We start from the raw sequence: 288,358 nt of genomic DNA on the forward strand, positions 1-288,358 counted from the left end.
CCTATCTTTGGGCGTTCCCTCGGAACTTATTGCATTGCTCATTGTTTTCACGATGTGCACACAAGTGCGATGCAAGGGTTCCCCATTGAAAACAATGGGAAACACTAAGCGATCCTGATTACATATTGCTACTTCCTTGAAGTGATGTGGGGTGGTTTTACAACCAAAAGGCCAAGCATTGCACATTGGCGAGATATCAGGCCATGTTTCACTGCCCAATATCGTGTGAAATTAACCTAAGAGAAACAGAAGGGCAAGACTCCAGCAGGCAAAAGAGCACAAAAATTTGTATCACTGAGCAGCGGAAAAACATCTCCTGGTCAGATGGATCCAGATTTCTGTTGCACCGTGCTGATGGAAGGTCAGAATTTGGCACAAGCAGCATGAATCGCTGGCCCCTTCCTATCAGATGATCATAAAATGTTAAGACTGTCATGTAATTTGCTGCAACTTCAAGAAGCTTCGTGTCCACAGGGGCCGATATTCCTGCAGAATGATTTAATCACCTAGTAGGATCTACACCACAACAAATTCCTGCAGTTCTGCAGGCAGAGGAGGTCCAACGGGATACTAGATGGGGGTCTCTAATAAAGTGATTATTCATTGTATGGATTTAAAACCTGGGCGGAAATGGGACTATGCTTTTATGAGATTAAGAAGGAATTTTTTACCCCATTTGTTAAAATTGGAACAACCACCCAGGAAACTTCCTTTTATTGCTTTATGGACCAAATATTTTCAGAAGCTTAATCCTAATGAGAATTTGTACCATTTTGCAAACTCTGACAAAGCATTTTCAAAGAAATGTTTAAGTATGCCTGATACATATTTGGACCACTGCACCAGATCTCAATTATCAATCTCAATTGGAGCACCTGGGACATATGGGTGAGCGGAATGCATGAGAAAAGTGAAGGCAGCAACTCCTACACAAATGCGGCTGCAACAAAAAACAGACAGCAATTTCTACAAATTAAATTTGAAGGTGCGCATAAGACACGGCTGCAACAAATACAGTAACAGAAACACCTGAGCATTCAGATGCATGTCATATCTGAACAAAATTGCACAACCTTTGTTTATACTAACCGCAAAAAATGCAGGGTTTGTAGTGCACATTTTGATCAAAACACGTGGGCCCATCCGCCGTGTCCAGGCAAAACTTATTAGATGGGTGTCTAGCTCTAAAGACATCTCTTTCTGGGCAAAAAGCATTCAAATGAATGGGATACTTGGCTATATACTCTCACTGAACCACCTGGGACAGATGGGTCTTATGTCAATCATGAAATATGGCTTCATTCCCATACTGAATGCATGAATGAACATGAATGAATAACTTTTATTGTTTTATTTTCTTAGTCCAGACAGCCTGTATTGTACTTTCTTGTTAAGTCGGATTCACACGGACAAACGCAAATCCCACCTGATATTCTTGGGTGTGACTCGCCATCCGTGCCATGTGCGATGTACGGCAGACCACACATCTGTATGTTTTATTTTCACTGCAAGAGAAAAATCGCCCATGGAAATAAACCCATTGAAAAGAATGTTTTTTTTGTGGAAGTTTTGTGCGTCTCGCAGCGCACAAAACTGGCGTGATTATATCGCCCATATGAATGACCCCTTAAGATGCCAAATACTCTCAGTATTTCAAGAAATCAGCTTATTCAGACTTCTGTTCATTTGATTGCCCATAAATCATCTGAAACTAGAAATTAGGAAATGACTTCCAAGAAACCACACGATGAGCCTCGTAGGTGAAGCCGTGGTCAATGGTAATTTAGCTTATGAAAGCAAAGTTAGGACGGGGAGTTCCTGTTTGCCTTAAAGTTCCATGTGACAGGATATTTCTTTATCATTTAGAGGCCACAACTTTCCCTGGACGTCGCAGTCCTCTTCCAAAAGTGAAGGTTTGCTGCACCAGCAGGTTTAGCTCGGACTTCTATAACTCGGAGAAATTCCTTCCAAACCGAGTGCTGGAAAGAGTAATGAGATATCTACAATGACCGCCTCCATATTACTGATACTGTTATACCTAGTCTCTCCGTCTCTTCAGCTGGGTGAGTACATTTCCTGCTGTGTTATAGTTGTGCACCATCCTAGCTGCAGGATCCTATAACATAACTGCTCTGGATCATCATATGATGCAATGCCAATGGAGAACAATGTATATTATGTAATCCGCTTTTTGCAGACTGATGAATTGCACGATAGATACAGTAGAGCCCATGCAGGGTATATGTGTACAGACGTAGCAAACATTACCGTGATATTGAATGTATTCGGGCTCCCACACACTTGCTTTTTTTAACACAGCGATATTGCAGTGGGTAGGAGCCCTTATACTGCGTGTAACTCAACTACAATGTAATACAAGGCTGTACATCGAGTTATCATGATGCGCCAGCCATGTTAACGATTGTCACATCTGTACGTGTATATAACAGTTGTATACTCGATTGCAATACTCTATTCCTCATCCGATGGCTGCCGGCTCGCTCCATATGGCTCCCCAACTTCTGTCAGCTACAATTATGCACTAAGGATGGCAAAACAATGGTAGAATGTGCAGAGGCACAACCACAGGAGGCGCAGAGATGCCTAAGGGACTCAAAAGGTCCCTCTGCTCTATATAATGACAGCCAGGGCTGGGACAAGGGGTAGGCGAAGATAGGCAATCGCTTAGGGTGCCACCTTGTCACAGCAGACGAGGGAGTCCAAATTTGCTGAAAAAGGAAAAACTTTGCGCCATTTATTTTTATCAACAATAAGCACTTCCATCAAGGTCTGTATTAACTATGGAGGCTGATCCAGGGGTCTGTATTAATCATGGGATGATGGAGAGGGGTCTGTATTAACTATGGAGGCTGATCCAGGGGTCTGTATTAATCATGGGATGTTGGAGGGGGTCTGTATTAACTAGGGAGGCTGATCCAGGGGTCTGTATTAATTTTAGGCTGATGGAGAGGGGTTGATCCAGGGGGTTGGTATTAATCATGGGCTGATGGAGGGGGTCTGTATTAATTGTAAGATGTGTGAATGAACTGCATGCATAGACTTCCACAGTAATGTGCAGACGCTTTAGGCAGGTGGGGTATAAATACTACAAAGTAAGAATGCTTTTAAAATACAAGTGTCAGGCTTCTTTCATATCTGCGTTGGGGTTCTGTGTTCCTGCTCCTGGCCAAACAGATCCATCTTATGATGGAACTGAACAGCCCCAAATGGACTCCATTGACCACAAGGGGTCCATTTGGTTAATGCCCAGCTGTCCGGCATTTTCCTGGATAAAAAGTCCTGCTTGCACATATTAGTGCAGCGGTTTATACGATGAAACACTTTTAGGCATTCTGAAAGAGTAACTGAGCTTTTAAGGAACTTTTGACATGTCAGAGCGACAGTAGGGATCTGATCACTGAAATTAAAGGGGTTTTCTGCCCTATCTTCAACTGATGACCTTTTCTCAGAAGTTGATGGATTGGCGTCCACCACTTGGGATCCCCGTCCATCAGCTGATCATCCGGCGCACTGTCCAGTGCAGCAAGCTGCATATCATCATCTGTGGATAAGGTAGCAAGTGATAGTGCCATCTTCACTCCAATTGAAATCAATGGGAACACCACCTATCCTTCCACTTCCTGCTTTCATGGTCAGGACTGGATGTGGAATAGTGGACCGGCACTCCTATTGAGCAAGCATTCCCACTAATGTAGCAGCCTGGATGCTCAGCTGATTAATGGGGATCCCAAGTGGCAGAGCCACATCCATCAACTACTGACGATGTATCCAGAAGATAGGTCAACAGTTGAAAGGGCAGAAAACCCTTTTTGAGGGGTAGAAGTGCTCACCCAAGCACTGTACCCTTTCCGCTGTCATCTTTCCTAGTCAGCACCTCTCACCAGCTGAAGACAGATGAATAGACTTCAACTGCTGTGGAGAGTAGACAAGGCCTGAAGAGAGCCAAAGGGGTACAACACTTGGCTGAGCACTTCTGCGCTTTCATTTCAGTGATCAGTAGGTTCTCAGCACCCAAAACTCATTGACAAAACTTTTGACATTTCATTACGACATTCCAAAAGTTTTAGTTACCCTTTGTAGTTACCCTTTCATTCTCAGAGAATTACGTGAAGGAGGCTCGTATACATAGCACCTCACTCCATTAACCTATAGCAATATTTATGGAAAAACTGGCCATTTACTGGTGTAAAAGGAATTGATGAAAGGATTTGAGCTGTGAATCTTAAATTAGTCATCACCCCCCAGTAGTTCAGCTGTGAATCATGAAAGGATGAAGGGCATGGCTTGGGAGCTTTAGTTGAGGCTAGAGATCATAGGGATGTTGGGGAGTCACTTGTATGGCCTCAGCAAACTGTAGTCACTAATTAAGTTACGTTGCTGACAGGCTGAGGTCTAAAGATTTGGACCGCTGGCCAATTTCCCAAGTTGTATGTAAATGATGAGCCTCTTGGTAATCCTGGTACATTTCCAGGCGAGAGATCAGGAACAATTATAGAAGTAGTTTTACTCAAAAGGCATTCTATAGACTTTAGTAAATAATGTAAGTTGCGAATATCTTATGTTGTTACTTACTATTATATATAATCCCATATGCTTTATATCATGGGATTATATTATCCATATTTATGAGGTACATCCAATCAGCTGATTGAAGGAGTAAGCGCTATGGCCTTTACATGGTATATCAGAAACAGCCCCATACATTGTATAGTGGAGATGCCTGGTATTGAGCTCATTTCCATTCACTTGAATGCAACTGAATTGCAGAAAGTCCATTTGACTGAAGAATGTGATGTCACAGGCCAAAGAAAAGGTCACAGCAAGCATCAATGCACAGAGGCCCCTTCAAGCAACTGATCAGTGGGGATGCCAGGAGCCAGACCTTTACCAGATACTGATCACCTACCCTAAGCATAGATTATCAATATTTAAGCCATGAATAACCTATTTAAAGGGGTTTTCTAGGGAATTTACTATTGATGACGTATCCTCAGGATAGATCACCAATAGTTGATTGGCAGTAGAGATGAGCGAGCATACTCGCTAAGGCACTTTACTCGAGCGAGTAGTGCCTTAGCCGAGTGTCTCCCCGCTCGCCTCTAAAGATTCGGGGGGCGCCGCAGGTGACAGGTGAGTTGCGGTGGGGAGCAGGGGGGAGCGGGGGGGGGGGGAGAGGGAGAGAGAGATCTCCCCTCCGTTCCTCCCTGCTCTCCCCCGCCTCTCCCTGCCCCCACGGCCCCCGAATCTTTGGAGGCGAGCGGGAAGATACTCAGCTAAGGCACTACTCGCTTGAGTAATGTGCTTTAGCAAGTATACTCGCTCAGCTCTAATCGGCAGGGATCGGCTGCTATGGATCCCTGCTGATCAGCTGAACCTTGGGCCTGCTGTCACTGCAGCTGGGATGGACATATTGGGGTCAGAACAGGAACTGTAATAGAAGCCATCGCTCCCATTGATTCAGTAGAAGTGTTGCCTTCCACCATACTTCTGGCTCTGCCGACAATACTCAGCTGCTTTGACAGTGGATCATTGGTGAACAATGGGGATCCCATGCAGCAAACCTCTGCTGATCAACTTTTGATGACCTACGCTCAGGATAGGTCATCAATAGTAAATTCCCAGAAAACACATACAGCAGAAAACGGTGCTGGTCGTCCACAGCCGACCAAATTCTGTGTCAATTCCACATTAAAAGCTTTATCAAAGTCCGCACCATTGGCACTGCTATTGAGCCAACTGCTGCTGAGCGCCACCGCCAGTCAGGTGATGTGAAAGTGGGCTGCCTGTCACAAATTATGACAGATAGTCTACTGTCATCATTTATACAAATTATGCTAATTCTGTTCTTTTTCTCCATATATCAAAATAAAATCATGAAAAAAATCTTATTTTTCAGACTCGGACACATTTTTAATTTTCAATGAAAACCACAAGAAATGTCTAGAAGCTAAGAATTCCGCTATTGTGGCTGCTCAATGTAATGAAAAATTGGAAACACAGAAGTTTCGGTGGATTTCTAAAAACCAGCTCATCAATGTAGGGAAATCCCAGTGCTTAGCTGTATCTTCTATAGCGGAATGGTCACCGGTAACGCTATACACGTGTGATGGCAGCAGTGACCTCCAGAAATGGGAATGCAAAAATGAGACTTTGTTTGGAATTATGGGATCAAATCTTCACTTGAACTATGGAAACCGGAAAGAAGACATCTTACTCTATAAAGGCGTAGGATTTTGGAGCAGGTGGAAAATCTACTCAACTCCAGATGACTTATGTGCTAAGGCATATGAAGGTAAGGAGAACACCTCTCTGATCTGAAGGCGTACTGCAATTTGTTGCCCTGTCTCTGCATGCTGGGTGTTGTACAGTAGTTTTGGCACCAATTGAAGAACAGTGTCCTAGTGCAAGCTTCTGACTTGTGGATTTCACTGGCCACACATTATCATGACTTAGGGAGGTCATCATAAATGTTTAAATATTTAGTAGAGTTAAGTGAACCGAACCAGCAAACTCTGTTACTGGTAGAACTTTGCACAAACCCGAATAGAGCTTTTAGCTAAGTTCTACTAGAAACAGGGTTCTACTGGTTCAGTTTGCTCAACAGCAGTCATGAACACTGGTGTATAACACTGTCAAAGAGCTTTAAAAGACCAGAGAGTTATACAGGGCCTTTATGATCTCAGAAAGCGCTATACACCACTTTTAGGGGGTTTTGTGAACTTACGGTTCAGGTTCAAACTAATTCAGACCAAACTAAAGTTTTAGCAAAAGTTCGGTGAGCCAGCCTTTTCAAAAGTTCACTTATCACTACTTTTCTTACAATTCCAAGTCTTTTCAGCTGACATTTATGGGCTGTAGACGTACTTGATCCTCCTTCTCTTCCATGATTAAAAAAAATAAAGGTAGTTCATTCCAGTAGACTCATTACCTAGAATCAATGTTTGGTAACTCAGCTTGGCTCAAGTCAAGCCTTGATAGCTTGACTTGAACCATAGTTAGGTTGGGAATGGAGGAGAGACGTATTCAATGTGGCAAAAGTAATTGTGAAATGACAAACCTTTGCAGTTATATATTTGGCACTCAGGACATCTGCAAGCACATGGTGATCCAGATGTTAAGTAGATGTAGCTCTTCGGACACAGATTTACGGAAGTGGAGACATAGGTAATGCATGACTTTGAGCAGTATGTTCCAAAGCAAATAGCCAATGCACCATTTAAATTGGCTTGGTTCAGGGGTCCGGATATGTCTGCGATATTGTCTCAATGGGTTACAGCCAGTGCATATGGTCATGACTCAGCTTTACAGGGCTTAGTCTGGGAAGTCCTTCTACATATGGCTTCCCAGAGGACCATTTTCCAGACGGTAATATGAAAGCTGTGCAATTTTTTGGGGAAGTGTTGGATTTAAGTGGGAAGTACTAATCTAACAGCTATGAAAACAAGTAGATGTACCATATACTGTAAAACATCAGTGAATGACTACCCCTGTAGCAGAACACTTTTCTTCTTAGTTTGACTAACAGTTGGGTTGCCTTCACACGAGCACTAAAATCACACACATTTTTGTGCATTTTGAGATGCACAAATGTGAACCCCATTCATTTGAATGGGTTCATATACATGAGCAATGTTTTCCCGGATGGCACCGCGATGCTATGCGGGAAACATATTGTAGCATGTTCTATCTAGCTGTAAGATCTCGCATCGCAGCCTCATTGAAACTCTTCAATCCTCCGCGCGGCTGTGACAGAGGACCCCTCTGCCCTGAAGTGATGCAAGGCTGTTTTCATCCACGGGGCTTTCACATGGGCGAGCCCGGCCCATTTCGCACTCAGCTGTGTGAAGTTAGCCTAATGCTTGGAGAGCTTGTGGGGCACCATTGAGCAGGTCCAATAGTATCCAATAATCTATTTCTTCTAGAGTATCTAATACATGTTTTAACTTTGAGGAGTTTCTCCTACTGAAAAATTTCCTCAAATAATGTGACTCCAGATTAAAAAAGACCTTTGACCAAATTTATAGGGTTCTAGTAAATCTTATAGTTACTATTTCCTGAACTGGGTTATTTCAAAGTCCTCAATGTATTCTGCTGGTTCCCAGCTGAAGCTTTTGCTGGTCATGCAACAAAGCACAGAAGCAGCCGTGCACCAGCTAGTACAAGAGCAGTGTCATCTGCATTTTAGCTTTAATTTTGGTCATAAGATCTGTGTCCCCACAGTCTGAACTCACATCACATTAGAACTCTACGATTATCTATGTTCAGTTCAGTAGACTAGTAGGAAGTCCTGGTGTTACGTCCATAGCATGGACTCTAAAGTTTATGGCAACAAACAATTGTTATTAAAATCGACATACTATCTATTACCCAAATTTGCTCTTGCTCTGGATCCAGCATATTTAGGACCTTTGATTTTATGCTTTCCATGAAGAATCACAGGGTCATCGGGTCCAACCCCCTGCTCAATAGAGGATTCACTAAATCATCCCAGACAGATATTTGTCCAGACTTTGTTTGAACACTTCCATTGAAGGAGAACTCCCCACCTCCTGTGGCAACCTGTTCCACTCATTGATCCCCCTCACTGTCTAATATTCAATCTGTGTCACCTCCCTTCCAGTTTCATCCCATTGCTTCTAGTCTTTCCTCGTGCAGATGAGAAAAGGTCTGATCACAGTGCAGAGGGATCAGCCCTATTCTCATTTGCACAAGAGAACAAACTGATGCCGTAGATGAGTAAGATTTCCATTAGATAAATTATTTTAACACAATTTAATACAATTAAAACCAGCCTTAGGCCTCTTTCACATGGCCTGTAGGTGTTTTCCATATGCCAACCAGCGCCGTAAAAGTTGCCTCCCCTTCCCTCCGCCTCGCCGGTCACCTCCTCTCTCCTTCCCTCTGGCTGTTTGCAATGTAACTGGGAGGGGTGTGGGTGGGGCTAAGCACCTGCCCCTGCCCCTTATCCGCAGCCAGCAATGGGAGGGGGTGGAGAGGGCGGAGCTAAGCACTGTCCCCACTCTGCCCCCTCTCATTGCAAACAGCCGGAGGGGAGGAGAGAGGAGGAGAGAAGAGTTAGTCTAGCAGTCATTGGAGCCATGCAGCGGCCGATGTATCTTGGCCAGAAAGATAGTTCCAGGACTATCTTTTCGTCCTGGCAAGAAAGCGCTCGGCGCTACATTGGCCCTGCCAGGCGCTTTTATGCCGCAGGAATATGGCCATATAATCTAATGCATTGGAATCCAATGGATCAGATCGTAGCGTATATAAGCCGGCTGTGAAAGAGCCCTAAGGTTCCAATAGTTGCCCCAGTGATATTTGCTCAGTATATGGAGGGGTCTGAAGGCCTCCATTCACAGTAAACAGACCATTGTTCATAGATAGGCTGCTCATTGTTTGATCTTTATGCTCACAGAAACTGAATGATTATCGCTCAGATCCCCTCCATTCAGGCAGACTCTGAACTATGATCGTGCCATGTAAAAGGGTCTAAATGCCTAAAAGACAATTACTGAGTAGTGATATTGTTCTAGTTCTTTAACGGCTTATTCCCACTGTCATAGGTGCAACTATGCTTGGTGGTATGGAGAATAGTTGCAGTTTAAAAAGAGGAATTCCTTCCCCGGCTTTGCAAACTCTGTGCCAGAGCGCAGGAGTTTGAAAAAAGAGTTGAGCAGATAGGTGCCATCTAATCTTTTCATGGCCACTTAAGGGGACTAAAACATGCCCATGTGTTTAAGCCCAAAGAGTTGGTTTTTTCCCGTGCCGGATGATTGTTCATTGCCTGGTATGAGACCTAATTTCCCAGAATGCAAATCACTGGAGCAATCTCTGTGTAGACATTCAACAAAAATGAAACCCTGGTAGATCTGTTACCACTAAAGACATTTATCCAGTATCCACAGGATAGAGGATTAATATCTAATCGCTGGCAGTGACTAATGAACACCCCAGGAATCCTGAGAATGGCACCCCACAAAAACCCCATGTGACCGATGAGCATACTTGAATACCTCTCTATTGACTTCTATGAGATAAAGACGATAGCCAAAGTAAATCAATCTTTTGCCAGCAGTGATAACAATGTACACCATTGCACACATAGGGCTTTTGGGGTGCACCATTTTGTAATTGCTGGGTGCCTCAGCAGTGACACATTTCAAGCAATTGTCAGGTTGTGCTGCTGGGATCTGTAGTACTAAGGTACCTAGTAGCACAGCTCTACAGGTGAGGGATAATTGAGCTGCTGGGTGTGGTGTTCTCCAGCAGCCAATCCCCTTTAGTCTGCAGCACATATAAACCCAGCTCCTGTCAGTAGTTGAGGCTGGTCTTGTACTGTTTGGATGTATCTGTTTGTTCCCACTCAGATCTGTGTTTGCATGTAGGTCTGTTGTGTTTCTCTGCTTCCCTAAAGACGGTGTGGACACCTGTAGTCCTTGTCTGTAGCACATACAGCACCCCTCTTCCCTTCCCCTAGCAGGTGCGGCCTCCAAACGTCTTATATATCTTCTGTGTGTCAGTTGGTGGATCCCTGACACAGTTCCCTATGTCAGCACGGTGGCTGTCTGTCTTTTCCCCCTGTATGAGGATACTTAGACTTGCTGTAGTGTTTTATTTGTGTGCATGTGATCTCTGGGTGGAGTCTGTGTGGTTTGCACTATATGTTGCCTATAGAGTCAGTGCCTGGTTGTCTGTCCTGTACAGCTTGTGGTATGATCTGTGTTCTGTCCTGTTGCAGCTTGTGGTTTGAACTGTGCCGCTGGACTCCTTGTTAGTGTAGGGACTAGCAGTATAGCCAGGAGCCTTGAAGTGGCCCGCTAGCTTCCATGTTTTGATGAAAATGTCAACTAATACCTGGCATTTATATTCAGCTTACTACCTGCTATTAGTGGTTGCATTTTGGCTGCTGTATGCTGTGTTTTCTGGCTCTGTTTATCCTGTTGTTCTATCCCTGTCATGTGGCATGTGTATGTGTCCTGATCTGGTGGCATGGTTCCTAAATGCAGCTAGGGCCCAGTTCCCAAGACTGCTGGGCTGCCCTTTATCAGGGCGATGTCCCGCTCAGGTAGGGCCTCGTCATACTCCCTGTATCACAGGGTCAGTTGTCTGAAACCTGTGTGTATCTACCTTGGTCACAATTATGTGGGCCTCATATTTAGTTTGCCCACAGGATTGTAACAGCAATCATACATTTATCCCTATCATGATATTTATCCCCTTGCAAAAATTCATTTTCAAATGGTACAATTCCCTAAAACTTTTTGGAGAAGCTTTAATGCCATGCAATGGCAGAAGTAATGATGCTGTGGGTAGGATGATGCATCTTTTGGGGAATGAATGGATGGGGTTAGCTGTGAATTGTCTGTTCTTGCTTTACCTCGTGTGCCATATATCCTTCTACAGATATTTCTACCTTCTTAAAAAAAATCCCTAATCCACCATTTCATTACATCAGCTTCTCATTTCCAACAAAAATGATTTGTGGATTGGATATACAAAGCAGTAATGCGTGTGTTATGTCGGACCGTCTATGTCTCCTATGTGGGTGCAGACGGTTTGACATACAGATTGTCCTTGCTTACCTTTCTTTGTGGCTGGATATGTTCAGATATGTGTGCCACGAGATAACCAGCTTCTCACAACAATATGATTTTGGGATACTCTGTCATGAGATGTCTATCCTGTATGTGTCTATTGTGATGTGGACTGCAGAATGGAAGGGCTCAGCTAGGCTGTCAGGATATTGTGTTGAATTGGTTTAATGAGAAATTGCAGTCCTTAACTAAATTAGGAATAAGGTAAGAATGGACACATCGGTACTTGTAGGCATTTTGCGTTCCTCATTCCATTGAATGGTACCGACCTGTTGTTTTGCATTGTCAAGTAGTACATACCTGGCTAACATGTACGGTAGCAGAAAAAAATCTGCACAGGCATCAGGACGTGCTGCGGATTTTCAAACCCCAGCAGCATGCTTACACTGTTGCGGCAACTTCACCGATTTTTGCCGTGGATTTTACCCTTCGGAATCCACTGCAAAGTCTACAACAAAATCTGCATGTTAGGAAAATCTTTGCTGAGTCTGTACATGCCATGAGGATTCCAACATGAACGCCATCGATATATAGAAACCCCCTTCATCATTAAAGGGGTATTCGCATCTCAGACATTAAAGGACTCATGCTCGGAAATACTGTTTTTCCTAAACTAGCTCAGCCTACCCTAGAAACATATACTCACCTCCCCCGCAGCTTTATTTCTGCCACAGATTGGTCCCTACAGCCGATGAATAGCTGCAGCGGTCACATAACCTGGTGTCATGTCATCATCACTTTCCCCCTGGAAGTGAAGATTTGCAGGGACCGAGCAGCGGTGGATTAAAAGTTGGAGGAGAGCAGTGAAAGTGAGTACATGGCTCTTGTAACTACAACCAACGGACCGAGACTATGCCACGTAAAAGATCCCTAGGTCATAACGGAACCTCAGCTGTACGTAACTGTTGGCACAACACACTCAGATAGGTGTCATTCCCCAGGCGTCCTCCAAACTCAGGAGCATCCATCTGAATTGAAGGAGGAAAGCATGATTTATCACTCCATAGAATGTTCTTCAATTGCTTAACTGTCCAATGATGATGCTCCTTGAACTATTGTAAATGGGCTGATGCACCTTGTTTGAAAGAGCTTGTCAGATGTTTTCAGGATGAATGGAGGGAAATACCAGATGAAGTGTAACAGATGTTAGTAGAATACAGTAAGTATTAACATATGGTGTGATGACCAAGCACAGGCCTTTGTAGGGAGACGGTGAGGAAATAAGATGGTTGTCAATGGTGGCTCTACTGTTTTTTTTATTATTCTTCCATTATATAAGGCACTTGTCAGGCCTCACATGAAATACTGTGTACAGTTCTGGACACCGGTGCTCAGGAAAGATGTTGCAGTGCTTGAGGAAGTTCAAAGAAGGGCAAATAAATTAATAAATGGACTAGGAGGACTGGAATACCCAGAGAGGCTATCAAAATTGGGATTATTCACCCTGGAAAAAGACTGTTAAGGGCTGACCAAATAACCATGTATAAGTACATGAGGGGACAATACAAGGATCTCTCCCATGATCCGTTCATACCCAGGACTGTGACAGTAACAAGAGGGCATCCTCTACGTCTAGAGGAAAGCAGGTTCCATCACCAAATAGAAGGGGGTTCTTTACTGTAAAAGCAGTGAGACTGGGGAATTCTCTGCCTGAGATCATGTTGATGGCAGAATTGATAGAAAAGTTTAAGAGGGGACTAGATGTCTTTCTTGAGCGCTACGATATTACAGGATATAGGCATTAAATAACCAACGGGGTTGTTAATCCGGGTCTTGGAGTCAGGTAGGAACTTTTAAAACGTTGATCCAGAGATTATTCTGACTACCATTATGTCGGGAAGGAATTTTTTCCCCTAATGGGCTAATTGGCTTCTGCCCCACAGTTTTTTTTTTGCGTTCCTCTGGATAAACAAGGGGGGGGGGGGGAGAAAAAAGGCTGAACTAGATAGGCATTGTCTCCCTTCAGCCTAACAAACTGTTCTACTATGTTACCAAGCCAATCCTAGGCCTGCTTAGGGTGACTGACAAGACACACCAGTTTAGGATGACACAGACACCAGACAATGACCTAACATTGATCCAGACACAGCCAATACACATAACAACACACAGTCTATCACATTTAACAGTACAAACACATAAACACACTACAGGAGACAGATATTAAGGTGCTGGAGGGTCCCTACTATGGGACACTACAGTTTTTCCCTACTTAAAGGAAGCAGACCCCAGCGCTCTCCATAAATCAGAGATTATAGCTGAGATGAAAATCCCTCAGTGTACTAACCCATAAAAACGTCCTCCAACAATTCCAGTAAAGAGCATATTTTTTCCAGATTTAATAAGAGTGTTGAGGGAAAATAGAAATCGCTAGACAAGACTGGCAAGGGCATGGCTTAACCATATCTCTCTTTCCCCTCTGGTTACCTTTGACATTTAGCTTTTGACAGAATTCAACTTACGACAGCATGCTAAATTTCTCGGACTGGCCAGTACCTTTTTGAAATCACTGCTGAGCCGGGTGGAACCCAGGATGCATAAACATATGCGATGTGGCCCTTACATAATTCTTCTCCCTAAAGCCTGAAATAAAGAGGCACACTGATACTGAAGCATAGAAAGAACTGGTGTCTTGCTAGGGTATTGGGTAGAAGTGGAATGACCCTTACTTTCCCCGCTTCGACTTGGAAGACGGCACATATCATCTATGAACTTCTAGACGAGACTAAATAAATAAAAACAAAAATGGAGATGTGCACGAAGAAGATATAAGCAAAGGCACACGCAGACAGTGGAATAAAAATTGTAGGAGCTGTTTCCCAAGTTTCTGACACACCTCCTGTACGCTCTCTCCAACTCTATACCTCCTGTACGGACTCTTGCAGTTAGTTGAAGACATTTCACACATAAGGGTATCATTATACTTCACCTCCTGAACAGTTTCTTTAAGTCAGTTTCAAACAACTTTATAAACTTAAACAGCTCAGGACATTTGTAATATACCGTTATCTATGCAGGAAACATTACTTTTAATGTATAAGCACAAACACTTTTACTCAAAATGATTATCCTGAAAAAACAATTTTCTGATTACTGTTCAGAACAAAATAGCACCAATGTCTCTGCACCGGCGGACAGTAATGTTTGCTGTTGAAAGGAATCACCTTGGCAAACCAACAAAAAAAAAGTAGTCTCTTCCCAGGCAAACAAATGAAAGGATGGCTCACATAACACAGGAGACCATAAAAGTCTCTTTTTTTTTTTTAATAACAACACTCAACCTGAACGGGAGTCTATGAGTGAAACACACAAACAAAAAATGTAAATTGCAATCAAAAGTCACAATGCTGTAAAGAGTCTTTATAGTCATTTGCAAGAGGGAAAGAAAATTTTAATAAGCCCATCTACTGGAATGAGTCCAGGGTACTTCAGAGAAATTATAGTCAGGATACCCAAACACATAGGGCCACAAACATTCAGGAATATATCGAAGGGGCTCTGTGTTATTATGGTGGTTAAGGATCCACATGGGATATTGTGAGCAGACAGGACTGGTGGGACCCAAGGACCCATTGGCAGACTCTGCATATGAGGGCTTTTCAACGACAGGGGCAACTGCCTCGACTGGGACCTGTAATAGTGCTGCAGAAAGCGGAGGACAGGGCTTGGCCCGCTTACCCCTGCGCACTGATGGCTGATCCTCAGCGGGTTCTTCTGGAACTAGAGCCAAGACTGTAACCTCTTCCCGGCGGGGGTTGCTTGCAGCAACAGCCATAGTCAGGTTACCAGCTGGCCGTAGAGGACTCAGAAGAGGCTTATGCCCATGCAGGAGCTCCCTTGTACCCTTCATCGGTAGATGGGTCACCACTGGTTTCTTTCTCTAGAGTCAAGGGATAATTGCAACCGCAGAGGCCACAGCACACACTTCCTCCTCGGCAGGGACCTTCACAACCGGATGGGTATACACTGGCATCACCATAGACATCTGCTCTACCACCTCTCTTTCATCCCCAAAAAGCTAGCAGGGGGACATCTTGTAGTCATCACGCAGCTTGGTGTTGTCCCACAGCCTTTCTCAGTCTTTCTGTCTTGCTCCGCATTCTCCACCTCTTTCTCTCTTTCTCCTGCTCCTGTAGCACTCTGGGTAGACTCTGCCCAGGGGACAGTCTCGATGAAACTCTCACCATCCACTTCAAAGGGGAAATCACGCCCCCCCCCCCCCCTACTTTTTTGACGGGCTATTTACTAGTGCCAAAGTTTTGCGGGTCTTTTTTAGGTGCCAAAAAAGACGAGCTGGCACTATCTTGTGACACTATGGCACTGCACAAATTTTGCTACAATTCCCGGCCATCTTGTTCAGCCAAATCATCCAGTAGCACTACAGAGTCGCTTTGTAACACATAGAGCATTTTAGCAGCCATTGACCCAATAAAAGCTCCATTTGTAATCCACAACTTGTAATCCGCAGTTTAGGGCATTGAAAGTCCATTTCTGCATACCTTGACATGGAAGACATAGAGGTATCATCCTGTTCGTTACGTCAAGACTTTAGCCGAGTGCAGACCTTTGCGAGACGACGGGGAAATAAGATGGTTGTCTATGGTGGCTCTACCGTCCCTCTCCGTAATGTCTAGATGTGGTCTGGCCCAGCTGCGCACAGCGGCGATAAAGCTAACAGCAATAATGATGGGTGAAATTGTAAAGTTCTCGTGACACCAGTACCTTTGAGTAAGTGATCTGGTCTGGTTGAAAAAAAGAGTGCACTCCAGCTTTGATAACGTAAATTGAAGGTACACAGTTTACTCCACACTTGAAAAAAGATTTCAACAAACAGTTCCAATTTTGCAGTTTTCCAATTAATAGTAACTTCAACAGTTTAGCAGTTATCAGCAAACTGATACCAATTTCTTAATTCAGAAAGATGCGCCCATCAGTCTAAGTTATCTGAGGGTTATTTTGTGCAGATAGAATTTAAAAAGACTTCTTTCCTCTGAGCTCCAGGGACTCTGCCCTGTTTGGGATTCCTCTTTCAGCGGAGATGAAAAAGACTCCTCTCTGGCCTACAGAGCTTGATATGAGCCTGGGTTGCTTAGGCTGCACATAAATTCTCATTGTCTTTTTTCCAATCCTAGGCCTGCTTAGGGTGACTGACAAGACACACCAGGTTAGGATGACACAGACACCAGACAATGACCTAACATTGATCCAGACACAGCCAATACACATAACAACACACAGTCTATCACATTTAACAGTACAAACACTACAGGATACAGATATTAGGGTGCTGGAGGGTCCCTACTCTGGGAAACTACAAATGTAAATAAATACTGCTTGTAATTCTTGCTCAGGTGTCCAATTATGTTTAGTTAGATAGGATGGATAGATAGATAGATAGATAGATAGATAGATAGATAGATAGATAGATAGATATGAGAGAGATAGGAGACAGATAGATAGATAGATAGATAGATAGATAGATAGATAGATAGGAGATAGATAGATATGAGATAGATAGGAGATAGATAGATAGGAGATAGGAGATAGATAGATAGGAGATAGATAGTAGAGATGAGCGAGCACCAAAATGCTCGGGTGCTCGTTACTCGGAACGAAATTCCCATGATGCTCGAGGGTTCGTTTCGAACAACGAACCCCATTGAAGTCAATGGGCGACCCGAGCATTTTTGTATTTCGCCGATGCTCGCTAAGGTTTTCATGTGTGAAAATCTGGGCAATTCTACAAAGTGATGGGAACGACACAGTGACGGATAGGGCAGGCGAGGGGCTACATGGTGGGCTGCATCTCAAGTTCCCAGGTCCCACTATTAAGCCACAATAGCGGCAAGAGTGCCCCCCCCCCCCGCACTGTCAGCATAAAGATCGTTCTCCTCTGCCATAGCTGTAACAGCTGTAGCAGAGAAGAACGATGTTTGCCCATTGAATTCAATGGAGCAGCAATACAGCCGCTCCATTGAAAGCAATGGGCTGCCGGCGTGCGCCAGAAACACACGTGCCTTCAGCCAATCACAGCCAATGACAATTAAGTCATTGAATGGCTGTGATTGGCTGTGGTTCTGGAGGCAGGGATTTAAAGCCTTTCGTAGAGAAAGCAATAGTCTGCCGGGAACCAGGAGGGAGCGAGAGCCTGCAAACACCAGGAGGGAGTGACAGCCTGCAGGAGCGCCGCAGATCGTCTGAAGAAGTAAGTAATGCTTTTTATTCTTTGCTCCACTGTATTGCCGGCGTATAAGGTGACAGTTGGGGGGTCGTCTTATACGCCCCGTCGCCTTATACGCCGGTATATATTTTTATTTTTACACATTTCTGGATGAATTGCAGGGAAGGGGTTATATATTTAACCCCTTCCCGACAATTCATCCCGCACACGCCGGCAGCCCATTGCTTTCAGTGGAACCTGCTGTATTGCCGCTCCATTGAATTCAATGGGCAAACATCGTTCTTCTCTGCCACAGCTGTTACAGCTGTGGCAGAGAAGAATGATTTGTCTTCTATATGTTCTCAATGGGGTCGGCGCTGCTGCCGCCGGCCGCATTGAGCGCATATAGAGAAGATTTATGGCCTTTAGAAGGACCGTTGGGGTTCTTGAAGCCTATCATAACTCCTAACGCTCTCCCTATAGCAGCTCCAACACGATAGCACTGTCCCTGAACTAATGTCAGAATGCATCCGTAGCGAGCCGCGGGAGGGGCAGATTTCAATACTCGGGTGACACCTTATCTCCCCAGCCACTCACAGCAGGGGGGTGATATAGGGCTTGAACGTTGCAGGGGGAAGTTGTAATGCCTTCCCTGTCTTTCTATTGGCCAGAAAAGCGCGCTAACGTCTCAGAGATGAAAGTGAAACTAACCCGAACATCGCGTGGTACTCATTAAGAGTAACGAGCATCCCGAACACCCTAATATTCGCTCGAGCATCAAGCTCGGACGAGTACGTTCGCTCATCTCTAATAGATAGATATGAGATAGATATGAGATAGATAGATAGTTAGATAGATATGAGATAGATAGATAGATATGAGATAGATAGATAGATAGATAGATAGATATGAGATAGATAGAGAGAGAGATAGATAGGAGATAGATAGATAGATCTGAGATAGATAGATAGATAGATAGATATGAGATAGATAGGTAGATAGATATTAGATAGATAGATATGAGATAGATAGATAGATAGATAGATAGATAGATAGATAGGAGATAGATAGATAGATCTGAGATAGATAGATAGATATGAGATAGATAGATATGAGATAGATAGAGAGATAGATAGATAGATAGATAGATAGATAGATAGATAGGAGATAGATAGATAGATCTGAGATAGATAGATAGATAGATATGAGATAGATAGAGAGATATGAGATAGATAGAGGGATATGAGATAGATAGATAGATCTCAGACAGATAGATAGATAGATAGATAGATAGATAGATAGATAGATAGATAGATAGGAGATAGATATGAGATAGATAGATATGAGATAGATAGATAGATAGATATGAGATAGATAGATAGATAGATAGATAGATAGATAGACAGATAGATATGAGATAGATGGATATGAGATAGATAGATAGATAGATAGATAGATAGATAGATAGATAGATAGATAGATATGAGATAGATAGATATTAGAGATGAGCGAGTATACTCGCTAAAGGCAATTGCTCGAGCGAGCACAGCCTTTAGCGAGTACCTGCCCGCTCGAGATGAAAGGTTCGAGTGCCGGCGGCGGGCAGGGAGCTGCGGGGGAGAGCGCAACGGAACAGAGGAGAGATATCTCTCTCCCTCTCTCCCCCCTGCTCCCTCCTGCTGACAGCCGCTACTCACCGCTCCCCCGCGCCGGCACCCGGACCTTTCATCTCGAGAGGGCAGGTACTCACTAAGGGCAATGCTCGCTCGAACAATTGCCTTTACCGAGTATACTCGCTCATCTCTAATAGATATGAGATAGATAGATAGATAGATAGATAGATAAATAGATATGAGATAGATAGATAAATAGATATGAGATAGATAGATATGAGATAGATAGATAGATATGAGATAGAGAGATAGATATGAGATAGATAGATAGATAGATAGATAGATAGATAGATAAATAGATATGAGATATAGAGATAGATATGAGATAGATAGATAGAAGAGAGATAGATAGATAGATAGATAGATAGATAGATAGGAGATAGATAGATGGATAGATAGAAGATAGATATGAGATAGATAGAAGATAGATAGATATGAGATAGATAGATAGATAGATAGATAGATAGATAGATAGATAGATAGATAGATATGAGATGGATAGATAGATAGATAGATAGATAGATAGATATGAGATAGATAGATAGATAGATAGATAGATATGAGATAGATAGGTAGATAGATATTAGATAGATAGATAGATAGATAGATAGATAGATAGATAGATATGAGATAGATAGATAGATAGATATGAGATAGATAGATAAATAGATAGATAGATAGATAGATAGATATGAGATAGATAGGTAGATAGATATTAGATAGATAGATAGATAGATATGAGATAGATAGAGAGATAGATAGGATATTGATAGATAGGAGATTGATAGATAGATAGATAGATAGATAGATAGATGATAGATATGAGATATATGGATAGATAAGATAGATAGATAGATAGAAGATAGATATGAGATAGATAGATAGATAGATATGAGATAGATAGATAGAAAGAAGATAGATAGGAGACAGATAGATAGGAGATAGATAGATATGAGATAGATAGGAGATAGATAGATGGATAGATAGAAGATAGATAGATAGATAGATATGAGATAGATAGATAGATATGAGATAGATGGATAGATAGATATGAGATAGATAGATATATAGATAGATAGATAGATAGATAGATATGAGATAGATAGATAGTTAGATAGATATGAGATAGATAGATAGATATGAGATAGATAGATAGATAGATAGATATGAGATAGATAGAGAGAGAGATAGATAGGAGATAGATAGATAGATAGATCTGAGATAGATAGATATGAGATAGATAGATATGAGATAGATAGATAGATAGATAGATAGATAGATAGATAGATAGATAGATAGATAGATAGATAGATAGGAGATAGATAGATAGATCTGAGATAGATAGATAGATATGAGATAGATAGATATGAGATAGATAGAGAGATAGATAGATAGATAGATAGATAGGAGATAGATAGATAGATCTGAGATAGATAGATAGATAGATAGATAGATAGATAGATAGATAGATAGATATGAGATAGATAGAGAGATATGAGATAGATAGAGGGATATGAGATAGATAGATAGATCTCAGACAGATAGATAGATAGATAGATAGATAGATAGATAGATAGGAGATAGATATGAGATAGATAGATATGAGATAGATAGATAGATAGATAGATATGAGATAGATAGTAAGATAGATAGATATGAGATAGATAGATAGATAGACAGATAGATATGAGATAGATGGATATGAGATAGATAGATAGATAGATAGATAGATAGATAGATAGATAGATATGAGATAGATAGATAGATAGATAGATATTAGAGATGAGCGAGTATACTCGCTAAAGGCAATTGCTCGAGCGAGCACAGCCTTTAGCGAGTACCTGCCCGCTCGAGATGAAAGGTTCGAGTGCCGGCGGCGGGCAGGGAGCTGCGGGGGAGAGCGCAGTGGAACAGAGGAGAGATATCTCTCTCCCTCTCTCCCCCCTGCTCCCTCCTGCTGACAGCCGCTACTCACCGCTCCCCCGCCGGCACCCGGACCTTTCATCTCGAGAGGGCAGGTACTCACTAAGGGCAATGCTCGCTCGAACAATTGCCTTTACCGAGTATACTCGCTCATCTCTAATAGATATGAGATAGATAGATAGATAGATAGATAGATAGATAGATAGATAGATAGATAGATAAATAGATATGAGATAAATAGATATGAGATAGATAGATATGAGATAGATAGATAGATATGAGATAGAGAGATAGATATGAGATAGATAGATAGATAGATAGATAGATAGATAGATAGATAGATAGATAGATAGATATGAGATATAGAGATAGATATGAGATAGATAGATAGAAGAGAGATAGATAGATAGATAGATAGATAGATAGATAGATAGATAGATAGATAGATAGATAGATAGATAGGAGATAGATAGATGGATAGATAGAAGATAGATATGAGATAGATAGAAGATAGATAGATATGAGATAGATAGATAGATAGATAGATATGAGATGGATAGATAGATAGATAGATAGATAGATAGATAGATAGATATGAGATAGATAGATAGATAGATATGAGATAGATAGGTAGATAGATATTAGATAGATAGATAGATAGATAGATAGATAGATAGATAGATAGATAGATAGATAGATATGAGATAGATAGATAGATAGATAGATAGATAGATAGATAGATAGATAGATATGAGATAGATAGATAGATATGAGATAGATAGGTAGATAGATATTAGATAGATAGATAGATAGATAGATAGATAGATATGAGATAGATAGAGAGATAGATAGGATATTGATAGATAGGAGATTGATAGATAGATAGATAGATAGATAGATAGATAGATAGATAGATAGATAGATAGATAGATAGATAGATGATAGATATGAGATATATGGATAGATAAGATAGATAGATAGAAGATAGATATGAGATAGATAGATAGATATGAGATAGATAGATAGAAAGAAGATAGATAGGAGACAGATAGATAGGAGATAGATAGATATGAGATAGATAGGAGATAGATAGATGGATAGATAGAAGATAGATAGATAGATAGATAGATAGATAGATAGATAGATATGAGATAGATAGATAGATATGAGATAGATGGATAGATAGATATGAGATAGATAGATAGATAGATAGATAGATAGATAGATAGATATGAGATAGATAGATATGAGATAGATAGATAGATAGATAGATAGATAGATAGATAGATAGATAGATATGAGATAGATAGATATGAGATAGATAGATAGATATGAGATAGATAGATAGGAGATAGATAGATATGAGATAGATAGATATGAGATAGATAGATAGATATGAGATAGATAGATATGAGATAGATAGATATGAGATAGATAGATATGAGATAGATAGATAGATAGATAGATAGATAGATAGATAGATAGATAGATAGATAGATAGATAGATAGATAGATATGAGATGGATGGATAGATATGGGATGGATGGATAGATTCTTATCTCTATATATATATATATATATGGATATACACCTGTACATTCTTCTATAGCATTCTATATCTATTACTATATATACATTACATAACTTTTATTTTAATGATGTGATTTGTTCTCCACAGAAATATACACTTTAAAGGGAAATGCTAATGGTCAGCCCTGCGTGTTCCCCTTCAAGTATGATAACAAATGGTATCCGGACTGTACAACAGCAGGACGATCCGATGGACGACTCTGGTGCTCTACAGCTTTGGAATATGAGAAGGAGAGACTGTATGGGTTTTGTCCATATAAATGTAAGTAAGGACTGAAGTGACATGACTAGACAGCTATTTCTCGCTCGTTGTAAATAGACATTAGCTCATCCTTGAGTGACCACCTGTTCACAATGAATGGTGGCGGGCGGCCAGAAGAGATCTTCGTCACGATGCACCTCCATTCACCGAATGAGTGATAGTCTTGGGGCAACTGTGGGGCACTTATGAAGGTGAGTGAGGAGACTTACAAGGTCATTAATGCTCCTCTGGGAAATATATGTAAATAAGGATTTGCTTGGATTAAAAAGCAGCCCAGTCACACAAGCCCACCCGGCCTACTTACAGCACCGCCCATCCATATTGTAGAATAATAGCGGCACGTAATGCACGCCCCAACAAATTGTGCTCAAGGCCAGTGTAAGGTGAGCATATCCCAGCTTGACCAAATGACCAAAAATCATAGTGTCATGGGGATCAGTAAACTTGCAGTTATTCGTATAATTACAGGAACATAAATGCGCCCGTAACATGATCGTCTGAAACAAGTTTATTGTCAGAGCCGAATAGGAGCCCAGGAACGAGAACGGCATTATCTGTTGTTACTAGAGATGAGCGAGCACCCAAATGCTCGGGTCCGCGTTATTCGAGTTGAGATTTTCGTAAAATGCGAGAGGCCTACTCAAGTAACGAACCCCATTGACTACAATGAGAGACTCGAGCATTTTTGTACGTGGGACGCCGGGAGCCGAGCTTTTTTTTTTTTCTTATTCAATAAATTGTGGCCTCTCAAATGTTTTCTACGCGGGTCCTACCAGCCAATCCCTAGTGACGACTGGACCTCACTGGTAATCAAATACTACCCCGTAGTGCCTAAAACCACCATACAGCACTCATATTACCCCCAGCACAGCCAAACACATGTCACCATGCATCACAAACTATACTTCCAGCTGCACCAAACACCAACGTGTAGCACAAATAGCGGTAGCTCTTTACACAACCCGTTCCCCATTGCCATTGGCACTGTCCCCTTATCTCTCTCCTCAAACTTGCATGTGAAGTAGGAGGTGAAGGGAGAGCTTTATAGGCTCTTACCTCTGCAGGCTACCATTCAACGACATGGTGAAGGACCAGTCGTTGAATCATGGTCCTTCACCATGTCGTTGAATGGTAGCCTGCAGAGGTAAGAGCCTATAAAGCTCTCCCTTCACCTCCTACTTCACATGCAAGTTTGAGGAGAGAGATAAGGGGACAGTGCCAATGGCAATGGGGAACGGGTTGTGTAAAGAGCTACCGCTATTTGTAATGTCATCGTAGGTCCTTCATTCATTCTAGGGTCGGAGACTGCACTCAGGACACAGGGCCGGTATTATCAGTGTAGTTTGATCTTTGGCAGTGACGGCCGTCCCATTGACTGACTGGCCTGCCCTAAAACTGCCTAGCCAGGCAGATTACCAGACTGGACCTGAGCATTATCTATATACGGTGTAGTACATGGGATCATCCAATCTAAAGCTGACGCTGGTACTTGGTACGTCATTTAAAACAAGGGGTGTAACTACAGTGGGTGCAGAGGGTGTGGTCACACCCGGGCCCTGGAACATTAAAAAGGTTTTTTAGGGAGAATACTATTGATGACCATCCTCAGAATAGGTCATCGATAGTTGATCAGCTGGAGTCCATCGCTCGGGACCCTGAATAATCAGCTGTTTGTGTGCCCGTTGACAGCGCAAAAAATACACAGGGGTCGGAGCAGAAGCAGCAAAAGTCTGTTCTCCGACCTCCATGAAGTAGCCGTCGATTGTAAGTGCAGACACGGCTCTCATTAATTTCAATGCACTTACAAACGCCGGCCACTTTACGAAGGTCGACACCTGTGTATTGGGAGCTCTGTCAGCTGATCGGTCGCATCCCAGCCAATCAACTATTGATGACCTATCTTGAGGATAGATCATCAATAGTAGTTTACTGGAAAACCCCTTCAAGGGGTCCATGAGGTGTTGTCTTCCACATATGAGGAGACCAGTACTATACATGAAGCAGTATAGTTGGGGGGTCCTATTATAGATTTTGCATTGGGGTCTGGCAGCTACACCACTATTTAATAAAACATATACATTTATCATCTGGTAATTGATATATGCCATTTTGGTAAATTTGGCTAAATTTTTGCATATTTTTAGTTGACTCTAGAATGACTGTATCCTCTGATACAGCTGATTAATCCGTCGCGCTGTATTCAAGTCAGTTTCACACAATCCTATTGATATATATATATATCTGTTATACGGATCGCGCTACAAACAAAATTACATCCATATTTTGTCTGTATTTACAATATATTCTATATTATCATACTTCATGATATAGTATAAGAGATCAAACGATTACTTGCTCCAGCCCGCTCCGGGGAATGGGAGAAGAAAAAGTAAGTAAAATAAAGATTATAAAAATTAGTAACAGTTAAAAAGTCATTGCATAAAAAATAAAAATAAAATATAAAAAAATGAAAATAAATTGTTATCACTGCATCCATTAGGGACCAATTTATTATATCACCTTATTAATCCTGCATGGTGGATGCTGTGCTAGAACTGACTTTTTTTGGTCATCCTGTCATCAAAAGAAAATTTAATAAAAAGGTTTTAAAAAGATGTATGAACTCAAAAATGCCACCAATAGAAAGTACAGGTCGGCCAAAAAAACCCACACGGTTACATCGACGATAAGATAAAAAAGAATGTTTTGCACGCGCATAATGCAAGCTTCTAGCCGCCTGCACACGGGTGGAAATCCCGCGCCGGTATTTCCCGCGGGATTTCCGCCACTGAAAGTTTGCATAGGAGTGCATTACAATACGCACTCCTATGCAGATGGCCGCGCGAAATCTCGCACAGCAAACAAACCGCGGTATGTCCTATTTTTGTGCGGGGCACGCACTCACCCGGCCGCCGGCTCAGCCGGCACATGAAAGAGCACTCACCCGGCCGCAGCCGGCACATGAAAGAGCCGGGGCCGCCAGGCGCGGGTGAGTACGCGCTCGTCCCTGCAGGCTCTCGGGTCGGGTCCCGCGGCGAGAATTCTCGCTGCCGGATCCGACCCGCTCGTCTGTAGGCGGCCTAAAAGAACCAATAGGTTCCTTTAGAAGCGTTTATATGTGCAGAATTTGAAGTGCACAACAGTGCGCACCTAAAAAAGATGGTTAATGGAAACTCCTGCGCATGGAGCAGATTCCCGCTGCTTACAGCAGAACATATAAAAAGTGCTTCTGGCCTGAAGCACCTTTTAAAGGTCCCACTTTTAACTCCTTAGTCCCCGCAGGGATGAGGGGACTCCCCGAGGGCTCCATTAATCCCCGCGGGGAGTCCTCTCATCACTGAACACGGTGACAGCTAGCTGAAGAAAAGAAAAAGTTAGCTCACTTAGAAGCGCTGCAACCGATTAGAGGGAGAGCTCAGCCATTCATTGAATGACAGCTGAGTGCTGCCTCTGATTGCTCTCAACACTCAGCCAATCAGAGGCAGTACTATAAGGAGGCAGGGATTTTTCAATCCCCGGCCACCTGAAAAACAGAGGAAGTTTTTCAATAGCTAGTTATGATTTTCGGGATAGGGATTATATTTCAAGCCTTCCCTCCTGAAAATCACTGCTGCAGGGATTGCCTTTATACCATTGCTATCAATGGGGCGGCAGCAGCTGTGACACCTGTGGCACGGGATTCTTTCATCCCCGTGGGGAGTCCCATCAATGCTGTCACAGTGTTCAGCGATGAGGGGACCTTCGTGGAGCAGTGATGCTGCTCCAGTGAACGGGCAAAGTTTCATGCACTGCGCATATGAAAGTTTGCCAGTTCATGCGTTTTCCACTTATGCGAGGAGCATTTTTTCACGCACATAGGTGTGCAAAAAAACACGCTCGTCTGACCGAGGCCTAAGGGTGCATTTACATGAGCGATGCAATTTGGGGCAGTGAAAATTGCATTGTTATCACTGCGTGCGCATGTCTGTGTTGCGGGTGTTTTTGAAGCGTGTGCATGACTTTTGCATCCACATTGCATCCATATTCACTGCATATATCACATGCACAAAAACCTACCAGACGGCCGGCTGATGCCACTTTTTCCCCACTGGCTCCGAGTTTTTATAAATGCAGTGAATTACGTGTGCAGCTATGTATTTGCTGTGTGTTTCTGCGATCCCATATCGAGTGATTACGGACACAAACTGGACACGCTAACAGTGTAGGAGGCTTTTAGCATTACGTCCATAAAAAACACGGATGTACTACGAGCATAAAATACGCCGTGTGAATGGGCCCTAAGGGCGCACGCAGTATGAGCAACAGTTCTACGGCATCACACGCCAGCGGTATGTTACGCACAGTCTGTAACAATCTACATGTTTTCCTTTGTTCTTGGTCAGAGGAGCGGTGAGCGCTCGCCCCGGGATACATTTGTTATTTTAGGCTCCGACTATGCTCATTACCAGCAGAACACCAAACATCTGCCCCGGTCAGTCACCTCTGCTAATATCTCTGTCAGCAAGAGATCAGGATCGCCGTGTTTCCGTGTTTCCTACATGTCAGCAAGTTCTCCGCCTATAATTGTATTTATCCTCAATTAGGCTGGAATCACACACAAGTTTTTCATGCAGTTTTTTTTTTTTTTAGCCAAAGTGAGAAATGGATTCAAAAGGACTATAAAGGAAGGACGTCTACGTCTCCTTCTTAGTGGATCCTCTTGGCTCATGAAAACTGCATCAAAAACCACATCTCAAACTGTCTGCGGGCTTCCAGCCTTAGGCAATTGTAGACAAGTGTATTACAGGTGACCACCAGCAGGACCTCCGACCGCAGCCATGATCAGAGATGACTCTGATTGTGCCTCTGATCGTGACCCTCTCTGACAGCAGCATTTAAATGTCCCAAATGGTATTTAAATGTCACTGCAATGAGATCATGAGATGCTGTTCAAGTGTCATGGTAGCCTGTGGCCTTATGAAGACTCCTAGAGCAGCTATGAATATTTGCCTATTAAGCCCTACCCGTGGCCTGTGTCAGGGCTTAAAGGGCTTGTACCAGAATCACAAGTTATCCCCTATCCACAGGAGAGGGGATAACTTGCTGATCAGGGGGTTCTCGCCCCATCTGAGATCCCCATCAATCCCGAGAACAGGGGTCCCATCTCCCCCTCTGCCAGTCAGCATAGGGTCGCTTCACTCACAAGAGGGGTTTCAGAATGAATGGAGTACAGGCCAAGCATGCGCAACCGCCACTCCATTCATTTTGATGGGACTGACATAAATACCTGAGCGCTTGCTCCATTCAGGCACCTCTTCATTGTGGAAGGGGGGTGTTGGTTGAGTGAGCCCATAATGAGGACACCGGAGGCCCCCATTCTCAGGATCAATAGGGGTCTTAGTGGTAAGGCCTCCACAAATCAGAAAATCAAATTTATTAAAATATCACATTCTTAATCCTGTATAGTAAATAGAGATGAGCGAGCACCAAAATGCTCGGGTCCTCGTTATTCGAGTCAAGTTTTTCATAAAATTCGAGAGCTCTATTCGAGTAACGAACCCCATTGACTTTAATGGGAGCCTCGAGCATTTTTGTATGGGACCCGAGCTTGTTTTTTTTTTCTCTCTCTCTCGGGCGGGGTCAAACACGGCTTGATACTCGTTCGAGTAGCGAGCACCATCCAGTATTCTAATACTCGAACGAGCAGCAAGCTCGGCAGAGTACGTTCGCTCAACTCTAATAGTAAACACTGTCAGAAAAAAGTACAATGCCAGGATTGCTTTTTTTTTTGGTCACCTTCAACTCCAAGAAAATATTGACTAAAAAGTGATCAAAAAATTGTTTCTAGCCCAAAATAGTTCCAATAAATACTACCGGTTGCTCCACAAAAAATAAGCCCTCATACAGCTGCACTAATGGAAGAATAAAGAAGTGATGGGAGGAAACATTGGTGACAAAAAACAATTAAAAAACTAATATATTTTATACTTTATTTAAGTAGTACTAAAACTATATATATTTGGTATCACCATAATCATACTGTCACACAGAATAAAGAGAACATCTCATGTTTCCCCCCAAAAACTGCGGGTATAACTTCACTTCTCACTTAGAAATCTCTCCGTTTTCCGATATGTTATAGAGTACGTTACATGGTATCATTCAAAAATACGACTTGTCCTGCAGAAAACAAGCCCTCCTGGGGCTACAGTGCTGGAAAAATCAAAAAGTTCAGATATTTTGAAAGTAAGGAGGCAAAAATGAAAAAACAAAAAAGGGCTGCAGCAGGAGGGGTTAAAGCGGGATTTCTCAATGACTTATGTTTTCCCATTTGTTATATCATTATAATTGTTCCTTCCATACAAATACACTCATTGTAAAAAGAAAAAATCCCCCCCTAGAAGAAGTTGGTGGAATCTAATTAAACTTTCTCTGTGATTGTAACATTGATATAAGTGGTTACAATATCAGAGCAAAAGGACCATTTATTGTGGAGAACCGATCCCTTCTATTGGCAATAAATCTGGTGACAGGGCATGTAGATGTGACAATGTTGTGGAGACATTCCTGCGACCCCTTGTGTGTGCGGCCGAGCATTATCCTGCTGAAAAATACGTCTTGAAAGCCAACATGAGAGGAACACATGTGGCTGCAGGAGGTGCTGAACACATCGCTGAGCTGTCATTGTCCCTCATACCATTACAAAGGGTTAACGACTGTCATATGTGATAGCCCCCCAACAACCACAAAGCAAAGGCAGGATTGAGGGGCAAACCCCTAGGTCTCCAGACATGAACATTACTGTAGTAAGCGCCCAAACTAAACCTGGATTCATCGCTGAAGACAACCTGCTTCCACTCAGTAGCGTCCAGTTTTGTCGCTCACTCACGGCATCGCTGCAAACAGAGAAGACAGTGGGTGTAAAAGGCCGTACATGTGAGACCAAAAGTCCTTCAGCCAAGCGCCTGGAAATGATTCAGACATACAGAGGGACCCGTAAAGATGGTGCCGCCTGTCTCTGGGTCACAGACAACGAAACAGTTGAAACTCCTTGTGCTTGTTGAACAATTAGACAATCACCTCCCTAACAGTCTGGTCAGAACGGCCCGGTGGGGCAATTCATCAATACAACCATCCAGCTTCTCACATCCCAATAATGCGCCCCTCTCAGACTCTGGTAACGGGGCGAAATCTCTTTGATTGTATCAGAGAGGCATCTAGCGGTCAACAAGCTCTACAAGTGGAAGAAGAGGTCACTACACGCAAGGAGCCTCCGAGAGCCTCTTATAGGCCAAGGGGGGAACCACTTTTAGGGCCTCCGCTGACAAGACCATCCATCTAATCACTACAACTCTCATCATTTACAGATCTGCCTGAGATTGAATTGCAGGACGAGATCTGCAGCAAAATGACAACTCGTTTTAGGTGCTGGATTTTTTTGACAAAGAGCGTAAAAGTAAAAATTAGCAGTGACTTTTTTCTAGCCTGGCATTCTGCTGAACCTTCCGGTTCAGTTAGAAAGTGAGTGGCTTCCTTTTTCCTGTTCTGCCTGTTTAGCGGACCAGATTGCAGCTGAGGAAAAGGCTCAGAGTAAACAATAGTCGACAAAACGAAATCCTTTCACGTGTCACAATGTCATTGTGGTTTCCTCCTCTTCCACAGGGAACCAGCAGATGATTGGTTTCTGCTCGGCTCTCTAGGGCTTCATTTTCTAAAATAATCTTTGGCCACAATATGACAAGTTTTTCCAAGCAGAATAACTTCACTTTTGCTAGTGGCTTCATTTGGCCGTAGTAAGAACAGTAACTCACTCAATGGCTGTTTTCATTCATCATGTTTATTTACCAGCTAATTGGTATCAATGCTTCTGCAAACATCATTTAGGTCGCTTTTGCACGGGCAACAAAATCGCATGATTTGTTTTGCGATGCGGCAGTGCTACAAATCACATGTATGAAGCCCATGCTTTCCAATGGGTTCTCTCACAGGAGCGATGCTTTGTAGTCTGCTACATTTGTGAAAATACAAAATCGCGGAATGCTCTACACAGCTGCGATTTGCTGTTTTATAGCCCATGTTTTCCTATGGACCCTTCCTTTGTCTTGCATCACATCGCACAAAAACGTGGAATTCATGCGCTGTGATGCAACTTTTACAGTAGGAAATCCTACTGTAAAAGCCCTAAAATAAGCCCTATCTGCATTAAAAAGAAAGAATACATCAATTAAGAGGTGCTGTCAGCTCCACCTCATGTCTCCTCTGGCAGACTTGCTTGTACTTTTCAACAAGCGCTTCCTGGTTTGGAGGTTCAAAATCCCCACCTTCCGGAACCTCTGGCTGTGATTGGTTCTTGAGCATCATGGCTCAGCCAATCAGAGCCAGTGCTCGATGAACCAATCACAGCCATTCAATGCACTCTGAGTGAATTTTGTGCTCTTATCAGTAGTGAGGCGGAATGGACTGACAGCTACTTAGAGAGAGCATGAGATAGCTGTGTAGTATTGAGTGGGCATGGTTATGCTACACAACCTCTGAAACAGGAGAGGGTAGGGGGAGCTGAGCTTGTACATGTTTATGAAAGAGACCAGCTGATCAGTGCTGCGAATGCCCCCAAGCTAGAAACCTGAATGAATAAGAGCCTGCGAACCAAGTATGACACTTTCTATATGCATGAGAAGAAGTACTAACTGCAAAAAAACAGGTAGGTGCATAATTTTTTCCTGCAGAGACTTAGTAAGATATGTGTTTATTAATTTTACATGCGCAAAGTTTTCCATAACTCTTAATGCCAAAATTAGGTTCTTTTTTAAAAGGGTCATCTTACAAAGACAGCCATTTTTTTAGTAAAATTAAGCCTGAGTAGCAATCTGCTGGTCATCATGCTTGCCACCTCTGGCTATTAGCCATTACATTTGTGGACGCTTCTACCCACACATTTGTCCTTTGTAGATGGCATATTGCTTTTGCCATCAAATCTTTCTCCCAATGGATGAACTCTTCTCTCTTAATTGGGTTTTCCAGGACCTAAAAAATAGTTACAGGCTAAAATGGTGTACAATAAAGATCAAAAATGTATACTCACTTATTCCAGCAGTTTCCTCTCTAGCACTGAAGCTCTAGTCCCTGCCACTCAAAGTCTGGAAGAAGCTGGCAGGTGGGCCCATACCATATATTGTGTATGTAACCTTTGGCTAATCATAAGTTTCATTGTTGAGTCATCCATGGCTATTAAATCCTATGATTGGCTGAGAAATCACATGCACAATATAATAATGGGCTTAAGCAGCCATGGAAGATTCACAATTAACCCCTTAAGGACCAGGTTGTTTTGTACCTTAAGGACCAGACACTTTTTAGGGATTTTACCCATGTGGCGGTTTTACTGCTCTATTTTTTTTCCTTTAGCTACCAAAATTATTTTTGCTGCGTTTTTTTTTCCGTGACATATAGGACTATTTTTTTAATATCTTTTTCACTGACTTTTTTTTTCCGTTTTTTAGTTTTATTGGGGGTAAAATGCTAAAAAAAATGATTTTTTTAACATTTATAGTTTTTAAAAAAATTATTTTTATATTTACACTAAAATAAAATATGGAAATGGGTTCCTCTATTTATTTCGGAGGTTTTGATATATAGTATGTATGGTTTTGGTTTATAGGGCGCATACGGTGACGGTTTTTGTTGGCGTCTGCTTTGTGTTATTCCCTTTTTTATGTATGTTTTGTTGCTTTATTCTGTTATTTTGTTTTACTTATGTATGTAATTGTGTTTTTTACTATCTGTGTCCCCCATGACGTCATATAAGACCTCTGGGGGACACTCACTTTTTTTTTTTTTAACTTTATTTGACATTTTCCCACTGTAGCTGGGCAGTCCATAGGATCCCCAGTTGCAGGGGATAGCAACCCCTGTGGTGACATTAGTCACCTGCAGAGCTGCCAGGGTCTAGTCTGACCCTCCAGCTCTGCAGTAGCAGGGAATCCCGGGAGGTCACATGACCCCCCGAGGCTCCCGTAGTGAAAGAACTTCTTACTTTCACTTTGCCCCGACAGTGTTCATTGAGTACTGTATATCGGGGAATCAGAAGGCAGGAAGGGTTAAAAACCCCTCCTGCCTTCTGCTCCAGGTTATCAGCTGTCACTAACAGCTGATAACCGGTACCTTCCTCTGACTGATTGCAGAGGCAGGAGGCTTAGAGCACCGCCGTATTTTTACGATCGGTGGTCCTTTAAGCCCAGCACCAGCCGCCGTATATATACAGTGGTTGGTCCTAAATGGGTTAAAGCTTATGATTGGCAAAATGAACGGCATGTGACCACTCGCCGGTTTCGTCTGTGGTCTGAGTGGTAGTAACTAGGGCTCCACTACTGGACAGGAAGCTTCTGAACTACGTGAGAAAAGATTTTTTTAAAATTAATTTTACATCATTTTAAAACTGTAAACAAATGCATAGGTGTAAATTGGGAGAATCTGACAATTTTGTTGTTACTGTCCAACTATCTAATATGCATGGGGGGTTTCCCAAATCTTCCACAAAAAGTTTGCAAGAAAAGGGAAGGAATAGCTATCCTCCAAACAAGTGTTTGTTCAAAAGATACATAAGATGTATGGCCACCTTTAGAAGTTCAATGAGGCACCAAGTAGGGACAATACCTCTCTGCATCTTACTGTAGGAGATCAGTGTGACTTCAAGAAGCTATATGGCAGTTGGAAACTGGTTAGAGATAAAGGGGATAGGTGTGCAGGAAAAAAGAATGGCTTCTCAGTCTCTCTCCATTTTTTTCCCTCCTCCGCAAGGAATTCCCTGGGGGACCAAAATAAATATCAATTGGACAACTACTTAATGTAGATGGAACAAATTGAGTGAAAGAAGAGCCAATGAAAATGGAGGGACTTACCTGGTGTAATCGGGGGAGGGGGTGCCTAAAGATGACCGACCTGCTGGCACCCGAAGTCCTGGTGTGTTCTGTAGAGGTACCCTTATGTCCCGGAGGGAATCCGTGGTTCGGAGAGCAGCAGCCGGCAAACCCACAACCAGATTGCAAAATGGGTAAAAAGCACTGCGGAGTGCGGACAACTTTTTTATTTTCTTTTGATACATTGGGGGCCATAACGTCCTAATTAAAGATGAGCGAACGTACTCGTCCGAGCTTGATACTCGTTCGAGTATTAGCGTGTTCGGTATGCTCGTTACTCGTAACGAGTACCACGCGATGTTCGGGTTACTTTCACTTTCATCTCTGAGACGTTAGCGCGCTTTTCTGGCCAATTGAAAGACAGGGAAGGCATTACAACTTCCTCCTGCGACGTTCAAGCCCTATACCACCCCCTGCAGTGAGTGGCTGGGGCGATCAGATGTCACCCGAGTATATAAATCGGCCCCTCCCGCGGCTCGCCACAGATGCATTGTGAAATAGCTGAAGAACAGTGCTATAGTGTTGGAGCTGCTGTAGGGAGAGTGTTAGGAGTTAGTGTAGGCTTCAAGAACCCCAACGGTCCTTCTGAGGGCCACATCTAATAGTGTGCAGTAGTGTGGAGGCTGCTTTTAGCAGTGTTGCACTTTTTTTTTTTTTTGGTATATCGGCCGTGCAGAGCATTGCGCCCTGCAGTAATACTACAGGGACAGAAGTGTGGAGGCAGGGAGAGCGTTAGGAGTTATTGTAGGCTTCAAGAACCCCAACGGTCCTTCTTAGGGCCACATCTAACCGTGTGCAGTAGTGTGGAGGCTGCTTTTAGCAGTGTTACACATTTTTTTTTTTTTGTATATCGGCCGTGCAGAGCATTGCGCCCTGCAGTAATACTCCAGGGACAGAATTGTGTAGGCAGGGCCAGAATACATATATTATAGATTGAATATAGGCAGTGGGCCTTTTCAAAAAAATATTGGAAAAAAATCTATTTGGCCTGCCTGTCACTGTGCTCAGTGTTCTGGGTCCGTGTCTGCTGGGGGTAGTAGTTCTCCAAATAAATACGCAGCCAGCTAAGTGTTACAGAAGGCGTGCGCCAAATTATTTCCTGGGGTTCCGTAAACGAAGTCAGCCTCCAACCACAGGCCAATAAGCGGCACATTTAATTACAGCGTTCTGTTTCTGCACTACTGCTAATACACCATGCTGAGGGGTAGGGGTAGGCCTAGAGGACGTGGACGCGGGCGAGGACGCGGAGGCCCAAGTCAGGGTGCGGGCACAGGCCGAGCCAGTGCGGTGGCCAGGGGTAGAGGCAGGGCCAGACCGAATAATCCACCAACTGGTTCTCAAAGCGCCCCCTCGCGCCATGCCTCCCTGCAGAGGTCAAGGTGCTCTACGGTGTGGCAGTTTTTCACAAAGACGCCTGACGACCGACGAACAGTGGTGTACAACCTTTGTCGCGCCAAGATCAGCTGGCGAGGCACCACCAGCAGCATGCGCAGGCATATGATGGCCAAGCACCCCACAAGGTGAGATGATGCCCGTTCACCGCCACCGGTTTGCACCACTGCCTCTCCCCCTGTGCCCCAACCTGCCACTGAGATCCAACCCCCCTCTGAGGACACAGGCAGTACCGTCTCCCGGCCTGCACCCACACCCTCACCTCCGCTGTCCTCGGCCCCATCCAGCAATGTCTCTCAGCATAGCGTCCAGACGTCGCTAGCGCCACAGTTTGAGCACAAGCGCAAGTACGCCGCCACGCACCCGCACGCTCAAGCGTTAAACGTGCACATTGCAAAATTGATCAGCCTAGAGATGCTGCCGTATAGGCTTGTGGAAACGGAGGCTTTCAAAAGCATGATGGCGGCGGCGGCCCCGCGCTACTCGGTTACCAGTCGCCACTACTTTTCCCGATGTGCCGTCCCAGGCCTGCACGACCACGTCTCCCGCAACATTGTACGCGCCCTCACCAACGCGGTTACTGCCAAGGTCCACTTAACAACAGACACGTGGACAAGCACAGGCGGGCAGGGCCACTATATCTCCCTGACGGCACATTGGGTGAATTTAGTGGAGGCTGGGACAGAGTCAGAGCCTGGGACCGCTCACGTCCTACCCACCCTCAGAATTGCGGGCCACAGCTCGGTGGTGGTATCTGCGGGGGTGTATGCTTCCTCCACTAAACCACCCTCCTCCTCCTCCTCCTACGTAACCTCTGTCTCGCAATCAAGATGTGTCAGCAGCAGCACGTCGCCAGCAGTCGGTGTCGCGCAGCGTGGCAGCACAGCGGTGGGCAAGCGTCAGCAGGCCGTGCTGAAACTACTCAGCTTGGGAGATAAGAGGCACACGGCCCACGAACTGCTGCAGGGTCTGACAGAGCAGACCGACCGCTGGCTTGCGCCGCTGAGCCTCCAACCGGGCATGGTCGTGTGTGACAACGGCCGTAACCTGGTGGCGGCTCTGCAGCTCGGCAGCCTCACGCACGTGCCATGCCTGGCCCATGTCTTTAATTTGGTGGTTCAGCGCTTTCTGAAAAGCTACCCCCACTTGTCATACCTGCTCGGAAAGGTGCGCCAGCTCTGCGCACATTTTCGCAAATCCCACACGGACGCTGCCACCCTGCGGATACTGCAACATCGGTTTAATCTGCTGTGCGACGTGCCCACACAGTGCAACTCTACGCTCCACATGTTGGCCAGACTCTATGAGCAGCGTAGAGCTGTAGTGGAATACCAACTCCAACTTGCGTGGCGCAGTGGGAGTCAGCCTCCTCAATTATTTACAGAAGAGTGGGCCTGCTGGGAAGCCATCTGCCAGGTCCTTGGAAAATTTGAGGAGTCTACCCAGGTGGTGAGCGGCGATGCTGCAATCATTAGCGTCACCATTCCTCTGCTATGCCTCTTGAGAAGTTCCCTGCAAAGCATAAAGGCAGACGCTTTGGAATCAGAAACGGAGGCGGGGGAAGACAGTATGTCGCTGGATAGTCAGAGCAACCTCATGTCTATATCTCAGCGCGCTGAGGAGGAGGGGGAGGGGCATGAGGAGGAGGGGGAAGAGACAGCTTGGCCCACTGCTGAGGGGACAGATGCTGCTTGCCTGTCATCCTTTCAGCGTGTATGGCCAGAGGAGGAGGAGGATGAGGAGGGGGAGGAGCATGAGGAGGAGGGGGAAGAGACAGCTTGGCCCACTGCTGAGGGTACAGATGCAGCTTGACTGTCATCCTTTCAGCGTGTATGGCCAGAGGAGGAGGAGGAGGATCCTGAAAGTGATCTTCCTAGTGAAGACAGCCATGTGTTGCGTACAGGTACCCTGGCACACATGGCTGACTTCATGTTAGGATGCCTTTCTCGTGACCCTCGCGTTACACGCATTCTGGCCACTACGGATTACTGGATGTACACACTGCTCGATCCACGGTATAAGGAAAGCCTTTGCACTCTCATTCCCGAAGAGGAAAGGGATTCGAGAATGATGCTATACCACAGGGCGCTGGTGGACAAACTGATGGTAAACTTCCCATCCGACAGCGCTAGTGGCCGAAGGCGCATTTCCGCGGCCCAGGTAGCAGGGGAGGCGCAGAGATCAGGCAGCATGTACAGCGCAGGCAGGGGAACACTTTCTAAGGTCTTTGACAGCTTTATGGCTCCCCAGCAAGACTGTGTCACCGGTCCCCAGTCAAGGCTGAGTCGGCGGGAGCACTGTAAAAGGATGGTTGGTGAGGGAGTACGTAGCCGATTGCACGACCATCCTCCGTGACGCCTCTGCCACCTACAACTACTGGGTGTCGAAGCTGGACACGTGGCCTGAACTCGCGCTGTATGCCCTGGAGGTGCTTGCTTGTCCTGCGGCTAGCGTCTTGTCGGAGAGGGTGTTTAGTGTGGCTGGTGGAATCATCACGGATAAGCGTACCCGCCTGTCAACCGACAGTGCCGACAGGCTTACACTCATCAAGATGAACAAAGCCTGGATTTCCCCAGACTTTTCTTCTCCACCAGCGGACAGCAGCGATACCTAAGCAATACGTAGGCTGCACCCGCGGATGGAAGCATCGTTCTCTATCACCATCCAAAACGGGGACCTTTTTGCTTCATCAATCTGTGTATAATATTCCTCCTCCTCCTCCTCCTGCTACTCCTCCTGAAACCTAACATAATCACGCCGAACGGGCAATTTTTCTTAGGCCCACAAGGCTCAGTCGTATAATTTTTCTAAACAATTTTTATACGTTTCAATGCTCATTAAAGCGTTGAAACTTTCACCTCAACCAATTTTTATTTTAACTGGGCTGCCTCCAGGCCTAGTTACCAATTAAGCCACATTAACCAAAGCGATTAATGGGTTTCACCTGCCCTTTTGGTTGGGCATGGGCAATTTTTCAGAGGTACATTAGTACTGTTGATACACCAATTTTTGTGGGCCCTCGCCTACAGTGTCATCAAATTAATTTTTAGCCCACCTGCATTACAGCTGACGTTACATCCGCTGTGATGGGCAATGCAATGGGATATATTTATGTACCGCCGGTGGGTTCCAGGGAGCCACCCATGCTGTGGGTCCACAGGGAGTTGTAAATGCATCTGTTTCCACTTGTAAAGAACCCCAGTCTGACTGGGGCATGCAGTGTGGGCCGAAGCCCACCTGCATTAAACATGACATTACTACCTCAGCTGTGTTGGGCAATGCAATGGGATATTTTTATGTACCGCCGGTGGCTTCCTGGCACCCACCCATGCTGTGGGTCCACAGGGAGTTGTAAATGCATCTGTTTCCACTTCTAAAGAACCCCAGTCTGACTGGGGCATGCAGTGTGGGCCGAAGCCCACCTGCATTAAGCACGACATTACATCAGCTGTGATGGGCACTGCAATGGGATATATTTATGTACCGCCGGTGGGTTCCAGGGAGCCACCCATGCTGTGGGTGCACACGGAATTCCCATTGCGGAGTTGTACCTGCCTGTGACTAAAATTAAAAAAGCGCGGTCTGACTGGGGCATGCAGACACCTTGACAGAATGAATAGTGTGTGGCACATAGGTTCCCCATTGCTATGCCCACGTGTGCAGCTCCAGATGGAGGTGGCACAGGATTGGATTTCTCATTGCTTCTGTACAGCATTGTGGGCTATCGCCCCGCCCCTTTTAAAGAGGGTCGCTGCCTAGCCATGCCAACCCTCTGCAGTGTGTGCCTGCTTTTCCTGTGGCAGACGCACTTATAAATAGACATGAGGGTGGCGTGGCATGAGGGCAGCTGAAGGCTGGGCAGGGACAGTTTGGTGTGCGCTGTGGACACTGGGTCGTGGGGGGGAGGGGGGGCGGTTGGGCAGCATGTAACCCAGGTGAAGTGGCAGCGGAGTGTCATGCAGGCAGTGATTGTGCTTTGTTGGAGGTAGTGTGGTGTTTAGCTAAGGTATGCATTGCTAATGAGGGCTTTTCAGATGTAAAAGTTGTTGGGGGGGGGCACTCTTGCTGCTATTGTGGCTTAATAGTGGGACCTGGGAACTTGGGATGCAGCCCAACATGTAGCCCCTTGCCTTCCCTATCCGTTTCTGTGTCGTTCCCATCACTTTCTTGAATTGCCCCGATTTTCACAAATGAAAACCTTAGCGAGCATCGGCGATATACAAAAATGCTGGGGTTGCCCATTGACTTCAATGGGGTTCGTTACTCGAAACGAACCCTCGAGCATCGCAAAAAATTTGTCTCGAGTAACGAGCACCCGAGCATTTTGGTGCTCGCTCATCTCTAGTCCTAATAGCAGCACCAATGATAGTGTTAGTCACAGTATCCCGAGTCAGCATGGTACTTAGTAGTATCCAGTTAAGACTGTTTGTCCAATCTTTAACCAGAGAAAGGCAAAATAAACCCCATGAGTTGGAAGCCAATTTTCCTCATTTTAGGGATAAAATTATTTCCTGACTCCAATCCGGCAGACAGAATAAATCCCTGGATCACCTACGCTTCTGAAGTAATGTTCTGTGATCCTGCCTCTTCTGCAGCAATAAAGAAATTACAAGAGCAATCTCACGCTGGAGAATATCCTACCAGACTGACCCATCTCTGATATAGCACCTCTGCCAAGGTAGAAGTACCATATCCTATAACAGCAGGTCTGTCCTACTGAACCTAAGGTGCTTAGGTGGCTTGCAATGCCTCATCAAGAATTGTACTTCGCCTCACTGTTGGGGACAGACTCAAAGTTTAGAACTGGTTTAGAGCTTGAAGGTAAAGTGTAATCATGCTGTATGCTACATTCATTGTAAAAAAAAAATCAAGCACCTAGAAGTAGTTGTCATTTTGCTGTAAACCTCGGCTTGTATCTCAGGTAGATGTACAAATCATTAGAGCTGTGGGTGATTAGATGAACAGTCTTGCCACAAGAGGCCTAAAAGTGGTTTCACACTTGGCCTATATAAAGGCTCTGAGAGACTCCTGTAAATGAGAGACTGTAAATGACCTCTTTTTCTGCTTCTGTAGAGCTTGTTGACCACTAGACGCCTCTATGAAACACTTGAAAAGATTTCACCCAGTTAACAGAGTTTGAGAGGGAGCGAATTATTAGGATGTGAGAAGCTGGATGGTTGTATCGATGAATTGCCCACCCCCCAGATTACTTTAAAGATATGTAATAGACTTGACATGCAGAGTGGAGAAGACCCAACCGGTGTGATGCATTAGAGGTTGTCATTATTATTCCAGAACGTTGTAATAACGCTAGACATATACTTATAATATTATACAGATAAAAACTGTTAGATCTGATTTACCATAGTGTGAAATCAGTGGCCAGAATTTGCACTGGAACCCAGGGGATGCCATAAAGTTAAGGGGACCCCGTAACAAAATAGGACCTCTATAGTGTGGATTAACAACACTAACTACCTGAGGACCTGAGATTTTTGTGCTTGTTGATCCTCATCTTCTTTTCATAGTTTTTGAGTTAATTCTTCATACCTTAGTTTGCTTACGGTGCAAGACGTATGCACTCGATCTGATCGCTTATTAAAACAGTCAACCTCAGCTTGGCCCCTCTCTCCAACGGACCCATGGCACTTGCATGGTCTGCTTTCATGGTCTGTAAATCCATTTATGACACCTATCAGTACAGGCTTGTTATGCCTAAAGACAAATCTAGAGCTCATCTGATCTTCTAGAGTCCTCCAGTCATAGAATGTAGCAGCAGGTAGAGTATATCCGAGTATATCAGACTGTCAAGAAAGAGATCAATAAAACACTCAATGTTTTCTCCCCAGCTTCGTCTGACGGCTTTTGGACAACGGATTCCGTTATTGGTGTCGACTATCAGATTAATGCTGATTCGGCCCTCACGTGGTACCAAGCCAGAAGAAGCTGCCAGCAACAAGATGCAGAACTGCTGAGTATAACCGAGCTACACGAACAGTCATTCATCTCAGGTAAGAACCAAGATACAGTGGAATCGGAAGGGATACATTCAAGATCTACACAAATATAATGTGTGTGATGAATGGAGATGGACATCTGTCAAAAATATTTTCCAACTATTAGGATCCAATAGTGTCGTCCACTATGTGTAGAGTAGGTGATACCTACATGTCTAATTGATATGCTATCCCTATGCTATCTTCTAGAGCTACACTGTATATTATTGATTACGTTAATTACTTTTATTTTATAGGGTTGACAAATACCCTTACCACAGGCCTATGGATAGGACTCAATAGTCTGGATTTTAATGCTGGCTGGCGATGGGACAGTGGAGGTCCTTTTCGGTATCTGAACTGGGTTCCAGGTGAATATTGAGGTTGATTTTGGTTGTACTTTATAAAGATCTACTTATCAAGTCCACATTTAATAAATAGGTCAATTTAATTGCTTACAATATATGTTGTGAGTGGCAGATGTGTGAGGAACCACAGGTAACGGGTTTGGGGCTTTCCCAGTTTTCGGGGTCAATGTCAGCCTAACGGAATCAGAGCACAGGAGTCACCATTGCTGAACAAATAACGCTTTATTAACTATTAAACAGGAAAACAGTAACTTGTGGCCTGGTGTATCTCGGTCTGTCAATGATGTCCAAGTGTCCATATGAACAGTTGTTACTCAGAGTCCAAGACTGGTTGACCAGTATCAGCAATAAATGATAATTGTCTCACTAAACAGTCTTTTGGTCCATTAGCATGGGACACCTGTAACAATTCTACACCTGGATGACCAGGAATGACTCTCTTCAGGCCTGCTGTCACAAGTTCACTGTCGTTAGAGTGGAGGGAACAGAGGAATAACTTGGCATGACTTCAGTACTCCTTTCCCTGTTCACCAGAGGAAAACTGCCCGTAGAACAATTGCTACAACCTTGTAGCACAAATTTGGAGAGACTCCTTTTTCCTCTGTCCATAACTTAGCTTCTCTCTGAATACTCTGCAAGTTTTTAATGGTTGTATCTCTTTCTCCTAGAGGGACCCATCCTTAGGACTGTATCTGCAACTTCAATACACCAGGGGAGACTCCTGCTTCAACCTCCATCCTGCACCAAGCCCCTCATTTAACTGCTTCCTGTCTCTTCTTCCTCCTCAGCTCTGTTCCTCCATTCCCGCCCCCTCTTACAGAGATAGTACCATTTACCAAACAAAAATGACATCATACTACTATGTTTCCTGAAAATAAAACACTGCCTTATATTAATTTTTTATTCAAAAGAGGCACAGTGTCTTATTTTCGAGGGAGTCTTATAATACTTACCTAGCAGCCAGCGTTCAGGTCCATCATGCTTGTCTCCATCGATGCTACAGGCTTCTGTGTCTTCCTGCATGCCCACAGAACAGTTCTCCCTAGTAGCAGGGCTTGAATACCCCACCCCCAGCAAGTTAATGCTCTGATCAAGTGCCACGTCAGCCAAAAAGAGCCGGAGCTCATTTAACCAATCACAGCCATTCATTGAATTACATAATTGAATGGCTGTGATTGGTTAATCAAGCGCCGGTTTTCATTGGCTGGCACAGTGCTCGATTACCCAATCAGAGCATTAGCTTGCTGAAAGCGGGGTATTCAAGCCCTGCTACCAGGAAGAACTGATCTGTTGGCGTGCCAGAAAACATGGAAGCCTGCAGCAGCGAGAGAGACCAGCGCGAGGGACCCGAATGGCGGCTGCTAGGTGAGTATTGTTTTGGTGTTTTTTTTACATGTAGTGTAGCTAGGGCTTATTTTTGGGGAAGGCTTATTATTGGGAAAATACAGTATCATTAAACAATTATAAACCCTACCCCTCTTACAGATTCATGGAGATGAACATTCTCGAAAACTCAAGTGAAGTTATTGTGCTGTAAATATTTTGTCATTTGTCATAGGAAATCCATCGACAGAACCGGGAATAAACTGTGTGACACTAAATCCTGGAAAAAGTGGCAAATGGGAAAGCAAAGAGTGTGCCCAAAAACTGGGGTATATCTGCAAAAAAGGCAACAGCTCTGCATCTTATGTTCCCCCTTCAGGTAGGAAAAAGACTTTACAAACAAATGCCTCTGGTGAGTTTAAGAATGAGGGATTGTCTGAAATTAGAAAAGCATTGTCTATGGATAAAGTTGTCCATCATCTTCAACAACTGTCAGACAAATGACCCTTCATTGGACAACAGTTCTCTCTGGCTCCATCATACACATGAACGTTCTGCTTGGCTGAGTGGTCCTGTGTTAAGGAGTTAAATTAAAGGGGTTGTCCCACGCCAAAAGCTTAAAAATGTTTTTTGCCCAGTCCCCCAGTTCCTCAAAGGGAATACCGCAGCCATGTGTTACATTTAAAAAAAAAATTCTCTTACCTGGATCCCCTTTCAGCAACTTAAAAATCTTCTGTCCAAGATGGCGCCGCTGGACTTCTCCCACAGTGCACCGCGGGTCTTCTCCCATGGTGCACCGTGGGTGTTCTTCTGCCGTGTGCGCTCCACTGCTGATTCCAGCCACCTCATTGGCTGATTGGCACCACGTGGCGGAGGCGGAGCAACGCGATGACGCGGAGAAGAGGACGGCCGAGGGAGGAGTCAGGACGCAGCTCGTGCGCACGGACCATCCTGAAGAGGATTCGTCTCTGCGCAAGCGCGACTGTTCCAGCAACCAGAGGAGTACTTTGGTCTGCGCCATGGCATCGGGGACGCCAACACAGGAGGGGGGGGGACCCCCTGTAGGTAAGTATATAACTTCTGTATGGCACATATTTCATGTACGATGTATATTACCAAGTGCATGTATATGGCCATACAGAAGTGTTTAACTTTACTTTATTTTGCGGGACAACCCCTTTAAGGAGTTAAATTAAGGAGTTAAATTATCTCTCAACTTTGCAGCAATGAAAAGAGGAACAACTTGTGTCTAAGAGCTTGTGTGCTGTAGCAAATTTCTTAGGTCACATCCCATGTACCCCAAGCCATGTCCTGTGTATCCCCTCACTGTAATAGTGCCTCTTAAAGACTGCCTCACAGTAATAGAATACTTCTACATAATAGTAGATCCCACCTCCACACAGTGATAATGATTAGAGTGCCGTTACCTCCAGTGATCACAGGTGACATCTCCTCTGATTACTGCCATCTACTTTTTCTTTTTTATTCAGCCCAGATCATCATGACCAGCCCCAACTTGTAAGGGGAAAGTTGAGTGGCTCCCATATACATGGGAGAGTTGTCTGGCCCCACTGTTATTGGCAGGTTTGGGTGACTAACCTCTAATGTGTATGGAAGCATCAGGTCTGGAATAGCTGCTTAGCTGCATTGATTTGAAAGGGGCTATGTTGCAATGCCAACCATAGCCTATTGGCAAGTGAGGCGCTGTTTTTAAGAAATATATTAAAAGAACACATTTTGTACATCAGATCTTTAGCGGTTTGCTAATAAAGGAATTAAATACACGAGAAGAGGTAAGGCAAACTTACGGTATGTAACCAGATTCTCCAAAGATTTTTGGGAAAGTTACAGGACAGAAGTTCCACTTAATTGGTTTAGGAGTTATGGTTTAGTAATGAAGGACCACCAGGGGATTGAAAGATGGTTCGGTGACCCAAGCTCTGACATGATAATGCCATTTTGCTATGACAAGTCAGTTCAGCATACAGCTATCTCACATCTCTTACAGTTATTGTATTCATTTGCAGCACAGAAAATTGTTGGGTTTTTTTTGCAAAAAAAGCAAAAACATTAATGGACAAGTCTAATTGTGAGTCTTCCCACCACTTTATCATGAGGCAAGAGTGTACGTACCATAGAACATGTGCTGTTCTTTGGCAATCTCGTCCATTATTTTCTATGAGACCACAAAAAGAATATCCCATCTCACTCGCATGCAGATGCGTTTTTCATGCAAGTGCGATGTGATTTTTTTATTTTTCCTATTGAAATAATGTGATTTTGAAATTTGCATGTACGGCGATGTGGTGCAATGTGTTTTTCTCACATAGCAAATAGGATGTTCACCGATGTGATATCAGTCCAAGTTTCTGTAATCAGTATTGTACTTGTCCATGTAAATACAGACTTAGTTTTATAGAGAACTTAATGAGAATGTGCTCGCTACAAACGTATCTAGTTATACATGCTCTTCTATCTTGGTACAGGGATTAATGACCCCATCTCTTGCCCGGCCTCCTGGATACCCTATAACGGATTCTGTTATACTCTGCTTAAAGAAAATAAGATTTGGAAGGACGCAGTGTTATCTTGCAGAAAAGAAGAAGGGGATCTTGCAAGTTTGCACAACATTGAAGAATCGAGCTTTATTACCTCACAGTTTGGGTTTGGTAAGTAGTAATACATACTAGTAATTATTAGGAAATTATAGTACCAGTGTTTCTGGTGGTGCAATGCGCCACGCAGCTCTGCTACATGCACGTCACATAAACAGCTCTGCTACATGCACGTCACATAAACAGCTCTGCTACATGCACCTCACACACACAGCTCTGCTACATGAATGTCACACACACACACAGGTCTGCTGTGTTGCTTTCGTATATTAGCTGCATGTGATTACAAATTTCAGCAACTCGCTGAGGAGATTTGTTTGCTTGTAGCTTTCGCATATCTGCTGCACGAGATTCACAAACTTCAGCTGGCTTGTCACTGTGTCATGTAAGCTGCATCAGCTTCACGGTGGCATTGAACCCTCTGTGGTGACATGTTTGAGCGACAGTGACAGTTTGTTTCAATACTAAACAACTGTTGACAGTTAGATGACGGCTGGACTGGTGTTGGCAGCGTTAGCACTTGAGATGACATGATGTCATGTTCAGAAGTGAAGATAGTGGTGGAGGACTGTGCTTCAATGATGTTGGTCAGTAAGCACCACCAGCTATGTTTGTAGATATTTGTGAGGTGTGATTGTGGTTTATTGGAATCTCCACACAGGTGTCCAGTTGTCTCACAACAAACTACAAACTGTCAGACTGAGTACTGCTGTATCCATAGCAACTGAGGCCACAGGGGTTTGTGGGGAATGTAGTTCCCCCATAATCCCTCATTCGGCTCAGAGACCATGTGACTGATCAAATGACGGTGACATCATCACAGGTCCTGTCAGCATACGAGCTATGTATGTGTAAATTTGTGAGGTACCATTTATTTAAGTCTCCACACAGGTGTGCAACAACCAGGTACAAACTTTCAGAATAAATACTGCTGTATCCATAGCAACTGAGGCTACAGAGGTTTGTCGGGGATGTAGTCCACCCATAATCCCTCATTCAGTGCACAAGGAGAATAAAGGACCTGTGATGATGTCACCAACATGTCATCAGGGGGCAGAGCTAAGATCCGGTAACTGACATCACAGGTGCTCCCTTTGCACTTCACACAGTCTAGAAATAACTTTGCAAAACAGAAGATAATATATATATATATATATATATATATATATATATATATATATATATATATATATATATATATATATATATATATATATATATATATTAATAGTCTTTAAGATTGCCTTATTGTGGAAAGTTCTTGTAACATCACAGTTCAATATATAATGAAAACAAAGATCTGGTACCGTGTTAGCCAGTAGAGCAAAATGTGATTGTTCCCAGCAAGAGAAACCACGTAATCTTGTAGATGTGATACCTTTTAATGGCTAACAAAAATACATGATGTAATAGCGAGCTTGCGAATCAACGCAGGGTTCTTCTTCTAAAAATGGACTTTGTTACGGCACTCTGCCCCCCGAGCACCAGGTGGGGTGCCCTGAACTTCCCGCACCCCACTGTCCCTGCCTACTTGCCTCGGCCCTGGCTAACCCCAGGCGGACAACTGGGCGGCGGTCCCTGCTCTGGCTAGGGACCTGGCGACTACCTAGACGGAACTACTACCGGGGGACAGAGTGCCGACAGAAGAGGCAGGTGGAACAAACCAACAGAACTTACAAGTACAAGCAGGGCTGGAGGTGTAGCTCACCGGCAAACTGACAGGACACTGACTAGCAACTAGTGCAGACTGAGACAGACCTGACTAGAGGCTAACAGAACCAACAGGAACAAGACTGAGCAATAGGCAACTAGAAGGAGCTGACAGACAACTAGGGACTGGCTGAGGGTAACTGCAGACAGCCTGACTAGATGCAAGCAGAACCAAAAACTGGCAGTGAGCTCAAATCACTGCCAGTCTTTTAACCACAAGGCTCCGCCCAGGGGCGGAGAGTGGGAGGAGGCAACTCCACCCACTGCTGTATAAGAAGGACGGAGGAGTGCGGGTGGCACCCTACGGGCGGACACGCCCACGCCGCCGCCCACCGGCCACCCCAAGCCGCTGGGAGAGCCCCGACACAGAGCTCCAGGCTGCCAGAGCCGACGCCAAAGCGACGCGCGCCGACCGCGGGACCCCGTGCCGCCCTGCATGATAACAGACTAGATCTGAAGAGGCATGAATAGTTATAAACACTCATAACATACATACTTATGACACTATGGATGTGGAATCCTTGTATTCCAACATCCCACACGAAGATGGACTGACCGCCTGCCAGGCATACCTTGAGGCCAATGGGGTCGCCTCTGATGCAGTGCTACAATTCACAAGATTCTTCCTCCCACACAATTATTTCTCCTTTGGCAAAGAGATATTCCTGCAACTCACCGGGACTGCTATGGGCAGTAAAATGGCGCCGCAATATGCCAACCTTTTTATGACAAAACTGGAGAGTGACTTTCTGTCCTCCTGCCCCAGCAAACCATTGACCTACTTCCGCCATATTGATGACTTCATGATCATCTGGACCCACACCAAACAAGAATTAATAACATTCCATGAGAGATTCAATGCATTCCACCCACCATAAACCTGACATTAAGCTACTCGTATACCGAAATCAACTTTTTGGACACCACCATATAGATTTCAAACAACCCAATACAGACATCCCTGTACCGAAAACCAATTGATTGGCCTACATACCTCAGATGGGACAGTTTCCATCCTAAACACATCGAAAAGTCCTTCGTCTACAGCCAGGCCATCAGATACAACCAGATCTACTCCAACCCAACAGAGAGGAACATTTGTACCATCTTAAAAGGACATTTTTAAATCAGGGCTACCATCCCACCTCAACTGATGACCAAATCACCAGAGCCACCAGTATACCCAGAAATCACCAGAGCCACCAGGATCCCCAGGAATCAACTACTCCAATATGAGGAGAAGGAAAGAAACAATCGTGTGCCTCTAGTAGTGACCTACAATCTGCAACTAGAGATACTAAGGAAAACCGTGAAGAAACTCCATCATACCTATACAAGGATGACCGCCTGAAAACCAAAAAAGGAACTTATCCCTGTAATATAAGGAGCTGCAAGACCTGCTCACATATACTGACTGCGGACAGGATACGGATGCCAACACACAGCGGGACTATAAGATCCCGGGACATTCACATGTTTCATGTCTGATGTTGTGTACCTGATCATGTGCAGTGAATGTCCTGTTGGGGGGCTTTATATCGGGGAAACAGGACAAAAACTGAGAGCGAGGATGAGATCTCATCGCCACACAATTAAACACAGAAAGAGAGAATTACCTGTGGTGGAGCACTTTTCTAACCATGGACATGACATAGGGGATATGAGAGTTTTGATATTGAAGGGTGGTTTCAAGTCACAAAACCACAGAAGAATTTGGGAATATAAATTGATAACAACCTTTGACACGCTGAATACGGGGTTAAATGGTTCCCCAGGATTTATGCGTGAATGGGAAGTGTGAGACATTTATTGCACAGATAAGACTGCTGGCCTGGTGACCCCCCAACAACAGTAATTCAGGGACCATAAACGTATAATCCCTTATTAGTGTCTAGTTAAAAATGTCTGTGTACCTATTGCAGCATTCCTGGCCTGACAACTCCCCCCCCCCCCTCCCCCAACAGTAATTCAGGGACCATAAAACTTTCACTTCGCTATCAGTGCCTGGACAAAAAAAGTTTGCTTTCCGTTGCAGAATTCCTTTTAAGTGCAAACCAATCACATCTATGCCTGTGCCTTGTCATAAGTATGTATGTTATAAGTGTGTATAACTATCCAGGCCTCTTCAGATCTATTCCATTTCTAGCCTGAAGAAGAACCCGAGAGGATCACAAGCTCGCTGTAACATCATGTATTTTTGTTAGCCATTCAAAGGTATCATATCTACAAGATCACGTGGTTTCTCTTGCTGGGAACAATCCCATTTAGTTCAATATATAACAGAATTTCTATAGCATTTCTTTCACCTGTGATCCAGAAGCTCTTGTATATCGTGGTCCCATGTCAGTGGTACCAGCATGATGCTGAACCACTGCTTTACTGGGACAAAACTTCAACATTTTTTGTTTTTCCTCTAGGAGATGCAGAGTATGTCTGGATAGGACTGAATGACTTGAAGACTCAGCTATTTTTTGAATGGAGTGACGGATCCCCAGTGACATATACAACATGGCAGAGAGGAGAGCCATCTCATCTGACAAACAAACAAGAGGACTGTGTGGCGTTATCTGCTAAGGTAGGACATTGTGACCCCGGCCGAGATGCAGAACCTCTCCTAGACTGTGTGGCCACGGGCGAGCAGCTGATCACACTGGGTCAAACTCTCTGCAACCCCGGCAATCAGATGATTTTGTTGGGGGAGGTCACGGTCAGATACATATTTCCCCTGTAGTGGTAATGTAGTATTATAGGGTGGTCTTTCACAAGAATGCCCGTCCTGTAATGCTAGGTTGGCAGAAGTTCCACAAGACCGGGGCATAAAGGGGAGTCCTATGTAGGGGAACCTGCATTACTTAGCATATAAGCAGGAGTTGTGCTCTTCATACAACCCCTTTAACTAAATGTTCTCTCTTCAATTGCTAAGTTTGTATTGGAGTTGGGTATTTCAGGTTTTAGGAAACCCTCCCCTCAGGGTGCCCCAAGTCCTGGAAAGTATTGTTAATCATGTGTGAATTCTGAATCATGATTGCCTACTGGAAAATATCACCCCGGAATACATATTATAAACAGAAGTCTGCATCTGCATCTACCCTACAGTGAAGATAAAGTGCCACCTTCTGCGCCAAAGACTCCGCCTGATAGATGGTGCAGTACTAGACATTACATAGGGAGATGGCAACAAGTCGTCAATCAATTCAAATCTGGTGTTTTTATAAAAAAATTGTCATTTTTATACAGGACGGACAATGGGCAGACAAGATGTGTGAGAGGACGCTTCCATATCTTTGCAAGAGGAAACCGCTGCCTACGGATCATGAACAAGCTGCAAGTGTGGAGCAGGGATGTGATAAGGTGCGGGATGGAAGAGGGGGGAGAAAGCCTCCGAATATCCAGTTCTGTGAAGTCATTCATTGTCTTTCATAGAACTTTATAATGAGGCCTAAACAGATGGGCGCATGCGCCAATACACTCGCCACTACAGAGCATACTAGCGCATACCTCGGGGGAGGGGGGTTGCCTATTCAAAAAGCAGGAAGATAAGTCCTGTCATAGCGCTTGCATGTAGAAAAACATATGCCTTATCCTAGGGTTACATAATGGCTTTAGCATACATCACTGGACGAAGATCACACAATAAAAGGAAATGCACATGGGTGTAAGCGCAACAACACTCACCGCTACAGAGCGTAGTTGCGCATGATCCGTGCTTTTTTTCCGGGCAATGCAAGCTCCCTGCCATAGCGCGTCCTATCCTTATTAACGGACAAGAATACTGCTAATGAAATCAATGGTTTCGTTTCATCCCATTATGTGTCTGTGATAATCACGGCCTAAATCATGCCCATGTGAAGAAGCCTACATGCTACATTGCATCTTAGGATAAGTGAATGTGGTCACATTGTAACTGGCTAGTTAACACAACCCCGCAATTGTAAGAAATCCATCAAATTTGGTTTTCTTGCAATTTTCAGGTCACAGTCACAGCAACCTTTGAGTTGCAACATGACCCAATTCTTCTACTTTAGGATGCGATATAGTAGGACCATAGTGTGATGTTTGGCTGCGTGGCATGTACCATGGGCAAAGTCATTGTGTAGCCTAAAAAGTTCTTGCTTGAGTTTAGCACTACCCCCGACCATCACTCATAGTTTGGGTACTTCTGCTGTAAGGACCTGTGCACACAGCCGAGCCCTGTAGCTTCCCAATATGGAGCTAGAGCCTAGGATTCCGTCTTGTAGGTTCTTGTGTGTGGAGGTACCCAATGGACTTCTATTCATTGCAGTGTGTTCCCTGCAATACGCTTTGTCTTTTGCCTGCAGGTACATAAGGCATGTAATCACACGTTGTGGTAATGTTTGCTGAGAAATTTGCAAAACTGCGGCAAAAGCTCAGGGCTTTGTCTCAAGTTTTCAAAAGCCAAGTTCTGAAAGCAATGTGCAAGCAGAGTCTAATGCAGCTGCTCCTCCAATATCCCCTTGTGACACTATATATTGCTTAGTATATGCGAGTCTTTAGCAATGTTCTTGTAGCCTTTTTAAACTTCATACATCTTTAAAGTTGGTTGCATCAAGAGGCAGATCACAATAATCAATCTTTCTAATTTTTGTCAATAACCAGCCTTTTGTGCCTTTATTTAATGAGCAAGGCGACTGTAAGGGCACTCTCACATGGGATGGAATATTCCGCAGGACGCAGCAGAATATTCAGCTCTGCAGAAAAGTGTGCATATCTAGAGTGGATTTTGATATGGAATCTAAAATGGCAGAATTCTAATGGCAATTTCATGTGAAAATCTGTGGATTTTGTTCCGTATATTCCGCAGCATCCTGTAGAATATTCCGCCCCATGTGAAGGCACCCTAAAACTCACACATACAATTGCATCTGCTTAACAGAAACACCTTTTGCCATTGAACTCTTGAAGATGTAATTGAGAGCAAAAACACATGGGCACATGTGCTAATATGCTCGCTGCTACAGAGCATGGCTTCTTTCAGACTACTCAAATTCCGCGCTTGTGCGGGCGAGTTTGGAAAAAAGCGACATTACATGCGAGACAGGGCAAGTCCCATCTTTTCTTGCCTGTACTAATAACGCACAAGAATCCCGATAGTGGAAATGAATTGACTGAAATCAATGGCTTCGCTCTGTCCCGTTATTCGGACGTTATTGGGACTGAAGCACACGTGTTTAAGCCCTGACACAGAGGTTCATTTACTTTTTCTCCATACACTGTGGATGTTTACTCAATGTGCTTAATAAGGGTACAACTGTCTGTGCATTATTAGTTTCGTTATTAGGCGCTTTCACAAAACAGTTTTCTGTTCAGTTTCTTGTGAGACAAAACCAGGAGTGCAGAGAAAGTATAAATGGAAAGGTTTGCAGTTCTTCCAGATTTTGGACCCCCTGCTGGTTTGGGCTGACAAAAAACTGAGCATAAAAACTGTCATGTGACCGCGCCCTAAGGGCTTCTTCAAACAACCGTGTTTGTGGGGGTATTTGTGGATGCAGGATCTGTGCTTGCGAAACTGAATAGATCCCATTGATTTCAATGGCGTTCATTCCCATGAGCATGTTTTGTGCACGCATTTCATGCGCGAGGAAAAATGTAGGACTTGCTCTGTTTTCCTGCATTTTGCGCAGCAAAGCCCCCATAGAAATCTATGGGAGGCGCACAAATACACAAACACTGTGCAAAACGTGGGGAAAAGACCACATCTGAACCTCATTAGGCTAATTAGGTTTTTAATGCTTGGAAAGGATGTTTCGCACAAATGTGAACCAATCAACCTCTTCCACCTCGTTCATGTACTAATGTATTGCACTGCAGCGAGTGTTTTTGCGCATACGGTTGTCTAAATAAGCCCTAAGATTATAATTGTAACTTAGAGAACAATCAGACCACATTTTATTACTAATCAATGCAGAAATTCAAGGCATTCCAAAGGGCTCATTTACTGTTCCTTGCAGATATGCTAGAAGGTCACATTGGTGGGATCTGTCAGTCTAAATCCTCACTGATTCCCCAAACTAGTCAGATCTATATGAGGGACAACACCGGAGGGGAGTGGCTATTATAATCAATGGTCCTCTTGCTTGCAGTATGGGAAACCCCAGCATGGTGGTGACAGGGAACACGTACTCTACAGAGAGCTGTGCTTTTCCTTCTGGAAACTACTGGTGGTCCAGGTTCATGGAGTTTACCCATGGGACTTTATGACTAGGGGTACCTAGAAGAAACACGAATCTTCCTCTGGTGGCTGGGGTGTTACTAGTACAGGCTTCTTGCTAATTGTGCTGAACACTTCTGAGGCAGTGTCCCCGCTGACGTTATTAAGGAAGGTTGTGTTCGACTCCAACTATTTTTTTTTCAACAAGTTTTTCATTTTTTTGCCTATTTTTGTCAAAATTTGCTCAACACTTAATGCTGTGTGGGCAGAACCAGTCACCTGTTTGCCCACACAGTGTTGAGTGTTAATTCTTGATGAAAAACAGCATGGCATCCTGCCTCGCCCTCCATATTCACCCGATCCCGCTCCATGTAACCTTTTTTTTATGAGTGCTTTGAGCAGTGGAATCAGCCATCACAAACCTGGATATCACAACTTGTTGAAGAAAGAAATCACTGGAGCCTAAAGCAACCTTCCCCAACAACATCGGCTGGCGTACCCCGTCTGAAGGGTTCCTCAGACATTGGCTTCCTACAGAAGCCGGTACTAGTAATGCCACTAGAAGAAGATTTCTGTTTGTTTTGGGTACCTTTTCGTATGTCAAACAATTCTTTGTGGCTGGATTTCCCCTTTAACCCCTTAAGGACGACAGATTTTCATTTCCATTTTTCAAAAGCCATAACTTTTTTACTTTTCCGTCGACGCGGCCGTATAAGAGCTTGTTTTTTGCGTGGCGAACTGTAGTTTTTGATGGTGCCATGTTTGGGTACATAGACTATATCGTAAAACTTTTATTATTTTTTTTATGATAACGGAGAGAAAACGCATCAATTCTGCAATAGATTTTTTTTTTTTTTTTACAGCGTTAATCATGCAGCATAAATGATACAACACATTTTTTCTACGGACCGGTACGGTTACAAAGATACCAAAATTCTTATATTTTTTCTAGGTTTATCAACTTTTTTGCAATAAAACCCCTTTTTTTGGAATTTTTTTTTCTATATTCCTGCATTCAAAGTCCTGTAACTTTTTTATTTGTCTATGTACAGAGCTCAATGAAGGCTTATTTTTTGCGAGACGAGGTGTAGTTTTTATTGATACCATTTTGGGGAATATACAGCTTTTTTGATCACTTTTATTGCATTTTTTGGGAAGCATTTCCAAAGCACCCCCGCTGCTGCAGCGGGAGGCCGGCTATCACTGATAGCCGACTCCTGCTGTGGGATAGTGTGAGATCTGCTATGATCTTGCGCTACCCTATGACGTAAGGGTACGTCATTTTGCGGGAAGTACCACCCTGCCATGACGTACCCTTACGTCATGGGGTGGGAAGGGGTTAAAGTGATCCTCTGGTTTTTCGATAAAAGTCTGTCCTGGAACTGGAGGGGGAGGGGTGTATATACCTGCAGATCATCTTTGTAATCCCTCTGATCCTCCGGTACCAAGTCTCGTTTTCGGCTGTCCAAGGTAACCGGCAATCTTCAGACTAGCAAATCCCCAGAGTGCATTGCTAGTATTATTATTGGCTGAAGCACTTCTCTCTCCCCTGTCCCCCTGCACATACAGGACCTCTGGCACACCCAAAACAATTTTGGAATTGTGTCACCCCCAGGCATCCTGTTGTCCTATCCAGCTGAACTGATGAAGGGTCTCGTCCCCGAAACGCGTTTTCAATTGCTGGTTTTTATTTTGTGAAATTATAAAAAGGAAGTGCCTTCACCATCACATATTGGACCTTTATCTTCATCTTCTAGTAGCTTAGAGGGTTGCGCCTCCATACCAGTATTTTTCCACATTCTTTTTGCTACACTCACGCCCACCCTGGTGGAGCGTCATCTGGTTGGCAGCACCTCCACCATTTGAAACACTTTGTACTCCAGGAATATTCCACCCCCTCGCTGGGTCTGGCTCCACCCTCCTTTTTCATCTCTTTTACTCACATTGCTAGTATTAGACTACCAGTGCACTATACCTGCTCTCTGTTTGGCCTCATCTAATCATCATAATCAGCAATGGCCAATCAGAGAGTAGTGCACAGTGTTCTTTAGGTAGTTAAGAAATTGCTGCTGTCATCTTGGAAGGATGAAAATGGGACCCGGAACCAGTGGATTAAAGAAACGGCAGGTAATACACACCCGCGTCTCTACGGGTCCAGGACAGCATTTTGCCCCAGAACTGCAAGGTCACTTTAATTTGTCTCGTTAGCATCGGAGCTCTTCACACTTGTATGTCCCAACATATAGAACTGAACCATTGTCCTAATTTCTATTTGTTGACAGGGTTGGAAAAGACACGGATTCTACTGCTATTTCATCAGCACGTCAGCTACATCATTTTCCGAAGCAAACAATACTTGTAATGGTCAAGGGGCGTACATGATGACCGTGGAGGACAGGTAGGGGTGCTGCTGTTATTGGTCTTTGCAAACAACGTTCATTCATTGTGTAATAAAAAGTTCTATAGTTTTCGGATATATTTTGCTGTCATTAAAGGGTTTTTCTGGGCATTAGGAAAAGTCTATTTTTTGTGGCTTAGAAATAGCGCCACTCCTGTTTTAAGGCCGTTTCTGGTGTTGCAGCTCAGCAGTTCAAATGAACGGGGCTGAGCTCCCACACCAGACACTGCTTATCGATACGTGCGGCATTGTTTCTGGACCTTTTTTAACAGTCCTGGACAATCTGTTTAATTGGGAAATGTACTTATTGAGGCCGCTTTCCCATGGCTGAGAAACTGAGGCAAGATTTGTGCGTTGCGAGAATATGAACCCCAGTCCGGTATTCTGGCGTTTCCCATCGCAACTCTCCAATAACAATAATAATAATCTTTATTTATATAGCGCCAAGATATACCGCAGCAACAAGATTACTTACAGGATCTTCTGTCACCATTCATACTCTGCAGTAGCAGCGTCTCCGCAATCACTTACTTGTAGCTTACGCTGCTCGCAGGATTCACTTTTAAGTCACTTTTAAGAGATTTGTAGTCCCCTTCCGGGTCGCCACACATTTAGATTTTGACTCTGATTTGTCAGCAGATTTTTCAGCAATTTAAATGTATTTTAATCAGCGCGCACTGCGGATTTATAATCCGTACGGTATTTCAATTGCACGCTGATTTATTCCATACCCTGTGAATGAAGTTTGTTAAAAGCTCATCCACACGGCTCGTACTGTAAGTGCCGTGGAGTTACTTTGTAGTAATACCACATGGAAAATCTGCTACTTTTGCGCTAGGTGTGAACATAGCCTTAGGGCATGTCCGCATGGTATTTACTCTAACGTGTCAGATCTGCATTTTCCAATGTGGATCTGCTACATAATCCACAGAGAAACCATGGAGTCTAAGCCTCAGGATTCGGTCGCAGATTGGCATATGGATCTGCACATGGATTTAGCCCCATTTGATGGTGCAGCGTCCCATAGGGAGACCCCGGACACCTGACATTCGTGGGGAGCTGGCAGAGTAAAGTGATGGCTTGTCACGGTGACACCTACCAAACTCCTTTCCTGGAGGGACACACACAGCCAAGGCCAGAGTATCACTGCAGGCCACAGGAGCACCCCTAGGATAGGGAGTGTCCTCTAAGAGGATGACAGGGGTTGTAATTGTCACGGGTGACACCACACCCGAATAAACGTTGGTGGAGAATAATTAATGACAGAGACAGTCTTTGAGTACCACGGGTCCCTGGGAACGGTTAGGGCCCGGCGTAAACCTTTACTTGTGAACTTGAACAGATTATACAAGGCATTTCAATCAGAGATTTTGCAGTGCAGGCAAATGACTTTCAAACGTAATAAAGATTATTTTTTTGCAGTACCTCCACCCCGACTTGGAGATGTGTGGGTGTGACAGTAAAGGGTGACCTCTACGCTGTGATCCTGGCTTGGGATGACCGTGTACGAAAATTAGACAGAGAAGTAGTACTTCTGCACTGGCCTTGTAAGAAGAAGCAGTTACTTACAATTGCTCTCTCACTATTGGGGCTCACTCCACTCACATCCAGAATTCAGACATCACAGGACATCTCTCCTCTGCTTCCATCTTCACCACAAGGAGGCTGAAGGTGCCTTCATGTAGCTCTGTGTTTTAGATTCTCTCAACGCCGGAAGATGGACTCCTTTCCCGCTCTCAAGCACTCCTATTTATACCTTCACACATACCACATGGCATGGCAGACTGATACATTTACATGCAGGCAATGATTTTATTAGAGTTAACCTTTCAAGCACCGCAGCTGTGCAACACACACTGGAAATGACAAGAGAGGTGTGCAGAGTGCATCTACGTAAGACAAACATGTATGACATTTATGGAGGGGAGCAGGATGATGTACTGGCCACTACAGATGGGATAAATCTGTGAATGGTCACCCAACACATTTTTAACACAGAAATCACATAAAAAACGAACACGCCAATATTGTTTTTCCGCAGCGTGGATTTCAAATTTTCACCATAGTTGCGTCCGTGGGATGATAATGGATTCCAATAAGGATTTAGCACAAACAATTCGTCCTGTAAATGGGTCTTATAGGTCCCTATACCTGTGAAGGGCGCAGAATAAGACCTATAGGGAGATGGAATACCTGACCTTGCATCCTCTGTCGTATTCCGCTGTCGTCAGCGGATTGTTATAACAATCGGTTATCGCTCATTTCTCTACTGCTGATGCAGCATCCGTGTTGTCTAAACTTCCTGAAGACAGTTATCCTCAAGAAAGACAGTCTGATAAGGACGGAAAAGGAGGTTATCAGGTCTAAAGGAAACGCTGAGGCATAAAAACTGAATGGGGACTTAACAGAAGAGAGCTGCGGAGATAAGAATGTCTAGAATGCCGGGGTTTGGGGAATGCTATCCTGTATTGTGGAGCGCGGAATAATATGTATTACGTTTGTCTGTTTTTTACGTCAATGTGTCATCACTTTTTTGTCTCACGTGCAAAAAAACGTAAGGCGGACTCATTTTCTTTCTACCATTGCTTAGCAATGATCACTGAAAAACGGAATGTACATGGATGTCCATTGTGTGCGCTCCGTATTTTTTCTTCATGCACCCACTGACCTGAGTGGGTGACTGTGGTCGGAGATGTTGGCCAAGAATAGGACATGCTGTGTTTATTTTTACATTCCGTGTAATAAACATGTGTATATCTCCATTGACTATAATGTGTCAGTATTATGTGTGCAGTCCATTGCACATACATACAGCACACAGACAGAGAAATAACTTGTGTGAATAAGACTATACTCTTTAATTGCAGGTTTGAACAGGCCTACTTAACCAGCCTGATTGGGTTTAGACCAGAGAAATATTTCTGGACGGGGCTCTCAGATACAGAGGAGAGGAACACTTTTAAATGGACAAACAAGGAAAGAGTATTGTACACACATTGGAACACGGGCATGCCAGGTAAGTCACTAAATCATCTATGAATTCTAATGAGTACTGTAGGCTCTGAGCAATCCGAGGTCTTCCACTGCTGCTCCTCCTCCTCCCCTCTCACAGCAGATAGAGGAATTTGCATCTGCATCTCCTCCTTCTCCCCTCTCTGGTACCAGGGACAGAGATGGCCGGGCCTGGGAATATCTGGAGAAGTTGGAGGAGACTGCAACATTAGTTAACCAGTACTTTTGGGTCTATACCCCCAGCCCCAGAAGTTATGTTTCACCCAGCTTGACTGATGAAGGAGTTTATCCTGAAGCATGTATCTGCTGGTTTTTAACCCTTTCCCGCCACGTACAGTTAGGGCCAGAAATATTTGGACAGTAACACAATTTTCGCGAGTTGGGCTCTGCATGCCACCGTATTGGATTTGAAATGAAGCCTCTACAACAGAATTCAAGTGCAGATTGTAACGTTTAATTTAAAGGGTTGAACAAAAATATCTGATAGAAAATGTAGGAATTGTACACATTTCTTTACAAACACTCCACATTTTAGGAGCTCAAAAGTAATTGGACAAATAAACATAACCCAAACAAAATATATATTTTTTCAATATTTTGTTGCGAATCCTTTGGAGGCAATCACTGCCTTAAGTCTGGAACCCATGGACATCACCAAACGTTGGGTTTCCTCCTTCTTAATGCTTTGCCAGGCCTTTACAGCCGCAGCCTTCAGGTCTTGCTGGTTTGTGGGTCTTTCTGTCTGAAGTCTGGATTTGAGCAAGTGAAATGCATGCTCAATTGGGTTAAGATCTGGTGATTGACTTGGCCATTGCAGAATGTTCCACTTTTTTGCACTCATGAACTCCTGGGTAGCTTTGGCTGTATGCTTGGGGTCATTGTCCATCTGTACTGTGAAGCGCCGTCCGATCAACTTTGCAGCATTTGGCTGAATCTGGGCTGAAAGTATATCCCGGTACACTTCAGAATTCATCCGGCTACTCTTGTCTGCTGTTATGTCATCAATAAACACAAGTGACCCAGTGCCATTGAAAGCCATGCATGCCCATGCCATCACGTTGCCTCCACCATGTTTTACAGAGGATGTGGTGTGCCTTGGATCATGTGCCGTTCCCTTTCTTCTCCAAACTTTTTTCTTCCCATCATTCTGGTACAGGTTGATCTTTGTCTCATCTGTCCATAGAATACTTTTCCAGAACTGGGCTGGCTTCTTGAGGTGTTTTTCGGCAAATTTAACTCTGGCCTGTCTATTTTTGGAATTGATGAATGGTTTGCATCTAGATGTGAACCCTTTGTATTTACTTTCATGGAGTCTTCTCTTTACTGTTGACTTAGAGACAGATACACCTACTTCCCTGAGAGTGTTCTGGACTTCAGTTGATGTTGTGAACGGGTTCTTCTTCACCAAAGAAAGTATGCGGCGATCATCCACAACCGTTGTCTTCCGTGGACGCCCAGGCCTTTTTGAGTTCCCAAGCTCACCAGTGAATTCCTTTTTTCTCAGAATGTACCCGACTGTTGATTTTGCTACTCCAAGCATGTCTGCTATCTCTCTGATGGATTTTTTCTTTTTTTTCAGCCTCAGGATGTTCTGCTTCACCTCAATTGAGAGTTCCTTTGACCGCATGTTGTCTGGTCACAGCAACAGCTTCCAAATCCAAAACCACACACCTGGAATCAACCCCAGACCTTTTAACTACTTAATTGATTACACGTTAACGAGGGAGATGCCTTCTGAGTTAATTGCAGCCCTAAGAGTCCATTGTCCAATTACTTTGGGTCCCTTGAAAAAGAGGAGGCTATGCATTACAGAGCTATGATTCCTAAACCCTTTCTCCGATTTGGATGTGGAAACTCTCATATTGCAGCTGGGAGTGTGCACTTTCAGCCCATATTATATATATAATTGTATTTCTGAACATGTTTTTGTAAACAGCTAAAATAACAAAACTTGTGTCACTGTCCAAATATTTCTGGCCCTAACTGTAAATGTACATCCTGGCAGAGGGGTACCTAATGCAACAGAATGTACATTTATGTCCTGGGGATAGCGTGAGATCAGAAGAGAAGTCACCAATAGCAGCCTCCGGCTGCAACAGAAGGAGTACTTCAGAGCACCGCCCTCCCCCCCACCCGCTGTTAACCCCTTCCCTGCCGCGATCTATTTGGATCGTGGCATGTAAAGGGTTCACACAGAGAGTGCGCTCCCTCTGTGACGTCATCAGACTCTTGCGATGAAATCACAGAGAGCCCGACGCATTGCCGTGGCAACAGGACGCCAGCTACAGGTCTCCTGCATAGTCTATGATCGCAAATACAATGCTTTATCATAGCGATCATAGGTGCTATGGTGCAAGTCCCCCACAGGGACACAAATTGTGTAAAAAATAAATAAATAAAAAAGATAATGTAAGAAAAATCCTTTTTTGTGCTTTTTCCCATATTAGCATTTTTTTTAAATTAAAATCTCTAGTTGCTTTAGCTGAAGGGATGAGTGTAATTAACAAAGTGTAGATGAAGCAGAGTGTCGGTGGGTCACTAGGCTAGTCTTGGCTTTGATTTCACCGGGTAAACGTTAGACTTACTGCTTTGTAGAAGACCAAACTCGGAAAGGTTCTCCTCCTCTCTGCTGTGGATCACCAAGGGAGCGGGATGAAACCTTGCTCGACCTTGGGAAGAAACGTGCTGATAAGTGCTTTGCCTCTTGTGCAAGTACCTCCTCCGGCACAACCTGACTACAACCTCTCCTCTCTCCCTCCTGGCTGCAACTCCACTAACTGCTCAGTGTCTCCTCCTTTTATCACCTCTTCTATTTCCTGCACTTTCTCAACTCCTCCCACTCTGCATATGGACTAGTATTGTTGTTTTCCCACCCTTGGACTCTGCACCAGTGAGTTTGAAGCGGACTATCAGTCAATAGGACACCAACTGACATCAGGGCTAAGCTCTAGGCTTAGTAGAGAGAAAGGGGGGAAACAGGTTCTCTCCTGCAGACGGCACATTCTATGTCCAAGGACGGCACGTAGACAGGTGTGACAGGACAGGTGTTGCTGTGAATGTTTTGTAGGACCTGCTGGGCCACTACATTAGTGGTGAGAGGAGCTTTGGGCCCACCTAGCTTAGGAGCTGTGTCACAGTTGTGACCCTGCGACCCCTATATCTACACCACTGTACCGATCCTATTTGCCCACTACAAAATAATACCAATGAAAGCAAATACAGAAGCAAAAATGGACAAAAGTGGCAAATTATGTGTTTTTAAAATACAGCCATGAAAAATATGCACAAGTAAAAAAAAACATAGACCATAAAACATGGAACAAATATGGAGTAAAAATACATTTGTCTCAAAGCTGCCTAGAAGCCATGGACAAAGGTTGTTCAATGAATAAGCCCCTGTTTATACAATCGTACATATTAACGACAAGACTTCCATGAAATAAAACATCTCCAACCTTTTCAAAACTTTCTTATTGACTTTTAAAGACAGGAAACAAGGCTGTGTTGCTATGAGAACTGGGAAGAAAGCTGGATTATGGGATGTAATAAACTGTGACGAAAGTGCTAAATATGTGTGCAAGAAGTGGGCACAAGGAGTGACGCCACCACCGATCCCAACAACAACAGCAGAACCAACGTGTCCACCCAACTGGACTACAGCTGGCAATGCATGCTATAAAGTAAGAATCATATATCTCTCCTCCCTTGGCCTCCAAACGTGCTTTAAAGGTAGATTGCTCTTAAAGGGCTCAGTCAGACGGGTGTTTTAACATGCGAATTTCTTGTGCGCAGAACGCAAACGCGCAAAAATTCGCATGACCAAAGCGGGCGGCATGCAGAAAAAAAAAACGCACTTGGCCGCGCTGCCCTGCTGTGGCTGTGACAGCTGCAGCAGGGGATTCCTTGGATGTGAGCCCCCTGGATGCTGTCACATTCAGGGGTTTCACCTTTGGTCAATGGGGCCGGAAGCAGCAGCGGCTGCCCAATTGACACACAGAGAAGATCGCAATCCTCTGCTACAGCTGTGACAGAGGATTTCTTCCTCTCCGCGGGGAGTCCCCTCATCACTGAACACTGACAGCATTGTCACAGTCACACTGAATCACAGCATTGTCACATTGTCCAGTGACAATGGGACTCCCCGTGGAGTTGAAGAAATCCTCTGCCATAGCTGTGATTTTAGGGGAAGGGCTTTAAATATAAGCCTTTCCCTGAAATGTGTAAAAAAAATATATATATATACTCACCTCTCTGCAGCTGCCAAGGTTTAGGCTAAACCAGCCGGGTCTTCTCCTGTATTGCTCTGAAGTGCTTTCAGCAGGCAGGGCTTTAAAATCCCCGTCTGCTGAAAGGGCTGCCTTTGATTGGCTGAGCACTGTGACCAATCAGAGGCAGCTCTCAGCTATTGAATGACAGCTGCCTGTGATTGGTCCCTGTGCTCAGCCAATCAGAGGCAGCACTCACCCATTTATTGAATTCAATCAATGGCTGAATTTAATGAACGGGTTAATAGGCTCCATTGAATTCAATGGGAGAACATTGCGCTGTGTGCCACAGCTGTCACAGCTGTGCCAGAGGATGGCGATCTTTACTATATGTTCTCAATGGGGTCGGCGCTGCTGCCACCCGGCCCCATGAAGCATGAGGTGAAACCGCTGGATGCCATCACATCCAGGGGTTTCACATCCAAAAAAGCCGGATGCCACTGTTACCTGCATTTTAAAATCCGCCGCCCTATATTTACCTGCGCACAAAAATGCGGAGCAGTAAATATACAGCATCAGAATGCTGCTATTGAAAAGCATTGGTTCTATATGGATGTGGATCACGAACACAGGTAACATACGCACATAAAAACACCCGTCTGACTGAGCCCTAAATAGGAACATAATACACTCTAGTGATGCCATCAGTCCATCATACCTAGCATTGGTGTATTAGCATGGTGGGTGACATCAATATTTGGTCACTGTAAGCCAAAGCTAGGCAATGTGTAAATTCTGTATATTTGGAGGACATTGCATTTATACCCTACTATGTTAATGACAAATTTGACAAAATATCACTTTTACATTTTGTTTTACAGCATTATATGGAAGAAAGTAGCGAAAAATTGTCTTGGTTTGATGCCAAGAATTTTTGCAAAACAATAGGAGGCGACTTGGCCAGTATCAGCGACAGAGATGAACACCAAGCATTATGGACAATGCTGCTGTAAGTAGTACTGCATTCATGGTTAATATACAGTGTACTATATATGCTACATACATATCTACTGTGCTGTGGAAAACTATTTGCCCCTTTAAGAAAACCTCTTTTATTGCATTTTAGTTAAATCTGTTGTATATTAGAGCCCCCTCTTTTAGAACGCGGCACCTAATTCTCGTTCCTCTGGCAAACCTCTGATTTTTCTGTTGGGAGCCTTATCTGTCGAAATGTGGTATTATGTGGCAGTTTTTCAGGTTAATAGGCATCCATGTATTAGGTGGATTGGTTAAATCTCCCAGATATGGAGCCATTCATGTTTAACATTCTTCTTCTCCCCTTTAGTTACTCTTCTTCAATCTGTTCCCTTCTTCTTCTGTATTTACTTAAACTAATTCTTTTCTATTACAACAATACTCCTTTTGTACTCACACTTTCTCCTTCTCACCGCACTGTCTCCCACATCTTGCTTCCTCTTTTCTTTTCTTAGTTTTCCATTTCTCTAGACTCCTTTCTGCCACACCCCTCCTTCCATTTTATCTGATCCTTCTTAGCCAACCCATGCGTGAGTCTTATCACCCAATCCTAGAGCAGCTATCTTCCAACACGCTAACTGAGCAGTAGGGACAAGTTAGGGTTTTCAAACATAGTTAGTGACAAAACAACCAAACTTCCGTCTCTTAAAGCTACACACATTCTTTTAGGAAGTAACCACATTATGGAGTGTACAACTCCTGTACACTACACAGATATAATAGAGAAGATCACAGCTCATCCTCCTGACTTTGTACTTATGGACTGTAGCTTATTCAGGTGACTATAGAAGATAATGATATTTAAACTGCCCTCTAGCAGGCAAAATGGTATAGCCTCTAGATAAGGCTGTGAGGCTGCATCATGGGATAGACATGAAAGATTAAAAAATCTCACTCTCAAGATGGTGCCTGATGAGCATCAGACAGGGGATGCATTATAGGGAACTGAATAGAATACACAGAGGAGACCTCCAGAGTGTCACGGATAATCAGGTGAGGGGGCATAGATGGAAAAATGTGTTTTTGCTGGAGTGGCTCTTTAATATCCTAAATTCTGATGAAATATACTTAAAAGAAAGAATAAATTCTCTTTAAGGCCACGTTTACATAGGGGGGGGGGGGCAGGGGGGGGGGTTCTGTCCAGACTCTCCACATTGAAAATCTGCATCAATTACAGAAGCAGCAATCAGATTCTCAAAATCTGGACCACACACTCCTTAGAAAAACAGCCGCTGTGGAAATGGACCCGCAGTGTGGAAGTCAAATCCGAAGTATATGAATTTCCGAATTTGTGGTGCGAATCCCGCCTCTTCATATGAGGGGGTCAATTCCGCACCAAATTCGACATTAAAATGATGCAGATTTTGCGCTGCGGACACTGTGTTGTGAATTCCACCCTGTGTGAACATAGCCTAAGGGTTAATGTCCTGTGCTGTACATGGAGTAAGTAGGATATGGCACAGAGGCCATGCTGCTCCCTACTATGTTGCTGCACAACCTCTGGATGCTGCTGTACAAGCCTCAGCGGGTGCCGTCTGTACGAAAATACTCTTCTCTGAAAGCAATTCAAAGTTAGAACAAACTCTATTTACCTCCGTATAATACTGGAAGCCCATATTATAGGCTACAGAGAGGCACCTCATAGGGGTCATGCACATCTATGGGAGCCCATGTTATAGCTCTGCTCGAAACGCAGCCATACGGTAAGAGGGGCTATAGACAAAGCGTATCACCGTGCGTCCTATTCATATAGCTGCGTTCATATTGGATAGAAGCCGTCGCCTCACAGTAAGCGCTCCTTTCCACTGGCGAGGTAATCGCACGTGTTCAGTGCGATGCTCAGTGCGATCTCTCGCAGGGAAGTCCCCCCATGTTGTTCTATGACAGCCTTTCCACTATCGATGTTTAAGGGCGAGCTGCGATGCGAGGATTAACAATCGCAGCAGGAGGATTGGTTCAGCGTTTTGGATTTTTCTGTCGCCCATACAGTGCAGTGGCAAAACAGATTCTCACATTGCAACGCAAAAGGTTGTGATTTTGCAGCGTTGCGATGCGATTTTAACAATGCGATTTTCTCGCAGTGATATCGCTATCGCCAGTGGAAAGGAGTCCTAAGGGCTCCTGCACACTTGCGTTTTTTTTCACGAAATATCGCTGCATTTTTTTCACGCGATTGTCAATGGGACTTTCTAATGTTAAAAAAAAGCATTGCAAAAAAAAATCCAAAGCACGAACTTGCGATGCGTTTTTAACATTAGAAAGTCCCATTGACAATCGCGCTAAAAGAACGCACCGAAATTGCGTGAAAAAAACATGCAAGAAAAGCGCGAGTGTGCAGGAGCCCTAAGATGGTTGTTGTTGCCCATAGCAACCAATCACAACGCAGCTCTCGTTTTACCTCTGCAGTATAAGGGCCCAGTCACACGGGCGCATCGGTGCCTGTGTTACTGCAGGAGGAAGACGGCCGTACCTTAAGACGGACGTCTCTCTGCAGCGCCGGGAGAAAGAACATGTGACCGGCTTCATTACCGGTCATGTGTTCTTTCTTCAGCGCTGCGGGGAGTCGTCCGTCTTGAAGGACGGCCGTCTTCTTCCTGCAGGAAGGGCTCAGTCACACGGGTACACGCCGGTGTACAGGTCCCGAAGCACCCGTGTGACTGAGCCTTAAGTAATGAAAGCTGCGCTGTGATTGGTTGGACAGTCTTACTGTCAGTGACGCCCAGTGAGGCCTACTGCTGTCAGTGACGCCTGTTACCGCTACATTATATACATCCACAGTCTTAAGAATACGTTCTGCTTTTTTTCTCCACACAAGACATGCGGGCGTCTACCGTACCGCCTTCTGGGTGGGTCTGCTGAAGAGTAATGTGGATGAAGGCTTCGAATGGTCGGACGGCTCACCGGTAAGTACAGCCATTCCTCTCCTGTTTATATATTGTAGTGTGTTCGAACATGGCTTGTAGACTCTGCCAGAGAAATGCGCTATTGTTTACGGTACGAGGCGGTTTCTGTCCGCATGTCGTCACTACAGAAGCTCTAATATAATTTAGGGCTCCCCCACACAGCCGTGTGGTTAAAGTGTATTACACATGCGGCTTTTGGACGCGTAACACGCTGTACCAATCTGCCATAGGCTCCCATATTGCCGCTCACACAAATTGTGCAAAATACACTCACAAAAAAGACCGCAGCATATTCCGTTTTGGCGCACAAAGATATGAAGATGGTGGCTGGCGGCACGCAGTAATTAGCCAACGTCATTGTGTACTTGTTGCGTGCCGCCTCGCACGCGCTGGGCCCGGCCGTAGCGGGTAATTGTTGTTTTGTAATAGAATTCTATTCAATTTATTAAAACTGTTAATATGGAGGTGGTAACCGGAGAACCACAGCAGAGAAGCGGAACGTGTACAGCGCCCCTCGTGCACCTGAGTAGTCGCGGAGCTCTATGCTCATGGGAGGACCTCAGGTCTATAAGTACATCCGCTTACTTCCAAAAAGTTCAGTTAGGCCGCCTGCACACGAGCGCGTTTGGATTGTGGAATCTGCGATCATCTCTTACACGGACGATCCGCGGCGCTCCGCCACAAGTCAAACCCATAGAGCATCCGCATGTCCGCTCATACGAGCAGACGGTGACTGCGATTTTCCACTCGCGAAAAAAAAATCGCAGCATGCTTTATTTTTTTCGCGGACGGCTTCCATTGAAGTCGATGAAAGACGTCCGACCCACGGCCCTTCCACAATTGACATTGCGGACGTTCGCGGGTACCTAGGGTACCGTGGATACAACTCGGGTCATGCGATGACTACATAGATGTGGATGACTGACTGCGCTGCAGTTATCAGCGTTCTGTCATGTCATGAGCCGAGTGTGATGATCACATGACCAGACATTCGTAGCGGTCAGATGACTTCTGCGTAATTTACGGATAGAAATAATAAGCGGTTTATATTATTTCTTTACTTTCTGTAGATGAATTATGAAAACTGGGCGTACGGAGAACCCAACAACTACCAGGAGCTGGAGCACTGCGGGGAGGTGAATACGGACCATCGCCTGTCCTGGAATGATAGACATTGTGATTCTCCACAGGACTGGATCTGCGAAATCAGAAAAGGTACAAAACTGGAAGAATCGGTGTTGAACGAGTCCAGGCACCCAAACCCCCAAATCTAAACTTTTATTGTGCAGTAGAGTGGCTTCCCCTGCCCTGAGTATGAGAGGGTAGGGCTCTGAGTGTGGCACCCTGCGAGTACCCAGCCTGCTCAGGGGAATGTTGACTGTGGAAGGCAACGGCAAACCACCCTGCAAAAACAGCCTGACAAGAAAAGGTCACCCAAGGAGTCGGTCATGACTCAGTGTTCGCACCAGTGGACTTACCTTTACCTATCAAGTCCTCTGATCAGTGGGGCTCTCTGCACTGTGCAGCTGCGGCACCTCTTCTTTTCTTTGTACACCACAGCGGATCATCTTCACCGACCCCCATTATATATGGCTCCCGGTGCTCACAATCAGTCTAGTGGGCAGTCTCTTCCGCTCACAGTCATGATGACATCAGTGGCTGGAGGAAACCTGACATCATCTTTTGACAGTGAACATAAGAGACCGCCCACTTGACAGAATAAGATTGCCGGGAGTCGTATCTTAAAGAGGTCAGTACAGGGCAACGGGGGTAGGTGTTACAATACTGTCAGCTATGACTGCAAGGCTATACATCCAGGACCGCTAATCAGAGGGCATGACTTGTTCTCTTTAACCCCTTTTGTGAAATGACCAATTTTGGCCCTAAGGAAGGGATGATTTCAGGGGGATTTTCAGGTCCACATTTTAAAAAATTATAACTTGTTTCCTGCTCCACAAAGGTTCCCTCATGACTAAACACTGTGACAGCACCATCACAGTGTTCAGTGATAGTGGGCACGAACGAATCCCCTGCCACAGCTGTGGCGGAGAACCACAATGCTATCCCATTACTTTCAATAGGGCAGGCGATGCTGCCACCCTATTGAAAGCAATGGGAAACCCTGCAGCGATGATTTTCGGGGGGAGGGGCTTGAAATACAAGCCCTACCCCGAAAATCATCCTTACATATACGGGGGTTGAGTGCCTCGGATTGGCTGAGTGCTGTGGCCAATCAGAAACAGCGCTCAGCTATTGAATGACACCCGAGTGCTGCCTCTGATTGGTTACAGTGTTCAGCCAATCAGAGGCAGCACTTTCTAGAGGCGGGGATTTTTCAATCCCTGGCCATCAGAATACAGAAAAAGACTGCCAAGGACGGGAAGAAGAGCTAGACAGCGTTTCTAGGTGAGTTAACTTTTATTTTTTTCTACAGCTAGGGATGATTTTTGGGGTAGGGCTTATATTTCAAGCCACCCCCCACTCATCCCCTGTCATCTCTGTAACAGCACATGAGGTCTTCATGCACAGCACGGACCTTACCGGCGCACATTATAGGCCTATCTTTTGCGGGTGCGAGTATTTTGTGCCACTAAAAAACGCACATGTGGATACTTCATAGGAAACCAATGGTTCTAATAGACGCAATTTTTTTAAGCACATAGGCGCGCAAAAAACATGCTTGTCTGACCGAGGCCTAAGGGTGCATTCACGCAGTTGTATTTTTCGTTTTAGTCGTGTAAATACACTAAGCAAAAATGCAGCGTATATACACAAGTGCGTGCGTTTTTGCGCAGCATATTTATGTACAATATATTGTGTAGTATACTGTCACGTAAATACACACAAACATAGGAAATACCACGTTTGTTTGTGTGACCGAAATACGCAATGGAAATACACAAACGTGAATGAACCCACTGAAATCAATGGGCTCTGTTCATGGGAATTACGTGCACAAAAAAAACGTGAATAAATACATGGCGATTGTGCCCTCGTGTGAATGCTCCCACTCATTACAGCAGAAGGCATATGATCATTTTTTTCCGCATGTTGGTACAATCGCAACAATATGAAATTTCTACACTTACGTTTTTCGACTTTTGCACAACAAAAACTCTTTTTTGGAACATGTACATTTTTTGCTGCATTCAAAGTCCCATATTTTATTTTTTTTTCATTGATGGAGCTCTGTGAGGGGTTGTTTTTTATGTGGCAAGCTGCAGTTTTATTGGTACCATTTTGGGGGTGCTTATGGTTTTATGATCACTTTTATTTTATTTATGATTTTATATTTTTTTGGGAAGGGAAAGAGCAAAACAGGCATTTTGGCTTCTTTTTTTTTAAAAATAGCATTTGTCGTGCGGACAATATAGTGTGCTGAATTTATTGTTCTGGTCGTTACGGCTGCGACGATACCAAATGTGAGTTTTTTTATTTTCTGAAAAAAGTAAGGGGGAAAGTGTGCAAAAAGGTTTTAAAATAAAGACATAATTTTAAAAATTGCATGCCATTTTTCAGACTATTTTTTGTACCAAAATAATGCCAGAAAAATAACCGCATACAGAGTTATCCTAAGATCTGCCCAAGTAGTCGAACATCTTTGAAGTACCACTGACATCTAGTGGTCAGAAGGGGAATAGCGCTTAGAAAATACTCCAGTAATATATTGTATTCTTGCAGAGTTCAGTGCAGAACATTGCATTATAGAAAAAGCTTTTAAAATCCTATTAGGAGGAGATTCACATTAGAAGTTGTGCAGATTCTGGCACATTTTATGTTGCACTATTAGAATAAGACTTCTGCTTGGAACAACCAAAAGCAACAATTATACTGTCTGGCCCCATGCAGAAATACTGGTAACAGCACCCCCCAACCTGCCATGTGTCATTTACCATACATCATTTAATGTGGCAGGGAGGCCTTTGGGTCCCCCTAGGCTCCAGGACTCAGAAGCAGCTGCGCTAGCCTAATGCATATGGCAAAGTCCCTCTTCTGCTCACTTCGGGGTAGCACAATGATAATCCGTCTAAAATGTGATTGCTGCAGCCAATCAATGGCCTGAGCTGTACCAATGCTGAGGCCATGGATTAGCCACAGTGATCACATGACTGGGCTACCTGGAAGTGAGTGGAGACTAGAGTTGAACGGGAAATGAATAAAAGGAGTTTGGGCTGTTCTTTTCTTCAATACATAAAAGGGGTCATTATTACTGAGAGGGGCATGTAACAACATTATTACTGAGAGGGGGATGTAATAGCATTATTACTGAGAGGGGGATGTAATAACATTATTACTGTGAGGGGCATGTAATAACATTATTACTGTGAGGGGCATGTAATAACATTATTACTGTGAGGGGCATGTAATAACATTATTACTGAGAGGGGGATGTAATAACATTATTACTGAGAGGGGGATGTAATAACATTATTACTGTGAGGGGCATGTAATAACATTATTACTGAGAGGGGGATGTAATAACATTATTACTGAGAGGGGGATGTAATAACATTATTACTGAGAGGGGCATGTAATAACATTATTACTGTGAGGGGCATGTAATAACATTATTACTGAGAGGGGGATGTAATAACATTATTACTGAGAGGGGCATGTAATAACATTATTACTGAGAGGGGTATGTGATAACATTATTACTGAAAGGGGTATGTAATAACATTATTACTGAGAGGGGCATGTAATAACATTATTACTGAGAGGGGCATGTAATAACATTATTACTGAGAGGGGCATGTAATAACATTATTACTGAGAGGGGGATGTAATAACATTATTACTGAGAGGGGGATGTAAGAACATTATTACTGAGAGGGGGATGTAAGAACATTATTACTGAGAGGGGGATGTAAGAACATTATTACTGAGAGGGGGATGTAAGAACATTATTACTGAGAGGGGGATGTAATAACATTATTACCGAGAGGGGGATGTAATAACATTATTACCGAGAGGGGGATGTAATAACATTATTACTGAGAGGGGGATGTAAGAACATTATTACTGAGAGGGGGATGTAAGAACATTATTACTGAGAGGGGGATGTAAGAACATTATTACTCAGGAGGTATGTGGAGTATAACAACTGAGAGGGGGCGTGCAGGGTAAATACTACTGGGAGTGGGCATGCAATGACTTTATTACTGAGAAGGGGAAGCCAGGGGCATTATTACTGAAAGGGAACATATCGTGAAAGGGACGCTATTGCTGTGGGGGGATCACTTAAGGCACTAATACGTTGACAGTGTTACTAAGGGACACTAATACTGTGAAGGGGTCACTGAGGGGCATTATTGCAGTAAAGAGCGTCACTGAGGGGTACAATTACTGTAAGCGGGTCAATGAGGGGCATTTTACGGTGAATGATTCACTGAGGAGCACTATTACTGTGTGGGGTCACTGAGTGGCATATTTCCGTGAGCGGGTCACTGAGGAGCAATATTACTGTGTGGGGTCACTGAGGAGCACTATTACTGTGTGGGGTCACTGAGGAGCACTATTACTGTGAGGGGGTCACTGAGTGGCATGTTACTGCGTGGGGTCACTGAGTGGCATATTATTGTGTGGGGTCACTGAGTGGCATATTACTGTGAGGGGGTCACTGAGTGGCATATTACTGTGGGGGGGTCACTGAGTGGCATATTTCCGTGAGGGGCTTCCTGAGGAGCACTATTACTGTAAAGTGGGTCACTGAGGAGCACTATTATTGTGTGGGGTCACTGAGGGGCACTATTACTGAGTAGGGGACACTGAGTGGCATACTACTGTGAGGGGGTCACTGAGGAGCAGTATTAATGTGAGGGGGTCACTGAGGAGCACTATTATTGTGTGGGGTCACTGAGGGGCACTATTACTGAGTATGGGTCACTGAGTGGCATAATACTGTGAGGGGGTCACTGAGGAGCAGTATTAATGTGAGGGGGTTACTGAGGAGCACTATTACTGTGAGGGGGTCACTGAGGAGCACTATTACTATTTGGGGTCACTGAGGAGCACTATTACTGTGAGGGGATCACTGAGTGGCATATTACTGTGAGGGGGTCACTAAAGAGCACTATTACTGTGTGGGGTCACTGAGTGGCATATTACTGTGAGGGGTCACTGAGTGGCATATTACTGTGAGGGGATCACTGAGTGGCATATTACTGTGAGGGGGTCACTGAGGAGCACTATTACTGCACAGGGGTCACTGAGGAGCACTATTACTGCACAGGGGTCACTGAGCATTTGTGGAGGGGTTCCAACATCTTGTCATAACAATTGTGGAGGACATCCATCCCTAGAATCACAGAAGGGGCATCTCTGTCTTGGACATCTATGACAAATACTTTTTGTTAGGGCAGCTTGGTTCCAGCTGAATGAAGAGTAGGCTTATAGTACCCTACCAGGAGTACGAACTGTCCATTGGTGAGTATTACATCCAGCTAGTGATCTGGAAGCTGTACTAGAAGACTGAGGTTCCAATATATCTCAAAGGCAGCCTTCTTTTGGTGGTTACTTGTGACTATGTGTCCACTAAGGCAGTGAAGGGGACTCCATTCACAGAAATAGTCACTTTTGGACAAATTCAAACATATTTGGATAGCCACTTGGGATTTTCAGGACCAACAATTCTTCCACCCAAGAGGCGTTCCTCTGCCTCAGGGAATGCTCTTTTAGTTGCCAACATTGGTTTTCAACATGTCCATTTCGATGGCAGTATCTGCAGATAGGCTTCCTTTGTCTGTCAAACCAGTCTGTGGATCTTTTCTCTAGTGGAGGCTGATACTCCTAGCTGGGGCCACTAGTGGGTTGGCTTCCTGCCTAGGGTGCAGCTGTCGGCTCTTGTGGATGGGTTTCCAGGCATTCTATCTTCTGGCAAACTTTGGCTACTCCGCAAACTAATTCAGCATCTGCTTCTGCAGTTCAGTGACCGTGTCTGAAGGCAAAGGCTGTGTCTAGGCAGCTTCAACAGCTGAAATGTAAATTGCGGGGACAGGAGTTGAACATCCCTGATGCCATTAGGTGAGGATTCTTTAGACTACTGGCTAGAACTTTTTCCCAAGGATCTGGATAGCCAATTCTTTGAAATCCAGAAATGAGGCTCCAGAATGCTGGATGGATAACATTTTCAGCCGGCTGCGCAAGGTTTCTGTGGCAGCTATTTCAATAAATTGTTCTTGGAGGGCTTGATCTGCTCTTTCTGCTTCCCGGGGATCGACTTGAATGACTTCCCCTCAGAACCTCATTAACTCTCTTTTTCTTCCTAAAGAATGTCATCTTCAGCCAATGCAGGTCTCAAATATGTTCTTCAGACGCTCAAGGATCTATTCCACTGTTCATTTCTGGGCTTGGGGCCAGGAAGTAACTTCTCTTAGTCCGAATTCACCTGTCCTGGTTGGGTTCTGCATGCGGGATCCTGCAGCGGAATCTGACCCGGTGCCCCCTGCACTGGATGTGCCAGCCGGCGCATGTGCAGTACAGATGATGCCATGCCATTGCTATGCGACGAAGTGGATCCCACAGCCCGTCCACAGTGACAGCTGTGAATGGACCACAGATCGGATGGCTTCCATTGAATTCAATGGAATCCATCTACGTGGAATCCGCGCCGAAATAGAACATGCTGCGATTTTTCCCTCCATGAATTGATTTCCGCTCATGGACATGGAAAAGCGTTTTTACATAGCATGTCTATGGACAGTATTTCCTGCTGAATCCTGAGGCGGATGCCCGCTTTGGGTTCCGCAATGCAAATATGCCCGTGTTCACTGGGCCTTAAAGCTGCGCCCGCTAACTGGCCGATCAGGAACTCTAACTTCTGTTCAGTTGCTATGGGATAGAGGCAGAACATGGCCATCATTTTGTCCTACTGTATAGTGGCAACCATGGGGCCCCAGGTAATAGGGCATAGTGAGTGGCATGATTGAGGCAGTGGCAGTAACGGATTCCGCTATGGCAGGGCTGCTCAGTATCACTAGTATCAGACCAGTTTGGAGCCATTTCTCACTTTTCCGCATACACACACATATATAGAAAGGTCTCCACACTCACCAATATCCCAGATATTCCACATATGCTGTATAGTGCTGTGTTCTACAGTGATATTAACTGTAAGAGGCTGGGAAATGTCAGATTAGGCCTCCTACTCAGGGGTGTGAGCGCATTTCTGCCGCACAAATACACCCCATGTTCGCATGACAGAAATGCGCTTAAGCCGGCATATTTTTGTGTGTACAAATAAATATCCACAAAATCCCATTGATGTTGTGTGTATACGCACCACAAATACGCAGGTTTATGTGTGCCACAAAAGCCCACCATAGAATAATAATAAACTTAATAATAAACTTTATTTGTATAGCGCCAACATATTCCGCAGCGCTTACATAGATAGAGCGTGCTGTGTATTTTTTCACACAATTGTGCATCCTGTGAAGGAAAGCTCTCACATAAATGAGCCCATTAAAATCAGTGGGTTTGTTCCCTGCATATTAGGGCTCATATCCACGACCGTGTCTTCACTGTGTATCGGATGTGTGATACACAGTGAATGGAGTCAATGAAAGGCAACGGACTTTCATTGATCCATGCGCACCGGCGTGTGGACACTATGTATTGCTGTTAATGGCAGCGTGCCCTATTATGTGTGTATGTACCCAGCGGGAGCCGATCCCCTTGTATGGGCTGATATATTGTGCATGCGCCATACATTGTGTGAAGGCAGCATTTTCATTCGCATCCTCCCTCTGAAACAGAGAATTTAAGGAGAAAAATTATCATATTGCGCCTGTCCGTGTCCGTGTGATATGCAGGTATGTGCGGGGCCATACGCAGCCATAGCTGCTCTCTGCCGGCTCTTCGCTGGCAGAGCTTATGGCTGCAAAGTAGGTGAAACACTGCAGGGAGTCCCGCAGCCAGTGGCGTAACTATAAGGGATGCAGGGGATGCGGTTGCACCCGGGCCCAGGAGCCTTAGGGGGCCCAGAAGGCCTCTCTTATCCATGTAGGGGGTCCAGTACTATGGATAAAGCATTATAGTTGGGGGCCCTGTCACAGATGTTGTATCGGGCAGAGAAGCTTAAAGTTACGCCTCTGCCCGCAGCGTCCTATGCATGCGCTCGTGGGCATGAGCCATTATGTACGTCGGTGGGAACTCGGCCTTAGCCTCCACTCTGCAGGCTATGCTGGATTCTGTGTCTCCCAAGATGGCTGCTCTCAGGGGCTACTTCCTGTACTGCTGAAACCTTCCTCCTCTCAGAAACAAGCAGCGTAACATTTAGTTCCCCCCCGATGGGCACGTTGAGCGCGACTTGTGGTAAAGTCTCTGAGTGCCGACTCTCCAGAGCGGCACAATATCTCCTCACATTAATAAAGCCTGGAGACCGTCCCTCACAGCTCCACAAGCAGAACAGTCTCATCGGACAGCAGACTGAATCCTGTCAGACATCTCTCACAGCCCCTTCACAATGTCTCTTTCAGAGCTGAAGTGGCATTAACCCTTCACAGGCTGGGATAGTTCTCCATATCACAAAGTGTCTTAAAAAAAAGGCCGACTAACCCCTCCTGGGGTGTAACAAAAGCAAAGTCTGCAATTAAGGAACAGGACATTCGATTCCATTCGTGTCACAACATCCAGACATTCTGTCAAGTAGTGTGCTGTGGTAGCTGGGAATTGGATAGGAAAGTTAATGCAAGCAAGATGGTGGGTGTTGTATGCCTATTTTAGGCCACTTTCACATGGGCGAGAAAATCACGCATGAATATAAACCCCATATACATAGTAACATAGCATGCTAGGCTGAAAAAAGACAATGTCCATCCAGTGCAGCCTGTTCCTCACTCCCCTTGTTGATCCAGAGTAAGGCAACCCCCCTCTCCCAATGAGGCAGACGCTAAATTACCCATTTGGGTTAGTCAGAATAATACCTGAATCAACGTTTGGAAAATTTCTTATATGAGCGATTTTTTTCCCCTGCATCGCGGTGCGAGAACTAAATCACTGCATGTCCTATCTTTGGACGCTCCCCTGGAACACCTCGCCCATTGTTTTCAATGGAAGTAGGTGGAGAGAGAAGTGGAGCAAACCTACAATAAAGACTGAGACTAAAGGCCTGGGCAGATACCCTGGCCTTAAAGTGCTTGGATATGGTAGATAACAGGAGGTGCTGCCACCCAGATTAACCCACCAATAGTGGGAGGGTAGGATATGCTAAAAGAAAAATCTGTTGTGTAGGCGCAACTCTCCGGAGGTTTCAATAAAGGTACCAGAACAATTGGATGAATATCCCACTTATTGTTTTATTTGGAATATTAAAATCCAGCTAATAAACGCGTTTCGGGGTGAACCCCTTCATCAGTAGTGCTGGGATGACTAACAGAACATGGGCAAGGGCAAAACACGTCTGAATATAAAACAAGGGTGCAGTGAAGAAAAAATGTATAGAGAAGGGAAAAAATAAATACATTAAAATAATTCAAAATCAAAACAAAAAACATTAGGGCTCCTTCCCACGGACGGATTTCCGACGTGTAATAAGCGGCGGAAATCCGCTGCGTTGCCCGCAGCTATTAGGTTGTATTGAACCTAATAGCTCAATGCTCACGGTGCAGAATTCCACCGCGGAATTCCGCACTGTGAAATCACCCGACCTCACCCGCGGCATGCTCTATTTGCCGCGTGTGTATGTGCGGACGGCTTCCCTTGCAGTCAATGGAACCCGTCCATCACGCTCAGCGGAAGATAGCGTGAAACTGCTTCCCCGCCTACCGCCGCCGCGTCATGTGACACAGCCGGCCACGTCATGTGACACTGTGGGCGTGTCATGTGATGTGGCCGGCGTGTCACATGACGCTTCGGTGCGTCACGCCGAAGCGTCCTGCGGGACATAGGACGTCGGATCCGCAGGTAAATATTGGGGTCTCTGGGGGGCGCTGTGACGGGCCCCGCCGCGGAATTCCGCGGCAGAGCCCGTCACGGCCGTGTGCAGCCGGCCTAACATGGTGGATGAATGGATAAAATAACAGCAATATATACAGAGTAATACATGCATAATAATAAAAACAATTCTGATAACATAGCAAGGACTGCAGACTATGATAAAAGACATATAACAGATGAATTTAATGGATCTAATCTAAATCGATTGAAGTTATATGTATTTATTACAGTCTGCAGTCTTGGCTGTATCACTCAGATATTACTCAGCAGTGCCAGCACGGGGTCACTGCATGCCGTGTATGCAAGCCAAGACATACAGTCAGGGCCTATCAATGGGGTCAGGAATCTTTAGGGGTTCAAAGAATTGCAGAATTTCAGTCCCTATGAATTCTGGGCAAATACAACAACACAAAACAAAGATTACAATATTTCAGGAAAAAATCTACAAAATATTCAGCTTCTTGAAAAAAAAACCACAGTTGATGACAATTTTGGCTGCGCGATTTCTTTCTTCGGTGGCTGCCAAGTAAACACTTCTAAAAGCACAGGGCCTTTTCATTAAACAGAACTGATAGGTATCTCCAAAATTACCGCGCTTGTAACAAAAGTTGAAAAGGGCATCGAGCTAATAACAAGACGACTGAAAGATGGATTACAACGGCGTTATCCATTACTAACATGACTGCTAATGATATCCCACTATTGTAATAAGATCCCACTCTTAAAGCTGTATTCCAATGGTATAAAGTTATGGCTTATTGCTGGGATATGCTGTAGATCCAGATCAGTAGGTCTGATGGTTGAGACCCCCACTGATCTGCAGATCAAAAGGATCAAAGCCCCTTCCACACTTCCTGTGCACAGCAACTCTAGCAACCAGATCTTGCAGGAAGAACTGCCACGCAGCCCCATACAGGTAAACAGGACCAGAAATCATTTTGGCCCGCCCCCCTTTATTCACATTGAACAGGCAGTCATAAGTGAACGACTGCCTGTTTACATGATGTGATCTGTCATGTCTGCATACAGAAACTGTACGACAAACGAGAAGCAAACAAATTCTTCTAATCCTTCAGATTCCCGCAGGATTCTGAACAGTTTATTGGCCCGTGTGAAAGGGTCCTCATATGGAAGGTTCCACATAGGGAGCATGTGTCCAGTGTAGGATATAAATCCATTCCACTCAAACGCAAATAAAGACAAAGAGTTCACCACATTGTTGTGATAGTCTGCAACACTACAAGATAAAGGAAAAATTCACAGATCTTTCAAAGGGATCTCAAGAAAAGGATATAAAAGAATGTTATTGACATTTTAGAGATTATTACAACAATTATGGAGGAACCAAATGTATCTGGCTGTAGTTCTAGTTTACTGCTTTTAAAAAAAAATCAACAACTTTAAAGTTACTTTTAGACAAACATGTTTTTGCTTGATATTAGGTCCAGCCGAATCTTTACAGACGAGCGGGAGGATACTAGGCTCAGGCACTACTCGCTCGAGTAGTTAGCCATAGGGAGTATACTCGCTCATCTCTACTCCCTTCCCATTTAAAAAAAACCTGAGCTGAATTCAATATGGCAGAGTTTACAATGGCCACCGAAAACATTTCCTCCACCAAAAATGCAGCCCCCCCTCCCAATTAATACTTTCATATATTGGAAGTCAATTGTCTCATTATTACATCAGTTAAATGGATGTGTCCAGACTTTTGTCTCCCTCTGTAATGTATATGCAGTATCTATCTGTGGCACATGCACAGGTATGAGGTGAGTATGGTATTTTGCTATCATTTACCATAATAAGCCATTCTTGACCAGATATCCCAGGTTCCAGTGCAGCTATATTGACATTAGCATTTTATTCCTAGGTACAACATTAAAGCCAGAACCCACAAAACCAGCAATTCCACGTAAGTAGTATTAAATTATAAAATGCATGTGATCTGGTTCGATATTTTCAATTTTTAATTATATATAATCTCTTCAAAAAATCCAAAGAATTAAAAACCTATATGGGTATGGTGTGACTGTTAGCTGCAGGGGTGGAATGATCAATCAGGCACTGCCTAGGGGACCAAGACATTGCAGGTGCCCACAGCCCTGCACATAAAATGGTTGTCCCTCTTCTAACCGTTCTATGCTGAGTGAATTGGAGTCATCCTGCAGTACCAACCATGACCACTGAGCAATGTACAGAGCTGTCTGCTTCTTGCGGCAAAACAAGAAGTGGGATGAACCCTTTAAGAACTTCATTACATATCTTTATGGAGAGGGTCAAAGCTCCATATTTCTTACAACATAAAAAAGCTCTCAAATTCTTTACTTATCATTAAATGAAAAAATTCGGTCTGCCTACATAGAATACTGTGATCGCCTCTACCCAGATTATGCCTGATTATGAAAAATGTCTTAATGCTCGATTTTTACCTGCAACTTAGGCAGCTATTATTCCCAGCTACACATAAATTTTGTAGTGTGTGTGTAAATATAATATATAATGACTTCCCCTTTATTAGAGCCCCCGGCCGTTTCACGACTGGAGATTTTCCTGTATGGAAATTCTCCCCGTCACCCCGGAGTGCAGCATAAAATCACATGACAAGTTTTCTATGTATAAGTTTGGTGTAAATCCACATTAGATGGGAAAATCCAGTGATCTGAGCTACTTCCAACGAGGCCGGGTCATCGGTGCTGGACTAGCTGGGGCCGGGATTTCACTGTCATGTGATGGTATGTAGAGTAGACCGAGAATGGTGTGATTGAGGAAAAAAATCCAAGGTGAGGGCCACTGTGAACATGACAACTTGGTGCTCTGAATTCAGCACTTGCTGTTCCTTAGCACAGATGGGCTGTAACAGCCGATGAGCTGTTCCAGCGCCATTGTGTCTAAGAGAAACAGAAAGGGTAGACTCCAGCAGGCAAAAGAGTGCAAAAATGGTCAATCTATGATCTATTAGTATACTCAAGTCTTTTTCACATGTGCTGCTGCTTAGCCCAATTCCTCCCATTCTGTATGTGCTTTTTCATTTTTCTTCCCCAGATGTAGGACTCTTCCCTAGTGTTAGCTATCCCTCCTAGCTTTGTCTCGTTGGCAAATTTGATCAGTTTTCCCTCAATTCCCTCCTCCAGATCATTTATAACAATGTTGACCAACACTGGGCCTAGGACAGAGCCTTGTGGTACCCCACTTGATACATTCTTCCACTTGGATGTGCAGCCATTTATGACCACTCTTTGAGTACGATCAATCAGCCAGCTGTGAATCCACCCAACAGTTGTCTTGTCAATCCCAGATTTGCATGTTTGGTCATTTTTTTCAAATGCTTTCCTAAAGTCAAGATATACTATATCCAACGCATTTCCCTGATCAACCAAGTTGGTGATTCTGTCATAGAAGGAGATTAGATTCGTCTGGCATGACTTGTTTGTTACAAACCCATGCTGGCTCTGGTTAATTACTCCATTCTCATCCAAGTACTTGCTGTTTAATAATTTGTTCAAAGATCTTTCCCGGTATAGAAGTCAGGCTCACAGGCCTCTAGTTTCCTGAATCCACCTTCTTAGCTTTTTTGAAGATAGGGACAACATTTGCCCTTTTCCAATCTTCTGGGAATTTTCAAAGATTATGGCAAGTGGTTCAGCAATTGGTGAAGTAAATAGTTGGTGGCTACTGAGTGAGGGGTTAGGTTTTTGGCTTTGTAGTTTTGTACTTTTGTAGTTTTCAATTGATGATTTATCCTCTGGCCTACCTGAGCTCCCTTGATAAAGCCTGTGTGGCAAAACATGTTATTAATGCATAATCAGCATAGAAGTTCACTGGAACCTTATAATTTGGCAGCTTTTATAGCACCTCTATTAACTGAAACTCTGTGCATCCAATCATTGGCTGCCAACAGTCACATCATTTCCCCAAACACTGCATGTTGTGTGAATATAGTAGTGGCTAAAGACTACTGCCCTCACAGCCTGCCTAGTAATATATATCTAGTTCTTTAATGGACTCAGTAAGGATCTAGTTCAACCACCTATTCCTAAATTTTAAAGTGTCTTTGTCGGTTTTGAGAGACTATATGTCAATAAAGGATATAATTTTATATTGTTCTTTTTTGGGAGGATATAACCATTAGGCTATTTCTCTGCCTTTGGCAATTTTTAAAAATTGTTTATTTAGCCAGGGATACCCTAGGGCTGCTTCCTTTCTTTACAATTTGTTATCCTCTGGATAGGTCACAGGTAGTTTATCTGATGGGGGTCTACCACTCAGGATCTCTGTTCATCAGCTGACCATCTGGCACACTGTCAACACAGCGATTCGGACATTGTCATCAGTGGTCAGGGCAGGAAGTGGCAGCACCACTTTGAATTCAATGGGAGCGCTGCACTTCTATTACACTTCCTGCTCCTCTTAATGGTCAGAACAGGATGTCTGGTCCTGACCAAGAGAGGAGCAAGAAATGTTTTAGAAGTGGTGAATTCAGAGAATAGGTCATCAAGTGAAAAAGCCCGGAATACCCTTTTAACCCTTTTTATGTATTATGTGCTAATCTACTCTATTTTGGTCAGCTTTTGAATTTACAAGTGACGGCTGGCTAATTCAAGAGGACAGACAATACTATATCAGCAAGGATGAAGTGGCTATGGATAAAGCGCGGGAATTTTGCAAGCGTAATTTCGGTGATCTCGTCACCATTAACAGTGAATCTGAAAGGAGATTCCTCTGGAAATATGTAAGTAATATGGAATTATATAGTTTGGGTATTTCATTATTAGGGGCGTAGCTGAAAGGCTCATGGGCCTGGGTGCAAAAGTTTATCTTGGGGGCCCCCCAACGTCTCTTAACTGCGTAACGCAGAGGCATAATTTGAAGCTCCTGGGCCCCAATGCAAAACCTGTAACAGGGCCCCCAACTATAATGCTTTATTCATAGTACTGGGCTCCCTATATGGAGAAGGGAGGCCTTATGGGCCCCTTAAGGCTCCTGGGCCCGGGTGCAACCACATCCCCTGCATCCCCTATAGTTATGCCAGTGTTTGAAAAGAGAGATAGCTAGAAGGCTGAAATACATGGAAAAGAGATGTTAAAAAAAATTGTTATAAAAATAAGTTTAAAAAAAATGCAGAATAAAATAAAAATATATATATAAAAAAAAGAAAATGACCGACCCCCGAGGCCAAACAAAACCATCGCTGTATGTGCCCTGTAATCCGATACTATGTAAATTATATATCAAAATGTCCGAAACAAAATTAGGAACCTATCACCATACTCTATTTTAGCGTAAATTTACTCATTAAAAAAAAAAAACTATAAATGTAAAAATAATTATTTTTTTTAAAAAGTCAGTGAAAAAAGATATAAAAAAATAGCCCTTTATGTAACGGAGAAAAAAACGCAGCAAAACTAATTTTGGTAGCCGAAGGGGGAAAAAAGGGCAGTAAAACCACCACATGGGTAAAATTCCTAAAAAAGTGTCTCATCCTTAATGTACAAAACAGCCTGGTCGTTAAGGGGTTAATCACTGTCATGTAAATTCTGTATCCAGCTGATGAACTAATTCAGTGTCTAACCTCATATTCTCTTTCCTTCCTCTTTAGATTTTGAAGAATGGAAAGACCAACAGTTATTTTATTGGCTTACGTATTTCCGTGGATAAAGAGTTTAAGTAGGTGCTCCCCGTATACGGCTGTTGTACTGCGTATAGACAATGACTAGAGGAGCGCTGCAGTTGTATCATACAGACAGTGCAGATGTTGGACCCCTTTATTAGAGACCCCCACCTAGTAATGTTTGAATCATAGTGTGTTGTATGAATTATAGAATGGTAGAGTTGGAAGGGACCTCCAGGGTCATCGAGTCCTCCGGGGTCATCGGGACCTCCAGGGTCATCGGGACCTCCAGGGTCATCGGGTCCTCCTGGGTCATCAGGTCCGACCTCCTGCTTAGTGCAGGATTAACTGAGTCATCCCGGACAAGTTTGGACCTCCTTTGCTCTTCAAAATCTTTAGCAAATTATCGTGGCATAGATTCCACTAGCTGATTAAATGGTTCTGCAGGAATATCGGCCCCTGTGGACAGGAAGCTTCCTGTAGTTGCTGCAGGTTAGATGCAGGTGCTGACATGTTCTGACCAGCTGACAGGAAGGGGTCACCGATTCATGTTGCTTGTGCCAAATGCTGATCTTCCATCAGAACGGTGCAACTGAAATCTGGATCCATCTGCCCAGGAGATGTCTTTCCGCTGCTCAATGATACAAGTTTTGTGCTCTTTTGCCCGCTGGAGTTTTGCCTTTCTGTTTCTCTTAGACACAATGGCGCTGGACCTGGTCATCAGCTGTTATAGCCGATCTGTGCTAAGGAACAGCGAGCTGTGCATTCAGAGACGTTAGTTGGAGCTCCAGAGTTATATTCGGCTACAATTTGCTTTACAATGTGCAGCTCCTGTTCATCAGAACGATTCCTGACATCCTCCTCTGACTCCTTTTGTCAATGAGTTGTTTATGGCCACAGGATCCCTGTTACAGAAGAAAACCCCACATACTTGGCAGTGAAATTCTGGCCCCGGCTACTCTAGCACCAATAACCAGGCCTTATTTTTCCATTCTAATATGGACTCTAATTAATACTGCTAGCCAGGTGGGGTTTTCTCATGCAACAGTGTGGAGAGTAGAGCAAGAATGACCTGATCAAGGAAGAACATCCAACAAAAAGGAATCCTGTGGATGGAAACAACTTGTTAGGGGTCAAAGGAGGATGTCCGGAATAATCCAAACAAACAGGCAGCGCATGCCAAGCAAATTGCAGCCAAATACAACACTGGTTCTCCAACTAATGTACCCAAATGCACAACATGTCTTTCTTAGCACAGATGGGCTATAATAGTAGACAACCAACTCTGGAGCCATTGTATCCAAGGGATCAGAAAAGCAAGACTCCAGTGGGCAAAAGAGCGCAAAAATTGGATCACTGAGCACCAGACAAACATCACCTGGTCAGATGATCAGAATTTGGCGCAAGCAGAATGAATCGATGATCCCTTCCTGTCAGCTGCACAAAACATGTGAGTAGCTCCATCTACAGTAGTTTGCAGCAACTACAAAAAGCTTCCTGTCCACATGAATATTCCTGCAGAATGATTGCAGCATCAAGCAGAATCTACACCATATTGGAATTACTGTGGTTGTGAAGGCCAAAGAAGGGTCCAATGCACTACCAGATGGGGGTCTGTAGTAAAGCGGCCATGCAGTCTGCCATATACAGTATGATGCAGCAGGAATAATTAGTATGATAGCTTTAACATGTGTTTTTCATTAGGTGGATGGATGGTTCTCCCACAGACTTCGTTGCTTGGTCAGTTCATGAACCCAACTTTGCCAACAATGATGAGAACTGCGTTGCAATGTACAAAAACATAGGTAGGTCTTGTGTCCTGGACATCTCGTATGTAACATAATGTGGCAGATTAGAGGAAGTTATTGCAAGGTATAAAAGTAGTTGTAAATGGATTCCTGATATAAGTAGCCAGTTCTTGCTAATGTTCCCCCACAGATTACAGCTGATCACTGCAGCTCTTTTCACCATCTGTGGCCGGTCTCACACGACTGGATTTGAATTCTGGATTACGCAATTAACAACCGCGTAGACTTTCCGCAGTAAAACACGGGCATGGAAAGGCATGCATTTTCGAATTTTCCATCCCACTTATTGCATATTGCATATTCTGCGAGCAGAAGAAAAGTTGCAGAATCCACATGGATGGCCATCACTGATGTCAATGGAGGTGTCCAACCCACAGTCCATAAGCAATTAACATTGTGTATCGGCTACAGGTACCCATGTAATCGCTAAGCGATGGCGAGGGAAATGCAAAAAACAAAAAAAAACCTGTACTGCGTATGACCGCCTGCGAGCATCCGCGGTCATCCACAATATAGTTTAGCGAGGTACGCAGGGTCACCAGCGAGGCTCACAGCCGGAATCTGACCAGCTTGGTTTATAGTAGTTTGTTCAATTACTCTTACAATTCAAAATGGATCCTCTAACTCTGCAGTGCATTTATTTATTTCCTTCTCTCGCTGTTTTTTTTTTTCTTTCTTGCCTTCTGTCTTTCTTTCCTCCTGCGTTCCTCTATATTTTTCTTCTCTTTCTTTATCTTTCTTTCCTTCTTTCTTTCCCTCTTTCTCAGTCTTTCTTTGTTAATTTTTCTTTATCTTTCTTTTTTCTCTTTCTATTATCTTTTTCTCTCTCCCTTTCCTTTTCTTTCTATTTTTCAGTTTCTCTTTATGTTTTCCTTCTCCCATTCTTTTTTTTTTCTTTCACGCTCTCTCTTTCTTTTTTCTTCCTCTTTCCATTTTTCTCTGCCCTTCTTTGTTTATTTTTCTTTTTTCTCTCTCTTTTTCTGTCTTTCTCTATTTTTGTTTTTTTCTTTCTATTTTCTCTTTCTTTTTTTCTTTCTCTTCATTTTTATTTCTTTCTTAGTTTCTCTCTTCCTCTCTTTTCCTCTTGCTCAGTCTTTTTGTTTATTTTTCTTTAGCTTTCTTTTCTCTCTTTCTTTCCTTCTCTTTCTATTTTTCTTTGTTTCTCCTAATGTTTATTTCTTTCATTCTCTCTTTCTTTTTTCTTCCTATTTCCATTTTTCTCTGCACTTCTTTATTCATTTTTCTTTTTTCTCTCTCTTTTTCTGTCTTTCTCTGTTTTTTTCTCTTTCCTTCTTTCTTTCTCTGTCTTTATTTGTATTTCTTCCTTTGTTTCTCTTTATTTTTATTTCTTTCCTTTCTTTCCTTCTCTTTCTTTTATCCTTTCTCCTTTCGCTTCCTTTCTTTCCCTCTTTGTTTTCTTTATTTCCTTTCTTTTTCTCTCTATTTCTTCTTTCTTTCCCTCTTACTTTTTTCTTTCTTTCTCTCTTCCTCTCTTTCCCTCTTTCACTGTCCTTCTTTGTTTATTTTTCTTTTTTTCTTTCTCTCTTTCCCCATTTCTCTGTGTTTTCAGTTTATTTTTATTTTTTCTCTCTATTCTCTTTCTTTTTCTTTATTTATTTTGTTTATTTTTATTTATCTTTCTTTTTTCCTTCCTTATCTTTTTTTTCTTTCTTTATCTCTCTTCTCTCTCTTTTTTTCTTTGTTTTTATTTTTGCTTTCTTTGTTTCTCTTTATTTCTTTTTCTTTTTTTCCTTCTCTCTTTCTTTTTTCTTTCTCTCGTTCCCTCTTTCTCTTTTCTCTCTTTCCCTATATTTCTTTCTCACCTTATGTGGCTGAATAAAGAAGCAGCACTTCTAAGACCTTGTTCACAAAGGCAATAATCCACATTGGAAATTTCTATGAATATCTGTGTTTGAAATCTTCATGGGTACTGCAGATTTCTAATACAGATTTTCATTTGAAGATGCCATTGACCCACATGTGGATTTTCCATCGTCGATTCGGCGCCCAGAATGGACATGTCAATTGTTTATTCTCTGTGGCATGGATTTCAAAACTGTCTCCTGGAAAATCCATTCCATAGTTCACACTATCCCATTAAACTTCAATGGACACTACAGTATACTGATGCAGAGTGGGACACGAATTTTGACACGAAATCCACATAAAAAAAACCTCTATGTGAAGAGGCCCTAAATTCGGTAACACATCACTCAATATGTTGTGTTCAGGGCTTTTAGAGACAGGAAGTTAATTATTGCAGCTCCCTGGCACGGTACAGGATTGGGCTGTCAGTATAACAGCTCTATACCGCCGATTCTGAAGCGTGCCAAGCACTCAGTTCCAGCAAACACATGGCGTAATTTATGGACTTCTACTCTAGGGGCCTTGCCATTAGCCTGTTCATTTACATAGGGGAAGTAGGAAGGGGTTAAAAAACCTTTAAAAAAATCAGACAACCCCTTTAAGCACGGATACTATCTAATGTGTCATTTTGTTGTTATCACAGGATATTGGAATGACATAAATTGTGGTTATCCAAACTCGTATATCTGTGAAAGGAGAAACAGCTCCATTAATGTCACAGCTGCCCCCACTGCTCCGGTGCCAGAAGGCAGCTGCCCGCAAGACTGGCATTCATTTAGAAAACAGGTAGAAACACTTTTTACTAATTGATGTATTGTATAACTGATATGTCATATCAGAGATCGGTTTAAATACAAGAACGAATGTTTGTTCACCAGATCATTGCCCCATATTAAAGTGCCAGCGAACAGCGGACAAATGAACAAACACTGATTTGTCAGGTGATCACATCTGTTAGGTGGCACCAAAAATCATCTTTGTCAGCAACACATCTCTCCATTTCAGTAGGGAACATGCTGCCGACTGGGCTGAAAGTGCGTGGAGGATGAACAGTTGTATTAACGATTAACCATACAACCTGTGTGAAGGCTCTTTAACCCTTGTGCTGCAATGGTGGGGATGGAGAAATCACTGATCCTCACCATTAAACCCTTATATGCCGCGATGCTGATCGCAGCACATACGGAGTTAACAGAGGGAGGGAGCGCTCTGTGATATTATCGGCTCTGCACCATCCAATCCTGGAGGGACAATTTGTTTCCCTTGCAAATGGACAACAGTTAATGGCCTCCGGGTATGCCATGGCTTTCAATGTGAATGAATACAGTACACTGTACTGCGATGTATTATCCAAGTAATTGCAGGTTTAAGCCCCCTACAGAGACATAAAAAGGTAAGAACATAAAAAAAGCTATGGTCTTTAAATGCAGGGAGGGCAAAAGTACATTATTTTGTGGAAGAGCTTTTAATTGTGTAAAAGTAAAAAATCCTTAAGAAATCTATATAATTTTGGCATCATGTTAATTGTACCAAGCGGAAGAAAAAAAGTAATCATGTCATTTATATCACAAAGTGAACATTGTAAAATTGAGGCGTTTTTTCACCTTGGCCCCCCTAAATTAATAAAAGTCATACAATACATTATATGTACCCCACAATAGTACCAAGAAAAACTACAGCTCAGCACACAACAAACAAGCCTCATACGGCCAGGTCAACAGAAAAGAAAAAGTTATGGCTTTCGAAAAGTGGAGCTGAAAATCCCAAATAATTGTTGCACATTGGTGGCATTTAGAAGTAAATGTACATTAAAAAAAAACTAAAATACTCACCTGGCGCTACTTACCCGCCGCTGCTCTGGTCTCTGTTTTCTTTGTGTTGCAGCCATAACTTAAAAAAAAATAGTCAGCATAGCCATATGAGGGCTTGTTCGGTGCAGGGAGAGCTGTAGCTTTTATTGCTACTACTTGGGGGGACATATAATGTACATACAATGCGCCATTATTTTTTGCATCTTTTTTTTTATCACAGCATTTACAATAACTTCTTTCTGCGGGTCAGTATGTGACCGCTGCAGCCAATAGGAGGCGTCAGTGACATGGCAGATTTACAGGACGACACCAGGTGATGTCACCTGTCTGATACTGTAGCTATCCGATGGCAGGGTTATTATATTGCCTTTATATAGTTTTAGGTACGGGGGGCCCAAAGCTATATAAAATCAATAACTCAGAAAACCCCTTCTAGGGGTTAAATACTGAATTTATTTCATCTACTGCAGTGTTACAGGATATATGGCAATGAAGCCGATGAAGTGGTGGATTGGTATGTTGCCAGACAAGAGTGTCAGAAAGAAGGAGGAAATCTGGTCACCATAAATGATGACTTGACACAAGGTAAGTAGCATCAATCCCAGCAGTCTTTCCTTTTGCTTTGTTTGCAGGCGGCCACTTCTTGAGGTGCGTACGGTATATAACTGGTATGTTTAATTCCAGCTTTCATAACAACTAAATTAGTAGATATGGAAGTTGATGTGTGGATCGGGATGAACGACAAGAACTCGGAACATAAGTTTCTTTGGACAGATCAGAGCGGTGTCTATTTTACAAACTGGGCGAAAGGTCATCCATCAGGAAGTGAGGTCTATGCCTACAACGATGACGTAAGTTATATCATCTATTGCTGCATTTTTATAAGGGATCTCAGCAAGCAAGCAAACTGTATGACATTTACAAGAAGGGCTATCGGCAAATTTTTTCATGTGGCAGGAAACCACTTTAGTGGCCACATTGACAAAAGCATTGTATCATGACTTGTCCACTTTAATAAAAAAGCCACTTGGTATAAGGCAAGCACAAGGTGCCACACTCCTGGGACCACTATCAAAAGACTGCAATCTACAGAGCAACATAGTAATAAGTGTGCAATATCCCTACAGCTCCCCCAGAGGTGAAATGTAGTATGACATAATGCCAACAGAAATTGGTGGGTTGTCAGTCTAGGGTAGTAACAGCCTGGGTCCTACAGTGACAGTCACATTAGAAACCTGCTTACTTGTCATAAAGTCAAAAGACAGGAGGAAGACGATCAGAGGCATGCAGCTGCCATTTTTTCACTTAGGATTTCTCACGGTGCTTACATCACATCAGTAAAACACATTCAATCAGCAATTACAAGGAAAGAAAACTCACCTAAGGGCTCATTAAGACAGACGTACGTGAGTTGGACCCAAGATTCTCTGGCGCAACTCACATTGGACAGCACATGGACTCACAGCAGTGTGCTGTCTGAGTGGCAGTGGACATTGCATGTCCTACTCTTGTCCATGATATGGACCTGAGGGCAAAAACACATGGGCACATGCGCTAATACGCTCGGCACTATGGAGCGTATTAGTGCAAGAACCAGGCTTCTTCTTTTTTGGACTATTCAAACTCTGTGCTTCTGCCAGAGAATCTGAATAACAAAGCAGGAAGGTTGGTCCTGCCCACATAGTATTAATGCAAGAGAATTCTGATAGTGAAAACTAAACCATTAAAATTAATGGTTTTTTGTTTCGTCCCGTTATGCCGTGTGTTTAAGCCCTGAAAAGGACATGCAGCAATTTTCTTTTCACATGGACCATGTGGACCACCAGTGAATGTGAAAAAGCACTCATGTAAATAGGCTAATTGGCTAAAATAGGTCTGTGTGCAGTCTGTGAAATTCACCAACAGAATATACATCCATCTGAATGACTCCTTAGATGAAGGAAAAAGAACTAAGAGTTGCAGGTTAGGCCTTATTCATGCGGCAAAGTGTGATTTCGGTTAGTAAAAAACTGGCCAATTTCACTGTGAGTGTGTAAGTTTTACATCAGTTTTTGTCGTGCTTTTGCATTTTTAACGTGTATGTGTCATCTGAGTGTAATCCTTTTTTCACGTGTCAAAAGAAACAGAAGGTGGCCCAATTAATGTAATTTAATTTAAATCACAACCCACTGAAGTCAATGGATGCGTGAAAAAAGTGCACATTCATGCCATGTGAGTGTAGCGGACAGGGTCAGTTCTTTGGGTGGAGAAAGATGGCGGGGTAAACTCCTCCTTAGTCAAGGGTGGCTCTATCAACTTCTCCCTTACAGCCTCCAAAATCGACGACTGCCCAGTCGCATGCAGGACTTGGCATAATAACAATGCTGGACCAATTTATTACCTGTTTGTCTTCGTGACGCCAGTGCCCTTTTGTAGTGAGCAAAGTAAATAACAAAGTCCACAATCAGGGAAATAGTTTCAAACTGGAGGCACAGGGTTTTCTTTTACTTAAACAGTCAAATGCTCATTTATTTCATTACACAGCATTAATCAGTCTTAAGCATAACAACGCAAACACACCTTCTCCTTAATTCTTCCCTCAACAAGTTTGTATCCACAAGTCATTTTTTCCCTTTGAATATGCACAGTCTCAGTTATCTGTCAGAATGTTACCAGGGTGCTCCCATTACTTGTTTGACACGTATCACATACACTCCACTTTTCTCTGTTCAGTCACGCTCATAACTCTAATTACTCAGTCCCTTTTGGGGTGCTTACTGCGGTGGTAGATGAACAGGACAACCATGTGCTTACCACCATCGGCTCCAGCAGAACAAGATCTACTCCTCACACTCTCTGAAGGAAAAGCAGTAACCCGGGGACTCGGCCTGAATAAGCTTCAGCTCTCCCGTCTCCTACTCACACGGTCTCCTTTTCAGATCACATCTCCCCACATGGTCTTAAACAATCTTAACTGCTGCTCTCTCGCATTTCCCCCTTTCTCTCTCCCTCTCCGACTACCGCTCTACTCTGGCCCCTCCCCCAAGAGCTCATGACTTACTACTCACAGGTCACATGCTCAGCGGAGTGGGGAGACAGACCACACAATCAACATAGGTTGAATCCACACAACACACAGACGAACACAATACAATACACAAAAAAAGACAAAACATCCCAGAGAGATACTCTAACTCTGGGCCACTGCATGAGTATATTCAGTTTTTTCATGCACTCATTGACTTTAATGGGCATGCTGGATTTTTTGTAACACAGACCATCAGTCCGTGAAGCAAATGGCCCATGTGAATGACTGCATTCACTATAATGGATCTGAGTTCTGTCAGCTACAAATCAGACGGCACTCAGATGTTAAACTTGCCTGTGTGAATAGGACCTTAGATACAACTTTTCTGTCTCTGCTACAGCTACATCTACTGTACAGCTGCCTAAAGAGAGAAACCCATAATAGTTCAACGTAATAGATGTATATGAAAAGAGGCAGCTTTCCTTTCTGATTAATATTGAATGCCTATATTTTATGTTAGACTGACTGTGTAGCTATGAAACGCGGAGCTATTCTGGATGCCGGTACATGGACTGAGGAAGAATGTGACTTGAACAAAGGATTCATCTGCCAGAAATCGCAAGGTAAGCTGCAGCGGATGTACTGAATCCCTAGAATCCTAAAATGGTAGAGTTGGAAGGGACCTCCAGGGCCATCGAGTCCAACCCCCGGCTCAGTGCAGGAGTCACTAAATCATCCCAGACAGATACTTGTCCAGCCTTTGTTTGAACACTTACATTGAAGGAGAACTCACCACCCCCCGTGGAAACCTGTTCCACTCATTGATCCCCTCACTGTCTAATATCTAATTTGTGTCTCTTCCCTTTCAGTTTCATCCCATTGCTTCTAGTCTTTCCTTGTACAGATGAGAATAGGGCTGATCCCTCTGCACTGTGACAGCCCTTCAGATATTTGTAGACAGCTAATAAGTCTCCTCTCAGCCTTCTCTTCTGCAAGCTAAACATTTCCAGATCCTTTAACCGTTCCTCATAGGACATGGTTTGCAAGCCTTTTTCACATGTGCTGCTGCTTAGCCCAATTCCTCCCATTCTGTATGCGCTTTTTTAATTTTTCTTGCCCAGATGTAGGACTTTGCATTTCTCTTTGATGAATGCCTTGTTAGTTGCTGCCCACTGTTCACGCTTTTTCTAGATCTTTTTGAATACTCTCTCTCTCTCTCTCTCTCTCTCTCTCTTAGTGTTAGCTATCCCTCCTAGCTTTGTGTTGTTGGCAAATTTGATCAGTTTCCCATCAATTCCCTCCTCCAGATCATTTATAAAAACGTTGAACAACACTGCACCTAGTACAGAGCCTTGTAGTTCCCCACTTGATACATTCTTCCACTTGGATGTGCAGCCATTTATGACCACTCTTTGAGTACGATCACTCAGCCAGTTGTGAATCCACCTAAGAGTTTCCTTGTCAATCCCAAACTTGTACATTTTTTCAGTAAGTGTGGTATGAGATACTTTGTCAAATGATTTACTGAAGTCAAGATATACTATATCCACCGCGTTTCCCTGATCAACCCAGTCAGTGATTCTGTCATAGAAGGAAATTAGATTAGTCTGGCATGACTTGTTTATTACAAAGCCATGCTGGCTCTGGTTAATTACTCCCTTTTTATCCAAGTACTTGCATACATGCTGTTTAATAATCTGTTCAAAGATCTTTCCCGGTATAGAAGTCAGACTCACAGGCCTGTAGTTACCTGGATCCACCCTCTTAGCTTTTTTAAAGATAGGGACAACATTTGCCCTTTTCGAATCTTCTGGGACTTCTCCTGTTCTCCAGGAATTTTCAAAGATTATGGCGAGTGGTTCAGCAATTACCTCTGCTGCTTCCTTTAGCATCCTAGGATGTAATTTATCTGAACCTTGAGACTGGAATTCATGTAACTTAGCTAAGTATTACCTCACCATCTCTCTGCTTATAGATAGCCTGCATTCTTTTATTCCCCCAATAGCACAGGGAAGATCAGTTGATGTTCCATCTACTTTCTGAGAGAAAACAGATACAAAATAGGAATTTAAAAGTTCGACCTTCTCAACATCATTCTCAAACAATTCACCATTATCGGATTGTAAGCATCCAATAGCATCTTTGACTTTTTTCTTTTGCTTTTGACATACCCCCCAAATCCTTTTTTATTGCTTTTAGTCTCTGTTGCAAGCCTCAATTTATTATTAGCTTTAGCTTTTCTGACACTTGCGCTACAGTTTCTGCAGATCGCATTATATTCTTCTTTAGATACTCCCCCCCCCTTTTTTTCAACCCCCTTTAGCCTTCAGCACATATAAACCCAGCTCTTGTCAGTCTGAAGCTGGTCTTGTACTGTTTTGATATATCTGTTATGTTCCCACTCAGATCTGTGGTTGCAAGTAGGTCTGTTGTGTCTCTCTGCTTCCCCCAAGACGGTTTGGATACCTGTAGTCCTGGTCTGCAGCACATGCAGCTCCCCTTTCCATCCTCCCTTGTAGCACAGGGCCAGTTGCTTGAAAGCCATGTGTGTGCATCCATTCCTCTGATGAGATGGAGAAATACCTCTGCAGCGCCATTTATTGGATGACAGCATTCCTGCAAATCAATGTCAAGCTCCCTATACGAGTCTTTATAACAATGACTAGGACTTGAAAACCAAAAGCCAGAAAACTATTTTGGTTTTCAATTCCCAGTCATTGTTATAAAGACTCGTATAAACGGTCTGACATTGATTTTCAGCAATGCTGCCTTCCAATAGGTGGTGCTGAAGAGGTATTGTTCCATCTTCTGTATTTGCATATTTCCCAGAGGAGCATGCATGGCCTTATAAGTCTCATCACATACCCTCTAGGTACTCTTCTTCAGAAGAGATGATACCCTTCCCGAGAACGCTGTCTAACATGCTATGGGTGGGTTCACATGAGCGTGTTTTTGTGCGTACATACGCACGCACAAAAACACGCTTCTATTTGCAATAATGCATTCCCTATGGTGTGTGCACATGTCCGTGCTTTACAAGTGTGTGCCTGCAAAGATAGGACATGCGTGCACCATTGGGAATGCACGCATTGTTTTCAATGGAGCCGCCGGCAACAGCCGCAGCTCCATTGACAACAAGCTAGTAGCTGCATACACGTGTGTTTTTCCTCATACCTAGGTGCGCACGTATATACACACCTAAGTACGCACAAAAACACGCTCGTGTGAACCCACCCTTAGCATTACATTTGCTATGTGTTTTTAGACACACGTGAACAGTTTTTCCTTCTGGAAACGCGGCGTGGCATACATTGTGCCAAAAATTTAGCCAAATTGCTACAAATTGCTTCAAAATTTGGGCAGAAACTAAACCAACTGATTTGTGGTCTAGACTTTGAATAGACAATCTTAAACTTCAAGAGATTTATCCAACAGCAGAGCTAATGTGATAAAATTTGGCGCATTTCAAGACTGTTTAACGTTTAGAGAATATTAGTTAATAAGCTCCAATGTCTGCTTAGAATTTGTAGCTCTGGTAGTTTGCTAAGGAAGAACCTTTTTTTTCTATAACAAATGATATATAGTACCCCGACACAGGAAAACTTATAGCACACCTGCACCTTCAGGTGACTTGTCAGAGTCTGTACATGAAGTATAGATATGCCAGTGCTAATGCATCTCATGCTAGTGTGGCACCATGATGTGCTGGCGCAACTACAATTTGTATAGCATGACCACCATGCAAACTGACTCACAACGGCTTGCTATGCAAATACTCTAACAACATTGCCAGTGTATGCAGGAAACAGGGGCGTAACTATAGAGGGTGCAGGGGATGCGGTTGCACGAACGCCCAGGAGCTTCACGTTTTGCCTCTGTGCAGCATGGTTTAGGTATGGGTACGGGTACAGATACAGATAGAGGGGGGGCCTTAGCTCATGTTTTGCATCAGGGCCCCTGAGCCTTTAGTTACACCCCTGGCAGGAAACATACTGCACCATCCATCAAGGATGGAGCTGCTTCATCTGTATAACACTACTAGTACCAGTGTTTCTGGTGGCGCCACTTACTAATATACTATAGTGAAAGGGATTAGAGTTGGTCACATGTCCTAAACCACCAGAGCAGCCGGACAGCAGCCGTGTGATTACAGGACCTGTGATGATGTCACCATCATGTGATCAGTCACCAGGGCTCTGAGCTCCTCCCCTCATCATATGATGGTGACATCACAGATCCTGTAAGCACACGGCTACTATCAGGCTCTCCGTGTTTTAGGACCTGTGATTAAATCACCATCATGTGATCAGGGGTGGAGCTCAGAGTCCCGGTGACTGATCATATGATGGTGACATCACATGCATCTCACACAGTCACTCAGTCACTCACAGACAGGTGGTTGTTAGTATTTTGATATCTGGCCATTATATGATTTGAATCCTGCATTTATCACCTGTTTTTCCTCCTGCAAGCTGTATCTGTGATTTTCAGTTCTCTCTGAGCTGGTGGGTGGAGACTGCTGCTATGATGTCTTCTATAGACTGCACATGGAGAAAGCTGCAGATTCCACAATACTATAGCTATATGAATTCGGTATTAACACAGAACCCACAGGATAAAGATATAATGTAATTTTTAATGCACCATGAAAAACCCCTCCTTCTCCCCCAAAAAAGAACAAAACGCCACAGCAGTGATTTTCTTTTCTATTTTGTCCCAGTTGGAATTTTGTATAACGTTGTCCAATACATTATGTGGTACATTAAATGGTACCATTGACAAAAGACATTTGGTCCCGCAAAAATAATCCCTCATCTAGGTATGTCACCAGGAAAATAGTTATGAGTGCTTGAAAGTAAAGAGGAAAACTTGAAAATGAGAAAAACAAAAAGGACTGCAGCAGGAAGGGGTAAGCAAGTGAACGGCATAACTAATGCAATATGTGCATCAGTTCTGCCTCCTTTTATACATAGAAGAAAACAGTAACACAATTAACAGAGACAAAAATGCAGCTGGCATCCATAGAGGACAAAACTACAGAACTACAAACAATCAGCATACAGTAGACCCCAAGAGACTGTTATTCTGCGGGCCACCATTCAGCCATGCAAAAGAACCAATGTACTAGCCCCCCCGCAGCCATGGCGGAATTGACCCCCATTATTCTATTAGAAATTGGGCTCCCCAGGTGATTCTCTGGAGTAGTGGGTTAGTCCAACTGTAGAAACCAATAGGGATATTTACCATTGTTGTCTATGAAGCTATTACTGATACTATTGTATGTGAAGAATATCCTTGGTCTTGGTTCAAGCTTTCTTGATCTTTTCTTATTTAGACCCAAATAAACCAGCTGTTCCTACTACAGCCCCAGCCTCTAAGCAGTATAAATATGGAGATGCCAGCTACAAGTTTGTTGAAACCAAGATGAAGTGGGATGAAGCGCGTCGGAAGTGCAAGAGTTCAGACTCCGAACTTGCCAGCATCTTAAATGAATACACCACATCCTTTCTCAAACTCCACATAGCTAAACATAAGGAGCCTTTCTGGATCGGCTTGACCAGTAGCAACAAGGTGTGTATAAAAGTATACTGTGTATCACTAACGTATTCTGTAGCACTGTGCCTAAATTATCATTACTTAATATCAGCCCCTGTCCTCAACAGGGATTAGAATCTCAGATGCACATATATTGTTGAACGAAATGAGTCAGAAGGATCATAGTTTGAGTAGAACTTTGCTGAAAGTTCAGTTTGGTATGACTCCAAACTGAGTTTTTAGCAAGTTTTACCTGAAACAGTGTTCTACTGGTTCGGTTTGCTCAACACTAGTCCTGACCTCTGGTGTATAAGACTGCAGAAGAACCATAAAGCCATATATAATACTCTTAGAGTGTTATACAGGGCTTTTATAGCTCTTACACAGTGCTATACACCAGTTTTAGGGTTTCTGTTGAACTTCAGGCTCATAGCAAACTAATTTGTACCAAACCAAAGCCTTTTCAAAAATGTGCTCATCACTACACACATTGTCTCTATTGACAGTTTCATAACACAGGAATAAAATGTCCAACCGCTGGGACCCTTATAAATCACAAGAGCTGGGATCTTAACAGTCCCTGAATGAATGAGCAACATTCACTCATGTGCAGTGGTGTTCCATTTATTTAAATGGGACTACCAGAGATAGCAGGGCTGGATAACTCTAGACGTTCCACTGAAATAAAGGGCGGGGTAATGCGTCAGTGGTAACACTCCATTTGTTAAGCAAGAGATGGGACAAGTGTTGTGGTAACCCAAAACAGTTTACTCGACCCAGCGGGTACCAACTAAGAAACCAGTTAACACAGCACTCAACTCAGGCCTAGCATGGCTCCGCAACCAGCTGTACTCACAATGGTTAACTGGGAGGATATCCCTTCTTTTGCAGTCTGGCCAGGCCACATCAGTCAGAGACGCGTCTTCTTCATGACTAGCAAGTTGCAAGGCCCACTTACAATTGTTCTGACAGATTTCCTTGCCATGCCCCACCTCTGGTACATTCTGGTACTGCACACAATCCGCGACAAGCCTCTTTCTCGACAAACTCAATCTCTTTTATCCATTACATAGAGCTTTTCCAGGAGTAACTCCATTTGTCCCCATAAATGTTTGTCTCCTCCGAGTATTGTGACCTTACAGCGATCACATGACCGTGGGGTGCCTCATGTTACAGCAGAGCTGCAGGGTCCTAGCAGACCTTGATCAGCTCTGTTAGTGACTACTGTCCCTAGAGGGGGATATTTTCCCCTGTTACTGGGGCTCCCATGGATGCCCCAGCTACAGTGGAAAAGTGTGAAATAATAAAAAAAAAGACAATGTGAATGACCCCCAGAGGTCTTATATGACCTAATTGGAGACATCGATATTAAAAAAAAAATGTTAAAAAGATAATTTTTTTTAAATTACTGAAAAAAACAAAATGTATACATAAAACAGAAAATCACCCACCACCGACACTAACTGAAACCGTCACCGTATGCAAACTGTAATCGAAAACTATAGAAATTATATATCAAAACGTTCGAAGCAATTCCCACACAGTAATGTAGCACTGCCAGACTCTGTACCAGTCATGACTTGGCAGTCATAGTACACTTCACATTGCCTCACCTTTTTCCTATTACACATGCTTGCAGATGCAATCATCATACTGCGAGCCTCAGTGTCTGCTAGAATTTCACAATGGAGGCCGGGCAAGGCAGCCTACAACCCTTTTTCCCTTCGGGTAGAGTAATGGTATTACTACTAGCCATCAGCCTATACTTGAATATGCAAGGTTACAAATATCAGACTGTCTCCCTCTACCCCTGCTACATGATTGTTGCCAGACTCTGTACCTGACAGGGTTACGCAGACTCGCAAGCATCAAGAACTTTCATCCTGAAAGGCGTAAGAGCATTTTTGCCAGATGCTGTATCTGACAGAATTATGTCTCTGCCCTCCACATCCTCTCAGGCTTGGTTCTGGCAACTACAATACTTTGCACTGCCAACTATGGCAAGTATCGGACCATCTTATTACTTCTCTTCCAGGGACAAAATTATTTTTTTCTGCTATACACTGGATTCAATATAGTTATTTTTGCAAACAGCTTCCCGTCCCCATGCCCGGCAAATTGCACATAGCAAACCTAGAATTTAGAGCATTATAAAGTGATTGCAAGTATTAATCAGCTGCAGTACTTTTGTTACTGCTGGACTCTATAACAAGCTCATATGGTCTTGCTGATTGTCGCGCTGCTCATATAACCATCACTGGACGATGTTCGCTTATTCTCTAGATTTCCAGCCCATGACCAGACCTGTACATTAATTATGGTCCTGCTGCTCAGCCATTTACCATGCTTCTCTCTTTCATAGTCGGGGTAGTTATGTGATGCTGTTTGCAAGGTGTATAATTACATGAAGCATCCATTGCCCTGACTCTGTATTACGCTAGTCATTGCCATAGTTTGTCAAGTTGTTCTGCTTGGTACAATGTTCAAGGATGGAAGTTTTCATGATGCTAGGGGTACTTAGGCTGGGCAAATTATCATCTGCACTAGTAAGGGTATTCCATCTTTGTATTACCAGTACCTCTGTTCCAGGTGTCACACACAACTTCAGTGACTAACCCTCATACACTGGGCGTAGTATGTAACTTCCCTTTCACCCTCCAAACTGCACACAAGCCTTCCAGACATACGAACCTTAGTGACATATCATTGCCCAGGTTGGTATCCTGGGTACATCCTCGATCTGATTTTTACAAGGCAGTTTTTCCATGGCTTCGGGCCTCTCAGGAGATGATCACTCTTAATTACAATCATTTTCCTTTTCAGTGGGTTTCTGAGGTTTCAATTTGCATACTCCAGCATAGATTCTTCAAGAGTTGTTCTTTGTGACCCTTTCTCCGACACCTCCTTCCCGCTCTCCCATATGTCTTCTAATAACTCAGTCTCCTCTTCTCAGCGCTGCACTGCCTGAATGTAACATCTTGAATCTTGTTCTTCGTTGGTTCTGTTCGCTCTCTAGTGAGCTATCGCCCCTCTAAGAGATCATTCCCTTCTGTTGTTTCCAGGACGGAATTCACAAGAATTTTGGCTTGGGATCATCATTTACATTTTTTTCGATACCATTCCGGCACCAAACCTACTCTGCTCATTAAAGGCTACTTAAAGGGGTTGTCCCGCGGCAGCAAGTGGGTCTATACACTTCTGTATGGCCATAATAATGCACTTTGTAATATACATTGTGCATTAATTATGAGCCATACAGAAGTTATAAAAAGTTTTTTACTTACCTGCTCCGTTGCTAGCGTCCTCGTTCCCATGGAGCCCGACTAATTTTCGGCCTCCGATGGCCAAATTAGCCGCGCTTGCGCAGTCCGGGTCTTCTGTAATCTTCTATGGAGCCGCTCGTGCCAGAGAGCGGCTCCGTGTAGCTCCGCCCCGTCACGTGCCGATTCCAGCCAATCAGGAGGCTGGAATCGGCAGTGGACCGCACAGAAGAGCTGCGGTCCACGAAGACAGAGGATCCCGGCGGCCATCTTCAGCGGTAAGTATTGAAGTCACCGGAGCGCGGGGATTAAGGTAAGCGCTCCGGTAAACTTACTTTACTTCCCTGCATCGGGGTTGTCTCGCGCCGAACGGGGGGGGGGGGTTGAAAAAAAAAAAAACCCGTTTCGGCGCGGGACAACCCCTTTAAAACAACTTACCGCAATGCCATACCTAGCTAACCGGGCACACGTGCGCAAGAAAAAAAGGAACAACAATATTATTTTTGCTGCAGCCATATCAGCGCCATCCAGCATGCTGTAGTGAGCCTAGTCCCACATTACAGCTCTCATGCTTTCCACATCCAATGCCAGAGAGTCAGCATTAACATGGCCTTCTTGACCATCTACTTTCAAGAACAGGCAACTGGAGGGCCAGTATCAAGTGTCCGGAACACATCAGTCAAGAGCATGGACTCTGCTATTCTGGTGTAGTTCAAGATGACATTTCTGTTTTTGCTTGTAGCGAACCGGATAACAACCAGTACCTTCCTCATTGCCTTTCTTTCCTGTTTCTCAGCCCTTTAAGACTCAAGTATATCTTTTCCCTCTGCTCCTACTTCAATCACTTGTACCTTGTAATGATGGTTAGCATCAAACTGGGACATGAACTTTAAATGGCAAACTGGGACATAAACACTTAGTCTTACCGCACGTGAACTGCAGGACTGTGAACTGGACTCGGCAACAGTGGACATAACTGAGCAGCAGACATAAAACACTGACAGACAAACGCTAAAAACACCAGCATAACCACATGAATAAACAGATGGAATTACTATAATAAGTATGAGGAATTAGTTTGTGGATTGGCCAAATCACTTAAACCGCAAGTCCACTTCAAGGGTACTTGTTGTCTTGCGGTCCCTAGTCTAACAAGACAACTAACTCAGGATACTTGCCTGCAAGCAGGGCAATCGCCTAGATAGGGTTGGCCCCACACTGGAACCTAAGGACCTAATGAGCCCTAAATGGTAAATGATCGACAGCAAAACAGTTCACACCACATGCACAGAAGATACAGAAGACTGCTCACACTACAGGAGGGAAACCAGCAGTCACTGACGAAGCAGCTGGTATATATAAGCAAGAGACCTGTGAGATTGGTTGACTGGCGCAAACCACACCCAGCCAGCTCAATCAACACCACCTGTGAAGCTGTGCTGCTAGAAACACTATAGCACAACAGATCCCAGCCAGCACAACCCTAACAGTACCTCTCTCTTTGGGGATACAGGCGCCTAACACACAGCTCTGGCTGTGCTGGCTAGTCTGTCCATACTGGTTAAACCAGAGGATTATCCCCCATTAATTGATATCATCTTATCAAATTTTCAAGTTCCTCCTAGTGGACTCAAAGAACCCCAGTAGCTGGAGTAAACAAAGACAGAACATACAAACTCCATGCAGATATATATATATATATATATATATATATATATATATATATATATATATATATATATATATATATATATATCTTGGTCAAATCTGAACCCACAGCTGCAAAGCAACCAATGACTGAGCCACCCTCTCAAAACCTATGTAGCACATAGAAAAGAAGACCACACTGGCAACATTTTCCAAACTTCTGCTCTAAGGGTGACTACCCACTACAGTTTTTTTCACTGTGAAATTTGCAGCGTTTTTTTTTCTGCAAGGGTCTATGGGCTATGGGACTTGTAAAGTTAAAATCGTGAATTTCGCAGTGAAAAAAAACTGTAGTGGGCCGGTGACATCAACTCCAGGGAAGGAGGGAAGCCTAGCCGTAACCTAGTTGGGGGGGTGGGTGACAGATCCCTACCTAAAGCGGGGACATCGCCCTGATAAAGGGCGGCCCAGCAGTCTTCTTTCTGGGGCGTGAATGTCCCTACAAAAAAAACCTGGAGTGACGCACCAAAACGCAAAGCAAAAAACTGAAAAAACAACAACAAAGCAACAGAAAAAGACCCAGCAGCTACTTATCTGCAAGTTGCAGAACACCCGGCGCAGTTGAGCTCCAACTCCACGTACTCCACTGTGTACGAAAATAAGCAGCACTGTTAACAAGGAGGGGAGGGAATAAATAGAGAACCACACCTCCACTTTACTGTCAGGCATGGCTAATCCAACATGCAGTTATGCATCAAGGCAGACAGCAAAAGCCAATTCCGCACATGATGCATTAACCCTACACCTGCTTAACCAGGCAGCAGGACATAGCCAGTCTAAGCCACCATGCTACGATGTTGTCACGACCGAAACGCTGCGATGACAGTCTGCATATGTAGTGATGAGTAAATTAAAGGTTGCAAAATTAGGTTCAGACGGTTCGATGAACTTTTCAAAAATTTCAGGACAGTCTGAATTAGTTTGAATCAAACTGGAAGTTCACCAAAACTCCTAAAACTGGTATGTAACACTGTGTAAAAGCCATAATCGTCCTGTATAGCAATCTCACAGTGTTATACACCAGTGTTCAAGACTAGTGTTGAGAGAATTGAACCAGTAGAAACCTATTTTAAGCAGCACTTTACTAAAAACTTTGTTCTAATTCATGCTTAACCTGAACTTTTAACAAAGTTTGCCCCGAAACAGGGCTCTACTGTTTTGGTTTACTCAACATTGCACGTATGCCTAAGGGCGCCCACCCACTGGCGATTTTTTTTTCTTTGCGTTTTGCATTTTTTCTGCAGAGCAATTAGAATTGAATGTACTCCTGTCCACTGGCGTTTTTTTTGCGGTGCGTTGCGATTTTTAACATAGGAACTGTCAGTTGCATATGTGTCCTTATTTTTCTCCTAATGCACCCATGAATGTCAATGGAAATTAATGGAAAAGGCGCGAAAACGCCGCAAAAAACGCCGCAAAAACGCGCCGAAAACGCTGCGTTTTTCACGCACGAAAATCGCAAACGCCAGTGGGTGGGCGCCCTTAGAGGAATTTTCTGGGACTTTAAAACAATTTCCATGCTCAAAATTGGGTAAAAAGAAAAAGAAAAAAAAAAAGCAAACATACATACCTGATCCAGTTGTTTCCCTCCCAACGCTAGAGTCACGGTGTCTGCCACTGAGACCCAGAAGAAGCAGGCTGGCGGTCATGTGCTGTTCATTGTGCATGTGCAGCCAATCACAGGCTTCGGCAGCCATGGAAGAATAACTGCTGAAGCCTAGGATTGGCTGAGCTATCACTAGCACAATGAACGGCACATGAGTAGGACATAAGACCTTCAGCTGTGGATGGGGAGCCGCTGGAACTGGTGAGTATAACGGTTTTCTTTAGTTTACACAATTCCAAGTTTGGACATTTTTTTTAAGTCTCAGAAAACCTCTTTAACGTTTCATGTATTTTCCATCCATCAATAACCGTTTGTAATAACACAAATCTACTGAATTTGTTCCAGACTAGTAATATGTACCGCTGGATTGATAACTGGAAGCTTCGCTACACAAAATGGGCTGCAGGAGAACCAAAGAAGAAAGCTTCCTGTGTTTATATAGACATCAACGGACAATGGAAGACATCGTCTTGTGATGAGAATTATAGCTCAATCTGCAAACAGACAAATGGTACGATGGAGCGTTCCTTACAAATGAGAACATTGAGGAACTTGGGTTTTCCCAGAACTTAACCTTTAAAAGGTTGTCGGGTTCTAAACTATTTATGGCCTATCTTCAGGAGAAATCATCAGCAGTAGATTGATGGGGGTCCTCTGCCTGAGACCCCACCAATCAACTGTTTGCCAGGCCAGTGAGCTGATTTCTGCAAGCAACAGACCGCTCACTTCCCACTGCAGTGACCAAGCTTCGTAGTGCAGGTAAAGTTCCCATGCATTTCAGTGCGTACTTGGCCTGCAATACCAAGTCAGGCCACTGCAGTAAAAGAATGGAGCTGTTGGCATAATTCAGGAGTGCATCGTCAGGGGGCCTGGGCAACAAACCCCTGTCAATCTTTCACTGATGATTTATCCAAAAGATAGGACATCAATAGTTTACAAGCGGACAACCCCTTTAAAATAGTCATGAGGTTAAGTGGCTATTCACATCACATTCTATTCATCCATGAAATGTATGTGTTTTAATACAGAAAAATGTATTAAGCTTATTGCTCAACATACCCATAGACTATAGTTGGTCTAATGTGGTTGAAAAGTGCAAATCTTTGAGTACACTTGCCCTCGCTTGCATGTGTGTACCTTTTTTAGGAGATAGAAAAGCACTGTATACCAGATTTTATTTTGTCCAACAAAAAATATGCTCAAATTATATGTTTTTTACATTTTAAGTCTAAAAAAGTATGAAATGAAAAAAAAGAATGCACTGATTTGGAAATCTCATTTAACCATATTTGATTCACAATAGAACATAGAATAAATATCAGAAGGTGAAGGGGAAACATATCTTCACTTCTTTAAAAAAAATAACACATCTCACAAACGTTGGGGCCGGGCCGTGCCCACCATTGTGTGGCATCCCCTCTTCTTTATACAAAGTCTGTAAATGTCTCAGAAGTGAGGAGACCAATTGTTGGAGTTTTTGGAATGTTGTCCCATTCTTGCCTGATGTAGGGTTCTAGCTGCTCCGCAGTCCTCGGTGATTTTGCCAGATTTTTCATTTCATAATGCACCAAATATTTTCTATTGGTGGACGGTCTGGACTGCAGACGGCTGGATCAGCCCCCGGACTCTTCTTCTGAGAAGCCATGCTGTTGTGATGGATGCAGTATGTGGTTTAGCATTGTCTTACTGAAATATGGAAGGCCTTCCCTGAAAGAGACATTCTCTGGATAGGAGCATATATTGTTCTACAACCTCTCAGCATTGATAGTGCCTCTCAGGATGTGTAAGCTGCCCGTGCCATAGGCACTAATGCACCCCATACCATCAGAGATGGAGGCCTTTGAACTGTGTGCTGATCACAGGCTGGATGGTCCTTCTCCTCAAGTCCGCAGGACACGACATCTGTGGTTTCCAAAGAGAATTTCACATTTTGATTTCTCTGACCAGAGAACTGTTTTCCATTCTCCCTCAGTCCATTTTAAATGAGCTTTTACCAGAGAAGACGCAGGCAGGTTGTGTTGGTATACGGCTTCTTTGCATGATACCACTTTAACTTGCACTTATGGATTGCACAGAGAACTGTGTTCATAGACAACGATTTCTAGAAGTATTCCTGAGCCCATGCAGTGATTTACATTACAGAATCATGCCTGTTTTTAATGCAGTGACGCCTGAGGGCCGGCAGATCTCAAGTAATCAATAATGATCTTGTCCCTTGTGAACATGAATTTCTCCACATTCTCTGAATCTTTTGATGATATTATATACTGTAGATGGTGGGATATTCAAAGTCTTCACAATTTTGCTTTGAGGAACACTTTTCTGAAATTGTTCCACAATTTTTAGATGCAGTTTTTCACAAATTGGTGACCTTTGACCATCGCAGCTTCTGAGAGACTCGGCCTTTCTAACATACTCTTTTTATATACAGTCATGTGACTTAGTAGAGAATTTACCCTCTAGCTATTTTTCATTAGCATCACTTATTTTCCAGGCTTTTGTTACCCCGGCCGCAACTTTTCTGAGATGTGTTGCTGCCAACAATTTCTAAATTGGTTAATTTATTTTAAATGAAATTGAAAAATGGCTCCTCTTCAACTTCTGATATGTGTTCCAGGTTCTGTTGTGAATAAAATATGAGATTTCCAACTCCTTGCATTCTTTTACACAGAATCTCAACTTTTTTGGAATTGGAGTTGTACATTTCAGTCAATAGGAGATATAAATCTGTACATTTCAACACATTTAACATATATGTTTTTTGTTCTCAAATGCCTTAAAGGGCCACTCCAGCCTGCTCACTTCACCTGATTGCCTGTGACACTCTGGAGGTCTCCTCTGTGTATTTCAGTCACTTACATTCAGTGCAGCCCCCTTTTTGATACATATCAGCAGGGACGGGTTAAGTCTACCATGAGCCTGGGTCTGTATGAAGTTTAGGATTTCCCCACCAATCTAAAGTTTTGAAATGTTCTGACAACATATATATACAGTAACAGAACCAAGCTTACCACATGGATGCAATGCTAGAACCAAGCTTACTATATATATACGGTACCATAACCAAGCTCACTTCATAGATAGGGTACCAGAACCAAGCGTACTACATAGGTATAGTATTAAAACCAGGCTTTTATTACACAGACATGGCACTAGAATTGAGCTTATGTTTGTCTGTCAAAAATAATATATTAACTGACAGGGAAAAAAGACAATAACAAAAGAAAGCATGGCCACATCTAAAACAGCATAAAGTCAACATGCATATGGAGATTTATGAAGCTGTCTAAAAAAATTATTTTTGTTGCCTATAGCACCCAATTACAGCACAGCTTTCATTTTCAAAGAGCACTATAAAAGAAATGAAAGCTGAGCTGCAATTGGTTGTTACGGGCAACAAAGACCGCCTTTCGTTTAAACAGTTAATAAATCCCCACTGTCTTCTTTTTTCCAGTATATCTGGATGTATTTGATGGGGTGTGAATCTAGCCAAAGTTGAATTGGGTTCATACTTGCACTGTAATGTCTAATGTTCAGCTCCATCATAGGAACTGAGCAACAAAAATAACTGAATTGCTGAACCCGGCCCTTAACTGACATAGACGGTGCCCAACAGACCCCACCTGACTAGAATGGGGTCCAGCAGACTTCTGTCTTGCAACGCGCCATTCTATTGGAGAAAATAGTGTAGCTTGCTGTGCTATAGTCTATCATTTTGAGCTAGATCTGCACCGGAGACCCCAAACAGAGCCTCCGACACAGATGTGAACAGTGCCTAAGGGCAGACTCACACAAGCGTATAAGCAAAATAGCACATGGTAGCACAGCATATTAGCGCCATACACTAGGTGCTTTTGCATGCTTTTTTGTGCATGTTACTGTACTTGCAGGGCCATTTCACATAGGCACGGGACACAGTCACGCCCCAATTTAAAAGGCTATTTAGCCTAATTAGTTCCAAATGTGTACTTTTCCCCGCAGAATTGTGACGGTATTGGGTGCACGTTTCCGCACACCTCCCATAGGATTCTATGGGGTCTTTGGTGTGCAAATGTGCATAAAAAAGGAGCATGCTGCATTTTTTTTGAGCTCGTGGAATGTGCATGCAAAAACGTAAAATGAGAATGAAGCTATTGACATCAATGGGCTCTATTCTCTGCATATTGTGCGCCCGTGTGAGTCTGCCCTTAGGGTACGTTCACAAGCTGTGAAAATGGGACAGAATCTGCATAAAATTCAGCAGCAAAGTCTGCATCAAAATCAGCACCATTGGTGCACATCTTGTCATGAAGTTTGCTGCAGAACCACAGCAGACTTCCCCTCTTAAATTGAAAGGGTGAACTTTACTGTGGAACTGCGGCCAGAATCCACATCAAATGATGCCACTTTTGATACTGTTTTTGGTGCAGATCTGGACAAACACCACAGCACTAAATATGCTGCAGGTTTTGTAGTGGATGAACATCAAAAAATACTAGATGTGAACATACCCTTAAAGGGTTAGAAAATATCCCAAACTCCTGAATACATTTTCACATACACTTGTTCATTTTTATCTATATGTACACAGTAATACGCTTTTGCATACTGTAACACACAGTGACACATCATAGGTGCTGATGATTTCTGTTTTCCTCATGAATATGGCAACCCATGGCATAACAGATATGGTTTAGAGCTGTGATCTCCTCTAATATAACTGTGTGACAGGAGCTGTCTGATCATCATCAGTAACTGTGACAGAAGTGCTTGTGTTCTCCTGAAGGCAGCTTTTGTGGTAGATCCATGTAACAGAATCAAACAAGCTAACAATCTGATTAGAAAATGAATCCACAACCCCAAGTAGGGGTTAATGCCCACGACCGTGACGGACTCCGACAGCAGAATGTCGCAGTGGAGTCCGCCATGGCGCCCCCCCCCCCCCAAAACCTCCCCTTCTTACCACTCCTGATTCGCCGTACGTGTCCTGCATTGAAGGCCGACGTGCGTGCGCAGTACAACGCATGACTCGCCGGCAGTGTCAGATGATGCAGCCGGCGATGGGCGGGGACGCATTTTCATGCGATAATTCCGCTGTGCTACAGTGGAAGTATAGCGTGAAGGCCGGCTTCCATTGACTACAATAGAAGCTGGCCGCGCACATTCCCGCGGCATTTAGAACATACTGCGGTTTATTTCATGCTGCGAAATTCTGCGGTGGAATTCCACAGTGTGAACATTGTCCTATTAAGTTCAATAGAACCTAATAGCTGCAGGGCAATGCCGCGTACAACATGGCAGAAATCCAGCTGTGGGCATTAGCTCTAAATTTGAGTTGGTTAGAACTGAGATCACATGACCATCTGAGGAAAAAGAGGTCAGGAGATTCAGACAGAAAGGAATGCACCAGTTTATGGTCATGTTTGATACCCTCAAGAATGGATTGAACCTCAGTCAAGGATTTTGCATAAGTGGAAAATATGAAAGGTCTGAAGGAGGTCAAGAGGGATGTCCTCCTCCGAATCATAATATTTTTTTTTTTTCTTTTTCTTTTTTGTTGTTTTAAAATTTCATAAAAATTCAGAACTTTACATGTAGCAATGCTTCCATCCACTAGGTGGTGCTGCATCTCCTTCCATGTGCAGGTTGAAGGAGAGATAAGACACATCATAAAACTGTCCTGAGCTCAGTGGACTGATTTATGATATATGTCTTAGCTCTGTTTTTCTGTTGTTTTAAGTTCTGAGTGCAAAACAGCCTCAAATTTCTGTGTGAACATTTGTTTAGATCAATAGCAATGTGTCCCCCTCCCCTCTGCATCTGTATGTTATAATTATGTGCCATCCAAACTAGTTTCATTCAATAGCCTGACAAAGGGGGCGACATATCCCCTAGAGCTTGCTTGCTGTAACATCATGCATTTTTGTTAGCCATAACAAGGTATCATATCTACAAGATCACTTGGTTTCTCTCACTGAGAACAATCACACATTAGATCGCTAGCAATAGTGCGATAATGCATTATCATAGCGATCATACGATCACGGGGTCAAATTCCCTCACGGGATATACAAAATATGTATTAAAAACAGCGTAGTAAAATAATAGTAAAAACTACCTTTTTTGCCCACTTTCCCTCTTTTAAAAAACAAAAAAAACATACATTTGGTATTGCCACGTCTGTAACAACCTGTACAATAAATTGAGCATCTATCTATTCTGCACGGCAAAAAGTGTAAGAAAAAAAAAAAACTGAGCAAAATGCTTATTTTGTACCTTTTGCTTCCCAAAAACTGCAATAAAAGTGATCAAAGTGGTATCAATAAAAATTACAGCTTGGCACAAAAAACCAAGTGCCCACAGAGCTCCGTTGATGGAAAAATAAACAAAGTTATTAGTAGAGATGAGCAAGCATATTTGCTAAGGACAATTACTTGATCGAGCATTGCCCTTAGTGAGTACCTGCCCGCTAGGAAGATAAGGTTCGCCTGCCGGCGGTGGGCGGGGAGCGATGGGGGAGAGCGGGGAGGAACGGAGGGGAGATCTCTCTCACCCTCTCTCCCCTCCCCCCCCCCCCCCCCACTCCCCCCTGCTCACTGCCGCAACCCACCTGTCACCCGCACCAGCAGACGAACCTTTTCTTCCGAGCCGGCAGGTACTCGCTAAGGACAATGCTCGATTGAGTAATTGTCCTTAGCGAGTATGTTCGCTCAAGTCTAGTTATTAGACATTAAATGCGGCAGTACAAAGAAAAATAATAATTTAAAAACAGGGTTTTTATTGTGCAAAAGGGTAAGAACCTAAAAATATATATAATTTTGGTATTGTCACAATCGTACTAACCTGCAGAAAAAAATGTATCAAGTCATTTATGCCGCATGAATCATACTGTAAAAAAAACGAAAAAACAATGGAGAATTGGGGTCTTTTTTTCTCCCTGCACTTCAAAAAAATGTATTAAAAGTTTTGTGTTCTGTGTACCAGTAAAAACGAGAGCTCCCCAGGCAAACAACAAGCCTTCATACGGCCGTGTCGCCAGAAAAATAAAAAAGTTATGGCTTTTAAAAAGTGAAGATGAAAATCCCCAAAAATTGCTGCATCTGTCGGGCCAAAACAGGCTGCGTTACTATGGGGTTAAAGGTCGGCCTAAAGTAACTTTTAGAACATGTCCTTCCAAGATGGGTTGGTTCAGCCTGTCGCAGACAAAGAAGCCTCTAATATAAAATGTAGACGTTATATTTACACACAGTACAATTGTGCTTTTGATGGAACACATGATTAATTCTATTGAACATTTCCCTTCATTTCAAAGTGATCGCTCCCACTGAGCCACCTCAAAAACCTGGAACCTGCCCAGAATCAAGTGGAAAGACCTGGTTACCCTTCCGTGGCCATTGCTATTTAATCGAATCATCCTTCACTAGAAACTGGGCTCAATCATCCATGGAATGTCTCCGGAACGGTGAGTTCTAGGAATACTTACTTTATGCACTCATACGCATAATCTTCACTTTGTCATTTTGAGTTGACATTTTGGCAGCTTTTGGAACCAATTACATAGGACTATGGTCTTAACTTACAGGACTAGCAATTCGAGAATTACATAAGTTCATATCGTATTTTATCCCTTTCCCATAGGACAGTGATTGACTGCTAACCGTCATATGAATGTTCCTTCTCCTGATTATCAGTCTGTGTGAGCACTCATTGACATGTCATATGGCCGATCAAAGCTTGTTAGCCTGAAAGGGTTAAAGGGCTGCCTGGGCAATGGACAGAGATGGGTCAAATCTGCACCAAATTCACCAAAATGTTGCAATGTATTGTTGAACCTGTCTATTGAGAACGTCAGAAGAGGATGACATCAGGACTATAAGAGGGTCTGTAACTGCGCCAGAGAGCGTGGTTGTTAGTGCTGAGTGCTGGAGATGCCATCCAAGAGACACCATTTTCTGCAGGGTCCTGACTATCAGAGCAAGGCACATTGTGCCAGAGAACTGAGGAACTCAGTATCTGAGTGAGAGAGGCAACGGGAGTTGCTTGGAGCGATCTGTTGCCATGGAGCAGAGAAGGTGACATAGTTGGCAGGTAGGGCAGATAGCGTGGGTGCCAATGCATGGAGCCTGGTGGTCATGGACTTAGCTAGCGGAGATTGACTGGACAACAACAGAACAGTGCTTCTTTTCCCTTGCAATCTACAAACTGTAGGTGAGATCGGCCCTCTTATAAATATGGGATGAGCACGCTCATACGTACTAGAGCAGTTACAGCAGGCCTACTATATAAGGATAAACGCTGCACTAGTTAACACGTAAAGGGACAGTACTCACATATTGCGGACAGAGATTAAATGCAATACACCATTGCGAGTCCTTGGGGTAATCCCGCTGTGTTTAGTTACATCGCCTTGCTAGTAGTGAAGTGATGACCTTCCTTAGCCTGTGGATTGTTTCATGTGAACTGCATTTCAGAGTGACATAATTTACTGTCACAGGGGGTCATTAATACTGTTCTTCCCAGATTTTGTTATCTCATTGCTTGTGGTAAGATCGGAGTTACTGCAGAGAGCATTAAGAACCCTTGGGGCCAGAGTCATATTGTTTAGTCATTCTCATACCGGACTATTTACATTTCTGTTTTCTTACATAAACCTTGTATATTTTTGGTAGTTCCGTCGGCTCCATCATATCCTGAAAGGTGCGCACCATCTCCTGCAACAGATGGGCAGAATATCCGTCTTTGTAAAAGGCCCTTAACTTTTGAGTGTCATTGCTGTTTTATGTAGATCTGGATCAGCAGCAGAGCATTTAATATATAAGGGTCCTTTTACATGGGCAAATTCTTATAATAGTATGGCTAATTATAACTGCCTATTGGCTACCAGCTATTGGTACTTCTGTCTAAAACCCCGTTTACACGGGACGAGCTGTCAGGTAAATGATACCTGACAGCTTTTCCCTGTGATACTTGCTCTTGTGCTGCCACTGGGAAGCGAGTATCACTGGCATCGCTCAGAGCATGGGCAGCATGGAGGCAGGGCCGCTAGGAAGCGCTCCACCCCCTGCCTGCCTCCATTCATTATAAGCAGACAGTTGAGCAGATCAGAACGACTGCTGTTTACGCTGTATGACTAGTTGTTCAGTTTTTTGCATGCAGATACTGAACGACTGAACAACTCTCGTCCGGTCCTTCAGTCTCTGCATGCATTTACACAGGACAACTATCGTTCAGATTCCCCGGGAGCATGGCAATCTGCACAACTCTGAGCATCCCGTGTAAATAGGCCATAACCCTAGACTCAGCAATACCTTCACATTAACACTGGGTACTGTATGCACAAACAAACTAATACATCAAAAGACTCAAATATATCACCATAACTTTTAAATTACCACAAAATCCACAATTTAGTGGCCACAAATAACAGTTCTATTGGTATGTTAGACACAGTCCTTTGGGAGAGACACTCCTCTAACCCATCTCAGTCCAGAGTAATCAAGGTCTTGTGAGCCATACAGTCCATCAAGTAATTGTTCCTATTAGTGTGTGCACACCAGCTAGTCAGGGACCGGTCTCCTACATGTCTTTCAGCTTTATTTCAGATGCCAAATAGCTCAAGTGGTCCTCCACACAGGCTTCGTAGCAGTGGGGGTCTCAACCTGATTAATACCTTCATGGATATTCACTGAGAGTCTCCACCTCTGGCCGGCAAATGGCTCCTGAGGTTGGGCTATCTAGCAGCTTGTCGAAGTAGAGGTGTTTGGTGACAGCAGCAGTTCTCTTCTTCAATAATTCACAGCAACGGTTACCCCTGAACTCTTCAACAGCAACAACAACTACTGCTCTCATCAGCCTGCTTAGATAGCTTCTCAAAGTCTTCTGGAAGTTTCTAGCACATACCTATGGAGCATGCTCCACAATGTCCATAGAATACAATAGATCCATTGACTTCTATTGACCATAGTCATTGCCTGTATTGGAGCTCTGCATAGTGGCCAACTTTAATATAGCAGTCTGTTCATTAACGTTAACAGGGCTGGCTTTACACTAACTGTAGCAGAGGTAGCTTACCACCCTGCTACACCTTAACACAGCATTACTGTACAATATATGGAGAGATTCATGCAAACTAGATTATATTTCTGCGTTTTATATCAACATCCTTTGAATCCTACAGGTGCCAATCTAGTGTCAATTGAAGATTCGATTGAATCAGATTTCCTCTTCCATCATATTGAGCATCTGGCTGACAGAGTGAAGTCTTTTTGGCTTGGGATGTACAGGAATGTGGAAGGTATAGTATTGAGGTCCTTGCTATGTCAATAATGACAATCAGTTTGGCTTCTTCCAGACCTTTATCTTATCTCTCCTCTCTATCCCTAAAAGGAAAAAGTTATTTTAGTAAAATAAGGAAAAATAAAGGGGTTGTACTAAAATTGCAAGTTATTCCCCATCCACGGTATATCCAGAGGATAGAGTAGAACTTGCTGATCAGTGAGGGTCTCACTGCTGAGACCCCAGACGATCTCCAGAACAGGACTTCTGCAGCCGCTGCGTGAGTTGCTTTTTTCCCCGCAGTGATGTCAATGTGAATGGAGTGTTGGCCGAGTATGTATGGTCAGCGCTCCATTCATTTCAATGCAGCTGATGGAAATACATGAGCGGCCAGCACTCCATTCAGTCTCCTCCTCACTGCTGGGGGGGTGCAGTAACTCACAGTGAGGAGGACAGGGGACACAGGACCCCCATTCTCAAGATCGTGGGGGTCCCAGAAGTTCTATTTTGGTACAACCCCTCTAAAGCCTCAGGCAAAAGGCAAAACAATATACAACAAGCCTGTACATTGGCACATGGAGTGCCTTTGGCACTATATTACAAGGTAGTAGGCAGTCTATGGGCCCCAGTGTAGCGCTTTTATGTGGCACCATTCTCTCTAATAGGCTTGTCTGGTTTCAAAAAGCCACTTCCGTAACATATTCCCATGTTAATAGAGGGGGTTGGAGAGCAGTTACAAAATAGTTTTTCACTCAGGGGGGCTTGCCTTGTCCTGCATTACACAAACAGCTCATTGATTTGAATGGGCACTGTGTAATGCTTCATTTCTCCTGTGGTGGCGCTGCAGGGAAATTAGACACGTACTGCTTGGTTTCCCCACAGAATACAACTCATCATTGGGGATCCCAGCTGAGGGGGATACTTTGTGATAACTTTATTTTCATGTAGGGATTACTGAAAACCTGTACATAATGAGACAGCTCTCAGCTAATTGGAGCATCAATCCAAAATACTTTTGCCTCTTCTAGAAATTTTTTTGTGTTTATTACTAGAAAAATGGCTTTGGCTTGACAATACGCCCTTGGACTTTGTGAACTGGAATACTGGAGAACCCTCTGAACACTCAGATGAGGACTGCGTGGAAATGTACGCCACAGTCGGGACATGGAATAACATTTACTGCTCCTCCTATAAAGGCTATATATGTAAGAAGTTAAAAAGTAAGTAACCTCGGTCCTGTTCTCATAAATGTTGTCATAAACAATTACTGTATCCTTTTAGTTTATATTTCTTCTTGTATTTGGTTAGCTATCTGTTCTTCTGACACTATAGCAGCGGACGGGGTCAGACCTTTGGTGGGGGAGATAGTGGGGAAAACGATGGTGGGTCACGATGGCTCTACCGCCTCCTCTCATCACATCGCAAAATGTGGTCTGGCCCAGCAGTGTGCAAGAGTAAAAGTTAGCAGCCATGCTAACAGAGAAATAATAACTTATCTGTTCACGTGACGCCAGTGCCCCTTTCCAGAAACGAATCATCGAAACCGAATAAAGAGTCCACAGTCAAAGTGTAGGTTTGAAAACCAGAGGCACATGGCTTTTTACTTGGGTGTTTCAAACTTTGATTTTCCAAGTAAAACACTGCAACAGTCTTAGGTACAATACTACTGACACCTTCTCCTCTCATAACCTTCCGACACATTTATCTGATGTAAGATTCTTGTAAGAGCATCCCTGAAATTGACTCCTACTCCAGGATCTGAATCCCGCTTCAGGTCCCCAGAGGGCATACATCTCATAGCTCAATGAGATGAGTCCGGGCTTAGCCCAGACGGAAGCATCAGAACCTCAGACTCCTGCTCACATGTCCTCCTCCTCCGAATACATCTTCTCTCTACTTCTCTCTAACTCCGCCCCCAACCTCTCTACCAATCACATCACATAGAGCAGGTTCGGGAGACAAACACGCGGACACCACCAAGATTAGTGACACCAAACGCAGAAACACAAAGACAAACCCATATGTGGTGGACCAGCACAGAACCAGAGGGTCCCTAACTCTTGGCCACTGCACTATATGTACAACACTGAATTATCAAACTCGTAATATGTTACGTTTTGTGTTTACAGCTCCGCTGCCTACAGACAAGCCCTTGGAGAAACCAGGTATGGTATATTCTGCAATTATTTACACAGCAGCTTATTTTTAACTTATTTACAGTTCGTATTATACAGGGCTTCATTCCAATTCTGCAGGTTTTGGTGCTTCTTTAAAGTCCACACTGACCTTGGGCTGGTGATTAAAAGTCTGAAGTGTTGTCTTTAAACTATATATTACACTGATACAGGGCCATTTTAATACCTCAGTGGGCCCAGTACATCTGTACTAACTAGAGATGAGCGAGTATACTCGCTAAGGCACATTACTCAATCGAGTAGTGGCTTAGCCGAGTATCTCTCCGCTCGTCTCTAAAGATTCAGGGGCGGAGAGAGCGGGGAGGAACGGAGGGGAGATCTCTCTGTCCCTCTCCCCCCCCCCCCCCCCCACTCCCCCCTGCTCCCCCCTGCTCCTCGCCGCAACTCACCTGTCACCGGCGCCGGCCCCCAAATCTTTAGAGACGAGCGGGGAGATACTCAGCTAAGGCACTACTCGCTCGAGTAATGTGCCTTAGTGAGCATACTCGCTCATCTCTAGTATTAACCTCACACCCCTCCATTTCCAAGCTTTTTTTGTTGCAAAAAAAACCTCATGCTCACCTAATCCAGGCTCATCTAGCTCAAGTAGTCGTATGTCTAAGTACATAACCACTGCAGTCAGTCACTGGCCACAACAGGTACTCAAACCAATGATTAGCTGCAACAGTCACAAGCTTCAACAGGCATGCGTCTGCTGAGCCCGAAGGTCAGTGGAGACCGGAGTGGAAGAGGCATGTGACAGGTGAGTATAGCTTTTTATTATTTTTTAAAGAGGTTGTACCACAATTACAAATTCTCAGTACTGAGACTCCTGCTGATCTAGAGAACGGGGGTCCTTTGTCCCCTGTCCACCATCACTGCTTGGTTAATGCACCACCAACAGAGAGTAGAAGTCTGAATGCAGCGCTGGTTTCATAAGTGCACTGGCGCTCCATTCACTTTCAATTGGACTGCAGAGATAGCTGAGCGGCACCTACTGGGGCATTTCCGTCGGCTCTATTGAAATGATTGGAGCGATGACTATGCACTGGTCAGGGACGTCACCATGGGGTGAGGAGCAATTCCCGTAATAAAAGGGGAGCGAGACATGCGAGTTCCATTCTGAAGATCAGTGGGAGTCTCCACAGTGAGACCCCCACTAATCAGCAAGTTATCCTCTATCCTGTGGATACAACCTTTTTAACTTGGAAATAGTTGAAGTTGGTGCTGTTACCAGGGATCCCAAGACTAATGTATTTTTGCCCTATGCTTAAAGTAAGGTGACCAGATTTTTCCAAGGTCAAAGCAGGACAAAGGGGTGTGGTCAGGGGTCGGGGCTTATCATGACGTAGGATTTTACCTCCATCATTATAAAATGTACAGGGCTGTTTCAAAAAAGACAGAGAGCAAATTCTTCAGCATTTCCGCATCCAAAACCAGACAAAATCCGTACCCGCAGCTGATTTCATATTATGCGGCGCTCCCACTCACCTCCTCCATAGGCTTCCCGCTGTCAGCGCTCCTCGGCTTCCAATTCCCAGTGGCCTGGTCTGGTACAGTGCTGCTGGTCAGGTGAGGCCACTAGAGGCTGCTGGGAGCCAGAAGCCGGGGAGCGGTGGCAGCTGGAGAACTTTCAGCGGAAATTTTGACTATGTGTAAACATACCCTAAGTCAGCTTACAGTATGCTGCCACATACAGTGTGTGCTTAGTGGTAATAGTGACCCCCACAGTGGTCTCAGTAGTAACAGTATCTCCGATATTGACCACAATAGTAAGAGTGACCCCTATAGTGGCCCCAGTAGTATTAGTGACCCCCACAGTGGCATCAGTAGTAATAGTGACCCTCACAGTGGCCTTAATAGTAATAGTGACCCCCACAGTGGCCTCAGTAGCAATAGTGTCCCCTATATCATCCCCAGTAGTAATAGTGACCTCCACAGTGGCCTCAATAGTAATAGTGACTCCCACAGTAACCACAGTAGTAATTGTGTCCCCGATATTGACCCTAATAGTAATAGTGACACCCACAGTGACCTCAGTGGTAATAGTGACCCCCACAGTGGTCCCAGTAGTAATAGTGACCCCCACAGTGGCCTCAGTAGTAATAGTGACCCCTGCAGTGGCCCCAGTAGTGGTAGTGTCCCCACAGTAGCCCCAGTGGTAATTGTGACTCCTGCAGTGGCCTTAGTCGTAATAGTGTCCCCCACAGTGGCCTCAGTAGTAATATTGTCCTCTACAGTTGCTTAAGTAGTAATAGTGTCCTTCACAGGTGCTTCAGTAGTAATAGTGACCCCTCCAGTGGCTTCAATAGTAATAGTGACCCCCACAGTAGCCCCAGTCGTAATTATGACCCCTCCAGTGGCCTCAGTAGTAATAGTGACCCCCACAGTGGCCTCTGTAGTAATAGTGTCCCCCACAGTAGCCCAAGTAGTAATCGTGATCCCCACAGTGGCCTCAGTAGAATTATTGACCCCCACAGTTGCCCCAGTACTTATAGTGACCCCCGCAGGGACCTAAGCAGTAATAGTGACCCCCACAGCAGCTTCAGTAGTAATAGTGACCCCTCCAGTGAACTCAATAGTAATAGTGATCCCCACAGTAGCTCCAGTACTAACAGAGCCCCCCCTCAAACCCATATACTCACCCTCTCCCTGGTCTTCAGATTGCTGCCGCTCCTTTCACAGTACTGCTGCAGGCAGGTGTGTGCAACTGTAGCATCACCTCCTCCCTTCTCTTTTCCTCTTGCGGAACCAAAGAGGAGAGGTCAGGGGAAGAGGAGGCAAAGATCCCAGATGCACACACTGCCATCAGTGTGTACATCCGGCCGCAGTGCAGCTGAGTGATTACCAGCCAGGGAGCTGGGGTATCCAGGCTAGTAATCACTTAAATGGTGACCAGACATTCCAAAAGCAGGACAAATGGGTGTCCCGCTGGGGTACTGGGGGAAATCCGGACACACAGTCCCCATGCGGGACTGTCCCACCTAAATCGGGATGTCTGGTCACCTTACTTAAAGGGTTCATGTTGTGATAGAGGAAAAACAAATTGTCCCTGTGTATAGCCATACGCTGTACATATCTATGGTTAGGCTCTGTTCACATCTGCATCTTAGGCTTTGTTTGGGGTCTCCTGTGCATATCTGTCCAAAAACCTCAGATAAAATAATGCAGCATGCTGGGGTGCAGGATGGAAACCAAAGAGACCAGATTTTAGTAAGTGGGGTCTGTTCCTGTGCTGCTTGTTTTCATCATAGAATGCAGGGATGGAGCAAGAAAACGGAAACCCTGAGCACAGATGTCATCTGACCTTGGATGTGACCAGATATACTGAGGACACTTGGAGGATACTTGTATTCCCAATGTATAGAGTTGGATGTCATATGTATATATGCGTATATTGTGGACTATTACAAGGCTTATCTTTTCTCATTTTTTTCTTAATAGCGGAAAACAAAGCAGACAAGCCCTCCCATGGCCTAACCGGAGGCGTGGTTTTTCTGGTGATATTCATCATTGCTGCCACCACCATAGCAGTCTACTATCTATATAGGAGGAAACAGAACAAGCCACAACCAGACACCAGCTTCAACAATTCGTTATACTTCGATGGTAACCGCGCGCCCTCGTCACACGATACAAACGTCTTAGTAGAAAATATTGAGCAAAACGAACGTGCCATTTCTTAATTCCTCCTAAAATCTGATACGGAATCTACAAATGAAAGACTCTGTTGAGGTGTAAGTCCCAATATTAGTCCAGTGTCAAGAAGAACCCATCCACAATAATAAGGCTGATTCAGGAGTTCCGCCATACAGGGTTGTCTTACAATTTTACAGTATGTGACAGATAGAAAACATTTATGGGATGAATGTCCTAACAAACTGGTAAACCAAAAATGACTCTCGCCAGTAGCAGCCGTCCTATTGGCTGAACCACTATTCACACTTTATGGCATCTGATAGGCAGACGTATACCTTATAGTATGGAGCCGACTTAAGTTGTTCTGAATATATTGGACAGGTCCTAAAAGCTGTAGAAAAAAGCAACAACAGTCTTACTTCAAAGGAGGACCAGAAGTATTAGAGTTAAAGCTAATCTATGAGGCTTCCTGTGCTATTGCATCTCAGGGCTGCAGATGATAGAGGGGAAGATGAGGATTTCATATATATATAATTATATACAGGGGCGTAACTATGGAGGATGCAGGGGATGCGTTTGCACCCGGGCCCAGGAGCCTTAGGGGGCCCATAAGGCCTCTCTTCTCCATCCAGGCAGCCCAGTACTATGAATAAAGCATTATAGTTGGGGCCCTGTTACAGGTTTTGCATTGGGGCCAAGAAGCTTCAAGTTATGTCTCTGTGCAGCATGGTTTAGGTATGGGTACGGGTACAGATACAGATAGAGGGGGGGCAGCTCACCTTTTGCATCAGGGCCCCTGAGCCTTTAGTTATGCCCCTGATTATATGTATAGTTTTCTATCACTTGATTTTTTATAAAGCTGCATAAATTATCCTGCCTACTCATAGAGAGTCTGTGAGGTCTACCTCCACCCATTCTTAAAGAAAGCCTGAGAGTCCTGTTTCTCCTGCCCACTTACAGGGAAAACTAGTTAGTCTTTGAGTTCCTGCTTCTTTCAATTTTATTTACATTTAGTAATTTTGGATTCTATTGATATCGTAAAACTGAAAAATCTGAATCTATTGGACATTTCTTAAAAGCTGTAGAAAGAGGTCAGTTACAGTATCACTTCAAAGGAGGACCTTTAGAGGTATTAGAGTTAAAGTTAATCTATGAGGTTACGTAAACCTTTAGAGTTAATCTATGAGGTTTTCTGTGCTACTATATCTCAGGGCTGCAGATGATAGATGCAGAGATACTGATTATATATATATATATATATATATATATATATATATATATATATATATATATATATATATATATATATATATATAAAATAATCTCTGTCCCCCGGTGCATCCCCTGCAGCAGTGGTGTCTTTTTGTTGAGTCCCTATGCATAACCAAGCATCCTCTCACAGCTACCGTTGACCCATCAGCCAGTCAAACTGAGGAAGAGGCTTTGTCCTCGGAACACATTTTTTGCTGGCTTATAATTTTGTCCAATAAATTCCTTCTGCCAAATTGGTTCTTCCATTACTTTTATTTGGAGGTTTGTGTCATAACCCAGCAATTCTAGCTACGTTCCTCTATCAATACTCATAGAGAAAGCCTGAAAGTCCTGCTTCTTCAACCACTTGTGTGAGTCCTACTTCCCCTGCCCACCCATTAAGAAATCCTATCAGTCCTGCTTCTTCCACCCTTTCAAAGAGAAAGCCTGTGAATCCCACTTCCCTCAACCACTGGTATGAGTCCTACTTCACCTGCCCACTCATTAAGAAAGCCTTAGTCCTGCTTCCCACGCCCGCTCATATCAGCACTGTAGGAGTCCTCCGGTCTTAGGATCTTCCATAAGAATATCTATGGCAATTACTGACCGTATTAAGTCAAAATAACCTATAATGTTTGCATCTCAACATTTGCAACAAAACTGGCAGATTTGCCAGCATTTTTCTTAGATTTGTTCAGCCATTCAGGGATGGGAACTAAGATTTCTAATTGTGGCTCTGATGTAGGTAGAAGCCTTAAAGTGGCCTAGTGACAAACTGAAAAAAATATTGTAATAAGAGCTGATATGGCTGACGGTGGTATCTGCTTCTTGTCCTGATAACCAAAAGATGGAGAAATCTGGAATACAAATGGTTAGGAGTGCTGGTGGTTGACTTGACCAACTCGAGGACTGGAGTTAAGAACTATTGCTATAGGCTACAGGTTACACATATATTTGCAGTGATGTCTTATGATAATGGCACATTAAGGACATGTAAAGAGAATGATAGTTATTGTTGTAAAAATCTAATTTGCAGTAAATCTTCACAACACCTTCAGTACAAAGACGTAAGCACCTCAGACCCGATGGAAGGTCTGTAACAGGACCCCACCTCCCATGTGGCATTAATAGTACTGTTGTCACCTATTGTGGCAGAGGGGCTTCTTGGCACTAGAACCCTGATGAGAATTACCTCTGAACCCCCACTAAGCACATACACATGTTTACAGCAAGTAGCACCAAAAGTATCATGGGTTAGCATGGTGTAGAGAATTGGCATCTTTGGGCTAACGGTGGCGAATAAACCTCAATATCTTTGTAGCTTAGAGACCTCTTGTGAACTGTGTTGTCTTTCCTCCTTCAGTGGGACATGGCCAGTGATGGGCGCAGCTTAACAAGCTCAGAAAGTGATAAAATGTGCATTTCAGATCATCCAAATTCCAGCTTCATATTAAAACAGTAACAATTCATATCAATGTGCCTCGTTTTCTTATCTCGAGCAGCACATTGGTGCATCGATCTCCATGTAATCACCAATCATAGCAGAGATTTCTCTTGTCTGTGTGGTTTCCAATCATTGTTACAGATGATGTGTAAAATAAAATGTTTCTTTTAATCCTGTGTGTGTTACTCATTTTACTACCCTTCAAATCGTGATCTACTGTGGGAGCATCGAATGACCCCCATATATCTAAAACCACAGGACTTTTAAAAAAAATTGCATTAGAAAGTGCAGCAAATTTGCATATTTTTTCTTTTCACTAGTAAAATGTTCATAGTTATAAGCAGCATTGAGTAAAGCAAAACATTGGAACCTTGCCAAAAGTTTGCATGAACCCGAACCTCAAGTAATTTGTCTCGGCTGAACCCGTTAAAATTCTTCTTCTTTTTCCTTCTTTCTCCATTTTTTCCTTATTTTTCTATGTTCTTCTTTCTCTTCATTAATGTTGTCTAAAAAAAGAGCTCAAAAGCACTTAAATACACTCGTGGGCTGGATTCACACGAACGTATATCGGCTCGGTTTTCAGGCCGAGCCGATATACGTCGTCCTCATCTGCAGGAAGGGGGGAGGATGGAAGAGCCAGGAGCAGGAACTGAGCTCCCGCCCCCTCTCTACCTCCTCTCCACCCCCTCTCCGCCCCTCTGCACTATTTGCAATGAAAGGAGGCTGGACAGGGGTGTGGCTAAGTTTCCCAAATTAGCCCCGCCCATGTTCCACCTCTCCCCATTGCAAATAGTGCAGAGGGGCGGAGAGGAAGCAGAGAGGGGGCGGGAGCTCAGAGCACTGCTCCTGGCTCTTCCAGCCTCCCCTCTGCAGAGAGAGACGATGTATATCGGCTCGGCGTTTAAACCGGGCCGATATACGTTCGTGTGAATCCAGCCTTAGGTGACCACAATATGTTATAACAGGCTTTTATTGCTCCTAGGGCTCCTGCACACTTGCGTTTTTCTTGTGCGTTTTTTTCACGCAATTGTCAATGGGACTTTCTAATGTTAAAAATGCATCACAAGTTGGTGCTTTGCAATTTTTGTGCGATGCGTTTTTAACATTAGAAAGTCCCATTGACAATCCTGTGGAAAAAAACGCACCGATATTGCATGAAAAAAACCTGCAAGAAAAACGCAAGTGTGCCGGAGCCCTCAGGCAGTGTTATGCATCAGTTATGGGGGGATTGGTGAAGTTTCGGTTCAATTCGAATTAATTAGCACCAAACTTTTTGCCGAAATTCATGAATTGGACAAACCAAACTTTTTAAAAGTTCACTTATCTCTAGTGATGAGAAAAGTATACATGTTAACATAGAGCAGTTTGTAGGGCAGAAAATTAACATACGTTCAGCCAGTTACCCTATAACGTTGATCTGGGGTTATGCAATAAAAACCCAATGAGGTAGAAGCCATTTTTCCTTATTTTAGCAGAAAAAAAATCTTTTCTGCCTCCAGTCTGACAATTGGAATAATCCTTGATTCACCGACCTTCTGAAGTAACCAGTGATATAACACGTATTATTATTATTGCACTCCGGGAAGGCATCCCGGCCCCTTTTGTACTCTTTTAGTGAGTACGCCATCACCACGTCCTCTGGCAGAAAGTTCCATAGTCTTAGAGCCTCGTGTGGTGCAGAGTGTAAGCTCTCGCCTACGAGCTGAAGGTTGCAAGTTTAATCCCCGCTTGCGTCAGGTAGCCGGCTCAAGGTTGACTCAGCCTTCCATCCTTCCGAGGTCGGTAAAATGAGAACCCAACTTGGTGGTGTGGGGGGGGGGGGGGGGTAATAAGTAATTATTACCTGAAAGCGCTGCAGAATAAGTTGGCGCTATACAAATACCAAGATTTATTTTTATTTACTGCTCTTACAGTAAATAAACCCCTTCTACAGTACGTTGGTGTAGGAGGGGTGACCTGTTGTTAAGCTAATTTCTTGTACCTCAGGAATGTATCTTTCTTTTAATCTTTGCATGGTCTGCTTCTTCTTTACAAACAATGTTGCTACTTTCCTTGGTCTGTGATAGTTGGCAGCACTCTGAGCATGAATGATGGTGATACCACTAAAACTGGACTGCCTCCTGAAATAAAAAGGTAGGATTGGGGAATGTGACGCATCGAAAGTTGTAGGTGTTGAGGAAGAAGCTGTCTCTCTATTCAAGACTACCGTGGGGAGTACTACAAGGGATCACATACAGCAGGTTCTGAGCCCTCCCAGTCATCCAGTTCAGTAATATCCCAGTGGGTATACAGCTGACCCGATTCCATGGCAAGGAGAGACAAGTTGAGCTCTGCAAGGGAGGTCATTGTATCCATCTTATATTCTGGTGTTTGTGACACGAGACACTCAGTCTAGTCCCGGTCACCTTGGTTTAGGTGAGGGCTGGGTTTTGAAGTAAGCCAGATTGACGGCCATGGCCCAAAGGCTCTGTGGATGGCTTATATAACCTAAGGTACTTGCCATTAATGCATAATCAACAAGTTTTATTAACACTGCAACAAGAATTATGGAACTTTTGTCCCAGCAGTCTGCGGTAACTCAGTCACTTGATCTGTGCAAATGAGTTATCAACAAAGTAAACAGACTTTTGTGTAAACAGGTTAGCAACAAAGTCCTGTTTCCAGTTAACCGGGACTTGCCTTACTCAGGGCCCATCAACATGGGTTCCCAGTAATCTGGAAGGCGAGACCGGAAGAACTACTCGCTTTCTGACTTCCAAACTTCCTGGCTTTCTCGATTCACTTGTTCCTGTCCAAAGGACTATTATTGCAGCACTGCAACACAAGGAGAAACTACCTTTTTACCTCCCTCCATCACAACCACGTCCTGTCTTTTTCCTGTTCAGCACTGTTCCACCTTTCCTTCCCCCCCCCCCCTCCCCTTGCCCCTGAACATACAGGCAACCAATTCACGCAACATGAAAGAAAGATTAAAAAATATACGGTAACAGTCCTTACAGTACAGTATCACGACCTGGTGAAGTAAGAAATCGCTGCTACCAGATAAATGGTATTCCTGAAACCTGGGCTTTGCTGAAAGCAGACTCTAAAAAGCTGCCCGCTGTTACCCAAGGTTGTTGATGCAAAGTGTAAACACTTGCCTAATTGTTGTACCCATTACTGACCTTCATTGTTCTGCATTAGAAAGACCATTTGAAACATGGCTGACTTATCTCCAATAGATCTGTGCCACCTTATGTCCCGCCAACCTTGCGATGTGACCAGGTGCTCTTCAACTGATTCCCACAGATGGTGTAGGTGCCCAGTAGGGTCACACCTGTTGGTCCATAAATCCCTCCACTAATAAGACAGATCCAAAACTTGTCTGAGGTTGGACCTCCAGCCAAGACCTTTCATTGGTGTAGAAACGTTCTTTCCTCCAGACATAGAGGGCGCCCCTCTGTTACAGTCCTGGGTATAAATAGATGATGGAAGAGATTACAGTATTGACGCTTGATATATTTATGCATAGTTATTAGGTTGCCCCTCTTTTTTTCAAAACTAACTCCAATTTTTGAGAACCTCTCAGGGTATTCTACTCCACCCATTCCCTTTGTTGCTGCCCACTACAGAACCTACTCAGGCTCCAATGTGTTTTTCTTGTGTACCGGTGCTCAAAACTTAATACAACAGAAGGAATTTCGATGCCACTTTTCTGGCATATCTTCACTTTTTTGCCTATCTTCAATTTAAACTACGGCAAATGTATCAAATACCACACAATGATAATAAATTTGTTGCATCCTTAAATATGTCCAGATATGTGGAGTTACTTTTTATGCCACTCAGCTACTGTGACAAATTGTGAGAAATGTTGTCACTTTTTTGAAAAGTCACATGTCCTACATGATCAACAAAAAAGAAAAAAGTGACGCTCCGAGGGTTAATATATTTTTGCATACATAGAGGCTAGAAGATTAATTGCTGATCTCTGCCAGTTGTGCTAAAGATGGGCACATTACTATAGATCGCTTAACAAGAAGGAATGCAACCCGTGGTCTGGTGCCCTTGACCTTGCAAGGAAAATAGCTTGTGCGCTGCCAGGACTTTGGTCTCTCAGATGGTCCCATTTGATTTGCACTGACAAGCCTGAATTTAAAAAAATGTGACTAAATCCTAGACAAGCAGCAAGCCCCACCCCCTTGTCTAGACATTTTTTTTTAAATTGAAGTGAGAGGTATAACATCTGTTCTTTGCTTTTTGCGCAAATCAATATTAAATTTGTCTAAACTGCTTAGTGCCCAAATTGGCGCAAGTTAGCCTAGAATTCCGGTGCATCACAGTAATAAATGCACCTAACATCCCATGTGCAGTCTGACTAATGAGTTGTAAAGTGATAGAACAGAAGACATGCAGTGGATATAAAAAGTCTACACACCCCTAATAAAATTCCAGGTCTTTGTCATGTTAAAAAATATGACCAAAGTGAATCATTTCAGATTTATTTCCCCCTCAGTGTGACCCGTTATCTGGGCAATTCCACTAAAAAATAAGCAAAAAATTTAGGACGGAAAAATAAAAATAGCAAAACTGCAGTAATGTGTTTGCATAAGTATGAACACCCTCTTATATTTGATGATGTGGTTGTGTACAGAATTAGCCAATCACATTTCGACTCCAAATAAATAGTAGTCAGCACTCCGCGGCCATTGATTCTGATTTCCGCAAAAGATGTAAGAATCTTACAACACATCAAAGGGATCTGATTGTTGGAAGGTGTCAGTAAGGAGAAGGGGGCCAAAACATTTCCAAGGTATTACATATACCATGAAACACAGTGAAGACGGTCATCAAGTAGTGGATTATATTCGGCACAACAGGGACATCACCAAGAACCAGACGTCCCTCAACAACTGATGAAAAGACCAGAAGAAAATTGTTCCGAGAGTTGGCCAAGAGGCCGACAGCAACATTAAAGGAGCTTCAGGAGTTTTTGGCAAGTACTGGTTGTGTAGTGCGTGTGGCCAAAAGAACACCAGACCCGCAGGGAAGATGGTGGAGGCAGCATTATGTTTTGGGGCTGTTCTTCTGCTGCTGGAACTGGGGCTGTAGTCAAGGTGGAGGGAATTGTGAACAGTTCTGAATATCAGTCTATTTTGGCACAAAACATTCAGGCCTCGGCTAAAAAGCTGAAGTTGAAGAGGAATTTCACTTTTCAGCACAACAACAACCAAAAGCAGGCCTCCAAACCAACACAAGAATGGCTTCATCAGAAGAAGATCAAAGTTTTGGAATGGTCCAGCCAGAGCCCAGACCTGAATCCCATTGAAGATCTGTGGATGACCTGTAGAGGGCGCTACACATGAGATGCCCTCACAATCGGACAGATTTGGAGCCTTTTTGTCAAGGAAGAGTGGGCAAAGATTGCCAAGTCAGGATAGGCTCTGCTGATAGACACCTACCTAAAAAGACTGAATGCTTTCATAAAGTCAAAGGGTACATCAGATACAAAGTGCTAGTTTTAGGGTGTGTATATTTATGCAACTACATTATTTTAGTTTTTATTTTGGTACATTTTCCACCCCAAAACATTTCAGTTTGTTTTCCAATGGAATTGTACAGAAAACGGGTCACATGGAGGGGGGCAATGTATCTGAAATGATTCATCTTTGGCCGATTTTATATAACGGGGTGTGCAGACTTTTTATATCCACTGTAGTTTAGGCAAACATATTATTATTAACTGGAATAAGGGGAATTGGTGCAAACATGTCTGTTCATAGCAAGCATAAAGAGTCAAAAAATCAAAATGCACCAAACTTATTGACATTGCATCTTTTAATATATTCTTCGCATTACATAATGCGAGTCCAGCACCATCCCATACTGGTATCCATCCTCCATGCAGAAAGCTGCATGGGCACAGAAACCAGGATGTAGCCATAGGAGTGAATGTGTGTGACGGAGACCTCTTTGACATTGTTTCCATTCCTGCCAGTATTTTAAATGCCATCCTAAATGCTTTTCTATCCAGTGTAAAAGACGGATATAGATGGATGCTATATGAGATGGAGACCAAAGAGTTCTCGTCTCACACATTCACTCTTATGGTTCCATCCGGGTTTCTGTCCCCATATAGTTTTCTGCATAGAGGATGGAAATCAGAACGGAACTGGCACTGGATTCACATAAATGTAATGTGAAACCAGCCTTGTAAAACGCCAGTAATAAGTAAGGTCCCACCTTACGCTGGTCTGCTTCTCCTCATTCCATTCACAGGTATGCTCACAGGTGAGTAAACAGCCTTCCGATCATTGTGGCTTCTTATAAGAGATACAGCCAAAAGATCGGGAATACATCCTGGGGTGCAAAATTCCTGTTTTATTATTAAAAATTGTGCTTGATCACAGAAACAGGTAGAGAACGCGTTTCAGTTCACACTGGAACCTTGTTCACCTCAACACTGAAATCTGTAGACCACCCTTAAAAAGGTGCTTTCATTAAAAACATCTGTGAAGTTAACCCCTAATATCCCAGCAGTTCCAAACACCAACCATTGGTTTCTTCCCATCAAACCGTACGGAAAGCGTATGCATCTTCATATTCAGCATTTAGCACTTTCCGTACGGTTTGATGGGAAGAAACCAATAGTTGGTGTTTGGAACTGCTGGGATATTAGGGGTTAACTTCAAAGATGTTTTTAATAAAAGCACCTTTTTAAGAGTGGTCTTGTAAAGCACCCTCTGTAGTAAAATATACCAGTCTTAAATGTAAGCCAGTGCCTTTTTGCCCCCTTTTGTATAAGTTCTTATGGGGACATATGGTAGGAGCAGAGTTGTTGCAGGCATTAATCATCCAATCATTGACAGTCAGACAGTGTAAACTATGTAGTTATATAGATGACCAGGGGGGGGCCTTAATATAAGGCGTGCCACCATTCAAGGATGGCTTCAGGGATCTGTGCCCAGGCCATCGGCTATTTTATGGTGGGCCCTAGGGGTGAAACCACTTCCTTATCAAAGTAGTAGACACAGTGCCCTTCCTCCTCCCTGAGCCTTCCATACAGCCAATTGGGCTTAGCCAGCTTACCTGTGGGAGCAATAACAGGATACATATCGGGCTTGGCACAGAGTAGCATCATGGCTACATTGCATCACCTGACTTTTATTTGAGCAAGTGTAACAGGTCAGTGATAGGCCGGTCCCAGTTGGAGTGATATGCAGGAGTTAGAAGCTGTTCTCTCGGAGACTGGATAATATCCTTCCTCTCTCCAACTTCTTGTGCACCTGTGAGGATACCAGCTTTTGGCACCCCAATCATAGCATAACCACCAAGTGGCATAGCAACTACATCATAGACACCCTCTCCTATCACCCTTTATACCCTGATATGTATCTGAATCAGAGCTAACTGTAGAAATATTGTATTACCACAAAAGGTACAAGATAGGGGCGTGCATTATTGGGAATTCCATCAAATACACTGCAATACTTGCAGGCAACGGGTTCGAAATCTCATTGTGTGGACCTAGATCTACAGTACTACCATAAATATGAATCTGTTCACATTACCATCGTGGATGGACTGATAGTCGCCTTCCTCTTCTAGGCAGTGGAAGCAGAGCTGGCAGTGCTGCCTAAAAATACATAGCATTAAGTTTTCTGCAAAGCGGTGGAAGGTCGGCGCTGTCATTCTCCACTTGCGCAGTCTGTTGCTTAGCAATGGCCCAAATCTATTATGTCTGTTACTGAATAAACAGTGCACTCCAAAAGTGTTTCATTAGGGTGACTTAAGTACTCTGTGAGGAACGATGACAATAGGAAGCTCCAGCTTTGTATTTCAGCTGTCATTATTTAATCAGTGGTCTCCATAATGAACAGTTTATGGGTATTTTTCTTATAATTTGCCTTTAACAAAATTTGATGTTCACAATAAGATTCTGTGTCATTCTGACAAATCCTGTTTTGTGTTATTTATAGTTTAACCTGTTATCTGAAAAGCAATTTCGTTTCTCTCCATAGCAACCACACACTTCCATGGGTAGGACTGACTAACGCTTCTCAGCATGGACTCCAAAGATCAATCAATATGGATTGTTACATTTTGAACAACAGAAGTATGACTTAAAGGAGTTGTCTGGGCTCTTTGCAAACTGATGACCTATCCAGTGGATAGGCTATCAGTAGTTGATGGACAGGGTCCACTGCTTGTGACCCTTGTCCATCAGCCGATCATACAGCCCGCTGTCATCAGCGAACAGGGCAGGTAGAGAGCCTGCTGGCTTCACTCCCATTGAAATCAGTGGGAGTGCCGCACTGCAATTCCACTTCCTGCTCCTGTTACTGACATCCTGTTCTGGACAAGAAGTGGCACTGCAGTGCAGGACTCCCATTGCTTTCAATGGGAATTAAACTGGACCCACCTTCTCTCCCTGTCCACTGATCACAATTAGAGATGAGCGAACGTGTCCGTCCGAACTTGATATCCGTGCGGATATTAGGGTGTTCGGGATGTTCATTATTCGTAACGAACACCATGCGGTGTTCGGGTTACTTTCACTTCCTTCCCTGAGACGTTAGCGCGCTTTTCTGGCCAATTGAAAGACAGGGAAGGCATTACAACTTCCCCCTGCGTCGTTTAAGCCCTATACCACCCCCCTGCTGTGAGTGGCTGGGGCGATCAGGTGTCCGCCTAATATAAAAGTCGGCCCCTCCCGCGGCTCGCCTCAGATGCCTGGTGAGTTAGATGAGGGACAGTGCTGTTTGTACCGGAGCTGCTGTAGGGAAAGAATTGGTAGTTAGTGTAGGCTTCAAGACCCCCAAAGGTCCTTATTAGGGCCACTGATAGCTGTGTGTTGGCTGCTGTTAGCAGTGGCAATTTTTTTTTTTCTCAAAATCGGCTCTGCAGAGCGTTGCACCCGGCATTAGGGACAGAAGTGCTGCATAGGCAGGGAGAGTGTTAGGAGTGAGTGTAGCCTTCAAGAACCCCAACGGTCCTTTCTAGGGCCATATTTAACCGTGTGCAGTATTGTGCTGGCTGCTGTTAGCTGTGCTGCATATTTTTTTTCTTCTCAAAATCGCCTCTGCAGAGCATTGCACCCTCCATTGATACTGCAGGGAAAGAATTGTGTAGGCAGGGCCACAACACAGTTATTATTCATTGAATATACGCAGTGCGGCCTTTTGCTTGTAAAACAAGTGAAAAAAATTGTATTTGTCCTGCCTCTGTCCGTCCTGTGGAGTGTGGACACGTGTGAGCTGCGTGTACAACGTTAAAAAATCAGACGCACCCAGCTACTTTTTACTCCTGGCTTCGCCATTTGCTTTCCTTAATTGGGAAAAAAATACCTGCTCTGCCAGAGTTATAATAACTCTGCTACCCTCACGTTCTGTGACACATTAGCAGGGCCACAGCACAGTTATTAAACTTCTCATGTTCATTGAATATACGCAGTGCTGCCTTTTGGTGGGAAAAAACTGAAAAAAAATCTATTTGTCCTGCCTCTGTCCGTCCTAAGGGCTGTGTGTACGTGTCGGCTGCGTGTGCAACGTTTAAAAATCAGACGCACCCAGCTACGTTTTACTGCTGGCTTCGCCATTTGCTTTCCTTAATTGGGAAAAAAATACCAGCTCTGCCAGAGTTATAATAACTCTGCTACCCTCACGTTCTGTGACACATTAGCAGGGCCACAGCACAGTTATTAAACTTAGATTATTCATTCACTAGAGGCAGTGGGGCCTTTCGTTTTCAAAAAAGGAAAAAAATTATATTTGGCCTGCAGTCTTGCGCCAATTTATTTCCTTCCTGTGAAATCAAATCACTGGTAATACAGCATGCTGAGGGGTAGGGGTAGGCCTAGAGGACGTGGACGCGGCCGAGGACGCGGAGGGCCAAGTCAGGGTGTGGGCACAGGCCGAGCTCCTGATCCCGGTGTGTCGCAGCCGACTGCTGCGCGATTAGGAGAGAGGCACGTTTCTGGCGTCCCCACATTCATCGCCCAATTAATGGGTCCACGCGGGAGACGGTTATTAGAAAATGAGCAGTGTGAGCAGGTCCTGTCCTAGATGGCAGAAAGTGCTTCGAGCAACCTATCGTCCAACCGCAGTTCTGCGCCGTCCACTGCTGCAAATCCGAATCCTCTGTCTGCTGCTCCTCCTTCCTCCCAGCCTCCTCACTCCACTACAATGACACCTGCTCAGGAGCGGGAACACTCCCAGGAACTGTTCTCGGGCCCCTGCTTAGATTGGGCAGCAGCGGTTCCTCTCCCACCAGAGGAGTTTATCGTCACTGATGCCCAACCATTCGAAAGTTCCCGGGGTCCGGGGGAAGAGGCTGGGGACTTCCGCCAACTGTCTCAACAACTTTCTGTGGGTGAGGAGGACGATGACGATCAGACACAGTTGTCTTGCAGTGAGGTAGTAGTAAGGGCAGTAAGTCCAAGGGAGCAGCGCACAGAGGATTCGGAGGAAGAGCAGCAGGACGATAAGGTGACTGACCCCACCTGGTGTGCAACGCTTACTCAGGAGGACAGGTCTTCAGAGGGGGAGTCAAGGGCATCAGCAGGGCAGGTTGCAAGAGGCAGTGCGGTGGCCAGGGGTAGAGGCAGGGCCAGACCGAATAATCCACCTACTGTTTCCCAAAGCGCCCCCTCGCGCCATGCCACCCTACAGAGGCCGAGGTGCTCTAAGGTCTGGGAGTTTTTCACAGAGACGCCTGACGACCGACGAACAGTGGTGTGCAACCTTTGTCGCGCAAAGCTCAGCCGGGGAGCCAACACCAACAGCCTCACCACCACCACCATGCGCAGACATATGATGGCCAAGCACCCCACAAGGTGGGACGAAGGCCGTTCAGCGCCTCCGGTTTGCACCCCTGCCTCTCCCCCTGTGCCCCAACCTGCCACTGAGATGCAACCCCCCTCTCAGGACACAGGCACTACCGCCTCATGGCCTGCACCCACCCCCTCATCTCCGCTGTCCTCGGCCCCATCCAGCAGTGTAGTTCAGCGCACCGTCCAGCCGTCGCTTGCGCAACTGTTGGAGCGCAAGCGCAAGTACGCCGCCACGCACCCGCACGCTCAAACGTTAACCGTCCGCATAGCAAAATTCATCAGCCTTGAGATGCTGCCGTATAGGGTTGTGGAAACTGACTCCTTCAAAAGTATCATGGAGGCGGCGGCCCCGCGCTACTCAGTTCCCAGTCGCCACTACTTTTCCCGATGTGCCGTCCCAGCCCTGCACGACCACGTCTCCCGCAACATTGTACGCGCCCTCACCAACGCGGTTACTGCCACGGTCCACTTAACAACGGACACGTGGACAAGCACAGGTGGGCAGGGCCACTACATCTCCCTGACGGCACATTGGGTGAATTTAGTGGAGGCTGGGACAGAGTCAGAGCCTGGGACCGCTCACGTCCTACCCACCCCCAGAATTGCGGGCCCCAGCTCGGTGCTGGTATCTGCGGAGGTGTATGCTTCCTCCACTCAAGCACCCTCCTCCTCCTCCTCCTCCTCCTCTGTCTCGCAATCAAGATGTGTTAGCAGCAGCATGTCGCCAGCAGTCGGTGTCGCGCGGTGTGGCAGCACAGCGGTGGGCAAGCGTCAGCAGGCCGTGCTGAAACTACTCAGCTTAGGCGATAAGAGGCACACGGCCCACGAACTGCTGCAGGGTCTGACACAGCAGACCGACCGCTGGCTTGCGCCGCTGAGCCTCCAATCGGGCATGGTCGTGTGTGACAACGGCCGTAACCTGGTGGCGGCTCTGCAGCTCGGCAGCCTCACGCACGTGCCATGCCTGGCCCACGTCTTTAATTTGGTGGTTCAGCGCTTTCTGAAAAGCTACCCACGCTTGTCAGACCTGCTCGTAAAGGTGCGCCGGCTCTGCGCACATTTCTGCAAGTCCCACACGGACGCTGCCACCCTGCGCACCCTGCAACATCACTTTAAGCTGCTAGTGCACCGACTGCTGTGCGACGTGCCCACACGGTGGAACTCTACGCTCCACATGTTGGCCAGGCTCTATGAGCAGCGTAGAGCTATAGTCGAATACCAACTCCAACATGGGCGGCGCAGTGGGAGTCAGCCTCCTCAATTCCTTTCAGAAGAGTGGGCCTGGTTGGCAGACATCTGCCATGTCCTTGGTAATTTTGAGGAGTCTACCCAGGTGGTGAGCGGCGATGCTACAATCATTAGCGTCACCATTCCTCTGCTATGCATCTTGAGAAATTCCCTGCAAACCATAAAGGCAGCTGCTTTGCGCTCGGAAACGGGGGCGGGGGAAGACAGTATGCCGCTGGATAGTCAGGGCACCCTCCTGTCTATTTCTCAGCGCGTACAGGAGGAGGAGGAGGAGCATGAGGAGGATGAGGAGGAGGGGGAAGAGACAGCTTGGCCGGCTGCTGACGGTACACCGGCTGATTGCCTGTCATCCTTTCAGCGTGTATGGCCTGAGGAGGAGGAGGAGGAGGAGGAGGATCCTGAAAGTGATCTTCCTAGTGAAGACAGCCATGTGTTGCGTACTGGTACCCTGGCACACATGGCTGACTTCATGTTAGGATGCCTTTCTCGTGACCCTCGCGTTGCACGCATTCTGGCCACAACGGATTACTGGGTGTACACACTGCTCGACCCACGCTATAAGGAGAACCTGCCCACTCTCATTCCCGAAGAGGAAAGGGGTTCGAGAGTGTTGCTATACCACAGGACGCTTGCGGACAAGCTGATGGTAAAATTCCCAGCCGACAGCGCTAGTGGCAGAAGGCGCAGTACCGAGGGCAAGGTAGCAGGGGAGGTGCGGAGATCAAGCAGCATGTACATCCCAGGCAGTGCAACAGTCTTTAAGGGCCTGGCCAGCTTTATGGCTCCCCACCAAGACTGTGTCACCGCTCCCAGTCAAGGCTGAGTCGGCGGGAGCACTGTAAAAGGATGGTGAGGGAGTACGTAGCGGATCGCACGACCGTCCTCCGTGACGCCTCTGCCCCCTACAACTACTGGGTGTCGAAGCTGGACACATGGCCTGAACTAGCGCTGTATGCCCTGGAGGTGCTTGCTTGTCCTGCGGCTAGCGTCTTGTCGGAGAGGGTGTTTAGTGCGGCTGGGGGAATCATCACAGATAAGCGTACCCGCCTGTCAACCGACAGTGCCGACAGGCTAACACTCATCAAGATGAACAAAGCCTGGATTTCCCCAGACTTCTCTTCTCCACCAGCGGACAGCAGCGGTACCTAAACAATACGTAGGCTGCACCCGCGGATGGAAGCATCGTTCTCTATCACCATAAAAAACGGGGACATTTCTGCTTCATCAATCTGTGTCTAATATTCCTCCTCCTCCTCCTCCTGCTCCTCCTCCTGAAACCTCACGTAATCACGCTGAACGGGCAATTTTTCTTAGGGCCACAAGGCTCACTCAAATAATTTTTCTAAACAATTTTTAAAAGTTTCAATGCGCTTAAAAGCGTTGGAACTGTAACTTGAACCACTTTTTCGTTACACTGGGCTGCCTCCAGGCCTAGTTACCACTTAAGCCACATTAACCAAAGCGATTAATGGGTTTCACCTGCCATCTTGGCTGGCCATGGCCAATTTTTAGGATGTACATTAGTACTGTTGATACAGCAATTTTTGTGGGCCCTCGCCTACAGTGTAATCAAATTAATTTTTAGCCCACCTGCATTCCAGCTGACGTTACCTCAGCTGTGTTGGGCAATGCAATGGGATATATTTATGTACCGCCGGTGGCTTCCTGGCACCCACCCATGCTGTGGGTCCACAGGGAATTATAAATGCATCTGTTTCCACTTCTAAAGAACCCCAGTCTGACTGGGGATAGAAAGTGTGGGCCGAAGCCCACCTGTATTACGCACGACATTACTACCTCAGCTGTGTTGGGCAATGCAATGGGATATTTTTGTGTACCGCCGGTGGGTTCCAGGGAGCCACCCATGCTGTAGGTGCACACGGAGTGTAACCTACATGTGTCCACTTGTAAAGAACCCCAGTCTGACTGGGGCATGCAGTGTGGGCCGAAGCCCACCTGTATTACGCACGACATTACTACCTCAGCTGTGTTGGGCAATGCAATGGGATATTTCTATGTACCGCCGGTGGCTTCCTGGCACCCACCCATGCTGTAGGTGCACACGGAGTGTAACCTACATGTGTCCACTTGTAAAGAACCCCAGTCTGACTGGGGCATGCAGTGTGGGCCGAAGCCCACCTGCATTAAGCACGACATTACTACCTCAGCTGTGTTGGGCAATGCAATGGGATATTTCTATGTACCGCCGGCGGCTTCCTGGCACCCACCCATGCTGTGGGTCCACAGGGACTTCACAATAGGGAGTTGTACCTGCCTGTGTCTATGAATTAAAAACCGCGGTCTGACTGGGGCATGCAGACACCTTGACAGAATGAATAGTGTGTGGCACATAGGTTCCCCATTGCTATGCCCACGTGTGTAGCTCCTGATGGCGGTGGCACAGGATTCTATTTCTCATTGCTTCTGTACAGCATTGTGGGCTATCGCCCCGCCCCTTTTAAAGAGGGTCGCTGCCTAGCCATGCCAACCTCTGCAGTGTGTGCCTGCGGTTCCTCCTCATGGCAGACGCACTTCTAAATAGACATGAGGGTGGTGTGGCATGAGGGCAGCTGAAGGCTGCGCAGGGACACTTTGGTGTGCGCTGTGGGGGGGAGGGGGGGCGGTTGGGCAGCATGTAACCCAGGAGAAGTGGCAGCGGAGTGTCATGCAGGCAGTGATTGTGCTTTGTTGGAGGTAGTGTGGTGCTTAGCAAAGGTATGCCATGCTAATGAGGGCTTTTCAGAAGTAAAAGTTGTTAGGAGGGGGGGGGGCACTCTTGCCGCTATTGTGGCTTAATAGTGGGACCTGTGAACTTGAGATGCAGCCCAACATGTAGCCCCTCGCCTGCCCTATCCGTTGCTGTGTCGTTCCCATCACTTTCTTGAATTGCCCAGATTTTCACACATGAAAACCTTAGCGAGCATCGGCGAAATACAAAAATGTTCCGGTCGCCCATTGACTTCAATGGGGTTCGTTATTCGAAACGAACCCTCGAACATCGCGGGAAGTTTGTTACGAATAACGAACACCCGAGCATTTTGGTGTTCGCTCATCTCTAATCACAATGTCTGACTTGCTGCGCTGGACGGCAGGTTGGGTAATCAATTGATAGACAGGGGTTGCAAGCGGCAGACCCCCATCCATCAACTACTGATGGCCTATACAGAGGATAGAGTGAAAGAAGGGTAGTAGAGCTAATCTGTGGGTGGATATATAAAGCTTGTTGATGAATAGTGGTACAAATCTACATGGGAGGTGCTACCAGCCAGACGTGTACCTGTACAAGACAGGTCAAGAAGAACACAGTGGAAGTGAAAGAAAGATGGCTCAAGGTGCAACAAATTCAAAAAATGGTGATGATGGTAGAAGATTTTATTATATAAGAAGTATAATCAGCCGGACAAATGCGTTTCGAGGAAAAACCTCTTCTTCAGTAAATGCTGGGACATAACATGCTACAGTACATAGAAAAACATATAGGTTAACAATATCGATAAAATGGAATAGAAGTAGAAAATCAGAAGAAAGATAGGGAGAAAACATAAAATATAATCAAGAGAGTCATAATAGTAAAAATAACCGTAATCATACAAACACATATAAAAGTCATAATAATGTTAATAACGATAAATTCGTTAAAATGGTACATAGTGACATCTGTGGGAACAAACAATGTCTCTGTGTAGAAGTATAGTAAAAAAGTGTGTCATATAGTCAATCAGAAGCCACTAAATATGAGGGAGTGACTGATGGGGTGAGATCAGCATCTAAAAAGACCTGACAGAACATGCAGTGCGTACAGCAGCCAATGAAAATACTTCCCGGTCCCTATTTGTGGTACTTATATTCATTAGGTGTTTTGTTATATATTTCTGAATTTGATGTACTATTTTATATCCCTGGCCTATGATTTACACCTCCGCACCGTTATTATACTGGATAATATCCACATTTTCTTGCAGCGTTTTTATTTTTGTTTAAAAAAACTGTTTTCTTTGGAATATTATTGTTTTGCTGCATGCGCTGCAGGTTCTGTTAGGTCTTTTAGTGGCTTCTAATTGACCATGTTACACACTTTTTTACTATATTCATACACGGAGACATTGTTTTCTCCTGCAGAAGAGTCACTATGTCCATTTTAATGAAGTTATTGTTTTTAACATTATTACTATGATTATTGCTATTATGACTTTTATTTGTTATTGGATGATTACGATTACTTTTACTATTATGACTATCTCTTGTTATGGCTGGTGGGTATGTGCCCACTGTGCCAACTTTCCAGCTAGACTGTGATCCTGAACCGGTGAGGTTAGCAGCTGATCCTGATAGATGGAGGTGTTGGAGCACGATGCTGTGAGTCTGTCTGCGAGCAGGAGAAGTATTAAGGAATACTTAGTACCAGTAAGGACAGGTGTCCTCTGATAGGCTATGTGAGATGAAGATCTCGATTTAAACTAAAACAAGGTTAGGGAAAAAGACCTGCAAGAACGACCCCACGGCCTTCACCTGGGATCTGTCTATCCATGACAGGGCACAGGAAAGGTGAACTGAAAACCAGAAACACAGCAGAGTACAATAAACGCAAACAGTAGAGACTCATCACAGAGATGAAGACAATACAAAGACAGGAAGGCACTAGGGAACACCTACATGGGAGAAGCACAAGACATAGAGCAAGCAGGAACGCAGAAACAGAAACCAGACTGGATGATTGTAGCAATATACACCAGCACTAAGGCAATGAGACTGAGCTCCCAGCTCAGCTAAATAGGTAGGTAATTGCTGATGCCTTGTGTTACATCCAACCAGGACACACTGGATCTCTTACCCGCAGATCTTCCACAAATGCAAATGAACAAATAACAAATCAGATATAGAACCAAAATATGGGAAACGCTGTCCCTACATAACCTAACACTGGGAAGAGACCCTACCTGAATGCAGGGTGATCGCCCCAATAAGGATGGCCCTGACCGTATACCTCGGTCCCTAATTGACCCTACGTGGAAAAGGGAAATAACTCAAGAAAAAACAAAACTAGAAATGAAAACAAGCACAGAATTTACCTTGAGATGCAGCAGGTAACTGAATGCTCCAGGACCAGAGTTCTGAATGCTAGCTCAACCAGACAGAGACTGAAAATTAACTGCAGTTGAGCTCAGTATCAGCCCAGGTAAAATAGCCCTAGTAATTACCCTCAGGTGCGACTAAGCACGTCATTCCTAATACCACACCCACTGAGCCAGAAGATGTAGAAACCTCTACAAAATCACTACCAGACTATCAGTAAGGCAGCAATTCCAGAATCACCGCAATATTATCTCACCTTTCAGGAGGGGCCCCAGGACCCTTAGGATCAGGTCAATTCGGATTCAGTCTGTAAAACATTTTTCACAAGCCGATCCGCATGGATCCCCCGGTACCCATGTCCTCTCCTCAGGACCATAACCATGCCAATGCACTAAATACTGTAGTGATCTCCTAACCAGATGAGATTCCACTATGCAACTTATCTCAAAATGAATATCCCCATCAACCACCACTGGGGCTGGCAGAGTTGAACCATTTCCTGAATCAACAAACTTCTTTAACAGAGACTTATGAAACACATTAATTATTATCATTGAGCTCAGAATCTCCAAATGAAAACAAGCACAGAACTTAGCTTGAGATCCAGCAGGTAACTGAACGCTCCAGGACCAGAGCTTCGAATGCTAGCTCAACTAGACAGTGACTGAAAATCTACCGCAGTTGAGCTCAGTATCAGCCAAGGTAAAATAGCTCTAGTAATTACCAACAGGTGCAACTAAGCACGTCACACCTAATGCAACACTCCCTGAGCCAGGAGATGTAGAAACCTCTCCAAAACCAGCACCATACTTCTCAGCAAGGCAGCAATTCCAGAACCACCACAACACCTTGCAGCTGAACTGGAACACTGAAAGAAGTAAGCCCTGCATTGCTGGACAGAAGTGTACAGCAGTTCAGGTTACCATGGAAAACGGACGACACCAACGTCTGCTGGAAATAACAGGAGACAGGGAAGTCTGGGAAGCAGGCCTAATATCCCTTGATTATATTTTATGTTTTCTCCCTATCCTTCTTCTGATTTTCTACTTCTATTCCATTTTATCAATATTTTTAACTTATATGTTTTTCTATGTACTGTAGCATGTTATGTCCCAGTATTTACTAAAGAAGAGGTTTTTTCCACGTTGTTCTGCTGGTTATACTACTCATATAATAAAATCTTCTTATCGTACCATCATCACCATTTTTAGAGTTGTTGCACCTTCAGCCATCTTTCTTTCACTTCCTCTGTATACAGAAGATAGGTCATCAGTTGAAAAGAGCCCTAAAAAGTCTTACTGGCGCTGGATTGGAGCCCAGGTGTAGTAGCCAAGCCAGACTGGAGAGTAGTCAAGTGGAAGCTGGGTCATTAGCAGGTGGTCTCAGTTGCAATACTAAGGATGAGGCAGGAATCATAGTCAAGTGGAAGCCAGGTTGTTAGTAGATGGTCTCAGTTGCAGTACAGAGGATGAGGTAGCAGTGGAACTCGATTACAGGCTGGGAGCTCAATAATCACGCACTGAAGGAGTGGCAAGGCTAGCCTTATATACGAAGTGCAATCAGGAACAAAGGCAGGGTCAGGACCAAGAGGCAGGAACTACTCCAAGTCCTGCTAGCCTAGCAGAGAGAGCTCTTGAGTAGCATTCAGGAAATTGCGGGTTCAAGCCCTGACAGTATTCCCCATCTCTTTGAGGATGGCTTTCAGACATCCCAGGTGCCGGCTTCTCTGGGTATTTCTTGTGAAACTTCTTTGTGAGCCTCGGAGCATGCACATTCTTCTCTGGCTCCCAGGAGTTTTCCTCTGGCCCATACCCTTGCCACTTCACAAGGTACTGTATATTACCTCTTTGAAGTCTGCAGTCTAGAATCTTCTCTACGAAGAACTTATCCTGGCCCTGAACTTTCACAGGAGGGAGAGGCGGTTGATGTCTTCCCACAAAAGTATTCTCATGAAAAGGTTTTAGTAAGGAAACATTAAAGACAGGGTGAATCCTCAGATTGCCCAAGAGCTTCAGTCGTTATGCCACCTGGCTAACCCTTGCTGCAATTGGTAATGGTCCCAAGAATCTTTGCCCAAGTTTGGGTGGGAGAAGGTACGTTCGCCTTCAGGTTCTTGGAGGCTAGCCACACCTTTTGTTCAACCTGGAAGGTAGGAGCTGCTTGGCAATGACAGTCGGACGCCTTCTTGTAGGTATTCTGGGCTTCCTGTAAGGTTTCTTTTCATTGCTTCTGCGTTTCTGCTAATGCCATCAGTCTATGGTTAACTGTTGGGACCGGAGTGTTGATACGGAGGCCAGGAATAAATACGGGATGTGTACTGTAGTTGAAATAGAACGGACTCTGGGTGGTAGAACTGTGTTGAGCATTGTTATAGGGGAACTCTGCTGTTGACAAATAATCCACCCAGTCATCCTGTAGATGGGAGATAAAGCAGCGAAGATATTTCTCCAAAATCTGATTTGTTATTTCTGAAAGCTACTTTGATGGCCAGAAGCTCCTTGTTCCCCGTATCGTAGTTTTTCTCAGCGGGTGATAGCATGTAGGATAAAAATGCACAAGGGTGTAGTTGCATCTTATCCCCTATTCCCTGTGAAAAAATGGGTCCCATTGTGGAGTCGAAGGCGTCCACCTCCATGACAAAACGCAACTCTGGGTTTGGGTGGATCAGTATTGGTGCTGAGGTAAATAGAGTCTTTAGTCTTTCAAAAGTGGTTTGTGCCTTTGGGGACCAGGAAAATGTGTGCACTTTCTTTGTGAGGGAGGTGATGGGAGAAATCACTTTTGAGAAGTCCTTCATAAACTTCCTGTACAAATTCGCAAAACCAATCAAATGTTGTACTTCCTTCAGATTTAGGAATGGGCCAATCCAGGATGGCTTTAATCTTGCTGGGATCCATACTTAAGTCCTTTGGGGAAATAATGTATCCTAAGAATTGTATTTGGGTTTGTTCAAACTCACATTTCTCTAACTTGATGTAGATGTTATTCTTGTGGAGTTGGTCCAAGACCACCCAAACTTGTCCGCGATGCTCCTCCAAATTGTCAGAGAATATGAGGATGTTGTCGAGATATGCCGCAACAAATTGATCCAACAGGTCTTGAAACACATTGTTGATAAAGTGCTGGAAGGTACCGTGAGCATTGCAAAGGTCAAACGGCATCACTAGAAATTCAAATGTCCATATCTTGTCCTGAAGGCTGTCTTCCACTCGTCTCCGGGCTGGATCCGCACCAGATTGTATGCTCCTCTGAGGTCCAGTTTCGTAAAGACCTTGGCTGCCCGAAGCCTCTCCAGCAGTTCTGGGATTAATGGGAGAGGGTAGTGATTCTTAATGGTGATCTTGTTTAGCTCCCGGTAGGCGATGCACAGCCGAAGAGTCGAATCTTTCTTTTTAATAAAGAAAATGGGTGCTCCTGCTGTAGAAGAAGACTGGATGAAACCCTTCCTTAGATTCTCATCCAGATGTTCCTGAAGGGCCCATAACTCAGGTTCAGCGAGGTTTAAGATATGCCCAAAGGAAATAGAAGATCCCAAAAGCAGCTCAATAGGACAGTCATACGGAGGGTAAGGTGGCAGCTGGTCAGCCTTCTTCTTACTAAAAACATCCTTGAACATCCAGTAGAGCACTGGTAATTTCTCTAACTCCTGTTGCTCATCCTCAAGGTGCTGTACTGGTTTAGGGGTGGATGGTGCCATCTAGCAGTTTTCCTTACAGTATTCTGAGGGGAATGCAATGGTCCTGGTTTCCCAGTTGATAGAGGGATTATGGGTAGAAAACAAGGGAATCCCGAGAATCACTGGAAACTTGGGTATGAGATGAGCTGGAAGCTGATTGTCTCGTGGTGCTCAGGGTTCATGTGAAGCTCCAATTCAATTGTCGCCTGTGTGATGGGACCTGAAGACAAGTGTGACCCATCCACAGTTTCCATATCTATCGGTATGGATCTGAGTCTGGTTGTAATGTCTTTGTCATGAAGGAACATTAACCCCTTGAGTGGCACGCCCATAAATTTTCCGGGAGGAGCTCCACTGCCCATAGCGATATAGCCCGCAAGATTTCTGGGCTATGTATCACTATGGGAGCTGCAGAGCACAATGCCACAAGCTGTGACAGCGTGCTCTGCCTGCAGAGACCCACACAGAGTAGTTCAGGTCTTTGAAATAAGAAGCAGGGAGATACTGCCGATCTGCCGGCAATCTCCCGCTTTTAATTTCAAACTCCTGCACTTAGTTTGCTTACAGGTTGTCATAGAGACCATCGGCTTGTCAGTAGCAAGCCAATGGTCTCTGTGGCAGGGAGAGCTAGTGCTTGGCAGTCAGAGAACAGCTAGGCACCAGCTCTTACAGCACAGATCAGAGAAAACCTCTGCTGTGTTAACCCTTTACATGCTGCAGTCTATGTGACTGCAGCATGTAAAGGGATGTCACCATTGGACCTCCAGAATGTGATCAGGGGGTCCTGATGGGTCTCTGTGGAAGTCCCCTAAAGGGACAAAAAAAAATGTTAAAAAGAAGTTTAAAAAAAAAATGTAAACAATTATTAAAAAAATAAAAACACTTGTCTCCCTTTACTTTGTAAAAAATTAAAAATTAAATTACGCATGAGGTATTCCTGCGTCATAATGACCCAGAGAGAAATGTTAGTACATTTTTTAACCCCTTAATGACATGGCCCCTTTTTTTTCTTTTTTCCCCATTTCTTTTTTTCCTCCCCCCTTTTTGAAAAACATAACTCCTTTATTTGTCCATCTACATCGCTGTATGAGGGCTTGTTTTTTGCAGGACGAGTTGTATTTTTCAATGGTGCTATTTAAAGTACCATATAATGTACTGTCTGACAGGCTGATAAGAAACCCACCACTCAAGGTATATGTAAGCACTTCTGTATCGCCATTACAAAGCACTTTGTAAAATACAATGTGCATTGTAAATGAGCCATACAGAAGTTATATACTTCCTACAGGAGTGCCCCCTCTATGCATTCTGTCGTCCCTGGATATAACAAATTCTCCAGGCAGTCTTCTTTTCTTGTCACGCAGGCGCAGTAGTGCTTGTCGGCTCTTGGGAAGGCAGGTCTCTTGGCGCATGCACAGTTCATTCAGAAGTCTGGGCTGAAGCCAATCCTGACAACAGCGTCCCCCAGCCGACTGTCATCAGCTAAAGGGTAAGTATTACTACTTAGGGCAGTGTTGGGGTGCGGGTGGTGTCACGATTACTACTAGGGGCATTGTTAGGGGGGGTGAGGGGTGTCACTATTGCTACTGGGGGCAGTGTCAGGGGCAGGTGGTGACACTATTACTACTGGGGGCAGTGTCAGTTGACGGGTGGTGTCACTATTACTAATGGGGGCAGTTTCAAGGTATGGGTGGTGTCATTATTACTACTGGGGGCAGTGTTGGGGGGTGGGTGGTGTCCCTATTACTACTGGGGGCAGTGTTGGGGGGTGGGTGGTGTCACTATTACTACTGGGGGCAGTGTTGGGGGTTAGCTGTGTCATTATTACTACTGGGGAAATTATTGGGGGTCACTACTACTGCTGGGGCAATTATGGGGGGCCACTATTACTACTGGGGTAACTATTAGAGGTAACAATTACTGCTGGGACAGCTAATGGGGATCCCTATTACTTCTAAGGCAACTAAGGGGGTCACTATTACTGCTGAGGCAACTATTGAGCCAACACTAGGGAAGAGAGAGTATTCAAAAAGATCTAGAAAAGCTTGCACAGTGATCGGCGACTAACAGAATGGTATTTAATAGAGATGAGCGAACACCAAAATGTTCGGGTGTTCGTTATTCGTAACGAACTTCCCGTGATGCTCGAGGGTTCGTTTCGAACAACGAACCCCATTGAAGTCAATGGGCGACCAGAACATTTTTGTATTTCGCCGATGCTCGCTAAGGTTTTCATGTGTGAAAATCTGGGCAATTCAGGAAAGTGATGGGAATGACACAGTGACGGATAGGGCAGGCGAGGGGCTACATGTTGGGCTGCATCTCAAGTTCACAGGTCCCACTATTAAGCCACAATAGCGGCAAGAGTGCCCCCCCCTCCCAACAACTTTTACTTCTGAAAAGCGCTCATTAGCATGGCATACCTTTGCTAAGCACCACACTACCTCCAACAAAGCACAATCACTGCCTGCATGACACTCCGCTGCCACTTCTCCTGGGTTACATGCTGCCCAACCGCCCCCCCTCCCCCCCACAGCGCACACCAAAGTGTCCCTGCGCAGCCTTCAGCTGCCCTCATGCCACACCACTCTCATGTCTATTTAGAAGTGCGTCTGCCATGAGGAGGAACCGCAGGCACACACTGCAGAGGTTGGCACGGCTAGGCAGCGACCCTCTTTAAAAGTTGGGGAGCGATAGCCCACAATGCTGTACAGAAGCAATGAGAAATAGAATCCTGTGCCACCGCCATCAGGAGCTGCACACGTGGGCATAGCAATGGGGAACCTATGTGCCACACACTATTCATTCTGTCAAGGTGTCTGCATGCCCCAGTCAGACTGGTAATATGCACCTTAACAGTAACCGCGTTGGTGGTAATGTGGTGGTGACTGCGGACCTAGTAGCACGGTTGTATTTTGTTGGTTTTCGGAATGTGGCCAGGATTAAGTAGGCCGTGGCGGGGGGATGGTGGGGGGGCTCTCTTGTAGTGTCGGTAAAGGTGAAATTCTTGGACTGCCACCAGACGAACCAATGCAAAGGCATTTGCCAACAATGTTTTCCCTGTTGGAGGAGGAGGGGGATGTTTTTGAGGCACTACGTGTCCTCTCCACGTGTCCGTGGTTATATGCACCTTAACAGTAACCGCGTTGGTGGTAATGTGGTGGTGACTGCGGACCTAGTAGCACGGTTGTATTTTGTTGGTTTTCGGAATGTGGCCAGGATTAAGTAGGCCGTGGCGGGGGGATGGTGGGGGGGCTCTCTTGTAGTGTCGGTAAAGGTGAAATTCTTGGACTGCCACCAGACGAACCAATGCAAAGGCATTTGCCAACAATGTTTTCCCTGTTGGAGGAGGAGGGGGATGTTTTTGAGGCACTACGTGTCCTCTCCACGTGTCCGTGGTTATATGCACCTTAACAGTAACCGCGTTGGTGGTAATGTGGTGGTGACTGCGGACCTAGTAGCACGGTTGTATTTTGTTGGTTTTCGGAATGTGGCCAGGATTAAGTAGGCCGTGGCGGGGGGATGGTGGGGGGGCTCTCTTGTAGTGTCGGTAAAGGTGAAATTCTTGGACTGCCACCAGACGAACCAATGCAAAGGCATTTGCCAACAATGTTTTCCCTGTTGGAGGAGGAGGGGGATGTTTTGAGGCACTACATGTCCTCTCCACGTGTCCGTGGTTATATGCACCTTAACAGTAACCGCGTTGGTGGTAATGTGGTGGTGACTGCGGACCTAGTAGCACGGTTGTATTTTGTTGGTTTTCGGAATGTGGCCAGGATTAAGTAGGCCGTGGCGGGGGGATGGTGGGGGGGCTCTCTTGTAGTGTCGGTAAAGGTGAAATTCTTGGACTGCCACCAGACGAACCAATGCAAAGGCATTTGCCAACAATGTTTTCCCTGTTGGAGGAGGAGGGGGATGTTTTTGAGGCACTACGTGTCCTCTCCACGTGTCCGTGGTTATATGCACCTTAACAGTAACCGCGTTGGTGGTAATGTGGTGGTGACTGCGGACCTAGTAGCACGGTTGTATTTTGTTGGTTTTCGGAATGTGGCCAGGATTAAGTAGGCCGTGGCGGGGGGATGGTGGGGGGGCTCTCTTGTAGTGTCGGTAAAGGTGAAATTCTTGGACTGCCACCAGACGAACCAATGCAAAGGCATTTGCCAACAATGTTTTCCCTGTTGGAGGAGGAGAGGGATGTTTTTGAGGCACTACGTGTCCTCTCCACGTGTCCGTTCCATGTAAGCAATAGTAGCACTCAAGACAGGCCCCAGTAACAATTCTGAAGCAGCAGTATAGCGGGAGCGCAGTCTTCGTTCCATGTAAGCAATAGTAGCACTCAAGACAGGCCCCAGTAACAATTCTGAAGCAGCAGTATAGCGGGAGCGCAGTCTTCGTTCCATGTAAGCAATAGTAGCACTCAAGACAGGCCCCAGTAACAATTCTGAAGCAGCAGTATAGCGGGAGCGCAGTCTTCGTTCCATGTAAGCAATAGTAGCACTCAAGACAGGCCCCAGTAACAATTCTGAAGCAGCAGTATAGCGGGAGCGCAGTCTTCGTTCCATGTAAGCAATAGTAGCACTCAAGACAGGCCCCAGTAACAATTCTGAAGCAGCAGTATAGCGGGAGCGCAGTCTTCGTTCCATGTAAGCAATAGTAGCACTCAAGACAGGCCCCAGTAACAATTCTGAAGCAGCAGTATAGCGGGAGCGCAGTCTTCGTTCCATGTAAGCAATGGTTAATGTGGCTTAAGTGGTAACTAGGCCTGTAGGCAGCCCAGTGTAACGAAAAATTGGTTCAAGTTAAAGTTCCAACGCTTTTAAGCGCATTGAAACTTATAAAAATTGTTCTGAAAAATTATTTGAGTGAGCCTTGTGGCCCTAAGAAAAATTGCCCGTTCAGCGTGATTACGTGAGGTTTCAGGAGGAGGAGCAGGAGGAGGAGGAGGAATATTAGACACAGATTGATGAAGCAGAAATGTCCCCGTTTTGGATGGTGAGAGAGAACGTAGCTTCCATCCGCGGGTGCAGCCTACGTATTGCTTACGTATCGCTGCTGTCCGCTGGTGGAGAACAGAAGTCTGGGGAAATCCAGCCTTTGTTCATCTTGATGAGCGTTAGCCTGTCGGCACTGTCGGTTGACAAGCGGCTACGCTTATCTGTGATGATTCCCCCAGCCGCACTAAACACCCTTTCCGACAAGACACTAGCCGCAGGACAAGCAAGCACCTCAAGGGCATACAGCGCTAGTTCAGGCCACGTGTCCAGCTTCGACACCCAGTAGTTGTAGGGGGCAGAGGCGTCACCAAGGATGGTCGTGCGATCCGCTACGTACTCCCTCACCATCCTTTTACAGTGCTCCCGCCGACTCAGCCGTGACTGGGGAGCGGTGACATAGTCTTGGTGGGGAGCCATAAAGCTGGCCAGGCCCTTAAAGACTGTTGCACTGCCTGGGATGTACATGCTGCTCGATCTCCGCACCTCCCCTGCTACCTTGCCCTCGGTACTGCGCCTTCTGCCACTAGCGCTGTCGGCTGGGAATTTTACCATCAGCTTGTCCGCAAGGGTCCTGTGGTATAGCAACACTCTCGAACCCCTTTCCTCTTCGGGAATCAGAGTGGGCAGGTTCTCCTTATACCGTGGATCGAGCAGTGTGTACACCCAGTAATCCGTCGTGGCCAGAATGCGTGCAACGCGAGGGTCACGAGAAAGGCATCCTAACATGAAGTCAGCCATGTGTGCCAGGGTACCAGTACGCAACACATGGCTGTCCTCACTAGGAAGATCACTTTCAGGATCCTCCTCCTCCTCCTCCTCCTCCTCCTCCTCAGGCCATACACGCTGAAAGGATGACAGGCAATCAGCCGGTGTACCGTCAGCAGCGGCCCAAGCTGTCTCTTCCCCCTCCTCCTCATCCTCCTCATGCTCCTCCTCCTCCTCTACACGCTGAGATATAGACAGGAGGGTGCCCTGACTATCCAGCGGCATACTGTCTTCCCCCGCCCCCGTTTCCGAGCGCAAAGCAGCTGCCTTTATGGTTTGCAGGGAATTTCTCAAGATGCATAGCAGAGGAATGGTGACGCTAATGATTGTAGCATCGCCGCTCACCACCTGGGTAGACTCCTCAAAATTACCAAGGACATAGCAGATGTCTGCCAACCAGGTCCACTCTTCTGAAAGGAATTGAGGAGGCTGACTCCCACTGCGCCGCCCATGTTGGAGTTGGTATTCGACTATAGCTCTCCGTTGTTCATAGAGCCTGGCCAACATGTGGAGCGTAGAGTTCCACCGTGTGGGCACGTCGCACAGCAGTCGGTGCACTGGCAGCTTAAAGTGATGTTGCAGGGTGCGCAGGGTGGCAGCGTCCGTGTGGGACTTGCGGAAATGTGCGCAGAGCCGGCGCGCCTTTACGAGCAGGTCTGACAAGCGTGGGTAGCTTTTCAGAAAGCGCTGAACCACCAAATTAAAGACGTGGGACAGGCATGGCACGTGCGTGAGGCTGCCGAGCTGCAGAGCCGCCACCAGGTTACGGCCGTTGTCACACACGACCATGCCCGGTTGGAGGCTCAGCGGCGCAAGCCAGCGGTCGGTCTGCTGTGTCAGACCCTGCAGCAGTTCGTGGGCCGTGTGCCTCTTATCGCCTAAGCTGAGTAGTTTCAGCACGGCCTGCTGACGCTTGCCCACCGCTGTGCTGCCACACCGCGCGACACCGACTGCTGGCGACATGCTGCTGCTAACACATCTTGATTGCGAGACAGAGGAGGAGGAGGAGGAGGAGGAGGAGGGTGCTTTAGTGGAGGAAGCATACACCTCCGCAGATACCAGCACCGAGCTGGGGCCCGCAATTCTGGGGGTGGGTAGGACGTGAGCGGTCCCAGGCTCTGACTCTGTCCCAGCCTCCACTAAATTCACCCAATGTGCCGTCAGGGAGATGTAGTGGCCCTGCCCGCCTGTGCTTGTCCACGTGTCCGTAGTTAAGTGGACTGTGGCAGTAACCGCGTTGGTGAGGGCGCGTACAATGTTGCGGGAGACGTGGTCGTGCAGGGCTGGGACGGCACATCTGGAAAAGTAGTGGCGACTGGGTACTGAGTAGCGCGGGGCCGCCGCCTCCATGATACTTTTGAAGGACTCCGTTTCCACAACCCTATACGGCAGCATCTCAAGGCTGATGAATTTTGCGATGCGGACGGTTAACGTTTGAGCGTGCGGGTGCGTGGCGGCGTACTTGCGCTTGCGCTCGAACACTTGCGCAAGCGACGGCTGGACGGTGCGCTGAACTACACTGCTGGATGGGGCCGAGGACAGCGGAGATGAGGGTGTGGGTGCAGGCCATGAGGCGGTAGTGCCTGTGTCCTGAGAGGGGGGTTGCATCTCAGTGGCAGGTTGGGGCACAGGGGGAGAGGCAGGGGTGCAAACCGGAGGCGCTGAACGGCCTTCGTCCCACCTTGTGGGGTGCTTGGCCATCATATGTCTGCGCATGGTGGTGGTGGTGAGGCTGTTGGTGTTGGCTCCCCGGCTGAGCTTTGCGCAACAAAGGTTGCACACCACTGTTCGTCGGTCGTCAGGCGTCTCTGTGAAAAACTGCCAGACCTTAGAGCACCTCGGCCTCTGCAGGGTGGCATGGCGCGAGGGGGCGCTTTGGGAAACACTTGGTGGATTATTCGGTCTGGCCCTGCCTCTACCCCTGCCTCTACCCCTGGCCACCGCACTGCCTCTTGCAACCTGCCCTGCTGATGCCCTTGACTCCCCCTCTGAAGACCTGTCCTCCTGAGTAAGCGTTGCACACCAGGTGGGGTCAGTCACCTCATCGTCCTGCTGCTCTTCCTCCGAATCCTCTGTGCGCTGCTCCCTCGGACTTACTGCCCTTACTACTACCTCACTGCAAGACAACTGTGTATGATCGTCATCGTCCTCCTCACCCACAGAAAGTTGTTGAGACAGTTGGCGGAAGTCCCCAGCCTCATCCCCCGGACCCCGGGAACTTTCGAATGGTTGGGCATCAGTCACGATAAACTCCTCTGGTGGGAGAGGAACCGCTGCTGCCCAATCTGAGCAGGGGCCCGAGAACAGTTCCTGGGAGTGTTCCCGCTCCTGAGCAGGTGTCATTGTAGTGGAGTGAGGAGGCTGGGAGGAAGGAGGAGCAGCAGACAGAGGATTCGGATTTGCAGCAGTGGACGGCGCAGAACTGCGTGTTGACGATAGGTTGCTCGAAGCACTTTCTGCCATCCAGGACAGGACCTGCTCACACTGCTCATTTTCTAATAACCGTCTCCCGCGTGGACCCATTAATTGGGCGATGAATGTGGGGACGCCAGAAACGTGCCTCTCTCCTAATCGCGCAGCAGTCGGCTGCGACACACCGGGATCAGGAGCTCGGCCTGTGCCCACACCCTGACTTGGCCCTCCGCGTCCTCGGCCGCGTCCACGTCCTCTAGGCCTACCCCTACCCCTCAGCATGCTGTATTACCAGTGATTTGATTTCACAGGCAGGAAATAAATTGGCGCAAGACTGCAGGCCAAATATAATTTTTGCCCTTTTTGGAAAACGAAAGGCCCCACTGCCTCTAGTGAATGAATTATCTAAGTTTAATAACTGTGCTGTGTCCCTGCTTATGTGTCACAGAACGTGAGGGTAGCAGAGTTATTATAACTCTGGCAGAGCAGGAATTTTTTTTCCCAATTAAGGAAAGCAAATGGCGAAGCCAGCAGTAAAGCGTAGCTGGGTGCGTATGATTTAGCAATGTTTTTCACGCAGCTCACACGTCTCCACAGGCGTTAGGACGGACAGAGGCTGGACAAATAGATTTGTTTCCACTTGTTTTTCCACCAAAAGGCAGCACTGCGTATATTCTATGAATAATAACTGTGTTGTGGCCCTGCCTATACAATTCTTTCCCTGCAGTATCAATGGAGGGTGGAATGCTCTGCAGAGGCGATTTTGAGAAGCCCAAAAAAAATGCAGCACAGCTAACAGCAGCCTGGACAGTACTGCACACGGATAAATATGGCCCTAGAAAGGACCGTTGAGGTTCTTGAAGGCTACACTCACTCCTAACACTCTCCCTGCCTATGCAGCACTTCTGTCCCTAATGCCAGGTGCAACGCTCTGCAGAGCCGATTTTGAGAAAAAAAAAATGCCACTGCTAACAGCAGCCAACACACAGCTATCAGTGGCCCTAATAAGGACCTTTGGGGGGTCTTGAAGCCTACACTAACTACCAATTCTTTCCCTACAGCAGCTCCGGTATAAACAGCACTGTCCCTCATCTAACTCACACCGCATCTGAGGCGAGCCGCGGGAGGGGCCGACTTTTATATTAGGCGAACACCTGATCTCGCCAGCCACTCACAGCAGGGGGGTGGTATAGGGCTTAAACGTTGCAGGGGGGAGTTGTAATGCCTTCCCTGTCTTTCAATTGGCCAGAAAAGCGCGCTAACGTCTCAGGGAAGGAAGTGAAAGTAACCAGAACACCGCATGGTGTTCGTTACGAATAATGAACATCCCGAACACCCTAATATTCGCACGAATATCAAGCTCGGACGAACGCGTTCGCTCATCTCTAGTATTTAACAAAGAGAACTGCAAAGTCCTACATCTTGGCAAGAAAAATGAAAAGCACATTCAGAATGGGAGGAATTGGGCTAAGCAGCAGCACATGTGAAAAAGACTTGGGTATACTAATAGATCATAGACTGAACATGAGTCAACAATGTGATGCAGCAGACAAAAACGCAAACACAATTCTGGGATGTATTAAGAGAAGCATAGAGTCTAGATCACGTGAGGTCATTATCCCCCTTTACTCTTCCTTAGTTAGACCTCATCTGGAATACTGGGTCCAGTTCTGGGCACCCCACTTTAAAAAAGACATAGACAAACTGGAGCAGGTTCAGAGAAGAGTTATTAAGATGGTAAGAGGTCTGCAAATCATGTCCTACGAGGAACGGTTAAAGGATCTTGGATTGTTTAGCTTGCAGATGAAAAGACTGAGAGGAGACCTAAAAGCTGTCTACAAATATCTGAAGGGCTGTCACAGTGCAGAGGGATCAGCCCTATTCTCATTTGCACAAGGAAAGACTAGAAGCAATGGGGTGAAACTGAAAGGGAGGAGACACAGATTAGATATTAGAAAAAGCTTTCTGATGGTGAGGGTGATCAATGAGTGGAACAGGTTACCACTTGAGGTGATGAATTCTCCTTTAATGGAAGTGTTCAAACAAGGGCTGGACAAATATTTGTTTGGGATGATTTAGTAAATCCTGCACTGAGCAGGGGGTCAGACCAGATGATCCTGGAGGTCCCTTCCAACTCTATCATTCTATGATTCTATGACTATTCGGGGGGCACTATTGCTGCAGGGGATGCTATTGGGGGGGCACTGTTGCTGCTGGGGATGCTTTCGAGGGGGGTGGCACTGTTGGTTTGGGTGTGGTTTTGGTTGTGATTTTGGGTGCGGTTTCAGGTGCGGTTTCTTTCTTTTTCTGTGATAGAGAAAGCTCCACGGATGACGTCCACCTGCATGGGTTCAAGGTCGGCTTCAGTCTTTGGGTGGGGAATAAATGTGAGTTGACTAAAAAAGTACAGGATGCTGGTGCCTGAACCCCGCAATCTCTCCCTTTGCCGCTCGGTAAGTCTATGGTCAATCCGGATGCATAACTGGATAAATTATTCCAGGTAGAGATGAGCGAGGATACTCACTAAGGGCAATTACTCGATCGAGCATTGCCCTTAGCGAGTAGCTGCCCGCTCGAAAGAAAATATTCGGCTGCCGGCAGCGGGCGGGGAGCGGCTGGGGAGAGCAGGGAGGAACGGAGGGGAGATATCTCTCTCTCCCTCTCTCCCCCCTGCTCCCACCCAGCTCACTGCCGCAACTCACCTGTCACCCGCGCCGACAGCCGAACCTTTTCTTCCGAGCGGGGAGATACTCGCTAAGGACAATGCTTGATCGAATAATTGTCCTTAGCGAGTATGCTCGCTCATCTCTAATTCCAGGTTATCAGAAGTCTCCACTTTGGCAAGTTCATCTTTTACCCACTTAGATAATCCCCGGTGAAATTGGCTGTGTTGTGCAGCAGGATTCCACATAGTATCATTGGCCCAGCTATGAAGTTCTGCCGTATATTCTGCAACGAAACATTGCCCTTGTTGTAGGCTGTGCAACCTCCCTTCAGTCGTGGCACAGCTGTTTGGATCATTTAAAATTGGTCGCATAGGGGCTGTGAAGGCATTGAGGCTGTCAAGGAGATTACTGTTGGTCTCAACGCATGGCGAGGCCCAGGCAAGCGCCTCATCAGTGAGGAGGTTAATGATAAAAAAATACCTTTTTACGATCACTGGTAAGCAATGTGGGCTGCATTTAGAAATAAATCCGGCATTGATTTAAGAAACCCCAATATTGGTGATGGTCACCTGCAAATTTCGCTAGCAGTGGTATGGGGGCATCTGGCGCAGAGTTGTGCATTTTCAAGAGCTGTCTCTGTATCCCCTCAATCTCCCATTGCAGAGCAACAACCTTCTCTTGGTAGGAGGCACAAAATTCCTGAAGTTCTGTGACTTGTTTCCTGAGTGTAGTTACTACGGACTTCATTTTTGGCCGTGATTATTTTGTAAAGTCTTACCGACGCTGGATTGGAGACCAGGGGTAATACCCAAGCCAGACTGGAGAGTAGTCAAGTGGAAGACGGGTTGTTAGCAGGTGGTCTCAGTTGCAGTACAGAGGATGAGGTAGCAATGGAGCTGATTACAGGCTGGGAGCTCAATAATCACACATTGAAGGAGTGGCAGGGCTAGGCTTATATAGGAAGTGCAATCAGGAACAAAGGCAGAGTCAGGACCAGGAGGCAGGAACTAGGTAACTGGGAAATACAGAACAAGGCTAGATAACAGCAATGAAACTGTCCAAGTCCTGATAACCTAGCAGAGAGAGCTCTCAACTGTCATTCAAGAGGTTGTGGTTTCGATCCCTGAGAAGCCCAGGCAATCCCTTTAAGGCCCTTTGGTGCTAATGCAAAACCAAAATGAGGCCCACACCTACTATGTACACTGGTATCTTCTTATGTGGCATGGGGTCATCGTGTCGGCTCAAAAGTCATAGCCTATGTGCAAATGCTACCTTCGCACCTCTATATGCAACACATGATCCATAATGCGTTGTTTTCCAGAATGGATTGTATCCATTCTCGAAAGCAACACATTATGGATCATTATATTCACATATAGTTCATTTTATGATTCAATAGAAGTTTATGAAAGTACCTGAGCTGCAAGTACAAGCTTTTATAATTGGACACAATGTGGAAGTAAGAACCATCCCATCACCATTAAAGAACGCAAAAAACAAAACATTGCTGATGTACATGAAATGCAAAAAATATACAATTTGCAGTATAGTGACTTGTAGTATTAACATTTACTAGAAAAACTAGGTTACAGATTTGGAGAGGATGAGGTAGAGGTGATCTAGTATGGGCTCGCTTGATCAGTCTGGTTTCTATTTGAGCACTTGGTTAACACGTTTGCTATTACCTATCCAGGTAGGGGATACAGGGGTGTCTCTGAAAAGGTTCCAGTAGAGGCAAATGGAGTGGAATGCTGAAAAAATGTTATTTTCTGGGACCCAAGCTTCCTGAAGAAAGCCTGTTTCTTTCATCTACAAAAAGTGGAATTGGTTCGGATAATTTGTCTACCATTCAATATAAAATAATGGCATAGGATCTTCTTAAAGGGGTTGTACAAAGATTTTAAGTTAACCCCTATTCATTGAATTCAAAATAGCCCTTTGTATCAAGTGTTACCTAATCTTGTTCCATGTACAAGGACCTCAGAATAGCCAGCTGTATTACACCCACCACAAGCAGTGCATATTATTGGTTGGCTCTGCTAGTGATGTCTAATACAGGTGCCTGGCAATTCAGAAGCCTGCAGGCAGAGCATAACCTACCAAGTGCCGACATTCCTTATCTACCGTTGATGAAGTGTGGAAGATACAAATTTGTGGGAATGATCAGTAAGGCATACAGTACATGTAAGGGGGTATGCCTCTGGTGCATGCTATAATGTCCATTGTGATTATATTATAAGTGTTATTTAAACTATGTTCTGTTACTTTAAGTAGAAAATTCCCCATAGGGGTCGTGCAAGAACAGGATCAGAGGAGGAGATGTTGAGCTCTCTGGATGGAAGTATAACAGCGAAGAGACATTCAGAAGAGTATTCAAGACCCTACGCTACAAAAGAGTCAACAATCCATGCAGAGTGTAGGGACTGTGGTTAAATTTAATGATATGGCTGGGTACAGATTCATCAGAGATGGGAAATATAGCAATTATGTATTTGTATGCAGAAACTCTACCTTGAAGCCTGGATAAATGACAGAGATGCGGATTTGCATTTAGAGGAAAGGCTGCATTTTTTTAAAGGAACGTTTATTGGGCATTTTATATAACCCTATACAAAAAATAAAGGCTGCATTTTACCAGGGCTGCTGGACCACTGCAGTTACATGCCCCCAAGAGACTGGTGGGAAAGCATCCCAGGTGGAGAGCAGGAAGGATGCAGATGAGAAGAGCACACCATCGACCTTCCCGTCTCCTACACAACCACTAGAATGGCCAAAGGAACTGGCTATGAAAACTGAAACAACTGGATAGAGTGTTAAAAATTCACTGGATCTGATGTCCCTGGACACCAAGGTTGAAGGTCTCCAGCACCAGGGAGCAAGGCCCCCGTGGTATAAAGTCCTATTATAGTGATTACTAGTGGTACTTTCACCAAGCAAGAAGATGCCATTCCTCTTCTTATTGAAGTTATCGTTAGACTGTTTTATCCTTGCTGTTTTAGTTGCCCAGGTACTAGCAACCTTAGAGTTGGGAGTATGTAAGGGGGTATGCATGATCATTGCAATTATGTTGTTTTTGTTTTTTGTAATTGTGTTCTGTTAGTTTAAGTAGCAAAACCTGCATAGGTGTTGAACGGGAACAGCAGCAGTGGTGGAAGCTGTTGAGCCCTCTTGGCAGAAGTATGATAAAGTAGAGAGAAGTGCTCCTACGGAGCACAAGGAGGTGACTTAGACTTGGTCTGCAGAGAGAAAGTGATCTATCTGTGATGTAGCCCAGAAGTGAGAGTGTACTACAATGGAAGCATTATCAATGTAGAGAAAAGTAATTGAAACTGGATTCAGTCCGAATACTCTGACTCTTTCCCCTTGCTCCTTCATGGCCCCTGCTAAGTGAAAGCACCAGAATGTTTATGCCAGGTGCTATAAAAGTGAACTGCTTGTTCTGAACGATTTCCCTGTTTAAAATAAAGTTGTTGTTGTTGATGAAGTGTGTGGAACCAGTGCATGCTGTTTCAAGTGATGGCCCAAGAACTGGAAGCACAATCCCATGGTGCTCCACAGCCTTGTCAAAAATTGAGATGGACTCCAGTAGGTCCATGGTTTCCTTGGCTAGACTCCAGCCCAAAGGTAGGTCTAAGGTCAATGTCAGCTGCAGACTTTCTCTCCAGCCGAGCCTGTCTTGTCCCCACCTGCTAATTACACACAGGACGAAATCTTGTAATGACTCAGACCAGCCACAGAGGAAGAAGTCTCCAAATTGCTCTTCTCTGCTCGCCCCACCACCTGCGCTAGCGACCCCCTCCCCTCACACCTCCTCTGGTCCTTCTCCCCAGTGGTCATCTCCCATCTCACCACTATGTTCAACCTCTCTCTGACCTCTGGCATCTTTCCCTCTTCTTTCAAACACGCCATCATATCCCCACTGCTAAAGAAGCCGACTCTAGACGCTGATGCTGCCAACTACCGACCCATCTCTAATCTCCCCTTCATCTCCAAACTACTAGAACGCCTGTCTTACTCCCGCCTTGTAAGCTATCTATCAGAGCACTCTCTCCTAGACCCCCTACAGTCTGGCTTCCGACCTCAACACTCGACAGAAACTGCCCTTACAAGGGTATCCAATGACCTACTGACAGCCAAATCGAGGGGCGATTACTCCCTACTGATCCTCCTCTACCTTTCAGCAGCATTTGACACTGTTGACCACAAACTCCTCCTCAGTATGCTTCGCTCCATTGGCCTAAAGGACACTGCTCTCTCCTAGTTGTCCTCCTACCTATCTGATTGCTCTTTCAGTGTCTTCTTTGCTGGCTCTACCTTCCCTCCTCTTCCCCTTGCTGTTGGGGTCTCCCAGGGCTCGGTCCTCGGCCCCCTCCTTTTCTCTATTGGACAAACCATCAGAAGATTTGGCCTCCAATACCACCTCTATGCTGATGACACGCAGCTATACACCTCTTCCCGTGACATCTCTGCACCTTTCCTCCAAAACATCACCGACTGTCTGTCTGCTGTCTCTAACACAATCTCCTCTCTCTACCTAAAACTTAAGCTCTCTAAAACTGACTTACTGGTATTTCCACCCTCCACTAACCGACCTCATCCTGACATCTTCATCTCAGTGTGTGGTGCCACCATAGCTCCTAGACAACATGCCCGCTGCCTTGGGGTCATATTTGACTCTGATCTATCATTTACCCCCTACATCCAATCTCTCGCCTGAACATGTCAGCTGCACCTCAAGAACATTGCAAGAATCTGCTCTTTTCTCACTGTGGACACGTTAAAAACGCTTACTGTTGCCCTCATCCACTCCCGGCTCGATTATTGCAACTCGTTGCTGATCGGCCTCCCCTGCACCAGACTCTACCCTCTCCAATCCATCCTGAATGCAGCAGCCAGGCTCATCTTCCTGTCCAGCCGCTACTCGGACGCCTCTGCCCTGTGCCAGTCCCTGCACTGGCTGCCCATTAAATACAGAATTCAATTTAAACTCGCTACCTTCATCCACAAAGCCCTCCACAGCGCAGCACCCCCCTATATTGCCTCCCTCATCTCAATCCATCTCCCAACCCAGGCTCTCCGCTCTGCTAACGAAACCAGACTGAGCACCCCTTTAATTCAAACTTCTCATTCCCGCCTCCAAGACTTCTCCAGAGCAGCACCGGTCCTCTGGAACGCACTACCAAAGGCTATCCGGGCAATCCAGGACTCGCAGAACTTCAGGCGTGCTCTAAAAATGCACCTCTTCAGGGAGGCATACCGCTTACCCTAAACAAACCCCTCTGTACTCTGCCTGATAACATGCTCCCTGACCTACTGACTGCAATCCCTGCTAGCCATCATAAACTGCCCCTGCAGTCATACGGATTCTGCCTTCACACAGCTAAATGTCTGACTATTGTTTGTGTATAGCATCCCTCACTCTCCACCTTGCCATACCGTGCACATCACCAGCCCCCCATACTGTGCACATCTCCAGCCCCCCATACTGTGCACATCTCCACCTCGCCATACCGTGCACATCTCCACCCCCTTTACCTTCTGTATCACCCCACCATTCGTAGAATGTAAGCTCGTTGGAGCAGGACCCTCACCCCTATTGTTTCCATCTACTGATTACTATGTAACCGTGGTTCTGTAATGTTTGTACTTTTGTCTTTCTGTATCCCCCCTATCTATGTAAGCGCTGCGGAATATGTTGATGCTATACAAATAAAGATTATTATTATTATTAATGAGAGACAATTTTCATGGTGCTTGCCCACGGATCTGGGGTGCTAGGCTAGGAGTCTGGGCCCAGATATACGAAATTAGTGACACCCTTGTGTGTCTAGACCCTCTTCTCTGAGATGACAACCCATCTAAAACACCAATGTACACTGCACCTTTGGATTATCCTTCACTACACTATCTATTTATGTGGCGTAGACTTGGCTAACTTACTATGATAGAATCCTCCAGTGAGCCGAAGCTCTGATACAATAAAGGTCCAAAGATCCAGCAGAAGACAATCCGAGGTGATTGTGTTGCCAATCAATGTGACTTACAAATAACTTACTAGATCTTACAAATGATGTATCCTTTGTGTGCAGTAATGGCAACAAAGATTACAATATAATTTAAAGTGGATGTCACATGTTCTGTATAAGGGGAGGGTGGATTCTCAGAATCTGAGATATCCAAGTCTGACACTAAATCACCCTGTACCTTCATTATTTACAATGACTCGGTTATTCAGTATTTCACAGAAAAGAAACTAATTGCAACACAATAACTATTTCAATTCATTTATAAATATTTTAATAACAATATTTCATTTATTCCCCTATAGCTTCGATCTCCCAAACCTCTTCTTTTCTTAATTTCATTTGTCAAAAAACTGCAGCATTTCATATGCCTTGATGGTCGTGAATTTGGCTGTTTCATGCAGTACACTCTACACAGACCCCCTGTTGTCTAGAAGCAGCTTGTCACTGCAAATCAGCTTAGTGAACCAATTAATAAATTCCTTCAAAACACATTGCAGTCATTCTACTTAGCAGGCTTGTTTGTATTAACCTTTAAAGTCTTCATACTACACCACTAGCATTGGGATTCTATATGCTGTGGATATTTACTCATCGGAGTCATCATGTGGACGAAGCATCCTTGCTGGATAACACTATTTTACTTCTTATTTTGTATACTTTACATGGAAGCACATGCTGAATCCCGCCATGAGGAAACCAACCAGACCTCCAGCCACAGAGGACTTCTGCAAACTCTCCATACTTTCTTCTCTGGAAATGAAACAGATCTCCGCAGGAACAGCTCAAAAGAGATTTTAACATTGTTGCTGGATAAGGTCGAATGTCCTGTCGGCAGACAGCAAACCTGCAATCGGGTCAGTAAGTGGATCATGGAAACTTAAGCGCCAAATGCGTTTTGCAGTTCATGCTAATATTCAGTCTGTAGTTTTCATCTTTACAGTTTGAGCTTTAAATGTAAAATTAGCTAATTCTTTTAATATGTTGGTGTTTTAGTTAAAATTGCAATGAATTGATGTTAATTTATTTAATTTTCTAATTTGTTTTCTACAAGTAATTACTATGATTAAAGTAGTTTTTCATTATTTTTTCAAGCCAAATGTGAATGTGTATTTTGTAATTGTGTAATTTATCATAAAAAAAAGAAAAAATCATATATAGGATAGAACAGACAGAAAGAGAATGAGAGAGACGGAGAGAGATAGATGTCCAACGATTAGAATGTAATCCAATTAGGGCACCACAGCAGTGTAAATATAAGTAAATAGGCGATACTTAGTAGTGAGTTTAGTTAGAGGTAAGTATTTTGGCACACTCCATTAGTATTCCTGTAGCATTCTTTATGCCACACCACAGTTATTGTGTCAGCGTACGTGCTCAGAATATTTTAGCTTCAGTTCAGCACCACTGAACATCTAAAGAACTTGAGTCAAACCTAGTTTAGAAAGAAAAGTTAAGCCTTTGAATTGCAAGGGAGATAATTTTTGGAGATTTTCATTTTCATTGAAAATACATAAAATTTAAGAAAATTTAGTTGCTCCATTTACTTGCATTTTGACTTTAACTACAAAAACAAGTAAACTTTATAAATTGCTAAGAATTTACTCACTTTCTCAACCTCCTTAATAAAATATTTTTACTACAACTCAAAGCCATGAATAGTATTTCTCTAACTACTTTTGTTATTATACCGTAACCATAAATGTAGTTATTTTGATGTATTTTAGCCCATATATAAGGGGATCTCTATAATTCTCATGAATATGTTAATTTTACCTATTGTGGATTAAATAGTTTTTTTAAAAACCAAAGTAATAGGACTGGCCTCCGAAAGCAAAGTGCTAAAATGTATCTACTTTTGGTACACTAACCCACTAAATAGTTTAAACAATCGTATTTACACTACAATGGAGCAGTTCATCACGGCAGTGGTCTCCTCACGGAGTATAGCCATGCAACTACTTCAGGGGGAAAAATATACATTGTGTTATCCCTACTGTACATCTTGTGGAGGTGGTGCCTAAAAAATTATGAAAGAATATTAAAGAGAGAATCTCTGTGTCAAGCTCCACCCCCACAGGTCCGGGACTTAGCATAACATAGTGCGTCCATTTTGGCCAGAGTGTTCCTTTAAAATTCATCTATAAAATGTGAGCATTTGAACACTATATAAAAATTGCTGCCAGTTCGGGGACACTTTCTATATATTAAAGGTCCTTATAAGTTCCACTTATTGAATAGATATAATTTTGATTGATTCTAAAAACAGGCACAATAGCCAACTATTTAAGGTTAACCAAGGTTAGGAATTTATCCCCCCCCCCCCCCACCCCCCAGTATCATACCTATCATAAAGACAGGGTATGCAACTGCTGTTAGCCTAACACTTGAGGATTACAGGCTATGAAGTGCTTCCCCTACTTGCCATGAAATAGCTATAGTAGCCATTTGTAACCCTCAATACGAATAATCCATAGCATGCAGATTTATACTGCGCCCATTGAATTCAATACCAGTCATATCCATATGCAGTTATCACCCTCTAATGGTCAGAAAAGCCAGAATAATGTAGCTCCTCGTTATAGTCTTATGAGAAGTCTTGGTCCTACTCTTTCAACCACTGTTGGATGCTTCTAAGCATATGACATGTTGCATTGTCTTGCTGGACGATGCTATCTGTCCCAGGGAAGACAAACAGCATGTACGGGTGTATGTGGTCTGCAAGGATGGATTCATAACCAAACTGGTTCAGAGTGCCTTCCACATGGAGGAGCGGCCCAGAGAATGCCATTAAAAACTTCCCATAACACTGTCTCCATCAGCTTGTGTTCTTCCAGAATGGTTGCAGGGTATTTGTTCACACCTGACACCAATGTCCATCCGTTCGCTGAAGCAGAAAACATCACACGGAGGAGTCAATCCTTTGCCAATCAGTGATGGTCCAATTCGGATACCACTGTGCAAATTGAAGCCTTTTCTTCTGATGTATATTTGTTGGCATAAGTGCAGTGACCATCCATCTACTTCGGAGCCCCATACGCAGTAGGGTTTGCTGAACTGTTGTACTAGACACAGGTCTAGCAGCCCCTTGGTTCATTTCCATAGGGAGATGCCCCACTGTAGCGTATCAGTGGGGCTCTTATGCACATTCATAGCACAATTCATTCAATGTCCCTTGGAGCTTTCTAGTTTTCATGTTGCTTATTCCCTATGGTGCCATTAGTCCACTATACACTTTCACCACAGCAGCACACAAACAATTCACAAACTGCGCAGTTTGAGAAATACTGCCACCCTTGGCCCAAGAGCTGATAATCATCCCTTTTTGCAACTCTGATAAATTGCTTCTTTTACCCCTGACAATGAGTGATATGGGAGCAGACAGCCTATTGTACCCTTTATATAGTCACCAAGCCGGCCCATGCCACGTCACTTCCTTCATGGACTATGTACTACTGATAGAGCCGGTCATAATAATGTGACTCGACTGTGTATAACTTTATTATATCTCCTCACAGCATAAAAATATATTAAAAGGCATAAGATCCTCAGAGACACAGCAAACTATTTGTTACAAATCATATCCAGACAGAAAAAGAAATGATGCTGAAAAAACCCTCCATAATAACAGTATAAATCATATCGTAGAATCATGTAGTGCATAATAAATAGGTTAGAGTTTACACAAGAGATCCATAGGCCGAATGCCCACGGACGGATCATCGCTGCGGAATTCGCGGTCAGACACCCACTGCGAATTCCGCAGCAATGTCCGTCCATAGACATGCCATGTTAAATGCTTCTCCCCTGCCCACGAGCAAAATCAACTGTGATGTTCTGATCGCGGGGGAGAATCGCAGCATGTTCTATTTTGTGCAGAAAAGTGCATGGATGGCTTCCATTGCGGTCAATGGAAGCTGTCCATCCCGTGATACCTTAGCTGTGAAAACTGCAGAAGTATTGCGAGAATCCACTTTACCACCCAGCGCCAGGACGTCATGTGCGCAGGCTCGCCGGCCAAGACATTTACAGTGGATCCGGGCAAGTGGGTATGTGTCTCTGGGGGGGCGTTGGATCTGATTCTGCTGCAAAATTTCACAGCCGGAATCTGACCCGGCCGTGGGCAGGAGGCCATAATGAGAGAGATATATAAGGCATGTACACCGTATACAGACCAAGTAGTTGTTGAATCCAGTTTGTCAAGGCGTCCTTATTAATCCCTATTGCTAAAATAATAACCCAAAACAGATGCATTTAATTGAAAACAATTGCACCCCAATGTGTCTACTTCTTCACAGCCCCGGCCCAACCCTTCATCATCCTCCATCAGCTGACGGCTAGCTGGCCTCGTGAGCTCCCCCGCTTTCTTCTGGCTAGAGCAGATCTGATTGGTCCAAGTCTTTTCTAAACAAACCTACAAGCTTCTCATATAAATGTGCTCAGAGATGTTGTAGATAACCTTCTTCTAATCTAACGAAGTGTTTCCGTGTTTTCTTAACGTTAGAAGCAACTTATCTCAAGCAAAATATATGTGACTGCTGTCATTCGTTAATTGAATTAGACGGGACTTTGTTATCATCAAACATTATATTACAGACGCCAAAAACAGATTCGAAGGACAAACTTCTGTTCTCACATTTCCACGGTGGCATAATGCAACATCTGTGGATTCTATTAATCGACACCGCAGTGGGAGGACGCGGCTACAAAATGCGTTGTGCACAAGGCACATCCTCCCATATTGTGGAGGGAGTGTCTTCATACAGACTGTTACTCACACATGTCTGTGACTCAAAATAGACGGTTTTACATCGTTATTAAATCATGCTACAAAATGTATGCGGCGTTTCAGAATAAATTGGATCAGCGTCTAAACAAACTGTTCTTACACACAAATTGTCTCACATAACGTCTAAGTTCACTGAAAAGAGTAACAAAAATATACTGAACATTAGGAGCAGATTTACTAATACTGTGTAATATTAGACAGCTAACTTAGACTAGACGGACTTAAAATGCAGCAGTTTATGACAATGGGACCTATTTACTTAGGCCGCCTGCACACAGTGGAGCCAGATGCGTGTTCCCGCAGCAAATTCCAGCTCTGACCCTGCGTACCTGTATTTTCTCTTCTGTACTGCGGACGATCATGGCGACATGCACAGTACAGATTTTTTTTCCGACTCTTTATTTTTCCCACGCCATTGCTAGGTGATGATACGGAATACGCGACCTGTCTGCAACGTTATTTACAGACGGACCGCATAGCTTCCATTGACTTCAATAGAACCCATCTGCGCAGAGTCCGTGCAAAAATGGAGCATGCTGCAATTTTTCCTTCACTCGGGGAAACCACAATTGGTTTACGTGAGTATGCAGGAAGAATCGATTTCCCATAACATACTATTAACGGTATTTGCTGCCTGCCGCGGATTCCGCAGCAAAAATCTGCCCATGTGCAGGCGACCTTAGACTGGCATTTCATGCTCTGGTCTAAGTAAACTTTGCACATAGCTAATTCTGACAAATGTATTAAGTGACTGGCATCTCTTAACACATTAGCCATATCTGGCAGCACCTCAGTTTCTGGAGTACCTTATAATAAACATGATGGGCAATGTGCAGCTACATGCAAGATTTGAAAAAGTGGTATAGTCCAATGTAAAATCCCCAAAAGTTGCAAAATTTTGTTATGTGCACCTAAATTGCAACTTTTGTAAAACTTTTGGAAAACTGGCGCACAAAAACACAAAAGATAATAACTACCTCCCAATGAATCTGCAGATAATAAATCTGGTGCATGTTTAGACTTCCTAGACTAATGTTTTACCACCTATTAATTGCCCTAGTTGGCCAGACGTTGCACCTAAACTTTGGTACAATTCTTGGCACATAATGTTGCATTCAAGCCGCACCACATTCCCGTGTCTGTGAGTGCATAATGATGAGTGAACTTTTACAAAATGTTCAGCTCAGTCTGAATTAGTTCTAACCCAACCAATAGTTCTTAGACCCATAAAAGCCCTGTATAACGCTCTCAGAGTGTTATACGGGGCTTTGGCTATTGCTCATAGACTGTTTCATATACCAATGTTCAGGACTAGTGTTGAGCAAACCGAACCAGTAGAATCCTGTTCTGGGTCAAACTTTGCTATGAGCTTGGTTCACGTTTGTGCTGAAGCGAACTCTTAGCAAAGTTCGACCTGAAACAGATTTACACAAGTTCTCTTGACTCAACACTAATCCTAAATGTGATGCAAAGCATGTAGGGCAGTTTTCTGGCTCAATTTGCACCAGAAAACTGGCACATTTTCAATAGTAAAGTTGTCCTGTTACCTCCAATAAGCCGTACAAGACAGCTGTCAGACGAACACTCATTTAATGATAACGATTATCCACTCAGTCTCATCCGGCCTTCGGTCACTCTACGGATCAATGTTCTTCACACATTCCTGTCTTTCACGGCTTCTTTCAGTTTGGTGATTGACAAGTTGGTGGTGGCTTTGATTGTATTTCACCATCTTGTTCTTTGCCATCCTGATCTTCTCTTTCCATTGACTTTGCCCAGCATCAGTCCTGTTTCCAGTGAGTTAGCTTGAATCACATGGCCAGAAAAAGAGAGCCGCTGTTTGATGATTTTGCCCCCTAGTGATATTTTCGGTTTGACGCGATCTAACAGTACCTTGTTTGTTGTCATGGCAGTCCGAGGTATCCGCAGCATTCTCCTCCAGCACCAGAGTCAAAACGCATCAATCTTCCTTCTGTCTGGTTTCCTGGGCATCCAACTTTCACAACCATACGTCGTTATGGGAAAGACGATTGCATTGACCAGTCTGGTTTTTGTTGCAATGCTAATATCCTTGCTTTCCCAGATCTTTTCCATTCCTTGCATTGCATTCCCACCAAGTGTGATCCGTCTCTTGATCTCAGGATCAGGTTGCCCGTTGCAATCGATTTTTGGATCCAAGGAAGATGAAATCTTGGACCGACTCGACTTCTTTGTTGTTAATTTTTATGTTCAATGTACCATTGCCTACTGCGACTCATGACTTTTGTTTTCTTGCTGTTGAGATACAGTCCCATGCGTAAATGAATACTCATTACTGATAGAGCCAAACATGAATACTTATCACAAATCACAAAGGCAGAGGAGACAATTGGATCCCACACTCTTCTGGCAACTGCTTATGTCCTAGCTGACCAAAAAGATTGGGCAAGATGATGATACTCATTTCCCCAAATCAGCCATAAGGGAAAGTTTGGAGACTTCAATACAAAATAGATGCCGCAGTTTCTAGCAGTGTCATTCCTTATTATTTTCAGGCAGATGTGGTTCCACCTTGCCACACACGTTTCACTTTCGGCTATCTGGAAAGGCAGCACCAGAGAACCTTGTTGATACCACTAAGTAGGATGCAGTCTTTGCTGCAGAATCCCCAAACTGTTACTTGAATAGATGGTCTCGGTTGTGTGGCTGCTGATGCAGCATAGGGCCGAGGCATGGTACCTGATGGTGTGAACTGTGACATAGTGCTCAGACAGGCAATGGTCAGGGCTGAGCATGTGGGAATGTGTGCGATATGTAGTGCTGTATTCAGGCCATCTGCACATGGGTGGGTTAGACCCAGCATGCGGGATTCCTACAGTGGAGTTCGACCCAGTGCCAGGCCTGCCTACCTGCTCTGTGTCTTCTCCATCTTCTCCTGTGCTGCCAATGTGCCAGTGATGCCGCACCATCACTATGGCGATGACGCGGCCTCCTCTGCCACCAATGTGCCGGCTGGCGCATGCGCGGTTGAGTGGACGTCGTGCCGTCGCAATAGCGATGACGCGGCTCCTGCGGCCATTCTGCAATGATGATTGCGGAATGGCAGCGGCACAGACGACTTCCATTGACTTCAAATCGCAATTGATTTCCACTCGTGCAGGAAATCGTGTTTTTCCATAGCATGCTATGGGCTGGATTTGCTTCGAAATCTGGAGGCGGAATCCCGCTCCGGATTTGGCAATGCAAATCCACCCTTGGACAGGAGGCGGAGTTCATGCTGCCATAGGCACTTTAAGTTTTCACACCTTCTACTAAGTCAAGTTAAAGCTGCTGACAAACAATTCAGATAGCTGTACAAAGTGGCCCGACAGCTATTGCTCCTGATTCCTTTATACACATGCACACTTGCACAAGCTTATTGTATAGATATGATACCAGAAGAATGCTTACTATCCTGGTATATTTCATATAGAGTACATATGTAGTGGCCCAGCGGGTCCTACAGAACATTCACAGCAGCACTTGTCCTGTCTCACGTGTCTATGTGCTTGGACATAGAATAATAATAATAATCTTTATTTGTATAGCGCCAACTTATACAGCAGCGCTTGGAAGGTGCCATCTGAGACCCTGTTTCTCCCTCTCTTCTAAGCCTAGAGCTTAGCTCTGATGTCAGCTGGTGTCCTATTGGCTGATAGGCAGCTTCAAACTCACTGGTGCAGAGTCCAAGGGCGGGAAAGCAACAACACAAGTCCCTATGCAGCAGAGGGAGGAGTTGAAAAAGTGCTGGAAGGAGAAGAGGTTATAAAAGGAGAAGTCAGTGAGCAGTTAGGCAGACTCAGCCAGAAGTGAGAGAGATGAGGTTGCAGTCAGGTTGTCAGAGAGGAGGAGGTACGCGTACAGAAGCAAGTCCGCAGTGCAGCACGTTGTTTTCCCAGGGTTGAACGAGGTTTCATTCCGCTCCCTTGAGGTTTCAGAGCAGAGAGGATAAGTGCCTTTCCGAGGTCGGTCTTCCACTAAACAGTGTCTAAAACGGTACTGGTGTATCTTAATGCCACCAGGAAGTGCTGGTGGAGACAAGATTGCCAGGGGGTTGACGCCCCCTGTTCCTAATTGGCCTTCGGCAGCCTCCTCTCTCAGGTTCTCTCTTCCGCTGGCTCTCCTCTCCCACCAGCTGCTGGGGGCCGCTGTGGGGGGCGCCGTCGCTGCTGGGGGCCGCTGTGGGGGGCGCTGTCACCGCTGGGGGCTCGTCATTACTGAGATAAGTGAGGTGCAGGCTGGGAGAGGTGAGGGCCTGTGTTATGGGTGTTTTGGGTTTGTTAAATACAGTTATACATTACAATTATACATATTTGTTATTTAACCCCTTCCCGCTGCAGGACGTAAGTTTACGTCCTGGCAGCCTGGTACTTCCCGCAACAGGACGTAAACTTACGTCCTGGAGATAGCGCGGGATCACATAAGATCCCGCGCTACCCCGCAGCAGGGGCTGGCTGTCAGTCACAGCCGGCATCCCGCTGCAACAGCAGGGGGACATCGGAGATGCGCCCCCCGCTGTTAACCCCTTCCCTGCCTGCTAAGTAGATCTTGGCAGGGAAAGAGTTCACAGAGGGAGCGGACTCCCTCTGTGTCTCCGGCCGGAACTCGCGATGTCATCGCGAGAGCCCGGCCTGTCACCATGGTAACAGGACGCCAGACATCGGCGTCCTGTATTACCAGTGCCTGAGATCGCTGTATAAGCGATAAGGCATGGCAGAGCATTAGCTCTGCCATGCCTTATGACAGCGATCATCAGGGCCGTGGTTAAAGTCCCTCAGAGGGACACAAACAGTGTAAAAAAAACAAAGATTAAAAAAATGAATAAAAAAAAATGTAAAAAAAGAGTAAAAAAAACATTTTTTATGCTTTTTCTCAGATTAGCATAAAAAAAGATAAAAAAAAAAATAAAACCCCACATATTTGGTATTGTCGCGTCCGTAACGACGTGTACAATAAGTTGCACATGCTTTTGACTGTGCACGGAAAAAAACCCCCCAAAAAACGCTAAAAAACTGAGGCAAAATGCTAATTTTTAGCATTTTGCCTCACTAAAAACGCAAAAAAAGTGATCAAAAAAGCCGTATGTACCCCAAATGGTACCAGTAAAAACTACAGCTCGTCTTGCAAAAAATAAGCCCTCACAGAGTGCGGAACATCAAAAAATAGAAAAGTTACAGGACTTTAAATGCAGCGATTTAGAATAGAAAAAAGATTTCCCAAAAAAAGGGTTTTTATTGCAAAAAAGTGGGAAAACCTAAAAAAAATGTAAGAATTTTGGTATCGTTGTAACCGTACCGGTCCGCAGAAAAAATGGAATGTCTCATTTATGCTGCATGATTAACGCTGTAAAAAAAAATCAATGGCAGAATTGATGCATTTTCTCTCCCTGCTATCATAAAAAAAAAAAAAAAGGTTTACAATATAGTCTATATACCCAAAAGTGGCACCGATAAAAACTACAGTTCGCCACGCAAAAAACAAGCCCTCATACGGCCGCGTCGATGGAAAAATAAAAAAGTTATGACTTTTGATAAACGAAGAAAAAAATCCGCCAAAAATTGTTGCGTCCTTAAGCCCAAAATAGGCCATGTCATGAAGGGGTTAAACTATAAAGATCGCGGATTTATGGATTTGTTTTTCGAAGTGACACACCACCTGAGTCATGCTCGTTTTTTTGGCAAATTTTGACACACCGAGCTCAAAAGGTTGCCCATCACTGTGCTAGGACCTTCAGAGACCTGGAGGAATGCAGCCAATCGGGAGCTAGGGGTGTGACAAAGGTGTTCCTGCATCCAAGCCCTGTCAAACCCCTAGCTTCCAGTGGCGTCAAGATAATCAATACGGTCTAAAACTACCCGGTGAACTCAAAGCCAGGATTAGTCTATCAGCCACTTTAAACTCTGCTCCCTCTAAACTTCACTAAACTCTAATCATCCCTTCAGTGAGAATAACTAGGGGGGAAATTGTCCTTCAGAATAAGTTTCAAGTAAAAGAAAGGAGAGCATTGAAGTCAGTTCTTAGGCAAGACAATATTGCTCTGTCTACATCATGTTTAATTTACTGCATCCTGCTGCACCTTCTTGTACCATTTCAAGTACCGTTGTGGAAAATTGTGTATTCAACTGTTTTACAAAATATCAGCTTATGTAAATCTGCGTCCTCCCAGATTACTATCCCAAGCTATTGGATTTGTCTCAATTATTTCATCGGCATTCCATTCTGAGGGTCCAATTGGAGTACTGGCATCACATATGACAAAACAGGCCTTCCTGTAAGCATACCACAGTACGTTCCCTGGGTCGCTGTACAAACCCCAACCAAAGCACTTATGGCACCACTGTCAGGCGAGACCATAGAGGCACCTTTGACAACCCTTTTACAAAACTCATGGTCTCCCTCACTTTGGCGAGCTTTGGCTCAGCCATTCCACTACAGTGGAAGATTGTGGCAGGGGGAGACCCATGGAGAAGAAGAGAAACCTGCTTTTCTGTTGGAAAAAAGGTGCAATAACCAAGAACACTCCTAATCCTACCAGCAGCCTATGAACTGCATGCCACAGCTGTGGCTGCAGTTGCTGAAGTGCACAGTTAGTTAGTGGACAGTTTAAGTGGCCTCAAGCTCCAATTGGTAGTCTAAACTACCTTGTGTGGCGCAGAGTGTTAAGGCAGCAGAATACGTTCTCACTTATGTAAGAGAATAGAACTAAAAAACTGGCAGTGGAGAAGGCGCAACACTCCAGGTTAAAGCAAATAGGAAGTGACCAAAGGTTGGGAAAACTTCTCCTTTTATTTAATAAAGTACGTGATCAGCTTATGAAAACGCGTTCCGGAGAGAACCCCTTCGTCAGTTCAGCTGGTGTTTAAAACATACAAGCAATTGGTGGGTCCCAAAAGCGTTAATGATTAGATCTGTTTGCCTGTGGGGTGCGGGTCAGCCAGGACAGGAGCAGGAGAAGTTCTCACTTATGACCTAAAGATTGCAAGTTCAATCCCCCATGATTCAGGTAACCGGCTCAAGGTTGACTCAGCTTTCCATCCTTCTGAGGTCGGTAAAATGAGTAGACAGCTTGGTGGGGGGTAATAAATAAAAATTATCTGAAAGCGCTGCGGAATAAGTTGGCGCTATGAAGAACTACAATTGGTGACAACTCATGGATCTACTGTGTCTGGTGGTGAAGTCAACACATACAGCTTGGTGCTGCCCCATCCTCCACTGCATGTGCTCTTCAGATTGCAAAGGAAGCCGTATGGCAGGCATTCTCTATCTCTGATTGTGAGCTCCGTGCCGGATGGCCGCCGGCGAAGCTGCTTGGAGATCTGGCTACAGCCCCGGCTCATGCTCTATGCCTTTTGTTGCTTAGTTTAGTGCTCTTCCAGGACCTTGTGCCCGAGAAGCAGCGCAGCCAATCAGCTACAGGGGGCATCACCCCCCTGTCAATCTTGACACCACCAGCTATTGCTGGTGGCGTCAAGATACACTAATACCCAGTCTATGATCTATTAGTATACCCAAGTCTTTTTCACATGTGCTGCTGGCCAATTCCTCCAATTCTGTATGTGCTTTTTAAATTTTTCTTACCCAGATGTAGGACTTTGCATTTCTCCTTGTTAAATAAATGCCATTCTGTTAGTCGCAGACCACTGTTCAAGATTGTCTAGATCTTTTTGAATACTCTCCCTCTCTTCCCCAGTGTTAGCTATCCCTCCTAGCTGTGTGTCGACGGCAAATTTGATCAGTTTCCCATCAATTCCCTTCTCCAGATTATTTATAAAAATGTTGACCAACACTGGGCCTAGGACAGAGCCTTGTGGTCCCCACTTGATACATTCTTCTTGGATGTGCAGCCATTTATGACTACTCTTTGAGTACGATCACTCGGTCAGTTGTGAATCCACCTAACAGTTGCCTTGTCAATCCTATATTTGGTCATCTTTTCAGGCTCACAGGCAGGTAGCTTCCTGAATCCATCTTCTTCCCTTTTTTGAAGATAGTGACAACATTTGCCCTTTTCCAATCTTCTGGGACTTCTTCTGTTCTCCAGGAATTTTCAAAAATTATGGCGAGTGGTTCAGCAATTACCTTGCTGCTTCTTTCAGCATCCTAAAATGTAATTCATCTGGACCTTGAGACTTGAATTCATGTAAGTTAGCTAAGTGTTCCCTCACCATCTCTCGGCTTACAGATAGCCTGTATTCTTTTATTCCCCCAATAGCACAGGGAAGATCAGTTGATGTTCCATCTACTTTCTAAGAGAAAACAGATACAAAATAGGAATGTAAAAGTTCGGCCTTCTCAACATTATTCTTAACCAATTAACCATTTTCATCTTCTAAGCATCCAATAGCATTTTTGACTTACCTTTTGTTTTTGACATTCCCCCAAAATCCTTTTTTATTGCTTTTGGCCTCTGTTACAAGCCCCAATTCATTATCAGCTTTAGCTTCTCTGACACTTGCCCTACAGTTTCTGCAAACTGCATTATATTCTTCTTTAGATATTTCCCCCTCTTTCCATTTGATAATCATATTTTTCTTCCTTCCATTTATGTTATGTGGGTTGGTTCTGGTGCTGTATTTATGTTCTGTTGGTTAGTTCTGGTGCAGTGCATATTCACTGAGCTGTTCTGGTGTTGGTATACTGCTATCTTGCAGCTTTCTGCACAAGCAAACTACATGCATATTGCCTATCTGTACAATATATGCAGTTTTTTCTTATGATGGGGGGGGGGGGTTGCCATCTAACCTAAAGCCGAAAACGAGCACATAATTTAGCTGAGGTAAGGAATGTAGTTCTGTTGCATAAATTTTTCTAAGGATTTCAGAAGTGTACATTATACATCAAGTCTCCTGAATACATCAAGTAATGCAGTTCCATAATGACATGCAGTAGATTGTTGACCTCAAATTAGTTGTATTGTATCTGTAGAATTCATAATTGAAGTTAACGTAAATCTCACTCAACAAGTTCATCTCATCCTTAACAATTTGCCTTATCTTATACTTCTTGTTACTATGGTTTTAGTGTCTTCAAGCCGATACTCTTCTATCAATGGCTGGTAAAGGCCTCGGGAGTAAACTGGATGATGATACAATGCAGAAGATATCAGTCATTCTTCTCTTCTATATATTGAATAAGAAGGACTTCTGCTCCTCACCTGCTGATGTCCTGAACATGGACTACCTGTTCTATCGCAACGGTATACTCAACTTAAGGAAAGATGAAGACTGCCATTATTTGTCTACCAATGAATTAGAGGATATTCTTGAGGAAACAAGGAGATATTTCCAAATATCCCATGGACAAGGGGTAAGATTTGTGCCTGGTTTTCAATGAGCTATGTACAGTTCATAATGAGAACTATATATAATTTACTGTGTAGCAAGTTCAAACAACAGAGTACAGTCATACAGTCATGTCTGTCTTCTAGCTCTTCTCAATGGCACCATAAGGCACAGGCTTGTCAGCCTCCTCTAGGTACACCCATGGCGGCAGTGACCAATTTGAGAATATGATTCAGGGGTCACGTTAACCTGACAATGAATACGCAATAAAGTAGCAAAATCAGAATAGGTTGAGAACTGCTTTCCCATTATCAGTTATGAGGGAACTCTGGTGCCTGGCTCGGGGTCTCGCCCGTAATCTGGGATGGTGTTGGGGTCAATGTAGTTTGTTGCTGATAAGTCAGGCTCCATGATTGGTAATGATCACCATAGTGCTCTTGTCCTCATACTTGGGCAGGGGAACTGGTCATGCCATTTCAGGAGAGGGTGAAGTGTGGAAAAAATCCCTATTAATGACCCTTGCACGGAGCCCCCATGGGAAGCTGGAATATGATTCTGGAACAGACATATTTGCCTGCAAAGATCATTTTTATTAAACTTTGAACAAATAAACAGTCAAAACCCAAGCAAAATACGTCTTAGTACAACTGGACAAGTCCAGGGACTCTGCTTCAACGGTGTTAAACTCCAAAAGTCTCTACCCGTTTTTCGGGGAAAAACATATCTGTTATTATCTACCTGTCTGATAACTTGAGATATAAGACTTTAGCAGCTTCCGTGTTGCACCCACATTGCTGGACAGATGAGAGAGGAATGGGGAGGCAACAATCTCTCCAGGAACTTAACTCGGGCAGAACCCTTGCTTCTTGTTGAGAAGTTTGTGCCCACAGGGCTGATATTGCTCACCACAGCATTGCACAAGAGATTATCTCCATCCCCTCTCACTACAGCGTAGCTGAATACTCTGACTACTTCAAGTCACTTTCCTGCTCAAAGAGCTGTTCCCCATTCCTGCCTCCTCTTAAAGCCACAGTACTACTATACAATAAACATCTAATCAGCAAAAAAAAACAGTAAAAGGAAAATTGAACCCCCCATTACCGAGGGATGAGCTTAGTGGTTTATATGAGGAAGATATCCTGATATGGCTGGGAGGAACAGGCCTATGGCCTTCATTTATCGTTTATAGAGCCTCATCGGGGAATTGCAACTGATGAGTATTAGTGGAAGTCACATTAGTAATAGTGATCTCCATGTGGCCCCTATTATCCCAAGTAGTAATTGTGCTGTCAATGTGGCTCCCAGTAGTAATAGTGCTTCCCAAGTGGCCCTAGTAGTATTAGCACTCTCCATGTGGTCCTCACAGTACTAACGCTCCACTACACCATCTGGTACTCCCTGCCCACACTGTGAATTACATTAATGATGACCCCACACACATCCTGGTATCTCTCAATGCGGCACTGGGCACATTTTCAGTCCTCTTCCTCTGTCTTTGGTTTCTCTTGCTGTGAGGCACCAGACACAGTGGAAGAGAACAGAGGATAACCCAGTGCCGGCTTGGTGGCGCAATGAGAGAGACCAGCTACTTTCAGAGGGGTACATGTTCAGTGTGGTCTGCAGCAATGATCTAATTTCTAACTTGGTTGGGTCAGTGCTGCCTCTGCCCTCCGTCTGCTCTACCTGTGCTACTACCTGAGGACATCTTTCAAATATCCATACTCATCACTAACTTCACCTCACTTCCATAATAGGACAGGTAAAACAAGCCTCCTGCACTCAGGGAACCCAGAGAACACCAAAAAACACCAAATATTCCGTGATGTAAAGGGATCTCATGTGGTCAATAAAAGATAGTGATAGGACGGTGGTAAATCCTTAATATTTAAATAGAGTGAATACTCATCGACAAACAATACAAACGCACCGCGTTTCGGACCCAAAGGCGCTCCTTTACCAAGCACTAATCCTGGGCTGGCTGTGTTTCGATGTTTCAATGTCATTATCTGTAAAGATCTGGCTCTAATCCACATCTCCATGGACAGAGGCGAGGTCCTGATTATTCTTGGCACTTCTGTAATGAGATGCCCTCTTTACTGTTGGTACGCAAAGCAGCTGGGGCAGAATTTTTCACCTAATTTCCGAAAATGCTAAACATCAAAAACTATTTATGTTCCATACTAGAAAAAAAAAGCAAAACCTAAAAGAACAATATATTGTGTGACCATACAGCAAAAAGTATAGAAGAGATTCAAGCATTCACGTGTATTAGTATATATCTGTGATGGGAGCCTGCTATAGACCCATAAGGTACTTCTGTATGACTACTTTATGTAGCGGCACAAAGAGCCATATTCTATGGAATGTGTGATAAACAATACCCTGGTTGCAGCACTGCAGGGCGTATTTTCATCTACTAGGATCATTGCTTCTAGAGTGGCTATGAGTCTCTTAAATGGACGTACCAAGTCAGCAGTTCATCTGGACGTTGTGATGTACAAATTGTCATATGTACGAATCCTGACTTTCCGCCCCTCGTATCGTTTCTCAGTGTTCAGATGTCAATTCTTTGGAGAAGGACTTTGGGGTGCTGCACAGTATTGATGAAATGAGTCTCCCCAGACTTGCAGAAGTGATTCTCACTGCTTCCATCCAACACATCTGCGTCAGGAGAGACACATTACCCAGCGTGGACTTCTTTACAGATTCCATTTTCAAGTCCCTAAATAGAACTAACGAGCTGTTCGCAGCAGGTACGTTTTCCTAAGCTCTTATGAATATTTATAAAATGTTCAAGGTTCCCCCTTTAATCAAGTTGTCGGTTTCATCTCTATGGGGCACGTCTAGTAAGATGTAACTGTCAGGTTTACGGTGTGTTCACACGTGGCAGGTTTTGTCGTGGATTTTTCAGCTGCAGTAAAATCTGCCATGCATCCAAGCATAAGGTTCGCCTAGTTAAAGGGAATGTGTCAACAGAAAATGACAATTTACATAAATCAAGTTTTTATGTTGCATGTTATACAATTATTTTTATACATTTTTGGTGTGTTTTTTTAGATTTTTGATGTCACGATCCATTTTTAAATGAAATCTTAAAATTCTGCATTTCTCACACTGACCGCTAAGCCTCATAATAGTTTGATACTTCCTGTTCCAATGAGAAAGCTTCTCAGCTGTCATTTTATTATCATCACAAGCAGGATTACAATGAGAGCTTTATACCTATATGTAGATAACGCAGGATCCACCACTCACAATAGGTGTTGTCACAGCTCGCCTCCTCCGCTTCCCTGCACAGTCGCAGCGCATGCTTACAACACTGTCCCATAGAAGTCAACTGAGTCTATGGCCCATGAAGCTGCTGTAAAGCATATTTCTAAATACTGATAACTGCAACTCAGGCAAGAAGGCCGCCTCACGGAAAATAAAAACAGGTTAGGGACATTGTACATTTGACACTATCTAGTTTTAATTGGGAAAACAATATGCTGGTGATTTAAGACCAAATGATTTGCATATGATATTAGATGGATGACACTTTTGCACCGCATTCATTTTCACTCTACAAAGTGATATACGGTACAGTGACAGTTGCATGAAAATTTAATGTACCTGTCACTGTTCTCTTAACGTTCTAATCACACAGAAATCTTTTCTAAGCTGCCTCTAAAAATAAGTTGCATTGCAGGGGTGAAGTAGCGCACCAAAACTTCTGTACTTACATGGCTGGATATACATTATATGGAAAATCACTGGGTATAACAGCAGAGGCATAACTTAAAGGGATTGCTTGGGACTTTTACTAGCGATGACCTATCTCGGGTTGATAGGTGGGGGTCTACCGCTTGGGATTCCTACCAATCAGCTGATCGCTGGGCCCACTGTCAGTGCAGACAGAACTGGAGGCGGGTAGCACTGTCAATGTTACAGTAGCTCAGTTTGGTATTATAGGCATGGCTCTACTGAATTCAATACTAGCTGTGTTTGCAATGCGAAAACAGGCCGCTACTATATGGACAGCATGATCTGCTTCCAACACTGTCTGTAGTGATACAGAACCTGGTGATCAGCTGCTTGGCAAAGATCCTGAATGGTAGACCCCCGCCATTCAACTATTGATGACCTAGATCATCAATAGTCTCAGATAACCTCTTTAAAGTTCCTGTGTCCCAACACCAAATATATAACTCCCCACTATCACTATCATCTACCTTGTGCCATTTAAAATACTAGCGTCTTCTTATGTGACAGAGGGATTTACGGCTCCCTCAGGCACCAAAGTACTGGTGGAACTGCTACTTCTGCACCCACTATAGTCACGCCTCTGGATAACAGTGCAAGAGAAGGTAGCCATAATACTAGTTACTAATGTTGAGAAAATCAAAACAGTCAAACCTTGTTTCGAGTTGAACCTTGCTAAAAATTTGACTTGGCATGAACCCAAATGTTGGGCGGTTTGTCTCAGCCAAAGCCCACTGGGGAAGGTGGTAGTCCTCCAATGTGGCTTGGTGTTTGGCACTGTTGCCCTGTAGCACTGGAGTCCTAGGTTCAAATCTGCCCAAAGATAGCATCCGCATGGAACATATATGTACTCCTTGTGTTTGTGTGTAGGGTTCCTTCATAATAATCACCTTTTATAGCATATACATTTATTGAGAAGAAGAAACACAAGCACATGGAGAGCATGGAGGCTCCATGCCGATGGTGTCTACTGAGTCACATTGGAAGAACATCACCAGCTTCTTATTCATTTTTTTTTCTTGGCCCTTAGACAGTTTATATAGTTTTAGGGATATTGGTGAAGGTTTGGTACAAACTATTTCAGACCGAGACAAACTCAGCGAACCACCCGAACAGAACTTTACAAAACTTCACTCAGCACTTGTAGTTACCAATAACTAAGCAGCAGCACTCAATATCAAGTAGCTGCGGCAAAAGCAAGAATGATTTTAAAATACAGTATATAAAAAGACAGATCAATTGTGATCCAGATATAACAAACTGTGATCCAAATACCCACATATATTATTCAGTTTGTGAACTATATTAAGCACAAGGTGATGTGGAAGATACTATATCATACTGCACACTACTGGGGAGGGTTCTTTACATAATATATAAGGTAACCTGTACTTGACCATAAACCCCCAAATTCTAAGCTAGAATACAATGGTATACAATAATAGTAATCACTCATGTTTGATCATTTATTAGAAATAGAAGAACTTATACAAAGACTGAAAGCAGCGATGACCTGCATCAAGACCGACCACAGCCACAGGAGGAAGTTACGAAGCCTTGTAATCCCAGGAACAAGCCATGAACCCTTACCTGCTCCTGCAGTGGAAACTAATGAAGAGCCTAAAGGAAGACATAACGATGTACCTGAGAACCGGGGCCCTTCAGCAGGATGGAGTATGGTAACATATGAACAGTCTGTGTTGTGTTATTAGCTACTAGGAGAATCTAGACCAACGCCATGTCTAGTGAGGGGCAAACTTCTGAAAAGTTCAATTTGGCTGGTTCGCCGAATTTGAGATAAAGGTTAGGTTCAATCTGAATTAGTTCGAACCAAGCTAGAACTATGCTAATACCCCTAAAATGGGTGTATAACGCTAAGAGCCTTAAAAACCCTGTATAACACTCTTAGATGACCTAGGAGTGTATCGAAGTACTTTTGAGCTGGTTTTAAGGCAAAGATAAGCCTTGTGTGGTACCAATTTCAAAGTGCAGGACTGCAATGAAAAAACCTGCGGTCAGCTTCTATGTTGTACCGTATCTATTGTATGGAATTGTAATAAAAAATTTTTAAAAAGATTGGAATAAAAAGATGTTCGAAAAAAAAGCCTGGGGTCAAATGGACCTCATGGTATGACACAAGGGTTAATAAAGAAAAAGAAGAAACAAGAAAGAAGAAAAAGAAGATGGAAAAAGATCTATTTTCCTTTTGCTTCTTTTTCCTTCTTCCTTCTTCTTCCCCTCCTTTTCTTTTTTCTCCTTATTCTTCCTTTGTCTTCTTACTCCTTCTTCTTTATATTTATTTTTCTTTCAGCTGGTTTGGCCAAGACAAACAGCTTGAGATTTGGGTTCTTGCTGAACTGAACGTTTAGCAAAATTCGATCTGAAACAGGGTTCAACTGTTTGAGTTCACTCAGCATTGATCATGTCAACACCAGTTCTTCAAGTCTTTACCATGCTAATTAGTATGCTTAAGAGCTCATACACAGTAGGGCCCAATCTGAGTTTTTCTATGGAGCCTATAATGTCTGTGTATGGCTTTAGGTGCTTTCCTCAAAATACAGCACCACTATTATCCACAGGTTGTGTGTGATATTGCAATTAGGCCTTTTCACTTCAAAGGGGATGAGCTGGAATGCCGGACATAACCCACGGACAGGTGTGATGGCGCTGTTTTTAGATGAAAGCTGCCATGTTTTTCCAATCCCAGACTGACCCTTTAATCTTCAATAGTAGTAGTTCTCCTCAAAATGTAACTGTAATGTCTTAAAGCTGTAAATGCTAATCTTTAATGTAAATAATAGAATGTTCAAGCACAGCCTTGTGGAAACACAAAATTGAGAATTACATGTATTTGCCCCAAAACAGGGCCTGGGCCAAATAACCCACAGTACCACGTGTCATGTATAACACTAGTGTCTTTGTATATGGGCATCTGGACTAACTGAAGCACCAAGTCCCTGGTGCATCTGCACTTTCTGTAGCTAATCTGCCCCAAAAGTTTCACATAACTGGACAGGGGTGCTAGAGATCCTCTGGGCATTAGTGATTATCATGTAAGAAGTAGTTTGATGGGTTTTCAACCCAGACACAAAGGGTTGTGCAAGGATATAGGCTGAGACCTACCATAGTAACTTTCAGTGTAGTCTGTCATGGTAGCAGAAATTGGCTGGTTGACCATAGCTACGGACAACAGTTGCTGAATAGGCTACATGGCCGGCAACGATGCTGGTGGTGGCATCTGCTCTGGGAAATTCAGTGATCACACATGTAGGTCACCTAACTATTGGAATTGTTTGTGACGTTCCACTCAAGGAGCATCTCGCTTTTGGTGCCCCCCTAGTGTACAACTGGGACATGCCTCTACCTATGTCCTAGAATACAATGGAACTACCATTACAAATAAGAGTAAAATTAATAAGAATATTTCATGGGGAAAACATTCAAAATGGCGCTTTTAGACACATATTTTAATAGTGACTCTACATTGTATCACTTGGCCAGTATATACAGTATGTTCAGCAATCTTTACACAGTTACAACTTTTAAAGCTGACGTTTTGCCTCTTTTCCAGAGTCATCATTGTTTTTCTGCCTATGAACTTGTAAAAATTGTACTACAGAATAGCCGATCTCCAATTTCCTTGGAGCAATTTAAACTGATCAGCCCGGCGATAATTCATCAACTTCTCTCCTGCACATGTCCAGTAGAGGACTACACGAGTACGCAGCTCCCCCCTCCCACCACTCTCGAAAGTAAGTCAAATACCAGTATTAATCTGTGTTATGTTGCTATTTTTGTGCCATCTTGGTATCCCATGTGTTGGGGTTTTGATTAAGCGCTGTAATTTTCTACAGGGTACGGATACAGCACCATTGCAGTTTTACTTCTGACAATCGGATCCATGTTTGGAGCTACACTTATTATATTCAGTTCTTGCGAGGAGAGCTATAAACTCATCTTACAGCTGTTTGTGGGACTGGCTGTGGGAACACTCTCAGGGGACGCCTTGCTGCATCTGATACCTCAGGTAAAGCTTATTTCCAACTATTGATATATTTTGAACAATTCTGTATTTTTCCTCATACTGTACCACTGGTGAAACTGTAGTAGTAGAAAATTTGGGGCAAGAAGTTTTCCGAGACTTTAACTACAGTGACCTATCCTCAAGATACATCATCACTAGTTGATTGGTCAGGGCCAACCGCTCAGCATCCCCACCAAGCAGGTGATCATTAGCCCACTGTCAGGACAGGAGGGCCGGATGTCAGCAGCACTGGTGAGCACCAGAAGGGTAATAGCCAGCTTCAATCCCATTGAAATCAATGGAAGCGTTGCTCTCTATTAAACTTTTAGCTTCTCATTGCAGTCAGGACCAGGCGTTCAACTGTGACCACAATGAGGAGCCAGAGTAAACAAGGTAGAAAAAAAATCCCATGCTCCTTCACAATTCGGATAATGCAAGAAATATAGGTCTGTTGATGGAAATAACTTACTTCATAGAGGAGCCCTATGGACACACAGGACTCCTCTAAATCCAATTTATTGGCAAGCAAACATGAATAAACACAGGCAATGGTAAAAAGGCCGATGGAGTGTAATGCGTTTCAGAGCTCATCTTGCTCCTTTTTCAAGCACAAATCTGGTGGTCTAGGCTCATTAACCTATTTAGAACCAAACACTGTAAATTTACAGAGCTTGGTCCTGGGCTTTAAACCCAGGCAATTGTAAAAATATGGTGTGGGTTTAAAGTCCCTGCTTCTGCAATCAAGCAGGAGCATGTCGGGTTGTCAGCTGTTAGTCACAGCTGATCATAGACTCATAGAATGGTAGAAATGAAAGGGACCTCCAGGGTCATCAGGTCCAACCCCCTGCTCAGTGCAGGATCACTAAATCATCCCAGATATTTGTCCAACTTTTGCTTGAACACTTCCATTAAATGAGTACATCACAGAAGAGGAAATATAGAAACATAAAAAAATCACCGAAAACGGCCATATACTAACTCACCAAGGAGTGCATCCTCTCACCATGCAGGAAGCAGAACACTAGATAAGGGAGCTAATTGCACCTGTGTAGGACACCGATGAGACAGCATCTCATACTGCCTCTTGATAAAGAGGGGGTGGCTGCTTGGTGCGTATTCCCACACAGAGTGGATACAAAGTGGCAAACCGTTCTGATACATGTAGTTCATCATGCAGACCAGCAACCTATTAATGATGCCATAATAATTCGGCGGGTTGCCCTGCACTTCAAACAGTAAACCACATTGGTGCTGCCACCCTGGGCTCCCCCTGGAGTCTTACAGCCACGCTGCATGTGAATGATAGATAATAAATGCAAGGCATTGGTTGAATTTTCGCCAAGATACATGAGCCCGCTAACCACGTCACGGTTCCATTAAAGGACTCACCACCTGCCATGGCAACCTCATCCACTCATTGATCATCCTCACTGTCAGAAAGTTTTTTCTAGTATCTAATTTATGTCTACTTCTTTCAGTTTAATCCCATTGCTTCTAGTCTTTCCTTGCACAGATGGGAATAGGGCTGATCCCTCTGCACTGTGACAGCCCTTCAGATATTTGTAGACAGCTATTAAGTGTCCTCTCAGCCTTCTCTTCTGCAAGCTAAACATTCCCAGATCCTTTAACCGTTCCTCATAGGACATGATTTGCAGGCCGCTCACCATCTTGGTAACTCTTCTCTGAACTTGCTAAAGTTTGTCTATGTCTATTTTAAAGTGGGGTGCCCAGAACTGGACACAGTATTCCATATGAGATCTGACTAAGGAATAGAGATGAGCGAGCACCAAAATGCTCGGGTGCTCGAAACTCGAGTCGAACTTCCCGCTCGAGGGTTCGTTTCGAGTAACGAACCCCATTGAAGTCAATGGGCGACCCGAGCATTTTTGTATGGGACCTATGCTTCACTAAGGTTTTCATTTGTGAAAATCTGGGAAATTCACGAAAGTGATGGGAACGACACAGAAACGGATAGGGCAGGTGAGGGGCTACATGTTGGGCTGCATCTCAAGTTCCCAGGTCGCACTATTAAGCCACAATAGCGGCAAGAGTGGGCCCCCCACCCCCCAAAAATTTTTACTTCTGAAAAACTCTCATTAGCAAGGCATACTTTAGCTAAGCACCACACTACCTCCAACAAAGCACAATCACTGCCTGCATGACACTCCGCTGCCACTTCTCCTGGGTAACATGCTGCCCAACCGCCCATTTCAGTAAAAGTAGCAGTCAAGACAGGTCCCAGTAACAATTCCAAAGCAGCAGTATAGGGGGAGCACAGTATTAGTTCCATTTCAGTAGTAGTTGCAGTCTAGACAGGCCCCAGTAACATATCACTAGCAGCAGTATAGGGGGAGCACAGTATTAGTTCCATTTGAGTAGTAGTAGGAGTCTGGACAGGCCCCAGTAACATATCACTAGCAGCAGTATAGGGGGAGCACAGTATTAGTTCCATTTCAGTAGTAGTAGCAGTCTGGACAGGCCCCAGTAACATATCACTAGCAGCAGTATAGGGGGAGCACAGTATTAGTTCCATTTCAGTATTAGTTGCAGTCTAGACAGGCCCCAGTAACATATCACTAGCAGCAGTATAGGGGGAGAACAGTATTAGTTCCATTTCAGTAGTAGTTGCAGTCTAGACAGGCCCCAGTAACATATCACTAGCAGCAGTATAGGGGGAGCACAGTCTTAGTTCCATTTCAGTAATAGTAGCAGTCAAGACAGGCCCCAGTAACAATTCCGAAGCAGCAGTATAGGGGGAGCACAGTATTAGTTCCATTTCAGTAGTAGTAGCAGTCAAGACAGGCCACAGTTACATTCCCGTCGCAGCAGTTTAGGGAGATAACAGTCTCTTTCACATTTCAGTAGTTGCAGTATAGACAAGGCCCCAGTTACATTTATGTAGCAAAAGTGTAGGCCAACCCCACACACCTTGCTGTACCATGAGTGCAGGCAAAGCCCATAAAAATTACTAGGATTACACTGTAGGCGACGGCCCAAAAAAATTGGTGTACCAACAGTACTAATGTACCTCAGAAAAATTGCCCATGCCCAACCAAGAAGGCAGGTGAAACCCATTAATCGCTTTGGTTAATGTGGCTTAATTTGTAACTAGGCCTGGAGGCAGCCCAGTTAAAATAAAAATTGGTTCAGGTGCAAGTTTCAACGCTTTAATGAGCATTGAAACGTATAAACATTGTTTACAAAAGTAATATGACTGAGCCTTGTGGGCCTAAGAAAAATTGCCCGTTCGGCGTGATTACATGAGGTTTCAGGAGGAGGAGCAGGAGGAGGAGGATGAATATAATACACAGATTGATGAAGCTAAAAGGTCCCCGTTTTTTATGGTGATAGAGAACGATGCTTCCATCCGCGGGTGCAGCCTACGTATTGTTTAGGTACCGCTGCTGTCCGCTGGTGGAGAAGAGAAGTCTGGGGAAATCCAGGCTTTGTTCATCTTTATGAGTGTAAGCCTGTCGGCACTGTCAGTTGACAGGCGGGTACGCTTATCCGTGATGATTCCCCCAGCCGCACTAAACACCCTCTCTGACAAGACGCTATCCGCAGGGCAAGCAAGCACCTCCAGGGCATACAGCGCGAGTTCACACCCCGAGTCCAGCTTCGACACCCAGTAGTTGTACGGAGCAGAGGCGTCACGGAGGACGGTCGTGCGATCGGCTACGTACTCCCTCACCATCCTTTTACAGTGCTCCCGCCGACTCAGCCTTGACTGGGGAGCAGTGACACAGTCTTGCTGTGGAGCCATAAAGCTGGCAAAGGCCTTGGAGAGTGTTCCCCTGCCTGCGCTGTACATGCTGCCTGATCTCCGCGCCTCCCCTGCTACCTGGCCCTCGGAACTGTGCCTTCTGCCACTAGCGCTGTCGGATGGGAATTTTACCATCAGTTTATCCACCAGGGTCCTGTGGTATAGCATCACTCTCGAACCCCTTTCCTCTTCCGGTTTGAGAGTGGAAAGGTTCTCCTTATACCGTGGGTCGAGCAGTGTGTACACCCAGTAATCCGTAGTGGCCAGAATGCGTGTAACGCGAGGGTCACGAGAAAGGCATCCCAACATGAAGTCCGCCATGTGTGCCAGGGTACCTATACGCAACACATGGCTGTGCTCACTAGGAAGATCGCTTTCAGGATCCTCCTCCTCCTCCTCAGGCCATACACGCTGAAAGGATGACAGGCAAGCAGTATGGGTACCCTCAGCAGTGGGACAAGCTTTCTCTTCCCCCTCCTCCTCATGCTCCCCCCCTCCTCCTCCTCCAAAACGCGCTGAGATATAGACATGAGGGTGCTCTGACTATCCAGCGACATACTGTCTTCCCCCACCTTCGTTTCCGAGCACAAAGCGCCTGCCTTTATGCTTTGCAGGGAACTTCTCAAGAGGCATAGCAGAGGAATGGTGACACTAATGATTGCAGCATCGCCGCTCACCATCTGGGTAGACTCCTCAAAGTTTCCAAGGACCTGGCAGATGTCTGCCAACCAGGCCCACTCTTCTGTAAAGAATTGAGGAGGCTGAATCCCACTACGCCGCCCATGTTGGAGTTGGTATTCCACTATAGCTCTACGCTGCTCATAGAGCCTGGCCAACATGTGGAGTGTAGAGTTCCACCGTGTGGGCATGTCGCACAGCAGTCGGTGCACTGGCAGATTAAACCGATGTTGCAGGGTCCGCAGGGTGGCAGCGTCCGTGTTGGACTTGCGGAAATGTGCGCTGACCCGGCGCACCTTTCCGAGCAGGTCTGACAAGCATGGGTAGCTTTTCAGAAAGCGCTGAACCACCAAATTAAAGACGTGGGCCAGGCATGGCACGTGCGTGAGGCTGCCGAGCTGCAGAGCCGCCACCAGGTTACGGCCGTTGTCACACACGACCATGCCCGGTTGGAGGCTCAGCGGCGAAAGCCAGCGGTCAGTCTGCTCTGTCAGACCCTGCAGCAGTTCGTGGGCCGTGTGCCTCTTCTCTCCTAAGCTGAGTAGTTTCAGCACGGCCTGCTGACGCTTGCCCACCGCTGTGCTGCCACGCCGCACGACACTGACTGCTGGCGACGTGCTGCTGCTGACACATCTTGATTGCGAGACAGAGGTTGCGTAGGAGGTGGAGGAGGAGGAGGAGGGTGGTTTAGTGGAGGAAGCATACACCGCCGCAGATACCACCACCGAGCTGGGGCCCGCAATTCTGGGGGTGGGTAGGACGTGAGCGGTCCCAGGCTCTGACTCTGTCCCAGCCTCCACTAAATTCACCCAATGTGCCGTCAGGGAGATATAGTGGCCCTGCCCGCCTGTGCTTGTCCACGTGTCCGTTGTTAAGTGGATCTGGCCAGTAACCGCGTTGGTGAGGGCGCGCAGAATGTTGCGGGAGACGTAGTCGTGCAGGGCTGGGACGGCACATCGGGAAAAGTAGTGGCGACTGGGAACCGAGTAGCGCGGGGCCGCCGCTGCCATCATGTTTTTGAAAGCCTCCGTTTCCACAAGCCTATACGGCAGCATCTCCAGGCTGATCAATTTGGCTATGTGCACGTTTAACGCTTGAGCGTGCCGGTGCGGGGCGGCGTACTTGCGCTTGCGCTCAAACAGTTGCGATACACCTGGATCAGGAGCTCGGCCTGTGCCCACACCCTGACTTGGGCCTCCACGTCCTCGCCCGCGTCCACGTCCTCTCGGCCTACCCCTACCCCTCAGCATGGTGTATTACGAGTAGAGCAGAAACAGAACGCTGTAATTAAGTGTGCCACTTATTGGCCTGTGGTTGGAGGCTGACTTCGCTTACGGAACGCACAGCAGAGCCAGGAAACAGTCAAGTGGCCAAAGGCCAGTGGTAGGCCTTGAGTATTTTGCTTCAATTTTTTAAAATGGTGAGGTGAAAAACCAGACAGACACCGTATGCAGCATATATATGTATACTCTTTCCCTCTGGCGGGATGACCGCGATCATGTAACGGACACAGCAGAGCCAGGAAACAATTATGCGCAAGCCTGCTGTAACGCTTAGCTGGGTAATAATGAGCGACTACTACCCCCAGCAGACAGGCAGTAAACTGTACACGGTCACAGGCTTGGCTGGGTAATAATGAGCAACTACTACCCCCAGCACACACACAGTAAACTGAAGACTGTCACAGGCAGCCCAAATATAGTATTTTTTCCCAATTTTTGGGAAAAAGCTCACTGCCTATATAGCCTGTATATGGATTTCCCTGTTGGAGGATGACTGTGGTTATTGAAAGCACAGTGCAGCCAGAAAAAATTATGCGCAAGGCTGGGTATTAATGAGCGACTACTACCCCCAGCACACACGCAGTAAACTGAACACAGTCACAGGCAGCCCAAAGATTTTTTTTTTTAAAAAAGCCTACTGCCTATATAGCCAGTATATCTCTTTCCCTGTACCACTGCCCCTGCCTCACCAGTACTGCCCCTATACTTAGTATAATGACTGCAGACTGAGGACGCTATGGTCTGCACGCCCGATATACAAGAAAAAAAAAATGTGCAAAACTGCTAAAAGCAGCCTCAACAGTACTGCACACGGTCAGATGTGGCCCTAAGAAGGACCGTTGGGGTTCTTGAAGATGAAGATAACAGCCTAACACTCTCCCTATAGCAGCTACAACAGGACGGCACTTTCCCTAATGTCTCTCAGCGTGCATCTGTGGCGAGCCGCGGCCGGCCCCAGTTTATATACTCGGGTGTCACCTGATCTCCCCAGCCACTCACTGCAGGGGGGTGGGATAGGGCTGTAACTTCACAGGAGGAAGTTGTAATGCCTTCCCTGTGTTTCTATTGGCCAGAAAACAGCGCAAAATTTTCTGGGAACTAAATGGAAGTGACTCGAACATCGCGTGGTGCTCATCTCGAGTAACGAGCATCTCGAGTACCCTAATACTCGAACGAGCATCAAGCTCGGACGAGTACGCTCGCTCATCTCTACTAAGGAAGAGTAGAGGGGGATAATGACCTCACGTGATCTAGACTCTATGCTTCTCTTAATACATCCCAGAATTGTGTTTGCCCTGCTTAGCCCAATTCCTCCCATTCTGTATGTGCTTTTTTCATTTTTCTTGCCCAGATGTAGGACTTTGCATTTCTCCTTGTTAAATACCATTCTGTTAGTCGCCGCCCACTGGGCAAGCTTCTCTAGATCTTTTTGAATATTCTCCCTCTCTTTCCTAGTGTTATCTATCCCTCCTAGCTTTGTGTCATCGGCAAATGTCATCAGTTTCCCATCACTTCCCTCCTCCAGATCATTTATAACAATGTTGACCAACACTGGGCCTAGGACAGAGCCTTGTGGTTCCCCACTTGATACATTCTTCCACTTGGATGTGCAGCCATTTATGACCACTCTTTAAATACAATCACTCAGCCAGTTATGAATCCACCTAACAGTTGCCTTGTCACTCCCATATTTGGTAATTTTTCATGTATGGTATGAGATACTTTGTCAAATGCTTCACTAAGGTTCAGATATACTATATCCACTGCATTTCCCTGATCAACCCAGTCGGCAATACTGTCATAGAAGGAAATTAGATTAGTCTGGCATGACTTGTTTGTTAAAAAAACCTATGCTGGCTCTGGTTAATAATCCAACCTTGAGGCCTGAGTTTTCTCAGGTCTTCCTCCTATTTTTATCCAAAATTCAAGGATAGCACAATCACTGCCTCCTAAGGTCCCAGCCACCCTTACTATTTCCTCCCTGTTGGTAAGCATTAGGTCCAAGATAGCAGATCCCCTGTTTTCTCTTAGACTTTTTGGAAGATAAAGTTGTCAACAAGAACAGATAAGAATTTGTTGGATCCATTACTTTTACCTGAGAGATTCCCAACAAATGTCTGTATCGGTAAAATCTCCCATGATCACTATGTTGGGCTTTTTTGAGATCTTGGCCATCTGATGTAGAAAGAGTTCCTCCATATCTTCTGCTTGTCCAAACAGCCTATAGTAACTGCCTACAATGGTGTCCTTTCTGTTGATCTCTCCTTGTATTCTCACCCAGTTTCTACAGAACTCCCAGCTCTGAAGCTTGAATCTCTGTGGAGATCAATGTTTTCCTAACATACAGTGCAACACCTCCTCCCCTTTTTTTTGGTCTGTTTCTTAAAAAAAGGCTGTATCCTTCAAGCCTTGTATTCCACCAAGTTTCCATGATGCCTATGACATTATATTTCTTTTCCTGTGTTAGGAGCTCCAGATCTCCTTGTTTGTCCCCCATGCTCTGTGCATTTGTGTAGAAACATGTTAGTTTGTGATCGGGGTCTCTTGCTCCTCTACTTGCCTTCAGAATTTTTTGCCTTTGTTCTTTCTTTCCACTAATAGCGAGGTTCTCAAATGTATTAATTAGCTGTAAATTTCTGCCTTTCATTTCCCATATTGTTCTAGTTTAAAGCTCTCGTAATGAATGAAGCAAGGCGCCCACCAAATATATACTTACATGTTTTTGTAAGGTGCAACCTGTCTCTAGCAAGCAGCACATCAAAATGAGGATAAATTCGTGCCCCGTGTGAGGATCGGACTCACGACCTTCAGATTATGAGACTGACATGCTACCTACTGCGCTAACGAGGCAGCTAATACCCTACAAAGCAAAGGCAGGAGGGGTTTTTCACCCCTTCCGCCTTCTCCTTTCCCCAGTACACAGTGTTCAATGAGCGCTATGTACAAAAATGTGAAAGTGGAAGTATAACTTCCACTACACGATCCAGCAGTCACGTGACCGCCGGGATTCCCTACTACAGGGTCGTAGCAGACCCTGATCAGCTCTGCCAGTGACTATTGTCATTACAGAGGATGTTTTTCCTGTAACTGGGGCTCCTATGAAAACATGTGACTGTCCCCCAGAGGCCTTATATGACATAATAGACAGTAAAAAAATAATTACATACATAAGTTTAAAAATGTTACTGATTACTAATTGGCAGCTGAAGGGAAAAAAAAGGGTAGTTAAACCACCACTTGGGTAAAATCCCTAAAAAGTGTCTGGTCCTTAAGAGACAAAACATCCTGGTCCTATAGGGCTCCTCTATGAAGTAAGTTATTTCCATCAATAGGCCTATATTTCTTGCATTATCCGAATTGCGAAGGAGCGCAGCATGTTTTTCCTCCATGTTTACTGTGTTTTTGACCGAGGTTGTGGCTCTCTCCAGATGCTTTCCCTAAATATTAGGGATTCTGCTCTTTTGGATATATTTCAAAGCCTCCCCACACTGGCGGTGTGGATGCCTGTCATCAGACAGGGGCTCCACACCAGGTAAGTCCTACCTTTTCCTCCTCTTCACACTTACATATTATTCCATAATCACATTCTTGAAGGAATCCTTTAGATTGGAGCTCTAGTTCGCTGATTTTTTTACACTGAGGGGCCGGAAGGGTAATAGGAGGCAGCGCTCCCATTGATTTCATTAGGATTGAAGCCGGTTATTACACGTTTGGCACTCACCACTGATGTGGACATGGTGCAGCAGACTAAACAATCAGCTGACCAGCAGAGTCGGGCACCAGTCAATCAACTATATGAATAGGTTATCAGTACTTAAAAGGGGTTTCCGTGTAAAATACTATCGATGACCTACTCTCATTACATGCTGTTTTAATTGGCCAGCACTGCTCAAGTTGTTGCACAGTGTACACTGGGTGAAGACAGTGCTGCCATCTGGGAAGACTGAAGAGAGGCCATGGGTAGAGATGAGCGAACGTACTCGTCTGAGCTTGATATTCGTGCGAATATTACAGTGTTCGGGATGCTCGTTACTCGTAACGAGCACCACACGGTGTTCCGGTTACTTTCAGTTTCCTCTCTGAGACGTTAGCGCGCTTTTCTGGCCAATTGAAAGACAGGGAAGGCATTACAACTTCCCCCTGTGACATTCAAGCCCTATACCACCCCCCTGCAGTGAGTGGCTGGGGCGATCAGATGTCACCCGAGTATAAAAATCGGCCCCTCCCGCGGCTCGCCACACATGCCTTGTGACTTAGCTGAGGGACAGTGCTGCTGGTGCTGCTGTAGGGAGAGCGTTAGGAGTTAGTGTAGGCTTCAAGAACCCCAACGGTCCTTCTCAGGGCCTCATCTAATAGTGTGCAGTACTGTGTTAGCACTGTATTTTTATTTTTTTTTTCAAAATTGGATCTGCAGAGCATTGCGCCCTGCAATAGGGACAGAAGTGGGGGTTAGGCAGGGAGAGTGTTAGCAGTGAGTGTAGGCTTCAAGAACCCCAACGGTCCTTTCTAGGGCCACATCTATCCGTGTGCAGTACTGTCCAGGCTGCTGTTAGCAGTGTTGCATATTTTTTTTTTTTCTCAAAACCGGCTGTGCAGACCATTGCACCCGGCATTAATACTACAGGGATAGAATTGTGTAGGCAGGGCCAGAAGACATACATTATTCATTGAATAGACGCAGTGTGGGTGTTCCTTTGAAAAACAAGGGAAAAAATTATATTTTGGCTGCAGGCTTGCGCCAATTTCTTTCCTGGCTTGGAAATCACTGGTAATACAGCATGCTGAGGGGTAGGGGTAGGCCGAGAGGACGTGGACGCGGCCGAGGACGCGGAGGCCCAAGTCAGGGTGTGGGCACAGGCCGAGCTCCTGATCCAGGTGTGTCGCAGCCGACTGCTGCGCGATTAGGAGAGAGGCACGTTTCTGGCGTCCCCACATTCATCGCCCAATTAATGGGTCCACGCGGGAGACGGTTATTAAAAAATGAGCAGTGTGAGCAGGTCCTGTCCTGGATGGCAGAAAGTGCTTCGAGCAAGCTATCATCCACCCAGAGTTCTGCGCCGTCCAGTGCTGCAAATCCGAATCCTCTGTCTGCTGCTCCTCCTTCCTCCCAGCCTCCTCACTCCACTACAATGACACATGCTCAGGAGCGGGAAGACTCCCAGGAACTGTTCTCGGGCCCCTGCTCAGATTGGGCAGCAGTGGTTCCTCTCCCACCAGATGAGTTTATCGACACTGATGCACAACCATTGGAAAGTTCCCGGGGTCCGGGGGAAGAGGCTGGGGACTTTCGGCAACTGTCTCAAGACCTTTCAGTGGGTGAGGAGGACGATGACGATGAGACACAGTTGTCTATCAGTGAGGTAGTAGTAAGGGCAGTAAGTCCGAGGGAGGAGCGCACAGAGGATTCGGAGGAAGAGCAGCAGGACGATGAGGTGACTGACCCCACCTGGTGTGCAACGCCTACACAGGACAGGTCTTCAGAGGGGGAGGCACGGGCAGCAGCAGAGCAGGTTGCAAGAGGCAGTGCGGTGTCCAGGGGTAGAGGCAGGGCCAGACCAAATAATCCACCAACTGTTTCCCAAAGCACACCCTCGCGCCATGCCACCCTGCAGAGGCCGAGGTGCTCTAAGGTCTGGCAGTTTTTCACCGAGACGCCTGACGACCGACGAACTGTGGTGTGCAACCTTTGTCGCGCCAAGATCAGCCGGGGAGCCACCACCAACAGCCTCACCACCACCAGCATGCGCAGACATATGATGGCCAAGCACCCCACAAGGTGGGACGAAGGCCGTTCACCGCCTCCGGTTTGCACCGCTGCCTCTCCCCCTGTGCCCCAACCTGCCACTGAGATCCAACCCCCCTCTCAGGACACAGGCACTACCGTCTCATGGCCTGCACCCACACCCTCACCTCCGCTGTCCTCGGCCCCATCCACCAATGTCTCGCACCGCACAGTCCAACCGTCGCTAGCGCAAGTGTTGGAGCGCAAGCGCAAGTACGCCGCCACGCACCCGCACGCTCAATCGTTAACCGTCCACATAGCCAAATTTATCAGCCTTGAGATGCTGCCGTATAGGGTTGTGGAAACGGAGGCTTTCAAAGCTATGATGGCGGCAGCGGCCCCGCGCTACTCGGTTCCCAGTCGCCACTACTTTTCCCGATGTGCCGTCCCAGCCCTGCACGACCACGTCTCCCGCAACATTGTACGCGCCCTCACCAATGCGGTTAGTGGCAAGGTCCACTTAACTATGGACACGTGGACAAGCACAGGCGGGCAGGGCCACTACATCTCCCTGACGGCACATTAGGTGAATTTAGTGGAGGCTGGGACCGAGTCAGAGCCTGGGACCGCTCACATCCTACCCACCCCCAGAATTGCGGGTCCCTCCTCGGTGGTGGTATCTGCGGCGGTGTATGCTTCCTCCACTAAACCACCCTCCTCCTCCTCCTCAACCTCTGTCTCGCAATCTAGATGTGTCAGCAGCAGCAGGACGTCGCCAGCAGTCGGTGTCGCGCGGCGTGGCAGCACAGCGGTGGGCAAGCGTCAGCAGGCCATGCTGAAACTACTCAGCTTAGGAGATAGGAGGCACACGGCCCACAAACTGCTGCAGGGTCTGACAGAGCAGACCGACCGTTGGCTTGCGCCGCTGAGCCTCCAACCGGGCATGGTCGTGTGTGACAACTGCCGTAACCTGGTGGCGGCTCTGCAGCTCGGCAGCCTCACGCACGTGCCATGCCTGGCCCACGTCTTTAATTTGGTGGTTCAGCGCTTTCTGAAAAGCTACCCACGCTTGTCAGACCTGCTCGTAAAGGTGCGCCGGCTCTGCGCACATTTCTGCAAGTCCCACACGGACACTGCCACCCTGCGCACCCTGCAACATCGGTTTAATCTGCCAGTGCACCGACTGCTGTGCGACGTGCCCACACGGTGGAACTCTACGCTCCACATGTTGGCCAGGCTCTATGAGCAGCGTAGAGCTATAGTGGAATACCAACTCCAACATGGGCGGCGCAGTGGGAGTCAGCCTCCTCAATTCCTTTCAGAAGAGTGGGCCTGGTTGGCAGACATCTGCCATGTCCTTGGTAATTTTGAGCAGTCTACCCAGGTGGTGAGCGGCGATGCTGCAATCATTAGCGTCACCATTCCTCTGCTATGCATCTAGAGAAGTTCCCTGCAAACCATAAAGGCAGCCGCTTTGCGCTCGGAAACAGAGCCGGGGGAAGACAGTATGTCGCTGGATAGTCAGAGCACCCTCCTGTCTATATCTCAGCGCGTTTTGGAGGAGGAGGAGGAGCATGAGGAGGATGAGGAGGAGGGGGAAGAGACAGCTTGGCCCACTGCTGACGGTACCCATGCTGCTTGCCTGTCATCATTTCAGCGTGTATGGCCTGAGGAGGAGGAGGAGGAGGATCCTAAAAGTGATCTTCCTAGTGCGGACAGCCATGTGTTGCATACAGGTACCCTGGCACACATGGCTGACTTCATGTTAGGATGCCTTTCTCGTGACCCTCGCGTTACACGCATTCTGGCCACTACGGATTACTGGGTGTACACACTGCTCGACCCACGCTATAAGGAGAACCTTCCCACTCTCATTCCCGAAGAGGAAAGGGGTTCGAGAGTGTTGCTATACCACAGGACCCTGGCGGACAAGCTGATGGTAAAATTCTCATCCGACAGCGCTAGTGGCAGAAGGCGCAGTTCCGAGGGCAAGGTAGCAGGGGAGGTGCGTAGATCGAGCAGCATGTACAGCCCAGGCAGTGCAACAGTCTTTAAGGGCCTGGACAGCTTTATGGCTCCCCAGCAAGACTGTCACCGCTCCCCAGTCAAGGCTGAGTCGGCGGGAGCACTGTAAAAGGATGGTGAGGGAGTACGTAGCCGATCGCACGACCGTCCTCCGTGACGCCTCTGCCACCTACAACTACTGGGTGTCGAAGCTGGACACGTGGCCTGAACTAGCGCTGTATGCCCTGGAGGTGCTTGCTTGTCCTGCGGCTAGCGTCTTGTCGGAAAGGGTGTTTAGTGCGGCTGGGGGAATCATCACAGATAAGCGTACCCGCCTGTCAACTGACAGTGCCGACAGGCTAACACTCATCAAGATGAACAAAGCCTGGATTTCCCCAGACTTCTCTTCTCCACCAGCGGACAGCAGCGATACCTAAGCAATACGTAGGCTGCACCCGCGGATGGAAGCATCGTTCTCTCTCACCATCCAAAACGGGGACATTTCTGCTTCATCAATCTGTGTATAATATTCATCCTCCTCCTCCTGCTCCTCCTCCTGAAACCTCACGTAATCACGCTGAACGGGCAATTTTTCTTAGGGCCACAAGGCTCACTCATATAATTTTTCTAAAAATTTTTTATACGTTTCAATGCTCTTAAAAGTGTTGGAACTTTAACTTGAACCAATTTTTCATTAAACTGGGCTGCCTCCAGGCCTAGTTACCACTTATCAATGTAAATTAACGCAAAAAGCCGCGAAAATGCCGCGAAAAAGTCGCGAAAACGCGCGGAAAACGCGCCAAAAATGCGCCGAAAACGCTGCGTTTTTTACGCACGAAAATCGCAAACGCCAGTGGGTGGGCGCCCTAAGACTGCCCTCCCACTATACTGCTGCTTCGGAATTGTTCCTGGGGCCTGTGTAGGCTGCTACTATTACTGAAATGGAACGAAGACTGCGCTCCCACTATACTGCTGCTTCGGAATTGTTACTGGGGCCTGTGTAGGCTGCTACTATTACTGAAATGGAACTAAGACTGTGCTCCCCCTATAATGCTGCTAGTGATATGTTAGTGGGGCCTGTCCCTAATACTACCGCTGAAATGTTACTAATTATGGGCTCTGCCTATACCGCTGCTAATGGTATGTCTCTGGGGTGTGGAAACAGAGGCTTCCCAAAGACATGATGGCGGCGAGGCCATTTCCCACCAACTCTGTTACTGTTAAGATGCATATAACCACGGATACGTGGAGAGAACACATAGTGCCTCCAAAACATCCCCCGCCACGGCCCACTTAATCCTGGCCACATTCCGAAAACCAACAAAATAAAACCGCGCTACTAGGTCCGCAGTCACAACCACATTACCACCAACGCGGTTACTGTTAAGGTGCATATAACCACGGACACGTGGAGAGGACACGTAGTGCCTCAAAAACATCCCCCTCCTCCTCCAACAGGGAAAACATTCTTGGCAAATACCTTTGCATTGGTTCGTCTGGTGGCAGTCCAAGAATTTCACCTTTACCGACACAACAAGAGAGCCTCCCCACCATCCCCCCGCCACGGCCCACTTAATCCTGGCCACATTCCGAATACCAACTACATAAAACCGCGCTACCAGGTCCGCAGTCACCACCACATTACCACCAACGCGGTTACTGTTAAGGTACATATTACCAGTCTGACTGGGGCATGCAGTGTTGGCCGGAGCCCACCTGCATTACAGCTGACGTTACATCCGCTGTGTTGGGCAATGCAATGGGATATTTCTATGTACCGCCGGTGGGTTCCAGGGAGCCACCCATGCTGTAGGTGCACACGGAGTTTAACCTACATGTGTCCACTTGTAAAGAACCCCAGTCTGACTGGGGCATGCAGTGTGGGCCGAAGCCCACCTGCATTAAGCACGACATTACTACCTCAGCTGTGTTGGGCAATGCAATGGGATATTTCTATGTACCGCCGGTGGGTTCCAGGGAGCCACCCATGCTGTAGGTGCACACGGAGTTTAACCTACATGTGTCCACTTGTAAAGAACCCCAGTCTGACTGGGGCATGCAGTGTGGGCCGAAGCCCACCTGCATTAAGCACGACATTACTACCTCAGCTGTGTTGGGCAATGCAATGGGATATTTCTATGTACCGCCGGTGGCTTCCTGGCACCCACCCATGCTGTGGGTCCACAGGGAATTATAAATGCATCTGTTTCCACTTGTAAAGAACCCCAGTCTGACTGGGGCATGCAGTGTGGGCCGAAGCCCACCTGCATTAAACATGACATTACTACCTCAGCTGTGATGGGCAATGCAATGGGATATATTTATGTACCGCCGGTGGCTTCCTGGCACCCACCCATGCTGTGGGTCCACAGGGAATTATAAATGCATCTGTTTCCACTTGTAAAGAACCCCAGTCTGACTGGGGCATGCAGTGTGGGCCGAAGCCCACCTGCATTAAACATGACATTACTACCTCAGCTGTGTTGGGCAATGCAATGGGATATATTTGTGTATCGCCGGTGGGTTCCAGGGAGCCACCCATGCTGTCGGTCGACAGGGACTTCACAATAGGAAGTTGTACCTGCCTGTGTCTATGAATTAAAAAGCCCGGTCTGACTGGGGCATGCAGACACCTTGACAGAATGAATAGTGTGTGACACATAGGTTCCCCATTGCTATGCCTACGTGTGCAGCTCCTGATGGCGGTGGCACAGGATTCTATTTCTCATTGCTTCTGTACAGCATTGTGGGCTATCGCCCCACCCCTTTTAAAGAGGGTTGCTGCCTAGCTGTGCCAACCCTCTGCAGTGTGTGCCTGCGGTTCCTCCTCATGGCAGACGCACTTCTAAATAGACATGAGGGTGGTGTGGCATGAGGGCAGCTGAAGGCTGCGCAGGGACACTTTGGTGTGCGCTGTGGGGGGGAGGGGGGGCGGTTGGGCAGCATGTAACCCAGGAGAAGTGGCAGTGGAGTGTCATGCAGGCAGTGATTGTGCTTTGTTGGAGGTAGTGTGGTGCTTAGCAAAGGTATGCCATGCTAATGAGGGCTTTTCAGAAGTAAAAGTTTTTGGGAGGGGGGGGGCCCACTCTTGCCGCTATTGTGGCTTAATAGTGGGACCTGTGAACTTGAGATGCAGCCCAACATGTAGCCCCTCGCCTGCCCTATCCGTTGCTGTGTCGTTCCCATCACTTTCTTGAATTGCCCAGATTTTCACACAAGGAAACCTTAGCGAGCATCGGCGAAATACAAAAATGCTCAGGTCACCCATTGACTTCAATGGGGTTCGTTACTCGAAACGAACCCTCGAGCATCGCGAAAAGTTCGTCCCGAGTAACGAGCACCCGAGCATTTTGGTGCTCGCTCATCTCTAGCCATGGGATCTAGCAGATCTGGAGGACGATGGCACATAGGGATACTGCCAGGAAATATTATTACTTCCCTACTCAGACTTTGTCCCCGGGATCGGAGAGTCACTTTACGTTGCAAGCAGAACTTTGAAGATCATAAAATTAGTGTTTTTTTGAAATTATTTTCCAATTTTTACATTTTCTACAGGTTTTGGGTATTCATGAAAATATTGTCCATGAACATCACGGACAAGATGGAGAACTTTACTTAGAGGAGAAGAAATATTTGTGGAAAATTTTGGGGATGATCGGAGGCATTCACGGATTCTTCCTCATTAATAAACTTTCCTTTCTCATTGTTTCATCTACAAGACAGGTGGGACATTTGTGATTCTTAGTATTGCCTGTTATCTAGTATATGTATTTGTTATTGCACACATATGTTTTCTCCCTTGCTCCAGTGGGGCGAATAATCTGTAAACATTAGGCAACTGTAGTGGCAGTCTGTGCCATAACAAGGGTCCATGTCCAGTGCCTATGGGATCCTTTGAGAAGGTGGGCCAAATTTAGACTGACCAAAGCCTTGTACAAACAAGGAAAAGCATACAAAAAGATACAAAGGTGCTCTATGTTCCTAGAAATACATTTGCAAGCAGTCCACAGGCTTAGAGGTAAAGAAACCCTTGTTACATTACCTGGACATAGCAGAAGGAGAAAGCTGCCACCAGATTCCTGATAAGGCAAGTGGTCAAAAACTCGAGTATCTGCAAAAGACCTGCAACAAGATCTGGTGGCAGCAGCACTGAGGTTTCCGTTTGCATAGTAAGGTGCATACTAAATGCTGAAGGTTTTCATGTCCACATGCCAAGACGTCTACCTCAACTGACCCAAAAGCACAAGAAAAGTTGCTCCAATATGCTCAAAACCATATAAATGTGGCCATGATGTGATCCGATACCTCTTATGTCCCATGGTGGGTAATGGTGAGCTTAATTATATCTGTTATTGCTAAAATATCATTTTGGACCCATGATCTTTCCCACCCAGTCATTCTAGAGGGTTGTTAGAGACCTTAAGTGAAGGTCATGGGCCACAATGCAAAATATAGAGAGGGTGAAGGGGTTAACGCTTGCAGCAATCCCCCTTACAGTGAGGCAGCTTAAAGGGGTTGTCCCGCGGCAGCAAGTGGGTCTATACACTTCTGTATGGCCATATTAATGCACTTTGTAATGTACATTGTGCATTAATTATGAGCCATACAGAAGTTATCAAAAGTTTTATACTTACCTGTTCCGTTGCTGGCGTCCTCGTCTCCATGGTGCCGACTAATTTTCGGCCTCTAATGGCCAAATTAGCCGCGCTTGCGCAGTCCGGGTCTTCTGCTGTCTTCAATGGGGCCGCTCGTGCAGAATGCCGACTCCGTGTAGCTCCGCCCCGTCACGTGCCGATTCCAGCCAATCAGGAGGCTGGAATCGGCAATGGACCGCACAGAAGCCCTGCGGTCCACAGAGAGAGAGGATCCCGGCGGCCATCTTCAGCAGGTGAGTATGAAGACGCCGGACCGCCGGGATTCGGGTAAGTACTACCTGGTTTGTTTTTTTAACCCCTGCATCGGGGTTGTCTCGCGCCGAACGGGGGGGGGGGGGGGTAAAAAAAACAAAAAACGTTTCGGTGCGGGACAACCCCTTTAAAGCCACTGTCAGAATTGGGCAAAGAGAATAGAACTAAAAAACTGGCAGTGGAGATGGCGCAACACTCCTGGTCAAAGCAAATAGGAAGTGACCAAAGGTTGGGGAAACTTCTCCCTTTATTTAATAAAGTACGTGATCAGCTTATGAAAACATGTTTCAGGGAGAACTCCTTCATCAGTTCAGCTGGTGTTTAAAACATACAAGCAATTGGTGGGTCCCAAAAGGGTTAATAATGAGATCCTGTTTGCCTGTGCAGTGAGGGTCAGCCAGGGCAGGAGAAGTTCTAAATGGCACTGTGCATGTGCCAGCCACAGCATCACAATGTTGCCAGTGCTGAGACCTCCTGGTTACTGGCGCCATTCCACGCTGATGTCACAACGTCACCTCCAGACCACGTGATGCCTGAAGCCACTCAAGAGTTCTGGGATTAACAGGAGAGGATAGCAATTCTTAATAGTAATCTTGTTTAGTTCCTGGCAATCTATGCACAGTAAAAGAGTAGCTGCTTTTTTTAAAATGATGAATATGGGGGCTTCCGCCGGAAGGAAGGGGGCCGGATGAAGCCCTCTTTTAGATTTTCGCCCAGATATTTCCAAAGGGTTTTTAAGTCTAGTTCCGAAAAGTTGTAGATACATCCAAATGAAATAGAAGATCCAGGCAGCGGCTCAGTAGGACAGTCATATGGCCGATGAGGGGGCAGTTGATTGGCATTCTTTTTGCTGCAGACGTCGTTGAACAGTTAGTATTGTGGTGGCAACTTCTTGTTTTCTAGAGGAGTACTCTTGGGATCTTGCCCTTGACTGGGTGTGGGCAGCTTAGATCAGCAATTACAATACTCAGAGGGAAAGGTGATAGTTCTTGATTCCCAGCTGATGGATGGGTTGTGAGTAGACAACCAAGGGATCCCTAGGATACCTGGAAATTTCAGAGAGCAGATGAGATGAAAACTGATTGTCTCATGATGATCTGGCTCTATGTGGATATCCAGCTTACTTGTCTCCTGATTGAATCTAAGATGGCAGTACCTAAGATTTTGCAGCTCCCCATTGTGACCCTAATAGGGATAATGAAATGGAGGGATTGGTGATGTCTTTCCTTGTCTTCTGACGGAGGGAATGACTGGCAGAGCAGTATCCAGCTATTCTGGGATGGCAGAGTCAATTGTGTTCTTATCTTTTGTGATGGCGATGGTCCTCTGGAACTTATTAGGACAGTTTGTAGCATAATGACCGGACCCCCGCAGTATAGGCATAAATGATCAGAGCGGCCCCTCTCTTTCTTTGCCCCATGGAGAGGGGTTTGCAGATGGCATTGATTTGCATTAGTTCAGGTGAAGAGTCCATGCTTGGTTGGTGGTTTAGGGTGGATGGACTGAACAAATAAGATGGGTGATTTCTGAACAACTGTAACTTCTACTGTGACTGTTCTGTAAGCCTCTAATCTATGCTGATACTTGGTTGGATAAAGTTTTCTGAATCATCCGGGGTCTCCACTATGGCCAGTTTATCTTTAACCTCTTCCAAAAGTCCTCTTCGTAACTGACTCAGGTGTGTGGCAATGATCCACGTGGTGCCGTTGACCCAACTACAAAATTCCGCCGTATACTTAGCAGCTGAACGCAGACCCTGTCGGAGATTATGCAATCTTCTTGCACAAAGACTAGGGTCATCGAACACTTGATCTATAGTCACAATGAAGGTGCAGAGGTTATCAAGAAGGGTGCTGTCATTTTCCACATAAGGCAAGGCCCAAGCAAGCGCCTCACCTTCCAGCAAATTAACGATAAGCATCACTTTTTTTCAGTCATTGGTAAATTGGGAGGGTCTCATCTGTATATAGATGCAGCATTGGTTGAGAAATCCTTTGTATTGGCAGTGGTCCTCACCAAAATCTTGATGGTAATGGCATGCAAACATCGGCCTCTGAATTGTGTGACTCATGTACTCGTTGCTGTAACAAAACTACCACTTTTTCTAAGGTAGAGACTTTCTCCTGATACGTGGTGCAGAACTCTTAAAATTCTGCTACCTGTTTCCATAACATGGGTACAACGAACTTCATTTTGGGCGTGTTTATTCTGTCACAGGTCTGGCGTGGGACTGGAATCTCGTTTTGTAGCCACTACAGGAGGGTAGCATGGTCAAGGAGTAGCCGGGGTCTGGTACATATGATGGTGGAGCAGTACATTGGTTCAGGCAGAAGAGTATTCAAGAGGTAGCCGAGGTCTGGTTCACAAGATGGCGGACCAGTACAGTGGGTTCATGTAGAAGAGTAGTCAGGAGGTAGCTGAGGTGAGGTTCACAAGATGGAGGAGCAGTTCAGTGGGTTCAGACAGAAGAGTAGTCAAGAGGTAGCTGAGGTCGGGTAATACAGGAGGACGATCAGTTGGCAGAGAGGCAGGTATGCAGTGAGAAAGCTTGATTACAGGCACAAAGCACAATAAACATGTAAGAAAGGACGGAACAGGGCCAGGTTTATATAGGAGAGTAATTGGAGAATGTACAAGACAAGAGGTGGACTAGACAGGAAAAATGTAATTACCACATAACATATACCTCTTTGGATTCTTGGACACGGGTTATCAAAACTAAGACTAGACCTGTCTAACTCAATCGGACATTGAGAAATTCCACTCAGGGAACTTAATTTTGCAGCTCATTATGATCTGTCAGTCTCAGGATGGAATTCTCAGTGAGATCTGGAAAAAAAAGGAAAAGTTCCTGTGCCCCACATTGGGTGCCAGGTTTTGTTAGCGCAATTGGTACTGTCAGTTTCAAGATTAAAGAATCAGAAATGTGACACACTGATGGAGTTCACAAGCAGATTCCTGCCAATGTTTATTGTTGAGTAGTGATATATTACTTTGAATAGAAACAACACCCTACAGGGGGCCAATCAGAAGAATAGCAAGTTCTGTGATAACATACAACCAATCTTAATTTGTACTTGTACCAACGTATTAGCATATAATATTGAAACTATTAGCAAATAACCAATCACAGTAGATGTTAATATTAACCCATGCACATGCCATTTATCTGTTCTCAGCAAATATTTCAGCTCAAGGCTCCTATGTAATCTAGCATTTGTTTATGGCTATACCTAATAAGATAGTGACAATGTTATGGCTACTGGGAGATGAAATGTTCACCCCCACTTATCCTTGTATTATAATTGTCAGCATCTTAGTAGTTTGCTCTAAGAATCATGTACTTCGCAAACAATCATGGCTGTCATGCTGACTGTGCACAGAATTGGGCCTCTTTACCCTAACATCAGTATATCATATTTTAGCAAAAATGTGCCGCCTCTGCCTCCATCTGTCACCGTCACACCTTCTCACATCCTGCAACACTGGGGCATTACCACCAGCCCATTACAAAGGTCTCCCACCTACCATGTGCTATTTATATGGCAGAAGGGCCTTTGGACTCCTTCAGGCACCAGGAATTGGTCACCGGTGTCAACTGCTTCCTATGCACCATCTATAGCTATGTAAGGGAGGTGCAGAGCACTCTCCCTTACACTGATGCAGCCTGCGGCTACCATGTGTGATGCGGCCAATGGTTCGAGCCCTGTCCCATCCAGTCCGGGACCTGGCGCCAGTCTGCCAAGCACCACCACACTGATCTACCCAGTACCTGCCGCCCTGGTTATCAGGTTTTTCCCTCCACCGGCCAGAGGGAAGTGGCAATGGAGAGCAGTTCAAGTGGGTGCCGTATTGGAGCCCTCGGCAGGCACCATTTTATCTGAGTCTCAGTGAGGCTAAATGCAGGAGGCTCCGTCTCTAAAAATGATGCGAGTAGCACATCACCACTGAGAAGACTTGGCTCCTGTAACAGGAGATAATGTAGGGCTTAAGCCCAACATGCCCAGTATAACCCGAGAGTTTTTGACACCAAAAGCATTCAGTATAAAGGGTCTAGAGGCTGAGTCACAGCCCAGACAGGGAGAGACCAGTGAGCAAAAGGAGATGTGAGAGCAGTCACAGCAGCGTACAACAGTGGGGTTGGTCATTGTGGTTCTGTGCAGCTGGCAGTCTCTCCATGTTGGGGAACTGCCCAGAAGAAGCGGTGGAGGACTAAATGGCCCTGATGACCCTGGGGCCGGAGAGCGACAACGGATGGAGGACCGGCTTCATTCCTGACGTGAAGCACCCCACAGCACATGGTAGGAGAGACTCCCTCCCCGTATTGCTGGTTATTGCAGAAGAATCACCATGGGCGCTGAAGCTGGGAAGCAAAGCAGACAGTGAAAGAGATCGTCGGTGAGTGTGAGTGGACTACTACCCCCATTACCACGTGAGGTAAAACCCAAAGCCTTAAAGGGCTAATTACTGAGTAGTAATGTCTATGGTGTTGTGTAATATGATGTTATATAGAGAATTTATACTAATGTGTAATATACTTGAAGTATGTTCATGAAGAGGTGTAATGGCGCAATTTGGCACAGGGCATAGAGTGTATTGGAAGTGAGTAATGTAACGCGGGAGTGACACCGCCAGTATGCTGATGATGTATGATGCACGGAGACCTCTGGATTTTAGTACAGTTAATACATGTGACGCGTTCAGTAGGTACGAGTCCCTGCTCCTGTGGGGCATCTGAGTTCGAGGCCTATGGCCCGTATGATGATGTATGTAGCGGTCATACCACATTAATGAGAAGTGACAAAAGAGGAACCAGAGACATAAATATCTTGGTGTAAGCCGCCAAGTGGTGAGAACGCCATTCTTTGCGTTGCAGTGGATATTATATGTGCCATCGATATATAGAGCACAGTTGCTTTAAGAGTTCAATGCCAGTTATTACCTAATGTTAAAAATATAAGTGAACCCTCCTATGGAGAGCAATTATGTTTATGATGCAAATGTTCTGCAAAAGTTATTTCTGTAAAAGATGTACCTTCATTGGCCGACGTGACGCCATCCCGAAGCTGCGTCACATCACCATCCGTGACCGGTTACACCCCTAGCCTATTGGTTTATGGCCTCATGTTAACACGCCTAGGTGGTTATATATTCCGTCTCACTGATTCCCTACTTGTTAGATGTGGATTTTCCCTATTTTTGCAATCCTATTGTACTCCCCTGACAATATCCAGCATAAGTCGAAGAATGTGACTTTGTTCGGCGATGGCGGCTTCCCGTATGCGCGCGGTTTAAATGTATTTTCAATTACATAACTTACAATAATACACTTGAGCTCATTTAAGGATTACAGAGGAATAATTTTGCTGTTCCTTTTGTTGGATTTCCTGAACTGTTCCATGTCGCAATCACTTAACAGCCCAACAAAGGCGCGTACTTAGCTCTATGTTATATTAACTAACGCGGTATGAGGTCTTTCAGAGCTTCTAAACACACCGTGATTGATGAGAGAATTTTCGAATGTTTTCTTCTGAGCTTCCTGAAAGCTAGAATGCCGTAAACAAACGTGAATTATCATAATGCAGAGACGCCTGGGATCTGAGGAAATATTCTTAAAGGGATTGTCTAGGCACAAAATAGAAATTCTAAAAATGCTGAATTTGAGGCAGTACGGTTAAGTAGCAGCAATGTGGAACTTTTACCTGCCGCTCTGGACCCTTTTCCTTGTGCCGTGCAGTCGCTGATCTGCTGCCACATTTACATGCATCACTTCTGCAGTAAACCCAGCAACTGACTGCTGCCTACAACTCTCAGCATGCATAGAGCTTGTCTCCTGGCCATTACTGTAGCTCCGCCCACAGCTCACAGGTCCTACAACTTACTGGCACCAACCTCCCTCTCACTCAGAGAGCCAGAGACAGACTGCTGAAGCCAACAGACAGAACCTGCCGGCACTCTGAACTGCACATGAGCAACACAGGGCCATACTTCCACCATTATCCTCCCATGATGCACTGCTCACAGGATGTTGAAGGCTATAAGCGGAGAGGAAGTAGCAAATACGGACAAGATGTCACAGGAAGTGGAGATATTTTTCAGGCAGAGGGTCATGTGATGTAGATAGAAAATGAAGAGAGTAGCTAGACCGGGTACAGGGAACCTATTGTGATGATGGACATCAGATTTTACTTTAGGATCTGCTGTGTTTGCGGGAACAGCTCCACATCCATCCTATGGGCAGTGTGTGGTATTACAGTTCAGCTCCATTCATCTCCAATATCAAGCACAGCTCGTGGACAGATGTACTGGTGGGACTGCAGACGCAGCCGACCCTTTTTTCTAGCTCTGGACAAACCCCCTTAACCCCTTCCCATTCCATGTCATACATGTACATCATTGGGGAGGGTTCCCCACAAAATACCGTACATGTACAGCACATGGATGGCAGGGACTCAGGAGATACGCCTGTGCTATTCACTGCAGGATACGGCTGTAACTGACAGAGTCCTGTTGTAACAGCAGGGATCAGAGAAAACATTAATCCCCCCGTTAACCTATTACTTGTCATAATCAATGTGAATAGTAGTATGGGCAGAGTTAACAGAAGGAGGAAGCTCGTTAGCCCTCTGCCATCCAATCACAAAGGGCCGGTAGCTGGCCATAGCTCCTGATGTGAATGAATAACGATAATATACAGCAGTACAGAAGTACTGCAGTGTATTGACTGAGCAATCATAAAATCTCAGGTTCAAGTTCCTTACAGGGACATAAAAAAGGTAAAAAAAAAGCCATGCTACAAAGATACTTTTTGTACACTTTTCCTTTTTTTGTTAAAAATAAATTAAAAACCCCAGTTTGCATTTATAAAGATCCGTACAATAACTTAGACACACTTTTTATACTGCACGGCAAATGCTATAAAAACGTACGCAGCCAAAATACTTTTTTAAAATTGCACCTCTCCCCCAAAAAAGCAATAATGCCACCTTCACACATGCAAGAAAATCACACAAGATTTGTGCATTGTGAGATGCACAAATCTCACACGAATATGAACCCCCGACCTCCGGAAAACGGCTGGAGAGGTGATCTGTTTATTTTACTTTTTTTTTTACAGATAGCCATGATTTTCAGGAAATGGCTTATATTTCAAGCCCTTCCCCAAAAATCAGGTGCTGGCCTTCATTCCATTGCTTTCAGTGGGACTGCAGCAGCGCCCCATTGAAAGCAATGGGATAGCATCGCGGACCTCTGTGACAGCTGTGACAGGGCGTTCCTTCATCCCCGCGGTCCCCGCAGGGAATCCTGTGCCATAGCTGTCACAGCTCAGTCAGGGGAGTGCAATGTAGGGCCGATGCTGCTGGCGCTAGCCCCATTGTAAACGATTTGCGATATCGCCCATTCTTCTTTGCGATTCGAGGTTACAGTGAAAACATCGCTAATGAGAAGGAAACCATTGAATATCATTGGTTTTATTATCGTGCGTTTCACTCGCTCTCGCATCAGAAGGATAATGGATCTTCAGTGTTCTGTTCACCCTTAGGGCTCCACCCACTTGCCTTTTTTTTAACGCTGCGATATTGCTGCGTTTTTTAACGCAATTGTCAATGGGACTTTCTAATGTAAAAAACGCGTCGCACAAAAATCGTGAAGCACCAACCTGCGATGCTTTTTTTACATTAGAAAGTCCCATTGACAATCGTGTTTAAAAAAGCTCAGCGATATCGCAGCGTTAACAAAACGGGTGAGAGCCCTTAGGAAGTTGTCTTATTAAGGCAATCGCTTTTAAACAGAAGTGTCAAGCTGATCTCAGTGGGTTCAGGTCCTCTCACCACCCTTTATCACACCCCTTTAATCAGCTGCTGTTGCCAAGGGAAGCTGAATATGAGGAAATATAAGATTACAGTACTTGATAAAGGCCCTTGCATGGGTCGAAACGCCGTTGCTTTCTGGATGTAGTAAAGAGGCATCTCATGATGCATTTTTAAGAAGATTTCCACTCCTGGCGCTGCTCCTTTACATGGATTTTGTGAGTGCAGGAGCCTAGTCTATTGCGTTCATATATCTGATAGTCGTGTGCGTCAAACTTAAAGCCACCTTCTCACGTGGCGAAATCGCTAAGAGCTTTCCACAACGGAATTCCCAGAGCAATTCCGTAAGAATTCCGCAGTGGTCACATTTGCAACCAAATGGTATGGATTTGGCCGCGTTTTTACTTGCGGTGGAATTCAATCCCTTATTTCAAAGCCTGAGTCCGCAGCGAGATTCTGTAGCATAAAAACTGCAGGTTTGTTTCGGGAATTCTCCACACCAGCGGAGTTTTTAGATCCCCTCCATATGGCTTTACGGTAAAAGCTGATGAATATCTACCGCAATTCCACTAGCAGAAACTTTGGAGCGGGTACGACCCGTGTGAAGGCGGCCCCAGTGTGATCCTTCCTCTCATTAATGCATTCATATTCTATTCTTCTCTGCCTGTACAACAGATATAGAGTGCAATATGGTGGCAGCGAAGTGGGAGGGGCTTTACAAATCTTATCCGCACGCTGCATACATTTTCTGCACTATGTATGTTTTAATTGGCAGTAGATTTCTGTCCTGGAGTGTTTGCGGATTCCTTGCTGTGGATGAGCTGCAGATCTGCAGCAGAGATTTCAGGTGCAAAATTGAAAAGCGTTGAATTTTTCCTTTTTTTTTGCATAATCCACAGGAAAACCCACAGCTGGAAATCCATAGCAAAATCTGCATGATTTGGTGTAGATTTGCCTCTGTGGATTTCTTTGCAGATTTCTGCAGAATTGTTGCAGATATATTCCATCTGTCCCTTGTGAACTTGGCCTAATAAGTACGCTACCATTTATTACCCTTCAGCAGTGCAGGATGTGGCTCTATCGATGTAGGACTTGGGGGGTGCTATCCCAAATAAAGGTTACGGTGAAGGAGCGCTAAGAGGAAGCAATGATCCCCTTACCCAAGCACTATACCAATGTAATTAAAACCGGTATTCTGTTTTATCTCAGCCTCCAGTAATACTATAGGGCTGTAATATGTCATTAAAGGAGTTGTCCGGGTGGGGCCGATTTTTTAAAATAGGTCCAAATGTGTTAAAACAATAAAAGCAGCTGTACTCACTCGGTCATTCCCCCAGCAATCCAGTGCTGCAACTCCTGCAGTCCTCCTGGTCTTTGTGTACAAACCGCTACTGCCTGGTTGATGCCGCCAATCAGAAGCTGCAGCGTCTCATGCTGTTCTGAAATCACAGTTCAGATTTTTATAGCCAGGTTCAAAAACAAGGTCTTACGGCGTGACAGTATTGGGGGAGGAGCCACGGAGTGACGTTAGCTCACACAATCCTCATATTGGTGCACGCTCTCTGCAATTCTGGCACTGGGCGCCAACAAATGCACATCTCTGCCTGTGTGTAGATTGATTGGTTGGCTGAGATGTGTTACAGCTCAGTCGGTGAATCAGCATTAAGGCCCATTTAGGTGGGACGAGTGTCGGGCAAATAATGCCCGACACTCATCCCCGCACATACTCACTCCCGTGCTCCTGTGTGAGAGCTAGTATTGCTGGCTCACAGCAGGGAGGCTGACGGAGATTTCTCTCCTTTCACTCACCCCCCCCTCTCCATTGTCTTAACATTGCGGCTGTTCAGTACTGAGCGGCTGCTATTTACACTGAGCGATCAGCTCATCGTTCATCATTTATGCTACATTTATTCTGGCCCCTCCTTCCTGAGGGTGCTGGTTCTACTCCAGCCTCAGCTGGTCTGACTTCGGTTTGACTTGCTGTCTGAACTCTTCATTGAATCTTGTCTGACTGTTGTCTCACTTCTGGTTGACACCAGTCTGACACCCTATCTGTATCCTGGTTTGTGGACTTCTGTCTGCAGATTGTTGTCTGAAGTTCTCCTGATCTAGTCTGTGGTTCATTGCCTGACTTGAGTCTCTAGTCAAGCTGAGGGCTTAAACAGTTGGGCGCATGCGCTAATACACTCCCGCTATGGAACGTATTAATGTATGTACCAGTGGTTTTGGGGTTTTTTTTGACTATTCAAACTCCACTCTATTGCACGCGAGTTTGAATAAAAAAGCAAGAAGAATAGAAGATAGATCCTGCCATATCTTTCTCGCAGTAGAAAAACTATGTGCATGGAAGATAGGGCAAGTCCTATCTTTTCACGCATGTAGTATTAACACATGAGAAGCCTGTTAGTGAAAAACTAACCATTAAGACCAATGGCTTCGCTTCATCCCATTTTGAGGCCATGATTTTCACGACTGTAAGGGCGCCTACTCACTGGCGTTTGCGATTTTCGTGCGTGAAAAACGCAGCGTTTTCCACGTTTTTTTTGCAGCTTTTTCGCGCCTTTTTCATTAATTTCCATTGACATTCATTGGTGCATTAAGAAAAAAATAAGGACACATATGCAACTGACAGTTCCTATGTGAAAAATTGCAACGGACCGAAAAAAAAACCGCAAGTGGACAAGAACACATTCTATACTAATTGCTCTTCAGAAAAAGCACAAAACGCAAAGGAAAAAAAATCGCAAGTGGGTAGGCGCCCTAAAACAGGACAAAATCACAGTCCTCTGAAGAAACCCTTAACTTTGCTACACTTTTACTTTTACACTTGTGAAGCTGTTTAACACCATGCTGCCCTGAGTGTTTGTGTTCATTCACATTTTATAATGTCATCTATTATTTGACATTTTCCCTGTCACCCTATAGAAAGTTAGGGTCACTCCAGATTCATGATGTCGGGTTACTCTCATCAGGGCAAGTGCTCCACATTTAGGCAGGAACCCCTAGCATCAGTTTATGGTCAGATTCTCTTTCTCCCCACTTTTTGGTTTAGTTATATATATGCTTTTGGTTCTACATGTTAGTAAGTTGCATAAATATTTGTATTGCTTAGATAATAAATTTAGGCAATATTGAATAAGCCCTGCACAGATCTAACAGAAAGACCACGGGAGCGTCAGCTCTGGATTGCTGGGGGAACAAACAAGTGAGTGTGGTTGCTTTACTTGTTTTAACACATTTGGACCCATTTTTAAAAGATCATTGAACACCCAGAAAACCTCTTTATCTCATCTACCCTCTCATTACCATGAGATGACTCTGGTCATATGTCTCAAACTATACAGAAAAACTCACAAATGAGCTACAGAAAGTTTCAACTTCTAGTGTCTGCAGTAGTGGCCAATGTGAAAACTAATATCCTAAAATTTATATTATATGGACAGTATAAAAAACAAACCAAAATGATATATTATTATCTGATGATACATTCCCCTTAAGTTTCCCAAGAGTCAACACAGCCGATTATACTGCACACTAATAAAGTGGGAAACGCACAACATTTCTTTTATGGTCAGAAGAGCATAGTGGAGGGATACGAGAGTTACTGGTGCTTCCTTATACAACTGACCAAGCGCTTGTATTCCCACAGCTATGTACTTTTTCAGGAACTTATCTGTATACAGTTCCAGTCCCATCCTGAACAGAAAGAATAAATAGTAATGTATTTGAGTAATGGCGTCTTGCCAAATTGTAATGCTGCCAAGGCCATGGTTGTTCAGAAAAGACATGAGAACTGTCTGGTCCACGTGCCAAGATAAAGAATAGCTGCTGCCTTCATTGGTATTTTAAAAACTGGTTGGTATATGGGCTTTCGTCAAAGTGAAGGAAATGAGAATTATATAGTTTTTAAAGGAACTTTCTGCTTTCATGCGCTCCCAACCTCTAAGAAAGGTCTCTTAGCAATATACTGATCACAAAGGGTCTTCCTGCTGGGACAACCAGCAATCAGCTGTAATCTGTGGAGAAACCATACTAAATGTTTGATCGGTATTATTGTATCTTCACGCCACCGGAAGCTAGGGGTTTGACAGGAGGAACGCCCCATCACACTCCTAGTTCCCGATAGGGTCAAGGCTTAAAGGTGCTAGCAGCGTTTGGATTGATGTTTGTCGGCCCTGCAGGCTTAGGATGAGGGTTACTTTGGGAGTTAGGCCAACATTATGAGCTGTAAATGCTGGCATGTTCCTGCTGCAACATGCCACCATTTACACCTAATAATCTAAGCCTAAAAAGAAAACTAACCCTTAACCATAAGCCTCCAGGGCCGGCAAAAATTTATGCACACACTGCACCTCTCACTGTACCCGTAGCTCCAGTCCAGCGTCTTACTGCTCCTCACCCCTTGCGCCGTAGCTGTGCTCAGTCACGTGGCGCTTCTCTGTTATGGCTCCTGGCCAACTGGCGAATCACAGCCCTGTCCCGTCCGCTGCCTCAGTGGTGCATGCCGGCCGGCGGCTGTCTACTCCCTTGCAGGCGCCTGCTCTCTGTCAGCCGGTACCCTGCTCACCCATCCGCCGCCTCAGTGTTGCTTGCCAGCCACTGAATGTATGCTCTGTTGCACCCGCTGCCACCTCTCTGCTCCCTGGCACCCGGTACTCCGCTGCCAGTTGGTGCCCCTGGTCGTGCAGTCCTGAGAACTGCTGTTCGATGATGAAACATGCCCACAGCCAATCACAAGCTGGGGGCATGACCTTTTTTGACAGTGCTGTATTATGTCACCACTCCTAACTTCCGGTGGTGACATAATACAGTAATACCTGTTCAATCTTCCTACAGCTCCTCCACAGGGAAGATGAAGCATTGCACACTGCTCATTCACATCCATGGGTTGTCTGTGTAATGCAGGACAGGGCAGGTACTCCAGAGCTACAGACCCTCTATGTAACTACTCTCTACTCTGGTCAAAAAATGAGGGTTCTGAACAGTGAAACTACAATATTACATAAATTTCTTCAGATGTATCACGTCTCAAACGGAGAGTCAAAGAAACACTAAGGCTAATTTCACACAGGTGATTGTGATTTTGCAGCAAGAAAAACGCTGCAAAATCGCGTCTTTATTCCCACGATTTTTATGCCTCAGCAATGCCTTTTTTTAGAATAATCTCGCATCGCATTGCTGCCACTCATGATAGAATCATGCGATAAAAATGTGCGTTTTTTTATTGCAAAAGTCATAAGGACTTTCTAATGTTAAAATTGCAACGCAAGTTTTTTGCGTTGCTATGTGATAAAAAGGAGGCTTCATAGGAAAACATGGGAGATAAAAAAAAAATAGCACATCGCATAAAGATAGAACATGCTGCAATTTTTTGTTCTCTCAACATTTGAGAAAACATCACAGATGGGAAGGAAACCATTGAAAATCATTGGTTACATAATCTGCTTTTTACTGACTCTCGCATCAGGCGAAAATCACACGATTTTCTCGCCTGTGTGAAACCACCCTTAAGGTGCATTCTCATGGGCAATATTGTCTTGCGAGTTCTGTTCATGTCCGACATAGACAGAGCTTGTATGGAAAATGAGTCCATTCATTTGATGGGTTGATTCACATGAGCATTTTTTCACTCGGACTGAAGGTCTGAGATTGAAATATCTCTGCAGGTCCTATTTTCGTGAGTCTCATATGAGAATGGGGCATGAAATGCGCAGTGTCTCCCACCTCCCACAGCACACGGACGGGATATCCATGTGTTGTGCAATGTGGGTTGCAGCAGAGAACCTCAGGCGCAACTCGCTCTTGGCTATGTGAATACGGGTCTAGGAAAATGAAAGCGCAATTCCACCTTAAGCGCAGTTTCAGGCAGCCGTATTCAGCACTACGCTCGCCGGTACGGGGAGTTGTTGCGCATAAAAGGTTTTTTCTTTACCTTCTCTGACTTTTCAAACACCACCCCATAGTGCAGGAGTTTGAAAAAAAAATAGCGGAAAAATAGGTCCTGCCCTATTGTTCCTGCACATAGTATTAACTACGGGAGAGAAAGATAGGGCAAGTCCTATCTTTTTTCGGACACAGCTAGTGAAAACGAAATCATTAAAATCAATGGTTTTGTTTTATCCTGTTATGAGGCTGTGATAATTATGGCCGCATAACGGGACAAAAACACACCCATGTGTTTAAGCCCTAGGAGGGGTGTTCCAGTCATGAACATTTACTGTATCACAAAATGACCATAGATCTCCACCTGTTATGGGGGCTCCATAGCGAGAGGGACAACTGCTAAATGAAAATCCTACCAGACCTCCTGCGTCAAGAGAGCTTGCCACTTATTGGCCTTCCATCTCCTTTCCATGATCATTGGTAGTGTTGGGAAAACTGAAACAGTAGAACCCGGTTTCAAGTTGAACTTTGTGAAAGTTTGGTTCGGCAAGAAACTGAATCTCGGGTGCTTCGTCTCAGCCGAACCCACTAAAAGAGGAAGAAAAGGGAATGAGAAAGAGAAAAAAGAAGCTGAATGAATCAGAAAGAAAAAGCAGAAATTGAGTCTTTCTTCTTCTTCTTCTTCTTCTTCTTCTTCTTCTATTTCCTTCTTTTTTTCTTTTTTTCATCATTAACTTTGCCTGAAAAACAACTCAGAAGTACTTAGATGGACTCCCGGGTGACCTTAGAGTGTTATACAGCGCTTTATCGCTCTTAGACAGTGTTATACACCAGTTTAGGAATATTATTTAACTCTCAGTTCTGTATGAACTAATTTGGACTGAACTTTTTGTCGAAATTCCGCAAACAAGCCAAACAAATTTTTTTCACTAATCATTGGATTATAATTTCCCCACACCCTTGTCTGTAAGACCTGTTCAGAGAAGATGCCTGCATTGTTTCCTGAGCATACAATAAAGTAAGGGATTCAGCCTACACGGTCTAATCCTTTTCTCTTCGGGAACCCAGTTTCCATATGTCCTATTATGGCCAATGACCATCATAGAGGCAGGTCTCCCACGCGGGACCCATCTATCATCCTGGGTATCAAGTTGCTAACAATGATCAGATCTTGCTATGACAGCCCTGAACTGTCCATATACTATGTTTTTATAACATTTCAACTACAATGTTTGAACAAACCTTGCTGTTTTTTTAGTAAATCAAGGGCACCTGGTATAAGAAGGAATTAACAAGCCAAAGAAAACACAGAGACGGTTATTAAAAGTGACGGGATGACATGAAAGATATTGTAAGAGACTTTGTTTTGTCCAAAGCTGACGACATTCAGAGACTGCTAAACTTCAACTGTAAATATATTTCCGCATTAGAGTATGTATTGCACTGCTGTGTTTCTGTAAGGGACTTACTCTAAAGGGATTAAAAAGTTGCTATAGAGGCAAACTTGGAAAGTATGCCAAATATTGCACCAGAATTATTACGTGCCAACATTTGGGCACATTTTGGCATAACAGAACTGAGCGTGCTCGCTGGACTCTTACTGAGTGGCTGATGCCCGGCCATAAAAGGGACAATTTGTATTGAGAAATGAGAGCGCAGAGACTTAGAGAGGAACTAGGGGGTTTGCTGACTGCCAAATCAAGTGGAGAGACGGTACCAGACCAATAAATCAAGAGACAGCTGGTTGCAAGGGACAGAGGACAGGAGACTGGACTGGTACTCAGCAAGAGACTGTCAGCAGAAGCGGAGGGGAGCTCTTTCGACTCTCCCAGATGACATTGTGGGACCTTTGGGTTCAGTAATACCGCATCGTATCATGAAACTTGTGTTGCCACACCTCCATCTACGGCACATGATGCCACAAAAATTACAGTAATGAAACAGTTAATTGCAACCATTGCTTTAGTGATTTTGTTGCTGCGCTGCCCTCTAGCATTCATTCCAGTTTTTCCTGGCAATATCAACTGTCCGCTGAGGGTTTCTGAAGACAGACCTGAAGCCTAAGGTGATCAATGGGTTAGCTCAAGTTTTAAAAAGGGTCATCACTATTGGGCAATCCCTTTAAGGGATCAGTCAGACAGGCTTTTTATGTTCGTATGTTATCTGCGCTTGTGATCCGCATGTATTAAGAACCAATGCTTTTCACTGGCAGCAGTCATATGCCTGATATTTACCTGCGCACAAAAATGAGCAGCGGTAAATATAGGGCAGCGGATTTCAAAACGCAGGTAACTGCGGCATCCGTCTTTTTTGGATGTGAAACCCCTGGATGCTGTCATCCAGGGGTTTCAACATGTGCCAACCCCATTGAAAGCATACAGTGAAAATCATAATCCTCTGGCACTGCTGGCACAGCCGGCTCAATTGAAAGCAATACGCTGCTGGCAAGCCCTGCAGTGATTTTTGGGGAAGGGCTTTCAATATAAGCCTTTCCCTTTTAAAATCATTTAAAATTTTCAATTTCCGCCTGCTAAAAGGGTTGCCTTTGATTGGCTGAGCACTGCGATCAATCAGAGGCAGCTCTCAGCTGTCATTCAATAGCTAAAAGCACTTCAGAGCAGTGCAGGGAGAAGACCCGGCTGGATGTGCCTGAGCCCTGGCAGCTGCAGAGAGGTGAGTATATATATTTTTTATTTTTTACACATTTTAGGGATGATTTTTCAGGGAAGGGCCCCTGCTGAAAGCACTTCAGAGCAGTGCAGGGAGAAGATCCGGCTGGATGTGTCTGAGCCCCCGCAGCTGTAGAGAGGTGAGTATATATATTTTTTATTTTTTACACATTTTAGGGATGATTTTTCAGGGAAGGGGCCCTGCTGAAAGCACTTCAGAGCAGTGCAGGGAGAAGATCCGGCTGGATGTGCCTGAGCCCCCGAAGCTGTAGAGAGGTGTATATTTTGTTGGTTTTTTTTACACATTTTAGGGATGATTTTTCAGGAAAGGGCTTATATTTAAAGCCCTTCCCCGAAAATCACTGCAGGGCTTGCCAGCAGCCCATTGCTTTCAACGGAGCCAGGGGTAGCGCCGGATTCATTGAATGCAATGGGGGAACATCGCGCTCCTCTGCCACAGCTGTGGCAAAGGATTTCTTCATCTCCACGGGGAGTTCCCTTGTCACTGAACACAGTATTCAGTGACAAGGGGACTCCCTGCGGAGATGAAGAAATCCTCTGCCACAGCTGTCACAGCAGTGGCAGAGGAGTGCGATGTTCTCTGCATGCCGCCGGCCCCATTAACAACAAGTTAAAACTCCTGTATGTGTCAGCATCCAGGGGTTTTACATCCAAGCTCCTGCATGTGACAGCTGCAGCAAGGGATAGCGGGCAGTGAACTTTATGTGCGCAAAAACGCGGGCAAGTGCGTTTTTTTTAACGTGACGCCCGCTTTGGTCAGGCAAATTTTTTTAGGCAAGCTTTTTTGCGCACATAAATTCGCACATAAAAACGTCCGTCTGTCTGAGCCCTAATGAAATATTCTTTAGGCTTTGACACTGTTGAGTGTACATGTACGCCCTCTAGCGTCGGAATTTATATGGGGCGTGATCGGGAATTGATCCTATTACATAAAGGATAGATGCCAGCTATTTATGACAGCTGACAACTGGCGCTTACGTTCATTGCGGCTGTTATCCTTTTCAATGCCCTGATCGACGTTTAGAGGTCCCAAGCGGCCCCCAGCAATGAGATTTTGAGGGGCTGTTTGGGTCAAAATGCAGTAAAATGTAATACTATGGTATTATATTATACTGTTTGAGCAATCAAATGGTCGTAGGTTCAAGTCGAGACTAAAAAAATGATAAGAATAAGTTTTAAAAAGTTACTAATTATTAGAAAAATAAAATGTAGCAAAATGTTAAACCTTTTCCCACATTTGTCAGAAAAAAAAATCAAAATAAAGAAAACAAAAGCATATTTGGTATCACTACATCCATAAACGTCCGATCTATCAAAGCGATACATATGAATCCTGAATGGTGAATGTCAACAGAAAAAAATACACGTCAGAATGTGTTTTTTGGTCACCCAGTCTCCAGGAAAAAATGTAATAAAAAAATATCAAAAAGTCGTAAAAAAAAACAGCCCTCACATAATTATATTGACAGAAAAAAAATGCCTGTCAGAAGATGGCGGCAGAAAATATATCTATTTCTTTTTCAAAAGATATTTTATTTTTTAAAAATACTGCAGCAAAAAAAAAAAATGAATTTGGGATTGTCGTAATCATACTGACCACAGAATAAAGTTTTCTTGAATTTGCTGCTGTTTCTAGACTGCAAAAACAATACCATCACAGAGATGGGACATTGCATTTTTTTCCCATTTTACTCCTGGTCAGTACATTATATGGTCATTAACTACCGCGTCTTCCCAAAAATAAAACCTGTCTTTTGTATTGATTTTTGCCCCAAAAGAGGCACTACTTCTTATTTTCAGGGAATGTCTTATTTTACTTAGCTAGCCGGCTCGATCCACTTCCCTCTCACTGCTCTCCGGAGGTCCACAGTGTTCTTTAGTCCTATACGCTCGTACAATATCCCTTACTGGTTAGAGGATTTATAAATCCTGCCTCCACAACGTGATGGCTGTCAATTGGTTTTTCGAGCCAATCAATGCGGCTGTGGATGAACCATTGTGATGGCTGTGGTCATTGAGCACTGCATTGATTGGCTGAGCAGTGATCGAGAACCAATCACAGCCATCGTTTCCTGGAGGTGGGATTTATGAATCCTGTATCCAGGAAATCCAGGTTAGGACTGCGAGGACTGCGGGAACGGTGTGGATCTCTAGAGAGCGATGTGAGGGACCAGGACCGAGCCTGCTAGGTAATCAATAGTGATTATCCTGATTCCCTGAAAATAAGACATAGTCTGAAAATAAGACCTATCATGATTTTCCAGAATTTTTGAGGATGCAAAATGATTTTTCAGGCTTTTTGAGGATGCTTGAAATATAAGCCCTACTCCAGAATTAAACCCTGCTAACAGTTAATTTAAAAAAAAGTCAATTTAAATAGTGTCCAGGCAGCGATGCATGTAAAAAAGTTAAACCTTTTTGAACAAAAATTAATATAAGACACTGTCTTATTTTCGGGGAAACACAGTATTTTTAGGGTAGGGCTTAGATTTCAAGCCTCCCTGAAAATCCCTAACAATCAGGGTATGGCTTATATTTGGGTCAGGGCTTATTTTAAGGAAAACACGGTGGTACCTTTAAAAAATACAACTCATCCCGGAAAAAAAGACCGCAGACAGCTATGTGTTTTTTCAGTTTCCGTAAGGAGTTAATGTTACAGTCATGTCATATCCCTAGTTGGTGTTATGTGTCTTAGGCGTCCCATAACTAGTAAAAAAATTCTAACAATCCATTGTTTTATCGGCCATGATCTATTAATCCTGCATGACAATGAGAAACATAGCTGGCACTCATCAAGGAACTTGGTGAAATACCAGTCCATGGACATGTTTTTGTCTACTGTTCCCAGTCAGTGGAGCACTTCATGGCATCTGGTCTGACTCAACTTGAAGAACTTTGCTCAGCATAAACAAGTGCATTCAGTCTGCTCCTCATCAGAAGAACCTGAAGCTGTTTACGTATGGAGCCGAGGAATTTGTGCTTTTGATGTGTAGCTTCTATTTAAAGCCTCCGAGATAACTAGCTTAAATTGTGGAATGCTCCACCTATTAATGTCACGCTGCCGAGGAGAGCTGGCCTATCAATCTGATCAGTACTATTTTTGAATCTTTCAACGTTCGGAAATAGAAGTGTAATGGAACATTAAGACTTCGAAGAAAAGTGTTGGATTAGACCTAATTGAGGGCTCTTGTGGTTTGTTTAAATTCGAGAATCTGGAACTAAACATTCCTGCAAAGTAAAATTCCTTTTCTCTGGATTTGAATTAACATGTGCTCAAATTAAAAGCAATTCAAATTATCACACAACATAGAGAAGACTATGGAATATACTTGGGGGATGAACTCCCCCTAGATAGCATGCACCCAGGGACGTAGCTATGGGGGGGGGGGGCAGAGGTAGCAATTTTATCCTGAAGCCTAGAAGAGCTCAAATATCCTTTGGCTCATGAGAAGAAACCAGTACTATAATAATGGTGCAGATGGTGGGTGAAGGTTCTGGAACAGAGGAGGAGTAAAGGAGGAAGGTCATCAGAGCATCAATAGTTGATTAGCTGGGGTCCATCATTCAGGACCCAGCCCATGAGCAGATTTGGCACCCACTGTCATCATCACAATACACCGATAGGGGCGCTCCTACCATGAAACAACTTGAAACTGCTGCTCCTCAGGTGGCGGTCTGCAGGACCTCAGGGGGAAGGCAGGTGGCCAGCCAGCCAGTAATTATTTTCATATTTGCTTCAAAAGCTCTGCGGAATAAGTTGGCACTATACAAATAAAGATTATTATTATTTAAAATTATATTTATGCCAGTTAGACAGCAACCTAACAATCATCTCACTAACCTAGCCTGCAGCTCCGGTCCACCAGCGGATGCTACTGTTGTAATCAGTGTGATCCCTGATCTCTTCTCCAGTGTCTGCATTCCTGTATGCAGACACTGGGATGGAGCGGTCAAGGGCACGCAGACTGATTACTGGAGTGGCGACCGACAGCAGGCTTGGTGAGTGAATTGATTGTCAGTTGGCCGTCCACAAGTGGGGACACACTGCTACTTCTGGAGCCACTATAACAGGGGCAATAGAGAAATATGACATTTGACAGGACAACTCAGGATCTCATCAGGAAATGGTGTTTATTTTATGTGCACACAGACTCTGGTCGATTCCCATCTTTCACCCAGAGTGTCTATACAAATACATTCAAATAACGTTACACAGTGTGGGCAGGCTTAATCACAGATTCATAACTATTGGTTAACACTGTACAGGAAGAACGTAAGGGAGAAAGAATTTCTTATCACTTTCTATGAGAAGAGCAGTAAGGGGGGTTGCTTTAGAATTGGGCTATTTTGGTATCCAATTACAACAGTTCTCTAGCTGATAACAGAGAGGCAATAGCAGTTAAAGTACATTAATTTTACTATGTCCTCGTACCATATTTTTCCTCCCTTTGATAGCTATCACTGGCTTATAGCCTATCATCCAAATTTAGACGTTTATTCCCCCATATACTTGAGTATAGCCTGTGTATCCCATGCTCCATCAGTGTCTATCCATGTTTTAGAGGGGGAATATACTGGATTATAGCATATGATCTGTAAACCATGTTCACACATGTAGTAAGTGGTCTTATTGTATGTGTAACCCCTTACTTGTCTCCCCTTACCCGTGTAGTAAGTATGATACACTAATGTTCCTGTGATGTGTGTACCCATTCTAGCTTCTTGCATACATTTATCACAATTATTGGCACAAGTTCAAATTTCGTGTATAGCGTAATCCTACCACCCCCAACACACTCTTTAGTAGGTTCTTCATTCTTCTTGTTGCCTTGCAGCTGTAGTTCTCTCCTCTCCTAGGTGTTTGAGGGAAAAACAATGTCTCTGTGAAGAAAACACTGTCTCTGTGAAGAAAACACTGTCAGCCGGTGCCTCCTGGGCTTCCAGGAGGGGGCAAGGTCCCTGTCTGGTCCAAGGCACTTCTGGAAGTTTTTAAGGTGAACTTTCAGGGGTCCGTTAGGTGTGGTAAGCAGGCACGGTCAGTGTAGGCCCCTTTGACTCTGGTCTGGTGGATTCAAGGTCCCATCTCAGCAACTTTAACAATAGTTGGGGTAGACCAGATAACGGTGTATGGACTTTTCCACCCAGGTTTGCAAGGTCTCTGGTGCCAATCTTTCACCCAGACTTTTTCCCCTGGAAGGAAAAAGTACACAGACATATAGGTAACCAGACAAAATCCAGACATATAGGTAACTTTTACACAGCAATATTCAAACAAGTAGGTAACCTTTCTCCTGCCCTTTTGGCGATGGGTGCCATGGTCTTACCTATTGCAAGCATCTGCTGGTGATTTATCATCTCTCCCACTACTTTGTTGTGTGGTCTAATCCCCAACTCTACTTGGCTAGGCCTACCCTACATTATCTTAAGAGGGGAATAACCAGTTCTTTTAGTGGGAGTAGATCTGATTCTGAGTAGAGCTATGGGTAGGACTTATGGCCATTTTAGGTGAATCTCCTGACACAGCTTCCCTAAGGCAAGTTTTAAAGTCCAGTTCATGCACTCTGGCTTTCCGGAGATCTAAGGTCTATGTCCAAATTACAATTTCCATTTGATCTTGAGGCAGCTGGCTAGGTCCTGTTTAATCTTTGCAGCAAAGGCTGGTCCATTGTTTGACTCAAGCTGGACCGGTAGGCCGTGTCTTGGAATTTTGTCTCTCGGTAGCCCCCTGGCCACATTGATCAATTTTTTAGCCCTAGTGGGGTAGGCCTCCACCCACTCCATGTAAGTGCAGACAAAGACCAGGAGATTCTTCCATTTGTCAGCTGCAGGCACTTGAGTAAAGTCTACTAGAACATCTTGGAAGAGATCAGCTCCCTAAGATTGTATCCCTGGAGTCTTCAGAGGTCCTTGTCTGGGACTATTTTAAGCATAAATTACACATTTTCTGGTGCTCACATGGTAAGCCTTGGGATGCACAGCACATCTCAGATCAGATCTTCCATAGTGGTGGACCCATACTGTGTCCTCATGCGCTTTCTTGACGATCTCCGTCACTAGTGCTGTTGGGACCATATTTCTTCCATCCGAGGGAATAAACCAGCCCTCAGGTGTGTTTTTAGCCATGCCTGTTCTCTTTGATTTTAGCAGGGGTTCCAGTTGCTGAGGGGAACCAGGAAAAAGGCTTGTAGTTTGACAGGACTTTCGGCATTTCAGGAGAGTGGCAACTCGCTTGGCATCAGCATCTACGTCTCTGTTTCCCTGTGCAACGAGTGAGTCTCCCTTCTGTTTTCCTTTATAGTGAATGTCCAATGCCTGACAGTTCCGGAATGAGAGGAGTATGCTGCACTTCTTGACTCACTGAAGGGATCAGACTCTTTTCTCTTCTCAGAGCTTCATAACCATGGAGTGTGAGGAGGGCATTCTTTGATTCAGTGAAGATATGAACTTTCACCCTAGCTGCCACTGTAGGGCTCTGATAACTGCAATAAGTTATGCCTTTTGAGCTGAAGTTCCTTTTGGACAGCGGTTTCGCTTTTGTAGTAATCTGTAGGGTGACCACTGCATATTTAACATAGCATATGCCTTCGTCCATGAAGTTGCTATCATCTGTGTACTATTCGACATCAGGAGCTTCAAGAGGTGTATCCTGTAGATCAGGAGGGCTGCTGAAGACTTCATCCATCACCTCACAGCAGTTATAGTCAGGGGTTTCAGTTCTGGTCGGCAACAGAGTTTCTGGATTTAGAGTAGTACATACCTCCAACTTCAGTCTTGAGTTTTCACAAAGGAGGCCTTGGTGCTTGGTCATGTGAGCATTTGTCAGCCAGTGGTGACCTTTGGCACCCATCAGAGTTAGGACAGAAGGTGGCACTCATACTGTAAGCTCTTGACCAGGGATTAGCTTGTCAGTCTCCATAACCAAGGCCACTGTTGCTGCCAGTGCTTTAAGACAGGGACGCCATCCCATGGCTGCATTATCAAGTTGCTTGGAGAGATAGGCAACAGGTCAATGCCATCATCCCATCATCTGGGTGAGAACATTGATCATCAGTCCCTTCTTCTCATGAACATACAGAATTCTCCAGATTAGGCAAGGCCATTCCGGGTGCTTTTAGGAGAGCCTGCTTGATGTTGTCATAGGCCCTTGTAGGTTCCTGTTTCCAGCAGAAGGGGGCAACTTCGCCTCCCTTTGTGGCTTCATAAAGGGGTTTGGCCATTTCAGCGAAGTCAGGAATCCATATTCTGCAGAATCCAGCAACTCCATTGAATTTTCTGACTTTTTCTTCTGGTGGTAGGTACAGGGATATTGCAGATGGCCTACTTTCTTTCAACTCCCAGTTGTACCTTCCCTTGTGAGAGATGAAATCCCAGGTATTTGACAGTTGCTTGGCAGATCTGTGACTTCTTCCTTGAGACTTTGTATCTGGCTTCATAGAGATGATGAAGCACTGTCTTAGTGTTCTGCAAACTTTGTTCAGAGGTAGATTCAGTTATGAGAAGGTCATCCACTTACTGTAGCAATACATTGCCTGGCTGGGAAGGGAGAGAGAGATTCTTCTTAGGTCAGTAGCAAGAGCTTCTCTGAAGAGGGTGGACAAGCTCGTGAGCCCTCGGGATAACGGCACTTTTCTCAAGTTCTTGGATCTTCCCATTGGAAGGCAAAGATAAGCTGACCATCCTCTGTTAGCCTGATGGTGAAGAAAGCATTTTTCAAATTCAGCACAGTAAAGTGAGTAGCTACTTCTGGTATCAGTCCAAGCACTGTGTACGGGCTGGGCACTGTTTGATGCAAAGTAACCACAGCTTGCTTCGTGGATTGAGGTCATGGACTGGGTGATACTCTGTTCTTCTATGTTTCTTTACAGGCAGGAGAGGGGTGTTCCAAGGTGTTTGGCATCTCTTCCGGATACCGTACTTTAAAAACTTTTCCAAATGCAGTGTGATGTCCTGGCAGGCAGCAGATGGTAGGCGGTATTGCTTGATGGACACCGGTTGTGCCCCTGGCTTCAGATGCACTGCAACTGGGAGTATATTCTTGTTACATAGTCAGGTGTGGAACCACTGTGTCATCCCTCTGGGCAGGAAAACCACTCGGTACTCACTCCTCAGTGCATAGCTTGGTACGAGGTGTAGACTAGAACTGAGCTAGCCCTGCACTGGTGAGGAATATGAAATCCCCGCCTAACAAAAAGCAGGGTCATCATCCTGACTAGAAAGGCCCTGAGCTGGAACCTGGGCGCTGACTAACCCTGTCACAACCCTAACGCCAGAACAGGTCATACCAAGCAGGAACAGTCTGAGTGAGAGTAGGTAACAGAGAACCTGGAAGGTACACAAGTTGCAAAAAGCTACAGCAGACTGGAGATCGGTAGCAACAGAGATCAATGTAGAAGCAGCAGCCACAAGCCTTCAATTCTGAGCTAGTCCTGGTGGATCATCTTCCACCCATACTCCTAGCAACTTCATTACTAGATCTGAGGTGGGACTTAAGTGATCTGACTCATGAATGACAGCAAACAATCTCCATTCTTCCTCCTGAGGCACTGTGAGTAAAAGGTTGTGGGCAGGAGTTTTTCAAGTTGTAAAGGCATCTGTCCATCCAGTTCAAAGGACACTTGGGCCTGTGGTTTTCTCATCATATCCTGTCCGAATGTTGGTATTGGCCATTGTGGTAGATGCAGGAATTGATGAGTGACTTCTTTGGGTTATAACTGAATATTCAGCTCTGGAATCAACCATAAAGTTCACAGAATGACCCCATACATTTACTCTGACCATAGGTTACTGGGGGCCAAGTATATAGGTCATCCTCATTCAGCATTATCTTCATACAGCGGAACAATAGGAACAAAACAAGATAGAAGTTGTGGGGGCAGGCCTGAGTCACTCTGCCATGTGCTCATCTTTGGTAGCAGCCATTTTGGGCCAGGCCCCTTCCTCCTTCTCTTCGTGTATGATCAGAGGAAGTGAGGGGGCAGCCTCTACTTGAGTGACCATGCTTCCTGCACCTTCTGCATTGGTCTCCATCAAGGGGGCAGTGTTGGGGCTCACCCTTCTGTATGTATGAAGGAGGTGGGTTATTTCGGGTGTTGTACTGGGGTGGGGGCTGTCTCTATTGGATTGCTGCAGCCAACAAGTCCGTCATCTTTTTCATTTTTAACAGTCCTTTTGTCTCCAGCCATTGTGTGCTGTAACTTTCTTCTAATGTCATTATTAGCATCCCAATTCGGGTCGACATCAGGATATATGGTAACTATGTGAGTTGCTGCATTTCCTATATCATGTGGAATTATGGTCTGTCAGGCACTCTCTAAAACTTGTGTCAATACAGCAACATTCCTCAATAATAAACAGAGTACGAAGAAGGTATTAACGAGCCCCTTTTTGATAATTTTTAATTAACATTCCTATTGGCATATACTTATAATAAAGACAGTGTAATTTACTTCATAACAAGTTTGTTTTCATTACAAGTTTCTATTCCATTCACGTAGAGGAGTACCGCTGCCATATTGTTACAAGGTCAATCACACAATTCTCCTCCCTTCTCTCTCACTGAACTCTAAGGCTGGGTTCACACGGGGCAGATTCCCGGCGGAAATCTCGTGGTTTGTCCACAGCGAAAAAAAATGTGAGATTTCCGCCGGGAGAAGCCCTGCTTCAAAACCCGCAGCCTGGCCGCTTGCTCTTTCGCTGCAGTCGGCGCTCTTATAGAGGAGAACGCGGCCGCAGCGGAAGAAGTAAAAAAATGAACATACTGCGGCCAGGGAATCCGTGCCGCAGTGCCGGGTTTGCTACGGCAGATTTGCCGTCCCGTGTGGATTTCTGAGAAATCTCGTCCACATGGCTGGCTAGTCCCGGGATTAGCGTCCGCAGGCGGATTTGCTGCGGTGAAATTCCGGACGGATTTCCGCGGCAAATCCGCCCTGTGTGAACCCAGCCTAAAGCTGAAAGGGAGGGGTGACGGCAAAAGTGAAACTGCAGCTTTATCAGAGGTTTGTGAGAATCAAGCATTCTTTTAACCACTTGGAAACTACGCAGAGCCTGTATTTCATCAAGCCATTTGTAAATGCAATTCCATTCAATGCTAGTATAGCCTACATTCCCCTTTCCTATACTTATGTCTATTATCATACATCTTTTTTTTCTATTCATCCCAAGGAGACACAATAACACTCTTGCACTCTCTCAAGGCTATCAAATTATCACGTAATAATCCTTTCTCTCTCTTTGTAGTTTTTGTACTGCTGTCTGATATCTTCTGATCCGTATCAATGCTACTGTCACCCATAGTGACCTATCCCCTCAGTGCGGACACTACCTGACACTTGTATGAAGGAGACAAAGACGTAAGATCAAGACATACAGGACAAACGGCGGTTATTTGTCACATATGACAGACACCTGTTACTGGGAATGTTTCCACCGATTCTGCATGAACTTGCTTCATGACATAGAGCACATGTGTCAAACACAAGGCCCGCTGCCTTGTGTTATGTGGCCCGCGGCGTGCCGACGGCCGCTCACCACTGTAGTGATTACCAGCTGGGGTGCCGCAGCTCCCCGCTGGTAATCACACTGACAGCGCTGATCCCTTCTCCCCCGAGTCCCCTGCTCTTCAGTTCCGCAGGAGAGGACTCAGGGAGGAAGCGTGCCGTGCTGCTCACTGATGTCAGTGCACACCCGGACGCATATGAACTTTTTCCACAAGACTTCTGCACTTGTCAGCAATTCCAGCAATCTGATTGGGGAATCAGCCAACCCAGAGAACCAAACAACCAATCAGGTTGCTGGAATTGCTCAATAGTGCAGAAGTCTTGTGGGAAAAGTTCATATGCCACCCGGGCTCAGCACGATCCGAGGAGGAGGTAAGCATATGGCTGGGGAAGGGGGAAGTTAATATTGCTGCTGGGGGGTGGGGGGTTAATATTGTTGTTGCTGGGAGAAGGTTAATAATGCTGATTGCTGCCGGGGCTGAGGGAGTTAATATTGCTGGTGTGTTGGGGGGTGGGGGTGGGGGTTAAATTGTTGCTGGCAGGGGGTTAATATTGCTGCGGGGGTCGGGTGGGGTGGTAATATTGCTGGTGGGGGTTAATATTGCTGCTGGGAGGGGGTTGATATTGTTGCTGGCAGGGGGTTAATATTGCTGCGGGGGTCGGGTGGGGTGGTAATATTGCTGGTGGGGGTTAATATTGCTGCTGGGAGGGGGTTAATATTGTTGCTGCCAGGGGGTTAATATTGCTGCCGGGTTGGGAAGGGGTGGAGGAGGGGGGGGGGGGTGTTAATATTGCTGCTGGGTGGGTGGGGGTTAATACTGTTGCTGGGAGGGGGTTAATATTGGTGCAGGGGGGAGGGGTTAATATTGCTGGGAGGGGGTTAATATTGTTGCTGGGAGTGGGTAATATTGCTGCTGGGAGGGGGTAATATTACTGTAGGGGTCGCTATTACTACTGGGGCCACTGTGGGGATCGCTATTACTAACTGGTCTACTGTGGGGGTCAATATTTTTACTAGAGCAACTATGAGAGTCACTATTATTACTGCGACCACTATAGGGGTCACTATTTTTACTGAGGCCACTATCAGAGTCACTATTACTACTGCGACCACTATGGGGGTCACTATTAGGGCTCGTTCACACGGGCGTAATTGCATTTCGGTCGCACAAATACGCTACGTATTTGCGCAATCGAAAATCGCTTATGCCTGCGTATTTGGGCACGCAGAAAAGAACGCAGATGGGCCCCTGAGATGGTGCGCAAATATGCATTGAATACATAGGCTTCCTGCGCATTCACCACGTATTTGCGCGGCCCATTCACTTCAATGGCCTACTGGGGTGCGTAGTTTGAAACAATATAGGTCATGCTGTGTGAGAATATACATCATGTGAATGAAATCACTGACATCAATGGCTTCTATTCACTGCATATTATGTACGCAAATACGCTGGTGTGAACGAGCCCTTACTGTACTGTCTTACAATTGGCCCTTTGAAGTTCACCAAAAACCTGATGTGGCCCCCGGTGAAAATGAGTTTGACACCCCTGACATAGAGGGACATAAACTTCATGAACAGGAGAATAAAATTCACATTTTTTTCTCCCCATTTAACAACTATATATGCAGGCAATTTAGGCACAATACCAGGCAGAACTGCAAAGGTGAGTGCTAATACAGGCTGCAGGCAGATAACCGGGGGGGGGGGGTTGAATATTCCTATGTAATTCAGAGAAGGCACCCATCATTGCACTACCAGTGCAAACAGTGGGATGCCAGGTAAAAGGTACATCGATGGGAGGTGAGAAGCCAGCTTGGGCCTGCTGTGGAGTTAAGATGGCGCTTGGGCGGTGGCCGAAGGTATTTTGTTACAGCAGATTCTAAAATGGCTGCCGTGCCATGACTGGCACTGAAATGGCCACCGGAGGCGTGGCCTGACTGGACGATGATAAGGGGCGGGTCAGTACACTAAGCACGTATCAATGTATGCAGACTGGTACTGGCCACATTAATAACACGGCCATCTAGGGGCAGGGCAATAGGGAGGAAACTCCCTCCATGACATGTCCAGGGCTGAGTCCTCAGATTGTGAAGAAAGGCTGGCCTTCTTTGTCTTTCACACAAAGCACATGTAACAATCACCATCTTGTAACTTCAGCTAACTTTACAATATCATTTACTGAAATTCCAAAGGTGACACTTGAGATACTATTGAAATCCTTGGTAGATCCCATCTGTGCATTAAAAAACTAGTAATTTACAGGATCCTGAATCACCAGCAGATTAGAGGGACATCAGCGGAGAAGAATGACAGCAGGTAGTACCCCCCCCACACACACACACACACACACACACACACACACACACAGACACACACACCTCCACCTGGTCTTGGGGCAGAATTGTGTCCCAACACTGGAGGGTTGCGTTAAACTATAATTTGTGGCAGTGTGGGGGAGCAAGTGGATTAAGTAATGATATTAGAGAAATTAATATTCCCCTCTCTGCAGACCCGCTGCTTCCTTGCCACCATTCAGGTCCTCCAACTGGCTGGTCTCTGTGTACATTTGCTACAGCGGTTGTTTACCCATGTGACCACTGCAGTCAATAGGATTTCTAAAATGGGACGTCGTCAGTGACAGGATGGGCTTCTATTTTAAAAGCGCATGTGACCTATTTACAGGACATCGCCGGTCACTTGAAGTGGTACCGCAGTGCTGAAATGCCACAGTACCGCCACTGCAGTAGGGTTTTTAATAAAATACTGCTTGGAGCAGTGAGAGTGTAATGTGGAAAATGTCAAAAACCCTTTCAATATTTTTTATATCTTTGTTAGTATACAAATTAGCCCGTGTCAACCAAATTGGAAACGCCACCAAAAAGAATGTGAAAAAGTATGTAAATATTCTCACATCAGCCCAACCAGTGTCTTTGATATCAATACTAGAATCATTTCTTCATTGTTGCTCATCGTCTATGACTTGTGATTGTCCCATGTTACACGGTATTCTGATCATCTTCTATGTTTTGTGCAGGGCCTGTCACTAGTGAATGGTCACCTCTCACACTCCCATGACCTCCCACTGGAATCCCACTTGAATGATCAGTCAAGAAAAGCCAAATCAACATCTACTATTCAACTGGTAAGTCTTGACATGTGAATGAGCTACACGATCCCGGTGGCCATCATGGTATAATGTGTACAATCCTACCGAAAGTAATTGGACACCTGAGCAATAATCACAAGTAGTATTTATTTCTACATGGTATTACTTCTTTGGCCCTAATGACATATCAACGTCATGATATATAACGTAATGATATATAACGTAGCAAGCGTTTGTGGAGAGCAAATGTTCGTTTTTCCGTCCATGTCTGGTGTGTTCTCTCAAGAGTGCTACTGTTAGATAACTGAGACTGATCAGGACTGTACTATGGAGAGGAGTGAATCATGCCTACTAAAACGTTGTACTTAAGACTGTCTGTCATATGCTGTACTTGGAAAATCAAAGTTGGAAAATGTTGAGTAAAGAAACCATGTGCCTCTGATTTGAAATTACATATTTGATTGTGGACTCAATTATTCGACTTGGGTGATTGATCCCTCAGAAGAGGCACTGGCGTCACGAGAACAGATAAGTACCAGGAGTATCCCTAGCACGCTAAACCATTCACTACCCTGCGTGCAGCCGTGTTTTGCAGTTACTAGGAGGAGACGATAGCGCCATTGTGATTTCGTACCATCTTTCATCGCCGCTGTCTATCCTGGCCAAAGGCCTGGCTGCAAAAATAGTATGGTAGAGCCCATTATTTTTTCTGTAACATGTAAAGCCCAACGGCACCTAGGATTAAGGCAATGACGAGATGTGAAGAAATATTTGCTCTGTACCAGGTTGATATTCACAACTTTATGTTTTTTGTGGTCTTTAAATTAATATTCCCTTTTTCACGTGATTCTTTTTATAGAGGAGTCCGGAAGACTGTGAACCTACAGAGGGTGCTATAGCTGATATTACTCCAGTCAACCTAAGAGTTAGAAAGAAACGTAAGTACAGAAGAGACAAAGACATTGAATGTTAATGGAATGGAAACCAGAAAAAGAAGCATTAGTGGATTGTAACTGGCAAACATATAAACCATGACAGGAGAGATCAGATCAGGGACTGGCAAGATGGCCAGCTGGCACCAAAGACTTAGGCCAGGCAAAAATGGGTCAAGGCTTGTAATACCAAAGTTTAGATAAGGGGGATATAAAAGCAGGCAGAATAGTGATGGGAATTCTGGCCCCTGTATGCTGAGATGGATTATTGGGATTAGTTCAACAAAACGAATCAGCTTGTTTGGCTCCAGAATAGCTCTTCATTTTATACACTGCTATACTATAGGTGTTCTTTTCTCATCTCTGCGCTCCACTCTTAAACAGGACCCAAAAGTCAGTGCATCTGCCTTTCATTCATGAGAGTAGGACAGGGGGAGCTATTAAGTACCTCCACAGTGCTGGATCAGAGGAAAGCAGGGCAGTTACCAGTCTGAAGCATGGGTGATTTGATGCACTCTGGATCTGCAGTATCTGTTGGTCTCGCGACAGATCACTCACTCACATGTTGTTACTTGAATACCAATTTTAGTAAACAGTAACAAGAACTCTTCAGCGTTAGGCGGCATTAACTTGTGCTCTGTTCCAGCAAATCTAGGCCTGAATTTTTTGGGATTTTTAAATGTTACATTATCTTGAGAAGTGCCAAATGAATGACATAATTCTTTGATGCAAATATAATTAACCCCTTAGTAACCAAGCATGTTTGCGCCTTAATGATCAAGCCAAATTTTTGGAAATCTGCCATGTGTCACTTTAACATAGAATAACTCCGTAAAGATTTTGCATATCCAAGTGATACTGACATGTTTTTCACCACATATTGTACTTCATTTAGGTGGTAAAAATAGACCAATAGAATTTGTGTATATTTATTAAAAGCGCCAAAATTGGAAACATTTTTTAAAAATTATCATTTTTTCATATTGTCAATTGCAATATCTCAAATATGTGCAAACATACTTTACACATTTTTGATTAGACGTATATTTCCATCTGTTTACTTTATACTGGACACACATTTGAAAAGCTTTCCTTTTTTTAAACTATTTAGGAGAGATGCAAATTTAACATTTATTATCAACCAAGCCAAGCAAAGGCTCGTAGGTATCAGAATGATTGATACCCCCACAAATGACCCTATTTTAAAAACTACACTCCTTAATGTATTAACAGAGGGGATCAGGAGTATCTTGACCCCACAGGTTTGTTTCAGAAGTTAATGCAATTTAGAGGAGAAAAAAATAAAATTTCATATTTTGGCAAATACTTCATTTTAAAAAGACCCCATTGCCCACTTGTGCAGAAAAAATAATCCCCCCCCCCCCCACACACACACACACACACCTCCAATTTTTAGCATTCCATTAGATAAAAGTAATAATTTAAACAGTGTGGTATGTCCGAAGACAGGGGTAGTTACGGAGGCCTGGTTGGGATGGGCACATGGGCAATAAAATCAGGTATCTCTCCTCCTTCTCCCATGCTTTTTCGGTAGGAATTGGGTATAAAAAGTGGTGTTTTGTGAGGCTTCGTAACTTGGCTGAGGTGCGGTGGTCTCACACAGAAGTCGCTCAACAAGCTGCTCCTGGAACTCCAGGAAGGCGAGCGTTCCTGGGGATGTCTTGTAAATTACGTATTACAGTATTATAATATTATGTATCATAAAAGAATGCAAGCTATCTATAAGCAGAGAGATGGTAAAGGAACCCTTAGATAACTTAAATGAATTCAAATCTCCAGGTCCAGATGAATTACATCCTAGGATACTAAAGAAAGCAGCAGAGGTAATTGCTGAACCACTCGCCGTAACCTTTGAAAATTCCTGGAGAACGGGAGAAGTCCCAGAAAATTGGAAAAGGGCAAATGTTGTCCCTATCTTCAAAAAAGGGAACAAGGTGGCTCCAGGAAACTACAGTCCTGTGAGCCTGACCTCTATACCGAGAAAAATCATTGAACAAATTATTAAACAGCATGTATGCAAGTACTTGGATAAAAATGGAGTAATTAGCCAAAGCCAGCATGGGTTTGTAACAAGCAAGTCATGCCAGATGAATCTAATTTCCTTCTATGATAGAATCACCAACTGGGTTGATCAGGGAAATGCGGTGGAAATAGGATATTTTGACTTCAGTAAAGCATTTGACAAAGTATCTCATACTATACTTATGGAAAAAATGACCGAATATGGGATTGACAAGGCAACTGTTAAGTGGATTCACAACTGGGATTCACAACTGGCTAAGTGATCGTACTCAAAGAGTGGTCATAAATGGCTGCACATTCAAATGGAAGAATGTATCAAATGGGGTACCACAAGGCTCTGTCCCAGGCCCAGTGTTGGTCAACATTTTTATAAATGATCTGGGGGAGGGAATTGATAGGAAACTGATCAAATTTGCTGACGACACAAAACTAGGAGGGATAGCTAACACTAGTGAAGAGAGAGAGTATTCAAAAAGATCTAGAAAAGCTTGAACAGTGAGCAGCGACTAACAGAATGGTATTTAACTAGGAGAAATGCAAAGTCATACATCTGCGCAAGAAAAATGAAAAAAAAACACATAGGGAATGGGAGGAATTGGGCTAAGCAGCAGCACACGTGAAAAGGACTTGGGTATACTAATAGATCATAGACTGAACATGAGTCAACAATGTGATGCAGCAGCCAAAAAGGCAAACACAATTCTGGAATGTATTAAGAAAAGCTTAGAATCTAAATCAGATGAGGTAATTATCCCCCTCTACTCTTCCTTAGGGTGCCTTTCCACTAGCGTTTTTAATGCTGCAATATCGCTGCGTTTTTTTCACTCCATTGTCAATGGGGCATTCTAATGTTAAAAACACCGCACAAAAATCGCAAACCACAAACTTGCAATGTGTTTTTAACATTAGAATGTCCCATTGACAATCGCGTGAAAAAAACACACAAGAAAAACACAATTAGGTGTTCACCCTTGGTCAGACCTTGTCTGGAATACTGTGTCCAGTTCTGGGGAACCCACTTTTAAAAAAAGACATTGACAAACTGGAGCAAGTTCAGAGAAGAGTTACCAGGATGGTGAGCGGTCTGCAAATCATGTCCTATGAGGAACGGTTAAAGGATCTGGGAATGTTTAGCAGAAGAGAAGGCTGAGAGGAGACTTAATAGCTGTCTACAAATATCTGAAGGGCTGTCACAGTGCAGAGGGATCAGCCCTATTCTCATGTGCACAAGGAAAGACTAGAAGCAATGGGATGAAACTGAAAGAAGGGAGACATAGATTAGATATTAGACAGTGAGGGGGATCAATGAGTGGAACAGGTTGCCACGGGAGGTGGGGAGTTCTCCTTCAATGGAAGTGTTCAAACAAAGGCTGGACAAATATCTGTCTGGGATGACCCGATGACCCTGGAGGTCCCTTCCAATTCTACTATTCCATGAAACGCAAAAAAAATATCTGCGGTAAATAAAATACTACGTGCTGCTTTCCAGTTTCTGCAAGTGGATTACGTAATTCCGACCCTCTAACATGAGTAGAATTGTGTAATCCAATGCGTTTGATTGATCCGCATATTACCACGGATCAAATACTTGCGGAATCCTCAATTCCTATCCAGTCGTGTGAGACTGGCCTAAGGTCGATCGCTACCTTTTTATCATGTGACCAGGGACCGCTCAACGATACCACCAGTCACTGCTCCAGGCTAGGAGCAAGGAAATTTTAAATTTCCTGTGCTCCCCGCTTTCTGCGCATGTGTCTGGCATAGTGGCGGTGGGCACATGTGCAGAGGCCGGGAGAGGTCCGTGAAGGAGGATCGCATCGTGGTTCAAATGTGGAGGCCTCTGGTAAGAAGTTTCATCTTCCCTCACCAATCACATCAGTGAGGGGAGATGAAACTTCAACCTTTTTTAAACTTTTAGGTGATCACCATTATACATTGGATAACTGCGATCACGTGACCAGGAACCCCATACCGCGGAACCCCCGTGACATCTCCAGGCTCTCGGCTACCTTCAGTATCCAGGAACAGGGAGATTTTAAATTTACCGGACAAATTTTGACTTTTGCGCATGCATCCGACATTATGCTGATGGGCGCATGCACCGAAGTTGGGAGAAGTCCGCTGATAAAGATCCCATCAGGGGACAAACCTGGGGACCTTGGGTATGTAATTTCATCTTCCCTCACAGATACGATCTGTAAGGGGAGATGAAACTAACTTTTTAAACTTTTTTTTAACACTTTTTAATGAATAATGGTGATCATGTGACTGGGAACTGCATACAACGGTCCTCGGTGACATCTCCGTGCACTCAGCTATCTTTGACAGAAGCCCATGGCAGGCCCAGATCACTGTGGAACGTCACAGAGGGCAGAGGTGAGTATTTTCAGCTGACCTCATGGAAATTTTTCTAACTTTTTTTCATGTTTCCATGATCGCTGATATCCTTTGGATAGCGGCGATCACAGTCACCACAGTGCCCAGTGACATCTTCAGCCTCCCTGTAGCTGGGAGCCAGGAGATTTCAAATTTCCCGGGCCTCCCGGCTTTCTGTGCATATGGCTGATATAATGACGTGTGGCATGCATGCACAGAAGACCCGCGTCAAGTCCTGGAGGACCAGATTGCTGAAGGACATCGCGGAGGACAGGGGTGAGTATTTTCAGCTGCCCTCATGGATCCGATACATGAGAGGAGCTGAAAATCTAACTTGCTTAAACCTTTTATTTACATTCATGCGATTGGCATTATCCATTTGCCCCCATGACAGCTCCAGTTTGTCGGCTACCTCCGGGAACCGGCAGCATGGAGCTGTCAAGTCCACAGCCTCCAGGGCTTTAATCCCCAGAGGAAGTATATTTTACATCCCTGGGGATTAAAGCCCAGCAAAGCGGGACATAAAAAGGCAATGCGGTTGTCACCAAGGGGTTAAAGGGGCTGTCTAGGAAATGAACAAAAATGACCGGCTGCTGCAGCCTGTGAGACAACTGGCTTAGAATGTACTTAAGACTGACTGATGAGAGAGAAGGTGGTGAGAAGGCAGAGTTACAGGCAGGAGAAGGTGCCTAACAGGGCACTCTTTGTTCCTGTCAGCCTGAATAGGGTAATAATAGGCTCCACCACTGCTTGTGGCTCCACCTCCACCCACACTTCTACCCTTTCCTCTCAAGTCTCATCAATCCAGCCTTGTTACAGTCTAGGACAGGTTTCTAATAATGGCTGCAGATGGCGGCCATTTAAAAAAGAATCTTGTTATTTGTATAGCGCCAACTTATTCAGGTAATTTATTACCCCCCACCAAGCTGGGGGCTCATTTTACCGACTCGGAAGAATGGAAAGCTGCTGAGTCTACCTTGAGCCGGCTATCTGAACCAGCAGGGATTGAACCCACAACCTTCATTTTGTTAATTTCCCAGACTACCCCTTTAAGAACTTAAAAGTTGGACAGTTAAACCCTGTATAAATATTACTTAGATTGAATAACCCCCTATTTTTGGTTCTCCTCCCCACTTTTAGAAAATCATAACTCTTTTATTTTTCCATCCATTTGGCTCTCTAGGGGCTCATTTTTTGCAGGATGGAACTTTTGTATTTTCTGTTGCCCTCTTCTAACTGGCATAACTTTTATCTTTCTGTCAGTCAGGTTGTAAAAGGAATCATTTATTGCAGGAAGACCTGAGGTTATTATTATTACCATTTTGGAGTAAATATGACTTTTTAAATGCTTTTTAACACACTTTTTGGGGGAACAGGTTGACCAAAAAAGCACAAATTTGGTGAGTTTTTTTCTAACAACCTCCGCCCTGCAGTATGAGTAATCTATTATTACCATAGATTCAACTTTTATGAATGCTGCAATACCAAATATGATTTTTTTTGTTTCGATATTTTATTAAAAGAGGCGTTCAGGGCTAAACTGTTAATATCCGTTACTTTTTGCAATACAAGAAAAGCATTTTTCTGCTTACTTTTATTTTGCTTTAGCCCCCATAGACTTGAATTTACAATCATTTGATCGTTTATACCATATACTGCAATGCTTCAGTATTGCAGCATGGAGTATTTCTACCAGCATTCTATTAATAGGCAGCTAACATGGCAGCCCTGAGGGCCTTCAGAAGGCCTTGGGCAGGCATGACAACCAAACGGCACCTCACAATCTTATTGTGGAGGGGAAGGGGGGTGCCAGTCAGAACATTTAAAGGGTTAACAGCCAGGATCAGCATGAACGCTGATGGTGGCTGTTGTGGGTGTCAAAGACAGCCATCACCCACCATGCATTGAGTGGGCTTGGTTCCTAGGCCTGCTCCTAACCCACCGCCGGAAGGTGAACAAGTACATCCTTACCATTAATTGGTTAATGTAAGACAGTCAAATAATACGCAAGAAATATGCTGCAAAAAACGATCTGGTAATTTCTGTGTTTTCCATCCTTTCATAGATAACGGAATAACCCTGCTAGCGATAATGATCTTGGTTGGAGACAGTCTGCATAACTTTGCTGATGGCATGGTAATAGGATCTGCGTTTTCATCTTCAACCGAAACGGGCGTGGCGACCACTATTGCCATTCTGTGCCATGAAATCCCCCATGAAATGGGTACGTACAGCAAGAGACTATAAGCATGTGATATGTGAGGAAGGGGCAATCACCCATGTAGAGAGAGCGTACCAACACTGCTGAGGCACAAAGCTAATACCCAGAGGAATGCCTGGGGGCGCTATTCTAACATTAGTCCTGAAATATCTGGATGTATAAACAGCAGGGGGCGCTATTCTAACATTAGTCCTGCAGTATCTGTGGATATAAACAGCAGGGGGCGCTATTCTAACATTAGTCCTGCAGTATCTGTGGATATAAACAGCAGGGGGCGCTATTCTATCATTAGTCCTGAAGCTTCTGGGGATAGAAACTTTTTTCAAAAAACGTTTGCAATTATGGGCTGAATGTAAATTAAAGCATTAGTTTTTGTGGCACAACCCCTTTGCGGGACATTCCACAGTATCCTGCCAGTGCTAAATGTTACATTGTGGTTTTTTTTATTGAGGGGGGGTTGGGGGCGGGGTGTTATCTATCTTCTGGGATCTCCACTGATTACTAGAACATGTGATCCCAGTCCCTGAGCAAAGGTCAGCTGAGGACAAGTTGTATGGAGTATGGAGTGCTATCTGAGACGCCTCTTCATACAACTCTGTGGGAGGTACAAAAACACTTGCGTGGGCAGGACTCGAGCACCCTAATGGTCACACATACACTACTGATATGACATTTTTAATAATTTACTGGTATAAATATATACAATGACATGCCAAAAGTTATGGAACAGGAACTAATATCGTGTAGGATCCCCTCTAAGCATGCGAAGTGCAGCGATTTAGCGTGGCATTGATTCCACAAGTGGACAGAAAACATCTGGAGGGACGTTGAGGCATCTGGATAGCCACCCACAGTTCTATGGTATTTGTAGATGCAGGATCTGAGGTGCAAATGGATCTCTACACCACATCCTATAAATGCTGGATTGGGCTCATGCTGGGTGAACCTGTAGGCCACATCATTTGTAGGAACAAAATGCTCCTCGATTCAATTCTGGACTCCTTAGGTCCGGCACATTATCCTGTTGGAATATCCCATCATTGTGAAGTTCCATTAATTCCATGAAGGGCTGCAAATGGTCACCAAGCAGTGAAACCTAATGGGTACCAGTCCATGACATGTTTAGGTGGACCAATGGACCCAACCCTGCCATGATGAAATGCTCCACACCAGTATGCAGCCACCGCCATCCTGCACATTGCCATGTTACAACTGGGGTCCATGGCTTCATTAGGTCATTGCCAACATGAACCCTGCCATCAGCCCAACACAATTGGTACCGTGACTCGTCAGACCACAGCACATGTTGCCAATCCTCTAGGTTCCAGTTAGGTCCCTCAAAAGCCCATGTGGGGCCCTGTGTCCAGCGTCGTGGTGTAACAGAGGCGCTCTGGTGGGTTTTCTGCTCCCATATCCAATGGAAGCTAAAGAATGTTGCACTGACCTGCAGGATATGCATGTGGGGCCTTCAGCATTGAATGTATATGTGATTTCTGTAGGGTAGCTATCTGTTCATACTGGCAATTCTAGCCAGATGCTGCCAATTGTGATAATTAATCACCCGTAAATGACCACTGTGATGTCCACTGTGTGTCTGTGACATATTCCTGGTACACATGTGATACTGTGGATCGAGGAATATTAAATGCCTGCAGAACTTTGGAAATAGAATGCCCCATCCATCTGGCACCCACTATCATACCTTGTGCTATATCCAATAATGCACGTTGTCTTGCCATGAGCTCACTGGCCGGTATCCAGCCTCACTTACAAGATAACACCTTACATCTTATACAGGTGTGGGCGCTCCAGAGCCATCCCCCGAGGTAACGCCATCTCATCATCAATTTACATAATGCTATCCCAGGACTTTTGGTATGTCAGTGTATATAGGAAGCAGGAAGAGTGTGGAGCACTTATGGATGATATGTTTCCTTCTGTAAGAATACAATACGATACATAGTTGGTTGTGTTAACGCCTTGTGTTACTCCTACAGGGGATTTTGCAGTGTTACTGAATACTGGACTCACAGCAAAGATTGCCTTTCTGATGAACTTTATCAGTGCCTTAACAGCCTTTGCGGGTCTGTACATCGGCCTCTCAGTGTCCACCAACCCGGATGTCCAAATCTGGATATTTGCTATCACCGCAGGAATGTTTCTGTATCTATCACTAGTAGAAATGGTGAGTGACTTATATCCCTAAAGTATCCTGTGAGTCCAAAACATACACTGTATATGGTAAAATCTGTATCTTCTGGATATACCCTCATTTACACAGATATTAAAGGGTTTTCGAGGAAAACACAAATGTTGACCTATCCACAGTATAGGTCATCAATAGTGGATTGGCTGTGGTCAGGACCCTGGCCAATCTGCTGATCAGGCACCCGCTCTCAGCACCACTACACACAGGAAAGGGAGCTGAAGTTGCTGCTCCAACCCCTGTATAGTGGCCAGCACTTGTAACTGTAGGCTTGGGTCCATTAAAGGGCCACTCCAATGAATACACACTTTTCATGCCTGCCCCCTGACCTGATAATCTGTCATACTTTGGAAGTATTCTCTGTGTGTTGCATTCACTTTCATGCAGTGTAGCCTCCTGTCTGATGCTTATCAGAAAACACCTTGATGGTGAGATTTTTTTATTTTCACTTTCAATCTATCCCATAAAGCATCAGGCCAGTATTAGTTAAGGCTATAGCATTTTTTTCTTTCAGTGTGGACCGTTTAACTATAATTACCTCCTATATTTACCTAAATTAACTACAGCTCATAAGATACATAAAGGATGATGAGCTGTGATCTACTCTATTATACCTGTGTGATAAGAGCTGTGTGATCATCATCAGTACTGTGACAGGAGTGTCTGTGTCTTCCTCTAGGCAGTTTCTGTGGTAGATCCATGTAACATCATCACATAGACTGAGAAATTGACTAGAAAATGAATACATAACCCCAAGTAGATCTGAGCTGGTCAGAATTGAGATCACTTGACCATCTGAGGAAAAGGAGGCCAGGAGTTTCAGACAGAAAAGAATAACAAGATTACACTAGCTGACTTATATATACTGGGGGATAGCTACATAATTAATGAATAAAATAAATCTTCAGAGTGGCCCTTTAACCCCTTAATGACGCGGCCATTTTTCTCTTTCCATTTCCGTTTTTTACTCCCCCCTTTAAAAAATCGTAACTCCTTTATTTATCCATCGACGTCGCTGTATGAGGGCTTGTTTTTTGCGGGATGAGTTGTATGTTTCAATGGTGCAATTTAAAGTACTATATAATGTACTGAAAAACTTTTAAAAAATTCTAAGTGGAGTAAAATGAAAAAAAAAACGACATTTCGCCATCTTTTAGTGCGTCTTGCTTCTACGGCGCACAAACGGCAATAAAATCGACATGATAACTTTATTCTATGGGTCAGTGCGATTACTACAATACTAAACTTGTATAGTTTTTTTTTACTATACTCCTCTTTTTTTTTCAAAGACATTAAATTTTTTTCAATTATTTTCTGCTGTCATTTTGTGCGCGATAACTTTTTTATTTTTCCGTCCACATAGTTTAGCAGGGTCTCATTTTTTGCGGGATGTTCTGCAGTTTCTGATAGTACCATATTGGAATACATAGGACTTTTTGATCGCTTTTTATTGCGTTTTTTTCTGGGAGACAGGGTAACTAAAAAAGTGCATTTCTGGCGTTCTTTATTTTTTTTTTTTCGGACGACGTTTACCATGCGGGAAAAATAATGCGCTACTTTGATAGATTAGACTTTTATGGACGCAGCGATACCAAATACATATTTTTAATTTATAATTTAGATTTTTTAATCATAGATATGGCAAAAGGGGGGTGCTTTAAACTTTTACAACTTTTTTTTTTTTTTTAAATTAAAAAAAACTTTATTGATTTTTTTTTACATTACTTTGAAGTCCCCCTGGGGGACTTTAAGATGTGATGCTTTGATCACTCCTGCAGTATGATGTAATGCTATAGCATTACGTCATACTGCTTTTTGACAGGCAGTCTATCAAGCCACCCTGTGTGGATGGCTTGATAGGCAGTCTGTTATGGCAGCCCTGGGGCCTTTCATTAGGCCCCCGGCTGCCATGACACCTGCATGGCTTCCCCGATCTCACCGCATCGCAACCTCTTTTCATACATACCCCGCGGCCACAGGACATACCGGTAAGTCCTTGGTAAAAAAAATGGAGGATGTGCCTGCAGTTACAAGCACTGACCACTATACAGGGGGTAACTCTGTATAGTAGCACTAACTGCAGGTGCCCGTCAGTTGATCGGCGAAGGTCCTGAGTGGCAGACCCAGCCGATCAACTATCAACTATTAATGACTAGAGATGAGCGAACACGTTCGGCCCCGCCCCTTTTTCGCCCGAACACCGAACCTTGCGAACACTTCAGTGTTCGGGCGAAAAAGTTCGGGGGCCGCCGTGCCAGCGCGGGGGGGTGCAGCGGGGAGTGGGGGGGAGAGGGAGAGAGAGAGGGCTCCCCCCTGTTCCCCGCTACTGCCGCCCGCGCCGCCGCGCACCTCCCCGCCCCCCGGCGGCACCCGGACACTTACGCGCGAACACTGCAGTGTTCGGCAAAGCGGGTGTCCGGGTGCGGATGTGTCCGTAACGGACACGTTCGCTCATCTCTATTAATGACTTATTCTAAGGATAGGTCATCAATAGTACTTCCATGGAACAACCCTTTAACTAGTTTACATCCAGAAGACTCAAAATGTATTGGACTTTTTTTCATGACCATTGCAGGTTTCTATTTTTATTATTTTTCTTGGGTTGTTTACGTGTTTGTGCCTCTTAATACATTTGTTGCATCTGGCGACACCTTCATGCGTCAGATGGAAACCAACACCAGCTACAAGCTAGCATAGCTTTCTGCTATAATGTATGCCAGTTTCTGGCATTACATTGTTGTAACACTATTACTAGGCCCCTACCACTTTTTGAAAAAGTGCCAGGGCCTGGTGTAAAAGCCCAAATCATAAAGTGCCAAAATCACAACTTTTTTGCGCCAGAAAACTGATGTACAAAATATCATAAACTAGCTGATATACCTGGGCTCTCCCGAGTTAATTTGATACAGGTATTTACATGTTGTTTGCATGAAAAGTTTTATGAAATCAAGGTTATTTTAGAGGAACCAAGGAATATAATTTGTATACATATAGAGGAGCGTTAGATTCTCTTCAGGCTGCATGTACCGATGTCCGTCTGCAGAATGTGCCACCCCGCCAACTCTCATCACTTAGGACCTAAAAATGCTCACACCAAATTTCACGCTTGTACGATAACGGGAAGTTACATTACATAGGGGTGCACTTACTTTTCCAATTAGCATTGTATAATCGAGTTGTGACCCCTTTACTTTTCCTAGTTAGGATGTAAAGAATGCTTGTGCCAAATTTCACGTTTGTACAACACTGGGAAGTTAAAGAATTAGATTACACACATTACACAGGGGTGCCAATACCTCTGCACTAAGCATTGAATAATCGAGTTGTGATCCCTTTACTTTTCCTATTTATGATGTAAAGAATGCTTGTGCCAAATTTCACGCTTGTACAACATCGGGAAGTTACATTACACAGGGGTGCCAATACTTTTGCACTAGCATTTAATAATCAAGTTGTGACCCCTTTACTTTTCCTATTTAGGACCTAAAGAATGGTTGTGCCAAAATGTCATGTTTGCATGACACCAAGAAGTTAGAAAATTAGACTACACACATTACACAGGGGTGCCAATACTTTTGCACTTAGCATTGAATAATCGAGTTGTGATAAAAAATGCTCTTGCCAAATTTCATGTTTGTATGACATCGGGAAGTTAGAGAATTAGGGGTGAGTCAGTCAGTCAGTCCGTGAGGGTTTTACCTTTATATATATATATGGATAGATAGATATTCCCTAATGACTTCAGCAATTCAATCTTCGGCAACAGTGGCATAGCTATAGGGGTCACAGCAGTTGAAGTTGTAACTGGGCCCACCTCACCAAACATTTACACTCCTCCTAATAATTAAAGTGTACCTGAGTTTTCAACAACCTTTCTAAAATACACCAGGTTCTCCTTACCCTCATTTGCTGCTGTTTACACTCTGTTTCATGTCTGTAAGTTCTGATTTTCAGGTGGTCTTCCCCCATTTTGCTGCTGTCCAGTTGTTTGCAATCCATTATAAGGGAGGGTGCATGTAGCAAGCCTAGCATTCTGCCAGTAGTTCCCTATCCTGACTTTCTTCCCTTGACTTCCCATTCTGTATTGCACTGTCTCTGGATCAATCAGTGGGGAGGCAGTATCTGAATGGCCGCCCCTATGCTTTCCCAGGACGATCAGACATCTAGAGACATTCTCGCCAAATTGTTAGTAAACCCACTATAGTGTGTGTGCATAATGTGTGAACACACCCACCCACTGTAACAGCAGTAGAGGCAGAAACTATGGAAATGTGTCAGCCTGCAGTCTGAAAATGCAAGGCAGATGCCTGCGAAGATAGCCCCCACCCCCACCCCATTCAGTAGCTATGGAAACATCCCTGTGTCCTAGTTACTACAGAAACTCTGTTACTAAAAACAGAGAGTGGATTACAGAGAAGCAGGAAGGGAGACCCCTAGTGGCAGCCACTTGAAATGTGATTTACAGTGGTAAACCAGTACAATGTTTAATGCAAGTACATTACAGAAATGATGAGACTAACACAAGCTAGTAGATGAGCAGAAGTTGTCTGAAAAGTTAGTGACTAGAGATGAGCGAATGTGCTCGGCCACGCCCCTTTTTCGCCCGAATACCGCGAATTCCGAGTACTTCCGTACTCGGGCGAAAAAATTCGAGGGGCGCCGTGGCGGCACGGGGGGTAGCAGTGGGGAGTGGGGGGGAGAGGGAGAGGGCTCCCCCCTGTTCCCCGCTGCTCCCCCCCGCACCACCACGCCTCTCCCCGCCCCCCGAATCTTTTCACCCGAGTACTGAAGTACTCGAAAATGGCGGTACTCGGGCGCGTAAGTACTCGAAACGAGTATGTTCGCTCATCTCTATTAGTGACCCTTTAAGCAGATCACTCCTGAATCGCTCTGCCCAATCATAGAGAGAATTGTGCAGCTGTAGAGGGGTAGCAGAGTATTACTGTATGAGCATTTTGAGAACTGTTGATGAGTACAGTCAGAAGGGCCAGATAAGCATCAAAGAACATTGTTCAGCTACATGAGACAACAGACAGCTCAGCAATTGTGGATGCTGTTTGTTGCTGCCTCAGTTTTCCCTGCATCCAGGAAGCTAATACTGCTGAACTGTGTGTGGACATCGTAGTTCTGCAGTAGAGTTTCAACCAGAGAGAGTGCTGCAGTGTGTTGTGACAGTGTTGAACTGTAACCAGGAAAGTTAATTAGAAATCCTTTGCCTTGGGGACGTAAGCGAGGACAGTCCTTAATAAAAAACCAAGCGTATGCATGCAAGTAAACAGCATGAGATAGTAAGCAGGCCTGCTAGATAGAGACATATAACACTATACAGTCGGACACGAGCACACTTGTTGGCTTTTATACCTTGCTGGACAAAAGTCAAAGAACAGGAACTTTGTACCAAAAATACATCTGTTTTTCTTCTGCAGACAAAGTCCTCATATGATTTCTTTGTTAAATATAGACTATGTGCGGCATACTGCCACCTTTGAGTTAGTTCTTCTTGCAAAAAAGTGATAGAGCTCATTTTATGAAGAACGTTATTGTAACTGTGTTCATTCACCGTAAATTGCATAACGTGTACACTAAGTATTGTGGTAGTTAGCTGACGATAGTTGGGGCTGTAGGACAAAATGTTAAAGTTATTCAACATTCACCAACTGTTTATTATCCTTGTACAAGCAAATTTACCTCCATTATCAGTTGTAATAAAAATGTCTTTGGTCATCTGCCCGGTGTCTGCATCGTATCCTGAACTCTTTGTCGCACCATCACCCACGACACAGCCATAGAGTTAGAGCCCTTTTACACAAAACGATTTCACTGGATTGCGGGAATCTGAAAGTATAAAAGCTGGCCGCTACTGAGCGGTGAATGATAATTCACTCACTCATCCATGAATGACTACCTTTTTACTGTGATTGGCGGTGGACAACCAAAACGATCTCCGACCCGTTCTGTCTTCATTCACTGACTGATGATTGCCCCTGTGTGAAAGCACATGAGTGATCATCGCCAGGATGGCCGTTGGGTGCTTTAGTGGCCATCAGTCATCTCATGCAAAAAGGCCCTTTCAGCTGAACAGTTTTCTCCTCCTATGAACAGTGCAGAGAGGAAACAGGAAGCTACAGTAAGGACAGTGCTGCAGCCTTGTGCGTTTAGGAACCAGAGGACCCCAGATAGGCAAATTAAGCACTCTACTGCCCTAGACCACCAGGGATCCTTACATTAACCCCTGCCTCCCATGTACCATTATTGTCTCAAGTATTGTGTTTCTGGTATTCAGACATCATATGGATCTTCTTCCACAACAACTTTCTTGGAGTGCCCCCCAAACTTGTTATTTTGGTAGTTGCAGACTTCAACTCATTTTTGGCCAAAACAAGATGATTCTATGCGAAGCCTACAACTGATCTTGTGATGTCTTTTGCGTCCTCCTCAAGTTGCTGACTGGCTTGGCTGACATTTAATAAGATGATATAGACGCTCCATATGAGTGAACACAGTAATGTTTTCTAGTGAGTCTGACCATTCTAGCATCATCGCAGTAATAACGCTCAAATATCCATCGTTAGATGAAAGTGACACATAAACCCATCTGGATTTTCTTCTTTAAACTTGAATGTCAGAAATGTGACAACCGTCAGACGCATTCATAGCCATGTGTCATGCTGGAACAACGTCAGATGTGCTCCAGCTTCATTACAAGATTCTAGTCCCGCTGTACTTGTGACTGATACAAAGTGTTCATAACTCAGTCCTGTCATCGGTGACGTGCTGCCAATAGAGGCAGACCATGAGACTGCTATGGGGCTTGCAGGGCAGGGGGACCCAGGCCGAGTTATGCCACCCTATTTGCGCAACCTTTATCCTCCGGACCACATGTCAACAGCAATAATGTGATTACATACCCAAACTATCACACTGACGCCGGCCAGAGTGCTCAGCGCACCATCCAAATCTTCCCTTTCTTGCTGTCAGTGTACAGTGTGCAGGAGACTGGGGGAGGAGTTGGATGGTGCACCGTGCGCCCCTGCCAGCGTCAGCATGACAGTATATGTAATTACATTTTTACTGTCAGCTGGTGGGTCTGGGATAATGGTTCAGCAGGGATGGGGGTGGGCAAAGTCAGATGGACAGATGGATATCTATCTATCTATCTATCTATCTATCTATCTATCTATCTCATATCTACAGGGCGTGGACAAAAATATGAAAACACCATAAGATGCACCATATACATGCCTTAAGTTACATGGGATTATAAATCATATTTCAATAAGACATGTAGAGATCGATTTTAAATGGAGGTTTTATAACACATATTCTGCTGGGCAGAAGTGAACGTCTCCCTAGCAACAAAGTTCCATTAGTCAGCGGTTTGAGTCACACAGCTGCTGTTACCAGCTGGCTCCCAAAACCACCCAGAGCAGGGCAAGAGGTGAAGTAAACACAAATTTGGTGGGAAAGCGCTCTCAGCCAAGCAGGGGTCAAAAGGGCAGCTCAGTGCTAATGATTAAAATCCCATGCATTTCGTACGTTGTGTCCATATTTTTGTCCACCCTATCTCCCTGTGGAGTAAATGTATTATAGTGTTATTTATATCTATTATTTGTCTTTTTTTTTAGTTACCTGAAATGACTCACATTCAGACCCAGAGACCTTGGCTAATGTTTTTCCTGCAGAATCTCGGACTGCTCCTCGGATGGCTTTGCCTGTTACTACTTGCCATATATGAACATAAAATTAAACTATAACATCGATGCCATTGTTTTTATATACTGTATTTCTTTTCATGCAGACTGTGTAGTGAGATCTTTTGCATATGTGTTAAGAAAGTGTCGGATCTATAATGTCCAGTTTATCTCCAGCCCTATTGTCATCAGTAAAAGATACATGGAGTAAAGGAATAAGTTATTTCATGTTTCAGTTCTTGATCTGCCTGCTGTATATGTATCCACGTGGCTATAATGACAATGGATGCCACAAGAGACTCGCCGATAAGAAATAAGGTATCAGTTTGGGAATGAAATGTATTATAAATGAAAATAATTATCTATTTAGCAAACTCTTATTTATCTATAGTGAACACACTCGTTGGAGTATTAGACTACTCGAGATGCTCGGTACTCGAGTCGAACACCACGTGGTACTCGAGTCACTTTCATTTCGCTTCCCCGCATGTTTAGTGCCATTTTTTAGCCAATAAACATGCGGGGGGCGCATTACCACTTCCTGCTGTGACGTGACAGCCCTCTTCCCATCAACAGCAGTGAGTGGCTGGCAAGATCAGGTGACCGCCAAGTACTTAAAATGGTCCCGCCCGCGGCTCACCCCAGACACATGCTGGCAGCGGTTAGGGAAAATGCTGCTGCTGATATAGGGAAAGTGTTAGAGTAGGATCCTCTCTTCAAGAACCCCAACGGTCCTTCTTAGGGCTACTCCTCATTGTGTGCATTACTGTTGTGGCTGGCTGGGAGCAGTAGTGCACCTTTTTTTTTTTTTTTTAAAGCATCTAGGCCTGTGCAGAGCATTAGAGCTATAGCATTCTCAGTGTGCAGTGCATTAGGCAGAGGTCTCATCACTAAACACAGTACTCTAATATTTCCTGGGCCACTGCAAACCATTTCAGCTCTGCCACTGTGCAGAGCATCTCACAATACCCTTTCCTTGGGTGCGGTGAAGTAGCCGCAGTTATTAGCACTGTCCACTGGCTGTATAGTTTTCTGCCCCTGTGCAGAGCGTCTCACAATACCCTTTCCTTGTGGGGGTTGAGGTAGCTGCAGTTACAAGCACTATCCACTGGCTTTAGAGTCTTCTCCCACTCCATACAGCCTCTCTTATCTACAAGTCTCTGTGAGTGGTAAATTATCCCTAGGTATCAGCACAAGACAGCGGGTTACTTTTTTCAAGTCACAGCATAGAGCCTCCGCTATCTACAAGTCTCTGTGTGCGGTGAATTAAGCCACAGTTGTCAGCGCTGTACAGTGGGGTAATTTAATCCTCCATGATGAGGAGTAGGGGTAAGGTCGAGGACGTGAACGCGGGCTTCCAAGTGAGGGTGTGGGCACAAGCCGAGTTCCTGGGTGGGGTGAATCACTGCCGGCTGCTGCGGGATTAGGAGAGAGACAAGTCTCTAGGCTCCCCAGCTTCATATCACAGTTTGCAGGTCCGCGTGGTAGGCCTTTATTACAAGCAGAGCAGTGCGAGCAGGTCCTGTCGTGGATGGCAGAAAGTGCATCCAGCAATGTATCGACCACCCAGTCTTCTACGCAGTCCTCTACTCCCGGCCTAGGCATTGCACCTCTGGCTGCTGCTCCTCCTTCCTCCCAGCCTCCTCACTCCATGAAAATAACATATTCTGATGAGCAGGCAGACTCCCAGGAACTGTTCTTGGGTCCCTGCCCTGAGTGGAAAAAAACTGTTCCTCTCTCACCTTCCCTTTGGAGTCCAGGTGATAAGGCTGGGGACTTACGGCAACTGCCTCAAGAGCTTTTTGTGGATGAGGATGATGAGACACAGTTGTCTGTCAGTGAGGTAGTAGTAAGGGCAGTAAGTCCAAGAGAGGAGTGCACAGAGGATTTGGAGAAAGAGCTGCTGAACGATGAGGTGACTGACCCCACCTGGTTTGCTAAGCCTACTGAAGACAAGGCTTCAGAGGGGGAGGCAAGTGCAGCAGCAGGACAGGTTGGAAGAGGCAGTCGAGTGGACAGATGGAGAGGCAGGCCCAGAGCAAAGAATCCCCCAACTGTTTCCCATAGCACCCCCTCACGGCAAGCCTCTGTGCAGAGGGCTAGGTGTTTAAAGGTGTGGATGTTTTTTGGTGAGAGCGCGGACGACCGACAAACTGTGGTGTGCAACCTGTGCCGCACCAAGATCAGCTGGAGAGCCACCACTACCAGTCTGACCAACACTAGCATGTGCAGGCATATGATTTCCAAGCACCCCACAAGGTGGGATGAAGGCCATTCACCGCCTGCGGGTCACACCACTGCCTCTTCCCCTGTGCCACAACCTGCCACACAGATCCTGTCCACCCTCACCTCCATGGTCCTCCACTCCATCCAGCAATGTCTCTCAGCGCAGCGTTCAACTGTCGCTAACACAAGCATTGGAGTGAAAGCGCAAGTATGCCGCCACCCACCCGCATGCACCATCTATAAACGTGCACATTGCCAAATTAATCAGCCTGGAGATGCTGCCATACAGGCTTGTGGAAACGGAGGCTTTCAAAAACATGATGGCAGCAGCGGTCCTGTGCTACTCGGTCCCCAGTTGCCACTATTTTTCCCGGTGTGCCATTCCTGCCCTACACCAGCATGTCTCCCGCAACATAAACCATGCCCTCAACAACGCGGTTACTGCCAAGGTCCACTTAACGACGGACACGTGGACAAGTACTGGCAGGGAAGGGCCACTAAATCTCCCTGACGGCACATTGGGTGAACTTGGTGGAGGCTGGGACTGAGTCAGAGCCTGGGACCGCTCATGTGCTACCCACACCAAGAATAGCGCGTCCTACCTCGGTGCTGGTATCTGCGGCGTTTTATGCCACCTCCTCCAAACCTCTCCCCTCCTCCTCCGCCACTTCTACCTCTCAATTAAGAAGTGTGAGCACATTGCCAGCAGTCAGTCGCGCACGGTGCGCCAGCACAGCGGTGGGCAAGCGTCAGCAAGCCATACTGAAACTAATCAGCTTAGGTGACAAGAGGCACACAGTCCCCGAGCTGTAACAGGGACTGACAGAGCAGACCAAACTCTGGCTTTCGCTGCTTAGCCTCCAATCGGGAATGGTCGTGTGTGACAATGGCCATAACCTGGTGGCGGCTCTGCAGCTTGGCAGTCTCACACATGTGCCATGCCTGGCACACGTCTTCAATCTGGTGGTTCAGCGGTTTCCGAAAAACTACCCCCACTTGTCTGACCTACTCGGCAAGGTGCGTTGCGTCTGCGCACATTTCCGCAAGTCCAACACGGATGCTGCCACCCTCAGGACACTGCAACGTTGGTTTCAGCTGCCAGAGTACCGACTGCTGTGTGACTGGAATTCTACGCTGCACATGTTGGCCAGGCTGTATGAGCAGCATAGAGCAATAGTGGAATACCAGCTGCAACATGGGCGGCAGAGTGGTAGTCAGCCTCTGCAGTTCTTTACAGAGGAGTTAGCATGGATGGCAGATATCTGCCATGTCCTCGGAAACTTTGAAGAGTCTACCCAATTGGTCAGCGGCGATGCGGCCATCATTAGTGTTACCATCCCGCTGCTTTGCCTGCTGAGAAGTTCGCTGCAAAGCATAAAGGCCGACGCTTTGCAGTTAGAACAGGAGACCGGGGATGACATTATGTCGCTTGATAGCCAGACCACCCTCACGTCTATATCTCAGCGCGTTTTGGAGGAGGGAGAGGAGGGGGAACAGACTACCATGCTGCAGAGGGTACCCATGCTGCTTGCCTGTCATCTGTTCAGCATTTATGGGCTGAAGAGGAGGAGGATCCTGAAAGTCATCCTCCTAGTGAGGACAGCGATGTGTTGCGTACTGGGACCCTGGCACACATGGCTAACTTCATGTTAGGCTGCCTTTCCCATGACCCTCGCATTAGACGCATTCTGGCTAACATGGATTACTGGGTGTACACCCTTCTAGACCCACGATATAAGGAGAACCTTTTCACTCTCATTCCCGAAGAGGAAAGGGGTATGAGAGTGATGCAATACCACAGGGCCCTGGTGGAAAAAGTGATGCTAAAGTTCCTATCTATAGGGTATACGTTCACCTATACTCTTGCAACGGAAAAGTTTCAGGGATTCGCCTATACACTTGCTACTAAAAGGTTTGAGGGGTTCGCCTATACTCTTGCAATGGAAAACTTTCAGGCATTCGCCTATACTCTTGCTTCAGAAATGTTTTAGAGGTCCGCCTATACTCTTACTATTAAAGGGTTTGAGGGGTTCGTCTATACTCTTGCTACAGAAATGTTTCAGGGGTACGATTATGCACTTGCTATTAAAGGGTTTGAGGGGTTCACCTATACTCTTGCAATGGAAATGTTTCAGGGATTCGCCTATACTCTTGCTACAGAAATGTTTCAGGGGTCCGCCTATACACTTGCTACTAAAACGTTTGAGGAGTTCGCCTATACTCTTGCAACAGAAAAGTTACAGGGGTCTGCCTATACACTTGCTACTAACAGGTTTGAGGGGTTCGCCTATTCTCTTGCTACAGAAATTTTGTAGGGGTTCGCCTATACTTTTGCTACAGAAATGTTTCAGGGGTCCGCCTATACTGTGGGTGCACAAAGGTTTCCCATAGCGCAGCCGCCCCATTGAAAGCAATGGGATGCCCGCAACTCCCACAGTGATTTTCAGGAAGGTGCTTGAACTATAAGCCCTTCCCTGAAAACCATTCCTAGCGGGGGTAAAAAAGAAATGTAAATATACTTCACCTTCTGCCGCTGTCGGGGCTTGAATTCAATGAATGGCTGTGCTGCCTCTGATTGCCTGGGTGCTGTGACAAATCACAGGCAGCGTTCAGCTGTCATTCAATGAATGGCTGAGCGCTGCCTGTGATTGGCTGAGCGCTCAGCCAATCAGACCCAGCACTTTCTGGAGGCAGGGATTTTTAAATCCCCGGCCAGCAGAAAGTGCTTCAGAGCAGTTTCGGGGACCAAGTGAGAAGACGCGCCAAAGCCCTAACAGCAGAGGGAGGTGATGTATATACATTTTTTTATTTTTAACTTGAGCTTCGGATGATTTTCAGGGAAGGGCTTATATTTCAAGCCCTTCCCCGAAAATCACTGCAGGGGTTGCCTGCATCCCATTGCTTTCAATGGGGTGGCTGCAGCACCAGCCACATTGAAAGCAATAAGAGAACATCATGGTCCTCTGCCACAGCTGTGGCAGAGGATTGCAATTTTCTTCTTATGTCTTCAAAGGGGCCGACGCTGCTGGCGCCAGCCCCGTTGAAAGCAATGGGCACAAAGCTATAGTCACTGACATTTTAAGGATGCGTGGAGTGCATTCTTTTGCGCAGATAGGTATACACTGTATAACACTCTCAGGTCACCTAGGAATCTATCTACATGAAGTACATTTGAATTGTTTTTTAAGGCAAAGTTAATGAAGGAAAAGAAGTAAATAGGAAGCAGAAAAAAAGAAAAAGAGAAAACAAGGAAAACGATGAAAAAGAAAAAGAAGAAGAAAGCAGAATAAAATAAGGAAAAAGAAAAAGATTATATTTCCTTCTTTTCCTTTTTTTTCTTTTTGCTTCTACTCATTTTCTCCCTCTTCTTTTTCATTCTTTTTAAAAGACAGAAAAAGAAGAAGGAAGAAGACTTTTAGCGGCCTGGTCAAGACGAACCACCCGAGCTTCAGGTTTCTGCTGGATGGAACCTTTAGCACAGGTTGATACTGTATTGCACACTCTGCATTGGTAGTGTTAGACTACCGATGCACTACACATATGCTCTAATCTGCTCACGTGATCAAGGCTGGCCAATCAGAGAGAAGCATGACGTGCTTCAGACTACAAATGCACAGTGTACATTAGTTAGTTAGAAGACTGTGGTGGCAATCTTGCAAGAATGAAAACAGGCTCAAAAATCGATGGAGCCGAGGGATCATGGCACAGAGGATTAGCAAGAGGTAATTCAACTCCATCTCTGGTCCTTGGACAAAACTTTATTCTAAGGGCGCCCACCCACTGGCGTTTTTTTTCCCTGCGAAATTCGCAGCATTTTTTTCTCTGCAGGGGTCTATGGGACTTGTAATGTTAAAATCGCGATCGCGCAAAATCGCTATTCACGAAATCGCGATTTTGCGCGATCGTGATTTTAACATTACAAGTCCCATAGACCCCTGCAGAGAAAAAAATGCTGCGAATTTCGCAGGGAAAAAAAACGCCAGTGGGTGGGCGCCCTAAGACTGGAGGGTCGCTCTAAATTTTATGGTAGAAAATTGTGCAAAAAGTGGCGGAAACTCCTCCCAGTGGTGGCTGCAGGAACCAGGAATAAGCAGTTTAGTGCATGGACCCCTCTCAGTACGGACCCTCCAATATAGCATTTATGAGCTTTGCCTTCCTCTATGGTCGTCACATGTAACAAACCTCTTACAGGACAGGACCCAAAATTGTAGTTGGGTATATTTTGGTGCACAGTATTGAAGGAAACTAAATCTGTGTATCTGAATACTAACACAATTGGAGAAAGATACTGGTATACCGCCTCCCAATACATCGGCTGTCTGTTCCAGATAGTACATAGTGTCTCAGATAGCTGGAGGCTTCATGTTGTACATTTACAACCGTACATATTTATATTAAGAATATAAATTCTGCTTAATTTCATTTTCGGACTTTATTTTAGAGGCGCACGGTTTATTTTTATCACACAGCACAGAGGAGCGGTGGATAAATATTTGCTGGAGAGAACTTCAGGCTAACAAGAAAACCCGAGATCAAAGAACATCCATGTGCCGCTGCCAAGAAGACTACAGTGTCCCAGATACAACGGGAGATACTGGATGGGATCATATATTGCTGCTCCTGCCAATGTACAGTGTGTGGCAGCGCGGCTGACTATGGCGCACTTACTCAACTTCGCTTTCTGCTGTGTGAAAGGCAAGCGTTATGTAACTGTCACCGGACACTGGAGTCACAAAAATGCACATTCTTATTAGAATGAATGAACTGCAAAAAGAATGAAGAAAGAAGTCCGTTAACAGCACAAATTCAAACCCTACTGTTTGCAGTAGCCGGAGGAGCATCCCTAGCGGAGGTAAAAAAGAAATATAAATATTCTTCACCTTCCGCTGCTGTCGGGGCTTAAATTCAATGAATGGCTGAGCGCTGCCTCTGATTGCCTGAGTGCTGGGACAAATCACAGGCAGCGTTCAGCTGTCATTCAAGGAATCGCTGAGCGCTGCCTGTGATTGGCTGAGTACTCAGCCAGTCAGACCAGCACTTTCTGGGGGAAGGGATTTTTAAATCCCCAGCCAGCAGAAAGTGCTTCAGAGCAGTGTCGGGGACCAATTAAGAGAAGCGCCGAAGCCCTAACAGCGGAGGAAGGTGATGTATATATATATATTTTTTTTTAACTGGAGCTTCGGATGATTTTCAGGGAAGGACTTATATTTCAAGTCCTTCCTGAAAATCACTGCAGGGGTTGCCTGAATCCCATTGCTTTCCCATGGGCCGATCAGAGAGAAGCATGAAGTGCTTCAGAATGAAGAAAGAAGTCCGTTAACAGCACAAATTCAAACCCTACTCAAGGGTTGGGCGGACTGTTTGCAGTAGCCGGAGTAGCAGGAGACCGAATCCTTACTCCTTCGATGAATATGCAATATGGAAAAGAGACTTCGGCAGCATCAATGGTGCAATTTCAACATCCCAATTTTATTTCCCCATCACAGACAGACAAGCAATGTTTCGGCCGTATTGGCCTTTGTCAAGCTTGATGGGGAAATAAAGCTTGGATATTGAAATTGCACCATTGATGCTGCCGAAGTCTCTTTTCTAAACTGCAAAAAGAAAATGTTTATCCAAATTTTAGCAAGCAGTAAATATAAATATGTGAACCCCCGAATCCCTTACATAAATCTGTTATGTAAAGTAACAATCATTTGCAAAAACAGAAATGAGCTGTAACAAGAAATACTACAAGAGGAAAGGGTAATTGCGGCTCACCACACACAGTCCGTAGATCGAGGAAACCAGTTCTGCAAAAGGGGGATTCTGAACAACATTATGTCAAAATGTCCTTGACCAAACATCCCAAGGTTTCCAGATAATTCCAACTAACAAACTCAGTCTTATGTTTCAGCTGGACATGAATTCCTGTAGTCAAAGCACCAGTTCTCAGTCCTTATTAGCCTAAGTCTATTGCTTTCAGGGATCACACTCTGCAGTGTTTTACGAGGCCCCCCTCACTTACTGTACGATGCAGGAGTACTCCTGTTTCCATAACAACCGTCCCATTGGCGTACTCCTACAGTGTAATCTCCACAAAAGTAGCTCCTGAAGAGTCCAAATGTTCCTTTCCAGGTTGAGGCAAAGGGAGCAGTCAGTTCAACAGACCTTTAACTCTCTTTTAACTGCAGCAGCTGCTTTTCCTTAAGCTGACCTTTTGAAGCTTGCAGAGTTAATAGACAAACTGTAGGAGTAAAGGAGGTCTGCCCAACTTTGTCGGATACTGAGTCCAGCCTTGGTTAAGACTAATGACAGGTGATCTTCAAATCTCAGTTATAAGTTTCTATTCAAATCACATTATAGTAGATTGGTGGGGATCTGTCACCAGGATCTGTCCCCTGTAGATCAGCTGTTCTCTGTCCCACTGCACTCCTGCACTGAGCTGATTTTTACAGGAAGTAGATTGCTCCATTTCCATTGCAGTGGCAAAGCTCGGTATTACAGGTCAAGTTCCCATTTAAATGAATGTCATCTCACCTGCATTATTTAGAACTATACTAGAGCAGAGCTGCTGTATCTGAGCCTGCAGTGTTATAAAAGCCATCCTATCTGTCTAAGGCCCCCTGCACACGGGCGGAAATTCCTCGGCAGGATTTCCCGCAGAATTTCCGCCTGTGGAAGCTGCCATAGAATTGCGTTAGAAAACGCAATCCTAGTCAGACGGCCGCGATTCCTCTGCGCGAAATCATGCATAGAAAGCAAATCGCGGCATGCTCAATGTCACTTCCCAGCCGCTGACTCCGGTCTGCACATCAAAGAGCCAGAGCTGCGGGAGCAGGTGAGTGCTGTGCTGGTCTCTGCAGGGGCTCAGGTCGGGTCCCGCTGTGAGAATTCTGCAGGCGGCCTAAAAATGTGTGTGTATAAAACTTTTATTTTTGGAGGGAGAGGGGCTAAAGACACCCCGCTAGCATCAACCCTGCCTGCTAATGCTGCATCAACGGGTCACTTAAAAGACCCAGTGACACAATGTAAAGTTCTTTGTGGAGTTATGAGGAGGGGGCCCAAGCTGAACTTCCACACCCGGGGCCTTGACCCTTTAGCTACTACACCCCTGGCTTAAAGGACAGTTACGGTTAAGTAGGATATTGTGAGTAAATATGGGTTAATGCTGAAATTGCTAAAATTGTCATTGGCTGGGTGTTACGAAATAAGTAGTGCAGTCTAACATTAAATGTTGCGCCTTACTATAGAGGAAAGTCAGACTCTGCTGTAGATAGTTACGCAACGTTTGGATATTTAACCCTCCGTTGCACTGGCGCCATGGGAATTATATTTTTGCTGAGTAACTTTATTTTGCCGCATTGAAACTTTGTGCGCCTCCATTTGTCACCGCCGCCCCATCACACAACATCCAACCTACACCTCATGTCTTATAGCTGCACCGTTCACCCTAAGGCTAAAGTGGCCCCGCCAAGGCACGGTGGGGCTGCTGTCTACATGTTTGCATCCATGTATGTGAAGAATGTGTATGCATCTGAAGAAGCGCTACCTCGGGGTATATGTTCCCCCTGCAGTGGTAGAAGTAGCAGTCACACCAGGCGCCTGAGGAGCCCAAAGGTCTGTCTGTTGCATAAGACGCCAGTATCATAATTGGCTCATGGTAGGTACGGGACCTCGTTACAAATCTTGCATTGGGGCCCAAGAGCCTCAGTTTATGCCTCCTTCGATAGACGTCTACCAACAACCATAATTCATTTGTATATCTTATGCAGGATTCTGACGTTTTTATATTCAGTCTGCACAGCAGCCCCTCGGTGTCATGTAAATCAGTGCAGGAACAGAAGGTTAGCTGACGGTCAGGAGGAAGGAGAGCTATGAGCCACTTCACGTTGTCAGATGTAAACAACGGGTTCTTGACTTAAAAGGTCTGGTCACAGAACTCCACAATCTCTGGCACCGAGGTGACGACAGACGTGGGCGCCTCCTGCAAACGGATGCAAGGCCTATCTGTTATCACACAGTGCTACTGCTATCTGCTTAGTGCTATATATATATACCAGCCTCACAGCAAGCGTCTAGTCCAACAGAATGTAGACCATTGCCAGCTCCGGGTCTGATGGCACCCTGTGCCCAACTCATCAAAAAAAGATTAATATTTGTTGCACTGCTAGGCAATCTACCTGTAATTTGCTTGTGTAAAAAGCAGCAGGATAGCAGCATAACTACACCAGGACAACACAGTAAATAAATATGGTACCAGAACCAAACTCATATAATAAAACAGCAGCACTAAGATCTGCACATAAATGTTATACCAGAACAAAGCTAATAACAAAAATACAGTATTGGAGCCAAGTTCATAGCATAAAACAGCACGAGAACCAAACTCTGCACATGAATCCAATACCAGAACAAAATGGGTAACATAAATACAGTACAAGAACCAAGCTCATAACAAATATTTCCCTAGAACCAAGCTCCAACCAATTAGTTATGTAAATACAGCAAAAGAATCAAGCTCATAATATAAATACAACAGCAGAACCAAGGGTTTATCATGAATACAGTACTAGAACCAAGCTCATAACATAAATGCAGCACCGGAACTGAAGTTATATCATAAATACAGTACTAGAACCAAGCTCAGTATATATAACAGCAGGATAATCAAGCTCAGCACATACATACAATACCAGAACTAAGCTCATAACATTAAACAGCATGAGATCCATGCTCATAACAAATGCAATATCAAAACCAAGCTCATAACAAAAATGCAGCACCAGAACCAAGCTCATAACTTAAATACAACACAGGAACCAGAATCAAACTTAGCCATAAATACAACCCCAGAACACCTCTGTACAATTAGGAAGAGTGCTGTTTGTCTGTGGGAAGGGCCAGATATAGGAAACCCTTTCTCTGAGAGGGTGGGGTGTTCTAATGTTTAGCTGTGAGAGAAAGCCATTAGTCACTGAGAGTAAAAGGAAGAAGGGCGCCCCCGTGTGTAACCGAAAAAAATGAGGCCTATCAGAGAAAAGAAAAGTGCTCCTGTACTCAGAGAAGAAGTGAGGAGCATTCGCTGGCTGAGTGCATGAAGTAACGCATGAAAAACCATATAAACGTAGTGTCTTCGTTATCGTCCCGATCCAGAGAATATCATTGTTATAGGTAAACACCAATAAAACACAACCCAAAAAACATTGGTGGGATTTCTGTTTTTTGCTTTACATTCCACCTAGAGTTGAGCGAACATGGTTCATTACTCGAATAGAGCTCTCGAATATTACGAAAAGCTTGACTCGAATAACGAGCACCCGAACCCTTTGGTACTCGCTCATCTCTAATCCCACCCCAAAAATATGTTAAAAAGTTTCATGACATATTATACATACCCCAAAGTTGTGCCATTGAAAAAATGCAGCTTGTGCCACAAAAAGCAAGCCCTCGTATAGCTATGCTGATGAAAAGATAAAAAAGTTCTGGCACTTTCAATACGGCAATGAAAAAACTTAAACAATAGCTTGGTCATTAAGGAGCAAAATAGGCCAGTCAATAATGGGGGGAAGACTGGGGCCTAACAACAGGGTCATTATTAATGTCTGAGGGGCATAAATGAGGCATGACTAAATAATGGGGGGGATATAGTGCATTGTTACTAAGTGGGGGAATAAAAGGGGGCATTATTACTGAGTGGGGGCATGAAGGGGCGATTTTTACTTTGTAGAGGTATAACAGGGGTGTTATTACTGAATGAGTGCAGAAGAGGGCATAAAAGAGGGAACATTTACTATATGAAGAGAAATAAAAGCAGCCTACAGGGGGCACAAAAGGAGATAGTATTTTTGTGTAGGACACTATGGAAATGGTGTAGAGATGTGGATAGAGGTGATGCTGTAAAAGTGAGGAGTCAAAAATATCTGTGTGTCAAATTCTGCAGAGACAAGTTGTGACCAGGAGAAGTCATCATACCGGTCTGGCTGAATGGAGAAGAAAAAGTAATGTCGCCTGTGATCACTACATTCATCATTAATGTAATCACTTATACAGTCTGCAGAGTGCCTGTGTAGCGCTGGTATCTACCACTATATGGTTACTGTACGGGGTATTAGTAAGGTTTTTATAATGTTTTTTTTCTGTAGCAGAAAGCAAAGCATCTGGATGCATCCTTGATTACATAAAATACTTAAATCCCAACATGTTTCATCAGGATACGGGAATGGATGTAAAAAGTCCCTTAACCTTTCGACATACTACATCTAATTTCTTTGTAGACTCCAATTCAAGGTGTCTTCATTTCGATCTACAACAAGCTGCTTTGCCCTTTCTTCTGTTCCCCTTATGTTCTGGTAATATTACTCACTCAGTATATAGTAGTAGTGGTCATGGTGTAGCGTTATTTGGTATAACAGTATTTAATAACTACCTGTTTCCCCGAAAATAAGACAGTGTCTTATATTAATTTTTGCTGCCTGGACACTATTTAAATAGCTTTTTCTTATTAACTGTAACTCGGTCCTAATTTTGGAGCAGGGCTTATATTTCAAGCATACTCAAAAAGCCTGAAAAATCATTCTGCATCCTCAAAAATCCTGAAAAATTAAGCTATGTCTTATTTTCAGGGAAACAGGGTATATATGTATATGAATAATTTTTGATTGTGTGTTGGGGCAGGGTCATACAGTATGCCTTGGGACTTGTGCCCCTGATGTTCTATGCCCTAGTAATGTGCCTGGCAGTAACAGAGGTTAATACTGCAGTCCAATGCATGCCGCCTCCTGAATCGAGTGAATGTGACTATGATGTTGCTAGTATATTTTAGTATTTGGTACTTTTCATTTTGTCCAGGGTCACACTTTGTCTACAACCGGCCCTGCGTACCTTGAAGAGCTTTCTACCCACAATGCACATCTATAGCCGGCTTTAGAGAAATCTGCTGAAGCTGTACAGGCACAAGAATAATTACTCCGCTATCCCTAATTGATCAAACGCCTCGTTTACTGTTGTTTACCTTTCTAAATAGAAAAATAGTAATTAAGGAATTCGTTATTTTCTCTTGTTATTACTTACATTAAAATTAAATTAAAATGATCTTTTATTAGAAGCCACAAACACCCACAGCGTCTCCAGAACCTTCTCCCAGTTACCACCTGAAGAAACCATCCTTTCTGTTTTATGTATTTCTCCTGTATTCATCAAAACTCTTTCCCTTCCACTTTGAAACTTTTTGGTACAAGAATGTTTTTTAAAGTGACTTATTATTCATTTAACTTTGTTTGCTTTTGTTTGCAAAAACTTTATGAAGATGAAAGCGAAGCATAAAAATCTCTCCTTCTAATTTCGCGAAGATGGAATAGTTTATAATAACAAAAAGAAAGAAATATATCAAAACACGAAAATAATAAAAAAGTCCAACATGACGATCCCAGAGGCCTGTTAAAATATTAATAGTTCACATGTCAGGGGTTCAATTATACTCAAGGGAAACTCCAGCTAGGAATTTCTCAGAAGATCCAAACAAGAGTTCTGGACCATAAGTGAGATCCTTCTGGGTGAAGAGATCCGCCATCCGCTGCCGATCCTCCAGTCATAAAATCACATAAACATCGCTGAAAACGCATCTTCACTTATTTATAGGATGTTTATTCTGTGTGTCATTTACTGACATTTGCTCATTGGCTTTATTTCATCTCTATTATTTATGTTACATTTTTATATTATGTTTATTAGAATATTTATTTATACTTTTTACTTTAACTCTTTCAGGATGCGGCTGGTACTTAAGAACGTAACCATTTTTTACATTTCATCCCAATTTTTCCAAAGCTAGACCTTTTTTCTTTTTATGCTGACACGGCCATATGAGGGCTTGTTCATCACACAACGCGCTGTCGTTTTTATTGGTACCATTGTGGGGAACATATAATGTATTATAGAACTTTTTTTACATTTTTTGGGTAAGGGAATTAGGTGATAGAACATTTATGTCGTGCACATATAAACAACATGTTAACGTTTTTGGTATGATTACGACAATACCAACATTATATATTTTTTCTTTGGTTTCTCCACTTTTGCAAAACAAAAACCCATTTTTTTTTAAATAAATTGTTTTTAGCATTGATGCATTCAAAGACGCAGAACTTTATTTTTCTATGGACAGAGCTGTATGAAGGCTTGTTTTTTGCGTTTACGAGCTGTGGCTTTAATCAGTACCGATTTGGGGTATATATGACTTTTTTTTATCACATTGCATTTTTTGGGAGGTGAAATGAGCACTAAAATCATTTTAGCTCGGGTTTTTTAACTTTTTTCATAGCAATTTCCGTGACGGAAAAAAATGTGTTCACTTTATTGTACAGGATGTTACCAAATATGTGTTTTTTTTATTCATTTTTTTAAACAAAAACTGGAAAGATGGCCACATTTTTTATGTGAGTTTTTTCGCCTTTTTTTAATGTCACTGTAGGGGACTTGAACTTGTTATCTTGTGATCACCCAGGTAATATACTGCATTACAAGCCTTGGCAGACACAGAGGCTCCTGAGCCTGTGTCATCCATATGCCGTAAATGTACTGCATTTTGTAGGAGCCCCTTGCTTCCCATAATGCACCTGTACATCACAAGGCAGATAGGGGGTAAATTTATTTGAAAAAAAAAACAAAAGAAATGGAAGAACCAGCTCAGCAGCCGACTCCGAGCCTCACGGAGAACACGGACATGTGTGACCATCCAGAGGTGCAAAATACTTGTAGTGAACTCCAGCTCAACCAAAGCCTTAGGGAAGTATTACAATTAGAGATGAGCGAGCATTGCCCTTAGCGAGTACCTGCCCGCTCGAGACAAAAGGTTCGGGTGCCGGCGCGGGTGAGAGGTGAGTAGCGGCAGTCAGCAGAGGGGAGCGGGGGGGAGGAGAGAGAGAGAGATCTGCCCTTTGTTCCTCCCCGCTCTCCCCCGCCGCTCCCTGCCCGCCGCCGGCACCCGAACCTTTTGTCTTGAGCGGGCAGGTACTCGCTAAGGGCAATGCTCGCTCGAGAAATTGCCCTTAGCGAGTATACTCGCTCATCACTAATTACAATCCTACTTAAATGTAATAAATATTAAAAAGATGACGGCCTCCACTACAAAAGCTACAATGAAAGGCGTAGTTACGCCCCAGAAACGCGTCAGGTTTTTGTAGTGGGGGTCACTATCATTTTAATATTTATTAAATAAATATAGGGCTTCAATGTTTTCCCAGCTCCCTGGATGAGCTGCAGGTCTCTACAAGTGTGTTAGATGTATTCAAACCTCCTAAAAAAGAGATTTCAGGTTGTATTCATCCACTATGAGTTCCCCCAAATGGTACCATTAAAAGTCAACTTGTCCTGCAAAAACAAAAAACAAGCAGTCATACTGATGCATCGGGGGGGGGGGGGGGGGGGGGAATCTAAAAGTTATGGCTTTTGAAACGTACAGATGAAAAAATGAAAAAAAAACCCACACATTGTTAAAGGGCCACTTCGGTAAAAAGTTTTTCTGCATTCATTATGTAGTTATCCCCCCAGTATATATAAGTCAGCCAGTATTACCTTGCTTGGTTATTCCTTTCTATCTGAATCGTCTTGAGGTCCTTCTTCTCATGGGTCATGTGATCCAATTCTGACCACCTGAGCTTTACTTGGCTTTATGTTCTCTCAAGGAGTCAGTTTTTCAGTCCGCATAATTCCTGTATGATAATATTACATGGACACTACCACAAGCTCTTCATAGGGGAGGCCGAAACTCCTATCACAGTTACTGATGATGATTAGAAGCTCCTGTCACACAGTTATAATGAAGGAGATCACAGCTCATCCTCCTAACTGTATACTCATGGGTTGCACCTTATTTAGATTAATATATAGTGTAGTGATAATCACAGATTTGGTACAGACTTTACCTGCTCATATAATGTTGTGTTGATGCATCAGATTGACAGCACAGAATAGTGAAAACAAAAGCATACCATCAAGATGGCGCCTGATAAGTATCAGACAGGAGGCTGAACTGCATGGAAGTGACTGCTGTATACAAAGAAGACCTCAAGAGTGTGACAGGCAATAAGGTGATGGGGCAGGGAGGGAAAATGTGTTTTCGATGGAGTGGCCCTTTAAGTTCCCAACTAGACCCCATTCTTCCAGGGTAATGATATCATTATATCTCCGGCCAGCTCTTTCCACACTGGAAATTATTATATCAAGGTACTATATACAATGTGATAGAATACTGATCCCCTCTAGGGGTATATGTGACAAGAGAATGCAGAATGCATTCAGACTAATCCAGCGAGGGTTTAACTATGCGTTTGCCTTATCCTATATCCAAAGTTGTCCCTCATTTACATACCAAAAGTTTTACGTAGGAGGGAAGAATAACTCGCTTTTGACAAGTAAACAAATTAGCTAATGCCTTAATTATAGTGTTAGACTGAGATAACAAGACAGAGACGTCGTGTACAGAATCACCGCCGGCATTGCAGAAAGTTACCGAACGCTCCTCTGTAGACGAGGCGCACGTATCTTACTCATCCCGGCTCAATGACACGAAGGCCGTCTGAGCCTCCCGCTACTTCAGATCGACTTTATTTAGTTGTTTAAAGGTTTTTTTTCTATTTTTAAAAAAGTAATCCAATTATTATCAGACTAAGGGCGCCTACCCACTTGCGTTGCCGATTTTCGCACGTGAAAAACGCGGCGTTTTCTGCGCGTTTTTCACGGCGTTTTTTGCAGCCCTCCATTGACAATCATGGGTGCATTAAGAGAAAAATAAGGACACATATGCAACTGACAGTTCCTGTGTGAAAAACCCCACGAAACGGAAAAAAAACCCAGATGGACAAGAACACATTCTATACTAATTGCTCTTGAGAAAAAACGCAAAACATCACAGGAAAAAAAATCGCAAGTGGGTGGGCGCCCTTAAATTGCTTTCTGTCGTCAGATTCTCCGAATCTGAACCTTCCGATTGGGCCGTGGGAGGGCTTGTTTTTTTGTGAGCCAGGATTAAAAAAATTCTAGTATTCTGTACTTTTTTTTTCTTTTTTACAACTTTCACCCATGCGGAATAACTATTGTGGGTTTTTTAACAGTTCAGACTTCTAAGTAAACGGCAATACCAAATATATGGGGTTTTAATCGTTTAGTTTTCTAATAGGAAAAATGTGGCCTTTTTTAAAAAAAACTGTTAAAAAAACTCTATTAAATCTTTTTTTTACACTTTTATTAGTCCCCACAGGGGAAATTGTGATCATCTAATCGCTTGTACTATATGCTATATTGTAGTATTTGATGTTGCCTTTCAAGGCCGGCGTCTTTCGAGGTCTAATAGGCATCTATGTGTGGCAGCTTGGGAACTTTCAGTAGGCTTTAGGCTGCCATGCTAGCCCCTCAACTCCCCTGTTTGCACTGCAGGGGGTGCAGGTGGTGTGCGGAAAGGGCAGCTGAGCTGCATATGTGTCTAAGGCTAGCTTCACACGGGGGTGAGCGTGAATCACAGCCCCATATTGCGCTCACCAACATGTGAATTCCCCACAAATACAAGGCATTTTTATGTCAAAACAGCCTTGAATCACTTTGGGGAAGAAGCGATCCTCTGCCATGGCTGTCAGCCTCAATGAGCCATCCTCTGCCACGGCTGTCAGCTTCAGTGAGCGATCCTCTGCCACGGCTGTCAGCCTTAGTGAGCGATCCTCTGCCACAGCTGTCAGCCTCAGTGAGCGATCCTCTGCCACGGCTGTCAGCCTTAGTGAGCCATCCTCTGCCACGGCTGTCAGCCTCAGTGAGCCATCCTCTGCCACGGCTGTCAGCCTCAGTGAGTGATCCTCTGCCACGGCTGTCAGCCTCAATGAGCGATCCTCTGCCACGGCTGTCAGCCTCAGTGAGTGATCCTCTGCCACGGCTGTCAGCCTCAGTGAGCCATCCTCTGCCATGACTGTTAGCTTCATTGAGCGATCCTCTGCCACGGCTGTCAGCCTCAGTGAGCGATCCTCTGCCACGGCTGTCAGCCTCAGTGAGCGATCCTCTGCCATGGATGTCAGCCTTAGTGAGTGATCCTCTGCCATGGCAGTCAGCCTCAGTGAGTGATCCTCTGCCATCGCTGTCAGCCTCAGTGAGCGATCCTCTGCCACGGCTGTCAGCCTCAGTGAGCGATCCTCTGCCACGGCTGTCAGCCTCAGGGAGTGATCCTCTGCCACGGCTGTCAGCCTCAGGGAGTGATCCTCTGCCACGGCTGTCAGCCTCAGTGAGCCATCCTCTGCCACGGCTGTCAGCTTCAGTAAGCGATCCTCTGCCACGGCTGTCAGCCTCAGTGAGGGATCCTCTGCCATGGCTGACAGCCGCAGTGAGCCATCCTCTGCTACGGCTGTCAGCCTCAGTGAGCAATCCTCTGCCACGGCTGTCAGCCTTAGTGAGCGATCCTCTGCCACGGCTGTCAGCCTCAGTGTAGGATCGCGGAGCTTCTCCTGTTGTTTTCAGTGGGAGACTTCACCTCGCGTCCACCTAGCAGGTGCTGCGATGCTGCCACCGGCCCCATTGAGAACAATAAGTGGTGCGATGCGAGAGCATACGCAAAATAGGACATGCCGTAATTTGATTCCCGCATCGCAGGGTCATTTGGGGGGAAAAAATCGCTCATGTGTATGAACCTATTCAAAAGAATGAGCTTCATACCCCAAAAATAAGACAGGGTGTTATATTGATTTTTGATCCAAAAGATGATACTTCTTTACATGTATAGCTGCCTGGACAATTTTTAAACTGACTTTATTTTACTGTTACTAGGTCTTATTTTTGGAGTAGGGTTATATTTCAAACATCCTTAGAAATTCAGAAGAATCATACTAGGGCTTATTTTCAGGGAAGCAGGCTATTTGTGCGAGATTTGTGTGTCTCACAAAGCACAGATCTTGCGCAATTTTATCATTGTGTGAAGCTGGCCTTAGTGTACAGAGGAATGGAACTCCACCTGCAATACCAGCCGAGGCCATCGCATAAAGCACAGAGCCATCTGCACCTCAGTATTTGCCTTTATTGATGTTATTTTCTTTAGGGCTAATGCCAATCTGCAATTAGTGATGATGCGTTACATTGTGGCAATTTCATCTGTAACACATCTGTATTCCGGACGTGTTACAATCGCTCGTGCCTTACACGTATGCCGCGTGTTTGCGCACAAATCCTCCCATAATGTGCGCCGCAGATGTCTTCCCAGTGCACAAGTGTTCCATTATATCACTGACTTACTTTCCATGGGATCCATGTATAGAAAAGTGAAATGGGACTTGTTTGTTCTTCACCAGCTGGATCTCAGCCAACCTTGGTGCATGCAGTCCTCCTGATCCAACGTAACACCGCAGCGTTCAGCGGGTCAACTCCCGCACAAACTGCTGAAAATAGAACCCGCTGATTTCAATGGATTCCCTCACATTCAGCGTTTTTGTGCAGGCATTTCCATCAGGTGAAAAAATGCGCGAAATGCACTATTTTTGTGGGCATTTGCGTACTGAAGGCACCATAAGAGTCTGTGGGGGTGCGCAAATGCACACCCTATCCACCCGAAATCATGCATGGAAATGCGCGGTATCACGGTGTTAATTGATAACTCTGGGGACTCATTAGGCTGTTTAGTCGTTTCAATAACGGAGCGGGTGTATGCCACGCCAACGTGAACGGGCCCCCCCTGACAAGAAAGAACAGGAGAATGCGCAGATATGCACACGAAAGCGCGTGATAGCGCTCCATTCACAACGAAATCATATTATGCTTTCGCGAGTGTGTATTACAGTAGAAAAATGCATCGAATTCGCGAGATAATCGCATTTCCATGGGATTGTTTCCATAGGAAGCAATGGAGGATTCTGAAACAGAATCACCAAACATCCGACTCGCTGCGACTTTTCTATTTGTCATTGTGAGAGATGAATCGCTCGAGTAAATTCCCCCATTCAAAATAACGTCTTCATTTCAAGTGCGATTTCTGTGTATCTCGCAACGCACAGAAATGGCGCGCAAAATCATCTTTATAAATACACCCTGAGAAGAGCAGAGTAGGAAGCCAGGAGAGATTTGGTACAACAACAACATCGCCGCTCAATATTTCCGTAAAACAAGATTTGCGCGGGCGTACAGCTGGGCTTCCAAAGGTCTTCTAATTTCCTTCTCACTAGTATAACATATATACACAGACACAAAAAAGACGCTAACATAGCCGACCCCACAGTAGCCATCTAGCCCTAAGGGCCTGTAGATGTGGGCAGATAACAGAAAGCAAATGGAGTATAAAATAGGCCTCGCTGCGCCCTAATGAAAGAAATCGTCCTCGCAAGATATTTGTGTCGCTTCAAGAGATGAAAAGTCACAGAGGTTCTACCAGCACAAACTTGCTTAATTAGCTCCACAGAGAGCTAAAGGGAGATGAAGCAGTATGTGCCCTCTCATATATATATATGTGAGGGCAAATACTGCAAGTATATATATATACACACACACACCAGTATGTATATATATATAGACCCCAGGTTGTAGCATTCTTTCTACACCACGTGCTTTCTAGGGGTTAACAGGATACATTGCTGCGGTGCTCATACACATGGCGATACTTGGCCACACATCCAGAATTTCATCACGTTTCACCGGTACAATTAAAAAATAAAAATAAAATGAATCTTGTTATTTGTAGAACACCAACTTATTCCACAGCACCTTCAGGTACATTTTTAGTAAATGTATTTATTACCCCCCCCCCCCCCCCACCACCAAACTGGGTACTCATTTTACCAACCTCAGAAGGATGAGTTGACCTTCAGCCAGCTACCTGAACCATGCAGGGATTGAACCTGCAACCCTCAGGCTGTGAGCAAGAGCTTAGGACTGCATTCCTGCTGCCTTAACACTCTACCTTGCATTTCCTAATTGAGGAGTCCCTGATACTACTGTTCTTGAGGTCAGTGAATGTCCCGGGGATCAGACCCTCACTGACCATACAATTATTCCCTATCCCATGGATAGGAGATAACGGTAACGGGTGTTGGAGTATTCCTTTAAATTGGAAATGGGCAATAAGGCTACCGGGATGTAAGTTCTCTCATACGTCCAAATGAATTAGTGATGATCATAGAGAAAGAATGAGACGCATCAGCTGTGTGAGGAACAATGAAGTCTGTAGTGCCCCAATCACAGTGGACAACACCCTAAGGGCTCATTCACACGAGTGCTGTCCACGCGCATTAGAGGCCCGCACAGAACGCGGTATGCAGGAGTTGGATAACACGCAGCACACACCTCCGATTGTGTGAGCGAGCCCATAGACTCCTATGGGAGTAGAAGCAAAAGTGAGGGGGGAGGGGAGTTCAGCTGGGAAGCATGCTCTGGCATCCTTTCAGTTCGCCCTTCAGGCTCCGTTCACATGGGCTAGTTGGGTTGCAATAAAAAAAACTACCCCAAAAGTGCACTGGTGAAACCATGGGTGTTTTTACTCTGTTTGTAATAAAATGAGGGGAAAACGTAACAGTTTGGCAAAAACACTTTTTGGTGCAGTTTTTAATGTAACTGAAATGTCCCATGTGAACCAAACCCAACAGAGAGCAGCCAAAAAATGGAAAGGAAATGAAAAGATAACCAACTTCAAGCATGGAGCCACATATGAACTTCCCGCAGTGACCAGGAGTCTTCGCTCAGCACAGACTCACGCAGGGCGGTATCTCTGTGGGGAATCCCGGAACGCACCTCCTCCAGAAGTTCATCGAACCGAATGACCGACAAACGACAGGAAGCAATGAACTTTTCCAGGTTGCGCCTCAAGTCCTCGTAAGGCCGCCTTCACACTGGTGAGAAAATTGGGCAATTTTTTCTGGCACTACGAGTGAGTGAAACGCACGATTATGAAGCCAATGAATTTCAATGGTTTCATTCGCATTTGTGATGTTTTCACTCCTGCGATGCTGCGTGAAAAAAATTGCAGCATGTCATATCTTTTTGTGATATCACCCATTGCTTCCAATGGGGCTGGTGGCAGCATCGCCACCCCGATTGCAAACAATGGGGGAAGATTGTGATTCCCTGCTGCAGCTGTGACAGGGAATTCCTTCAGCCCCTCAGGGAGGTGAGGCTATCACATCCAGGGGTTTAACTCTGTTCTCAAGGGAGCCGGCGGCAGCAGGGCTGGCCATGTTAAAAACATAGGGAGAATATTACGATTTCCTGACGCTGCTGTGACAGCAGTGGAGGGGATTCCTTCATCCCTGTGGGTAATCCCCTCATCACTGAACACTATCACAGCAGCGCCAGGAGATCGCGAGAAGAATCAAACCTGGCGCCCCCCAGAGACCCTATAATCACCTCACCGGATCTGCCGCGAGTGTCTCGCCCAGCAAGCTGGTGTGTGCGCAGTGCAGCGCATGACACGCCGGTGCTGGGGTGTGACGCGGATTCTCACGGTACTTCCAAAGGGCTCACAGCGGAAGTATCGCGGGATGGACGGCTTCCATTGACTGCAATGAAAGGCGTCCGCGTGATTTTCCTCACAAAATAGAAGATGCCGCGATTCTCCCCCACGAGCGGAAAATCACAGTTGATTTCCGCTCGTGGGCATAAGAGAATCGTTTAACATTGCATGTCTATAGACGGACATTACTGTGGAATTCGCGGCGGGTGTCTGACTGCAAATTCCACAGCCATAATCCGTCCGTGGGCATTCAGCCCTAATCCCTGAATGAAAGCATAACACAGGTTATCTTTATACTTTCACACTTGTATCAACACCCAAAGAATTGAAGCAAACTGGAGTTGTGTGGCACTTCATTAAACTTGTTACCAGGTACTGATTATGAGTTTTTTGTCCTTGCGAGTGGTGCGTCCATGTAAAGACACTGAGGTATGTTTTGCTGCATTGAATAATATGGGGTTGTATGGTGTCCAAGTGTAATCTGTTTAATTGGTCATCACATGGACTCAAAAACACTAGTGTGCCAAAGATGAGGTGGCAGCATATTAATTTAACAGGGACACAACTTTTGGGTGTGGGGACATGCTACATTAGAATAAACAAGTTTTCGGAATGTGAAGACATGTTGCACTAATACTTTCAGATATGTCCTGTATTAGTGAGGGAATAAAGGAATCCAGGTTGTCTATAAGCAGGGAGATGCTGAGGGAACACTTAGCTAATTTACATAAATTCAAGTCTCCAGGTCCAGATGAATTACATCCTAGGATACTAAAGGAAGCAGCAGAGGTCATTGCTGAACCACTCGCTATAATCTTTGAAAATTCCTGGAGAACAGGTGTGGTCCCAGAAGATTGGAAAAGGGCAAATGTCCCTATCTACAAAAAAAGGAAAAAGATGGATCCAGGAAACTACAGGCCTGTGAGCCTGACTTCTATACCAGGAAAGATCTTTGAACAAATTATTAAACAGCATATATGCCAGTACCTGGATGAGAATGGAGTAATTAGCCAGAGCCAGCATGGGTTTGTAACAAACAAGTCATGCCAGACTAATCTAATTTCCTTCCATGTCAGAATCCCCGACTGGGTTGATCAGGCAAATACGGTGGATATAGTATATTTTGACTTTAGTAAAGCATTTGGCAAACTATCTCAAATCATCCTTATTGTGAAAATGACCAAATATGGGATTGACAAGGTATCTGTTGGGTGGATTCACAACTGCCTGAGTGATCATAATGAAAAAGTGGTCATAACTGGCTGCACATGTCTGCAAATCATGTCCTACAAGGAATGGTTAAAAGTTCTGGGAATGTTTAGCTTGCAGATGAGAAGGCTGAGAGGAGACTTAATAGCTGTCTACAAATATCTGAAGGGCTGTCACAGTGCAAAGGGATCAGCCCTATTCTCATCTGCACAAGGAAAGACTAGAAGCAATGGGATGAAACTGAAAGGGAGGAGACACAGAATAGATATTAGACAGTGAGGGGGATCAATGAGTGGAACAGGTTGCCATGGGAGGTCGTGAGTTCTCTGTCAATGGAAGTCTTCAAACAAAGGCTGGCAGACATCTATCTGGGATGATTTAGTGATCCTGCATGGACTAGTGGGTTGGATCCGATGACCCTGGAGGACGCTTCCAGCTCTACCATTCTAGGATTCTACTATTATCTACTTGGAAGAAACTCACTTTACTGTTATGATCAATGTTTAAAGTTCTTCATTAAGTTTGTTCAAGCATCACTACGTGGGTCTATGTGTTCTCTCCTCCGCTGAGCCTCCTTCCATTGTAAGACATCACTGTTGATCAGTATGGTTCCTCGAAATTGTACTTGCCTATGGATGACGTGAGTACACCAGACATGGTAGAAGCTGCCAGTCCAGCTCCCCATCTGATCAGCACTCATCATTTCTCGTAAAACTATTCTCTATTTATGTAAGAAAAACACAAAAATTGCAACATCTCTCGGTGTTCCACTTCTCCACATGATTCAATCTCTGACCTCCAGCACTTTAAACATATAAATCTATGGCTGCTTGTGTCTAATGTGAAAACCTCCTGCGTATAGTGACACCCTGATGGGTCTTGGCCTCCTCTGTGATGGATCACTCCATGCAGTCATGGTCATTCTCACTGATGAAGTGCAGTGAGTGCTGAAATCCCATTTTATTGCATTGCATCTCTGCTTTGTATCAGCGCACATGCGTCATGGATACAATGTAACAGAGTGCTGAGCAGGCAGGAGTAGGGGGGTTGCATGTAGTGCTGTGGGGACAGAGTTTGGATCCAGGCATGGGGGTTCTGCTGACACCCCATTTTCTTAGTGCATCATGTCTCAGCTCAGTGCTAAGGCAGGGTAAGCACTCCTCCTCCTCCTCTCTGTCTCCAGCCTGCCTGGGAGGTGGCTCAGCTGAGAGCTCTTCTTGCTACATACAAGTCACAGAGAGTGAAGTGGATCTAGAGAGGAAAGCAAGCAGCAGCCATCCTGGGACTGATCTGCTGCCTCTACCATGATACCATATCAGGCAATATAACAGCAGCAGGCTGCTTGGATGTAGAAGAAGCTCATTGTGCTGCTGCAGAATCCAATCTCTGATTCTTTTTTTACTGTTTACTTTTTCTTTCCTCTTCTTGTTTTCCAATGGTCCAAAATAACATGTCCAAGACCCCCTCAGCCTCACAGGAGATCCACATGGATGTACTGGAGAACCCCACTATACAGGTAGAGCTCCTCTATACTTTGATACTTTGTATTGATGTTTAGTAAATATGTTTTGCAATGTTTTACTTTACTTTATCAATATTTACAATAAGTGATGACTGATCAGCATCTGGTGTACTGCAAATCCCAGAAGCTCCTCTCAATTGTTGCGGAGTTCTACCGTATATGTTTCATCTATGCCTTTAGGGCTCATTCACATGGGCGTATGCCGTTTTGGTCTGTTAAATATGCAGCCTTTTCACGGACAGAAACGACACGTATTTACGCCATATTTGGTCTTTATTCGTGTTTCATGCATGCAGCCCATAGATTTCTCCTGCCTCCATGTATAAGTGTGAATGTATCATGCGTATTCATTGTGTATATTAAAAAAATAATGTTCGTCTGTAGACGATAAAAACGTACATCTCAATATCCCAATACAAATCAATGGGGTATATACTGTCTGTAATACGGAGCACAAATACGCCGGTGTGAATGAGCCCTTATTGTGCATGTTTCCTGTATTCTTTGTGTTCACACGTTGCGGAAGCGCTACAGATTTTCCTCTGTAGCTGGACTTTAATTCTAACCTATGAATTTGCTCCAGATCCGCTGCAGAAATTCCGCAACAGATTTGCAGCATTTCCGCACCGTGTGAACTCACCCATAAAACGTGTTTAGATGATATTGGGGTTTGTAGCCCCATAGGAACTTCTTAACCACCTGTTGCTGAAGCCCAATGTGGAGCTGCACACTTGCCATGCGTGTGAGTTGCACCCAAGAGGTTCGGGTGAAAATCGCATTGCACACCACACAGACACCTGTTCGAAACATGGACGGCACATCCACATGCATTTGTATGTCCTAATTCTCATCTGTGATCTGGACAAGAATGGGACATGCAATGAGTTCTATTAAGGAGTCCGTGTCTGCGTGATAATACCCGGTAGTGTGTGCTGCCTCGTTGAGTAATATGGGTCTGGATGCTGGTTGCGCGTCGTCCGTTTTTTTAATGTATGACATTTGGCCGTACTACGAGGGTTGCATTGGTCATGAGTAACATTTAATGATAATATAATAGTAATCTTTAGTTATATAGCGCCAACATATTCTGCAGCGCTTACAAAACGGGAGAACAGATACAAGAAACAGAGGTACAAAAACCACGGTTACATCTAGTAATTGATTGATGGAGACAGTAGGGGTGAGGGGCTCCAACGAGCTCACATACTACAAATAGAGGGGGGATACAGAAGGTAAAGGGCTGGAGATGTGCAGGTATGGCGAGGTGAAGAATATGGAATGCTATACACATATACAATGGTCAGACATGGTTGAATCGGTATGACTGCAGGTGTGGTTGATGGTGGCTGGCAGGCTTTGTAGTCAGCAGGGCAGGGAGCACGTTATCAGGGGGAGTACAAAGGAGTTTGGTTTAGGGGATGTGGTATGCCTCCCTAAAGAGGTGCATTTTTAGAGCACGCCTGAAGTTTAGTGTGTCAGGGATTGTGCAGATAGTTTGGGGTAGAGTGTTCCAGAGGACTAGTGCTGCTCTGGAGAAGTCTTAGAGACAGGAATGAGAGGTTCGAATTAAAGGGGCACTTAATCTGATTTCGTTAGTGGAGCGGAGGGCGTGGGCCGGGTGGTGGATTGAGATGAGGGATACAATGTAGGGTGGCGTGGTGGGGGGCTTTATGAATGAAAGTAGTGAATTTGAATTGAATTCTGTGTTTGCCGGGCAGCCAGTGCAGTGACCGGCACAGGGCAGAGGCGTCCGAGTAGCGGCTGGACAAGAAAATGATCCATTCAGAATAGATTGGAGGGGTAGGAGTCTGGCACAGGGGAGGCCGATCGACAGTGAGTTGCAGTAATCGAGCCAAGTGGAAGTGGCAACGTGTCCTCGGTGAAAAAGGGCGGATTCATGTCAAATATACGACACATAAAATCAGGGGCTTTTCACTGGCTTGATTGCAGAGGCCGGTGATTGTTCTGGATGCATTTGTTATACATGGTGGAGACTAAAATACTCCACAACCAGGTTTGTCTAAATATAGTTTAAGTCAAGCAGGGAAAACATCAGTTGTAGAATGGAAAAGGGAAAATTACATTTCTTTGATATGTTCTCAGGCCATTGATGCAAATATAATGTCTTTGGTATTATAGAACTTTATGGCTGTATTCACACTTGTTATTTCTCTAGGATTGCAGTGATGACATTTAAAGGGGTTGCTCAGTTGTAAACTATTGATGTTCCATCCTTAGGCTAGATCATCCATAGTAAATCAATAGGGTCCTCCTGCCCAGGATGGTCACCGATCAGCTATTTACCATGCCTTTAGGAAGCAGACAGCTCTATTCCCAATGCAGTGGCCAGGCTTAGTATTATGTGTAAATTTCCCATTGAAGTGAGTGGAATCTTTGTGTGTAATACCAAGCCTGACCACTACAGTGGGAACAGAGCTGTCTGCTTCCTGCAGGAATCAGCTTAATGCATGAGCCCACTGCCCCCGAGAACAGCTGATTGGTGGGAATCCCAGGTGACAGACTCCTACTAATCTACTATCGATGGCCTATCCTAAGGATAAAACATCCGTAATTTAGATCTGGACAAATGCATTAAATTAATTGCTATTAAACAGATCCGGTTGGATTCTAATATATCAGTCTTCATCAGTTGTGATGAGTTTGTTACAGAATCCGTCATGATCATTGATATCCATAAGTGAGAAACCAAAAAACGGATGCAAACTTTTGTGAGTTTGTCATGGTTATCATAATTTGTACAAAAAGTCCAAGTGTGAATGCAGATTTTATAATGAAGTGTATCAGTTATACCCTATAATGTTGTAAGGACAGTTTAGGGAGTGCACCTAAATGCATCTGTATAGCTGGCAAAAGCAAACACAGGAGCCCTCTTTGTTCTTCTGATTCTCTGTGACCTGTGCAGGGAGGGTAGGAGGTGAGCTGTGACACCACCTACTGTGATTGGTGGATCCTGTGTTATCTATATATAGGTGTCACCTCTCAGTGTAATCCTGCCTGTGATGATAAGGAGATGATGGCTGATAAGTTTTCTCTACGGAACAGGAAGTGTCAGACTATTATTAGGCCATATTTACAAAGGAAGGTGAGATATCGGTTTGAGAAACTGATAGCGCACATATAAACCTGCGATTTTTTATCTACACATGCGATGGGTTCTGTGGGAAAAGCACATCACTACATGAAAATCACATGTTGTTTAAATAGTCAAAATAGAAAAATCGCACTTTCATGGAAATCGCGGCATGCGAGTGCAACAGGATTTTTTTCACGTTCCCATAGAAGATAATGAGCGATATTGCCCAAATATAGGACGTGCGGTGATTTTTCTCCATTCGACTGTCACTCCGAAAGAACAATCGCCTTGTGTATAAAAAGAGAAAGCAATGGATTATTTTGTTTACAGCTCCATGCATATCGCAATGGGATGGAACTTGTGCGAGGAAATCACCCATGTTAATACAGCCCCAGTGGTCAATGTGGGAACTGCAGGATTTTAGGATGTTTTTATATATATAGATTGTGACATCAAAGATGCCCAAATAAAAAACACCAAAAATTCCTTTAAAAAAAGGATATTCTGGTAAGATTAGGTTATCCCCTACCCACAGTTTTGGTGATAACTAGTTGATCAGTGGGGTCCGACCACTAGGACCCTCATTGATCTCCCAAACATGGGTCCCATATTCCCCAAAATGAATGCAGCAGCACGCACCCTCAGCAATCTCTGGTGCTCTCATTGAAATGAATGGAGTGGTGGCTGAGCATGCGTAGCGTTGTGCCATGCATTTTGCCAGTTTCTCAGGGGGGTATGGAACCCATGTTGGGCGATCCCTGAAGATCCCAGCGACATATGGAAGCCTCTTAGTACATTAAGAATATTTTGGGCAGTCCATGCACCGCAATGTGAAATGTATGCCAGCTATTGTCTGCTGTTGCTTTCTGGCATATTTAAAGGAGACTTTTTGAAAATGTAATGTGGTTGGAAATATGTGAAAATCACGAATCCTGCAGTACTTTCCCGTCCTCAGTCGCAGTAATCCAGCGTTGCAGCCCAGCACAGCTCTATATGCACTAGGTGGAGAATTTATTAAGCCCATGTGACAAGTTTGTGGTGTAAAAAAGTCAGAAATTTTTGTGCAAACTGGATTTGCCGACTTTTTAAACTTTTTTCTGCCACTTTTCTGAGAAAGTTAAAGGAGTTGTCCAGTTACATTGTGAAAATGTAATGTCAGGTGCGAATGAGTGAAAAAAACAGATCAAGCAGTACTTACCTGTCCTCGGCCCCAGCGATCCGGCACTGCCGCCCCGTAGTTGTCTTAGTCTGTGTTGACAGCAGAAGTCAGATGACTGCTGACTGCCAATCAGAGGCCACGGCGATACCACCCAATCTCTTGGTGCCAGGAGTTCCAAATATTGATGCTGCAGCCTTTGATTGGCAGGCATCGGTCACCTGACAGAGATCGGGAAAACCCCACGGCTGCAACGCTGGATCGCCAGGACCGAGCATGGGTAAGTACTGCTGGATTGGTTATTTTCACACATCTGCACCTGACATTAAATTATCTAAAGGTAACTGGACAACCATTTAATGTGTCCATAAAAGTGAAAGAAAAAGGCTAAAAAGCCAGAAAATACAATTTGCACAAAAATTATGACTTTTTTAATACCAGGAACTAGTGATGAGCGAGTATACTCACTAAGGGCAATTGCTCGAGCGAGTACTGCCCTTAGTGAGTACCTGCCCGCTCGAGACAAAAGGTTCGGATGCTGGCGGCGGGCAGGGAGCTGCGGGGAAGAGCAGGGAGGGACGGAGGGGAGATCTCTCTCTCCATCTCTCCTCCCCCCCCCCCCCGCTCCCCCCCTGCTGACTGCCTCTACTCACCGCTCCCCCGCGCCGACACCCGAACCTTTTGTCTCGAGCAGGCAAGTACTCGCTAAGGGCAATACTCGCTCGAGCAATTACCCTTAGCGAGTATACTCGCTCATCTCTACCAGGAACCTGTTGCACGGGCTTAATAAATTATCCCCATAGTGTATATAGACTTGCGCTCACTATCTATAGAAGAGATGAATGTACACATAATCGGGTTGTGTTCGTCCGCCGCACGTAAATGCCTTGCGCTGAGTTGTGGAGCCGCAGCGACTGAATGACAAACGATAAGTCATTAATCTTCAGTTTCTGCAGGCATAAAAATCGAACGACGATCGGCGCATGTAAACATAGATGAACGATGGCCTGTTTATTGTCAATGGACGCCAACGATCAAAGCTCCGCCTCCATTCACTGGGTGATCATCGCTCCTGTATGAAAGCACAAGAGGGACCACGGCTGGGACAACTGTTGGGCACTGAAGTCATGGTGGTAGTCCTGTGTAAAAGGACTCTAACTACACTTTTAAAAAGTTTTACAATTTTAGAATGACATGTCAAAAGTTTTGATCAGTGGGGTCCATATGCTGACCCCCCCCAAGCCAGAGGTGTAACTTGAAGCTCCCGGGCCCCGATGCAAAACTTGTAACAAGGCCCCCAACTATACTGCTTTACTCATAGTACTGGGCTCCCTATATGGAGAAGAGAGGCCTTATGGGCCCCCTAAGGCTCCTGGGCCCGGGTACAACTGCATCCCCTGCATCCCCTATAGCTACGCCCCTGCCCCAAGCGCTGCGCCCCTCTGGCTGTCATCGTTGCTTGTCGGCTCCTCTCGACTATTAAAGATGGACGCATAGATATCTATAGACGTCTATATGTTCGTCTTCAGCTGCCGAAGGAGCTGATGGGCAATGATGACAGCCAGAGGGGTGCAGCGCTTCGCTAAGGTCACAGTACCCAGAAGCCCACTGATCAAGACTTCTGAAATGTCATTCCAATATGTCAAAAGTTTTAAAAAGTACATTTACTCTTAAAGTAATTATTACGATGGCCGATGCCTTCTATATGATTTTATTCCATCACACTGCAGGTAGCAGCAATTATTGCACTTGTGCGATAACTGTCAGCCCGCTCAATATCTGCAGCCGGCTGTGAAGACTGTTATATAGACCAGCATGGAGGTGTTCAGCTCATTATCAGGACTGGCTGCAATGAGAACTGTGACAGCAAACTTACAGCTGTTCATTTAGCAACACTGCAGTGACCCAGTTTGCAGAGGACCACTGAGACTGCGAGACTCTATAAGCAGCCCAGATCTCTTCCAGTCCCTTCAAGTAAATCTGTTTTGACTTGTACATTATCCTCAAAAGTAATTGGACACCTGAGAAAGAAACAAAAGTATTTATTTCCATATGCTCATACTTAGTGGGGCTGCTTTGGCTCTTTTGGTATCGGATACTTTCTGTGACATACTTTCTACTAAGGTCTGATACACTTTATCTCCCTCCATTCATCCTGCAAATGTTGGGACCTGTTCATATTTCCTGACCCGACATTCCAGTTCGTCCCAAAGATGTTCAACAGGTTCAGGTCAGGACTCTGTGCAGCCGGCGCAACTGTGGAACATTCATTTCCTCAAATCAACATAAAACAGCGTTGTAGTGTGACAAGGCACATTGCCTTGTTGGAAGTATGGCCGACCATTCCCAGAGTATCCCACATTGTCAGCAGCACATTATTGTCTAGAATGTCAGGATACACCTCCATGGTTCTTGTCACTACAACCAATGGATCAGGACCATGCAACGTAAAAAATCCACAGACCATAACAGAACCTCTGCCGTACTTAACTGTAGGCTCGAGAAGGCGTTCCTCAGGCTCCTCCACACCCAGGTACCTCCATCTGATCTGAAGATGGAGTAGCGTGATTCGTCACTCCACAGAATGTTCCTCTATTGCTGAATTGTCCAATGACTGCTCTCCTTGCACCGTTGTAGACAGGCCGATGCATTGCGCTTTGTGATGGACGGCTTGTATGCAGCGGCATAACCCGTATATCCAATAGCTTGCAGTTCCCGTCACACACTATAGCTGACACCTCCAGGGGTCAGCATCTTTGGTATATGGTTTAAGACAGATGACATGCCAGTAAGACGCAATCCATTCTACTGATAGGGGTCCACATATTTTGGTAGAATAGTGTGGATATTACTGACATTTTTAATCCTGTCACCACTGGGCTCTTACAGTCAGCTTTAATCCACTATTCATTGTGACGGCCAGAAGGTGGACATAAAAGATCAGTTTGGGACAATACTGGGAAAGCCTGAAGTGTTTGATTTCCTGATTTTACAATTTAATGTATTCCAGTGTATAGAATCTACCATAGCGTCGGTTGTATCCGTTGTGAGGATATTTGCTTATATGTTAGTACTGTATAGCAACGTTCAGACTGCATATCCAGGAGTCAGGAAGCCTACGCACCGAGGAGATGTCACATGCTGCTGGCACAAAACTTTTTGGGTCATTTTCTCTTGACACATATAACACCTTTAATAATCTGGTGAGCCTGTACAGATTATGGCATTGACTGGTGTCTACGAGCTGAGACCACCATGGGTGGGTGGGATATAGGAACCCTCCTTTGGCATAATCCCAAGACTTCCCTATCTTTCTTCATAAAGCTTCCAGGAAACATTTCCCCGGCTGAAATCTACAAACCCTGCCCTAAAAGAAAATCTGTCAGCAGCATTTAGCAGATCGAGTTCATCATTACATGTAATGTGCCAAAAACACATGAATAGAACTCTGCCTCATTTATGATCCTCAGGACCCTTTTACAAGAGCCAATAAACCATTCAGATTCTGGCGTCAAGTGGAAATCTGAAGGATTGCTCGGTATAACTGCATGCACCGACTGAACGCCGAACGAGAATTCGTCCACTTCTCGATGGATCGGCCCGTGCAAACAGGCAGTCGTTGATTTATGAACAACTGTGAATAAGGGCGGGTGGGCTGGAATGATTAGCGACCCGCTCCACCTCCATTCATTGAGCAATGATCCTTCCTTTGTTAAAGCACAGGAACGATCCTCACTGGGACGACCCGTCTGGCATCTCCACCTGACAGGTCTTTTCATGTAAAAGGGTCCTTAGTGATTCCAAAGACGCAGAATCGCCTTTTGTGAACTTCCTGTGCGGTATGTAACTGACTAGTGACCCCTCTGATGGGTGGTTCCATTGTTTAGCCTGTCTGACTTCTCTCCATCCTCCACACTGTCAAACATTCCCCTAAAGCAGCCAACTGACATCTCCAGCCATGCATAGCTGGAGGACTTGCGCCATACTTCAATTCATACACATGGATGTCACTGCAGGTTTGAGCACAGCATTGCATGACCCCCAACATGGTTTCCAAATCAGAGTAGTCTACTATCATAGCTCCAGTGGACTTCTAGAACATAAAAATGCAGAGCTGATAGAGCCACCACCATTCAAGATGCAGCCCAATGCTGGCCGGCACACCTCCCTCATTGCTCTTTTCTATCAGCTCTAAACTAGCGCTGACTTTTCAGCTCACCATCCTCTTGGGACACATCGGCAGGACCTGCAAAAGATCATATCATCTTCTCTTACAGAATTTTCTTCCATATTACTGGCTACCTGTTACCCAGTGCTGGATGGGCCTTCTCTTGCAGCTCTCAACATTACGTCCACCATCTCCTCAGATTACCCTACAGTCTCTCCTCTGCCCTACTAAAGACTGACAAACTATAGTAGAATTGTGGAGAGCAAGTCTCTTCTATAAAGAAGTGATCCCTGAACATGGACAAAGATCAGCTTTGGGGGCGCGAAAGTAGCAGTCATACCTAGGCTCTGCTGCTTGAGGCCTAAAGGCCATATGGCTACATATGAAGATGACAGGGCTGGCATGGGGCAGTATCCAGCTCACCAGGATGGGGCACAGCTCGTAGAATGGTGTAGTCCCTCTGGGGGGTCAGGGGCCTATCTGTAACCTGGGCATCAGTATCCTCCAGTCCTCTACATCATCAGTCCTGCGTCGGCTCCTTAGAATTGGGCTTTTGGTCACTGCTTTGTCTCCCCTTTGTACCAACCAGTTCTCAATCCGGTTCCCAGTCTTGTCCTTCCTTGCTAATGCGGGAATTAATGAAACTCATATCCATCTAGGCAATTACCTGATTTATTCAAAACGAACAGTGAGCTTGCTTTTTACCTGAGTGCTGGGGGAAAAATCAGTGGACCAATGTAAAACATCCCGATCCTCTTGCTCTCATCTTTGGGCTAGATGCTACACAGTCTCACACAAGACTACATTTTTCTTTCACTGTCATTCCCTACCAGGGGGCACTGCCCTTCTATTATATACCACACCCTGGTCACCAGAGGAAAATTTAGCGTGTTGCGTTGGGCATGGGTTGCCCCTATCAACACTCTGGGGCCATAGTCTTAAACAATATATAGCAATATAAGAAGAGAAAATAATCACCTTCAACATGGCACTCTCTTACCAAAACACTGGTATTATAAATGTCAGAAATGGGTCTCTGATTTGGGTCTCAGATTTTGCATTTGTGCCCAGAAGCTTCAAGTTACAGTTCTGGCTTGGAGTCTTCATAAACCTATAGCAAAAGCCCTCATTCACACTGATTGGTTCAGAGGCTCTGTCGCTGGTCCTGAATGATTGGAAGAGAATAACAGTGCTGGATAGAGTACTATTCTTCTCATAAAATGATGTAACCTGGTGGATCCCATTGCACGTCAGTAGGGACTATCAGATGCTAATGAGATCCAACAAATATGGCAATGAGACATGGTTTCAGTTATACAAATAGAAGGATGGAACAATGACTCTACAGAGCCACCTATTGGAAGGTATAGAGGCATTGTTCATCTTACCATTTGCATATTTCCCAGAAGTCCATGAATGGCATTATAAAAGTCCTCACACCTTCTAGGAGCTCTTCCTAAGGTAAAAACCAAACCCTTCCTAACTGTGGTTTCAATTATGAACAGAGATGACAATGCAAAAATGCAGATTCTGTACCCCTTGGTCAAGGATCGCATGCCATCTCAAAGAAAGTCACGGCAGAGCTCATTCCAAAATAAAAGTATCTTACAGGTGTAGCTAAGTTTAACTTGACATTTAATGCATTAATGGCTTCTCTTATGTTAACTTGTAGCAGAATGTTATTCCAATTAAAGGGATGTAAAATAACAATTATTAATGGCATATACTCCCCTATCTCCGCTCCACTGTGCCCCATGCTGCAGCTCCGGGTCTCCCTTATGACATCACCCTATAGCTAGCCTCAGCCTGTTAACGAGACGTCACCGGTGCCACATCTGTAACAGAGATCAGTGATCGGTCGCTCAGCTCTGTTATTGGTTGCAGTGCCTGTGACATCACAGGCTTAGAGGACCGAGCATCGGGTGTGGGATGCAGCAAGAGCGGGAAGAGGGGAGTTATTATATAATTAGAGGTTATTTTACTGCATGGGGAACATACTTTTACTGAAAAAACATAACTCAGACCACCCCATTAGGATAACTTTGCTACATCTGTAGACACTGAGGCTTCCTTCTCATTAGGGTTCAAGATTCTGTTTGAGCCTCCGTCATTGATTCTCACTAAAATCCTGGACGAAATCGATCATGCTGCGTAGTTTCATCAAAAAAAAAAAAATACTGGATACCCGGATGGAACCTGAACAGACCCCATTATCGTCAATGAGGTTTGTTTGGCACCATTGATTTCCATTATAAGACGGATCTGATTGGTCAGTGGATTCAGCTTTCCTCTTCCCATAATGGAATGTGACAGAAGCCCTATAATAAAGGGAAGTGACCACTGCTGGTGATGCAGACCTCTCCATGACATATCCGTGCACGGACCCGTACACCGCGAGAGCTGTGCATTACCGCATTGTTGAGACGCTCTATTGATGCGAGAACGACAGTTAATAGTTACTGTATGTACTATGAGATTTCTTTGAAATTATTTGTCTTCAGTGCCAGAACAAATTGAATTGTTGGCATAGCAACTATCACATGATACTTTATCTGTAGGCTGCGGAACTAAGTAAACATCGTCATGTATGGTCTAATGTATGGCAGGATGGAAATATCTGTATGCACCTGCCTGTGGGATATTTATCTATCATATCTATCTATCTATCTATCTATCTATCTATCTATCTATCTATCTATCTATCTATCTAATATCATATCTATCTCATATCTATCTATCACATACCTATGTATCTATCTATCTCCTATCTATCTGTCTATCTATCTATCTCATATCTATCTATCTATCTATCTATCTATCTATCTATCTATCTATCTATCTATCTATCTATCTCATATCTATCTATCCATCTCATATCTATCTATCTATATCATATCTATCTATCTATCTATCTATCTATCTCATATCTATCTATCTATCTATCTCATATCTATCTATCTATCTATATCATATCTATCTATCTTTCTATCTATCTCTTATCTATCTATCTCATATCTATCTATCTATCTATCTATCTATCTATCTATCTATCTATCTATCTATCTAATATCTATCTATCTATCTATCCATCTCCTATCTATCTAATATCTATCTCCTATCTATCTATCTATCTATCTATCTATCTATCTATCTCCTATCTATCTATCTATCTCCTATCTATCTATATATCTATCTTTCTTTCTATCTCCTCCCGCTTGTTGTGATCGCTGGCATCACAGGAAATTAGGTGACTGCTGCAGCCAATGAGAGGCGTCCGTGTCACGTTTCTGAACTCCTGATCTCATGGCACTCAGGATGTGAGTGCTAATATCAGGAGAATGAGCAGTGATGCTGCAGCCTCTCATTGGCTGTAGTGGTCACCTGAATTCTGGTGATGTTATCTTTGACAGCAATCATTGGGACCACAGCAGGACTGCAGCGCTAGATCCCGGCAGCCATCGAAGTATCTCTCAGTTTATTACTTTAAACCCTTCAGCACTATCAAAGTGTGGTTGTTTGGTAACCGGACAACCCCTTTAAGTTTTATTTCTGGCAGGGCCTTATAGATGCACTGAAATGGTGAACCTAGGGGCCATTGTTAGGCCCTTGGGTGCCATAGCAACTATCAGCACCCCGTAATCATGTTGCAAACACTAGAAAAAAAAACTAGAATTATTTTTAGAAAAAATAGAAGGATAGGTAATAGTTTAGCTCCATCAAATCCTCTAAATAAAAAAGAAAAAAACAATCCATTTAAAGAGAAAAATAAAACAATAACAGGTGGTTTTAAATGTAACAGCAAGAAATGTAAATGTTGTACACATATATGTCATAAACAAAACTATGTACAAAAAGGTGAGGAAAAACTAGAAATAAAAGAAAAAATGGCATGTAAAAGTAAAAATATCATCTATCTATTAGAATGCCCGTGCGGCTTGCGGTATGTTGGAAGAACCACTAATAGCCTGAATATAAGGATTAATCAACATCGGTATAACATAAAAAGGGGGTACGAAAAACACAGTATATCTAAACATTTCCAAGAAAAACACAATAAAAACAGTGAAAAATTAAAACTAATTCCGTTAGAAACCATAAAACAAAACTCAATAATGAAACTGAGAAGAAAAGAAATGTACTGGATCTACCGTCTGAACACCTTAAAGGAGATGTCCCGCGCCGAAACGGGGTTTTTTTTTTTAAACCCCCCCCCCCGTTCGGCGCGAGACAACCCCGATGCAGGGGTTAAAAAAACCACCCGCACAGCGCTTACCTGAATCCCGGCGGTCCGGCGTCTTCATACTCACCTGCTGAAGATGGCCGCCGGGATCCTCTGTCTTCATGGACCGCAGGGCTTCTGTGCGGTCCATTGCCGATTCCAGCCTCCTGATTGGCTGGAATCGGCACGTGACGGGGCGGAGCTACACGGAGCTACACGGAGCCCCATAGAGAAGAGGAGAAGACCCGGACTGCGCAAGCGCGGCTAATTTGGCCATCGGAGGGCGAAAATTAGTCGGCACCATGGAGACGAGGACGCCAGCAACGGAGCAGGTAAGTATAAAACTTTTTATAACTTCTGTATGGCTCATAATTAATGCACAATGTACATTACAAAGTGCATTATTATGGCCATACAGAAGTGTATAGACCCACTTGCTGCCTCGGGACATCTCCTTTAATGCCAGAAGGATTAAATGAAGTACTGGAGAAATTTTAACAAAATAAATGCACTTACATGGGAATTAGATAAAAAATTATAAAAAATACACAATAAAAAATAAAAAGTTTTTATGTAGAATATAGTAAAATGAATAGATAGTAATCCTAGATAATAATTTTATATGAAACATTTTTAAAAACAGAACTGGATTATGGTGTGAATAGGAGAGACAATTGAAACGAAAACAATAAAGGTTAATGAAAAAAACCCAAAAAAAACCAAAACAAAAAAAACACCTATGGAATGCAATGCATTCCAAAAGAGCTCTGTGGACAGACAAGGGAACAATAAAGTACCCTAATTGAAAAAAAAAAAAACACTCCCCTAGATGATTGGGGAGTGAGCCACACATACATGTTATTCCACACTATATAAGGCAACATATATGAAAATGTCTGTATGAACTTGAAAAAGACACATATTGTGTTGAAACGCGCTGTTTTAAAGAATAAAAAATGATTGGTTTTCTGCCAAGGCGCGGGATAGTTTTTATTTTTTACTTTTATACTAAATGGAGGATGCGGTGACAGAGGGAGCCTCCTTCATCTGTAACCCACTCAGATGCCACGGTCCACATTGACCGTGGCATCTAAGGTGTATATGTTATTTCCAATCCTAGCTGTTATAGGGGAGCTTTTAAGATGGGACACCCACTAAGATAGTTGCGAGAAGAACGACGGACACATTGGAAGACGGAATAAAAGTAGAGTTTGGGCTGCTTCAATTACCGGATTGTAAAAAATGAAAATTGTAGACAACATGAAATAGTTCTGTGTCTTAAAAAAGTCTGTATTTGCTTTGGCAACTGGAGTTCTTGTTACGTAGGGACCTACAGAGTCTATTACACACTGCAGATGCTACAGAACATCACCAGTCACTTCTAGTTTACTTGATACTTGACTCATAATCTGACGGTGACGAGCCGGCGGCCCAACCTCCTGGAACGCTCGCCAAGGAATCTGCTGAACCTTGGGGTAAAAAAGCTGCAAAAGAAACAACAGGTATAAAAAACACCAATAACGGAGGCTTTTTGCAGCAAAGTTATTAACAAACCCTTAGTTACCGGCCTGTTTTGTACCTTAAGGTCCAATGCCCATGGACAAATTTTTGCTGCGTAATTCACGGCCAGACACCCGCCACGAATCCCGCAGCAATGTCCGTCCATAGACATGCCATGTTAAAAATTTCTTCCCAACTGCTTTTTTCTGCTCGCAGGGGAAATCGCAGCATGTTCTACTGTGTGCGGAAAATCGTATGGATGGCTTCCGTTGCAGTCAATGGAAACCTTCCATCCCACGGTGAGATGTGGGGGATCCGCGTCAGCGAAGCGC

General features: G+C 44.7%; 3 protein-coding genes across 3 annotated transcripts; all 3 read left to right on the plus strand.

Annotated features, from left to right (window-relative positions):
* The first annotated feature begins 1,856 nt into the window (after window positions 1-1,856).
* On the plus strand, window positions 1,857-121,723 carry MRC1 (mannose receptor C-type 1). The gene is made up of 30 exons (XM_066585643.1): window positions 1,857-2,063; window positions 5,918-6,313; window positions 23,050-23,223; window positions 41,360-41,521; window positions 41,764-41,877; window positions 43,433-43,576; window positions 45,684-45,866; window positions 49,940-50,097; window positions 50,760-50,873; window positions 55,974-56,089; window positions 58,957-59,105; window positions 62,588-62,781; window positions 64,188-64,315; window positions 67,157-67,244; window positions 68,315-68,459; window positions 80,053-80,094; window positions 82,748-82,911; window positions 83,779-83,846; window positions 85,495-85,595; window positions 88,108-88,250; window positions 89,746-89,860; window positions 89,960-90,126; window positions 92,803-92,905; window positions 97,618-97,853; window positions 104,736-104,901; window positions 111,682-111,831; window positions 114,547-114,663; window positions 115,697-115,864; window positions 116,774-116,809; window positions 120,263-121,723. Exons 1-30 carry the CDS (start codon window positions 2,006-2,008, stop codon window positions 120,502-120,504), a joined length of 4,341 nt encoding a protein of 1,446 aa, XP_066441740.1. The 5' UTR covers window positions 1,857-2,005; the 3' UTR covers window positions 120,505-121,723.
* A 39,761-nt stretch (window positions 121,724-161,484) lies between these two features.
* On the plus strand, window positions 161,485-179,026 carry LOC136586590 (zinc transporter ZIP12-like). Its single transcript, XM_066584723.1, has 4 exons — window positions 161,485-161,676; window positions 174,648-174,932; window positions 177,459-177,660; window positions 178,956-179,026. Exons 1-4 carry the CDS (start codon window positions 161,485-161,487, stop codon window positions 179,024-179,026), a joined length of 750 nt encoding a protein of 249 aa, XP_066440820.1.
* A 1,238-nt stretch (window positions 179,027-180,264) lies between these two features.
* Window positions 180,265-248,554, plus strand: LOC136586461 (zinc transporter ZIP12-like). The gene is made up of 9 exons (XM_066584552.1): window positions 180,265-180,327; window positions 182,220-182,400; window positions 182,503-182,675; window positions 199,678-199,845; window positions 230,949-231,056; window positions 231,880-231,958; window positions 238,437-238,595; window positions 240,590-240,777; window positions 248,424-248,554. The coding sequence occupies exons 1-9, from the start codon at window positions 180,325-180,327 to the stop codon at window positions 248,550-248,552; spliced, it is 1,188 nt and encodes a 395-aa protein (XP_066440649.1). The 5' UTR covers window positions 180,265-180,324; the 3' UTR covers window positions 248,553-248,554.
* The last annotated feature ends 39,804 nt before the right edge of the window (window positions 248,555-288,358 follow it).

This window comes from Eleutherodactylus coqui, chromosome 12 (genome assembly GCF_035609145.1).
Source record: "Eleutherodactylus coqui strain aEleCoq1 chromosome 12, aEleCoq1.hap1, whole genome shotgun sequence".
Taxonomy (NCBI): Eukaryota; Metazoa; Chordata; class Amphibia; order Anura; family Eleutherodactylidae; genus Eleutherodactylus; species Eleutherodactylus coqui.

Excerpts from the sequence above, each read along its gene's own strand:
- MRC1 (XM_066585643.1), top strand. The coding sequence starts at position 2,006 with ATGACCGCCTCCATATTACTGATACTGTTATACCTAGTCTCTCCGTCT. Across the intron at positions 62,782-64,187 it reads CTGGCAATGCATGCTATAAA|CATTATATGGAAGAAAGTAG; the intron begins GTAAGAATCATA and ends TTTGTTTTACAG. Across the intron at positions 67,245-68,314 it reads AATGGTCGGACGGCTCACCG|ATGAATTATGAAAACTGGGC; the intron begins GTAAGTACAGCC and ends TACTTTCTGTAG.
- LOC136586590 (XM_066584723.1), top strand. The coding sequence starts at position 161,485 with ATGGAAGCACATGCTGAATCCCGCCATGAGGAAACCAACCAGACCTCC. Across the intron at positions 161,677-174,647 it reads GACAGCAAACCTGCAATCGG|TGTCTTCAAGCCGATACTCT; the intron begins GTCAGTAAGTGG and ends CTATGGTTTTAG. Across the intron at positions 174,933-177,458 it reads AAATATCCCATGGACAAGGG|TGTTCAGATGTCAATTCTTT; the intron begins GTAAGATTTGTG and ends ATCGTTTCTCAG.
- LOC136586461 (XM_066584552.1), top strand. Across the intron at positions 182,401-182,502 it reads CCCTCCCACCACTCTCGAAA|GGTACGGATACAGCACCATT; the intron begins GTAAGTCAAATA and ends AATTTTCTACAG. Across the intron at positions 231,057-231,879 it reads CAACATCTACTATTCAACTG|AGGAGTCCGGAAGACTGTGA; the intron begins GTAAGTCTTGAC and ends TTCTTTTTATAG.